Source organism: Sminthopsis crassicaudata, chromosome 4 (assembly GCF_048593235.1).
Source record: "Sminthopsis crassicaudata isolate SCR6 chromosome 4, ASM4859323v1, whole genome shotgun sequence".
Lineage (NCBI taxonomy): Eukaryota > Metazoa > Chordata > Mammalia > Dasyuromorphia > Dasyuridae > Sminthopsis > Sminthopsis crassicaudata.
In genome coordinates this window covers 319,834,665-320,120,814 of record NC_133620.1, presented here as the reverse complement: position 1 = coordinate 320,120,814, position 286,150 = coordinate 319,834,665, and the positions used below count along the sequence as shown (strand labels likewise).

The window sequence follows — 286,150 nt, the reverse complement described above, 5'->3', positions numbered from 1 at the left end:
AAGAGCATATTGGCTACTAAAATCTGAGAGAGCTCCTCTTTGGTAAGGAGCTCTGATTCACAATACCTTCTGAACCCTACATCTGAAATTGACAGACCATTAGGAAAGAGAAATGTTGGCCTTTGTGTTAAATTGTACATTTGTACTTTTCCAGGTAAGGAGGGAAAAAAAAGATGCAGTGATCAACCAAGCCTAAAAACCAAAATCATGGAAATTTGACCATCCTACTTTATGGAGTAATTTTGAAACTATTTCTAAAGTTCAGCATGATTTAATAATTCCTGGGCACCCTGTTCTAATGATCTTCTGATAATAACAGCCAGAGGTCTGTGGGAACTGAGGGTGGATTACAACATAGCATTTCACTCTTTTTGTTGTGGTTTGCTTGAATTTTATTGTCTTTCTCATTTTTTTTTTGTTTTGTTTTACTTTTTGATCTGATTTTTCTTGTGCAACAATATTGTATAAATATTTATGCTTATTTTGGACTTAACATATTTTTACCATATTTAACATGGAGAGGTGTTGGGGAAGGGAGAAAAAATTGGTACACAAGGTTTTTCAGGGGTCAATGTTGAAAAAAATTATCCTTGCATATACTTTGAAAAAAAAAAAACTTCAATTAAAAAAATAATTCCTGGGTTTAGTTCATATTGGGTTTAATGCAAATCACATAATTCTTGCCAAAGGATTTTTGATAAACTGTGAATAAATCTAAGGAAGGAAGTAACTGTTCCCACTTGGAACAAGATATAGGGTATATTGAGAAGGAACATATAGATTTAAGAAAGGTTCTAAATAATCTGACTACAACTTACCTACTGCCAATTTATCCTGCTCTTCCTTCAGTGACCAGTCCCTTTTCATTCTTCATACTTAGTATAGTCTTGTGTAAAGGTCCGGACTAGCTCCTATGAAAGGCTCAGAATAAGTCCTTGTGCCACGTTTGGGCACCAAATTGTAAAGTTCCGTCGTCTCTCAATTATAATCCTTCTCTGGGAGAAGGTTTCTTTTTCTTCTTCCTGAATCCAGCTCTTGTCCTTCCCCAATCCAGACTCTTTCCTTCCAGACTGCAGTCTAAACTCAATCTCCCAATCTAGACCCAATGACCCAACTGGAATCTAGACTCCAGACCCAATGCTGCCCTTTTTTATCCTTAAAGAGAATGGCCCGTGAGAACTCCTAGGTGCCTATGGGAACTCCCACAACCAATGAACTTGCTCCTTTTAAAGGTTGTGTAAACTCCTTTTCAGAACTCCTTTTAAAGGTGTAAACTCCTTTAAATGTGTAAACTCCTTTTCAGAAGTCTAAAGGTATAAACTCCTAAAGATGTGAACTTTGAGCTAGAGAATTGTTAAGGCAACCTGAGTTATCACCTTGTAACCCTAACAGTCTTGGACTAAGTATGGATCTTACTGAAATTGGTTAATTTACTAGGACTAGAGTCCTCTGTATTTTATCTGTTTTTGCATTTGTAACACCTAACACAAAGCTCTGAATATAGTTAAGTGCTTAATGAATGATCCAGATTCTTGTTCAATGTCTGGGAGACTTTAGTAGCCTTCTAACAAGGCTTCTTCTCTACAATCTATTCCTTTTGCATCCAGCTCCAAAAAAAAATTCTCAAAAAGTGTTTTCATTATGTAATGCATCTTCTCAAAAGCCTATAGGGCCCCCCAGAATCCCAAGTATACATACATGTGTGTATGTGTGTAAACTCAACTCAGACTAGCATTCAAGGCTCTCCATCAAACCAACTTTTCTACCATTATTCCTAAAATAAAACCTTACTTTGCAGTCAAATCAATTTGTCTACAATCCTTCCAAATTGATAATTTGTGCTTTGATACTTTTTCTCATGCCATTATTCTATTAGAACATGCTCCTCCCTTCTGATAACCCATGTTCATCACTGATTTCTTGACTGATCTGCTACTAAAGCCTTATTACAATTAATTTCAACCTACTATCATTACTTCTTTACTTTCAGCATATATTAATTTAATGTATATCAGATCACTTTTTTTTTTCTGCCCTGAGGCTGGGGTTAAGTGACTTGCCCAGGGTCACACAGCTAGGAAGTGTCAAGTGTCTGAGACCAGATTTGAACTAGGGTCCTCCTGAATTCAAGGCTGGTGCTCTATCCACTGCACCACCTAGCTGCCCCTATCAGATCACTTTTAACTTATTCTATTCTTGTATAATTATTCTCATGCCTTTTGTGGTTATATCCCTTATTTAAAACTAAAAAACAAATTCCTTTGGGGCAGGGATATTCTGTTTGATCTGCCAATAAATCCCTACATGAGCAATAAATCTCTATATGGTAACTACTCAATAAGTATTGGTTTAATTTTGGTGATTCCATAAAAGTAAATTTTGCTTAGGCAAGTGGGCAATTTAAAGAGGTAAATAACTTCACTGACTTCATCATAATCTCCCACCCCTCATTTAATTTTATTTTATTTAAAAAAATTTTTTTTGCTGAGAATTCTTATATGTTATTATTCCAGTAACAGACAGATAGACACACACACACACACACACACACACACACACACACACACACATATATATCTTTTTATTTACAAGCTATATGCAGGGGTAATTTTTCAGCATTTACCCTTGCAAACCCTTCTGTTCCAATTTTTCTCCTTCTTCTCCCCACCCCCTCCCCAGATGGCAGGTAGACCAATAAATATGTTAAAGTATATGTTAAATACAATATATGTATACATATCCAAAGTTATTTTGCTGCACAAGAAGAATCAGACTTTGAAATAATGTAATATTAACCTGAGAAGGAGATCAAAAATGCAAGCAGATAAAAATAGAGGAATTGGGAATTCTATGTAGTGGTTCACACTCATTTCCCAGAAGTTCTTTCACTGCTGCCCCTCATTTTAGCCAACAGTTTTAACTTCCTTCTAGATTGTCAGAGGGTTCAGGTATGGGGAAATATCTGGAGTGGAGAGATGGGATCTCTTGTTCACTGAACAGCCAGAAGACCAGTGTCATTGAATTAAAGAATATTTGTCGGGGAGTAAGAGAACTAGAAAAGAAGGAAGAAGGTAGATTATAAAGGGATTTGAACACCAAACAGATTATTTTGAACATCACAGGACATTATAGAAAGGCACTTGACTAGAGCTTACTGAGTAAGGTACATATTGATTGCACCTTTATATATACTTCCTTAAGGTACATCTTGATCACACCTATATATATGCATCCTTCCCGGTGTTCTACCTATGGCATTATACCGAGTAGCTTGGCACAGGTAATCACATAAGAGAGGAAGCATAAATAGACAGCTTTGAACTGAACTTTTTCCCTTGTTTCCTGCCTCACTTACTGAAATGATCTCTGAATAAAGACAGACTGCTTGTGATGAGAATTAGGTAAGGGGTAACCCCTTTTGGTTCAGTGCAACGATACATAGTTAAATGCAGTCTAGTGAGGGCGCAGAGTCCCCTGTAAAGGAATTTACAGGCCCGAAAACCTAGCTTGATAAAAAGGCTTATTATGGGGTTTGGAAGTAAAGTTAAAGTCTCGTTAGTAAAAGGTGAAGGTAGAGATAAAAGGGCACCAGAATAAGATTCCAGTGGGCAGAGATCCTTGGCATGCCAGGCATAAGGCTGCCATATTAGGAACCTCTGCAAAGAGAGAGAGCTCCAGCTTGGCTCTTTTATAAAGACAGATTTAGCCAAAAGAGGCCTGTGGGTGTTGTCCCAAATTGGCTCAGATCTGGGTGGGGCTTGTGAAAGCCCAGATCTCCTATTGGAATCCAAAAGGGTGCTTTTGACAGAATTTGTGAATCAAAGGTCCTAGCTTCTTGAATTGATAAAGCATCAGCTAAGAGGGGCTGGGAATCAGAAAGGAATAAATCAGTCTGAAAAGATTAGTTTCCTAAAGGGAGCACAAACCACATCATTCCCTGAAAGGATTAGTTTCTTAAAGGGAGCACAACCCACATCACTTGCACCTCCCAATCATCTCATCTCTGTATCTGGGTGGGCTCCAAAGACTGGTAAGTATGACCCTGACAACCTGCTACTTTTAGGAGCACAAGTGGTGCCCAACTTGGGGTAGAGGATTGATGCCAGGGAACCCATGGGCTGGCTGGTCTGACCACGGGAAGGGAGACAAGAACCCAAGACTGGTAATTGGTCTGGGAAGTAGGATGGGACAAGCTTTTATTAAGGTCCCGCATTGGAAGGTGCTGGGGAAATAAGCTTATAAAACAGTAAAGATAGGAGTGGAGATTCTTATAAAAATATCCCAAGCATTTGTGGACACCATACAACTTTGCTGCCCATGGATACAATTTAATGAGCTAGATTTAAATAAGTGGAAGGTAGTAGTGATGTGGGTTGAGGTCCCTTTAAGATTCCTTTCTAATTTCCCAACCCATGTCTGACCTTGATTCACAATCCTGGTCAAAGGCACCCTTTGAATATCCGGGCCCAGCCCCACTATCAGCCCTACTATCAGCTCAGCTTCCCCCACCCCTCACCTGATTTGAGCTAACTGAAAAGTCCATCAAGAACTTGGAACTGCCCAGAATCTTTTGGGTATAAAAGAGGTGAGCCAGAACTCCCTTTTTGCAGGAGCCCTCCCAGCCAACACATGGTATCCTTCCAGCCATGTAAGGGTTCCCGCCCTCCCAGCAGCCACCTCTGGCCCTGGTGTCTTTCTAACTGAGCTTTACTTCCAATTTCTACAATAAACTATTTATCAATCTAAGTTTTGGGGCCTGTAAATTCATTTTACAGGGGACACTGCGCCTCATGGGATCTTTGCACCGAGAAATGGGGTTCCCCCTTTCCTTTCCCTCATTAGTTGGTGGCCTGTACAGGGACCCCGAAAATTGTTACCCCAAAAACTAACCTTAACCTTTTCATGTCACTCAGAATCAATTTTCGTCCTTAGCAGTTTTGAGCAGCTTCTGGGAAGAATATCTGTGTTCCCACACTAGTCTCACTCTATCTCTAAAACATAGGGCATCCAGATCAGGTTTGGGGTGCGAGCAAAGTCTCCCATGGAGACTACTTGCTTTTCAGGCAACCTTCTTTTCCAAGGCATTTCTAATCCCTTTATCTTGCCAGAAAAGCCTGCCCATAGGCTGCAACTCTGACACACAGGAGAGCATCTCTTCAACCTTCTGCTCACCGTGGCCATCCTTCTTGGGTCCCAGGCCAGCAGTCTCCTTGATCTCTTCTGGGGGAGATATCTCTGTTTGAGCCCTCTCCCACTCCACCGTAGTAGTCAGGCTGTAGCCACGAGGAGACGGTCAATGGATTGGGGCGAACTTGGAGATGTGTCTCTACCCAACTTTGTGAGCCTTCACCTTCGCCACCCGAGAACCACTGGGTAAGATAACATCTCTCCCTTCCCCCATCCTTTCTCTTTTCCAACCTTTCCCATGTGGGTTGGCAACCTGCCATTTAAATGTTCCCATCTTGTTCCCTTCTTGGGTACAGTGGGGAGATTTGGAGACTCTTCAAGATCTCTAGAAAAGTCTCCTATTCACTTTTAAAAGGTGCAACTCTGAATGCTCCTCTCATAGCTTCTACCTGGCTCTTAAAGGAGTCAAGGCTTCCAGCGCTCTCAGAGAACTAGCTTGTCCCATACCTTTTAAAATGGGACTGATTTAGTCATCCTGCATTAGAACATGCTCTCTAGGATGGATATAGGATTTTAAAATGCCCATTTTCTTTCTAAGCCTCAGGACATACTTACCTGCTCACTGTTCAAGCCTTTCTCTGTCTCAGTAACCTTGCAGATGGGAACTCCTGACTTTTCTCTTGGTCCAGGACTTTTAGCTCCTAGTGTACTCTCTATTACTCAAGCATTGGCACCTATGCCCCCTCCCAACAATTAAAAAATGTCCTTTCTAAGTTCTGGTCCTGGCCATTCTAGAACTACAGAGAGAAGATCTTTGTAATTTTGGCTGGGGAACTAAATTCCGAATCCAGGCAAATTAATTGTTAAGAGAGTGAAAATAGTTTTGTTTTTTTTTTTGTTTTTTTTTTTTGATTTCTCCTTTTTTCCCCCCATCCTGACTGCAGACAGGCAGGGGTGAATTAAAGTGACTGAAACTATTTAAACGCTCCTTAACTACTTTTAATTTGGCGCCTCGCTAGAATCTTTCTCTGTTCTGGTGTGCAACAGTTCTTTTTTTACTGTCTCAGTTTCCTTAAACTATCTCCTCTCAATTTCTCTGGCTTCAGTCCAGGAAGCCAGGGATATAGAATAATAGACTCTCCCTCAAGCTGCCTTTTAGAGAATGGCTAAATTAACACCTAAATTCTATGTAGAGTTCCAATCTCTCTCTACTGGCCCAACCCCCAACTTGCTTCAGGAATTGCTTATCTCCAATTAGGATCTGACATTTCTAAATGCCCCAAATGCCCCCACACCCTAATCACTAGAAGATGGGTGCGGGTAGGGTCTTTTGTCTTTCACTCACTATTCTCTGCATTAAGTACCTAGTAAATGCTAGCTGCCTTCCCCTCCCTCTGCCTCTTCTACCAGAGTAGGGAGGGACCACATGGGATTTCTCCACCCACCTTCAGCAGGGAAGATTCTGAGTGAGATAAGCCTGTTTTCAAATTAATCCATCTATTTTTTTTTTTAAGACTAGTTAAAACTGGGGGACTTGATAAACTGTTTGACTATTGTTCTGTATGAGAAAAACTTTTAACTATTGCTGTATAAATCTGTTTAACTATTGCTGCATAAAATTGTTTGACTACTGCTATTTCAGGAAATTTACTAGTCTGTTATGTATAATCTGGTAATTTCTGTAAACAAGGGAGGAAGGAAACTGAGATTTCAGCTGGTCAGGAAATTGGGAAAAACTGATGTCTTATTTCAGTTCAGGCCAAATTGGAAACTCTTTGCTTAAAAATTTGCTAGACTATGATTGGCTGGCTTATGTTTTAACTTTGAAATTCCTTATTCAGTCTTTGGGATTATTCTTTAGAAACAACCAAAATCAGACACCTAGCAGCCTCCCTCTCTGATCTGTTTCTCCCCTTCTGTTACCCCAGTTCCTTAATTATTATTTCAGCATTTTGATATCAAGACTCTAATGGTTTGAGGTGGACTGTCTTGGTCTAATTGTATAATTTACTCAGAAATCTGTCCTCCCTAGAGAGAGAGAGAGAATGAAGCTCTCAAACTCCATTTTTTGTCTCTCTCTCTCTCTCTTGGAGCCCCTGACTTGGGGGTGCCTTCTCAGGGCAGCAGGACTGCCTTGAGCACTGCTACACAGCAGAGGCTGAGTTAAATGCACAAATGACCACAGACCTAAGGACTGTCCATCTCTGGCTGAGATGCCCCCCCAACAACAGGGAGACGTGTCTCTCTGAATAAGGAGTGCTGTTCTATGCTAATAATTCTGGGGTTATCGGGGAGAAACTGGTCCTTGCCACAAGTCCTTGCATTCTCTGGTTTTAGTCTGGTTTATCTGTTTTATTGACCTGACTCAGTTTCCCTAATTATCCTGATTCAGTCCTGCCTCAGTTTCCCTGCCTCTTAGTTCTGCAAAACCTCTCCCTGCCTCTTTATCAGAATACTTGATAAGATCTCATGTTTCAGAATAGCAGAATGTCTCTCCCAACCCAAGCTATGGGAATTTCTTATCAAGATGCTGTCTCCACTGACTATGTCATTTCTCTAGAAACCTACTCCAATATTGCTCTCTCCTCTATTTCAGTCTTCCAGTTCATGAGGTAACACAAACCCCCCACCCTCTATCAACGAGGTGGGACAGCTCAATTTCCCGGGACTTGATTGACGCTGTCTGGAACTCTATGGTCAAGCCAAGCATTGCTCATTAAGACGTCATGGCACAGCTCTGGTAAAATAAAAGTTTTTTGTCATATTTCTCTCTCTCCCTTAGGGACGCCCATAGGGAATGAAGGCTATAGAGTTGGGGTCCGGTTGCTGCCTCTCAATGAACTCCACTGAACAGATTAACTAATCTATCTCCACCCACCTTGACAGGGTCTCCCTGCTGTTAGGACTCACCCAGCAAAGCTAGCCCCTTTGAAGCCAAAAGTTGGGAAAAGAGCAATAATCAAACTTAGCCTGGGTTTCTGTGAATGCCATCCATACTTTGGTAGAATTTATTTCTAAAAGTTTAACTGCTAACTTCTTGAATTATCTTATGTGGAATTAGACATTCTGTATATGATTGTATTTGCATTGGGTATTTTTAAAACAAACTGATTTGTATGAATAATGTTCACTTATGAAAATCTACTTGGATATGAACTCATTGGGACAAATTCCTTATTGTTATCAACATAAGGTTATGATAAATATTTTTTATTAATTTTTTTATAATTATAACATTTTCTTTGACAGTACATATGCATAGGTAATTTTTTTATTTTTTTTACAACATTATCCCTTGTACTCCCTTCTGTTCCGAATTTTTCCCCTCCTTCCCTCCACCCCCTCCCCTAGATGGCAGGCATTCCCATAGATATTAAGTATCTTATAGTATATCCTAGGTACTATCTTATAGTATATCCTATTTGTTTAGAATTTATGTTCTTGCATTTTTTTTCCTCATGTAACTGGTTTTAAGATCAGAGAAATATAGTCAATAGAAATTGTTAATGCAATTCAATTAAGTCATACCTTACTATTTTCAGTTTTGTTATAAGTAATCATTGTATCCTACATGCTTGGGCAAATAAGCAATTAGCCTGGCCACCTGTCTGTTACTGTTAGAAAACACAAATGTTTTGTTTTAAGGATTTTAATCATTTTATCACATAGGAAACTGCTGGCCAATTTGTTTTGGCCTCTTCACATTTTTGCAGCAGTCCTGTGGACCAGTCTTTATATCACAGACTGTTCTAAACTTTATTTGTTAGATTTATGTTTTTGTTCAAGATCTTGGGTCAAATTACAGATATTGACTTGCTTCTGGGACCTTGATCAGCTTTGATTGTCAAAACAGCAGACCCACCCTCTGCATAGAATGCAGACCAGTTCTTCAGAACTTCCAATCATATCTCAGCCAGCATCAGCTTTAGAAGAGACAATGGACTAAACCTTGCTTCTAGGGAACTTTGGACTGATGTGGAGGACTTTGGGAATGATTGATGAATGACTGATAAACCTTGTCTAGGTTATTTATTACTGTGTGTTTAAAATTTGGGTTGAGAGTTGTTAAAACTGTGTAACTATTGGTGTTATCCTAAGACAGTGTGTCTCATCATTTTCTCCTAGTTTGCTTTAATAGATGGGCATTCTATCAGCAGCCCACAGAGGGGATCTGAGATATTTCCCCATTTCCAAGTGTCGCCGTCTCTACCCTGGATGACACCCCACTTTTAATCTGCTCACTAGATCTGTTTTCTCTAGGTTTCAAGTTTTGGATCCTCAGCTGGACTTCAGCCTGGAGAAAATTGACGGGATGACTGACTGGGACAACCCCTAGATACCCTGCTGCCATCCCCCACACCTCACGCCTCACCTCCTGGCATGAACCCAAAATCTCTACGACCCTTGTTAGCTGAAAGCTGTTAAAGAGGAGTTCATCACCCCCTTTCCCACATGCATCTGGAGGTGACTGCTTGAGGGGGGGACAAGGCGAGGGGACCCTGCTACTTTGAAGATCCTTGGAGAAAATCTTCCAACACTGCCCCAAATTTTTTTTCTTAAAAGAATTTAAAGAGTTAACTGCTTGAGGAGGGTATGTTGTGGGTGTAGCCCCCTTTAAGATTCCTTGTCTCATCTACCTTTGGGACAAGATCTGGTCAAAACCACCCTTTTGTATTCCTAGGGGAAAAGATCCATATCTGAGCCAGTTTGGGCTTGCACCCAGCCCCCCCACCGGATCTGAGTTGGCTTGGATAACCCAACCCCCAACTATCTTCTCAGGTTTCCCCAAAACAGTTTCTCCCTTATTTGAAAAGCCCGCCAAAAAATCTGGCCTTCCAGGAATCAACCTGAGCTCCATCCATTACTTCTTCAAGCAGATAAAAACAGCAAAGATAGAATCATCTTTGGTCAGAGAGTTGAAAGATGCCAGCCAAGTTGCTTTGCATCAGAGACCCTCTGTCCCTGCTGCTGCTGTTGGTGTGTATCTTCCTTTATCTAATGCCTTTTACTAACAAGACTTTAACTTTGCTTCCAAGGTTTGCTTCCAAACTTGGCAATAAACTTCTTTTTACCCATCTAGGTTTTCGGCCTGTAAATTCATTTACAGGGGACACTAGACCTGATTTAACTTTGTATCCTTGCGCTGAATCCTAAGGGGGTTGCAGGGGAGCTCCATGTGACTCCCAATACCCCAATCCTTCCACTAGACCTTAATTAATCCTATTGAGGTATATACCTCATTATTAGGTATTTACCTCATCATGTTACCTCATGATTTGGTTCATCATGCTACCTCATCAATAGGAAATCAAATGGCCTCCTACAATCAAGAGAGTCCAGGCACTATCCCAGAAAAAAACACCACCTAATTTACCAGGTGATTTGGAGCACCTTAAGAGGTGCCAGCTGAAATGCCCTGAAGATCAATAATGAGTTTAAAACTGAGAAACAGAAAGAAAAGGGTCCCCATAAAATAGTACAAACTAACCACTCCAAAAAAATGGCAGTGGGGAAGAATCAGGAAGTGAATGTGATGAGAAAAAAAAATGGCACCATAGGAGGAGGCAGAAAAAATGAGGGAAGAGAAAGCAAACAAGGGGAGGAAGTTGCTTTTGCCTCCAAGGCATGACTTCCCCCCTCCCCTTAGCCCCTTCCTTGAGGAAGAAAGTTTCCCATCTGCCCTCTCTGCATCCCCTCATGGAGCCTTTGGGGACTCTCAGACTGGTTTAGGGTGTATGCTGCAGAAGGTAGCAGAAGAGGAGGAGGAAGCAAAGGTCTGGTTAGACTCTTGCCTAGTGTTTCAAATCCAATAGAGAAGGACATGGGCAGCATTAGAATGGAAGAAATTTAAGGAACTTAAGGAGGCAGTTAACACTTACAGGGACCACTATCCATATGTTAAGGAGCTAGTGGCCCTCCTAGCCTCCAGTAATATACTAACCCTAAATGATTGGAAAACTATTGTCAAAGTCTGCGTTAAGCCTGGGGAGTTCCTGCAATGGATGACTCTTTTCAGATTTGGCAAAAACTTTTGTAAGAGACATGCAGAGTGACATCCCTCAAGATGATTTCCACAAAATGGTAGGAACTGGAAGATATGAAAAGAATGAGGACCAAATGCAATATGATGCAGCAGAATATGCGGCTATATCCCAATGTGCTCACTGAGCATTTAGCAAAATTCAAGCTTCCGGAAAGCAGAGGCCTCCAGTCACTAAGATTAAACAAGACGCAGAGGAGCCATTCCCCCATTTTGTGGCCTGTCTACAGGCAGTGGTAGAGAGGTTAGTGGACAAAAGAGAAGCTGCTGGTCTCCTTATCCAGAAGTTAGCTAGGGAAAAAGCTAACAACTCCTGTCAGAAAGCCATGCTCTCCTTAGATGGGGATGTGAGCCTTGAGGAGATGATAAAGAGATGTGAGTATGTTGGCTCCAGTGCCTTTGAAATGGATGCCCTCGTGGCAGCCATTTCTAAAGGATTACAGAGGAAATGAAAACTGGGGAAACAAGATATGTTATCAGTGTGGGAAGGCCCAGTGCCATCAGGCAGGCAGGGGAACTCACCCAAAGGTGATGTGCTATAATTGCAACAAACCAGGACATTATACAAAGGATTGCTGCAAAAATAAGTCGGGAAATGGGGTGAGGGGATCCTTGAGGGCCTCACAACAAGCTTATCAGGTGGAGGAAAAGCATTCTCCAGCAACTCATTGTGGACTACAACAGGAATACCTCAGGCTTCTGCCTAGTGGTTCAGGTTTCCCCTTTACAGTGGGGAAATTTCCAAATCCATCCAGGACATACAATCTTAGTACCTGTAACTGGGCTGGACCCAACTCTAGGAGTGGTGCTTGTGGTGGGCTTGACATCCTATACCCTTGTTGTAGTCCACCCCACAATAATTGTGACAGAACAACCTCAGATTGTGGTGACTAATCCACGACATGCCAGCATTTATAGATAACAGTGAGCTACTAGCACAGGCACTCCCTCTCTTAAATGGGCCAGACTCTGATATTAATTGTATGCAGCATATCAAGTATGGCAAGCCTTGGGCAACTATATATATCAAAGGAAAAGCATTTAAAGGGCTACTCGACACCAGAGCTGATAGCTCTGTCATCACACAGCTCTCCTAGCCCCCTTCGTGGCTCGTTTGTGCAGATGCCACGATGGTCAACAGGGTGGGAGGAGCACAGCAGGCTTGGATTGCAGCAGAAGACCTGACCTGGCAGTTTGCAAACAGGGGGTATTCCGATCCCTGGTGGTCACAGGTCTCAGGTACAATCTATGGGGCAGGAACATATTGCAGGCTTGTGGGGCTTCAGTTTATATACCAACTCCACAGGATTTTTAATTGGGGTCATTGGTTTGGGCACTACCTTTCATATCACGTCCACACCATTAACACGAAAATCTAACACCCCAGTTTGGGTAACCCAATGGCCTTTCTCAGTGGACAAAGCCCAAGCCTTAACTGAAATTGTGCAACTGATGAGGGATGATGAAGACATTAGGCAGGAATGGGTGGGGTTCCATTCTCCAAGGCACGAGTTCAGATGAAGAAATTCACTAAACTTAGAGGGTATGGTTAAAAAAAAAAAAAAAAAAAAGCTTTATTGTTAAAGAAACACCAAATACCTTGGCAGGTATATCATTCTCAAGAAAGAAGTGATCTGCAAAGAGTCATTTTCTGAAGACCCATTTATACATGAGTCTAAGGGAAATCTCAGGTAAATGTGAAATCTTGCCTGGGGTTGTGACTTCCCCCAAGAAAGTTTATCTTGCTCTGAGAGGATGCAAAGCCGTTGGGTTTGTAGATCAAAGGAGACTTTTTTTTTTTTTTTTTGGTGATTTTATATAATTATACAGGGCTCACTCTGGTCATACAGAGTTTTACTCTCATTACACCAACAGTTAAAGGCTAAACATATAGAACCAACTTCCAGTCTATGGAATAGCCTTGTCTTTATTATAAAGAAAAAATCTGGGAAATTCATAATGCTAGGGGCCTTAGAGCCATTAATGACACTATTGAACCTATGGGAGCCCTACAGCCTGACATGCCATCTCCTAACCTAGTACCCACTGGCTGGCCAGCTACAGTAATAGACATACAAGATTGTTTCTTCTCCATCCCTCTGGCCCTAGAGGATAAGAAAAGATTTGCTTTTATCATTCCCTCTGTAAACAATGCAGGACCTGATCTGTGCTACCAATGGAAAGTTCTCTGCCAAGGGATGTGTTTTAGCCCCACCTTGTTTGTGTCAAGCATATGTAGCACAAGTGCTAGAACCAATTAGGAAAGCATGACTTCATGCCATGATACTGCATTATATGGATGATATACTGTTATCAACAAACAATGGTAAAGATCTCTCTGCCCTGCTTAAAGAGACCATAAGTATTCTCACTCAACATGAACTGGTGATAGCCCCAGAAAAAAATCCGACATAACTATCCCATCATTTACCTGGGGCTCCACATGGAAACTTATGCAGTTACTAATCAGATACCTAACTTACAAATAGATAAGGTGAATACTCTGAACTTATTTCAGAAACTAGTTGGATAAATTCAGTGGTTAAAGGCTTGTACCCTTATTCCTATTTCTTTAATGCAGCTTTTATATGACATCCTAAAAGGAGAGTCTGATCTAAACTCGCCTTGTAAATGGACTTCCTTTGCACAGGATGCAATTTATAAGATCATTGCTCTCGCTTCTAACTCTGGAATGGCAAAATGAGACCCCACGTATCCCAAAGAGGTCTCTTTAGTAGACCAAAAAAGTTCTTTCGTGGTATTACATCAAGGTAATAAACTTTTGGAATATGTGTACATGAAAAGGCCACATTGAAATGCTGGGAAAATTTGCTCTTGAGGTGGTGAAGAGAGCTTCTTATTTAACAGGAAAAAAACCCTTCCTGTATTTACCCTTTGAACCAAGAGCTAGAGAAGTCATGATGCAAACATATTGGCCATGGGCATATTGTGTCCAATGGGCGACATTAAGCCCACATCCTACATGCTTATTCCTTCCCTTGCTGTCCCATATTCTGGTACAACTCCCTCGTAAGATAATTGTTGATGAGCCTCTGCAAGCACAAGTGTCTTTACTGACACCACTAAGAACCACAAGGCCTCAATTTATCATAAGTGTTCAAAAGAGATTCTGGTGTTAGAGACTTCTTATGATTCTACTCAAAAGACTGAGCTTTTCGTTATCCTCCAGGCCTGTAAAAGATACCCAGAGCCCATTAACGTCATATCAGAGAGCTTATATGCTGTCTGAGTGCTCAGAGGCATTGAGGATGCTGTCTTACAACCTCAGAACTCTTCAATTTCTAACCTTCTTGCTGAATTGCAGCTGATTTTACAGACTAGGAAACATCCCATTTATATCCGGCATGTATACTCTCACCAATGCAGGAGACATATTTGCTGGCAATGAAGTGGCAGACTGTGCTTTGTAATGCTCCCTTCTCACGGTAGCCTCTGAATGTGCCCAGGATTTTCTCCACTTACTTGCTAATTCAATATGTCACCTTTATGGCCTCACCTGGGAACAAGTCCAACAGATAGAGAAACAGTGTGTTCATTGTGTTCCATTTCTTTCTCCTTCTCCTGGTAAAGCAGTGAATCCCCAGGGTTTATTCCCCAGTGATTTGTGGTAAATGGATGTGACACATGTGGGCCGTGTGGCCATCCACATCTATATTGACACCTTTTCTAAATTCCTTTGAACCACAATGGCATCCCATGAGAACACTCCTTCGGTCATTAAACATTTGTATAGTTGCTTCTCCTCTCACAGGGTTCTTAATACCATTAAGACCAATAACGGCCCAGCTTATACCTCTAAGCAGATGGTCATTTTCTTTGCCACATTCGCCATTAAACATGTTACAGAGGTTCCCTATAATCCACAGAGTAAGGCCCTAGTGGAACGGGCCCATCATACTCTGAAGGCCACCCTTATTAAACAAAGACAGGGAGGAAATAGACAAAATCCCCAATGGCCCACACAGAAGGATAAGGCTTATATACTTATAATTTTCTGTGCCTAGACAGGGACACTGGTCTCTACCCAGGGATGATACATTTGGCACAATCTTATAAACAGTGTAGAAAACTAGGCCCCATGAAAACAGGGCTTCAAGCACCAGAAAACATTCAAAAGGTCCTTTGGAGGGATGAGGAAGGACGTTGGCAAGGTCCATCCTTAGTACCATGGAGAAGTCTGGGAAATATATGTCTTGCAGGTCCTGATGGGGAAGGCCACTAGATTTCAGAAAGAAAAACAAAGAAAGTTGTCCCCATTAAAACAGGGACCAAAGAAGATGAGGAGACAATCCAGGAAATATCTGAAAAAGTGCCATAAATATACTTTCTTCTCAGCAGTTCATGGATCCTATACAAAAATAGACCATATATTAGGACATAAAGATCTCAAAATTAAATGTAGGAAGGCAGAAATAATAAATGCCTTCTTCTCAGATCACAATGCAATAAAAGCTACATTCAGTAAAAAGTTAGGGGTAAATAGACCAAAAAGTAATTGGACACTGAATAATCTCATCTTAAAGAATGACTGGGTGAAAGAGCAAATTATAGAAACAATTAACAATTTCACCCAAGATAATGACAATAATGAGACATCATATCAAAATCTTTGGGATGCAGCTAAAGCAGTAATAAGGGGAAATTTTATATCTTTAGAGGCTTATTTGAAGAAAATAGAGAAAGAGAAGATTAACGAATTGGGCTTACAACTTAAAAGGCTAGAAAAAGACCAAATTATAACCCCCCAACCAAAAACTGAACTTGAAATACAAAAATTAAAAGGAGAAATCAATAATATTGAAAGTAAAAAAACTATTGAATTAATAAATAAAACCAAGAGTTGGTTTTATGAAAAAGCCAATAAAATAGATAAACCTTTGGTAAATTTGATCAACAAAAAGAAAGAGGAAAATCAAATTGATAGTCTTACAAATGAAAAGGGGGATCTTTCCACCAATGAAGAGGAAATTAGAGAAATAATAAGGAGTTACTTTGCCCAACTTTATGCCAATAAATTTGATAACTTAAGTGAAATGGATGACTTCCTCCAAAAATATAGGCTCCCTAGATTAACAGAGGAGGAGATAAATTGCTTAAATAGTCCCATTTCAGAAAAAGAAATAGAACAAGCTATTAATCAACTCCCCAGGAAAAAATCCCCAGGGCCAGATGGATTCACATGTGAATTCTACCAAACATTTAAAGAACAATTAGCCCTAATGTTATATAAATTATTTGAAAAAATAGGGGATGAAGGAGTCCTACCAAACTCCTTTTATGACACAGACATGGTACTGATACCTAAACCAGGTAGATCGAAAACTGAGAAAGAAAATTATAGACCAATCTCCTTAATGAATATTGATGCTAAAATCTTAAATAAGATATTAGCAAAAAGACTTCAGAAAATCATCTCCAGGATAATACACTATGATCAAGTAGGATTTATTCCAGGAATGCAGGGCTGGTTTAATATTAGGAAAACTATTAATATAATTGACCATATTAATAATCAAATTAATAAGAACCATATGATCATCTCAATAGATGCAGAAAAAGCATTTGACAAAATCCAACATCCATTCCTACTAAAAACTCTTGAGAGTATAGGAATAAATGGACTATTCCTTAGAATAATCAGGAGCATATATTTAAGACCTTCAGTAAGCATAATATGCAATAGAAATAAACTGCAACCTTTCCCAGTAAGATCAGGAGTGAAACAAGGTTGCCCACTATCACCATTACTATTCAATATAGTACTAGAAACGCTAGCCTCGGCAATAAGAGCCGAGAAAGAGATTCAAGGAATTAGAGTAGGAAATGAGGAAATTAAACTATCACTTTTTGCAGATGACATGATGGTATACTTAGAGAACCCCAAAGACTCTGCTAAAAAGCTACTAGAAATAATTCAAAATTTCAGCAAAGTGGCAGGATACAAAATAAATCCACATAAATCCTCGGCATTTTTATATATCACTAACAAAATGCAACAGCAAGGGATACAAAGAGAAATTCCATTCTAAACAAATGTTGAGAGTATAAAGTATTTGGGAATCCATCTACCAAAGAAAAGTCAGGAATTATATGAGAAAAACTACAAAACACTTGCCACAAAAATAAAATCAGATTTAAATAATTGGAAAGACATTCAGTGCTCTTGGATAGGCCGAGCGAATATAATAAAGATGACAATACTCCCCAAACTAATCTATTTATTTAGTGCTATGCCAATCAGACTCCCAAGAAACTATTTCAATGACCTAGAAAAAATAACAACAAAATTCATATGGAAGAATAAAAGGTCGAGAATTGCAAGGGAACTAATGAAAAAAAACTCAGAGGAAGGTGGTCTAAGTGTACCTGATCTAAAGCTGTATTATATAGCAGCAGTCACCAAAACCATTTGGTATTGGCTAAGAAATAGACCGGTAGATCAGTGGAACAGATTAGATACAAAGGACAAAAAAGGGTACATATATAGCAACCTAATCTTTGACAAACCCAAAGATACCAACATTAGGGATATAAATTCATTATTCGGAAAAAACTGTTGGGAAAACTGGAAATTAGTATGGCAGAAATTAGATATGGATCCACACTTAACACCATATACCAAGATAAGATCAAAATGGGTCCATGATTTAGGCATAAAGAATGAGATCATAAATAGATTAGAGGAACAGAGAATAGTCTACCTCTCAGACTTGTGGAGGAGGAAGGAATTTATGACCAGAGGAGAACTAGAGATCATTATTGATCACAAAATAGAAGATTTTGATTACATCAAACTAAAAAGTTTCTGTAGAAACAATACTAATGCAAACAAGATTAGAAGGGAAGTAACAAATTGGGAAAATATTTTTAAAAACAAAGGTTCTGACAAAGGTCTCATTTCCAAAATATATAGAGAATTGACTTTAATTTATAAGAAATCAAGCCATTCTCCAATTGATAAATGGTCAAGGGATATGAACAGACAATTCTCAGAGGAAGAAATTGAAACTATATCCACTCACATGAAAGAGTGTTCCAAATCACTACTGATCAGAGAAATGCAAATTAAGACAACTCTGAGATATCATTACACACCTGTCAGATTGGCTAAGATGACAGGAACAAATAATGATGAATGTTGGAGGGGATGTGGGGAAACTGGGACACTAATACATTGCTGGTGGAGTTGCGAAAGAATCCAGCCATTCTGGAGAGCAATCTGGAATTATGCCCAAAAAGTTATCAAACTATGCATACCCTTTGACCCAGCAGCGCTACTACTGGGATTATATCCCAAAGAAATACTAAAGAGCGGAAAGAGACATATATGTGCCAAAATGTTTGTGGCAGCTTTTTTTGTTGTAGCTAGAAACTGGAAGATGAATGGATGTCCATCAGTTGGAGAATGGTTGGGTAAATTATGTGGAATATTATTGCTCTGTAAGAAATGACCAGCAGGAGGAATACAGAGAGGCCTGGAGAGACTTAAATCAACTGATGCTGAGTGAAATGAGCAGAACCAGAAGATCACTGTACACTTCAACAACAATACTGTATGAGGATGTATTCTGATGGAAGTGGAAATCTTCAACATAAAGAAGAGCCAACTCACTTCCAGTTGATCAATGATGGACAGAGGTAGCTACACCCAGAGAAGAAACACTGGGAAGTGAATGTAAATTGTTAGCACTAATATCTGTCTGCCCAGGTTGCATGTACCTTCGGATTCTAATGTTTATTGTGCAACAAGAAAATGATATTCACACACATGTATTGTACCTAGACTATATTGTAACACATGTAAAATGTATGGGATTGCCTGTCATCGGGGGGAGGGAATAGAGGGAGGGGGGGATAATTTGGAAAAATGAATACAAGGGATAATATTATGAAAAATATATATATAATAAAAAATTTAAAAAAAAATAAAAAAATAAAAGTCACTTTGATGTAGTTATACTTTAAAAAAAAAAAAAAAAGAAAAAAAAAAAAGAAAAAGAAAAAGTGCCATAAATAAATGCCCTCATTGCTTTCCTCTTGGTTCAATGACACTCGAACCATTGCCACCATACAGGCCACAAACTTTATGGATGAGCTAAAGGTGCTAAGAATACTAACAGATTTGGCAAAAAAAAGTTCCAGATACTTGGCGCCATCATAAATCCGATGACAGAGTATAATACCTTGGTAACTGGATCAAACACACTTCTTTTCCCATCCCCTCTATTGTATCTCATGGGCTCTATAGTGCTCTTTTTGTATTGTTGCTTCTTTTGCTTTTGACTACTTTTCTGGGACGCTTTATACATATTCTTAGAAATTCTATAAAGGTGCTTAAAGAAGAGCTTCTCATTCATAAACACGAGAACAGTTGATCTTAATATTTAAAGAGAGGGGAGTTGTTAGGGACATTCCTCTCTTTGAGATTAGCCATGTTGGCTTAACCACTCAGCTTGGGCAGGGGGGGACCAAGGAAGTAGAAAGGGTACGGCTCTGAGGCATGAGGTTGTGCCACGCAAGGGTATAGGAACCTGATGTAGCAAGGGGCGTGTCCTCTTGCTAGATCTCCTCCTTTGGTGCAACATCAACTCTACATACCTCCTTCCCTTTGTTGGCATTATGCCAAGTGGCTTGGCACAGGTAATCCCAGAAGAGAGTAAGCTTAAATAGATGGCTTTGAGCTGAACTCGCTCTCTTGCTTTCTGCCTCACTTACTGAGATGATTTCTGAATAAAGACAGACTGCTTGCACCTCCTGATCATCTCATCTCTGTTTTTATCGGGGTGGGCTCCAAAGACTGGTAAGTATGACCCTGGCAGCCTGCTCTTTTTAGGAGAAGAGTCTTTGGACAGTGTGGTGTATGCACACGCACATGTGCACACACACACACACACACACACACACACACACACACACAAATATTTGCTCATTTATTTGTTTTTGCTGAGACAATTGGAGTTAAGTGACTTACCAGGATCACATAGCTAGGAAGTGTTAAGTGTCTGAAGCCAGATTTGAACTCAAGTCCTCAGGGCTAATGCTCTATCCACGGTTCCATCTGCCCTGATACGACCTATATTTCAAGAATAGTTGAATGGAAGATAGATAGGAAGATGAGAAGACTGAAGCATGCAAGGATTTTTTCAACACTGACCCTTGAAAAACCTTGTGTTCCCAGGAGATCACTGTACACTTCAACAACAATACTGTATGAGGATGTATTCTGATGGAAGTGGAAATCTTCAACATAAAGAAGAGCCAACTCACTTCCAGTTGATCAATGATGGACAGAGGTAGCTACACCCAGAGAAGGAACACTGGGAAGTGAATGTAAATTGTTAGCACTAATATCTGTCTGCCCAGGTTACATGTACCTTCGGAATCTAATGCTTATTGTGCAACGAGAAAATGGTATTTACACACATGTATTGTATCTAGGTTATATTGTAACACATGTAGAGTGTATGGGATTGCCTGTCATCGGGGGGAGGGAATAGAGGGAGGGGGGGTAATTTGGAAAAATGAATACAAGGGATAATATTATAAAAAAATATATAATAAAAATTATTAAAAAAAAAAAAAGAAAAACCTTGTGTTCCAATTCCCCCCTCTTACCCTCCCAGATGGCCTGTAATCTAATATATATATATTTTTTTTAAATTAATTTTATAATTATAATTTTTCACAGTACATATGCATGGGTAATTTTTTTTTACATTATCCCTTGTACTCACTTCTTTTCTGAACTTTCCCATCCCTCCCTCCACCCCCTCCCCTAGATGACAGGCAATCCCATATATGTCAAATGTGTTATAGTATTTCCTAGATACAATACATGTGTGCAAAACCGAATTTCTTGTTGCACAGGAAGAATTGGATTCAGAAGGTAAAAGTAAGCTGGGTAGAAAAACAAAAATGCAAACAGTTTACACTCATTTCCCAGTGTTCCTTCTCTGGCTGTAGCTGATTCTGTCCATTATTGATCAACTGGAACTGAATTAGCTCTTCTCTATGTTGAAGATATCCACTTCCATCAGAATACATCCTCATACAGTATTGTTGTTGAAGTGTACAGTGATCTTCTGGTTCTGCTCATTTCACTCAGCATCAATTCATGTAAGTCTCTCCAGGCCTCTCTGTATTCCTCTTGCTGATCATTTCTTACAGAGCAATAATATTCTATAACATTCATAATATATATATATATATATATATATATATATTTTAACATGTTTAACATATATTGGATTATTTATTATCTAGGGAAAGGTGAAGAGGGAAGGTGGGGAAATTTGGAACCCAAGGTTTTACAAGGGTCAATGTTTAAAAATTATCCATGCATGTTTTGAAAAAAAAAAAAAAACTTTAATAAAAAAAAAGAATAGTTCCCAAAGGAACTGTAAACTATAATCAATTATATGAAAGACTGTACCAATCATGAATAAAAGTAATTAGAAAAAACAAAACAAAACAAAAAAATAGTTGCTTATTGTTATAGCTATGAATTTTCTAGATAATGTCCCCAAATTCTGCCATATTTTCACATTTGGTCTTCCCCTTCACATTCTAATGACTCTGAACTCTATAGATCATCATTCAAACCCCATTTCAACCTCTAATATCTGATTCTTCATTCCCCTCCCTCTCAAGCCTCTTAGCCCCAAATTTGATTGTAATTACTTCTACTGTGCCCTCTGGAAAGCCTCTTCCATAGACAACAAGCTTTCCATCATCATAAATCTATTCCTTTCTAACTCCTTCCATCTACTAGATTTTTCCACAACCTGAGCTCCCCCATTGATACACTCTATGTGGCCACTCTTTCCAGAACTGGCTGCACCTTCACTCATACTCCTCAGCTTATTGGTCAAAATAGCAGAGTTGGAATACCCCTTGCCCCCCCATTTTTAAGTTTTTCCCCTTCCTCCATTACTCAGTAACCTTTCTTTTTTTGAGATTCATGCCATTCATATCTACAAACTAAATCAAAATTCTGGTAGCTGTTGTCTATAGATTCTCAGGTCACTCCTCTTCCTACCTCAGTAGTTTGATACCTGGCTTACAATTTTTTTCTCCTCCACAACTCCTTTCCCCATAATAGGAGACTTCAATGTGTATACTGATTCTCCTTCAAATGTTCTAAACACTCAATTCCTCAAACCATTCACCTTTTATGAACTATTCCCACACCCTATCATTGTCACACTCAAAGATAGATCTTGTCACCATCCACAAATGTCCCATCTTCATTTTCTTTTTTCTTTCAATTATTTTTTTGTTTGCTTTTAGCACCTGTGTTCTGTTGGCAGAGCTGTGAATTGGTCTAGATGTGTTAGAAAGCAAGTTCAATAAGTTACTAAATTGTACAATACTAACTGTTCCTTACTAGTTCTTCATAGTAGCTCCAAAATGGAAACTGTAAGGGTGCTCATCTGTTGGAGGATGACTAAACAAATAGTGGTCTATAAATGTAATGGAATATTGTGTCATATGAAATGACAAAATTAACAGTTTCTTAGGAAATTGCAAAGATCTCAGAAGAGAAATGACCTATTTGTACAAAAATTGTACAAAAATATTCCTAGCAGCTCTTTTTTGTGGTAGCAAAGAATTGGAAATTAAATTGGAAAAGCAAAGAAATGGAAATGTCCATTAATCAGAGAATGTTAGGATTACAAGGTGAGAACTCAGGTTGTCTGGGCAATTCTCTAGCTCAGAATTCACACCTTTAGTTTGGGCCTTTAGGGGGAGTTTACACCTTTGAACTTCTGAAAAGGAGTTTACACAACCTTTAAAAGGAGCAAGTTCATTGGTTGAAGTATTTCCTCACAAGCCCTGTTGAGTTCTCACTACAATCTCTGCTAGGATAAAAGAGGAGGGCAGGAGGGCAAGGAGTTAGTTGAGTCTGGGACAGAGTTGGGACGGCAGGCTGGAAGGAGAGCGTCTGGCTGGGATATTGAGTTGAGACGGCAGTCCACAAGAATAACTTAGAGATGACCGGACCTTTACAATTCTGGACCTTTACAAGGGAATGGCTGAACAATTTGTGGAATATGATTGTAATGGAATATTATTGTGCTATATGAAATGACAAGCAGGATGATTTCAGAAAAACCTGGAAAGACTTAACATGTATTCATGCAGAGTGAAGTACATAGAACCAGAACAGTATACACATTAACAGCAATATTGTATAATAATCAACTGTGAATGATTTAGCTATTTCAGGATTACAATGATCCAAGACAATTCCAAAGGACTCATAATGAAAAAATCTACCTCTAAAGAAAGAACTGATGAAGTCATTCTGAATTCAAATCAAAGCATACTATTTTTCATTTTCTTTATTGGGAGGGGTTGTCTGTTTTCTTTCAACATGACAAATAGGGAAATATGTTTTTAAAAATTACACATATTTAACCTATATCAAATTGCTTGCTGTCTTTAAAAAAGGAGATTAGAAAGGGAGGGAGAAAAATTTGGAACACAAAGTCTTACAAAAATGAATGTTGAAAACTATATTTATATGTATTTCAAAAAATAAAATACTATTAAAAAAAGTATGCTTCAATCAGCACTTAGTTCACTGAAGATGGATAGCATTTTTTTTATCATGGGTTTTTTGGAATTATCTTGGATCCTTGTCTTGATGAGTTACTATGTCTTTTACAATTTAACTTTCTTATAATATTGCTGTTGTATACAATGTTCTTCTGGTTCTGGTCACTTCACTTTACATCTGTTCATATAAGTCTTTGCAGGTATTTCTGAAAACATTCTCCTCATTATTTCTTATAGCATGAAAGTACTATATCACAGTTGTATACCACATTTTGTTCAACCTTTTCCTAATTGATGGGTATCCCCTCAATTTCTAATGCTTTGTCACCTTTGTGCAGTTTTCCTCACATATATAGAAACATTCTTCAGTAGTTCCAGATTTCCCATTGGATAGTTGATAATAGATTTTAATACTTTAAAGGACCCTTGATTTCTATGGTAGGGGTTTCTCCATTTCCTTTTTTTTTTTTTAATAGCATTTTATTTATAAGATATATGCATGGGTAATTTTACAGCACTGACAATTGCCAAGCCTTTTGTTCCAATTTTCCCCCTCCTTCCCCCCACCCCCCTCTCCAGATGGCAGGTTGACCAATACATGTTACATATGTTAAAGTATAAATTAAATACAATATATGTATATATGTCCAAATAGTTATTTTGCTGTACAAAAAGAATTGAACATTGAAATAGTGAACAATTAGCCTGTGAAGGAAATCCAAAATAAAGGCAGACAAAAATAGGGTTATTGGGAATTCTATATAGTGGTTCATAGTCATCTCCCAGAGTTCTTTTGCTCGGTGTAGCTGGTTCAGTTCATTACTGCTCTATTGGAACTGATTTGGTTCATCTCATTGTTGGAGAGGGCGATGTCCATCAGAATTGATAATCATATAGTATTGTTGTTGAAGTATATAATGATCTCCTGATCCTGCTCATTTCACTCAGCATCTGTTCATGTAAGTCTCTCCAGGTCTTTCTGAAATTATCCTGTTGGTCATTTCTTACAGAACAATAATATTCCATAATATTCATATACCACAATTTATTCAGCCAATCTCCAATTAATGGGCATCCACTCAGTTTCCAGTTTCTGGCCACCACAAAGAGGGCTGCCACAAACATTCTTGCACATACAGGTCCCTTTCCCTTCTTTGAGATATCTTTCAGATATAAGCCCAGTTCTTCATTTCCTTTTTAAAGATAATTTTCTCTTTTCTTCCAAATCGTACTTTTTGACCAAATGTCCTCTTAAGAAATGCACAAATGCTGACAGTCTAATGTGCTAAGACTCCAAGTATTTAATAACATATGTTGAAACAAATATAATCACCTCTTAAAATAAATTACTTTTTAAAAAATAAAAATTGCAACTTGGACTCTAATTCTGTACCAAAGTTAATTTATGTGACCTAACAGTTTAAGTTCACAATTGAATAGAATTAACTTCTGTATTTGATCTATTTGCCAATTCCCAGATAGGGAGATCATATCATGACTTCAAAATGCAACACTTCCTGCTTTTTTCCAGTAATCCTAACAGTATAAACTGAGTTCTAGGAAAGAGAGAAATGAATTATCTTTGTTGGTTTTATATAATAACAGAATCGTCATAGAGGAAGACAAAATGTAAAAAAAAATTGAGATTTGGAGGAGGCTTTTATATTTAGAATATTTGGAATAGACCTTAGAGAACATTCGGTTCAACCTTCTACTTTCATCTACAGATGAAAAAAAACGAGATTTAGAGAAAGTAACTTGCCCTATGTCACAAAGCTAAGTGAAGCAGGTTGTAATCTGAGGTCTTCTTGATTCCAGGTCTAAGGTACTCAATCCAATAAATACCTGCCTGCCTATGAGTTTGGGTTTCACTGGAAAGAAGTAGATTAATTTAGGAGTAATGCAAGGATGGGGTAGAGAGGGTAAGTGTTAGAGGATCTTGAATGGTACTCTGAGATTAAGTACATTCCATATAAACATACACTCTCAAGTAGGGGATTTAAGGTCATTAAATTCTTGAGGATGCATTACATAATGAAAATAATATTTGAGAATAATGGTTATAGTAGCTATGTGCAAAGGCACTAGATTGTAGATAGGGAAACTAGATAGAAGGCTGATCAGAACCCAGATTAAGATGTTAACTGTGAAATAAAAAGAGATTACTAATCTAATTTAATAAAACAAACATTTATTAAACACCTACAATGTTCACAACTAAGCTGTAGCAATACAAAGATAAATAAGACCCAGACTTTATCTCAAGGAGCTTACTAAATATGAGAGTGGAGCATTAATGGGGTCATTTGAAACAGAAGAGCAGAATATAAAAATGCTAATAATGAAACTGAATATTAATTTCACTCATTGCAACTAGGTGATACAGTGGGTGGAGTGCTGGATCTAGAGTCAAAAAGACCTAGGTTCACAAGAGAATATTGTTCACAGCAAACAAGATAATATGATGATCAATACTGATGAACTTGGCTCTTTTCAACCATGAGGTGATTCAGGCCAATTACAATAGACTTGAGATGGAGAGATCCATCTGCATCCAGAGAGAGAACTATGGGAACTGAATATGGATCAAATCTTTTTTTGTTATTGTTTGTTATTGCTTTTTTTTTCTTTTTCATTTTTTCCCTTTTTGATTTGATTTTTCTTGTGCAGTATGATAAATGTGGAACTATGTATAGAAGAACTGCACATGTTTAACATATATTGGATTACTTGCTGTCTAGAAAAGGGAGTAGGGGGAAGGGAGGGAGAAAAATTTGGAATACAAGGTTTTGCAAAAGTAAATGTTGAAATCTATTTTTACATATATTTTGAAAATAAAAATCTATTGTTTAAAAAAAAAAGATCTAGATTCAAATTCATCCTCAAAAACTTACTAGTTGTAATTTAAAGTCATTTAAGTCATTTAAATTCTGTTTCCTCACCTGTAAAATGGGGATAATAGGTCAACCCATCCCAAGCAGTTGTCAGTGGAAAATGATATAATATTTATAAAGGCATTTGCAAACCTTAGTCATTGCACTATATAAGTGTTAGCAATTATCATTGGTAGGAAATCAGAAAGGTCTAGTTTAGAAAATGCCCTTGACAAGAAGGATTTTTTGAAAAGAAAGATGTGGGAGGAAAAAAAAACAAACAAAAATAGGGGAAATAATCTGAGTATATTCAGAGTATTCCCTGAATAATGTCCTACATTATTTTGCAAAATCTAGCAACATTTTGCATTAAAATCAATAATAATAGCATTAACTCTACCCTAAAGTCACAATAGTTGCCGTAACCTCATTCAGTGGATTACATATTTTTAACCTCGTTGTACTGATATTAACTGCTCTCTATAAACTAGTGTCATGTTTTTGTAGAAATGATGCATGACATTAGATAAGAGTGTGGCTACATTCTGCACATACACCCTAAACCATATCCATTTCATTTCTACAAACATTCCCTCATCTAGCATTGGCATGAAATCAATTACAGTGTGCCTGAAAGTAATCAATGTGTTGCCTAAAGTACAATTTCAAATCTAATAGTAAAAGAATAACCATAGCAGGTCAAAAATGAGTTAGTCTTATAAAAGATCAAGGTCTTCAAGAATAACAAAAACTAAGGAAAGAGAAAGATGAATAATAATTTTTATTTCTTTTTTTGGGAAGTCTATCCTTAATTCCCCTCATCTTCCTCCACAAAAAAAAAAAAAAAAAGCTTTTGAATCAAATATGCATAGTCAAATAAAACAAATGTCTACATTGCTTATGTCCAGAAGTTTATATTTCATTCCATACTTTGAATCCATTGCCTCTTTGCCAGGAGATAACTAATAATTCTTCATCATTAGTACTCTGGAATTATAGCTGGTCATCATGTTGATCAGAGTCCTTAAGTTTTTCAAAGGTGTTTTCCTTTACCTAGTTGGTATCGGGCATATATTGTTCTTTTGATTCTACTCACTTTAATTTCCATTAATTTGTATACATATTCCCAGGTTTATTTGAAATCATCAAATGATTTTTCATTTCATCAAAAAATGAGACCAAATGGGATAATAGTTGTAAAAACTTGTTAGCATAAGCAACTGGAAACTAAATGGATGCCCATCAATTGTGAAATGACTGAATAAGTTATGATATATGAATGTTGTGAAATATTATTGTTCTTTAAGAAATGACCAGTAGGTAACGAATCCAACCATTCTGGAGAGCAATCTGGAATTATGCCCAAAAAGTTATCAAACTGTGATCCAGCAGTGCTACTACTGGGCTTATATCCCAAAGAAATACTAAAGAAGGGAAAGGGACCTGTGTGTGCCAAAATATTTGTGGCAGCCCTTTTTGTAGTGGCCAGGAACTGAAAAATGAATTCTACCCCTGGCTGAAACCCAGCAAGGAGCCAACCTGGAACTCCACCCACAAGCCCCCTTCAGTGTAACCAAAACCCCTTATTATAAAAGTATCAAACTAAAACCCTCTCTTTGCAGAAGTTCCAAACATGCCATGCTATGCTATGCTTGACACGCCAAGGGCCTCTGCCTACTGGAATATTGTTTCCAGTGTCATCCTCTCTTTATCCTCACTATTTCCTTAACTAGACTTTAACCTTACTTCCAATCCCCATAATAAACCTTTTTTTTTTTTTTTTTTTTTTTTTTTTTTTTTATCAATCTAGGTTCAGATTTGTAAATTCTTTTACAAAGAATTGCTTGTGCTGCTAGAAGGGAATCCTCAGAACTCCCTATCTTTAATCCACCACTAGACTATTTATTTAACTCCTTGACCACCAGAACCCTAATTTCATTTGGGTACCCCAAATCTAAACCTCATCACCTACAACCTCATTATTTGGTATTAAGCCCCAAACACATCATTTGGAACTAGAAATTGTTCTCCTAAACCACATCAGGATCATAAAGAGTCAGGCATAACAGAAATAATTGAATAACAACATATTACTCATGGTTTCTTATTCTTATATGATTCTAAAATTATATCTGGCTTAACTACATAAGAATTTGAGCTGGGAGAACAGAAACCTAAGGAGGCAAGATCACTGTTCTCTTCTCATTTAATTCTTATTCTTGTCTTTATTTGAAATATTTGTCAACAACAAAGCCTAAATTGCTTTGGTACTATATATTGATCATCAAAAAGCCTTTGTCTTTCTTTACGTCTATAAAATTTTATGTAACCCTAGCTTGAGGTCTGGAGTATATGCATAAGATTCTTCTTAATGATGGATAGTGTTGGGGTCCTCAGCTAGTGCAGACCTGCTGACACCAGCTGGAGTCTGAGCACTTACCCACAATTATCATTGTCTCTATGACCTTCGGACGTCTCTGGATATGACAGAGTAGTCTGATACCACTTATGCAGTTAGAGAAGCTTTATTGCTTGGTTACGTCATCTTGTCCCCTCTTCTGCTTCCTCTCTCTCCCTCTGCTGTCCAGTACTTATACCCCTCTCGTCAACCTTGCCCACGTGCCCCAACCACAAGTATGTGTTTAGCTTGTGAGTCCAGGAGCCCCACTCCTGAGACGGTGGAAGTGATTTCGATTTGGTGCATGCTTGATGCCTGTCCTGCCGTGTCTACAGGGTGTGTACCCCGGACTTTTAGCCAGTGAGACAGAACTCACACCCAAGACCTCAACATCCATTCCCAAGAGTGAACTGACTGAGATCCAACCAGCCAAAGATCACAAGTGGCTTGTCTTTGCACAGACTTATTGCCTATGCAAATTGGGCATTGTGTACACAATTGAAGGGTCTCAAGATTAATGCAAACTCTTGTTATTCTTGTTGCTAGGTTCCCTAGCAGGATAGAATTATGACTATTGGTTTCCTGTTTGTTTGAATGAGCTGGCATAAGAGTTCCAGAGAATAGAGATTTTTTTTTTCTGGTCTCAAGAGAGGAGATGTAGTTCTAGAACCAATTTTGGATAGAAAATTAAAAAAAAAATAAGACAGTCTTTGGAAGATAAACATATAGGATAAAGAAGGTTGCCTAACATGTCTCTGATTTTCATATTTCTTCCCTAGAGACTTTGGAGAACTTTCTTTTGGGTGAGATGGCATTATTTCTTATTTGGGTGAGCTGAGATATCTCACTCCTAATAAATAGAGTTTATTCACTCCTTTTTCTGATGTGTGAACAGTCCCTGATTTCTGCTTATTATCTGTGTGGATAAATGGGTTTATTTGCTATTCATTATTTATGATGATTTTTGTGTAACTATCATTTCTGTAGAGAAGTGAACCAGATTCCCAAGATATGTACCAAATTTCCCTATGAATCAAACTTAGACAAACCCATGTGGACATAGATGAAGTAGTAACTAACACATATAGTGGCTTAAGGTTTGTAAAATTCTTTCAAAATTCATTTAAATGAATTCATTCATTTAAAATAATTTTAATTCATTTGATCTATGTAAACTCACAAAGATAATACATAACCTATACTTAAAAAAAATAAAAATAAAAATAAAACCCAGCACAAGAAATAATCACCATTCATATTGTCTTTTGATTTTCCTTTTGTAAAACCAGCATATGCAGGCAGATCTAGCTCTTATTTCCACCCTGACATTATGCTATAGGGAACAGAAACAAGCATAAAAATAACAGGACAGTCATGAAATTGTTATGTAACACAGAAAACCAAAAATCTGCTTGGTAGCATCAAGCCAAAAAGAGGTATGTCTGGCCATTATGCAAAACAGTGGAGTTAGAGAGCTACTGTGGAGAAAGACCACTTGGGCAGCACAATTCTTCTGGTAAAATATATGCATTTTCTTGGAAGTTCCTGGCAACTGAATGATGCTGGGGTCACCAGGAAGAGAAGCCACCTGAGGTAATGCAAAGATGGAGCATTATCACAAGTTCATCACATCACACTAAGGTTCCAAGGACACTGGGAGCCCTGCCCAAATAAATAATTCAGGCACTCCAGATTTTGGACTTGTTGAGGACAAAGAAGACAGGGAAATGGAGGCATTCAAACCATACTAAAGATATGTCCCAATGTTTCATTGAGGAAAAGTGATATCAAGAACTCATATCCTTTTTTTCTCTCAATAGTGTTTTATTTTTTCAAAAACATATATGGTTTTCAACATTCATTTTTGTAAGCCTTTGTGTTCCAAAATTTTCTCCTTCTTTTTCTTCCCTTCCCCTTCCCCAAGACAGCAAGCAATCTAACATAGGTTAAATTTGTGCAATCCTTTTAAACACATTTTCACATTTGTCATGTAGTGCAAGAAAAATCAAACCAAAAGAGGAAAAAAAAAAAACCTACAAGAAAAAGCAAACAAGTGAACCAACAACAACAAAAAAAAAGGTGAAAAATAGTATGCTTCGGGGTATATTCAGTCTCCATATATAGAGATATATATCTCTGGATGCAGATGATATTTTTCATTCCAAGTCTATTGAAATTGCCTTGAATCACCACATTGCTGAGAAGAGCCAAATCCATCACAGCTGATCATTAGACAATTTTGCTGTTACTATGTACAATGTTCTCCTGGTTGAACTCACCTCTTTTTTTACTCTCTTCCTCCTCCTCCTCCTCTTTCTTCTCCTTCTCTTCCTCCTTCTTCTTCTTGTTCTTGTTCTTCTCCTGATTAAAACTTTATTTTCAAAATATATACATAGATAATTTTCAACATTTATTTCTGCAAAATCTTATGTACCAAATTTTTCTCTCCCTTCCCTCCTCTAGGCAGCAAGTAATCCAATATGTTAAACATCTACAATTCTTTTATACATATTTCTACAATTATCATGGTGCAGAAGAAAAAAACAGATCAAAAAAGGAAAAAAATGAGAGAGAAAAGAAAATGCAAGCAAACAACAATAAAAAAGGTGAAAATGCTATGTTGTGATCCACACTCAGTTCCCACAGTCCTCTCTCTGGGTATAGATGGCTCTCTTCATCACAAGGTCACTGGAATTGGTCTGAATCATCTCATTGTTGAAAAGAGCCAAGTCCTTCAGAATTGATCATCGTATTGTTGCCACGTATAATGATCTCCTGGTTCTGCTCATTTCACTTAGCATCAATTCATGTAAGTCTCTCCAGGCCTCTCTGAAATCATCTTGTTGATTGTTTCTTACAGAACAATATTCCATAACATTCATATACTATAACTTATTCAACAGTTCCTCAACTGATGGGTATCCACTCAGTTTCCAGTTTCTTGCCTCTACAAAAAGGGCTGCCACAAAGATTTTTGTACATGTTGGTTCTTTTCCTATTTTTATGATCTCTTTAGGATATAGGCCCAGTAGAGATGTATCAAAAGATATGCACAGTTTGATAGCCCTTTGGGCATGTGAACACCTCTAGATATAGGCAGCTGCTTCCAATAAGCTTTTTAAAGTTTTGATACTATATTTCTTAAATTCTGATTCCATGCAGTTTGGAATTTGATGAGTGTGATCTCAGTTTCAATGAGTCAGTGATCTGACTGACTATATAAGGAACCTGACTCAGAGATAACTCCCACATACTTTTCTTGTTTGTTACTACATAATCTATTTATGTATCATATAAATAAGACAAAATAGCATATAAAATAAAAACATTAGAAAGCAAATCCCAGATCAATAACAAAGGAAAAGTTGTGAGTCAGACAGATTCCAAGTAAATTTAAAAAAAAAAAAAATGTCTGTTGAGTGTGTGATAATTAATAAAAGTAGCATTTATGTAGTGCTTTAAGGTTTGCAAAGGACTTTTACACGTGTTATCTCATTTGGTTCTTACAATAACACTGTAAGGTTGCTGCTCTTATTATTATTTCCATTTTACAGATAAGGAAATATTGCATTATCCTCTCAATAATCCTCTACAGGAGCTTACAATATAATGGGGGACATTTAAAAAGGTCAAAGTCTCCTACTACATTCGAGGCCATCTCCGGTCATCCTGATCTCTCTCTGGCCACTGGACCCAAATAGCTCTGGAGGGGAAACTCAGGAGACCTTGCACAGCCCTTTTAGATGAGGGATTTAAAAGTCTTTTTTTTTTTTTTTTTTTTTTTTTTACAGTTCATGGCATCACCTCCCTGATCATGGAATCTTGGTCCTCTTTGAGAACAAAGGACAACCAATGCCAATAACATAAAACCAACAATTTTATTTATTTTTATAAAGCTTTTTATTTTCAAAACAAGATAGTTTTCAACATTCACCCTTGCAAAACCTTGTGCTCCAATTTCTTTTCCCTCCCTTTTGCCACCCCCTCCTCTTTTCTTTGGAATACAAGTGCAGTAGGTACACTGCTGGATCAAAGAGTATGCACGTCCATTCCTACTAAAAACGCTTGAGAGTATAGGAATAAATGGACTATTCCTTAAAATAATAAGGAGCATATATTTAAAACCTTCAGTAAACATCATATGTAATGGTGATAAACTAGAACCTTTCCCTGTAAGATCAGGAGTGAAACAAGGTTGCCCACTATCACCATTACTATTTAATATAGTACTAGGAACTCTAGCCTCGGCAATAAGAGCTGAGAAAGAGATTCAAGGAATTAGAGTAGGAAATGAGGAAATCAAATTATCACTTTTCTCAGATGACATGATGGTATACTTAGAGAACCCCAAAGACTCTGCTAAAAAGCTATTAGAAATAATTCAGAATTTTAGCAAAGTTGCAGGATACAAAATAAATCCACGTAAATGCTCAGCATTTTTATACATTACCAACACAATCCAACAGCAAGAGATACAAAGAGAAATTCCATTCAAAATAACTGTCGATAGTATAAAATATTTGGGAATATATCTACCAAAGGAGAGTCAGGAATTATATGAGCAAAATTACAAAACACTTGCCACAAAAATAAAGTCAGCTTTAAATAATTGGAAAGACATTCAGTGCTCTTGGATAGGCCGAGCGAATATAATTAAGATGACAATACTCCCTAAACTAATCTATTTATTTAGTGCTATACCAATCAGACTTCCAAGAAACTATTTTAATAATCTAGAAAAAATAACAACAGAATTCATATGGAACAACAAAAGGTCGAGAATTTCAAGGGAAGTAATGAAAAAAAAATTAAGTGAAGGTGGTCTAGCTGTACCTGATCTACAACTGTATTATAAAGCAACAGTCACCAAGACCATTTGGTATTGGCTAAGAAATAAACTAGTTGATCAGTGGCATAGGCTAGGTTCACAGGGCAAGATAGTGAATAAAAATAGCAATCTAGTGTTTGACAAACCCAAAGATCCCAAATTTTGGGATAAGAATTCATTATTTGACAAAAACTACTGGGAAAACTGGAAATTAGTATGGCAGAAACTAGGCATGGACCCACATTTAACACCACATACTAAGATTAGATCAAAATGGGTCCAAGATTTAGGCATAAAGAACGAAATCATAACTAAATTCGAGGAACATGGGATGGTTTACCTCTCAGACTTGTGGAGGAGGAAGGAGTTTGTGTCCAAGGGAGAACTAGAGACCATTATTGATCACAAAATAGAAAATTTTGATTACACCAAATTAAAAAGTTTCTGCACAAACAAAACTAATGCAAACAAGATTAGAAGGGAAGTAACAAATTGGGAAAACATTTTTACAGTTAAAGGTTCTGATAAAGGCCTCATCTCCAAAATATACAGAGAATTGACTTTAATTTATAAGAAATCAAGCCATTCTCCAATTGATAAATGGTCAAAGGATATGGACAGACAATGTTCAGATGATGAAATTAAAACTATTTCCACTCATATAAAAGATTGTTCCAAATCACTATTGATCAGAGAAATGCAAATTAAGACAACTCTGAGATATCATTACACACCTGTCAGATTGGCTAAGATGACAGGAACAAATAACGATGGATGTTGGAGGGGCTGTGGGAAAACTGGGACACTGATACACTGTTGGTGGAGTTGTGAAAGAATCCAACCATTCTGGAGAGCAATCTGGAATTACGCCCAAAAAGTTATCAAAATGTGCATACCCTTTGACCCAGCCATACTACTACTGGGCTTATATCCCCAAGAAATACTAAAGAAGGGAAAGGGACCTGTATGTGCCAAAATGTTTGTGGCAGCCCTTTTCATAGTGGCTAAAAGCTGGAAGATGAATGGATGTCCATCAATTGGAGAATGGTTGGGTAAATTATGGTATATGAATGTTATGGAATATTATTGTTCGGTAAGAAATGACCAACAGGAGAAATACAGAGAGGCTTGGAGAGACTTACATCAACTGATGCTAAGTGAAATGAGCAGAACCAGAAGATCATTATACACTTCAACAATGATACTGTACGAAGATGTATTCTGATGGAAGTGGATATCTTCAACTAGAGAAGAGCTAATCCAATTCCAATTGATTAATGATGGACAGAATCAGCTACATCCAGAAAAGGAACACTGGGAAATGAGTGTAAACTGTTATTTTTACCTTCTGAATCCAATTCTTTCTGTGCAACAAGAAATTCGGTCTACACACATATATTGTATCTAGAATATATTGTAATATATTTAACATGTATAAGACTGCCTGCCATCTGGGGTTGGGGCAGGAAGGGAAAAAATCTGAACAGAAATAAGTGCAAGGGATAATGTTATAAAAAATTACCCATGCATATGTACTGTCAAAAAAAAAGTTATAATTATAAAATAAAATAAAAATTAAATTAAAAAAAAAAAGAGTATGCACAGTTTGATAAAGTTCCCAATTGCTTTCCAGAATGGTTGAATCAGTTCACAACTCCACCATCAATGTATTAGTGTCCCAATTTTCCCATATCTCCTCCATCATTCATCATTATCTTCTCCTGTCATCTTAGCCAGTCTGAGAGGTATGTAATAGTAGTAGTGATTTAGAACACCTTTTCATATGACCAGAAATGATCTCAATTTCTTCATCTGAAAATTGTCTGTTCATATCCTTTGACCATTTATCAATTGGAGAATGGCTTTAATTCTTATAAATTTGAGTCTATTCTTTATATTTTAGAAATAAGGCCTTTATTAGAACCCTTGAATGTAAATTTTTTTTCTCAGTTTGTAGCTTCTCTTCTAATCTTGTCTGCATTAGTTTTGTTTGTACAAAACCTTTTTAGTTTAATATAATTAAAATTATCCATTTTATATTCAATAATGTATTCCAATTCTTCTTTGGCCACAGATCTGAGAAGTAAACTATCTTTTGTTCTTCTAATTTGCTTATAATATCACTATGTCTAAATCATGAACCCATTTTGATTTTATCTTGGTATAGGGTGTTAGGTGTGGGTCAATACATAGTTTTTGCCATACTAATTTCCAATTTTCCTAGCAATTTTTGTCAAATAGTGAGTTCTTATCCCAAAATTTGGGTCTTTGGGTTTGTCAAACACTAGATTACTATAGTCATTCACTATGGTGTCTTGTGAACCTAACCTATTCTACTGATTGGCAACTTTATTTCTTAGCCAGTACCAAATGACTTTGACAACTTCATCACTGCTTTATTTTATTTTTTTTTATTAAAGCTTTTTATTTTTCAAAACATATGCGTGTATAATTTTTTAACATTATTTTAACATTAACCCTTGTGTTCCAATTTTCCCCTCTTTTTCTCACCCCCTTCCCTAGATGGTAAGTAATCCAATATATGATAAAGATGGTAGAAATATATGGTAAATCCAATATATGCATACACATTTATACAATTATCTTGCTGTACAAGAAAAATCAAACCAGAAAAAAAATGAAAAAAAAAAAGCAAGCAAACAACAACAAAAAGATGAAAATGTTATGTTGTGATCCACACTCAGTTCCCACAGTCCTCTCTCTGGGTGTAGATGGCTCTCTTCCTCACAAGATTATTGGAACTGGTCTGAATCATTTCATTATTGGAAAGAGTCATGTCCATCAGAATTGATCATTGTATAATTTTGTTGTTGCCATGTACAATGACTTCCTGGTTCTGCATAAGTTCATGTAAATCTCTTCAGGCCTCTCTGAAATCATCCTGCTGATTGTTTCTTACAGAACAATAATATTCCATAACATTCATATACCTTATTCAGTCATTCTCCAATTGATGAGCATCCACTCAGTTTCCAGTTTCTTGCCACTACAAAAAGAACTGCCACAAACAATTTTGCACAGGGATCACTGCTTTATAATATAGTTTTAGGTCTGGCACAGCTAGGCCACCTTCATTTGCATTTTTTTTTCATTAATTCCCTTGAAATTCTTGGCGTGTTGTTTTTCCAGATGAACTTGGTTATTAGTTTTTCTAGCTCTGTAAAATAATTTCTTGGGAGTTTGATCTATATGGCACTGAATAAGTAAATTAATCTATGTAGTATTGTCATTTTTATTATATTAGCTTAACTTATGCATGAGCACTTGATATTTTCCCAATTGATTAGATGTGACTTTATTTGTGTGGAAAGAGTTTTGTAATTGTGTTCATATAGTTTCTGACTTTGCTTTGGAAGGTAGACTCCCAAATATTTTATATTATCTACAGTTATTTTAAATGGAATTACTCTTTTTACTTCTTGCTGCTGGACTTTGTTGATAATATATAAAAATACTGATGATTTATGTGGATTTATTTTGTATCCCGAAACTTTACTAATTATGAATTGTTTCTAGTAATTTTTTAGTTGATTCTCTAGGATTCTATAAGAGATAATCATATCATCATCATATCATCATATCATCATCATAATTTGGTTTCCTCATTACCTACTCTAATTCCTTTAATTTCTTTTTCTTCTCTTATTGCCAAAGCCAACATTTCTAATACAATGTTGAATACTAATAGTTATAATGGGCAGCCTTGTTTCACCCCTCATCTTATTGGGAATAGTTCTAGTTTGTCCCCATTGCACATGCTACTTGCTGCTGGTTTTAATTAGATGCTATTGATCATTTTAAAGAAGACTCCATTTATCCCTATATTCCCTGGTGTTTTTAATAGTTGTTGAATTTTGTCAGATGATTTTTCTGCATCTATTGAGATAATCATATGATTTTTGTTAGATTGGTTATTGTTATAGCCAATTATGCTAATAGTTTTCCTAATATTGAACTAGCCCTGCATTCCTGTTATAAATCCTACTTGTTCATGGTGTATTTATCCTAGGTATGATTTTCTGTAATCTCTTTGCTAATATTTTATTTATTTATTTATTTATTCATTAAGGAAATTGGTCTATAATTTTCTTTCTATGTTTTGACCCTACCTAGTTTAGGTAACAGTATCTGTATTATAAAAGGAATTTGGTAGGACTCCTTTTTTCCCTATTTTTCCAAATAGTTTGCATAGTATTGGAATTAATTGTTTAAATGTTTGATAGAATTCACTTGTAAGTCCATCTGGGGACACTTATTTCTTAATATTTTTATAATACAACTGATGCTGAGTATAGTAGCATGGGCCTGTCATCCTCTCTTCTTGGAAGGCTGAGACTGGAGGTTTATTTGATTTGGGGAGTTATGAGCTGCACTGGGACTAAGGAGTTCCACACTAAATTTGATATCAATATGATAAGCTCCTAGGAGGCTGTGGGAGAACTATCTCTAAGGAGAGATAGATAATCCCTAGGTTAGAAATGGAGCTGGTCAAAGTTAATTGACTCTGCCAGTATGCATGGCCACTTACTCCACTTCTAGCCCAGGGATGACGAGTCGGATCTAGATTTTGGGGTTCCAATCAGTGAACCAAATGATGAGGTTTAGGGTTCCTGATGGTCAGGGAGTTAAATGATGAGGTTTGTGGCAGGTTTGGGATACAGGGAACCAAATGAAGTGGTTTGATTCCCCTAAATCCCCCTAGGATTTGGCACAGGATAGGGAGTTGTGGGAAGCCTCTTCTGGCGACACAGAGGTCCTTAGTAAAGGAATTTACAAACCCAAAAAGCTAGACTGCTAAAAGGAAGTTTATTATTGGCATTGGGAAGTCAGCCTTTGCTGTGCATGAATAAAAAGACTGAATTCCTTGGTGGCAAAGTATGATGGAGAAGAAAAGTTTCTAGCAGAGAAATCCTGACAGAAAAGTATAACGTCTTATTAGAGAAATAGGTGAGAAAGAGATAAAAGAGGGGGAAACACTGAAAGAGAATATCATTTCAGTGGGCAGAGGGTTGCTTCTATGCCAGGAAGAGAGATTCCTTGGCATATTAGATCCTCTGCAAGGATTGAGTCCCAAGTTGGCCAGAGAAACTGAGCAAGATAGAGATTACAGAGTATTTAATAATTTGTTAAATGGAGAGGTATACTGGGATCAAAGTGGATCCATGGTTTGGTCTCAGGGCTGAATGAGACTATCATCTCCAAGAATCCAGCAAACAATCAGAGTTCTCAATGACATAGATACACGTGACTCAGAAGAGAGAGTAGACTGGGGCAGGGACAGAGTCAGGGTAGTGAGAGCAGGAATGGGACTCTGACAGGGTAGGGTGAGCCACTGGAGATGAGATTGATGAGGTCTAGATTTAGGGAACCAAAATGAGATTAGGGTTTCTGGTGGTCAGGGAGTTAAATAAGGTGTAATGGCAGATTTGGGGTTTAGGGAACCAAATGGAGATGTTTGGCTCCCCTGCACCCCTTTGGGATTTGGCACAAGGATAGGGAGTTTTGGGGACTCCCTTCTGGTGGTCCAGAGGTTCTCTGTAAAGGAATTTACAGATGGGAAAACCTAGACTGATAAAAGGGTTTATTATGGGGATTGGAAGTAAGGTTAGAAAATAAAGTCTGGTTAGGAAGTAGGTGAGGATAAAGAGAGGATCCACTGGAAAGAGTATTCCAATGGACAGAGGCTCTTTGTCATGCCAAGCATGGAGCTGGCATGTTTGGAACCTCTGCAAAGAGAGAATTTTAGTTTGGCTCTTTTTAATGAGAGATTTCGCAAGGGGGCCCATGGGTGGAGTCTCAGGTTGACTCCTCACTAGGAGCTAGAACTTGAATTGAATTCAATGAGTTTTAGCACTGAGCTGACCCCATCCAGATAACCAGGATGAAACTGTTTGTCCCTCAGGGCAGGGTCCCTCACTGAGGCACAGTTGAAGGAGATTTTCTCCTTTAAGGATTTTCAGAGTTTGGGGTCTTATCTTTAAGAGGGGAGGCACCCTAGACTTGAGGAGAAGCATCTTGATAAGACAGTATCTGACATTCCTGTATCTTGGGATGGGGAGAAGCATTCTGATATTCAAAAACATAAGATCTTTTATCCTTATCAAATATTTTGATAAAGAGGAAGGAGTGGTTTTGCAGACTGAGCTTTGACTGAAGCAGAAAAACTGAATCAGAACTGGGTCAGGATAATTAGGGAAACTGAGTCAGGACAATAAAAGAGAACTGTGGCATAAAAGGGGTTGTTCTTGAGGGGGCTGGTTGCAGTTTGAGCTGGAATTAGAATAGAGAATCTTAGAATTGAATGAATGTCTCTCAACTGACCTTTAATTCAATGGGAAGCTTAATCAGTAGTGAGTGTTATCAATGAGGGTGCCTCCCCCTCATCTGTCATCTCATCTCCAATGGCTCACCCCACCCTGTCAGAGTCCCGTTCCTTAGTACTCTGAGTCTGTCCCTGCTTCAGTCTACCCTCTGCCTCTGAGTCATGTGTCATTGAGAACTCTGTTTGGTGGATTCTTGGAGACCGTAGTCTCATTCAGCCCTGGGACCAAACAAGGATCCATTGATCCCAGTATATCTCTTCATTTAATAAATTATTAAATAGGGGCATCTAGGTGGCGCAGTGGATAGAACACCAGCCCTGAATTCAGGAGGACCTGAATTCAAATCTGATCTCAGACACTGAACACTTCCTAGCTGTGTGACCCTGGGCAAGTCACTTAACACCAGCCTCAGAAAAATAAATAAATAAATAAATACTCTCTAATCTCTATTTTGCTTAGTTTGTCAGGCCTTACATGTGACATTAACAAGGAGGAAGACACCATAAGGTAGTCAGAGATCACAGACTGATCCTAAAAGAATTTAGCAAAGAAGTATTGGTAGGCTCTTTTATAGAAGAAAAATAGCCTATGGGGTTAACATCATAACTTGGCCTTTTGACTGGATACAGTAATTGTGGGGTCATGACAATTTTGTCAATGCAAGGAATTTCACAAGGAATTACAAAATAATCCTGCAATGATCCTCCCTGCTTGCTTCAGGGAATAGCTGTAGGAATTCAACTAAGTAGGGCCCACTGCAACAAAGGTCCACTTAAATTCCACTTTAGATTCAATGCTCCTTTTTGTGGCCCATCTAAACACTGTGCTGCTAGAGGGATATGGTCTTTTGTTGGGGTCTTATTCATCGCAACAAAACGACTCCATGTTGGAATGCCTTATATGTGCTTCTACTAAAGTGGACCCCTAACAAAATTTAGAAATATGGCAAGCAAAGTATGACTATATAAACACACATTTGTACAGAGATATTGTTTGTATATATACATATTTACACACACACACACACAATGTACACACACATATATATACATACACATATATATAAGCAAGAAAAATCCCTACACACAAACATATATGTGCATGTAGTATATACAGCAATGCTCTTGCTTGTAATCCACATACATTTATATAAGAGGCTGAAAAGAGGAGCTCCTTGAATTACTTGATAAGCTTACAGAGGGATCCAACCTTTGTTTGGGACTTTTTATCAATTAAGGATAAGTTGAATGGCATAGGGCTACTATGGTAGTATAGAAAACTCATCTTCCCAAGTTCAGATCTGGCCTCAAACATACTAACTGTGTGACTCTGGCCAAGTCACTTAAACTTGTTTGCCTTAGTTTCCTCATCTGTAAAACTTAACTGGAGAAGGAAATGGTAAACCAAGCCAGTATCTTTGCCAAGAAAATCCCAAAAAAGGCTACAAAAAGTCACAGACAACTAAACAATAGCATTACTTCTTTATGTATTATATAGTCAGAAAATATTTATTAACTATAGCTCTATGTTGGTCACTTAAACTCTCCATGCTCTAAACTTCTCTAAAACTAAATTGCTAATGAGATGCTAACTGGCCTTGGCCCTTTGGCCCTTTGGGAGTTCCTCATGTCAAAGAGATCACAAATCTAGTCCTTATCCCTATATCTGTTATTTAATGCACAACAATTTTTGTTTAAGATCTCTTTTACTGCTCCTACCACACGCGAGTCTCTCTCTCTTCCTCTCTCTCTCTTTGTTTCTTTCTCTGTCTTCCTCCCTCTCTCCCTGTCTCTCTCGTATTATATGCAAGCAAGCAAAAATGTCTGTCTGTATATGTAGTAACTTTTCAGGTCCATGTGTATTTCTTTCTATTATTAAAATAGTTTATTATTAAAAATCATCAGAACAGCAAGGTGGCACAGTGAGTAAAGCACTAGCCCTGAAGTCAGGAGGATCTGAGTTATAATCTGGTCTCAGACACTCAATACTTCCAAGCTGTGTGATCCTGGGCAAGTCCCCAATTGCCTCAGCAAATAAATAAACAAACAAACAAACGAATGGATTAATGAATGAACAAACGAATAAATAAATAAACAAACAAATGAATGAATGAATGAATGAATGAATAAATAATAAGAATAAATAAGAATCGTCAGAACTTGTAGATTGTATCAAAGTCTGATCACAAGGTTAGTTCTCTAACCTACTTAAATTTTTGTATTTTCAAGCTAGCTATAAGGTATCCCCACACCATTCACTCTCTATGCAAAATCAAATATATGACTCCAAACAAATGACATTAATTTACCTTTATCTGGAGAAAGACAACTTTGAAATACTACTAAATCCAAAAAAGAATAGTAAACTCTGAATTTAAATATCAGGGTTTGGAGATTAAATAGGGGAAAAGAAAAAAAAAAAAAAAGGAATAAAATCTTTGCACAGCCTACTCAGGTCTTAAAGGAGCAATCACAGTCTTCTGGCCTTCTCTTTTTTTGCATTAAAAATTTTGCTTTGATTCCACCCCCCTTTTCTCTCTCTCCCTTTTTCTCTTCCTTCCTCTCATCCTTATTACCCCTTGTTCTTCCAACCCACAGATTTGGGAATTAGTTGCTTAACTATGCATAATTTTCACAAGGGCTTTTTTATTAGGTTCTTACTAAGTGCTAAATCAGTACTTAACAATTCTCTTGTTCCAGCCTTGACTGGGAGTTTTACTTCTGTGAACTCCTGGGGAGGAGCTTGCATGTTTAGGAGGAGCAAGTTCATTGGTTGAAGTAATTTTTCCCAGAAGCCCTTGTGTTATCCCACGCCTATTCTCTGGGAGGATAAAAGAGAACGGCAAGAGAGATAGAGAGTCTCTGGTCTGGGCCAGACTTGAGGCGGCTCTCTGGAGGAAGAAGTCTCTCCTCTAGACCAGAGAGCAATCAGCAGTTTCTGGAGAAGACAGAACATTACACTTTTTCCCCCCAAGTGACCACAAATCTGTATCTTATTCTACATCTAGAATCTCTTGCTTCTCTGTTAAAGAGGATAGTAAATTTCACCAGACCTCTAGAATTGGATAACAGATATTGTTACTATAACATTAAGAGCAAATTGAATATTAAAAAACAGTTGGTGTGGACAGCTGGGAGGGACAGTTGAGAAATGGATTATTGTGAAGGACTTATCCCAATAGAATCAGGCTGAATTAATGGAGTGGGACAGGGTGTGTTCATCTGTGAGCCACAAGAACCTATAAAGAATTTGAACTATGAATGCATGTGTTTCCATATAAAGTTAGAGAGAGGGTGGGGTGTTTTTTTTTTAATTTCTTTTTTAAAGCTGTTAGGCATTACTTCATAAACTGTGGAGAGATACCATTAATAATATTAGCTCTGGAAAAACTAAGGACTTTTCTTATCATTGAAGTAAACATAGAAAAGAAATGAAGATGTTTTCTGAAGAAGCTGTTTTTTGAATTTATCATATGACTAGGATTTAATAGGAGACTTTACTTGGTATCTCTAGAGATACAGAATGTAGTAATACTTAAAAGTTTCCGGACAAGTGGAGTCAACCACTGATATTTTTAGTGTTTCAATTGACTTTGGTGGTGATATGGGTCATAGCTAAAGTATTTGTAAATAATTATATATTTGTTATTGCTCTCATTTAATAAATAGTTATCTATTTTAAAACTCAACTATAGGTCAGTACCATGTGGTATAAAATGAAGAGAGGTCAGAGAGGGCCTTATATAACTTATTAGCAACATTATAGGTACTTGAGAATCTCTTCCTTTACTTTAATCCTAAATATGTCTTTGACTGAAGTGGAGAATAAAATGGGGCATAAAAACAGGAAACATCCAAAAAATCTTCTCTCTGATCTGCAGATAATCTTATCACCAAGTACTGTAGATAATTTCAAGGTCATAGTAAGTAGTCACAGGTAAGAAGCCAGGGTGGAGAATACTGTGACTCCTAGGCATTAATTAATTGGGCTCAGATGGAGGTTGGTAAAGGGGTTCTGAATTATGGAGAAAGTAGAAGGGCTTGGTGCTGGACCGGTTGTCTCAGAGGCTGGGGCAAGGATGCTGGAATGCTGAAGTTTGGGATTGAGAATGGGCTTTTACAATATCAGACAGGGCCAAAGCACAGAGAGCAGTGCCCTCTGATGATGAATCTCAATTCTACTTCTTGTATGACCTTGACACAATCTAAACATCTCCAAGTCTTGATTTCCTCATCAGTAATATGAGCTGACTTTCTAGTAGTTTACTACTAAGATCCCTTCAAGCTCTAAAATCCTACTATCTCTTAAATTCCAGTATATTAAAACATGTTGCAGAAATTCAGGAAGAGTCAATAATCTAGAAAAACAATCAGCCTCTGCTCAGAATTCTGGGCCAGTTACTCAATTTCAATTGGCACAGTTAGTGTAACACATGGCTGTTCAGTTTTTTCCAAATCTCCATGACCTCATTTGGGGGTTTGGGTTTTTTGGGCAAAGATACTGATGAGGAAACCCCAAAACTTTTTTTTTTCTGAGACTGGGGTTAAGTGACTTGCTCAGTGTCACACAGCTAGGAAGTGTTAAGTGTCTGAGACCAGATTTGAATTGGTTCCTCCTGAATTCAGGGCTCTATCCACTGTGCCACCTAGCTGCCCCAACCCCAAGACTCTTAAAACCTCCTTGAACTTTGCCTCAGGGAGGGGACTCCACCTAAACACAAACAGTTTTCATCTTTGTTATCTGGCTCAGTCCAGAAACCCATTGAATTCTATTCAAATTCTAACTTTGGCTGAAAGCAACTTGGGACTGCACCCACGAGCCCCTTCAGCTTGTCCAAAGCCCCCTAATATAAAAGAGCCAAACTGGAGTCCTCTCTTTGCAGAGGTCCCAAATATGACAGCCTTACACCTGCCATGTCAAAGGATTTCTGCCCACTGGAACTCTGGTTCTGGTGCCTTTTATCTCTACCTTCAACTTTACTAACTAGACTTTACTTCCAAATCCCATAATAAACCTCTTTTATCAATCTAGGTTTTCCGGTCTATAAATTTCTTTACAGGGGACTCTTGCGCCGCTACTAGATCTCATTTAACTTCGTATCCTTGCGCCAAATCCAAAGGAATTGGGGGGGGGGGGGAACTCCATTTGACTCCCTGTACTCCGAACCTGCCACTAGACCTCAATTAAACCTAATTTCATTTAGTTACCCCTTATCTAGTTCTCATCATTTGGTTCCCTGACCAGGAACCCTGAAAACTAGACATAATTTGGCTACAAACAGAAGCTTCCTTCTTTCATCTCACCCAGATCGGGTCTGGGCTGTGGCTAGTATTCTCCTGTGGAGAGTACTTGCATTTCAGGCAAAAAGTACTCTTTTTATCACACTCTATTTTTAGGGATAGCAGGACCAGAAAATCCGGAACTCTATACGAGTTTTTTTTTTTTTTTCTTTCCCTATTTTGCAGTGGACATCCAAGCCACTTCAAGCTTGGATCCTCTTAGGGCATACACTCGGGCATGATTCTTTAGGAATTGCTGAGAATTGACAAAAGGTCTCCTTTTGTCTCACTCTTTGTCTTTAGAGATAAGAGAGAAGCTGCAAGAAGTTAGAAAACTAAACCCTTTTACCTGTCCAGGAACTAGACACACCTCTGGCGCTAAAATCCTTCCTCAAGCAGATGCTTGCCTTAAGGAAACTCCCTATGTCCAAATGCTTCCAGAGACAAAGGACCTTCTTTTGCATCTCAAGGCATTTCTACTCCTTTTTTTCTCTCTCCCCAGAAAACTGCTCTCCTGCAGGAATTCTGAGACATGAGAAAGTGTCTCTTTAAAACTGTCCCCCAGACCAAGAAGACACATGACCGTTCTGGGGACCCCGCTCTCTTTGATCTGTTCTGGGGAGATAACTAGAGAAACTTAAGAGGAGCCGAGTTTGAGTCATTCTCCCATTCCACTGTTAAATACAATGGAGTCTGTAATGGCCAGGCTGTAGCCACGAGGAGAAAGGTCACTGAATTGGGGTGAATTTGGAGATATGTCTCTACACGGCTGCTACTCCCTGGACAGGGGTAAGTGGTCTCTCCTTCAGGTCTTAATCTCCCAGAAAGATTTGGGGAGCTTAGATGAGCTATCCCATCCTCAAGTTCCCACATGAGACCTTGCTATTCAGGACGCACTGGGTAAGATAACATTTCTTTCTCGCCCATCCAGACCTCTCTCATGTGGTTTGGCAAACTGCCATTTAAATGCTCCCATCCTGTCCCCTCCTTGAGGTACTATACACTGGGGAGATTGGGGACTCAATCTTAATGTTCTCAAGTCTCTGGAAAAGTTTCCCATCAACTTTTAAAACGGTACTTTGCCAGCAATCTGGACAAGTGGGCCACGCCCCTCCCAGATCTTTTATCTGCCTCTTAAAGGAGCCGCAACTTCCAACCTTCTCAGAGAGCAAGCTTGTCTCATACATTTTAAAGCTTGTCCCATACATTTTAAAAGGGGACTTGGTTTCCCTGATTTGGCCATCCTGCATTAGAACAGAGCCTCCTGTCACAGCTTTTAACCACAGCAGCATCAAAATTATGCTTTCACATGCCCACCAGCCTGTCTACAAAAACAAGGAATTTCAATTGTACTTGGTTTTTTCCTAGCCTCAGGGCACTTACTCAAACTTTCCTACCTAATCTTTTCACTCCTAATTTTCTCAATCCTAAAACCTTTTGTTTTTAGCACATTCTCTATTTTTCTGGATTGGCATTCTATTCTCCCTGCCAACAATTAAAGTTTTTTTCTAAGCTCCAACCCTGGCCAGGTTGCAGTTTCAAGAAAGATCTTTGGAATGATGGCTGGGGAATAAAATTCTGAATCAGGACAAATTACATTGTTAAGAGAGTAAAGCTTTCTTTTTTTCTTTTCAATTCCTGACTGCAGCAGGAAATGAGTTAGAATGAAAAATTGGACTTATTTGAAAACTCCTTAACCACTTTTTTTTTGGACTGACATTAAGGAGTGAGAAAATGGTTGAATCACTGTATCTACCTTTGAATGTAAGATCTTAAGAATTTGTTGGGGTGAATTTCTGTTAACTTACTTGAAAGGGGTCATGTGTGTCCAATTAGGATCTGATTTTTCTAAAAGCTTCAACACCCCCATACCCAACCCACTAAATGTTGGGGGGGTTTGTCTTTACCTCACCCATTGCTCTCTGCTAGCACCTAGTTAGCCTGGGGTAAAGGTTAGCTGCCTTCCCTCCCCCCTTGGGAAATGGAGTGGGGAGAAGGGGGCCACATGGAATTCCTCACGCCCACTAGTGGGTTCCAGCCACCTTCCACAGAGGCTTGCCTTTGACAAAAGATTTCAAGAGATAGGCCCGCCTTTAAGTTAATTGATTTATTTTTTATGATTTGTTAAAACTGGGAATTGTTAAAATTGTTTATTGCTGTATGAGGGAAACTTTAACTATTGCTGTATGCTTGAGGGATTTTGGGAAATTTACTAGACTGTTATGTATATGAATTTTGATTCCCTCTTGGGATTTATATGTGGAATGATAATCTGATAATTTCTTTTCTGTAAAAAAGGAAGGAAGGAAACTGATTGAAACTGGGAAACTGATGTATTTTTTTTTGGGGCATTTCTGCCCTATCCCCTATTTCTTTAGTTCAAATTGAATTGGAAATTATTTTACTCTTTGCTTAAAATTTACTGGACTATGATTTGCTGGGTTATGTTTTAACTTTGAAATCCCTTATTCAGTTTTTGGGATTATTCTTTAGAACCAGAAATCAGACACCTGTCCAAGGACTGGCAGTCTCTCTGATCTGTTTCTCCACTCCTGTTACCCCAGTCCCTTAATTACTATGTCAGCATTTTGATATCAGGACTCTAATAGTTTGGGGTTGCCTGTCTTGGTCTAACTGCATAATTTGCTCAGAAATCTGTCTCCTACTAGCAGCTCCTGTTCCAGAGAGAGAGAACAGGTGGAGCTACTCCAGGCCCCACTTTTTCCCTCTTTTGAAGCCCCTGACAGACATGGGGTGCCCCTCTTAGGGCAGCAGGACTGCCTTAAGCATTGCTACTCAGCAGAGGCTGAGTTTAATGCACAAATGACCACAGACCTCAGACTGTGCATCTCTGACTGATATGCTCCCCAACTGTAGAGGAACTGAACAGGGAGACCTCTGTGTCTTCCTAAATAAGGAATGCTATTTTGTGATAATAATTCTGGAGTTATCAGGGAGAAACTGGTCCTTGCCACAAGTCCTTGCATTTTTCTAGTCTTAATCTGGTTTATTTGGCTTATTGTCCTGACTCAGTTTCCCTAATTATCCTGACTCAGCCCTGACTCAGTTTCCCCGCTTCTCAGTTCTGCAAAACCTCCCTGCCTCTTTATCAGAATACTTGATAAGGGTAGAAGATCTTTATGTTTTAGAATATCAGAATGCCTCTTCCATCCCAAGATACCAGAATGTCAGATGCTGTCTTATCAAGATGCCTCTCCCATGTCTGAGGCACCTCCCCTAATTATGTTATCTCTCTCCAGAGACTCACTCCAGCTCTCAGTCAGAGTCTGACTGCTTCTGCCTCAGTCTATTTCAGTCTTTCTGAGGTTTTGTTTTTCTTTTTTTAAAAACCCTACCCTTTCTATAGGGAGGTGAGACAGGTAGCTTCCCAGGACTTGGTTGACCTGTCTGGAGCGTAACGCTTAGCAAAGAATTTCCCCATAGGAGATGTTCATGGCGGAGAACTGTCGTATCCCTCTCTTGGGGACGCCCAAAGAGAATGAAAAGCTATAGAATTGGGGTGCTTGGGGCCTGTTACTCTCTCTTAATGCAGAGACACATTTGGCTTGAAAACCGCCTCCACCTCACAATTTGAATACTGAATAAATTAGCTGAAAGGTATCCCATTTCCCTCCACTCACCTTGAAAGGAGTTTCCTTTGCCTTTTAACACAATGCTTCTTCCATTCAGCTGTGATTTTCTTTTAATACAAATTTCTCCCAGATTTAGGCCTGTAGGAAATTGTCTAAGGAGACCCCAGTCTCTGTCCTGAATTTGAGCAGGAGGAACTGCCTTCTCACCACCACAATGAACACTACAGGGGCTGAACTGGCCCCCTGGCATCCTGCTCCCTGGTAGGGTTTTGGGGTCTGGCCCAATTTCCCTTTTATCCCAGGACAGTCTGAACACCTCAGGGGCTGGTAAGCTGGGTAGGCAATGCTGATGCTTGGCCCCTCCTCTTACTCCTTCCACCCCTTCCCCATAAGAGTGGGAAAACTAGGAGGAAAAATTCAGGATCTTTGCTTATTTTTCTGGTAAGATTGAGGAACCAACCCCCTATTTTTTTTTTTTTTTTTTTTTAAAGCAGTTCATTTAAAAGATTTCCCAGAGCTTAAACTGCATTTTTATCTCTATCTGTAGCCCTGACAAGCCGGGATATGCCCATCCCCAGACCCTGCCTCACAAAAGAGCAGTGGTTTATTTAATCCATACCAAGGTCTCCTGCCTCCCCTGACTTCTGAGTCCACACCCTTTAATCCCGACCCCAGAAGAAATTAGCTTATCTAAACTATAGACTATAATATTTTGCTCTCAGCATTTTCTCCTACTTCCCTTTAATAATTAGATGGGCCATCAGCATTCTACAAGCAGCCGACAGAGGGGACCTGATGCATTTCCCCATTCCCAAATGTCAACATCTCTACCCTGGATGACACCCCACTTTTAATCTGCTCCAGAGATGTTTTCTCTAGGCTTCAAACTTTGGATTCTCAGCTGTCCTTCAGCCTGGAGAACATGGGACGACTGATCAGGACAAACACGCCTTAGATGCCCTGCTGTCATTCCCCCCTACCTCATGCCTCACCTCCTGGCATGAACCCCCATATCTCTACGACCCTTGTCAGCTTGAAGCAGTTAAGAGATCATCGCTCCTTTTCCCACATGCATCTGGAGGTGACTGCTTGAGGGGAGAATGAAGAGGGGACCCCGCTACTCTGAAGATCATTGGAGAAAATCTTCAACTCTGCCCCAAGTCTTCTTTTCCTTTAAATGAATTTAAGTTTTAACTGCTTAAGAGGGGAATGATGAGGAAACCCCAAAACTCTTAAAACCTTCTTGGACTCTGCCTTAGGGCAGTTTTCATCTTTGTTATCTAGCTCAGTCCAGAAACCCATTGAATTCTATTCAAATTCTAACCCTGGCTGAAACCCAGCCCGAAGCCAACCTGGGACTTCAACCATGAGCCCCTTCAGCTTGTCCAAAGCCCCCTAACCATAAAAGAGCCAAACTGGAGTCCTCTCTTTGCAGAGGTCCCAAACATGGCAGCCTTACACCTGCCATGTCAAAGGATTTCTGCCCACTGGAATTCTGGTTCTGGTGCCTTTTATCTCTACCTTCAACTTTACTAACTAAACTTTACTTCCAAACCCCATAATAAACCTCTTTTATCAATCTAGGTTTTTGGGCCTGTAAATTCCTTTAAAGGGAACTGCTTGCGCCGCTACTAGACCTCATTTAACTCTGTATCCTTGCGCCAAATCCAAAGGGGTTGCAGGGGAGCTCCATTTGACTCCCTGTACTCCGAACCTGCCACTAGACATCAATTAAACCTAATTTCATTTAGTTACCCCTTATCTAGTTCTTATCAATACTAGAATGTTTTGCTATGTCCTTCTCCAGCTCATTTTACAGATGAGGAACTGAGGCAAACAGGACTAAGTGACTTGCCCAGAATCCTACACTTAATCCATATATGATAAGGTAATGGATAGGATGTGATCCTTCTCCAATCCTTGCTCTCTTAGGCCTGCCATCCACGTACATTGTTTCCAGCACCAGGAAAAAATAAAAGCCAAGGTAGAATGTAATGTTGCCAATTGTCACTGTTCAGGGTTGTAGATAAAAATTACAAGTGGTCAATCAAATCAAGAATTTATTAAGCATCAGTCATACTCAAACTTGGCAGCCTCTCACAATTTTACTTTCCACAAATCCAGTATCAATGTGATACAAAAATACAGAGTCAATCGTATGGGATAATCAGTGTTTCAGGATTCAGATTTCTGCAGTTCCTGGGAAATATCTTGGCTGGTAAATGCATAGGAAGCTCTGTCTTTGGGCCATAGCACCTATCAGGTCTCTTGGCACCAGGCAGGCAAAACCCTAGCATATATTGTGGGAATATGCCAGGGACCACGCGATCATTTTTGATGCCCGAAAATGTTCATGCTTGGCAACCTGATTCTGAGTGCTATTTCTTGGTTGTTCAGTCACTTTATTCCACTCAGAGGTAATTACCTAGCTCCTGCAGTAGCTAGCAATAAAGGGGAGGCCAATTAGGTGTAAGTTCTTCTGCCTCTATGAGGAGGGTCATCATCATTATTCCTGGAAGCCAGCATCAAGTCCATAAATCCCTGAGGCCCTTCTTCATGCTGGTTTCTTTCGCTTTCCCTCCAATGGGCTAGAGGCCTGCCTTTGCTCTAGCTGTTGCTGCTTGTGTTTCTTGAGCTCCCTGTAGGCCTGCACAACACGCTCTCTCTCCTCTGCCACAATCCGCTGGCGAGCCAGGGAGATGGCTGGGGGCTGGAGGGCACTACTAGGGGCCAGGAGGCTTGCAAGCAACAGTGACTTCTTGCCGAGCTGAGGAAAAAGGAAGCAATGAGGTTGGAAGGTTAGGGCTCAAGAGAGAGGAATGTTCTCAGCAATATATGTGAACAGCTCCCAGCCACCTCAGGCCTGAGGTCTACCTACTATGCAGACCAGGACACACATCCCAGGTGCTATGCAGAAGCCCCACCAAATCAATCTTCATGGAAAAAGTGACAAAGAAGGCTATTTCACATGAACCATTAATATGACATGTTGCCCCTCTCACTCAGGCCCCGCATTACCTTGTCACTATTTGTACTCTTCCTTGGCTTTGCTGTTAATTCTGGAGGCTGAAGGACAACTTCACCAAATTTTACAGAATCTACGATGGGAAGAGGAGGATTGAGAACAACATATTGTAGAATATAGGCTACACAGCCAAACCCTCACATCACATCTCTTCCTGCCCCCTTCTTTAGTCAAGAACCACCTACAACCCTGCTCTACCTTCAATGATAAAAATAACTCTAGAGAGAAAATCCAATTTCATTTCAAATTGTATCACATAAGGCTATGGCTAAAGGTAGAGATTTAGATACAAAGTGCCATCTCTGGAGTCAGTGAAACCTGAGCTTGAATTTCATCCTTGACCCTTATTATGTGAACCACTCAAAACCCCTATCCACAGAAAAAAAGTAAAAGGCTTTCAGATCAAGTAAGATGATATATAGAAAGGGATCTGCAAACATCATGCCATGATATACATGGCAAAATTTTAGAAAAAGCCCAAAAATCTAATAAATATTCAGTAAAGATAAATTTATACCAGTAATAGTTTTAGAGATCCAAATATAACATTCTTCTAACAAAGTCTGATTTGGTGGAACTCCAAGTTCTGTGATTATATTTATTATTAAAAGATTCCACAAGTGGCATGGCTGAAACCACTAGATGCTAGCTAGCTAACATGCTCTTGGATATGCAAGTTCTTGGAAATATCTAAAATGCAGCCATTTCTTCTGGCTCCATTTGCAAAAACAGGGAGAAAAATTCCAAGCACTACCTTGAAATATTTCTTTTTCCAAACTGGCTATTGCCTTTTCCTCTTTCTGATGTCGAACTTTATCCAAACGCCTTCTCTGGAACCTAAAAAGCCAAAATATGATTCATTTAAAAATATATTTTTCTGAATTGATATCCATCTTAGTCTCATGTGCACATGCACATAATTGTTGCTATTGTTGTCATGTCTGACTCTTCCAGACTCCATTTGGGATTTTCTTAGCAAAGATATTGGAGTGAATTTCCATGTCCCTCTCCAGATCATTTTACAGATAAAGAAACTGAAGTATGTGGGGTAGGTGACTTGACTAGGGTCATACAACCACCTACTTCTAGGTACTTCAAATTAGTTTTTTTCTTTTCTAGGTTGAAGGTCTCAAAAGTGGCTCAATCCCGAGACTCTTCATTATCCTGTATGTTTTCCTCTGGAAAATGTGGCACTCAGAATTGGACACGATAATCCAGATGTGGTAGGAATACGGATGATAAACATCTTTTAATGTCACTTAAAAGGCAATTAGATGAGACAGTAGATTGAATACTAGAACTGGAGTGAAGGAGACCCAAGTTCAAACCTGGCCTCAGATTAGTACTAGCTCTATGACCCTGGGCAAGACATTTAAGCTCTGATTGCCTCTACTGTAAAATAGGAAAAATAGTTGTTTTGAGGATCAAATGATAGGTTCAAAACAAGTGTTTAGCACAGTGCCTGATCCATAAGGGGTGCTTAATAAGTGTCTGTTTCTTTTCCTTCCTTCTAAGATAACCTTAGCTTTTTTTTTTTTTTTGGGGGGGGGGGGTTTGGTTAGCCACAGTACATTGCTGATTTAAACTGAACTTATAGTACACCAAAATTCTGAAATCTTTTTCACATGAAAAATATTTCTAGTCCCATTTTCCTTTACCTTGTACTTGAGCTTTTGAACAGACTTTCTATTTATTCTTATTAAGTTTTATTTTAGTCCACTGATCACATCTTTGTGGATCCTGATTTTATCATTCAGCATCAGTGCTGTATCCCAGCTTTTTGGGCGACTGCCAATTTTAGAAAAAGCCCCAAAACCTAATAAATGTTGAGATCCAAATACAACATCCTTCTAACAAAACCTGAGTTAGTGGGACTCCAGGAAAAGTCTTTCAATGTTTAAATCCAAGAAATTGGCACACTAAAAAGGAAAGGAAAAGAGTTATAACTAGAGTAAGGTAGAGGAAAGAAACTCTAGGAATAATGGAGTCCACAAATAGCTAGCAATGGAACTTTTTATTCTGGCCCTCTTGCCCATGGGACACTTTGTGATCACAAATGGTCTCCATGGGTTTCCTCAAACTCAGCATGCTACCCCTCCAACTCCATGTCTTCACAGAAACGAACTATTCCATTAGGGGGTAGGTAGCTCAATGAGTGGGCCTGGAGTTAGGAAGACCTGAGCTCAAAACCAGCTTTATATACTTAATGGCTTTGTAACCTTGGACAATTCACTTTATTACTAACCTCAATTTGTTTATCTGTAAAGTGGGGATAATAATGGCATGTACAGTTAAAGCACGTTGCAGACCTTAAATGTTATAAGTTATATAAATGCTATCTATCGACTCTTGTCGTCATCATCACCACCACCATTATCATCTCCTCAGGCCTCACTCACGTAAGTACCATTTCCTGCTTGTCCTCTTCTTTCCCCACTTAATTACATATATACTAACATGCTCACATGTGCTATCCCTGTGGAATTTAAGCTTCCTGAAAGCAGGGACTGATTATTTCTGTCTTTGTATCTTCCCAGTGCACTCACATTGTATTCTGCACACAGCAAGAGCTTAAAATAAATGCTTGTATTAGACTAGCCCTTGCCACACAAATGACTATTTACACTGTATTCTGTTCTATTTGATGTCTTACATGTTTCACTTATTGTTTCCTCAACTAGATCTCAAACTCCTTAAATGCAGGAAATTTAATTACACATTTCTGTTTACTGATTTGACTGAAACTGGAAATTTGCTTCTCCAGGTCTGCCTCAGGAATTATGTGGCAGTTTCTGTCGCCACCTGCTGGTAGATCACCATCACTGCTGCCAGTCAATGAAATCTAGAAGCCTCTAAAGTCCCTCTGCCCTGGCAATACCCTCAAGCCAGAAGTCTAAGCAAATCCTGGTCCCTCCACAGCCAAACCCGACTCACTCTTTTTTCCGCTGAGATTTCTCTTTCTTTTGCTGAGGAGCTTCTTCCTTCTCAGGTTTCCGTTCCACTTGGTTCTCACTGAGGAAGATCACATGCTGAGCCTCTTGTTCCATTCGGTGGACATATGCTTTGTCCGACTCCTCCTTCCCCTGCTTGAACTTGGGAACTGGAATATCTGACAGGGATCCCATTGCTTCTTTCTCAAACTTTTGCCTGAAAGCCACTTGGACTAGAGAAACAACCAGAAGAGAAAGTGACCCTGAATAAGCAATCATTCATTTTATAGAGGGGGATGATGAGATCCAGACTGGTAAAGGTCACAGATATTATTAGTGGCAGAAGTGGGTCAAGAACCGAAACCTCCCGACTCTCATACTTTTTACAATATGCCAGAAATCTCAGAAATGGAGAAGAGATTGATTTATTCTATTCTATAAGAAAAAAAAAAAAAGATTTGTCAGCTTTAATCAATGTAATCATTCCTAAAATTACACTTCTCAAAAAGCAAGTGTTCTTAATCTTTTTTGTCATGGATCCCTTTAGCAGCCTGGTTAATTGTATAGACACCACCTCAGAATAATGTTTCCTCATATGCATATCCTAAATGCATAAAGGATTGAAAAAAATTACAGGATTATAAAATAAATCAATAAAGATGAAATTGTGATCTTGCCCTAAAAAATAAAGTTTAGAAAGCCCAGTTAAGAACCCTTGCTGGAGAGAGAGTTGGGGAAAAAAGATTTTTAACGAGGCGCAATTCAAAGCAAAATGATCAGAGATGTCAAACCAGAAGGGACCTAGAGAGCATGAAGTTGGAACTTTCATTTAACTTAATTCTCCTTCTTCTACCTCCTTCACTCCACATGTATCCTAGGGACTAGCTAGTCTGAACTACGGAAGTATCAGGATTTCCCTATATCTATACCTTTGTTTATGCTCTTTCTCTTTCTTGACTTTCTGCCAACTAAAGTATCACCCACCCATCATGACACAACTCACATTCCACTTAATCCATACTACCTTCCTGCTCCCAGCACAAAGTTACCTCTTTCATAATCCTTGAAACACTCACTGATAGATATTGTATTCAACTTTATGTCTCTGATGGGGGTAAATATAGTTATTTGGAAACTTGAGATCAATTGAGTTCTCCAAACAAGTTAGATGATATTAAAAGATGCAAAGGATAGGTAACAGACTATATAAGACTTAAAGATATGACCTTTTGCTGACCCAGAGTAGCCCATCTGCATATGAAAATATTAGAAAATAAAAATATAACCTACTTCAGATTGTTTGCTATCTTGGGAAGGGGGAAAGTCAGGGAAAAAACATGGAACTCAAAATCTTACAAAAATGAATGCTGAAAACTATCTTTACAATAATTAGAAAAATAAAATACTATTGAAAACTTTTTTTTAACAAAAGAAAAGAAAATGCAGAAGAGGAATTAGAAGACAGCCCTGGGCTTGCTTTCCCTAATCATTTTTTTACTCTCTTGGACAGACTGCAGAAAACTATCAACTTTAGTTTGTGAGCTACGTGGCTCATGAGCACAGAGTCACCAAAGTCTATAAACTGAGCAACTTAATCCTTTGGATCCAATCTATAAATTGTGGGTTTGAGGGGGAAAAGGTGGAGCCCCTTGGACACAATGTAGTAATTGTGTTCCTGTTTAACACTCCTTGAGGGCAGATCATTAATTCCATTTCTCTCAGTATTCACCACACAGAGTAAATATTCACTCTATGTTGAACTGAGTGGAAATGAATTAAAGATGCATTCATAGTGATGGAGCCGAGCCTGTGGATCTGTGTGGCAGATGGGTTACTTCACCTCCCAGAGCCCCTGAGTAACAGGACATGTGGCTGTGCATCCACACAAAGAATTCCCTGAAATCCCAAGTGAAGACCACACAAAAGCTGTTCCAGCTAGAAACAACCCATCATATCCTACCTGCTTTTCTTTTCTTTTTGCTGATGTGCTTTTTCATCTCCTGGCGGCTTTTCATAATTTCCCGAAGTCGGAAAGGAATCTCTTGATCATCCAAGTTTTTGGGCTTAGAGTTTACTTTATTCTTTTCTTTTCTAGAAAAAAAAATACACAAGAAATGTGTTAGCTCCTTCTGAACACCTTCCACTCCCAGCTGGTGGTTACACTGGTGACTCTTGTACATGTATTGTGGTTGGGGGCACATCATTTACCTACAACTGTTGTAGCCTAAACTGAATTCTCATGGGTCTAATCACAATCAGATTAATCACTTGTTTTCTATGGGTTAGTCAAGATCCCAGTGGTTAATTAATTATTTCACATTAAATGAACATTTATTTCACATCTTTGAACTTGAAAAGATCTTGATAACTAAAATATGTTATGAGATAAATACTGTCCTGGTATTTTATACAGTATATTAGCATGAGATCTCACTTCTCTGCCACTTTCCACTTTATGTGTATCCCTTAGCTTCCTTGGGCCTGAGTTTCCTGATCAGTAGATGAGGTGAGTTTGAGATTCCTTTCAGCTCCGGATTTTAACAGATGCCTGAGGCTGGAACGAAGTAAGTTTTCTGGCCTCCAGGCCTGAGGGGGGAGGGGGGGTCTATCCATTCTGCAACTAACAGATCCGTTCCAATTTTACAGAGGAAGCTGAGGCTTATTGATACATAGTTACAATCATTATTTTTAACCTGTTTCGGTTACAATATTATTAGGTGATAGTACTAACTAGCAAACAATACTGTTGTTTTTACTATTAATTAATTACATTACTTATTTTGTTGAATTAACATATAATCAACTAGTAAGGCATTCGAAAATTCGGTTGAATTCTGATTGGCTGGGGAGGGGCGATGACGCAATCTTGTGGATCGCGTTGTACCTAGCCGGTCCGGGCTGCGGCGTCGGAGGTTGCTTCCCTTGTTTCGGCTGTTTCCGCTGCTCCGGCAGTCCCTGAAGTCTCCGCGGGTTTCGGGAAGCGGACCTCGCCGGCCCCTGGGGCCTGGGATGCCCAGGCCGAGCTTTCGCCATTCTCCACCACACTCACGCCCCACGTGGTTGCACTTCCGCCTTCCGCTCCAGCACATCTCAGCCCCACCCTTAAACTTTTCTGTCCCACCTTGTCCCCACGACAATTGGTTATTGTAACGGTCGGGATCTATGATTGGTCTACTTGGCCGCCATTCATGGGGGAGTCATTTTATTTCCTCCCTTCTTTCTGCCCCCCACCCCCACCCCCTGCCATGGGAAGGTGCACGCTCTTCACCGAGCCGGGATGCTGCTGCTTCGGTGCACTAGCGGCCGAAGATTGGCGGCTGCCGCTATATGCGCCACTCCCTTCCGCCGGGCAAGTACCAGGGACCCGCGGATGGAGAGGCGGAATGAGGGCCCAGGGAGCCTAGCGAGCCAAAGGGCAAAGGTCACCGGAAGGTGGCGCACCGCCGCAGGCCTTGGGGCTGGTGTTAGGTGACCCGGGAGTCCGAGGAGAATGAACTTGTTTCACGGGGGTCACTCCGAGGCGGGCACGGGAACACGGACTTCCTCTCCCTCAGAGCCGTGGGTGGACCGGGGCTTTAAGCCTTTCAGGGCCTTATGCTGATAGTAATGATGTTAGTAGTAACCAATAATAGCCAACACTTATATAACGCTTGCTATGGGCCCGGCCCTGTGCTTTACAAATGTTAAGAGTCACACCAATCTTGGAGGCTGATGCTTTTTATATCTCCATTTTACAAATGAGGAAACTGAGGCAAGCCGGTTTATATTCTCATCTTGGACGTGGGCATCCAGAGCAGCCGGCGCTTTGGCGACACCGTGCTGATGGTCCGCCAGAGCTCCTCAGCATACTCCTCCGCACGCAGCCGTGGCGGCGCTCACGCAGCAGGGCCACACAGTCTGTGTTCGAGTCTGAGTTCTAGCTCATGCACTCCATCCACTGAGGCATCTATTTGCAAGGAAGATTTGTGGCTAGTGTGTTCATAAGTGTTTAACTTGGAAGTGGGGAAAGTTTCATCTGTTTTATTAACATTTTCTCAAGTCTAAACAATCAAGAAAATAGTAAATCAATCCGTTGGTACCATTTGTGGTTTGCCAGTTTCCCGATGTAAGTGTTTACACAGAACATTTTAACAATGGACAGAACAAGTAAATATCTTTTAAAGACTGCAAGGATCCAGGAAGGCATTTGGTCTTAAGGGACTCTGATGCCTGGGACATGGTTATTTATTCTCTAGTCTCTGGCACGACTGAATTCCTAGCTCCTCATGTACTAGATTTCCTAACCCCTCCTCTGTGCTAAGTATTTGTCCAGGGAAGCAATGGAAAAGTACCTTGAACTTGAAATCAGGAGACTTGGGCTTAAACTTTTATTTTTTATTTTTTTTAGGTAGTATTGTCATTTTTTTTTTTAATTATAGCTTTTTATTTACAAGATATATACATGGGTAATTTTTCAGCACTGACAATTGCAAAACCATTTGTTCCAACTTTTCCTCTCCTCCCCCCCTCCCCCAGATGGCAGGTTGACCAATACATGTTACATATGTTAAAATATAAGTTAAATACAATATATGTATACATGTCCAAACAGTTATTTTGCTGTCCGAAAAGCTGTGAAGGAAACAAAAAATAGAGGGATTGGGAATTCTATGTAATGTTTCATAGTCATCTCCCAGAGTTCTTTCTCTGGATGTAGCTGGTTCAGTTCATTACTGCTCTATTGGAGCTGATTTGGTTCATCTCATTGTTGGAGAGGGCCACATCCATCAGAATTGATCATCATATAGTATTGTTGTTGAAGGATATAATGATCTCTTGGTCCTGCTCCCTTTACTCAACATCAGTTGATGTAAGTCTTTCCAGGCCTTTCTGAAATCCTCCTGCTGGTCGTTTCTTACCCAACAATAATATTCCATAATATTCATATACCACAATTTATTCAGCCATTCTCCAATTGATGGGCATCCACTCAGTTTCCAGTTTCTGGACACTACAAAAAGGGCTGCCACAAACATTGTTGCACATACAGGTCCCTTTCCCTTCTTTAAGATGTCTTTGGGATACAAACCCAGTAGTAGCACTGCTGGATCAAAGGGTATGCACAGTTTGATAACTTTTTGGGCATAGTTCCAAATTGCTCTCCAGAATGGCTGGATGTATTCGCAATTCCACCAACAATGTATCAGTGTCCCTGTTTTCCCCACATCCCCTCCAACATTCTGCATTATCTTTCCCTTTCATTCTAGGCAATCTGAGAGGTGTGTAGTGGTATCTCAGAGTTCTCTTAATTTGCATTTCTCTGATTAATAATGACTTGGAGCATCTTTTCATATGGCTAGAAATAGTTTCAATTTCTTCGTCTTAGAATTGTCTGTTCATATCCTTTGACCATTTATCAATTGGAGAATGGCTTGGTTTCTTATAAATTAGAGTCAATTCTCTATATACTTTGGAAATGAGCCCTTTATTGGAACCTTTGACTGTAAAAATGTTTTCCTAGTTTGTTATTTCCCTTCTAATCTTGTCTGCATTGATTTTATTTGGAAAAAATATCAATTTGATATAACCAAATTTTTCTATTTTGTGATCAATAATGATCTCTAGTTCTTCTTTGGACATAAATTCCTTCCTCTTCCACAGGTCTGAGAGGCAAACTATCCTATATCTTCTAATTTATTTATAATCTCATTCTTTATGTCTAGATCATGAACCCATTTTGACCTTATTTTGGTATACAGTGTTAAGTGTGAATCACTGCCTAGTTTCTGCCATACTAATTTCCAATTTTCCCAGTAATTTTTGTCAAACAGTGAGTTCTTATCCCAAAAGCTGGGGTCTTTGGGTTTGTCAAACATTAGGTTATTAATGTTGTTGGCTGTTTTGTCCTTTGAACCTAACCTATTCCACTGATCAACTAGTCTATTTCTTAGCCAATACCAAATGGTTGTGGTAACTGCTGCTTTATAATATAATTTTAGATCTGATACAGCTAGTGGGCTTAAACTTTTAAGGAGTTATATGAGTATGGACAAGTCATTTCTTCAAGTCTTAGTTTCTTCATCTGTAAAATAAAGTATATAAATCCATAAAGGAGTAAGCTATTTTAAAGATTCCTTCCAGTCTAGCTTGTGTTCTGGCTTGAGTACCTTCCACCCAGCTCCAGGGAGAGGAATATGTCTGTCAGAATTAACTGTATAATAATAGGGTGGTTTGAAGGTAAGACCCTCCCCTGTAGCCTACTGTTCTCTTAGAGCTTCTCCCAAAACCAGATAAACCTTTCCTGTTTAAGTAATTTTTACTTATCTACCTTCAGGAGTCAACCTGCAGTTGTGTTAGACACCTCGGCTTCCTCGGGATTACCGGCAGGTACTGCACTAGGACCCTCAGCAGCAGCAAGAGGACTTTTAAGAAGAATGAGACAAATCAAGATTGTGGAACAGACACTCCAAAAAGCAACATGAAGACTGATGCACTTCCCATCCAGAAAGGTTCCTCTCCCTCTGACCAAGCTTCTTCAGAGTCCTTCTATCCTCAGCCCCCACTGTTATCACCCCCTACGAACTGCTGCATGAGTGGCTGCCACAACTGCGTATGGATCGAGTATGCTGAGGAGCTCCTCCGGCACTATCAGGATGGTGGAGCCAAAGCATTGGCTGCTCTGGATGAACACATCCAAGATGAGAATATAAAGACGTTTATCAAGATGGAGATCCAGCTCAGAATGAGAAAAACTGAGTGAGGTGCTTCACTCCACCTGGCAGCTGTTTCTCAGGGAACTGTAACCTCCTCTAAGTGATTTTTGTGCCTCCTTTTTCCAGGGGCCTTTGGATAAAAAGTGAATAGTAATAGGATGAGTATTTATTAACCTTGCCTGAAAATAAGTACTTCCCTGGATATCTTCAACATAAAGAAGATCCAACTCACTTCCAGTTGATCAATGATGGACAGAAACAACTACACCCAGAGAAGGAACACTGGGAAGTGAATGTAAATTGTTAGCACTACTGTCTATCTACCCAGGTTACTTATACCTTCGGAATCTAATACTTAATGTGCAACAAGAAAATTGGATTTACACACATATATTGTATCTAGGTTATACTGTAACACATGTAAAATGTATGGGATTGCCTGTCATCTAGGGGAGGAAGTAGAGGGAGGGAGGGGAAAATTTGGAAAAATGAATACAAGAGATAATGTTATAAAAAAAATTTACTCATGCATATATACTGTCAAAAAAATTTTATAACTATAAAATTAAAAAAAAATAAACAAATTTAAAAAAAGAAAAGAAAAGAAAAGAAGTACTTCCCCCAATATTTCACCTGGAACTGTGTGCCACTAATTGTGTTTCTTTTTTAGGGATGATCTTTCATCTAAAACTGCCTTAGTGGTAACTTTTTAGTTTGATTGTAGCTCTTCAGTCACATATAAATTATCAGTTATGTGGCAATATATAAAAATTAAAAATATATAGCTACAATCTTTTCTAGGGAGCTTATAGATTAAAATTAATGCACTAATTAATATGCAGATTTCATAGATGACTAAAACAAGAAAAAAAAACCATATAGAAGTATTAAAGTATTTTGGGAGAAAATTAAAACTAGAAACTGGAGCAGTTAAGAAAAGGCTTGGGTAGACAGCTAGCACTTAAACTGAATTTTGAAAGGATGGCTTATAATCCTCACTCGGTTGACTAAAGTGAGGACAGTTTCATCCATATTTGGTAATAATTTTTATTGTATTAAAAACAACTCCTTGAGGGCAAGGAACTTCATTTTTATCTTTGTATCACTGCAAACAAGTACTGTGCCTGGCAAAGGGTAGACACTTAAATGTTTCTTATATTTCACAGAATAATAATAAATGTTTATTGAATTGAATTAAATTTTGTGTGTATATATATGTATGACTTTGAATCCAATTTCCTTTCCAAATTCAGAGCCACATGGAGGAGACATATGTATAAACAAACTTCATACAGAATACATTGAAAATAATAAAGGAAAGGCACTAGAATTAGAGGATATTAAAGCCTTCTCACAAAACTTAAGATAGAGTGCTGAATTTGGAATCAGAAAGACCTTGTAAGAAATGTTGATAGCTTTTCACAAACAATGCAAAGAAGGACAAGGAGGAGGGTTGAAACATCTTGCTGTGTGGTACGGAAATGGTGAGGGAACATCATTTAATAAAAAAAGCTGGAGAGAGCTCTAGAGAAAAGCAAAGTTTATTGTACATTCTCGCGAGAAGAGCGTCCCACTCTTCGAGTAGACTATCGAAGAGAGGAAGCGCCTCCTGTGGGCAGGACAGCACCTTTAATCCCTAACGCAAAACGCCCCCTCCCACCACTGACCCTCATCCTCATTGGCTGAGAGTCTTACATTCTAAACGTGAGATCTACCCATGAAATTGAACTTGACCAATAAGTACATAGTTGCCCATATTTGGATGAAATAGGGAGATGTCATAGGAGGGGAAGGCAATGCCCTTTGCTCGAACTTCAGAGTCCTTCAGGCCTACTCGAACTCTGAAGTAGATGAAGCCTTACTCGATTTTCACAACTGTCTTGAAAGATCTCACCTCATCTCATTCATTGCTAAGATATCTCCCACCAATCACCTTGTGAAGGCAAGAAGCTAAATAAACCACAAAGTTACTGACAAGGGAGCCCATGCCTAAATCTGGCTAAAACTGGCTGGGGTCATAGTACACACACTTAATAAATCTCATGCATATTAACTGACACACCCTGAGGGCAGGGTTAATTGCCATTTTTGAACATGGGGATTATCACCAGGGAGGGGAACATATCTAGGAACAACATGTAAGGGTGGATGAAGAAGACTAAACCAGAAGGGCTCAGGTCAACCAGAACCAGAACAGGGAGAAGTAACACTAACCTTAGAGTATAAAGGCTTGTTTTCCTTTCTGAATATATGTGTGTGCTCATACCTGTTTCTGCAGGAGCATATTAAAAGTTTCAACTGCTTTACTCATCCTGAGGTTGTTCATTTACTGAACCTTTTTGGGGGTTCAGAATTTTGTTTCCTACAACGTGTTCAAATTCTACCTTAGACACTTAGTAGCTTTGTGACTATGCATTAAGACACCTAACAAATATTTTTTTTCTCTATTTCCTCATCTATAAAATAAAGGTTATAGAGTTTTTGTGAAAACCAAATAACATGTTCTCAATATATATTGATACTTATATAATCTCAATATATTGAGAACATTGAGATAACATATAAAGCACTTAGCAAACTTTAGAGTATTATATGAATCTTAGCTATTTATGGTGACAATGATGGTGATGATGATTATGGAATATGTCTAGTAATGAAATCTTTGGATGAAAGTGAAAATTTTAGCTACCTTTGCATTATTCCAAATTACTTTTCAGAATGGCTGTACCCATGCATTACTGTGCCTTCCTTTCAACCCCTCCAACATTGACCATTGCCATCTCTTGCTATGTTTGTCAATTTACAAAGTGTGAGATGAAATTCAGAGTTTCCACAACCATTTATTATGAACTTATTATGTGCCAAGGGTAGTTAGATGGCACAGTGAATAGACTACAAGATTGCTCTTCATGAGCTCAAATTTGGGCTTAGACACTTCCTAGCTGTGTTACTGTAGGCAAATCACTTAACCCTGATTGCCTTTATTTCCTCATCTATAAAATGAGCTGGAGAAGGAAATGGCAAATCAAACACTCTAGTATCTTTGCCAAGATTGGTTGATCATTGTGCTTTGTCCTTGAAGAGGATCAAAAATGACAATATTAGAATTGAGTTACAGTGTGCCCAACTGGCTGATCAGACCAATATGAGTTCAGAATGCTCTGCCACAGGTCAGACACAAAGAGTCCATATGACTAGTTTGGGGTAATTTCTCAAATTTTGCTCATCTCTTGCGCTAATTCAATTCTGCTTTGCTTATAGAATATACTACCTTCTTTGATGAAAACATGCCATACTGAGGGGTTCTGTGCCAGTGTCTTCATGTTATACAACTGATTCTAAACTTCCTAAGAAATCACATGAGAGTGTCCTTGCATCGCTTTTTCTGACCACCTTGTGAGCACTTGACCTATATGAGTTCTCCATAAAATAATTCTTGTGGCAAGTGTACATTTAGCATTCAAACAATGTGGCCAGTACAATGGAGTTTGCTCTCTGTAGTAGAGTTGGAATACTAAAATCCTAAATGGTGTCAGGGAGAGTTGGACGTGACTGAATAAAACAACAACTGAACTATGTGCCAGGTCTTGGGAAAACAAAGATAAAAATGAAATTCTTCCTACCCTCAAGGAGTTTACATATTATTAGGGAAGATATCTTGTAATATATAAGATATATACAAAATAAATAAAAGCAAAATGAATTCAAAGAGAGTTATTAGCTCCTCTGGAATGTAGAAAAAGTGTCATTTGAGCAGTTTTGAAGGAAACAACTTTTTAGGAGGTGATGGTAAGGTATAGATCAGGTATGGGAAATGGTAGGAAGAATTTCATTTTTATAATGATGACTATTAGAGGGGATGTGAGAAAGCTGGGATCCAAATGCATTGTTGGTCGAGTGGTGAACTGAGCCAACCATTCTGGAGAGCAATTTACTCTTTGATCTAGCAGTATCTCTACTGAGTCTGTATCCAAAAATGATCATAAAAGAGGGAAAAAGGCACATATGCAAAATGTTTGTGGCAGCCCTTTTTGTAGTGGCAAGGAACTGGAAACTGAGTGGATGCCCATCAGCTGGGGAATGACTGAGTAAATTGTGGTATATGAATACTAAGGAATATTATTATTCTATAAGAAATGATGAGCAGGTTGATTTCAGAAAAGCCTGGAAAGACTTATATGAACTAATACTAAATGAAGAGAGCAGAGCAAGAGAACATTGTATACAGCAACTACAAGATTATTTGATAATCAACTCTGATGGATGTGGCTCTTCTCAACAATGAAGTAATTCAAGACAATTCCAATAGACTTGTGATGAAAAGAGTCATCCACATTCAGAAAGAGAAGTATGAATACTGAATATGGATCAAAGGATAGTATTTTCACCATTTTTGTTGTTTTTTTCCCCTTGTATTTTTTCCCCTTTTGATCTGATTTTGTATGTGTGTACAGCATGATGAATATGGAAATATGTTTAGAAGAACTGCATTTTTAATCTTTATAAGATTGCTTGCTGTTTAGGCGAAGAGGGAAAGAGAAAGGAAAGGGAGGTTTGGACACAAGGTTTTGGAAAGGTGAATGCTGAAAATTATCTTTCCATGTATTTGGAAAAATAAGAGAAAAGTATTAAGGAAAAAATAGTGGTTTTGTGAAAACACATGATTTTTTGATCTTGTCTTTTGTTAATAAATTGTTTTAGCCATGCCCCTTACTATTTAAAAAAATTAATTTATTTCAATGCACACTGCTTTATGAATCATGTTAGGAGAGAAAAATCAGAACAAAAGGGAAAAATCATAGAGAAGGAAAAAAAAAAGAAATGAACATAGCATGTGTTGATTTACATTCAGTCTGCATTGTTTTTTTTTTTTTTTTTTTTTTTTTTCTGGATGCAGAATAGCATTTTCTGCCCAAAGTCTATTGGGACTTCTTGGGATCACTGAACCACTGAGAAAAATCAAGTCTTTCATAGCTGATCATTGCACATTCTTGCTATTATTGTGTACAACGTATTCCTGGTTCTGCTTGTTTCTCTCAACATCAATTTGTGTAAATCTTTTCAGGACTTTCTAACATCTGTTTGTTCATCATTTTTTATAACAGTAATATTCCATTACCTTCATATGCCATAGCTTATTCAGACATTTTCCAATTGATGGGTATCTATTAATTTTCCGATTCCTTGTTAACACAAAAAGATCTGCTACAAACATTTTTGCACATGCGCATACCTGCTGGGAACTCTGTCTTCCCAGAAATCATTTGGAGTCAGGATAACTAAACGTCTTTATTCTTGATTTTTTACAATTAAGGTCAGGGGGTTAGGCCTAGCTACCTCACACACACCTTCCTCCCTCAAACGCCAGGAGAGACTGAGTCAGCTTCTGCTTCTCAATTCCTCATCCTCCTCCTACTCCTCCCACACATGTCACTTCCCCCTCTTTGTCCCACCAATCTAGTCAGCACCAAACAGCTGGGGAGGGTCAACCTTTAAACAAGTTAATAGGGAACTGTCCAATTGGCAATTAGTCTCACGTGCTTCATTATCCAAGTGCATTGCTCAGTTCTAGCCCTTTACACATACCCCTTATTTCTTCCCTTGTTCCCTATTCCCTTGGTCCAGCCCCTTCTTTGAAACACCTCCATATTTTAAATCATCCATGTTCATAATCTTTTTTGTTTGTTTGTTTTGTTTTGCTGAGGAAATTGGGGTTAAGTGACTTGCCCAAGGTCACACAGCCAGGAAATTTTAAGTGTCTGAGATCACATTTGAATTCAGGTCCTCCTGACTTCACTGAACCACCCAGCTGCCCCATGTTCATAATCTTTGAAACCAGAAACTTATAAATTGATAGGGATTTTCCTGCCTGTGATATCAAAGGAAACCAATTAGACTTACCTGAATTAAATGTATTCCTCCCAATAGAACATCTGAAACAACCAGATGGAATGAGAATGAACCCAGGAATTGTAGCAAGAAGTTGGTATAAATTGTTATACTTATAGCTTACCTTGGCATAGATCATCATACCCAAGATTCCCTGGAAATATCCTTTCCTTGCCCTTACCAGTCCTACTTTGCAGATTAGTTATCAATGATGGACTGTCCCAGGTTTGGAAGTGTCAGCTTTTACCCTAGTTTGAGATAGATATAAATGCTATTGTAATATTCATGTCTCTCCCTCTATACTTGCTTTGTTATGTTAGTTAAACTATGTGTATTTCTTTTCCTTAAACATACTCAATAAAAAGGCCAATTTCTTTCAGCATTGACTAACTCATTTAATTCTTCAGAAAAACTTCTCTAAGATCTGAAACAGATCCACAGGAATAACAGATGCACAGTAACAATCAAATTGCTCCACAGCTGCTTGTAATAATTTCACTGAAATCTGTGACTTTATTATCTTTTTGTAAAGGAAGCCACTTGCTGTATTTATGAATTGTGTATTCATTTGGGGATGCTTTGATTGCAAGTGATTTAAATTCTCTGGTTCTTAGTTTCCTTGTCCCTAGGAAATTACACTATGTGATCTCCAAGGTCTCAGCATTAAACCCAAGATTATATGATTGCCTTGGTGATAAATTTTTATATAATTATAATTTTATAATAGTGCTTTACAAATATCTCATTCAATCCTCACAATAACCCTGGGAGACAGGTGCTAGAATTAGCCCCACTTTTCAGATGAGGGGAACTGAGATGGAGAGGATTTAAATGATTTACCCAGAGGCCCACAGTTAATAAATTTCTGAGGCCAGATTTGAACTGAGATCTTGAATTTATTAAGGACACTCATTCAGGACCTATATAAGTAAGGTAAATAAATATATAGTTCTGACAAAGGAAATAAAGCAAAATAAGGAAATAATAAAATAGAGTTAGCTGTAAGAAAAATAGAGTTAGCTGTTATCATGGCAGCTATAATGGTTTTCAGGACAGTTTTTTTTTAAACTTAAAAAAACCCTGAACTTTATAACAACATTCTATTTTTCAGTTACAAATTCTCTCTCTCTCTCTCTCTCTCTCTCTCTCTCTCTCTCTCTCTCTCTCTCTCTCTCTCTCTTCATTTGGAAGAAAAGAAACACAATATATTATTATATTGTATATATATGTGTATATATACAATGTAACATATATATCCATTATATATAAATCATGCAAAAAAAAATTGTCCACATTAGCCATATTCCAAAAACCAAAAAAAAAAAAAAAAAAAAAAAGAAAGAAAAACAAAGGGGAAAAAATGCTTCAATTTGTACTCATTCCTATTTGGAGGTGGATACTATTTTTTTATTATAACCTTTTATTGACAGAACATATGCATGGGTAATTTTTTACAATATTATCCCTTGCACTCACTTCTGTTCCAACTTTTCCCTTCCCTCCCTCCACTTCCTCCCCTAGATAGCAGGCAGTCTTATACATGTTAAATATGTTATAGTATATCCTAGATACAATATATGTGTGCAGAACCGAACAGTTCTCTTGTTGCACAAGAAGAATTGGATTCAGAAGGTAAAAATAACCCAGAAAGAAAAACAAAAATGCAAACATTTCACACTCATTTCCCAGTGTTCCTTCTCTGGGTGTAGTTGATTCTGTCCATCATTGATCAATTGGAACTGAATTAGATCTTCTCTTTGTCAAAGATATCCATTTCCATCAGAATACATCCTCATACAGTATTGTTGTTGAAATGTATAATGATCTCCTGGTTCTGCTCATTTCACTCAGCATCAGCTGATGTAAGTCTCTCCAAGCCTCTCTGTATTTCTCCTGCTGGTCATTTCTTACAGAACAATAATATTCCATGACATTCATATACCACAATTTACCCAACCATTCTCCAATTGATGGGAATCCATTCATTTTCCAGTTTCTAGCCACTACAAAAAGAGCTGCCACAAACATTTTGGCACATACAGGTCCCTTTCTCTTCTTTAGTATTTCTTTGGGATATAAGCCCAATAGCAGCAATGCTGGATCAAAGGGTATGCACAATTTGATAACTTTTTGGACATAATTCCAGATTGCTCTCCAGAATGGTAGGATTCTTTCACAACTGGTAGATAATATTTTTTTATCACGAGTCCTTTTGGAGTTGTGGTAGATAATTGTATTGGTCAGAGTTACTAAGTCTTCCACAGTTTATTATCTTTATAATATTGTTAATATGTACATTATTTTGGTTCTCCCCACTTTCCTTAGTATTAGTTCATATAACTCTCCCCAGGTTTTTCTGAAACTATCTTCCAATCATTTAAAAAACATTTTTTAACAAATATAATAACACTTTTATTCTTGACATGATGATAAATCATATTGACAACTCCCTCCTAAACACACACACACACACACACACACACACACACACACACACACAGACACCCAATACACAGAAAAAAACCAACAGGAAATGGAAACAAGCCTCTACAATGTTGATCATTTCTTAAAGCACAATAATATTCTCTCACATTCTATTTGGATTCCTTTGGGAAATGATCATCTTACTATATTTTGGTAACAATTAAGAAAACAATATTCAAGTCTCAAACTGGAAACCAAGAGGATACTTTTTGGAGAATGGCTAAACAAATTGTAATATAAGAATCTAATGGAATGTTATTATAGTTATAAATGGTAAAAAGGGTAGTTCAGAGGAAACTACAAAGCTCTCTTTTTAACTATTGCAGAGTGAAGTAAGTGGTACTAGACTAATTTCTGCAATAATGGCATGCTAATTAATTTATAGAATAAAGCAAGAGGACCAACAGGGGTTTTGGCTAGGCTGAATGGGAGACAGACATGCCTGACTCTTGGAATACTTGGAATACTCTCTGGCAAAAATCACAATGGCTGCAGAGGGTACCCAGTTAAACAACATAGAAAATATAGGGACAAATGGCACAGGGAAGAATGTACAGAGGCAGACCATCTAAAGATGGGATGGTGAGGAGGGCGGACAATGTGGGGAAGAAAATAGGAAGAGGGCAGTATTTGGTGTTTTACTGGTCTATCTTATTATGGTTTTCCACAATAAGTTTGCAGATTATGGGCAATTAGCAGGACCAAAGAGGTCTTAGAGTGAAGGCTTAATTGATTTCTCCTGACTTAGCACATGATCTCCTGAGGTGACCAGTTAATCTATGAGACAGTTTGCAAATAACTGTTATGCTCCTTTGATCCATGAGACTGTCTATGTAAGTGACGGCTCTTGTAGTTTGTCCTTTGTTTTCAAAGGGGACCGATGACATCATGGGGTGATTCCTTAGCTCACTCGTGAATTGGATTAAAGTGAGGTACAGTTGCACAAAGTTGTCAGCTTCACTCTCTCTTCCAGATCAAAGTCCAGTAGTAGGACTCTAGTAGCAGGACAACCAAGGATGGCCTGGGATGCGTGACCTTGGTGTCTGATGTCTGACTAAGCTCTGCAGTGCTCTACAGCCTGCTTCTGCCATCTTCATGGATGTTGTGACAAATTATGCTCATCTGTCCAGTCCATCCAAGGGAAGTCATCACATGCTTGGGGTAGATTCTCCTAAATCCTTTGGTTACCCTCAGCCAGTTTTACCAGGATGGAATTATTACAGGATGGGATTAGAACCAGGTGAGTGTTGGGTGAAAAGTGGACACCAAAGGGAGATAGAGGAGCAACCCTAAAAAGGGCTTGGCAAGCTCTCATAACAGAGGTGCTAGTCCTCCCTTAACATCCCATTCACTTCAAGCAATTTCTAGGTTTCCCTCTGCAATCTAATTTTCTGGTATTATTACTTTATACTGACTTTTTATAAACGTACTTTATTATGACAACTAGAAAGGGGTGAGGAAAATGGTCAGAGGACCAAAACAAAATACACTTTTAACACAAATGATTACAATACCATAGAGAAAAATAACTTTGAAAGACTTTAGAATTTGTATTAAACATGATTTCAGAGCAATAACGATGAATCACACTAACTGCCTCCAGCCAGAGAGGGGAAGAATACAGCTTGAAATGAAAATGCAGAATGAAGTTTTCTTTTTTTTGGACGTGATCAATGTGGAAACTTGTTTTGCTGGATGATGCATATTTGTTTTAATTTTTTTGTTTTTCCATATTTAATGTCATCTAGGGGAGGGGTGAGGGAAGGAGGGGAAAATTTGGAACAGAAGGTTTTACAAGGGTCAATGTTGAAAAATTACCCATGCATATGTTTTGTAAATAAAAAGCTTTAACAATTTTTTATTTGTTTGTTTTTTATTGTTGGGAGAGGAGTGAGGTGGAGTGGTAGTGGGGAAGAGAGGTATAAATGCTTGTAAAAATAATTTTTTTCAAAAAAGAAGTTGATAGTTCTCCATGCTTGCCAGGGCATCAGATTTCCATCCCAGCAGTAGACAGAAATATTTACATTTGGTCAAAAGAGCTCTCACTATTTTATAATGACTTTATGCCAGATAGTTACACTAAGAATTGGTGATTTTGTTAAGTGACTACTTCCTCTGGCAATGCAGTTTACAGCTTTCCTGTGCCAGGTAGATTTAAATTTTTGTGACCAGAATAATTCATCACTTGGTGTCCAACCTTTCCAAATATAGCTGGATTGGTTGTTGGATGACACTCACATAGTCCAAACCCAAAGCTTTTCCAGGTTGGAAGGATCTATCAGGGCTTGTGCTCCACTTGCATAGCTTGCAAGGATCCAGAACCCCCACTTTGACAACTGAGAAGGGCATCAGAGTAGGATTTCCTTAAGGATCAGATACCTCTTTGTACATTCTGTGCTGTACCATCATGCACACTTATATTTTATCACCTTGAGAGTCTTAGATATAACAAACATCACTATCAGTGTTTACAGTGAAATAGAATAGAGACAGTGCATTACAATGAAAAGAAATCTGGAATAAGATGACATGTGTTCAGATCTTATCTCTGATACTCTCTATATGACACTCTGTTCTTCATTTTCCTTAGCTATAAAAATAGGGGTATAGACTAGATGGCGATTCCCAAGACCTCTTCCAAGTGCAGATTGATGACCCTACAATGGAAATGATGAAGGATAACTCTATGACCTTTTGAAAGGCCCTAAACCATCTGAATGATTTTTTGCAATTAATTAAATTTGGATTTCTGGGTAATAAGCCTTTTTACATCACTTTAAAACTCTCTCAGAAGTCTGCTATGCAAGCTAGCGAAAAGGAGTCATGGAATAGTAGAAAGACAGGAGAAACCTAACCTAGTTCTGGTAGTTAGGGAGCACAAACAAAATTTGTTTCATTCACTTAATCTAGAAGCATAGTGATATATTGAAAGGGATTTCCAGAATACTTTATGTCTATAAATCAGCACTGACTTGATTAGTTTTACATCTGTTTATAAGTTTATCATTACAAGTAAATCAGTTTATCTCATAAAAAATATATCCTAGTATCATTCATACCTTTACATACCCCAAACATACCCACCTTGTAGGCAAGTGCTATCCTCAGCTTTCACATTCCTGGGCCTTCTGATCATAAGCATGCACAAACTTTCATGCATTTATAGCCATTCTTAATCATTTGTAATATATATACAACACAAGAACATCTTTCAGTTAATCTTTAAAGAAGGGAGAAACAATCTTATCAACAAGGAACAAAATTAATTCCAGTAAGCAGTACTCATTTAGTCTCAGCTTTTATTCCAGATGTTCCTAAACCCATTCTTGGAGAGTCATTAATGAGAAGCTGGGAATATGAATGTTCAGATTTTACTAAGAAAATATGTGATGGAAGCAATGTGTGTGTGTGTGTGTGTGTGTGTGTGTGTGTGTGTGTGTGTGTGTGTGTGTGTGAATAATGACTTTAATCATCACTGTTACTCATGTGTGGCATACAACTCACCCAAAAATCTCAGAGGTCGATTCTCATGAGAAGGGGCAGTCACTCTCACCATATGGAGAGATGAAAGTGAAGGCTCTGAGCACAGACACAAGGGGCACTATATAATTTCCCTGATGCAATACCGACCCTCCCGACTGGCTCATTCTTATTGATTGAGAATGTGACCTTACAGTCTAAGCACAAAAACTACAGCGAATGGGGAAGCAACCCATAGATTCAAATATAAACAAAGGCATTCCTTTTGCTGAGATATGTGCTTTCAAAGTATGAGCAATAAGGGTTGAATTAGTCTGCTCCACAACCTCCCAGAACCTGCTTCCCTTCCCTATATCCTGGGAACTATTTGCCAATGAGGAAAGGCAGGGGGAAATAGGAACCGATCCCATAGCTTAGTTACTTTATAATTTGTCTTTTGAAGAAATATCAAAATTTCCATTCAGTTCCTCTTTTTAATTAAGATGAAATTTCTTCATATTTTCATAAGATTAATTCACACTGTTGGTCTATCTGACTGTCACCCTGAGGATCTTCTTGTCCCATAACATCGAGGGGAGTCTACCCTTATCCTTTCAAGATTAACATCCTTGTTTGGTTGGAAGTGACAGTCACCATCATGTTAAGGTTATTTTGAGCTACTCAAGTTATTAGCTGAATTAAACAGGGTAAGCAGATAAGTAGTAAAATGATTTACTACTCAAGGCCACCAAAACAAAGCAGAGAATCTCATGAAGTGTTAAAGAGAGAGTTCTTAGTTTGTACTGGAACATGAGCCAGTTTCTTAATATCCTTGGTAATTTCTTTCACTATTTGTCCATTATCATCAATTTTAATACAACAGCTAGTTAGATTCAGTTTCTTGCATACCCCTCCCTCCTCAGCTAATAAGTAGTCTAACACTAGTCTGTGTTGTAAAATTGCTTCTCTAGTCGGGGTAGCTTGATCAACTAAAAGATCTAGTGTTCTGGCTGTTTGGTTAGTTATAATTTCCACAACTGCTTGAAGTCTAATTATCCTGTGCAACATGTAAATAGGAGTTCCGTAGCCCCAGCTCCTGTCTTTGGCCCAGGTTGCCGGACCATAAGTTTGGATAATTCTTTCAGGTGGCCAGGTCTCCCCAGCCATTTGCATCCCCAGTTTGTGTAATGGAGATGTCCAGACTTTTCTTTTCCCTTTCTAAGCTACCATACAATTGAATATTCAAATGATTCCTGAATCTGGAAGAAAAAAGAACCTGGGTCTAATCAGACCGATATAACAACTTCCTGTCCAATTTACTGAGAGACGTGTATAGGCTGTTAGCCCACATATCCAATAATGACCCTTTAGAGCATCTTCATGGAACAACCTTTCTCCATAAGCTGTTGGGTAATAGTATAAGTCACTGGGGCCTAGTGGTCCTTCTCCCATAAAGGTGGAGTTACACCACCATAACTGCGGTTCCTCCTTCCATATACAATTATAATATAAGTGTTTTGTTTGTCTTGTCCCTTTACCAGTTGTTCAATAATCAGTCCTATTATTATTACCTTTTTTTTCCCCCTGAGGCTGGGGTTAAGTGACTTGCCCAGGGTCACACAGCTAGGAAGTATTAAGTGTCAGATTAGATTTGAACTCCGGTCCTCCTGAATTCAAGGCTGGTGCTCTACCCACTGTGCCACCTAACTGCCCCTCTGCTGTAGTTCTTGCAGGTGAACTATTAAGGCTCTAAAAATACCTTCTTAGTAATAAATTTTTGGTATCAAATATAGGATCCCAGGTTTGTTGTGGAGAGAGAAGGAGTGAGGAAGGAATGGCCATATAATAGCTCATAGGGTGATGATCCAATATCCTATTGAGGTTTGGTTCTGATTCTTTTTAAAGCCAGAGGCAGACATTTAGTCCATGGTAAGTGGGTTTTCATTGCCGATTTAGTTAATTGTCTTTTGATTCCCTGATTCATCTGCTCAACCTTGCCAGAGAATGGAGGGTGCTGGGGGTATGAAAATCCCAAGTGATTTCTAGTGCTTTGACTAAGTCAGAATATTGATTGTGAAATGAGTTTCCTGCTCCGAGTCTGTCCTCTCCACTATTCCATATCTAGGGATGATTTGCTCTAATAAAGTCTGATCAATGTTGAGATAGCTACTTTGGACAAGAAAAAGGCCTCTACCCAGGAAGTCCACTATAATCAGCAGATATTTGAGAGCTCCTACAGGGGAAAGTTCAGTAAAGTCCACCTGTATGCTCTGAAGAGATCTTATACCAGGCAGCCGGCCACCTTGAGGTGCATAGTGCTGAGCAGCCTTGTTTGTCCTAATACAAACCAGATAACTATCCACCATTTGACGGGCCAAGATATATGACCCAGGAGTTTGCATAGGTTCTGAACATCCCAGTGACTCCCTTGGTGTAAGTTTTGTAGGTCCTGTCTCATGCCTGCTTTGGTCAGTACCTCTCTGCCATCTGGTAGAACCAAAGTCCATCTGTCCATTCAAGTGCTATAAGGGACAGAGCTTTTTCAGTTTCTTCCTCTGGGAAGGTAGGAGACAGCAGACTAGGGGGAAGTATTGGAATCAGTGCAAACATAGCTGGATTTTCATTCCTCCCCTCAACCTCTCCTGCTTCTCCATCTGCTAATTAGTTGCCTTGAGCTTCAAAAGAGTTACTGTCCGGTATCCTCACATGTATTATATTATATTCTTGGGTTTTAGTATGCTCTCCAGTATCTCTCAGATTAATGTATATAATGTGCTAGTTCTCTCCCTTTACTATTCACTAATGCTCTCTCCCAAATTTTTCCAAATATATGAATCACTCCCTATGTGTATTTGGAATCCATATAAATGTTTCCATCCTTTTGGTTTAGTAATCCTAAGGCCTGTTTGAGTGTATATAGCTCACAGGTCTGTGCTGACCAGGTGGCTGGTACCCCTCCAGATCTCACAACAGAGATCATATCCCCATCAATAATTGCAAATCCATTCTTTTTCTTCCCATTTACTACTCTAGATGATCCATCAATGAACCAATTAAGCCCTCCTGGCAATGGGGACTCTTCCATACAGCAATGTTCTCTATCTGGGATATAATTTGGGTTTGAAGTCAGGAATGATGCTGGATTTAAGTTATGATCTTGGGATACCACCAAATCATTCCTGTCTAATAATATAGCCTCATATTTCACAATCCTGGAATCAGTCAGCTACCTGCCTACCTTCTGATTTAGTATAGTTCTAATCTGATGGGAACACTAACAATGAGACTTCCTCCTAAAGTGAGTTTTCTACTTTCTTCCACTAGAGCAGCTATGGCTGCAACTGCCTGTATACTTGTGGGCCAACTCCTTGCTACAGGATATAATAACTTAGATAGAAAAACCACAGGTCTCCTTTGGCCTCCTTTTATCTGGGCCAGAACCCTTAATTCAATCCCACCATCAGCCTGATTCACAGGGTTTTTCTAATATTGGGAGAGCTAGAAGGGGGGGGGGTGACATAAGCATTTGTCTGTTTTTCAAAACTGTGTGCTCCCTCAGAGTCCCAATTGATACAATCGGGACTCTATTCCCACAAATATTGATATAGAGGCTTAGTGATAGAAGTATAGGAGTTGATCCAGGCTCTACAGTATCCTACTAAGCCCAGAAACTTCCTCAGCTCCTTATTAGTATTTGGTAATGGAGTATGTATGATACTCTTGATTCTAGCCAGATCCAATTTCTTACTCCCTTCACTGATCAGGTACCCTGAATATTTAACTTCCCTCTCCACAAATTGAAGTTTTTCCTTTGAAACTCTTTTTCCGGATTTCCCCTAGAAGTTCATTAAGTTAATAGTACTTTTACTGGTGTTTTCCCTCTTATCCCCATTAATAAACAAATCATCTATACATTGTAATATTTTAGTTCCTGTAATTGGATTGAAGTTTTCTAGGAATTTTTCCAATACCTGGCCAAACAAATTTGGGGATTCTGTGTAGCCCTGTGGGAGAATGCACCATTGAAACTGCTCCTTCCTATAAGTATGGAGGGCCTCCCATTCAAATGTAAAAATCTTTCTGCTCTTCTCCTCTAAGGGGCAGCTCCAGAAAGCATCTTTAAGATCTAGCACACTAAACCATTTACTGCAACTGGGGATCTTTCCCAGAATAGTATATGGGTCTAGTACAACAGGATGAGAAGGCAGGACTATTTTATTAATTTCTCTTAGATCTTGTACTAATCTGAATGTGCCATCTTTTATTCGGACTGGTAGGATGAGATATTGAAAGGTGAAATGCAGGGCTCAATAAGTATTCTTCAGGAGCCCCTGTATGACATGTTTCAACCTCACTCGACCTTCAATAGAAATAGGATATTGCCAATTCTTATCACTTTCTTCTGGTCTCGAAGGGTAATTTTTATAGGGGTAATATCAACTCTACCTGGGTTAGTGAATCTTGCCCAGATCAATAGGAAGATTTCTATTCCACCTCTCGGAGCTTTGCCATTTTTCTGGGACATATATTTACCCCTTTCAGTATCAAGGCTATTCCTAGAGGAGTAATTAAATCCCTTCCCAGTAAATTCATTCCAGCTTTGGGAACCAGAAGTACTTCACAGAATATGTCCTGATCCCCCATTCTGATTTTACATCTTTTGGTGATGGGGACTAGAAAACTTTCTCCTTTTACTCCTGAGATAATCAATGTTTCTTCAGATAATTAACCCCAGGAGGGAGCTGTATGATTGAGATCCGAGCAGCTCCCATGTCTAGGAAACATGGTTCCTCATCTTTTGACTCCACCCTTGAGGGGTTCCGGGTGGGTGCTGAAGAACCCTTGATTTCCCTAATCTTCACTTACTTCTATGAGGAAGTATACTTGTTGTTCCCTCTTTCTTTGTGGACGCATTCGCAGGATATGCCCTTCTGCCTGGCATTGCCAACATTTGATCGGGGCTCTACCTTCCTTGCAACTTTCTACTAATGTCTGGCCAGGCGTAAGTTATAAAATGTAATTTCAAAGTTGCTTCAGTTTCTGGATCATCTGGATCCAGACCAGAATATTTTCTCATTCTTTCTTTTAGTTTATTCAAATATTCTGCAGGAGATTCCACCTTTCCTTGTGTCACTGAAAAGGCTCTCAAGATCCTGGGTTCTGGGTCCTGCACTTCTGACCCCTGTAACAATTAATTCTCTTAAATCCTGTGAGTGTAGTCTATGAGCTAAGTTATGATGGTCCCATTGGGGATCAGTTAGGGGGAATTTTTGTTCAGTGGGAGTTACTCTCTCTGCTGGGGGATGTCACACTCTCCCAAACCTGTTCCCCCTCCCCATAGCTTGGGAACTATTTATTTGCCAATGAGGAAAGACAGGGTAAAATAGGAACCTGATCCCATAGCTTAGTTAATAATTTGTCTTTTGAAGAAATATCAAATTTTCAATTCACTAGCTGTATCAAAACTATACTGTTCTTTCTCTTGGAAGGAGCAGTGCACTAGAAATCAAGAGAACTTTTGTCCTTGTTTCTATCACTTTATAGTCTCATGACAAGAACCTTTTTATCGCTCTAGACCTCAGTTAATCTCATCTGTAAACTGAGGAAGTTGAACTAAAGGGTCAATAAAATTCTGCCTCATGACAATTTATGATTCTGTGATTTCTGCAGCTTATTGTAATGGCTGATATTTAATAATCAGTAGAGTATCTCAGAAACAGATATTATACATATTTTGGAAATAGAAAAACTGAGAGTCATTATTCAGGGTGTATTTTTCCAGGGAGTTCCCAGAAGCAGTTTGCTAAAGAAGCTTCTTTTAAAAATTTTCTTTGCATTTCCATGCAAACTCATGGTGTTACATTATGTAATTAACCTCCAGTCAGGAGACATCCTAGTTGCCTGGCACCTAAAAGAAATCATATTCCATAAAAAAAGAAAAATTGTATCTTTTGCTCACACCTTTTCCTTAAGATGTCCTATAATCCTTCCAACTGAGACAGAGTGATATTTAAGGAAGAGCTGTTGAGAAAGATGAAGATAATTAGAGGCTTAGGAGTGGGTGGGGGAGGAGAATCTCAGTTGAAACTGTAGTAAGATTGTAGAGAAAGGGGCCAAGGAGGCATAGAGGTGAAAAAGAGCAATAGGCCTTTATTGAGGGGGACAAATACACCAAAGTGGGGAAGCAGCAACCTGATCTATTGGAATAAACACAGGATGGAGTGCAGGGGAGCCTGATACTATTATGAAAACTTGCCCTGCCCTACTTTGAAAACTGAAAAATATCAGAAACTGTATATAAGCAAGACCCAGAGATGAATGCTGAAAACTATCTTTGCCTATATTTTTTATTCTTTTTTTTTATTAAGTCTTTTGATTTTCAAAACATATGTATGGATAATTTTTCAACACTGACCTTTGCAAAACTTTGTGTTCCAAGTTTCCCTCCCTTTCCTTCCACCTCCTCCCCTAAATGGCAAGTAATCCAATATATGTTAAACATGTGCAGTTCTTCTATACATATTTCTATAGTTATCATGCAGCACAAGAAAAATAAGATCAAAAAGGAAAAAAAATTAAAAAGAAAACAAAATGCAAGCAAACAACAAAATAAAGAGTGAATACTATGTTGTGATCCACTCTCAGTTCCCAGTGCCTTCTCTCCTGTGTAGATGGCTCCCTTCCTCACAAGATCATTGGAACCATCCTGAATCATCTCATTATTGAAAAGAGACACGAGCATCAGAACTGATCATTGTATAATCTTCTTGTTGCTGTGTTCAATGAAATTCTGGTTCTGCTCACTTCACTCAGCATTAGTTCATGTAAGTCTCTTCAGGCCTTTCTGAAATCATCCTGCTGGTCATTTCTTACAGAACAATAATATTCCATAACATTCATATACCACAATTTATTCAGCCATTCTCCAACTGATGGGCATCCACTTAGTTTCCAGTTTTTTGCCACTACAAAAAGGGCTGCCACAAACATTTTTGCACATGTGGGTCCCTTTTCTTCCATTATGATCTCCTTGAGATATAAGCTCAGTACAAACACATTTGTATATATTTTGAAAATAAAAAGCTATTATTAAAAAAAAAAAAAAGAAAGAAAGACCCAGAGACACCTGAACAGAAAAGGGACAAATAGGGATGCTTTTGTGTTCATAAATATCAAACAAAAGTGGGCTTTTCAATTTAACAAGCATTCAACAGACATTAATTCAGAGCCAATGCTTAGGTACTTAATAATAGGAGACTCAGTTGCAAAGATGGATAGGACAGAGAGAGCCTGCTTTCAAGGAATTTACAATGGAGTAGACATACTAAAATAATTGGAGCAAGGGAAAAATGGGATAAATGCAAGAAGTATAGACAAAGTGTTATGGGAAAATTGCAATAGAAAAAATTCAGAGAAAAGGTTAGTGGAAGAAGTGATGTATAAGCTGAACTTTGAAGGAAGAAAGTAGATAGAAATGAGAGCTGGGGGTGGGGAAAGAGTAATTTTCAGGAGTGAATATAGGTATGGAGATGATAGAGAGTAGGACAAGACTGTGGGCAGAGTGACCACACTGTGGTGTTACATAGAATATATAAAGGAGCTGAGTATGAAATAATCTTGGAAGAATAAGTTGAAGCCTGAATACAGATCAAATACTTTATTTGCTAGAGGACAGAGAAAACTATTAAAGATTTTTGAGTTGAAGAGAGATGTGATCAAAGCAATGTAGTAGGACAATTACATGAGCAATGTATGTAAGATAGAGTAGAAGTGGGATAAGCCAGAGGGCGTATTACATTAGTGTAGAAGGACAAAAACAACAATAAAAAAAACCAAATAACTATGGTCATTGCTGTTGAAAGAGAAAGGATGGGACAGGTGTATCTCACAGCCAGGTGAGAGAGATTGTAGAGATAGAAAAAAATAAAACTCATGTTTACCACTTGTAGAATCCTCCTTTGCTGCCATCACTCAATAGCTTTTCCTCCTTTTGAAGTTCATTAAAATTTTCAACTTTATTCAAATCATGATGGCTGTTGTATATAGGCCTCCAAGCCATTCTTCTATCTTTTTTTAAGGCGTACAACACCTGACTCAGTGTGAATGGGGAGAGAGGTAAGGCATTCCTATTTGGCAAACTTCTGGAAAAACTGGAAAGCAATTTGGCAGAAATGAGGCCATAAGAAGCTCCAAGTGGTTATATGACCTAGATTTGAAAGGTCACAGAGTAAACAAATGGGAGGAACAGGAAGGAGATACCTAGGGATGGTAGAGGGTTTTTGTCCAAACTAGGGATTAAGAAGATCATAGATGATACAAATGAAAATTTGATTATATAAACACTCTATATATGTGTATATGTGAATATATATACATATATATATATTGCACAAGCATAGTCAGTTATTAGAATTAGGAGGGAGACATCTCAGAAACAATAATCTTTGTGGCAAATTTCCCTATAAGTGTTCAGTGAAGAAGATATATAAAAAATTGATAAAACACATAAGAACAAGAGCTGTATCTCAGTAAATAAATGATCAAAAGATATGACCGGGAAATTTTCAAAAGAATTATAGGAAAATTGTTCCCTCAGATCCCCCAGGTGTTATGTTTCCTCTCCCCTAAATTCTTTTCGTGTACATATTTACATTTGTGTACATATTGTGTTCCCCTAATAAAATGTAAGTTTCCTGAAGACAGGAATGGTTTTGTTTATGTTTTTGTTTTCGTCTTTGTATCCCTGCACCTGGCCCAGGATAGGGCTGTAATAGAAGTTTGTTGAATTGAATTTAGGATAAAGACCTAGGACTATAATAGGGCAGTAGGTAAAATACTAGATTCAGTTATAAGAGACCTGGGATTGAATTCTGCCTCTGATACTGATGAGGGGAAAGCAGACAGCCCAGTATGTAAATGACCAACAAAACCTTACATCCTCAAGAGAAAAATTCCTTTCTTATACAAACTTCAGAGGACTTACACTCTCTGGAGAAACTCCTTTGTTATACAAACTTCTCCATATCCTATGGAAGCAGAAAAGTCTTATCAGATACAAATCCTGTTCTATTATCCTGTTTGTGTATAAAATGAAGCTCCAAAATTCCATTCTTTGCAATAAGGCTTCTCTCCCTGGAAGCTTATTGCCCGCCAAGACATCTTGGTGTCCTTTTCCCAATCAATAAAGCCTTTCTTGTCACAGCTTTGAGTAGGTGAATTCTTTCACCACGGATCTGGCCTTGGCACTTTGGAGGGAGGAGAGAGAGAAGAGAGAGAGAGAACCACAGACCAATCTCTGCCCAGTATCCCACCCTCTTCATTACTGTTAGGGGAAGAGTCATGTAACTTCAGTGAACCTCAGCTGTTTCATTTGTAAAATAAGCATAGTACCAGTAATAAATCACAGTGCTATTATGAAGATTAAATGAAATAACGAAGGTAACATGCTTTGCAAATTGTGAAATTTGTTTAAATATAGCAGCTATCATAAAGTGGGCCAAAACAGGAAATCATTACTATTTCCCTGGTCAGAAGAAAACTGCACATTCATCCATCCAACCCTTGTTATGACCCTTCCTTCTCCTTCAGCCCTCTTTCCAACATTTCTACTCTGCAGGTGCTTCACTTACCCTGAATAAATGAATGAGAAAGCATTTAGTAAGTTTAGACTATATGCCTTGAACTGTGCTAGGTAGTGGTCATATAAATATAAAAAGATAGTATCTACCCTCAAAGAGTTTTTAATTCTAATAAGGGAGACAACCTAGATAAGGGGATAGTAGTGAAGGAAGGATGTTTTGAACTGAGAAGTAATCAAGATGGTAAGTGAAGCTATTCCTATAGCTAATTTCCAGGTATGGTAGTGTTGATTTGATTCTCATACCATCCCACCCCTCTGTCTCACAGTTCTCTCTTTAATCCTCAGCAACGTCACTGAAAATATCATTAGGAATAATTATCATAACAAGGAGAGTCATAATCCAATTACTTAGGAACAAAATAAATTGCCAGGGCTCTGAGTTACCCTGTGGGCAAAGCCAGGAGATATGATAAAGAAGTGTTGAACAAAGTTGGGATATCCTTTCACCATTTCCTTTCCAAGGTCCCATGAATTTTGACTCAGTGTAGGTAAGTCACCCCATTGTAGACTTTTCTATCTTGCTAGGTTCAGTACTTGGGGGGAAGATAGGATATGGGGGTGAGAGGGTAAGGAAAGGGGGAGGGACTCAGAACAAAGTTTAATTGAGTATCTGTTGGGATTGAATAGGTCAGATCCACCAACATTCTGCTCTTCTCCCTCTCCCCATTACCCTTTGTCTGTAGATAACCTTCCCCCCTTATTTTTCCACCTGGGAGAATGCAGACCTTTCCACCTCCTCTCACTACAAGCTGGCATTTGGGTTTCTCTGGCCCCCTTGATATATGATGACCTTCTAGAAAGTTGTATGTCCTGGGATTCATTCACTTGGAGGGAAATATCAGCAAAAATATCTTGGAAGTCAAAGGATAAAAATCTCCTATCCTAGATGAGGGAGAGCACATCTATTAGCACAGCTCAGAAAGTTGTGGGGCCCTATGGTATTGAGCCAAAAGATCGAAGCCAGGAATCACTTCAGGCTCTTAGGATATCCTGTTCTGTAGTTATCTTTGTTTTATTCCTGCTAGATTGCCTTATCTCACTTTTGTATTTCCTCTTGCACAAATACATGTAGGGGTTAAAAGTTGGTCGAATTGAGTTGCCCCATGGATTCTAAGAGTTTAAGGATAGAGGATCCTCTACTTTAATGACTCCCCCTTTCAATTACAATAATAATAGTAATAATTCTAAAAGACATAGCACTTTATTTATTTTTTTTTTTTAGTAATAGGCAGTTTTTTTTTTTTATTTTTACAAAAATTTTATGCATAGGTAATTTTCTAGCATTGCCAATTGAAAAACCTTTTGTTTCAACTTTTCCCCTCCTTCCCCCCACCCCTTCCCCCAGATGGCAGGTTAACCAATACATGTTAAATATGTGAAAGTATAAGTTAAATACAATATATGTATACAAGGACATAGCACATTAAAATTCACAAAGCATTTCACATAAATGACCCCATGAGCTTCATAATACCTCTCTGATATAAATACGGCAGGTACTACTATTGTATGGATGAGGAAATCAGTACTCAGGGGGAAATGACTTGTCCTTGAAGATCCAACTATGAAGTTATCAGAAGCAGAATTTAAGGCCGGTTCTTCCTGACTAGATGTGACAATATTAACCATTCTACTTCATTGCCTGTAATTATGGAAATCTCAGAATTCATCAAGTTGAAAGGGAGCATCTAAGACCATCTAATTCAACAGCCTTTCTAACAGATTTGGAAAGTTTGTTACTTGCCCAAGGTCACCAGTGAAATCATCAGCAGGGTCAGGACTAATCCTAAACTCCTTCTTTCTGTTAATCTCCCACATACGTATAGTAAGGGCTTTGACCCTTATGATCTCATTTTATTCTCATGGCAACTCTGAGAGGCACTTAGTCTTTCTTCCTAACTTAAGCTTAGAGAATGCTAAGCCTCCTTTGTTCCAAGGTCAATGGGGCTTTGGTGATGTGGAGAAAGCTGGGAGGACAAGCCTAGAAAGTAGGTCAGTCTATAAAATGGAGAACCCAAGCTTTGTCAGCAAGGGAGACTGTACCTTGGCACCTGGTGCCATCTGCCAAAAGGAGCTTGAGTAGAGTGTTAACAATCCATTCACACAGGTCTCCTTACTCTTCCTCACACAAAACTCTCCATCATTTTCATTGATTATCTTGCCACAGCTGGACTTTTCTCCCTTCTCATCTCTGCCTCTTGGGTTCCCTGGTTTCTTTCAAATATTAATTAAATTCCCACCATTTGTAATTCCCCCCCACCTTAATGCTAGGGCCTTTTTTCCCCCTGTATATAGCTTGTTTATACATACATACATACATACATACATACATATATATATATATATACAATGTTTGCATGTTGTCTCCTTCCCTTTAGTGAGCTCCCAGAGAATAGAATCTATTTTTGCCTTTCTTTGTATCTCCAGATACAAAGGTATCTGGACACAGGGTGTGACATATATTAAGTACTTAATAAATGTTTATTGAGATAAGTTGAGCATTTAGGTTCAGTTGATTGCTCCATTCTGGGGAGTTAGAAGATTGTCTTCTTGGACAATTAGGGTATGAATATGGTAGGATCTAATGTAGAAGAGCCCCTCAGCTCTGCATTGGGGTTTACCATTACCAAAAGTTGGGGCAGGGGAACATTCATAGTTTTAGAACCAAAAGAGAGCTGAGTAGTTGCAGATAAGAGATCTGGACTCCTAAAGTGTTAAATGGTATGGGCAATCACAAAGGCAACCTAAGATTTGAACAGAGGTCCTTTGACACCCAAATTGGGACTTTTCCCCCTGTACCACACTGAACGGATAGCTGAAGAAGTTAGAAGATTTCTTCCTTAACTGGAAGCAAAAAAAATTTGATTCTTTTCTCCTTCTAGAGTTTAAAAGACTGAAAGCCCCATCATGAACCTAGAGCCACCCAAGCCTGAGTTCAGATCGGCCACCAGAGTGGTCGGAGGACCCGTTACTCCTAGGAAAGGACCACCCAAATTCAAACAGCGGCAAACTCGTCAGTTCAAGAGCAAGCCCCCCAAGAAAGGTGTACAAGGGTAAGAAAAGCTGTAGAATTGGGTGGGAAAATGGAGAGGAAAGGTGCTCATCTCTACTTTTGCCTGTGAACCCTCTCCTAACCAGCTGAAAGGGTCTGGGGCTGGTCTCATAATAGTATCTCTTAGAGGACACGATCATCTTTTCACTTCAGGGATGACTAAATTCCAGAGAAGGAAATAGGGATATTTCCTATGTATCTATTGGCCTGAACATTTGTTTCCAAATGTCTTCTTCCACTTCAGGAGAAATTCACTTTCCAGGCCCTTTTCTCTCCCTCAATTTTATTTTTTTAGTCTACAGCATTTCCTTGGGACAAAAAGCTTGGACCTTCTCTTTTCAGTTCATGTACTTCCTCTTCCCTAATTTTTTTGGGGGTAGAAATTTATGCAGAAGTGGAAATTTGTAAATCCCCAGGTACACAGATGGGCTCAAGAAAGTGATGAAAACAGGAATCACTTGTAGGAATCCAGCACTATTTTCAATTTGGACCTAGTTGGTCCTAATACTAGTCATGAGATTTATGGCCTGACCTGATTTTCCCCCCTTGTTTGAGCCCCAGTTTCCATGATTTCTCAGGAAACAGACTGGTGCTGAGAAATAAGTAACCGTAGACAATACTTTAAGGGCACAGGGAATAGAGTCAAAGACATGAAGATTTAGAAGAGAAAAAGGCCTTTTCTTATTGCTTTGGTACCCCCAAAACTTGTTATTCATCACACTCCCTAGTAAGGCAGGAAATGTGGCCTGGATTCTTAACCAGCCCATGCTGTGATAAAAAACTGTGACTATGTCTAGTGCTAGAAATAGAATAGCCTAGCATGAATGTTCAGCTGCAGGTGATTGTGTGTGTGTGTGTGTGTGTGTGTGTGTGTTAGAAGGAATTACAGGGTTTAGGACTCATCTCCCAAACTGATCATTGTGTTTCTTGCAGTTTTGGTGATGATATTCCTGGAATGGAAGGCTTGGGAACAGGTATGTGCTGCTTCTACTCAATTCAAGAGAGAATAACTCAACTGAAGAAGTCAGAGGGCAAATTTTGCCTCCTTCTTCATGCCCTGACCCCAGTATAACTTTATCAACAACCCTCAACCCAGTTTTATAACATGACCTTCTTCTTAGCACTGTATCATTGACTGCTTTCCCAGTGGTAGTGTTTATCTGGAGCAGAGAGGATTCCCTCAAGACTTTTCCCACCCTAACTTTCCAATTAAAAATGCTCCCATTTACTGGGGTACAAACATATGCAGTTTAAAGAGACTAAAAAATATGCATGTGTATATGTGCAATGCATACATATAAAATATAAATAAATATGAATATTGCATATATAATTACATATTACATACATACACACACACACACACACGAATAAAGTTTGTTCTAGAAAGAAAAAAGGTCTTTATGGGTTCTGAAAGACTGCCTTCTCACCCTGCTCCCTACCTACCCCCTTTTACCTTCATCAGGTTCTCTGTCCCTTGGAGACCCTGAACTAACTAATAGGACATCCAGGAAACCCCACCAATCCCACTACTCTAGCTCTTAACAGTTCCTATCTCCAGCCCCTGCTTACTTTGACCTACTTCCTTTACTATTGATCTTTTGGGGAATCTTGCTCATTCCCTGTAGCCCCTTTTTTTTCCCTTAGAACATCTCTTTAGGAGCTGGTGTGTGATAAGAGAACAGCAGGGAGAAGAGAATTAGTTTTGTAGCTGGAGGGGAGTGTGGAGATCTCTGGCCTTAAAAGACTTGGTCTCTTTTTTTCCCTTTTTTTCAGACATAACTGTCATCTGTCCCTGGGAAGCCTTCAACCACTTGGAGCTGCATGAGTTGGCCCAGTATGGCATCATTTAGCTGACCCTTCCAACTAGGGGCCTAGGAAGACAGCCCCACCTTTGCAGTCTTATTCTGCTTTATCCCAGAATTTCCCATGTGATGAATCCTACTTTTCTGCTCTTTTTCAAGTTCCATTCAGAAATCAGGTCCAGAGAAGAATTCCTCTTTGGGTTTCTTGATCTTTGTGTCTGTATCAGGAGGACTGAACCTTTACTGTAAAACTGATTCAGGGCTGCCAGAGACTTAGGCACGAGATTAATTTTTGGGTTAAAGCCACATTTTATCCAGCCACTTCACCTCCTTTCTTTTATTGACTTGTTCAGCTGACTGTCCTCAGAAAATTAATGAGGAAGAATGCTTTCCACCACTTTGCAGAGAAACATGGAACAAGGAATGACACATATATTTTCAGACACAATCAATATGTGAATTTGTCAGTATAAGGAGGGGGTAGCAGTAAATACTGACCTTATACCCCAAGTAACCTGTGAGTATAATTTTACTCCTGGAAGAAACTTGCTTACCTTTCAGGGAACTTCCCATTGAAAAACAGACCTCTCTTCTTCCTGGGACAAGAACACAATTTCCTAGGAGAAATTGGTTAAGCTTCATACTTAGCATTTACAGGAAAAATACACAATAGAAATCCAGAGTTCTTTGTTTTCCTTTCTTGGGCATTGCGAACAGGGAATCCAAGACTGAATTTGATTTGATTAGAGAGGGCATTATCCCACTTGGCAGAGGTAGAATCAGCTAATATACCCATAGTAACCCACTCTGCTATGTGTATTGTAAACACTTTGAGGGAAAGAACTGTCTATGCTTTCATACTGGTATAACCAGCTCTTAACACACTGCTTGGCAAAAACTTAATAAATGCTTTTGTCATTCATCTTCTCTAAATAATTTTGGTATTTTTTGGGGTACAAGTTTTTCTGGCAAAGGAGGGAAGGCGGCCCAGAAGGAAACTGAGGCATGGACCACTTTCCCAACCTCTTCTTCCATTTTATTTGAGTTATTTGCCCCTTGGATCAGATCGGAGACATCTCAGATCTCTGAAGTCTTGAGAAGCAGGAGAGAAAGAAAAAAAAAATCTAACCCCTTATAGGCAATTTCTTATTTTTTGACAATTTGAACCATTGTCATTATTATTTTTTAAATAAATTAATTTATTCTGGCTACTTCTAAGGATTGCTCATTTGTAATTAGAACTAAAGATTCATAAAAAGACTCAATAGTGATACAGTCTAACATAATTATCAAAGCAAGATCCATCCATGTGAGGTCCTACCAGAAAAGAAAGACAGGTAAAAACTACAAATTAAGCAGAGGGAGGGATCTGGTTCCAAAACCCCACCGTGAATTGTGGCAGAGTGGCAGCCTCTCAGTGGTACCAGATCTCAAACCATACTCCAAAGCAGTTATTATCAAAACTGTTTAGTACTGATTAAAAAGTCAAAAAGTTGGTCAATAAAACAAATTAGATTAAGCAAGACCAAGAATTAATTGAATATAGTTGTATAGAGTTTGATTAATTATTGAATTGATTAATTAAAGAAGCCAACTACTGGGGTAAAGACTTCTTAGGCAATAAAAACTGGGAAAAGTGGAAAGCATTCCAGCAGAAATAGAGCCAAATCATGCGCTATGGCACAGCAAGCTCCAAGTTAACACATGACCTAGAAATGAAAGGTCACAGAGTAAGCAAATTGGAGGAGCAGAAAGGAGATACTTCTCACTGCTATGTGTGATGACTGCTTTAGCACCCTGGATATCTTGGAATCAGCCAGAGTCAGGATAAGCAAAAGTCCTTGGTCTTTATTCTTCCAAGTGAAGGGAATGGACACTCAGGATCTCCGTGACCTACCTCTTCATCTCCCACCCAAAAAAGTGACTCTGGCTAGTCTTACTCCAGCCCCTAGTCCTTCCTATAATTCTCTGTATACACCAAAAGATTGGGCCAGAACAGGATAATGCCATTTTCCAAGCATATTCTTATAGAGTATTGTCCAATCGGTAATTAGCCTTAAGTGCTCGGTTGTCCAACCTTGGTGCATTAACTCAAGAGTTTCAGCCCCTTACAGCTATGGATGGAGGAGAGTTTTTAATCAAACAAGAAATTGAAAGACTCACAAGAGATGCAAAGAAAAATTTGATTACATAAAATTGAAAACTATGGAAAATCAATGCAGCTAAGAAAAAAATCTTTGCAGCAAATTATCTGGTAAAGTTTTGATATATGGACTATGTAGAGAGTTGATGCAAACATAAGAATAGGAGCTATTTCTCAATAGATAAATGGTCAAAGGATATGAATGGACAATTTTCAAAAGAACTGAAAACTATAGGAAAGTTGCTCCAAATCCCTGATAAGAGAAATGTGAATTAAAATAACTCTAAGGTTCTACCTCTGGGGTATGGTAAGGCTCAGATGAGATAATAGGTATAAAGTATTTTGCAAATCTTCTATACAAATGTCAGTTATTATTATCATTATCATCATTATTTTTATTATTGCCTCCAATCTTGTAATGACTACATTCTCTGAATCTTATATTTTACTCCTGCTGAGCTTAAGCAATGTCCAATATATAAAGGTGTTCTGATAAATATTTAACAACCAGGTTCTCTGGAGGGGGAAGAGGGATGTATGCAATTTGCTTTTTAAGTTTAATCTGCAATATTAACATTTTCTCAAGTCCAGACAATCAACAAAATAATAAATCAAGATTTTTAGTGATTTCTGAGGTAGAAATGCTCACATTGAAAATTTAACAATGGTTGAATGAATTGAATGAAGCATTGATTCCAGTACTCCCCTGAGTCTTCACTTCAAATCCCATCAGATTGGCAAAGATGACAAAAAAAGAAAATAATGATTGTTGAAAGGGCTGTGAGAGAACAGAACCACAATGATATCCTTTGACTATTCATATCCTTTGACTCTACAAAACCAACATACCAACAAACAGGTCATAGATAGCATATTTTTCTTGTAGCAAAAAACTAAAAATAATCAAATAAATTAAATTAAAATAAAATTTATTAGGGAATGGTTTAATAAATTGTGATATGTGAATGCATTGGGAATCGATTGCACTGTAAAAAATAATGAAACAGATACAGAGAAAATCCAAAAGATTTGTGTAAACTGAAATAGAACAGAGCAAACTAAACCAGCAGACCAATATCTATAATAAATACAATAATGTAATAAGGGGAAAACTTTTGAATGTGGGTGTCTAATTATTAAAGAATAATTTAATAAATTGTGATATGTGAATGTATTGGGAATCTATTGCACTGTAAAAAAATAATGAAACCGATACAGAGAAAATCCAAAAGATTTGTGTAAACTGAAGTAGAACAGAGTGAACAAAACCAGCAGACCAATTTCATAATAACTACAATAATATAATAAGGGGAAACAGTTTTGTTGTCTATAGAGTCAAGTGGGTGACACAGTGGATAGAATCCTGGATTAGGATTAGGAAGACCTGTCTCAAACACTTACTTTGCTATGTGAACTTGGATCTCTCTCAGCTTCAGTCTCCCTGATCTGTAAAATGAAGATAATAATAGCCTAGGATAGTAATAATTGCTTTAAGGACAAAATGAAATAATATTAGCAGAGTGCTTTATAATCCTTAAAGTGCTATGCATATGCTACCTATTATTATTATCATTTTTGCTATGAAAGAAAATGTAAGGTGGGGGAAAGCATTATGATAGCTTATAATAATAGTGTAAAAAAGAAAGAACACAAATGAATCATTAAAAAATACAGAATAGAACAAAAGAAACTTCAAGAGGGAACTTAGACAAGCAGAATTTTGTTACTGTTGTGTTAAATTTAATTACTAAATAAAAACTAAACTATATAATAGAAGCAAAGAATTTCATATACAATCATCTTTTTCTTGCTTTATTGAAATATTAATGTATCTTCATAATGAAAATAATTTTTTAAAAAATAATCATACAAATTGACTTTAATGACTTCTATTTTTAAGTCTTGGGGTGCTAGAGAGATTATAATCGTTCTGCAGAAGTAGACAGCAGTTATCCTGTTGCTCCTCCATTATGACAGTCATTGCACTCTGGAGAATTGGAGGATTCACTCCAAAGCAGACAAAAGGTGACAAGGATAACTTTGAGATTAGTTAGGGAGCAATCAATAACTCTCCCACCATTCTCAGTCATTGGCTTTCCTGAGTTTAATATCCCCCACTAGTTTGGTAACTAATAAGAACTCCAACCCTTCTATTACTGTGGTAACAAATGCGTAGTCCCTGATGACCCAGCTGTTCTGGTTCAACCACTGCCTGAGTTTGGGGCTGCATCCCTCAAAATGAACAATGCTTTGAGCTGTAGCCTCATCCAGGCGTAGAACACCAAAGCCACACTGGGAGTTGATGATGGTTCCATTTTCCCAGGGGTTGATGCAACAAGAAGCGGGGAGACCACAGGCCTGCACTCCTGGGGAACTGCAGTTAAAGTATCTGAAAAGTAAGTGAAGAAAAGACATTTAAGGACCTGGAAGATAACAAGGGAATTTCCATCAATACTGAAATGCAGCATCTATAGCAAGGGATTTATAGATGGCAAGGGCCCAAGGTATCATGTGGCCCAATATTCATCAACAGGATTGAGGGACATGCCCAGGGTCACACAGCAAATTAATATCTGATGTCAGAATTGAACTCAGAAAAATGAGTCTTTCTGACTCCACGCCTGGCACTCTATTCACTGTGTCCCCCTAGCTGCCCTGGCAAAGTCATAAACCTAATAAATAGCAGAGTCAAGATGAGAATACAGATCCCCTGAGTGTTTTTCCCATTCTGGCACAAAGCTTCTCTATAGACATGTATATAAAATTTACTTCCTCCTTCAACTTCAGAAACTTCATAGTCAGTGATATGCTATAATGTAAAAATATAATATGTCTATGTGTGTCTTGCTTGTGCTAATTATTGGGGACTGTTTGAATATAAACTGCAAAATATGGGTCAATGTTTCTAGAAAATGAATGAAGAGCTGATTAAATCTGGGATTTCCTGGGGATCTAAGGTATGGGTCATTAGTGAATTATATCTGCTACTATCTTCATTTTACTAGGACTAGTATTAAGTGAGTTGCCCAGAACCATATAGCCAATATAGCCAAGCAGAACCTGAATCTAGATCTCATTGACCTGAGGCTGTCATTCTATCCATTATTCCATTCTGCTTTTCCAGAAGTTACCTGTAAATGACTTTGAAAGTTTTGTATAATTGTCTAGTAGTGAATTTTTTAAATTATGCTCTACTTAAGTGGATAGAATACCAGCACTGGAATCAGGAAGATCTGAGTTGAAACCTGACCTTGGACATTTCCTAGCTGTGTGATTCTGGACAAGTCAATTAAACCCATTGCCTCCAAAAACAAACAAAACCCAATAAAACTTATGTTATACTTGGTCTAATATTAAAATGAATGTGTATGCCCTGGGCATACATTCAATGGATTAAGAGCAAAGGTGTTATGCTGTATCTCAAGGAAGAGGTGGGGGTGGTACCAGCCTGATCTGAAAAAAATGTGCCACAAATAATTATCATCAAAATATATCCTTTGTGTATGGACAGTAATGAAAGCAGTGGGCTTAGAGACCTGGCTATAATACTTAATAAATCCTATTATAAGCTAGAATTCATCCTATTTGTGCTGCCTACCTCAGAAGGCAGTTATGAAGAAAACATTTTATAAATTTAAAAGCATTGCATAAATGTAAAATTGTTACTGTTGCTTTGTAAAAGCAACCATCTATAAATCCCTTGCTATAGATGCTGCATTTCAATATTGATGAAAATTCCCTTTTTATCTTCTGGATTCATAAATGTCTTTTCTTCACTTACTTTCCAGATACTTTAAATAATTGTAAAAGACTTTCTGAGCATACTCAGGCAGATCCCTTAAGCTGTAAGCTATCATTTAACAGAACTGGGCTCCTTTCATCATTATCATCATCTTTATTATCACTAATTTCTATTAAATACGTGTTTGCTCTTCCTTATTAAACATGTCTTTTTGAAGGCAGGTCCTATGTTGTGTCTTTACAGATTTGGGGGAAAACAATTTTGGAGTGGACAGAAATGCAGGATGAAAGTCTCTAGCTCCACCCCTCTAGTCTTGAAAAGCAAAACGCCAGGATAATTTATGAATGAGCAAGTGAGGCAGGATCCAAATGAAAGGAATTTTCTCATTCATCCTCTATCAAATAGCAGGTAAAACTCAGGGTGGGAGGAAAGCAAAGCAGTTCAAAAGAAAGGCATCCTACGAGCTTTTGTGGGATTCTGACTCACAGAAAGGAGGAAGAGCAATGAGGAACCCAGTTAGCCACAGGAAAAGAATGATGATTACGTCTCTCTGGAGAAGAAGCACCATAACAACATCAATTCAGGAGAAAACCTGAAAGCAGCAATAGTTCAGTAGAGAACCATCTTTGTGGAACTAGTAGATGGGAACATAGTGGGGAAAATAGCCCAGAAAATGACATCAGCACTTTGCAACTCAATGAAGAAAGTAGCATCAAATGCAATCCTTGCAGCAGCAGTTTTTTAGGGAGGCAGCAAAAGGCCCGGTTTTGGAGGGGAAGGAAGTTTCCAGGCTGGGTGCAATGGGAGAAGGAATAGTACTGTCTGCCCTGTTTTTCTAGGTGTGTTCCATCAATTCCCTGAACATGTTCTTTCGATCACCAAAATTGTAGGAATCTATGAGAGAATATTCTTCTGTGTCCAAAGAGGGAGGAAGGAATTTTCTTGCTATGTTACTTAATCCAATGCCCTTTGCTTTAAATTAATGTATTTTCTAGTTTGGTCTGATAAAAGAGAAGCATCAGTGAGGAATTGTGAGATGCAATTTTGGATGGACACTGACTCCAGGTCGACCTGGAATATGGGATAGATTTCACCGGACCCAGATTGGAGGCTGTCTCATGCTGCACTATTCCCCAACACACTTCATATAGGAATCTAGGGAAAACTTATTAACTTACAAGTTCAGTTCCCAGTCGTGGTAGGAGACTACCCCACAGCACCTTAGGCCGAATTGGATTTCATCCAAAAGAAAATGCAGATCTGAGTCATCTTGGTACAGAGTAATGGCCATGAGCATGGTATTGTCCAGTACATCCTGGAGTTGGTCCCATAAAGCATATATCAAGATTCCTGCCAATGCCTCTAGAGTCAAGAAAGTGAAGATCCCCCCAGCAAAGAACCAAAGAAGGCAGATGTTCTCACAGAGGGCCCCTATACAGCCTGCTAGGGACACAGTGCTGACTGCCAGTCCCACCACCACAAACAGCAGCATTGGGTCAGTACCCAGGTGGGGCAGCTGCTCACTCCCCAGTGACTCCTTGTCTGCAAAGCCCCACAGTCCCACCACCAAAGTCAGCAGCCCAAGAAGAGAGAAAAGGAAGTTCAGGAGGAAGATCAAATACTTGATGCAGCTGCTCCAAAAATTAAGAGGAAGAGGGAGACTTCCTTGGAAAGCCAGGGCAGAGGGCCACTTAGCTCGGGGAGGGAGGCAACCCCAATCAGAGCCACCTCCATTACGCTTCTTTAGGATTGGTTCTCGTATTCTCACAGCGAGGTTGCAAGACAAAGATGGTGGCTCATTGCACCCAGCTTCCTGAAAGGAAATACAATAAAAATTTGTTAATGACTTACACCACTAATTAAGAACTAGTAAGGACGAGGACAGAGACTAGAATGAAGTATCTGTTCATTATTATCTGCTAAGGGCAGTTAGCTAGCCCAGTGGTAAAGTGCCAGACCAAGTCAGGAACACTGTCTTCCTGAGTTCAAATCTGACCTCAGACACTTATTAGCTGGGTGATCTTGGGCAAGTTACTTAATTCTTTTTTTGCCTTAGTTTCCTCATCTGTAAAATGAGCTGAAGAAAGAAATGGCAAAGCACTTCAGTACCTTTGCCAAGAAAACTCTAAATACAGTCTTGAGCTGTGTATGATTGAACCACAACAAGAAGACAGAGAGAAGAACTGACTAAGAAAGATAAGATTTTGGGAAGAATGGTCAAGCAGATGTAGATAAATGAAATGTTGGAAGTTTTCTTTTGAATCAGTTCCTAGCTGCATTGGCTATGGAAAAAATATATATGTTTTAAACTGTATCTGAGTCTATGACCTCTGGTAAATAGCATGTTTCATCACTGGACTTCTGGAATCACAATTCATTGTTTCATTGATCATAGTTCTTGTGTCTTTCAAAGTTGTCTTTACACTGTCATTATTGTACATCATTCTTCTGATTCTGCTCACCTTACTTTGCATCATTTCATACAAATCTTTCAAAATCTCTCTGAAACCATCCCTTTCCTTGTTTCTTACAACATAGTAGCTTTCCATTACATTCATAAGCCATATAACTTATTCTGCCATACCTCAATTTATGGGCATCCCTTTAGTTTTCAGTTCTTTGCCAGTTAAAATGCATTTATTTAAAACTTAAATGCAAAATAAGAAAAATCAAATTAGAAAAAGAAAGACAGGAAAAGAAAAACATGTCATGTCATGTGCCCAGAAGAACACTGGGAAAGATTAAAAATATGTCACAATAAATTTCATTTCAAGAAAGTAAATATAATAGCAAATAGAAAACATTGTATTCATAACTGTCCATCTTTTCTTTACTTCCTTATTTTTGATTTCTGCTGTGTACTTTTTCTTTTTTTTCCCTTTCCCTTCTGTCTATCTCCTATAAGCAGGCTGCAGTTAAGCATGGATATATTCATGTCTACATATACATATATACACATCCATATACTTATATATATGTTTATGCACACTTATATATATTTATATATGCATATATATTGTAGATGACATATAAATAGATTTTCTTGATTGAATCTTTAAGTTTGACTTTGTCTGAGATCAATAACTACCCCTACTTTTTTTCTAATAAATTCTACTCCTGATCATTGTTATTATATTTTTGTATATCTCTTGCCTTGCTATTACTTAACATCCCTGCCACCCTACCACCCTCACCACCCCTGCAGATCCCTCCTTTATCTTTTTCCTCCCAGTCAGTTGATTTTTGTATTTTAGTATTTGTGCAATATATATTATATGGTCTTCTAAGTTAAATAATCCAGACACGAAGACACAAAGTCACTTGCTAGCTAAGCACAGGAGCTGAGACATTCCATGATGGAATTTGCAGCCAAGGTATCTGCAGAACTAGGTAGTGGTCAGAAAAACTATTGCCCTTTAGAAAGTAGCTATTTATTAGTTTGCATATGTTTCTGAGTGACTGGAGCCTGGATAGTAGCTCAAGTAGAGTGCTACCTGATGGCTAATTTGGGTATTGCATTCAATGGATTAAAATCTTTAAATTGGATTAAATTGGATGCTATCTCTCAATATGCTTAAGGGGGCAGCAACGTTCTAGGTAACTACTGTTTCCATAATGGCCAAAAGTTCACAGCTCTACATTTATTTACAAACAACACATTGGGACAATCAGTATGACCCTACAAACCTGGGACAGTCCTGATTTCAGCATTGAAAGTACATTTTCCAAAATTATATTGTCTCTCAGAACCAACACTGTGGACCCTAAACTTGGATCTGGAGATAAGGCAGCCCTGAGTGTTTGCCTCTCTCAGATGTGTTTCTGCAGGAGCTTGCCTCGATTCCCTAATGTCCACTAGAACCTGATCTTGACCATGAGCTAGCAGACCTGGGTGCACATCATCCCAGCCTACCACCACATAGACAGCCCAAGTTGGCTCAGATCCGATGGGGGCTGGGAGAGCCTGGATCTCCTATTGGAATTCAATGGGGTGCTTTTGACTAGGATCAAAGATCCTAGCTTCTTGAATTGGTAATGCATCACCTAGTTGGGGTTGGGAATCAGAAAGGAATAAATCAATCTGAAAGGACTAGTTTTTTAAAGGGACCACAACCTGCATTAGTCTCAAGGAAAAATAGAATGGCGTAATCAGAATTCAATAACTCCATGAGACAAGAAATATTCAAACAAAGCCAAAAGGTTGAAAAAAATTGAAGAACATATAATATTATCAAAAACCAATTGAACTGAAAACAGCATATTCAAGGGAAAACATTTAAGAAGTATAAAAACTCCCTGAAAAGATGATCAAATAAAACACCTGGATACTAAATTTCAAGAAATCATAAAAGAGGGGCAGCTAGGTGGCGCAGTGGATAGAGCACCAGCCTTGAATTCAGGAGGACCCGAGTTCAAATCTGATCTCAGACACTTAACACTTCCTAGCTGTGTGACCCTGGATAAGTCACTTAACCCCAGCCTCAGGGGAAAAAAAATCATAAAAGAAAACTACCCTGTTCTAATAGAACCAGAGGATAAAGTAAAGATAGAAAGACAATTACTAGCAACCCCAAACTTATGATATCCAGGAATATAATAGCCCAAATAAAGAACTTTTAAGTTAAAGTCATTGGATAGGCAATAATTTAGTTTGGAGGTTCTTGCCAAATTCTTCATATAATTCTCTATCTCGGTAGAACAAAAGGCAGATAAATAGTAATTATTTTCATAATGGTCTTTTTGCTTGTAAGAGGATGCTTAGCATAGAATAAACACTGTTCTAGGTACTGGGAATACAAATGCGAAAGCAAATTTCCTTCCTGCCCTCAGCAAGATTACATTCTAATTGAAGAGATAACTCAGATTGATGAATAATGGCCAAGGGGGGGGCACTTTCAACCTGGAAAGCTGCATGATGGTGAGGGTGGCCACTGTGAAATAGTCTGATGGGAGGAGCATAAAATGGTAGGGCATTTGGCAAGGCTTTGGGAAGGATGACTGAAGAGAAGGGAATGAACCAAGGCAGAGGTGGGACTTTCTCAGATAGTGAAGTAATAGTCTGAGGGAAGCAATCACTAATCAAGAGATCAATTCTAGGGGCAGCAGCTCTGGAGAAGAGACACTCCAGGACATGGTCTCTGGGGAGGGTAGCAAGGCAGTTGGCAAGGCTGGGGAAGAGATATCAGCAAAGAAAAAGTGAAATAAAGCAAGATTGAAACTTTTCATGGTTGAATTCACTTCAAAAAAAAAAAATTGAGTTTGTATTGCCTTTGGGCACATTATGGAACTAATTCAACAATTCTTTTACTTTTCAAAAAAAAAGCTATAAACTATCATTCCATTTGGTTTCAGTTTCCTTTAGTCTTCTCACTTCATTTATTGTGAGAATAAGCATATTTATTGATGTGTTTCACATCTAATAGTCAATTTCTTGATTACTTGGTAAAGTTCACTTGTTTAGAGTCTAGCTTCTTAAATTGTGGTTTATGGCCCATATGGAGTCTCATAACTGAATGTGGGGGCCTCGAATTATGATTTATTTACCAGTAAATATTTAATTTGAGTAACGATTTTATACGCCCATATGCTTAGTATCAGTTAAAAATTTCTCAGATAGAAAGAGGTCACAAGTAGAAAAAGTTTAAGAAACTTGGGTGAGAATATATATAGATAGTTAAATGAATGTTTATAGACATTCTAAAAACTTTATTGGAATACTCTGCTCTATTTTCTGTCATTCTATGATCATCATTATGAAAGCAGAAGGGGGCTATATGGTACTAGTCTCAAGTTATGTAATAAAGCAGTCATCACAATTAGTATGTGATTAAAAAAATAGAAAAGTGGATTAAATAAACAAGAATAGAAATGAATATGTTCTATAGTTTGCCCAGCCTTACAAAGTGCTGGAGAGGGAAGAAAAACTTTTTAGAAATCTAAAAAAAATTAACAAGTTCTTATTTCCTCTCTTTCTCTAAATGAACATCAACAAGAAGGTCCTTATAACTTGCTTATTCAAGCAAAACCAATTCCTTCACTGGCCATGAAGGAATATAAAACTGAATAAAAAACCATTGGGAAAACAAAAGCAATGTTATGAGAAATGCAATGCTATAAGTTCCTTAAACTATATGCCACAACAAATTCCAAATGACTGAGTGATCTAAATATAGTCACATTGTAAAATAGAGAAAAATCAAAGGTTAGAGCTTTCATAATTCTATGAAACTCTTAACTAGATATAGTATAGAAAAGATTACAAAAGACAATATAGATCATTTTGATTACATAAAATATTTTTGCACAAATAGACTAATGCAGCTAGAACTTTTAAAGAGATATTAACTGGGAAAAATGTTTGCATTAAACCACTCTAGTGTTTGACAGTTATAATTTAGAAGGGAAATGACAGAAAACTTCAGAACCATTTCTCAAAAGATAAGTAAGTGGTCAAGGGGGCAGCTAGATGGCGCAGTGGATATAGCACCAGCCTTGAATTCAGGAGGACCCGAGTTCAAATATGATGTCAGACACTTAACACTTCCTAGGTGTGTGACCCTGGGCAAATCACTTAACCCCAGTCTCAAAAAAAAAAAAAAGTGGTCAAAAGAGATGAAAAATTTTCAAAAGAAGAAATAGAAATAATGAATAATCATCTGAAAATTGTTTGAAATCACCAATAATTGTAGAAACATTAATTAAAACCATCTCGACCTAGAAATTCACAATATCAAATGAGCAAATAGCAATAATAGTCAGCATTTATATAGTACTTTCTTTAAGATTTGCAAAGCACATTACACGTCATCTCATTTTATATTTGCAAGACTCATATGAAGTAGCTACTACTATTAACGAGGGAAAGGAAAGGGGGAACCCCGTTTGCTGGCACATAGATAGCAAAATAATCCCATGGGTGCAGTGTCCCTGTAAATGAATTTACAGGCCTGAAAACCTAGATTGATAAATAAAAGGTTTATTGTAGAAGTTTGGAAGTAAAGCTCAGTTAGAAAGACGCCAGGGTCAAAGGTGACCGCTGGCTGGGGGGGGGAAGGAACCCTTACATGGCTGGAAGGATACCATGTGTTGGGGGGAAGGGCTCCTGCAAAGAGGGAGCTCTGGGTTGTTTTTTTTTTTTTTTTTTATACCTAGAAGATGATGGATGGTATCCAAGTTCTTGGCGGGCTTTTCAATTAGCTCAGATCAGGTGAGGGCTGGGGGAAGCTGAGCTGAGAGTGGGGGGCTGGGCCCGGATATTCAAAAGGGTTCTTTTGACCAGGTTTTGTGAATCAAGGTCAGCCATGGGCGTTGGTCAGTCAGAGAGAGGAATCTTAAAGGGACCTCAACCCTCATCATTATTATTATTCCTATTTTAGACAGAAGCTGAGGGGCTAAATGACTTATCTAGAATTTGAACAGGATTAGAACTGAGGTTTCCCTGACTCCAAGTCCAGCACTCTACTCACTGTGCCCATAAAGAGGTGGCCCTTCTTTAAATGCACAAGTGCTCCCATTTTATCCTGTCTTCCCTAGCAGATCGCCACCCACCTTATCCCTTCTTTGTCATTTATCTTCACTGATTCCCTGTCTTCTGTCTGCTTCCCTACTGCCTATGAAAATGCCCATGTCTTCCTCATCTTCAAAAACTGTCACTTGATCCATCCATCCATGTAGCTGTCTCAAATCTTTGAAAGCTTTTGAAAGCTAAACTCCTAGAAAAGATCATGTACAGTAAGTGCTTCTCCTTCCTTTCCCTTCACTCTCTGGAGTCTGACATCTGACCTCATTATTCAACCAAAACTCTTTTCTCCAAAGTCAGAGATGATTTCTTTTTCCTTTTTTTCCTTTTCTTTCTTAGGTAATTGGGGTTAAGTGATTTGCCCAGGGTCACACAGCCAGGCAGTATTAAGTATCTGATATCACATTTGAACTCAGGTCCTCCTGATTTAGGGCTGGTGTTCCATCCACTGCACTACCTAGTTGCCCTAGTCAGCAATGATTTCTTAATTACTAAATCTGATGATCTTTTCTCCATCTTCATCCTTTTTAACCTCCTTGCATTGTTAATCACTCTTCTTCCCAGGTTTTCATAACCCTGTTTTCTCCTGGTTCTCCTCCTACCTGTCTAACCATTCTTTTTCTGCTTCCTTTGCTTTCCAGGACATGTTCACTAACTGTGAGTGACCCCCACAGTTGAGTCCTGGGTCCTCCTTTCTTTTCCCTCTATCCTAATTCAGTTGGTGATCTCATCAGCTTCCATCTCTTAGACCTACTTGTTCATTTCTATCTCCTGATCTCCAGTCTTGCATTTCCGGCTGTTTCAAAGTCTCAAAGTGGACTTCCCATAAGCATCTTAATTTCCATAATCCAAATCTGAATTTATTATCTTTTCTCCCAATTCCTCCCTTCTTCCCAATTTCCCTTTTCTTGATAGTGGTACCAATACCCACCCCCCAGTCACCCAGGCTCACAATCTAAGCTTCATCCTCTACTTTTCACCCTCTCTCACCACTCCAATTCATCCTCCACACAATTGTCAAATTGATCTTCCTAAAAGACAGGTTTGACCCTATCTTCTCTCCATTCAATAAAGTCTAATAGATTCCTGTTACTTCCAGAATAAAACAGAAAGATCATTTGTTTGATTTGTTTCATGAGCTGGCCACATAATCTACTGACCTTCTACACTGACTCTGTTGTATTTTGAATAAAGATACTCCATCTCCAAATTCCAAACCTTTTCCCTGGCTGTCCCCCGATCCCACATCTCCCCCTCCTCATCTCTGCCTTCTAGTTTTTCTGACCACATTCAAGTCTCATTTTCTGCAAGAAGCCTTTCCCAGTTCTTAATATCTTAGTGGCTTCCCCATAAGATTTATTATGTATTTACCTTATTTGTACATAATTATTTGACTATTGTCTCTACTCCCATCCCTTCACTGGACTGTGAATTCTTAGAGGAGAAGGGTTTTTTGGTGTTGTTCTTCTCCTTATTCCCGTGCCTGGGATACACAGTATCTGGTATGTAGTAAGTTCCTAATAAATGCCAATTGACTTAATTTGTACCACCTAGAAAATATAGGAAAATTCATTTTTGGAAGAACTATGGGGAGATAAATATATTAAACCACTGAATTCATCAGTGAATTATTCCAATTTTTCTGGAAAGCAATTTGGAATTTCCCAATAAAAGTTACTAATTTGTTCATACTCATTAACCCAGAGATTCCACTGCTGAGACTTTATTTCCAAGAAGATTATTGACAGGCACAAAATGCCTGAACAAAAAGTATTTGTAATAGCCTTGTTTGTGACAGCAAAATAACAAAAAGGGATTAGGGAATGACTGAGCAAATTGTGATCTATTAACATAATGGAATATTATTACATCATGAGCGATACAAATATGGATAATTCATATACATCTGAAGATTTGTCTCAAGAGAGGAAGAATAAAAAAGGAAAGCCATATAAACTGATGACAATTATGTAAACATTAAACAGTAATTAAATTCTAGTCAAATATAATAGACTGTTTCATCTTTGACTTTGAATCCCAGCACCTAGTTTAGTATACTGCAATTAAATTAAATTGGAAGGGGTATTCTGGGAAGATGACAGAGTAGATCATAAATTTTCAGGCTTTCCAGATTTCCTCTACAAACAGGCAGAAAAAATAAAAAAATTAAAAATAAGTTTAAAAAATAAAATAAAATAAATTGATATTAAGTAACAAGAGTTTAAGCACACACCTTTTCTTTCTTTTAGCAAAAATATTTTCAAATTCCCTTTTATGCTCTGTAGTTTAGCTGTTTTGTACTAAAAACATTTCATTTAGATGAGAATTGATTAAATTGCCATAATAATTGCCCAATGCTTAGGAAGATAACTCCTAAGAGATTCAGGCTGGTATAGTCACATGCTGAAGTGAGCAAGTGGAGGTAAGCCATCATTCCCCTTCCCCTTTTTCCCTCTCCACCCCCCCCCCCAATCTCCTGGAAGATAACATGTCAAATTTGAAAGGAAAGCCAAGAACCAGAAAGGGGGAGTAATTTGCAAGAGAATCTCTGCCCAGGCTAAAGGAGATAAGTGGGAGTCAGGGAAGACTGACAGCTCATCTTGTCTTACTGGCCATTGCCACCTGGTGGTCACAAAAAAATATCATTTAAAAAACCCTAGCCATTTTCACATTTTCATACCTTTCCAGGGATCAGAGACTTATGGTGAGCGCAGTGGATACTTAAGAAATAAAGAAGAGGGACTGTACGAGGGAGTACTGAGCAGACAAAAGCAGGACTCCACAGAGTGGCCCAGGGCAGGCCCCATTGGCAGATTCCTAATTAAATATATATATATTGCATTTTTCCATATAACAGTGCATGGAGCCTTGGGCTTGCCTTGCCCGGCATGGCACCTAGCATATTGGTGCTCAGTGACTACCAAGTTAATGGTGATGAGAATTAGGCTGCCATGACTCAGTTCATTTCACACCAGACAAGATTTGCATTCACTGGGGGTTTCTGTCTTCTCTCTAGTGGAATTAAGAAGAAATAGGGCATGCTGCTACTGCTGCTGCCGCTTCTGCCTGAGCAAGAATCAGACTATAATTTGTTTTGTCTGTGGATGCCTGCAGCACTTCAGGCAGATAAATTGAAGTACTAGGGATTTCCCTACTCAGGAGCTGTCTTAATAAGGAAGCATCATGTTCTATATAATAATAACAGCCAGCATTTATATAGCACTTGAAGGTTTGAAATGTACTTCACATGCATTATGTGAAACAGGTATTATATTATTATTATTATCCATTTTACAGATGATGAGACTAAGACTGAAAAAGGCTGTGATATGTTTAAGGATGCACAACTAGTATTTGTATGAAGCAGGATCTTAATTCATGTCTTCCTGACCTTCCTGTCCAATGTACCTAGTTGCTTACTAAGATCTTGTCAAGGTAATATGTCCTTTACAAAACAATTCAGAACAATGATATATCCATTACACAGAATTTTCAAAGTTGACTCTAACCATATTTATGCATAAATTCCCAGGTTTATATTTATCTGCCTCTAGTCTCTCTCCTTTATTCTGATCCTGAATTAACGATATCTATTAGAAGGAAATATGTTTTGCATGACTTCATGTGCTTGCCTTCATGAGGAAGAGGGAGAGACAAGAGGAAGGGAGAGAATTTGGAACTCAAAATTTTACAAAATGGTTAAAAATGTTTCCATGTAATTGGGAAATATTTAACAAAATTAAAACAAACAAACAAACAAACATGTATTAGATAGCTGATACTAGATATACATTCCAAAATTAACATATTTCAAACAAGTGATCCCTCCTACAAACTTTCCTATGTCTGTCCCTATATGTTTATCAAAGGTATCAATATTTTTATAGTTACCCAGTCTCAGAATCAGTCTCCTCTATTAGCTTATAGTTCCTAAAAGCAGTCTAGTTTTTTTTTTCCCCTTGGCCTTTCTTTGTATCTCAAGTTTGCACAGTGTCTGTGCAATGAGTAGGCACTTAATAAATGCTAATTGATTTACTGCCTCTCACTCCACTGCATCCATCAGTTGCTAAGTCTTATTGGTTTAACATCCACATCTCTTCCATGCTTCTTGGCCACCACTCCAGTCCAGGGCCTCATCACTTCCCTCATTCATTTTCTTAATATCCTCCCAATTGGACCTCCCTGTCTTAAGTCTTTCCATTTGCTAATCCATCTTCCATACAAATATCAGTGATCTTCCTATTACACAAATCTGATCATGTTATTACATTATTCAATAATCTCCAGCATCCCCTCTTACTTTTAGAATTCAATACAAACCTCTGTTAGATTTTAACCAAACCCTTTACAAACTAGTTCCAACATACATTTTTCAGCCTTATTACATATTATTCTATGGTCCAGTCAAATTGGGTTCTCCCTTGATTTCACATCTTTTCCCATGTCTGGAATCTATTCCCTTCTTACCTTCAGAATCTAAATTCTGAAGCTCTTTATCCACAAGTACCTTCCTCAAATTATCTTATAATTTCATTGTATTTGTAGATTTATTTTGAATCTAATTATATATGCACTTGTTATATCTTCCAGAAGAATTTAAGCTATTTCATCTTTGAATCACCAGAACCTAGCACTGGGTGCTTGGCACTTGGTAAAAGTTAATTTCTATCTACTTGTTTGTTTGTTTAATTGAATTAATTTCAATTGAAATAAGAAATTCAAGGACTAAACAAATGTTAGCTTCCTCAACCTCTGAAAATGCAAAATATTGAAGTTCCTTGAATGTCCTTCTACAATCATTCCATTTTAGTGGTAGGTGCTAATAAAGAAAATAAGCATTTATATAGCACTTACTATGTGTCAGACACTGTTCTAAGTATGCTTTACAACCCTATTTCATTTAATAATATGAGAAAGAGCTTAGCATTAAGTTCAAGATGACCCAAAGTTGGTCTTTGCCATATGCTTTCATCAAATGTTGTTGTTCAGTCATTTCCATTATGTGCAACTCTTCTTGACCTATTTGGGGATTTCTTGGCAAAGATACTAGAATGTTTTGTCATTTTCCTTTTCCACTCATTTGACAAATGAGGGGAAATGAGGGGAAAAGGGTTAAGTGATTTGCCCAGGGACATACATCTAGTAAGTGTCTGAAGCCAGATTTGAGTTCTTCAAGTTGAGTCTTCCTTTCTCCAGACTTTTCTCTTTACATGAAATAGAGCCATAGTAACACATGGGTAAAGTAGAGTTGGCAGAAAAACCATGAGGATCCTTTTGTATCATGGACTTCGGCAGTTTAGTAACATCTATTGGACTCCTTCTAGAAAATGTTTTTAAATGTATAAAATAAAATAGATCATAAAAGAAACCAATTACATTGAAATAAATTGAATTATATTAAATTAATTAAATTCAATTACATTGAAATAATTGAAATAAAGTTGTAACTTGTTGAAGTTTTTCCCATTTAAGTTTCTAGGCACCAGGATTTAGTCCAGATATTTTATTTTATTTTTTTGAAACTCTGTTTTATTTATTTATTTTATAATAATAGGTTTTTACTTTTCAAAATACATGCAAAGATAATTTTCAACATTTACCCTTGCAAAATCTTGTGTTCTAAATTTTTCTTCTTTCTTCCCCTTCTCCTAGACAGCAAACAATCCAATATAGGTTAAATATGTGCAATTCTTCTAAACATATTTTCACATTTATCATGCTGCACAAGAAAAATCTGATCAAAAGGAGGAAAAATGAGAAAGAAAAAACCAAGCAAGCAAATCACAACATTAACCAAAAAAAGGTGAAAATACTATGTTATTATTTACATTCAGTCCAGCTATTTTATAGACAAGGAAACAGACTTCAATGACTTGCCCATCATCACAGAGTAAGTCAGAAGCAGAATGGGGACCAGAACAAGGCTTTCTAGTTCCAAGTCCAGTGCTGAGGAGCTCTAGAGGAAAGAATGTCAGCTTACCCTTTCTAACTTACTTTGGGGAGCAACTGTGTTCTTTCATCTTCCACCATCTTCACCTTCTTTATAGAAAACCCCTGACCAAAAGGTAAAGGAAAAAACTCCTTTCTCTCTGCACAGTTTGTGAAGATTGCAGGAGTTCTACTGGTGTTGATAAAATTCCCGAGGCTCACTGGAGGCTAGCTAAGAACCACAACCACATGGGATTGGAGTGCTCTGCCAATCAGCCAGATACTGGAGTCATAACCGAATCATGTGAGAAGTCATACTTTAGTGCTTAAGAATTGCAAACATTTTCTCTTCTGGGGCATCACTAAGCTAACAGCATTTCTCAGATGCAGCAACCGTGTATGGATTCTTTATAGTTCATTTAACAACATTACTACTAAGGCAGCCTTCTCCTTGTTAACATTGTCATCATTTTAGAAGCTGGCTGCTTCCAGCTGAGTCTTCTGAGAGGATGCTAGCATAGCTTAGTAAGTGTCTCAAGGAAGATTTGAACTCAGGTGCTCCTGACTCCAGGGCTGGTGCTCTAACTGCTGTACCTCCTGGCTGCTCCTGGTTTTGATCTTTCGCTTTGTTAATTTAGGAAATCTATGTTGCCAGCTCTCACAACTAATTTATAAATTTATTTATAAATAAAAACTTATTATAAATTTAAAAAAACTTCTTTATAAATTTATTTACAAATAAAAAACTTATATATTTATAAGACTGATTTATAAATTAGAATACTAGTTTACTAATTTACCACCAAAGAATGGTGGATATACCCAAGATAAAATGACCCAAATTAAGAAGATGCGTAACTGACTTTAATTAGAGATATAGAGCTAGAAGGAATTTTAAATAGAGCAAGGCAACCAGAGTTTTGCCTTAGGATATTGACATTTAGAAAGACATGTTTTTCTTCATCTATCCAAAAACTATTATAGCCCTGCCCAAAATCTTGTGGTCATCTGACCATTTCTTCCATGTGGCAAAACATCCTTTCCTCATCTGATCCTGGGATCAGATCCTCTGAGGCTTTCTGTTTTAGAATAACCCATTCAGCGCTTATGCAGTCATAAGCCCAAATCTATGGGAAAGAGGAGGATCAATCTCTTTCTTGTGAGTACTCACAGATAGACAGGGACCATGACATCACCAGTATCAGTCTGCTTTGTGGAAACTGAAGCCAGAGATGTTAAGACTGGAGATTTCAAAGATAAGTAGAACTGGGATTTAAACTGAAGTTCTCAGACTCAGACAAATTGATAAATCAGGTAAGTATTAAGTAAGAAAAGGGAAAGGATGCAGGGTGTGGCTATAAGTGACAAAAGATTGCAAAGGTTTTTTTTTATTTTTGTTTGTTAAACAAAATCTTAGGAAATGATTGTAAACTTCAGCAATAATCTTGGAACAAACATTGTATACTCATTGCAAATGACTACAAAATTCATCCTACTTGGAATTCCTAGCCTTAATATTTGAGTCATCAATTTTGTAGTTATTTGTATTGAGGGGTTCAGTGTTTATATTTTTGCTATAGTCAAGTGACTACTGCAGAATCTATGTATAAGAAAGTGCCATTTTCACATTTAACAAATTTTTAGAATGAGAAGGAAAGATACTATGTACAGATTCAATGAGATGAAGATAAGCTCCATGTAGGTTTTAACTGGTCACAATTGTATCTGGTCAAGAGTGGCCTCCTTTCAGAGTATGAGTGTATCACAAAGAAAACGTGGAAGGAACTGTGGGAAAATGGCAGAATAAATTATACCTGGCTCTCCTAAATTCCCCTCCTTCCCAAATAACTTTTTAAAATGTCTCAAAATGAATTTTAGAATGGCAGGAAAATAAAAATTATTAAAGAGCAATAGTCTAACTTAAGGGATGTGAAGGAATGTGAAACTTTGAGTAGCTCATTTATAAACCAAAAAAATCAAGGAAAGCAACTGAATAGTTAACAGAGACAAATCCCTGGGCACAGATTACTTTCACATCTACTTTCCCCCCCATAGATGCCTATTAAAATATTATAACTTAACAATCATCAACAAACACACAAAGTTTTTTGTAACTTTGAGATTGTGTGGACATCTTTTTAATGCAAAACAACTCATGAGCCTTCATTAGTTAACTTTTCATAGTGCTTATCTTTGATATCATTCAGCTTCCCACATTAAATTAATTTTTAGAAAGGATTATTTACTAAGATAAGAAGAGTTGTCACAAAACATCTCCCCTAAACTTTATGATCCATTCTCCTCCCAGTACACACATATCCCAGGAGATATTTGCTTCAAGCTTAGAAAGCACATGTGACAAAAGGATAACTCACAGATCCTGACTGCAAAAGATGTTTTTCTCACCTTTTTGAGTTGCAAAGTTTCCCTTCTTTATTGAATCCTGAAGCTTCCTTTTCTCAGTGTCTAATTTGTCCTCAGCTTCCAATGCCAAATTGTGTTGTCAGTGTTCTCAGCAATTCTCAATGTATGTACCTATTTTTTCTACTGATGCTATATTTATTTGTGGGTGAGTTTGACCCAGGAATAATGAGAGAAATGTTATCATTAATGTTTTAACCTTATCATTTCAGAAAATGCCTTTGCTTTGAACTAATTATGTCTTCCTGTTAACTATTGAAGGTAAAAATATCAATGGAAGCTTGTGAGCTAAAGTTTGAGTATAGACCTAGAACATACCTTTAATCTGAGGGTCATTACTTCCTGGAGGACCCAATTTTAAGTGCACGTAGTAAGTATATCCTGTAAGGAGTTGCCACATAGATTTCACAGAAAAACTGATCTCCCTCCTAGAAGAAAAAGTGACAAGATTTTTTTTATAATAGCTTTTTATTTTTCCAAATACATGCAAAGATAGTTTTCAACAATACTCCTGCAAAACCCCATTTCCAAATTTATCTCCCACTTTCTTCCTCTTCCTCCTCTTCCAGACAACAAGCAATCAACTATAGGCTAAATATATGCAACTCTTCCAAACACACCTCCACATTTGTGGGGTATGCCACAAGAAAAATCAATTCAAAAGGGGAAAAAACACAAGGAAGAGAAAAACCCCAACCAAACACCACCCCAAAAAAAAAAAAAGTGAAAATGCCATGCTTCGATCCACACTCATTCTCCATAGCTCTCTCTCTCTCTCTCTGGATGCAGATGGTTTTTTCCATCACAAGTTTATTGCCTTATCAATGAGTTTACTAAAAAATAAACAAAAACCTCAACCAATTGAGAGGCATTTTGTCCTTCCAAGACTTAACAGGGAGGTTTAAGGTTTGTCAGAATGTATGACTACTACCAATTTCTGTTGGGCACTACTAGAAAGAACCTAGAATCAGTGCCAAAGATTATTAAGTGTTGAGCAATAGAAACATGGGTTCTATGTTCCTCATTTCTGCCCATTGAAAGGGACTCCCTCATGTAGTACTTGTATGTTGATGATAAGGTTCCCTGGAGGAATAAATATCTATAGTTCTAGGATGTTCTGTGTGAGCACATTCCTGAAACTCCAGTTCACTGAGGTGCTTACCATTCATAGTCAAACAGTAGACACAATTAGCTCAAAGGCAAGGCATTTATTTATTTTTATTTTATTTGAAAAAAGAGAATAAGGAAAAAAAAACAAAAAAGGGATACAAAACAAAATAAAGCAAAACAAAAGAGAACATTGTTATTTATCTAGCCGAACATCAGAGAGAATTCAAAATATATACAACAAATTACAGATTAAGAAAGTATATATTAGAAATTATATTCATGAATATCCATTTTTTCTTTACTTCCTTGTAAATTATTTTTTTGTTCTCTGCTGCACACATTATTTACTTTTTTTTTCTTTTTCCCCTTTACATCTTCCCACAACCTCCAAGCAAGCTACAGTTAAGAAAAGGTATATTTATGTATACATATATAGATATATACATAGACACAGTACACACACATGTCTTTCCTATCCCTGCTGACTCTCTAATTCTGCTCAAACTAGGGCAAGTCATTTATTAAGATGGAGCATCCCAGCACATGAAAAACATAGGTATTATTGAGATATTGTAGATTAAAACTCATTATGAGAATATTACTTAGGATCTGTATACCTCATTCAATAATGAATTTGGTATGTGGGCTTTTAGATTTAGGATTCAGGATGGCAGTGAAGAGAGCTCCGGTTTTGGAGTCAAGAAGAGTTAAATTCAAAACCTGTCTTGGATACTTAATATTTTGTGAGCCTGAGAAAATTGGTTAATTTCTTTCAGCCTCAGTTTTCTCATCTGTAAAATGGGGATAACCACAGCATCTATCTCCCTGCGCGGTTTTGAAGTTATAAGATAGTATTTGTAAAGTGCTTTGCATACTTAAAGCACTATGTAAATGCTAGCTACTAAAACTGTTATATCATCTAGTTGCACCACAGTTCTCTTTTAATGTCCTGACCCAGTTTCCCTAATTGTCCTATTCAGTTACTAGGCCTCAGGTTATAACCATTCCCTCTTAATGTTAGGATGAAGGTCTTATAACTTAGACCTTAGGTTATATTTATTCCCTCTTAATGTTTGATGGAATAAAGGTCTTTATCCATTTTAGACATCATTAGAATATTAGTCTCTCCAGTACCTGCCTCCATTATGTCATATCCATCCAGGTACCTCCCCCATTATGTCATTGTTTTTGTTACCCTGTAAAAGAATCTTGTATTGGACATTCTCTGCTGGATTCTTTGAGACCAAAGTCTCCTTCAGCCTTGGGACCAAACCATGGATCCATTGGTCCCAGTAAATCTCTCCATTTAATAAATTCTGTATTAAATACCCTCTAATCTCTTTTACTAAAAATATTTGACAGAGAAACACAAGTGATCAAAGATGAATGATGAAAATAAAGACAATGATGATTGGGCATGGCCCCTTGGACCTTTCTTAGCTCCTTAAAGAGGAATATCCTCAGTACCCCAACTCAGTAGCTCCCTGAAAGCTGAAAGTCACACTAGGTCACAACTATCTCCCCATGGGGATGCTTTATTCCCCTCAAGTTCTGGATGCTAAGTAAGTCTAGAAGATTGCTTGAATCCTGTCAAAATACTCAAGACAGTTCTTTTCTTTCTACTATATGGCTCTGGACTTTTCCCCTCTTTGTTTTTCACACAGTCAAATTTCCATTGTGTTACTTGTCCTTATCCCAGTTCTATGTAAATAACTGGGACTTAGTGGGTGTTGCAAAAAGGCCAGCCAAAGCCTACTCCAAAAATGAAATAGGATGGATAAAAAGAGGCAATACTGTTGGAAGTATATGTTCATTCAAGGACAATCAGGAACCAAAGGAGGAAAATCCGGTGGAAAGAAGGAAAATATTTATTAAGCATTGCACTGGGCTTTATACACATTGTCTCATTTCATCCTCATGGGACTCTGGGAGATACATGCTATTATTATTCCAATTCAACAGTTGAGAAGACAGAGGACAAATGACTCACTCAGAGACAAATAGATTGTAAGCGAGAATAGAATTTAACTCAGTTCTTCCTGACTCTGGGCCAAGAGTCCTACCCATTGTGCCACCTAGCTGTCTTGTAATGCCTGAGAAACTGAGCAAGATAGAGATTAGAGAGTATTCAATACAGAATTTGTTAAATGGAGAGATTTACTGGGACCAGTGGATCCATGGTTTGATCCCAGGCCTGAATGAGACTATCCTCTCCAAGAATCCAGCGAACAATCAGAGTTCTCAATGACATAAATACACGTGGCTCAGGGGGTAGACTGAGGCAGGGGGGGAGGTGGAATACTAAGAGGGGAACTGGCTTCTGATAGAGTGGGCTGAGACTCTGGAGAGGGAATGATGTAATCAGGGGGAGGCACCCCGGACTTGGGAGAGGCATCTTGATAAGACAGTATTTGACATTCTGATAGCTTGGGATGGACAGAGACATTCTGATATTTTAAAACATAAGATGTTTTATCCTTATCAAGTATTCTGATAAAGAGGGTGGGGAGGTTTTGCAGTACTGAGAAGCTGAGAAACTGAGGCAGGACAATAAAAGAGAAATGTGGCCTAACAGAATGTTATAATATATATATATATATAAATGTTATATATATATATATATATATATGTATATATATATATATAAAACATATATATATATATATAAATATATATATGCCTTTATATATATATAATATATATATATTTACTAATATATATATATTATATATATATTATATATATATAATATATATACATATATATAATATATATGTTATAATATATATATATAAAACAGAAATGTGGCAGAGAATATTTGAAGGAAGATCTGTGGGGGAAGAAACAAAAGTGGTTTTTAATCATTAAGATGTCGCTGTTGTTTGTCCTTCATTTTCAAAGAGCACCAATGACATCACAAGGTAATGGCTTAACTCATGTGTGAATTGGATTTAAGTGAAGCAGAGCTACACAAAGTCCACTCTCTCTTCCATGGTCATTAAAGTCCAATTTCAGGGCAAAAATCAGGATGATTGGCAATGGCTGAGGATGCAGTGGGTGACCTGGGTGTCTTTGATGCCTGACCAAATTTTAAGCACTCCACAAAGCAAAGCAGCTGCCTACATGACTGCTGAGGTCCTGAGTAATTAAATGGGGCTGACTGAAGTCTTGATGGAATCAGTTCTTAAAGCAACTGGTGGGGATCAGTTCTATATTATAGTTCTACTCTCTGTGGTGTAATGCCGGAGAAACTGAGCAAGATAGAGATGAGAGAGTATTTAATACAGAATTTATTAAATGGAGAAATTTACCGGGACCAGTGGATCCATGTTTAGTCCCAGGGCTGAATGAGACTATGGTGTCAAAGAATCCAGCACTGAATATCAGATACAGGATTTTTTATAGGTTAACAGGAACAATGACATAATGGGGGAGGTACCTGGATGGGGATGACCTAATGGGGGGAGGCACCTAGGATGACATAATGGAAGGAGGTACTGTAGAGGCTCCTGATATTCTAATAATGTCTAAAATGGATAAAGACCTTTATCCCATCAAACATTAAGAGGGAATAAATATAGACTAAGGTCTAAGTTATAAGACTTTTATCCTAACATTAAGAGGGAATGTTTATAACCTGAGGCAGAGTAACTGAATAGGACAATTAGGGAAACTTGGGTCAGGACATTAAAAGAGAACTGTGGCACAACTGTAGAAGTTGTGAGCAGTTGCACCTTGTTATGTCCATCCAGAAATCTGAGTTATATCAAACCCCTGCAGTTAAATTTTCCCTATAAATTTGCCAAAAGCTCCTGCCATCTTTGCTGAACTCCTTTTGGGTCAATCGCCATGGCATTCTGCCTCCTGGGGTCTTTCCCTTCCCTTTTCCCCCATGCCGCGTGGTGTCTCTCCACTCATCCCCCCATTATGTCTCATAGTGTCTTTCTCCTTATAGTTAACTAACTCTATTAGGGTACACAATCCTAAATCCTAAAGGGATTTAGTCTGCCAGTCAATGGTCTACTCCCACCTCTTAGAGTATTTCCTTTCTCCCAGTTAATTGTGAGTTCCACTAGGAAACTTGTTTTTTCCACTACTAATTGTTTAAAACCCCTTTCCTTGCTAACTACATGCTTTCCCAAATCTATTTCATATTTACCATTTCTGGTATCTATTTACCTCTTTATTTGTCTTTATCCTCTTCTTCCAAATAAACCTACTTTTTTTTTTTTTTTTGAAGGATCTTTATTAACTCCAATTTAACCTTGTGCTGCTTGGTTGTATATAATTGTCTGTATTTTGCCTCCTCTATTAAACTGTGAGGTCTCTGAAAGCAAAGACTAGGGTTTTTTGTTTGTTTTTATTTTGTTTGTATTTGTCACAGAGTAGGCACTTATATTTGCTAACCTGATTTGACTGTCTAGAAGGTGACCAGAATAATGTAAGATCTCAAGTTCATGCCATATGAGAACTATTTAGTTGGTAAATTAGCATTTATTAAGTACCTGCTTTGTTAAACCTACTTTTTGCCAAAGAGCATGAACATTGTGAATTCATATGACCAAACCACAAAATATGGTGCCTACATCCATCTCATCATTTGGAACTAAAAATTGCTCTCTTTAATCACATCAGTACATACTATTCTTATTTGCCCACTCTGCTAGAGGAAGTCTTCACATGCTGGGGGGAGACATCCCTCTAACTCACAGGATACCATGGTGGACTGACCCAGAAGAAGTTCAGCAAAGATGGTGGGAGCCATAGACAGATTTATAAGGAAAATTTAACCTCAGGGGTTTGACATTCAAGGTATTCAGAAGAAGATAGGCTCCCCTGGTATAAAGTGCTTCAAGAAAAATCAATTTGGAGGGATAGGAACTTCTGAAGAATGAATTTCTGAAGACACAAAGGAAGACTATTCCCAATGAGGAGGAGTTGTCTAAAGAGTGGGTAAGGATGCAAAGAGAGCTCATCAACTGAATTAGGTTTCAGAAAGAGATGCATTAAAAGATGAAAGCAAAAAACAAATAAGTTAAGGCAAAGAAACAATCTGATTTGTAAAAGAAGCATACCAGAAAGAATCATCCAATTAGCCTAAAACAAAAGAAAAAATATATAATTTTCTTCCAGTGAATCCCTGGTAGGAAATCCAAGAAAAAAACTCCAAATCCAAAGAAAAAAAGAAAAAGGAAATCCAGGAAAAACTCCTCATACTGCAAGGCTTTGAAGGACTTTTTCCTGTTCAAAGAAATTTCATATTGGGCTTCCAAAATCTACTTCTTGATACAGTCTGACTCCATTATTAGAGTAACTTTAAAATTGCTTCTTCCTTCAGATGACTATCTTTTTATTACCACGTCTATCTACAATGTCTGACTCGGCTTCCCACTGGACTCAGTGTCTCCTACTGGCTCAGTAGCTTTGATTTATAGTTGATGGAAGTGAAGAGAGAGAGCATTCTTTCCCCATTTTTTAATAGGGCACTTAATACTGGGATGGGAATCAGGAAGACTCACCTTTCTGAGTTCAAATCTGGCCTCAGACATTTACTAGCTGGGTGACTCTGACGCAGATTCCTCATCTGTAAAATGAGGTACAGAAGGAAATGACAAATCACTCTGGCATTTTTGTCAAGAAAACCCTAAAATGGGTCATTCAGAATCAGATATAACTGAAATGACTTAACATTTCCCAATGTCTTTTAATGAAGAAATCTCTTCCATAACTGCCTTCAACTCTTAAATTTTCTTAAACCTGAATGAGTTTCTCCATCTGGGAAAATCACTATTACAAACTACAGATAATGTAGGAGAGAGATTTCCTTTTCCCTTTGCACTGGTCTCCTCTGTAAAGTATTCCTGATACTTCACTGCTTTGATTTTTTTCAGGGTTTAGCTATTTAAAATCCCCAAAGGCATAGCTAATTGTTTCCTAAGCCATTTTATGTCTTTTCTTGACTTGATCAAAGAGGTTCACATCACATAAATGGGGCACAGAATAGACACAGCTTGTTTACACATTAAAATCTTATCGAGTGTAACTATATTCTGTGATTACATCATTGGAGTCTGTAGAGGAGAATCCCCTCCTTTATCCAATAACTGTGATGTAAATTATAATCTTTCCATGCTGGCTAATCCTGTATGCCTCTCTTTGTCCCATTTCAAATGAAAAGGGGGGCCTTAGGTCTCATACTCACTTTTCACTGGCTTGGAACACAGAGCTCACCCTCCAAGGGTCCTTTGGCCAAGAAATGATCTGGGAGGCAAGAAGGGAGGACAGAATTTTCCCTATTGCATTAATGCCACTGTTACTATGAATATTTGAGAGTTCTGAGGAACTGATGCTCAGAGGAAAATAAGCTGGGACATTGCCCACAAAAAGGGACCTCATTGAGCAAATTTGCAGGGATAAGGGTGGGTGTGATTGTGTGGAAAAAAGCCCTATTCTAACTGTAACAGCAAGGATGAGATATGATCCATTTTCCCAGCCTCCCCTTAGAATAAAATCTTGGTCCCCATTTTGGAGACTACTAATCTAAAAAAAAACAGAATCAAGAAATGAGTTCTCAGACATGGCCAATGTGTTCATTTATTTTGTCAAACAATACATCTCTGTTCTATAGGGGAAAGTTTCTATGAGAAGAATGAGGAGGATAGCAAGCAGTGACAGATATGCAAAAATAAAGAATAAAACATTTTTAAAAAATGCACAGGGGATACAATTAGAGGAATTGTATTTCTACCTTATTAAATTATACATGTGTATACAATTTTAAAGATAAAGTATATGTCAGAAGTTCACAGTTTTTATACAATCCTCTCTCTTGTTTTATATTTGTATATTGAAATGTATATTTGATGATGATTAAATTCAAAATAATAAAGAACATATAAAAAAAGAAATCTAGATTTTAGTTAGTATTAAGAGATAGAAGGAGTAGAAGAGGAAGAGATTAAAGATAAAATTTAAATACAACAGACTCCAGGTACAAAATTATTAAAGTGTGTGCACTTTGTGTATATATGAACTACATAAATAAAGATGCAGACATTAGACACTTCTAGACCTACAGACCCACATTCAAAGGGAGTTTATAGAACTGCAGATGTAGACAGAAAGCACAATGGAACAGGTGGGCAGGAATCTGGACTCAGGAAATGAAAGACTGAGGTAGATGCATACGAAACTATAAGGGATGAAAGTAGAGGAAAAGAATTTTCACCTTGGAAGATGGGGACAGTGAATGACAAAGATTAGGGGAGTAGGAGGCTGAGATTTGTTAACTATAGTGCTAGAGGAACTACCAAATAAGCAGAAGCATCAGAACACATCAGTTCCAAGATTCTAAATAGAATGTTGCTATGATGCAGACTTCACAGATGCCATCTCCAATGTGAATCTTGCAAGCTTGATTTTAGGAAGGAGCACAAGAGCACTAAAAGTGGAATGAGATCTTTGTTAATCTTGTCTTGGTTATAGCAGGAGAGGGCCTGTGTCATGGACATTCAGTGTGCTTCACAATTTAAATAAGAATTAAACGAATGAGGCAATGTCCTTAATTGCAGTGATGAGATATTGCCCCATATGCTCTAATGTAAATTACCGTCTCCCTTGAAGCTTATATTTACAACTAGTTCATATTTGTCTTTGGGATTAAGCCCATTACATTGTCTATGATGAAAATTCATCCCTAAATACGTTATCTTGTCTAAGAGAGGAGGTGTTCACTTTTCTTAATTTTTTTTTCTTACACATGATAATCATGGAGGTGAGGACTGGGGAGAAAAAACTCATATATCCTTGCTACCCTGACCTTCTGTTAATTCTTATCTCTAAGCAAGAAAATTCTTATTCATAAATAGGGATATACTGGATGTTCAAAGAGGACTATCACCTCTAGAATGAGGTGCTTTTCAGTGCTGCTCATCTTCCTTTGGTGTTTATCTGGTACAACTCTTCTGGAGCTCCAAGAAGGTGTTCTATGTGCAAAAGCCACACCCCAGTAAACCATCTTGGCAGACAGGCTAAGCCAGGTAACCAACAGGTCTCAAACCTGTTGATTAATTAGATGAAGACTTCCCCGGTGGAATAACCATCCTTCATCTTTTATTACCATCCTGTCATATATCCCATAACAACTATTTCAAAAGAACTTCTTGTCTCATCCCTCAATTTCATTTCCATTCTGTTGCCTCTCAGGATAATTAACTCAGTCTTTACTAAGAAGATTGGGGGCCGCCTGGTATGAATACCTGTAATGTTTTTCCTTTGTGCCTATATATCTATCTATATCTGAATCCATTTTCCCTTCCTTTCCTTTTTATAGTGTTCTTTGCTAAGGCTAACTTTATACCTCTATGTATTCTTGATCCTGTCCCTCATTCCTGTTGGAATGCTTATCAGTCATCTTCATGCATATTTTTAAAGATTATATATTTTTTCAAGTAGCAAAAATCTACCTTCTCTTCCTTCCATCCACTCTTCCATTGAGAGCAAAAGAAAAATAAAACACTTCCTATAAACATGAATAGTCAAGCAAAAGAAATTTCCATTTTTGACCATTTCCTAGATCTATATTTTCTCTCTCTATATATGTATGTTTATATGTAAGTGTGTGTATGTATGTATATAGAGATATAAATTCTGTACTTCTTCTTCTTTATCAGGAAGTGGGAAGCTTGTTTTGATATTAGTCTTCTGGAATCATGATTGGTAATTGTGCTGAATAGAATTTCTTTCTTTTTTTTTTAATTAATTTTATAATTATACATTTTTTGACAGTACATATGCATGAGTAATTTTTTATAACATTATCCCTTGTATTCATTTTTCCAGATTTTCCCCTCCCTCCCTCTACTTCCTCCCCCAGATGACAGGCAATCCCATACATTTTACATGTGTTACAGTATAACCTAGATATAATATATGTGTGTAAATCCAATTTTCTTGTTGCACATTAAGTATTAGATTCCGAAGGTATAAGTAACCTGGGTAGATAGACCGTAGTGCTAACAATTTACATTAAATCCCCAGTGTTCCTTCTCTGGGTGTAGTTGTTTCTGTCCATCATTGATCAACTGGAAGTGAGTTGGATCTTCTTTATGTTGAAGATATTCACTTCCATCAGAATACATCCTCATACAGTATTGTTGTTGAAGTGTATAGTGATCTTCTGGTTCTGCTCATTTCACTCAGCATCAGCTCATGCAAGTCTCTCCAAACCTTTCTGAATTCATCCTGCTGGTCATTTCTTACAGAGCAATAATCTGAATAGAATTTCTAATTCTTTCAAATTTGTCTTTTCTAATTATTGTATAAATTGTTTTCTTGATTCTGTTCACTTTGTCCTGCATCAGTTCATAAAAGTCTTCTCAAATTTTTTTGTAAGCATTCCCTCTTTCAACATTTTTTACAGCACATTAATATTCTGTTACATTTATATGCCATAATTTATTCAGCCATTCCACAATTTATGGCCACTTTCTCAGATTCCCATTCTTTGCCACCTCAAAAATAGGCATACATATCTTTGTATATTTTTAGTTTTTCTTCCTTCCTATCTTTTTAGAGTTGGTTTTCTTTTCTTTCCTTTAATCTACCCTATCTCTTAATTCCCCTCTCTCCTTTCCCTATTGAGTGAAATTTATTCTGTACCCTACATGTATGTCTGTGTATTTTTCCCTCCTTTGACAATTCAGATAAGAGAAAGTTTCAAGTGTAAGCTACTCCCCCACATCCCCTTCTTTTTTGCATTGCTTACATGTCAAAATTAAGATAATTTTCCTTAATCTTTCTTTCTCTTTTTCCCAGACCAATATACCTTTTCCATTTTTCTCTTAAGATCATCAAGACATAACAGAACATTCCCAATCTTTATCTAATTTGATTCACTCTTTGACTCCTGATGGGATTTTTCCTCCTGTAGGTTTTCCGGTTAGTTCTGCTATATTATTTATTTTGAAAAGATCAATTTGTTCCAATGCATTTGATATATTAGGGAAGAATTTGAACATAACTTATATTTTATTCTTGAGTTTGCTCATGCTTAATTTCATCTGTGAGAAATAATGAAAATGCAGAAAACTCTATCACTTCATCTTAACTCATATGCAGCAACACTTGTGGTTCCACATGCACAAGTACATCCCAGGTTTTTTTAAGTATCCTATTTATTATATATCTTCTGGCACAATAGGAGCTATGGGCAGAAGACAGCTTGTATGTATTTATAGACTTCACCTTTTTCCCCCCTGTCCCATCTTCTGCAAGTTAGGGCTGGGGCCTCTGCTCATGTATATAGACTAAGCAGCAGTCCAAAGCCATGGACACTGCCACTTTTTAATGTATTTCTTAACCATTTTGCATATGTAAAATAATCATCATTTTTATCAAATTCATATCATATATATATATATATGCATATATATATATATATATATATATTTTTTTTTTTTTTTTTTTGGAAGGGCAGCTAATTGATGCAGTGGATGATTGATGCCAGACCTAGAATCAGCAAGACAAGTTCAAAACTGTCCTCAGACACTTACTAGCTGTATGACTCCAGGGTCATGCAAGCTACTTTATTCTGTTTGCCTCAGTTTCTTCATCTGTTAAAAAAAAAAAAAGCTGGAGAAGGAAATGGCAAAACACTAGTTTCTCTGTCAAGAAAATCTCAAATGGAGTCACAAAGAATTAGACATGAATGAAATGACTTTAAATGTTTTTTGTGTCACTGACAGTTTTTAAGTATTTGTGTCCCTAAACAATTTTTTTCCTATCAGCCTTGTGGTTTTTATTGTGCAATTTTGCATGGGGAGGTGATTTTTAGGAAAGTATATGTCACATTGTAGCAAAATTGACTATACTCAGGTTTGTCTAGTAAGTTATGTTTTGCTATAATTCTCTATCCTTTGCTTTCTAGAACATTATATCCCAAACTCTTTGCTCTTTTATAATGATGACAGCTAACTAATTTGTATGTGATCCTGACAGTGGCTTATTGATACTTGAGTTTTTTTCTTTCTGGATGCTTGAAGTATTTTTTTCTTTGATCTGAAAATTTTGCATTTGGCTATCATATTCCTGGGAGTTTTCATTTTGAGGTTTCTATTAGGAAATTCTATTTTATATTTTCTTTCCTCTTTGCCCTTTGGCTCTAGGAGATTTGGAAAGTTTTAAGATTTTTGAAATTTGATACCTAAGATCTTTTTTTCAATTATGGCATTCAGGTAATCCGTTTAAAAATTTATCTCTTGTCAATCTTGTTTTCCAAGTCAGTTTTTTTCTGTCAGATATCTTAAAAATTTCCTTCTATTTCTTCACTTTTTGATTCTGTTTCATTATTTTTTATGGAGTCATTGGTTTCTATTTGGTTCATTGTAATTTTCAGGGAGCTTGTTGTTTGGGCAAAGTTTTGTGCCTCTTATGCTAATCTATGAATTCCTTTTCCAACTTTTTCTCCATAGGTCTTTATAAAGGAATTCTTTTTCTTGTTTCCTAATTCTTTCGGCCTACTTCCTGACTTCAGATTTGATAATAGTGCCCAACTAGGTTCAAGTTTTCTTGGGGGTATTAAGCATTATCTTATCTTAGGACCTTAGGGGCAGCTCAGGCTAGGAATCTGCTAGCTTTCAATGATTCCCAACTAGTATGATCCAGGATAAAAAGTCCTCCTGGCCTGGAGTGCTACCCCACAGTAGCTTCTGACCAGACCCTTTCATCAAGATTCATATACTTAAATGTTTGTGCTGAATTGACCTAGAAAAATGGCTCATAATTTTTTTCTTGGATTTACTCATCAGGATTCTGTTTGGTACATTTTACAGATGTTTACAGTTATAGATCTATAGATAGATGTTTATAGATCTCTATAGAGGAATTTTCTGCTCGTTTGTTTTTTTGGTTGTGAGTTTATTGCATTGCCTCCTGCTATTTTTATTTTGAACCCCCATTTCATAGTTTCCTCCTCTTTGCCACATCCTAAAGCCTAAAGGGAAACAATAAAAATCCAACAATTATTTTTTTGAGCTGTCTCATCTCATTTCTTATCTTAATTCATTTAAAATTCAATAAATCTTTTCATTCCCTTCCTTATTTATTTGGGGGAAGCAATTTCTTTTTGTGACAATAGTGGATATTGTTTGTGTACTTGGAAGACGTTAGAGATGACATTCCAGGAGCTATAGTACTACTAGTAGACTATGACTAATCCCTCACCAGCTTTCTTCGAGCTTGTAGAAAAGCAAATTGTCCCTTAACCAACAAGAGAGTGTACTATCTAAATTGGCCACTGGATGGTACTACCTTCAAGCCACCAGTCAAGCCTCAGTCACTCACTGTTGCACTCAGCTGTTTTTTTCTGAGGTAGCCCTAGTCACTGCAAACTGTTACTGCTTGCCTGCCTCACTGAGGGCTCTTTTACTCCTAAAAGCATGAAAGAAATGGGATGGATAGTAGATTAGCTATACAGCTCCAAGGAGAAACTGAAGAAGGGGGAAGTGCTGATTGTGCATCCACACTCAAAATCCAGTCTTACTTTTCAGATTCCTTCTGGTCCTGAACTTCTGCTTGGCAGTGACTGCAAACCTTGCAGTGATAAAGAAGTTGGATTTTTAAAAATAACTTTTTTTATGAATTAAAATATAATCAACAAACACAGTGTTTCTATATGCAAAGAGGGCCAGAGAAAGAAGATTGTATATGAAACCATGAATCTACTACATTACAATTTGTGTTAGCATTTATTAAATTTAAACAAAGTAGTAATCTGGTTTTCCACTTGTAATCCCTCACTGAAATTATGTGACCACCTCATTTTCTCTTTCTGTCTTCGATGACATCTCTTAATGTAATCCTTCAGAGTTCCCCCTTGGTTTTATATGTTGCCTCCTGATCACACTCATCATATATGCTTTTCCAATGCTCTCTGTGGAATACTCATCTTTAGTTCTTTGGAGGTATTGGTCTTCCAGATCTTCTGTACATCAATATAAGTAAATTTGCTTATATTGAAAAGATGAGCCTTTACTGTTATAGGAACCTTGGTGCCAATAAAAGTATTTTGAAATTTCCCAAAAGAAAATCTAGACCTCCCTCCTGCTCCTTTTCATGAACTAGGGTCATCTCATTGTCTATCATACTATTTTTTCCAGGTGTTTAAACTGTTGAACAAATTCTATGAGGTGTCCATTCAGTTAGAGGTTGAAATCTATCCTAACAGACATTTTTTATCTATTTGGCCTTTCCTGTAGTTGTATAATTGGAAGTCCTTTGAATAATAATAGACTTTGAGAGAAAGTAAGGAAGGCTCCTACTATGCTATTTGGATCTTTTGCAACAAATGGTTAAGAATTACACAGATATATTATGTACACAAAAACCATGTGGTCAGCATCATTAGAAGGAAGTACCAGATCAAAGAGATCACAAGTTAATCACAGTCAAATTTAACATGATTAGACAAATAGGGACTTGCTTATGTCCCCTTCTGAACTTTCCTGATTCTCTTATATATTATCCTTTTTTGATTTCTCTGATAATTCTTTCCAATTTTCCCAAGTGTTTTTGTCCTTATTCCAGTATTTGTGTCTTTGAATTTATCAAAAAATATGCTATCATTTTTAATTATATTTGGATCTTGTGTAATTTATCATTCATTGGTTAAATTTTCTATTTTTTAATCAGCACCAAAAAGTTTTCATGATTACTATTTTATAATTAGAGATTTGGTGAGATCTAATATTTCTAAAATCATTTCTGCTTTTCCCCCCAATATTTCTATGGAAATTCTTGTTCTTTTGTTCCATTCGATCAATTTTGTTATAATTTTCTTTAGTTTTACAAAACAATCTTTTAATGGTTTGATTAGCATGGCATAAAATTTGTAGATTAATTTAGGTAGTCTTGTCATTTTTATTCTATTACTACAAATCCTCAAACATGAGCAATTAAATAAATCCTCTCCAACTATTTGTCTTCTTTAATTTCTTCAAAAAATGTTTTGTAGTTGTATTTCTTTAATTCCTGAGTGTCTTAGAAAGTAGATTACCAGATATTTTATACATTCTATATTCGCTTTGAATGAAATATATTTTTCTCTCTCTTTTTGCTGGGTTTTATGGCTAATACAGAGAGGCTAATTTTGTGTGGGGGTTATTTTATATCCTGCTCCTTTCCTGAAGTTATTATTTCTATCAATTTTCAGTTGACTCTCTAGATTTCTTTAAGTTTAACAGACTATGTGCAGAAGATGGAAGCAAGGATAAGAGTAATGGAGTTGGTCTTTTACTGACCAAATCACAGAACAGGGATTAGATAATGAGGTGCTAGGTTGTTACCCTCACCATAAAATACAGGCCTAGGTGATTACTTTATGAGTAATGGTTAGTACTTTTGAGTGAATCAGAAAGAGAGTAAGATGAACTAATGGGAGGGAGAATGATAGGCCATGATTCAGGGTGACCTCTAAAAGGTTGAGTTCAGAGAAATATTCAAAGAGGAACATAGCTCCTGATGGGACAAGTGGAAGAATTAGGGAGATAGTGAGAGGAAGTTTTAGGAAATCACATTGGTGCTGAGAGAGAAGCACTAGGTAAAGGGAACTGAAGAGACCAGAATTGGGGAGCTTGGTTGTCTGATTCATTCAGCATGAGGTATATTCCAACAGAAGCTATGTTGCTGAACCATTATCTTCTCTCCTAGGCAGTATCTGAGCTCCTTTATGGAAGCCTGAAGTCTTTCCTTTGGGCATTGCTGGAGAGTAGTTCATTTACTTTTCTTTATTTTAAATGTTTATTTTGACCTTATAAATAGCAGTAACTACCAGCACCAGAAGTTTCCATTTGAAGTGGAAATATTGTTAAGAGGAAGCATCTGAGAGGGGGAAATATCTCTAGATAAGAGAGGTCGAGCTAACACCCAGAAGCACTGTTTCTAGCAAAAAATTAACAAAAAAGAAAAATTTATATCTTTTTATACAACTTTCCAAAGTGGAGGATAGTTTATACTGAGAAAAACCAGCTGATCAGTAATAATAGGTGTACCATCCCTTTAAATTTCTATGATGGGAGTTCATTTGGGGATTTCCCCCACCTTTGGCAGTTTGAATACATACTATTCTTTCATTTCTACCTTCCTGTTTCTTTGAAGCAGGATTCTTTTGCATAATAGCTTTACTGACACTTAAAAAACATTATATAAAATAATATATGATAATTGATGTGATCTATGATGTGAGGCTTGACACTAAATGATGGCAGGTACCAAAAGTAGGGGTTCAGTCATGTGAAAAATTCACAATATCCATTCTCTTTGGCAAAAGGTAGATTTATTTAGGTGAATAAGTTACAGACAAAATAAAGGGATATGATAAACTCCAGGAATGGTAAATAAGAGTGGGAGAGCATATGGAAAACAAGTTCCTCAGTGGAACTCACAATTAATTACTCCATAGAAAGGGAGCACCCCATGAGGTTGGGGCAGGCCTTTAGCTGGCAGATAAGGGATTTAGCCCTAAAAGGGCCTAAAAGAGTTAGTTGTAAAGAGAAGTGAGGTTGGGAAGAATAGTGGAGTTAGGGGAGATACCACCATTGTAACGCCAGTTGAAGCAGGCTAAGTTCCTAAAGGATTTAGCAAAGAACCAGGAGCAAGAAGATAAATTTACAGTTAAAGTTAGAGAGACCAGGTCTTTTAGTTACTTATTTGTTAATTGTATGGCTTATAGGTGGGTCGAAGGGTGGTCTATTCACTCTTTCAGGAACTTGGGTATCACTGATCAACAGATTGTCTGACAGTCAGCGATGTTTGTAGGACTATACAATAGTATTCCTAAGGCCAGGAGACTTTAGGATCATTGACAGATCATGAAAACAATAGCACTCTAAGGTCAGGGGACCTTAGGATTATTACTATGCCTTTCCTAAAGTCTAGGGGAAGAAACATATTACTATATTATTATATTTTTAAAGCCCGGAGACTTTAGGATCATAGACAGACAGATTGTTACAACAATAGAATTCTAAGGTCAGAGGACCTCATGGTTATTGATATATTTCCCCTAGAAGCTGTGCCCCGTCAATAATCATTGTGGTATATTACAGATTTTATTTCCTTTTACAATATAGTATTGCTAAATATTGTGATTATGGATTAGTCTATTGATCATAGGAGTAAAAGTTACTTAAAAAGTTTTGTGGCCCACCTCTATAATCCCTGCTAACTGGGGAGGCTGAAGTTGTGGATAGCTGGAGTTTAGAAGTTCTGAGTTGAGGGAGTCCTCACCAACTCTATCACAAATATGGTAAAGTCAACCTCTGGGATCAGAGAGCCTGAGAAAGACATTCAGACAGATGGACAGACAAACAAAGACAGAAACAGAGAGAAGAAATGAAAAGAAAAATTTTAGGAGTGAGCACAAGAATTAAAAACAAGGAACATTAAATAAGAACACTGAAAACATGTCAAAGAACTGGGAGAGTTCAAGGTCAGAGCTGAGAAGATCACTCATTCAAAATCTGTGAATCACCTGATCAACTTTACCATTCAGATATATTTGCTGTAGAAGATAAAATTTGGGAATTGATCTAGGTGACATAAAAGTAGAGCTCTGAAATGTGCCATTAAGAAGACCTGAGTTGAAATCCTGCAGGAAAATCGCTTAACCTCAGTTTCTTTGGGAAAATAATAGCACTTTCTCTACAATGTTATTTTAAGAATTCAATGAGCTAATAATGGGATATTTACATTATTTATAATTTATATATTATGATTTATAATAAATTAATAAAGTATATTATTTATATACCTATTGTATGTAGAGTCTTAGGCTCCCCAACAGAAGGATGCGTAATATACAGCACAAATGATTATCATTTCTCTCTTTTTTTTTTTGTTTACTTATTTATTTACTTACTTATTCATTCATTGGTTTTTTTTAATTTTATTTATAAATTTTTTTGACAGTACATATGCATGAGTAATTTTTTTATAACATTATCCCTTGTATTCATTTTTCCAAATTTTCCCCTCCCTCCCTCTACTCCCTCCTCTAGATGGCAGGCAATCCCATACATTTTACATGTGTTACAGTATAACCTAGATACAATATATGTGTGTAAATACCATTTTCTTGTTGCACATTAATTATTAGCTTCCGAAGGTATAAGTAACCTGGGTAGATAGACAGTAGTGCTAACAATTTACATTCACTTCCCAGTGTTCCTTCTCTGGGTGTAGTTATTTCTGTCCATCATTGATCAGCTGGAAGTGAGTTGGATCTTCTCTATGTTGAAGATATCCACTTCCATCAGAATACATCCTCATACAGTATTGTTGTTGAAGTGTACAGCGATCTTCTGGTTCTGCTCATCTCACTCAGCATCAGTTGATGTAAGTCTCTCCAAGCCTCTCTGTATTCCTCCTGCTGGTCATTTCTTACAGAGCAATAATATTCCATAACCTTCATATACCATAATTTACCCAACCATTCTCCAATTGATGAACATCCATTCATCTTCCAGTTTCTGGCCACTACATGATTATCATTTCTCAATCAAAATTTGAAACCAAGCGCAATGGCCTATCAATACTGTGAATAGCTATATACATATAATATTTAGTTACCAAACTAAAATATTTGTTGATAATTTCACCATTGCTAGTGTGTGGCCTGGGGAAAATTAAAAGAATCTTTTTTTTAAATTTAAATTTAATTAAAAGTCTGTAGGGATTTTGCAACTATAATATATATTTTTGTTAAGAGCAATTCTTTCTGGCTGAGAGCTCAAGACAAACTAAAGAGATTATTATGATAACTATTATCGTAATTCCCCCAAAGCAGGAAAAATAATAAGGGAAGCTAGATGAATGACTGACAGACTAAGCTATGACTAAGCATTTTTACATGGTGGCAGGTGGTGAATAGAATCTCCTGGAAGCTCTGGAGGTAGGGGCCAGGCTCAGCTTCTTTGCTAAATGCTAAAGACTGCCCCCTGCTGACCTCCTCCAACGCCAGCCAGTCTGGGAATAGAAAAATTTGATTAGAGAAAAAGTTCCCACACAGGGAGACTCAGGAAGGGTGGAGGTGAGAAAGTGGCTCCCCTGCCTCATAAGGGGAGCAGAGTAAACTGACGTGACAGCGAGGTTCAGGGAATAAAAACAGAAGCCAAAAAATATTTCCTATCTTTCTATTCTACAAAAAATATTTCCTATCTTTCTATTCTAATGAATGAAGAACACAAATAAAATGTTATTGGTTGTTTTGTTGTCTCTGTTTCAGAGTTTTCTTGCAAAGACACTGAAGTGGTTTTCCATTTCCTTCTCCAACTCATTTTACAGATGAGGAAACTGAGGCAAACAGGGTTAAGTGACTTGACCAGGTTTGAATACGTGAACTATCCACGTTGTCACCTATCTGCCTGTAAAGTGAATTTCCTAGTGCCCTGCACAGATCTGATTACAGTACTCTATCACTCAAAAATGACCTTTTTTAAATTTTGTATTTTTTAAAATAACCCTATGATTTTATTGATATAGGAAACTCTCAATGAGGAAATAACAACTGCAACTTGGTCTCAGACTTGGTTCTAGCTCTGAGGCGGTGACTTGCTAAAGATCACAGGGGTCAGAGAGGCCACGACTCCAGGTGTTCCTAATTGAGATTCCATACTAAGGAGCCTCCTTTTGCGTACTTTTACATTTCTTTCATTGATCCTGACCGTAATCTAGCTTTCTGGCCTTATTTCCAACTCTTTTCTGCAAGGGCCCTTCTCCTCTAGCCAAACAATTACTTCTTATTTCACAACACTTTCCATAGGTCCTTATGAGATTCCCTATGCCCAGAAAGATTCTCCATTCCACTAAATCTTTGCTCGTTAAAAATCCTACCCATCAATCCCCGTTTAAAAGGCTTCCACCATCCCTCCTAGAAACAAGCCAAGAAACGTTGGGCAGCCCCCGTCCCCCGGTTGGTGATTCTGTTCGCTTTGGGCAGCTCGGTGGCACAGTGGACAAAACGCGGGCGTGAGGGGAAGGAGGCCTGTTGTTCACATCTGACTTCACAAACTAGCTGTGACTGAGCTTAACCAGGCTGCCTCAGTTTCCTTGTCGCTACAACGAGCTGGAGAAGAAAACCTGCTGCAGTGTCTCTGCCAGGAAACGCCCAATGAGGTCTGAAGAGCAGAAACAACTGAACAGCTTGCTTTGTGCATGTTTGTCTCCTCCGTGAGGCTGTAAGATGTTTGAGGGCAGAGACTTTTTCTCTTTTTGTATCCCTTATGCTTGGTACAGTGCCAGTACATAGTGGGCACTTATTGATGCTGATTGCTTCATCTCTGAATTTCTATTTCCATTTTACATAGTTATATTTTTGTTTATATTTTCCTTATTTATCTTGAAATATACTCGTGAACAGGTTTTAATTTCTTTTTTTTATTCATCGAGTTTCTCAAGGCAAACTTAAGCATTTAGGAAGATTCAGGCAGTAGTTGGAAGGACATCGTTCTTGCCCGCTGGGAGTTTGTATTCCATAATAGGAATAAGATTGCGGTCTCCTTTCTCAGTATAGGGAGCACGCCACGCGCTTGATAAATATCTAAAGTAGCAAGGAGAAGGAACAGAAGCAGGCCCTGGAAGGGGGGAGGCGACGAGGAACGCTCTCGGAGTAGGGGAAGGCTTGGGGGGAGGGAGGGAAAGGGAGGCGCTGGGGACCTTCCCGCGGTGGAAGCCGGAACCTTGTTTCCGGCCCTGCGCGCCTGGGGGAGCGTATTGAGCGTGGCACCGGGACGTCGGCTCCAGGCTGAGGCCGGGCGGGCGGAGTTGGAGCGGCGGCCGTGGCTGCGGAGCGGACGGAGGAGCGAGGCCGGGGCCGGGGCTAGAGCTGGAGCTGCGGCTCCGGGACACTCGGGGCGGCGGGCGGCGGGGGCCGGGCGGCGGGGCCCAGCGACGGCAGCGGCGGCCATGGCCGAGAGCATCGTGAGTCAGTCCCCCGCGGGCCGGCCGGTGCGGGCGGGGAGGGCGAGCCGAGTGGGGCGCCTCCGGGATGAGGCAGCAGATTTCACCGCCGAGGCCTGCGGGGCGTGGACCCGCGTCTCCCTCGCCTCCTGGTCCTCGGGCCTTCTGGCTTCTCCCCTTCCCTGGCCCTGCCATCTGGGCGCTCTCTCATCTTCGGCCTTCTTCGGGACCTAGCCTCCGAAAGATTGCCGGGGTCCGGAGGAGAGTGCCCGCCCGCCCCGGGGAACACCCCGACCTTGAAGGCCAGGGGAGAAAAGTCCCAACAAACAGACCCGCCAGCCACAACCTCCCCTTTTCTCCTTTCTGCCCCCACTCCTCTCCCTTCTCGTGAACTCCAAGGAGCATGGTAGCTACAAATAAGGACACCGTCGAAAAACTCCCTTTCCAACACAGAAGGTTCAGAACAAATGTACAGTAATGGGACTAAAAAAATTTTCCAAGGAAAGCTTGTTAAATGTTTGCCTACAAGGAACGGGGCAGATTTTTTCCTTCACCTGTGCTTGGGAAATTTAACATCACCCCTTAATGCCTTACAGTGAAATTCAATCTTAATCAGAAAGCTGAATCTGACTGCTTCTTAGGCGGTGATCAGTTTTCCAAGCGAATGACTAAGGAAGATTAGCAGGGATCACTGGGGAGTAGTAGTGAGTGAAGTCCCGGCATAGTGACGGTGCTCCCTTTCACCTGCTGGTTGGCAGAACTTGAGGGGAAATCTTCCCTTCCTGGGTACATCTATCTTGAGCCAAACTTCTTGGTTCTAGACTCTTCACTGGCCTCTGCGGCTTCTATGTAGGTTTCTGTTTTGTTGCACCGCATTCACTGGTGACTCTTCTCCTTAGGGAAAAAAAGGAATAGTATAAGAAAAACTGAGAAGGTAAAATAGGGATGCTTTTAAATACAAGGTTGCAGAAACGAAAAATGAGATTACAGAAAGCAAGTGACTTGGGGCTAGAAATAGGAACTGTTGGTAGTTTAAAAAGCTACCTTCCGTTTACAGGAAAACTAAACCCTTCGTTCCATTTGGGGTAAGACTAGTCTAGTCAGGTCTTCTTAAAGAGTTCTTGAGTCTGATGATGTCCAGAAAAAGACCACTTTTCTAAGGCTAGTCCAGTGGTGGAATAGCCCCTTAATAAAGAAAACTAGGTGTCTTGCAGAAATTACTTGATTAAACAACTGAATACAACCACATGCTGCACTTTAGAAATACATTTAGCTTTTAGGGGGAAAATGAATTTAGTTAGATTAATTCTTCTAAAGAATATTGAGTGTATTGTTGATCATCAAATAAGTCAAAAGACAAGGGTTTTTAATGTGGGATCTAGGGGCCTATTTAAAAATATTTTGATTACTTAATATAATTCGTTTCCCTTGTAAGTCTATATATATGATTTTATGTTTAAAAGAGAGGGGATAGCAGGCTTCACCAAACTGCCAAAGGGAATCTGTGTGGTGCCCCCTTTCTCCCCAAAAGGTTAAAATCCCAGAATTTTTTATTTATTTATTTATTATTTAATTTTTATAATTATAACATTTTTTACAACATTATCCCTTGTACTCCCTTCTGTTCCGAATTTTTCCCCTCCTTCCCTCTACCCTCTCCCCTGGATGGCAGGCATTCCCATACATATTAAATGTGTTATAGTATATCCTAGGTACAATATATATGTGCAGAACCGAATTTTGTTGTTGTTGCAAAGGAAGAATTGGATTCGGAAGGTAAAAATAACTTGGGGAGAAAAACAAAACAAAATGCTAAGTTTACTAGCAGTGTTCCTTTTCTGGATATAGCTGATTCTGTCCATCATTGATCAATTGGAATTGAAATCCCAGAATTTTTATTCTAAATATTCTTTTTCTGTGATGTACGTAATAAATCTCATACTTGTCCTTGTTTGATAGAGAAATTTAGTAGGTCTGTGTCTCTTTTTATGTGTTCTAGCATTAGTAGAAATTTATTTTACCTTTTATTAGCAGAAAATATGAAATGGGTTTGGGAGCAAATGCAATTCTATACTGTTTAAGATGATCAAATTAGAATAATTTCTTTAGTTTGAGGAATTGTTTTAGAAACCTGGGATTCAGTCTTTTAGAGGAAAAATAAATACCATGTGCTTTTGAGCAAATTGATTAGTTCAGGAACTAGTTTTAATATTCCTAATTATTATAGGAGAACAGATAGCTGAATAATATTTTTTTCCTAGTTTAGAACCAGAAGATTCAAATGTTAATGTAAATGTTTTTTATAAGTATGTAGATATTTTACATGACTATTGAAATACTTTTTAATGTGGAGACTTTTTATAGAAATTTGAATCCATTTGTAAAATGAATAATCCAAACATTAAAAGGGCTAGTCTGAATTTAAAAGTTTAGAATAAAACAGGTAAATTTTTTCTAAACTTTCAATGAATGGAATGTTCATAATGCTCATTCCAAGAAATAAATTGTCTTAAACTTAGAATTTAAAAATATATTTTTTTTTTAGACAAAAGTTAAGTGATTTATTAGATTACAAAAAAGACATCCCATTCTTTGGAGTCAGAGGATCTGAACTTGAAACTGGGTCATCTACTTTTTACCTATTACCTTGGGAAAATCATCTCACATCTCTAAATCTGTTAACTTATCCATAGAGTGAGAGGGGTTGAACTAGACATTTAAGATTCCTTTCAGCTCCAAATTCTGGGATCCTTTGTTTTAGGAGGACATGAATTAGTCTTGATGAGTTCCATCCCTGAATGTGTCAAGTTCAAGGATTGTGGAGCCAAAGGGTCATTTTGCCATGTAATAGTGGAAATAATTTTTAATAGATCATATGTTTCTCATACGAGTTAGCACTTTTACCCAGGAAACAGTACAGTAAATGTTGAAAAAAAAAATTGTAGCAGAAGTGCTTTCTGACAGTCTGTTGTTTCATGGATAGTTTCTGTTCAGATGGCTAGAGCAGCATTTATTTCTTCACAATATTGTCCTTCTGTTTCAGCAGTACTCTTTGAATGAAGCAATAATTTTGATTAAAATGAAAAATTTAAGTCCTCCAGGAAAGGGTAACCTTTGCCCACTGGACAAACATATGTTTTTCAGCTTATCTTATACTTGAATTTTTAGACTTGCTAAAAAGATTATAGAGACAGTGTGATGGTGTGGATAGAACCTGGAAGACCTGGGCCCAAGTCCCATCTCTGTCAATTAATGATTTTTGACCCTGGGCAAGTAACTTAATGGTGAACCAGCCAGCTCTTTAAAGCTAAGTTGCAGAGAAGATAATTTTACAATGGCAGGGGAAGTTTGCTCATTGGAAGTTCCCTAAACTATGAAATAACAGTCCCAATCCCTATACTCTTTTCCTATAAAAATGCATTCAGTTTTCTTTATTATGGCACAGGACTCTCTTTGTTAATTCTTTTGCATTTCTTACCAAGATAAGTAGTGGATTTGATTTCTTGTAGTACAGGTCAGCCAGTACATTTGTAAAAGGATTCCATAATTAAGTCCTTTTCAGCAGGACTTTGAATCTTCTTTTAGTGATGATACATATTTTCTTTCATGAATAAATCTCAAAGGCTTAGGATAAAAATAATCTCACTGTCCCAGATCTACTCTTTTATAATTCCTAAAATGCAAGCTGTGTTATTCAGCAGAAAACATAAAACCATTTCTCTTTTCAAAATAATCTTAAACTTGCAAGTCAGGACTATGCTTTTAGGTAACACAACATTACCTGATGATGATTGCAAATCTTCCTTTCCACCGTTACATTTCTAGAAAGAATGGATTTGGTGTTGAGGAAAAAAATATGGCCCATGGCTTCTAAAGTTTCAGTGACAGTCTTTGTTTTAGTGCTGAAAAGCTACTGTCATTTTTGTCTCAACCAGATATGGGACAGGACTTTGTTTCTTTCAGTAACTTTTTGTTTCATTTTTAACAGATAATCCGTGTCCAATCACCAGAGGGGGTGAAGCGGATCACTGCAACCAAGAGAGAAACAGCTGCAACATTTTTGAAAAAGGTATTTTCGACTTTTGTCTTTACCTTTCAGCAGTTTGCCTTTCTTGGCCTGCCTTTCTTTTTTCCCCATCCAACACCCTCCCTCCCCCCTTTCATTCACTTCTCCCTCACCCCTATGGGCATAATTAGGTCAGCATTCTATAAAATCCTGGGCTGGGTTTGTAGCAAAAAAAATGGTTGCCACCTGGGACGTTATAAGATGACTTCCTAGTAAAGTTAAGTGCTTTTTGAAAAGTCAAAAGATATTTAACTTAATTTATATTTCTATATGTTATTGGTGCTCTTTATTACCTACCCATGTGATAGAAATGATTTGAATATGTAAATAATATGAATAAAAGGAGAAAGGTCATAAAAAAGTGACTACAGGGCTAGAAGAAATCTTGCTGAAATTTTAAATTACTGTTTTTTAACTGAATAATAGACATTTGCTAGCATTTTTTTTAGAACTGTAAAAAGTGGATGAGCTCTCTTCATAGACTATGAGAGAAATAAAGGATTAACTGAAGTAAAGTGACTTATTAAAAAGCTTGTAGAGGAGAGTATGAACTAGAAATATGAAGAGTAAATTGAACTAACAGTCTTTACTTTGAATTTTTAAGGTTATAAGATTGCCACAAGCATTCTAAGATTTGACACTTATTTGCTAGAGACTTTGATGTTCAGTTTCAGAAACAGAATTATCAAATACTATGAAGTAAGAAACATCAACATTTGCTTTTTTCCTTAGGGAAAATTAGAAGACAGACCTTGGAATTCTGACTTTTGATTTGCTAGCAGAAGAGCTTTACTTATAATCCCAATACTTCCCTCCTAGCAGTTTGTTGGATCTTGCCTTTCTTAGGGAGAGTGCATACCTAACAGCTCCAGCTGTTGATAGTCTGGAGGGATCATATTGATGGGATGTGATTTGTGAGCATTGTTGTTTCTACTCTCTTCAGCAGACCATCATAGAGCACCTATTGGCCAGGTGAAATTTCCCAGAATTATTCATAAAAATAAAGGCAGAACTGGTCTGAAACGTGCTTTTAAAGTGCATCCCATCCTGTCCCTTCAAAAAAATTGCCTTAAGAAAAGTAAGGGTAGTAAGTATTATTAACTCTTCCTATTCTATCTGTGTCACCATTTTATAAATAATCTCATTGATTAATATAAATGTCTTGTCATCTAGTCCTTAATAGCATCATACTTGATAACTTTGATAACTAGTTTAATATTTTACTTTGTTTCACTTTGGGAATTTAATATTTCCAACTCTGGTTTTAAAGTTTGCTGCATATATTTCATAGAATTGTAAAAATCTTAGTGCGTTATTCAGGTTTTCCATACAACTCATTAATCCCTTCTACAATATTTCTGTTATTGCTTACCTTTGACTTTGTTGAAAGTTGTTTTTAAAAGCAAAGTAGGGGACTGATAAAGAGTTGTCAGTTTTGAAGATGAAGTGTGAGTCTTGTGCTTCTGTTATATTTCTTTAGAGCAACTGTTTAATATCAAGTCAGTCTGTTACAAGATGTTCTTTACATTAATTTTTTTTCAATTCTTAAGAATCAATAAAATCAAGTTGTATCTATGGGTTTTTTTTGTGTTTGTTTTTTTTTAATGCTAGTGCATCCAGCTATATTTAAGAGTATAATTTTAAAACCATGGGAAAAACAAGTTCATTTTTAGAGACTTGTTTTTTTAAAATACAAAACGAGAGAGAAGGAGCACAAGGTGCTTTCCTTCCTTCATTGTTTCTTTGCTCTAATCTGTCCTGCAAATGACTGCCAAAGTAACTTTTTTAGTGTTTGTCTTTAATCATGTACCTCCCTCACTCAAAAACATTCCACAGTTCTCTATCGTCTGTTGAATAAACTATGACTTTGTGAGCTTCATAGCAATGGCCCATCACAGTTTGGCACCCACCTTCCTTTCTAGATTAATCTGACAATATTCCCCATTTAAATTTTTAGTTGTTCAGTTATTTGTCATTCCCTTGAATTTGTTCCACTTTTTTATTTCTTTGTGACTTTGCTCTGTACATAGAATGTTATTTTCCATCTCCTATTCCTAATCTATTCTTATTGAAATAATTCTCATCTTTTGAGACCCAACTTAGGTATCACTTCTATTAGGAAATCTTTCACTATCTTTCATCTAGCACTGCTCCCCACTTAAAAATTTTTCCTTTTAACTCTCAACAGTAGTTCAGAAAGACTCAGTAAAACATAAAACTCTACACCAGGGGTTATTATTATTATTTCTCTAATAAAGTCTTATTTCAATACTTCATCATGGAATGAAGGTGACCCTGTATTCTTGAAGACTGCCAAGCAAATCACAAATTTTGGCAGGTCTTACTAAGCTAAATGGATTCAAATAGGAACTTGGCAGTGAATTGTAAGATTGGTATTCTAGGACCAGCCTTATAGAATTTAGAGAAACTCAGGAGGTTCATCAACAGGAGGTTGATTTTTTTTTGGGGGGGGGAAGGGAGTTGGGGGATGGAGGGGCAAGAAGGGGAGCATGGAAAGAATGGGGGCATGGTGGAACATGGCATATCAGGAAGAGTTATTTATTAAGCAGAAGATTGAGATCTTTTTTAATAGTGGAAATGCCTACACTAAATCATGAATACTTGAAATACTGAAATATGATCATTATTATTTGTACCTTTTCTATGTATTTATATTCTAATTTGTATTGTCATTACTTGTCTTATCTTCCCTGTTAAATAAATAGAAGATAGAAATTTTTATTAATCTACCTTGTAGTCAATGCTTAATTAATATTGAATCAAATTGTGATTATATCTGTTGCTGCTTTATATTTTCATTAAATTTATTTTTACCATATTTTCTGTTGATATTCTGTATGTTTGTGCCAGGGATTGGCTTTTTTTGAACTTAATTTCCTTACTCTAATTGACTCTAGAGTGAGCAGCATATATGTAGGAGGTGCCACCTGTCTTTCAGAGGGAATTTGTTTTCTTGGGAACCACTCACAACTTTGTAAGATAAATGAAGGATCTCATCAAATGCATGATTTTTCTGAATCTGAGAACTTAGAAAATCTGGATGTGTTTGTGTGTATATATGTTTGTATGCATGCACATGCATGCACACACACACACACGTGTGTGTGTGTGTGTGTGTGTGTGTGTGTGTGTGTGTGTGTGTGTGTGTGTGTGTTTATATCTTTCTTCTTTTGGGTTTGTTTTAGGTTGCAAAGGAATTTGGCTTCCGGAATAATGGTTTCTCAGTTTACATCAATAGAAACAAGACAGGAGAGATAACAGCATCACCAAACAAATCCCTCAACCTGTTAAAAATTAAGTAAGTACTTAGGGGGAAGAATTTCATGTGACTGCTTGATGGAGATTCATTTGTAACATCTCCTCAAAGCAATATCTCTTAACAGACCAATATATGGGTTGTCATATTTCTTGCAAGGTGTTAAGTAGTCAAACTGAGTCTGCATTTACTGTTAAGGTAGAGTTGATTGACTTGCCATAATCTGAGAGGTATGTCATTGAGGGAAAAGATTTGTAGCTTAACTGTGCTAAGATTGGATAAGCTGTACTCAGCTTCTTAAGAACAAAAGACCTTGAATATATTTCTTTGGGAAGAAATAGTCAAATATTTCCATTGTTCATGAGTGTTAATAGTGTGGTTTCTCCACAGGCTGCTGTTTTTTCAGATGGCAGAATCCTATTAAAGACATTGCTTTCTATAGCCAGACACTAGTGCCAGTGGGGGCTTCGCTTCCTTTCTTTCACTGTTACTCCACATTGGAACAGGTTTTCTGGATTTACAATTATCACATTTGTAGCCTACAGAACCCTTTTGGTTCAAAGCACTATGAACTCAAGGGATCCTCCTCTTCCAAGTACTTCATCACGAATTCTGTGGTTCTTGGGTGTATGTTTAGTGTGTTGCTAACTGGCCAACACTGTAAAGATCTAGTCTAGTAAGAAAAATGTTCTTTGATAGGTGTTAAGATCTTTATAAAGCTTTTTGAAGCTTACTTCTACTCTACATAGCAGAAGAAACATGATGGTCTAGTACAAATTGGACATCTTTAATGTCTGGCACATAATAGGTGCTTAATAAATGTTTTTTGATTGGTTTTACATGTAATATTACTCTGACCAGTGTCATTTCTCATGTTATTAATTGTTATCAGCAAACCTCATTACAATATTGTAAGACCCTACTGTTTGGCTACTTGTTAAGAGTTGCAAATTATTTCAATTGGCAATAATCCATGATAATGGTTGAATCTGTGAAACTAATTCTGAGCAGCAGTTTCTTTTTTTTTTTTTTTTTTTTTATTTTATATATATATATATATATTTTATAATATTATCCCTTGTATTCATTTTTCCAAATTACCCCCCCTCCCTCTATTCCCTCCCCCCGACGACAGGCAATACCATACATTTTACATGTGTTACAATATAGTCTAAGTACAATACATGTGTGTGAATATCATTTTCTTGTTGCACAATAAACATTAGAATCCGAAGGTACATGCAACCTGGGCAGACAGATATTAGTGCTAACAATTTACATTCCCCTCCCAGTGTTTCTTCTCTGGGTGTATCTACCTCTGTCCATCATTGATCAACTGGAAGTGAGTTGGATCTTCTTTATGTTGAAGATTTCCACTTCCATCAGAATACATCCTCATACAGTATTGTTGTTGAAGTATACAGTGATCTTCTGGTTCTGCTCATTTCACTCAGCATCAGTTGATTTAAGTCTCTCCAACCCTCTCTGTATTCCTCCTGCTGGTCATTTCTTACCGAGCAATAATATTCCATAACTTTCATATACCACAATTTACCCAACCATTCTCCAACTGATGGACATCCATTCATCTTCCAGTTTCTAGCTACAACAAAAAGAGCTGCCACAAACATTTTGGCACATATATGTCTCTTTCCGCTCTTTAGTATTTCTTTGGGATATAATCCCAGTAGTAGCGCTGCTGGGTCAAAGGGTATGCACAGTTTGATAACTTTTTGGGCATAATTCCAGATTGCTCTCCAGAATGGCTGGATTCTTTCACAACTCCACCAGCAATGTATTAGTGTCCCAATTTCCCCACATCCCCTCCAACATTTGTCATTATTTGTTCCTGTCATCTTAGCCAATCTGACAGGTGTGTAGTGGTATCTCAGAGTGGTCTTAATTTGCATTTCTCTGATCAGTAGTGATTTGGAACACTCTTTCATGTGAGTGGATATAGTTTCAATTTCTTCCTCTGAGAATTGTCTGTTCATATCCTTTGACCATTTATCAATTGGAGAATGGTTCGGTTTCTTATAAATTATGGTCAGTTCTCTATATATTTTGGAAATGAGACCTTTGTCAGAACCTTTGTTTTTAAAAATATTTTCCCAATTTGTTACTTCCCTTCTAATCTTGTTTGCATTAGTATTATTTGTACAGAAACTTTTTAGTTTGATGTAATCAAAATCTTCTATTTTGTGATCAATAATGATCTCTAGTTCTCCTCTGGTCATAAATTCCTTCCTCCTCCACAAGTCTGAGAGGTAGATTATCCTCTGTTCCTCTAATCTATTTATTATCTCCCTCTTTATGCCTAAATCATGGACCCATTTTGATCTTATCTTGGTATATGGTGTTAAGTGTGGATCCATATCTAATTTCTGCCATACTAATTTCCAGTTTTCCCAACAGTTTTTTCCGAATAATGAATTTTTATCCCTAATGTTGGAATCTTTGGGTTTGTCAAAGATTAGATTGCTATAGATGTACCCTTTTTTGTCCTTTGTATCTAATCTGTTCCACTGATCTACCGGTCTATTTCTTAGCCAATACCAAATGGTTTTGGTGATGAGCAGCAGTTTCTTATTAGGGGCCATATTATTTATTTACACATGCCTTCTGATAAAACTATCTGCTTTCCCATGTTTCTCTTTATGTTTTCTACGAACCAGTTAATAGTATGTCACTACAAACATTTACTAAGCATTTCCTATATTCCAGACATACAAAGAAAAGTGGAAATACTGCTCTCAAGGAACTCACATTTTGCTAAGGAGGACAAGAAGCAATTATGTGCATATAAGATATATGCAGATAGATAAAAAGTAGCCTCAGTGGGGAAAGCACTAGCAATTGGGGTCCCAGAAAAGATTTTCTGAGGAAGGTATGATAGGAGCTGAGTCTTGAAGGAAGCCAGCACAGTTAAAAAGCAAAGATGAGGAAAGTATTTTCAGCATGCTAGATAGCTAGTGTATAGGCATTGCTTGGAGGTGCAGTCTTGTGAGTGAGGAGCAGGAAATGACTAGTGTCAATGGAGTAGAAAGAGGATTGGTTATGAAGGACTTTAGATGCCAGACAGAAGATTTTGTATATGATCCTGTAGGTGATGAAGAACCAGTATATGCATTGCTGTTAGTGGAAATGCTTGTGCTCCTTGGTTTGTGTGGACATATATTGCATCTTAAGAACCATCTTCTGATGATAGGTTGTCTTTTATCCTGTTCTGGCATTATGGTGTTGGAGACAGTGGGGGGGGGAAAAAGGGACTTTATTTAGAACAAAGGAGAGGAAAAGAACTAATACTTTTAATACTAATAGTAGTAATAATAATAATAATAAAACTAACTTAAAGTTTGCAAAGTGTTTTGCTACCTATGTCAAAGATGGGAAACCTTTTTTCTGCCAAGGGTCATCTGGATATTTATATAATTATTCACAAAATTACCAACTTAAATAACTCAAAAGAGTGGGAAGTTGTTATTTGTGGTTACTTTGAGAGGACCAGATCAAATAATTTCACAGGCCTTATATGACCGAAGGACTAAATGCCTTTCTCCCCTTTCCTTTCTCCCCCACCCCAATATATTACGTTACTTGAGCTTTTTATAACCGCACTGTAAAGCAGATCCTACAGGTATTATTCCAGTTTGTATAAGAGTTAGCTTAAGTATGGCGATCATAAGTGAATGGTACAAGGTCATACAGGTAAACAGAAGAAATAGAATACAAACCACAGTCCTCTGAATTCAAATCCATGCAATTTTTGGTTCTAAATACACATAAGCCGATACAGTGAAAACACAGTAGAAGTAGATTGTCTTGAGGGGCAGATAGTTCAGTGGATAGAGCACCAGCCTTGAATTCAGGAGGACCGGAGTTCAAATCTGGTCTCAGACACTTAACACTTCCCAGCTGTGTGACCCTGGACAAGTCACTTAACCCCAGCCTCAGAAAAGAAAAGAAAACATATCTGTTATTTTGTTTTTTGGAGTATTGCACAATTAGAGATGACAAGTCATACTTTTTTTTATTTTAACAAACATATAAAACAAGAGGATACTGGCATATTGAAAACAGACTTCATTGTAATACTTGACACAATTAGTTGCTTGTGTTAGGGGGCCCTACATATTTAGTTATTTTGTACATGGCTCACTAAATCACTATTGATGAAAGTATGCATTTGATGGTTCTTATTTGAATAGACATGGCGATTTGTTGTTCCTGTTTCCCTCGAGCCTTGCTGGACCCTCATCTGACATGGAAACTTCCTCCTCTCAAGCATTGCGTGCCTGGGGAGCTCCCAATGTGGTAGAAGATGAGATTGATCAATACCTTAGCAAACAGGATGGGAAGATTTATAGGAACCGAGACCCACAGCTGTAAGTTGATTTCTTTCTTTCTTATTTAGGAATTATAGGCATATATAAAGGGCCAGTGTAGACCACTAACCAATAAAACTAGACATTGAAGTGTTACTATTTATTAGTGTTACTAATAAATATCTAATGAAAAACTCGAATATTGAATTTGAGTAGTAATTTCTAAATCATTTCTCAGATAAATCCAGTTTAAATCATTTGGATAATTTTTTCTCAGAAATTCAATTTCTCTAACATACACCTTTTTAAAATGGTACAATGTGAATATTTTTATTGCTTAGTTATCCTGGAAATATTTTGTCATTTTGAGTTCCTATAGGTGCTATTCCTAGAACAGTGCAACTTATTCTTTGTTATCTATCACTTTATCCAGATTGGTTGTGTGGCAATAAAAAGGATAGTCATGTGAAAGCCTGCTTTTTTACCTGTTTACTGAGAACTGATCCTAGAGGACTTTTAGTTCTGAGGTTCCTTGATTATTTTTCTTTTCTTTGTTTTTAATTATAGCATTTTATTTTCAAAATATATACATGGATGATTTTTGATATTCACCTCTACAAAATCCTGTGTTCCAATTTTTTCTCCTCTCTTCCCCACTCCCCACCCCAATCAGCAAGTTATCCAATATATTTAACACACTTTCAAAATAAATTTGTAAAGTATTGAGAAAAAGTTTGAAAAATGAGCAAGGGAAAGAAGAAGCTGTAAGTCCTTAAAAATGATTATATTTAAGTTCTACATTCTAAAAGCTTACAATAAATCATTTGGGCAGCAAAATGAAGATTGAAAAGTTAGAACTGAATTTTTTAAAAAGCCAAAAAATTATAACTATAGTTGGCTTTGTAACAGATTTTTAATATCTTGTGAATATGATGGTCCTTCTACTCTTTAATTTTTCATTGCTCAAGAAATCACTTATTCTCTGAATGTTTATGTAAATCACAATTATATAAAATGTATATATACTCACATATTTAGAGGTTTTTTTTTTTGTTTTGTTTTTTTTAAGGAGACCAAGCAGGAATCTTGGTTTATTTGGAGGGATATCAACATAACTCTTGAGAGAAATTGTTTCTGTTGTACTGACTCTTTTTAACTATTTAACTTTGTCAGGATATTGGGCTGACATCGAAGCATTGAAATTTCAAATGCTGCATTAGCAACTTTTATTTCTTAAAAGATCACAAGTGGGACTCAGTTACAGTTGGCTTTTATCCATATCTCAGTGTAACCATTAGCAGTATTCCTCCATTTAAATTTCCTCTTAGGAACCCAATACTAACTTTCTTTTTATTATCTTTATTATCTTTAGCTGGAATTTGGAAATCTTTTCAAACTGAAATGAGCATATGTTTTTTAAACTATAAGTTATGAATAGAAAATTGTATAGTAGAATATACAGAGATGATGGGGAGAAGAATGCATATAGAACACCACATATATAATATTCCAATGTAATGATCAATTTTGATAACTTTTTCTCCTAATTTCCTTTTTGAAAAAAATCTTTGTTGTAAGAAATCACTTTCTTGGAGTAGAGAGAAATATGGGGAAAATTTAGGTGAAATAACAATAAAAATCTTTAATAAAGAATTTATGAAAACAGAAAAAATTTTCTTAATCTTCTGAAGCTTTGTACATAATTATGTTTTAAGAGATGTATATTTTTAATTGGTAAAATGATAGTAGGCAGTGGAGAAAAACAAAACTAATCTATGCTTATTTTTTGGCCTATGATCTTCTTAGTTGCCGACATGGTCCTTTGGGAAAATGTGTGCATTGTGTACCTCTCGAGGTAAGAATTTTTGTGAGAGAGAGAAAGAAAATGAATGTGTGTGAGTGTATGTGTGTATGTATGTAAGAGTGTGTGCACACACATATATTTTAGTGTTGGTTGATGGTCTCTTTCATAGAACTGTCTAAATACTTTCCCTAAATCTCTCCTTGATCAGTAGTAGCAATTTGAAGAACTTAATGTATTTATTGCCCTGGGCCTCATATTCCCATCGGTATGAGCTGCAGAAACAGGATGAGTCCTTATTTATGGTAGTGACCTTCTCTGTGGATTATGTATGGTTAAAGCATTTGTTTTACTGTGATAAAGAAGCACCATTTACAATAGACTCCCCAGCCAATTCTTTTAAAAAACTGACACAAAGCTCTTCCTATCAGTTTTTATGCTTGTCATTGTATTGATTTACTTGTGCCCCAAATCTTGGTCTCCTCTACCAATTTGCCCTTTTGAGATTGAGTTTCCATGATAATGCTGACTGGTAACCAGGAATCCTGAATTTATAGCAAGACCACTCTGATTTTTCTGGATGGGCTTACCTGACTTCTTGTGGCACTTTTTTGTAAAGTTCTTCCTGGAATTGGAGATTTTCATAAACACGAGGAGAACACTTGGGTTTTTGAACAAAATAGTAAAGCAAAGTGCTTTACTATACTATGCATCTGCTTCTTTTTGTTTCTGTCATTAGTTCCTTAGTTCCTGGCTTACAGAGGGAACACAGGCTTCTTCTAGGTGATTTTTCTGTAAGCCAGTGAATCCAGTTTGCTTGGGTATCACCTCCCCTTCCCCTTTCATAGTTTTTATTTTTTCCAATTATATGTAAAGATAGTTTTCAACATTCATTTTTGTAAGATTTTGAGTTCAAATTTTTTCCTTCTCCTCTTCCTGAGACAGCAAGCAGTCTCATAGAGGTTATACTTGTATAATCATGTTAAACATATTTCCACATTAGTTTGTTGTGAAAGATAAATCAGAACAAAAGGGGAAAACCATGAAAAAGGGGAAAAAGTGAAAATAGCATTTTGATCTGCATTCTGACCCCAAAGTTCTTTCTCTGTCAATCTTTTAGAAATATCTTTGATCATTGTATTGCTGAGAAGAGCTAAATCTATCATAGTTCAGCATTATACAATGTTATTATTGTGTACAAAGTTTTGTTTGTGCTCACTTCATCAACCTCAGTTCATGTAAGTCTTTCCAGGATTTTCTGAAATCAGCCTGTTCATCATTTCTTATGGAATGATAGTTTTCCATTACATTCATATGCCTCAGCTTGTTCAACAATTCCCAGAATGATGGGCATCCTCTCAATTTCTAATCCTTTGCCACCACAAAAAGAACTGCTATTTATTTTTGTACATATGGGTCCTTTTCCCTTTTTTATGATCTTTTGGGGATATATAGAAAGTGGTATTACTGGATCAAAGAGTATGCATAGTTTAATATCCCTTTGAGCATAGGTCCAAATTGCTCTCCAAAATATTTGAATCAATTCATAACACTACTAGCAGTGCATTAGTATTTCAGTTTTCCCACATCTCTGACATTATTTTCATTTTCTGTCATATTAGCTAATCTGATAGGTGTGAGAATTTTGCTTGTTTTTCAGTAACACTACCTTTTCAAACACATGCATAACCAGTCTCTTAATGTTTGCTTTTTGGCAGCCATTTGATGAAGATTACTTGAACCATCTTGAACCTCCTGTGAAGCATATGTCTTTCCATGCCTACATTAGAAAACTGACTGGAGGGGCTGATAAGTAAGCAGTTAGGCTTCAGTAATTGCATTTTAACTGAAAGAAATGCCATTTTCCATTGCTGACATTCATCTCATGATTGCCACCAGATATAAGAATGATAAAAAAACAGAATTGATTTAGTTTATCATATGGGAAGAAACTCCCAAGTTAGTTTAGCTCAAATTAGAAATAAAATAAAAAAGGTAAGTTAGTGATTGCCAGCTAGTTAACCAGTGCTTGATAGATCTGAATGTCAGTGGGAGATATATATATGAGAAGCTATCTGGCATGATATAGACAGCATAGGACTTGGAAGTTAGGAAGACTTGGTTTTGAACCCTGGCTCCAATGTGTTCTAGCTCCCGTGCAAATCATATATAACTTCTCTAGACTTCAGTGACACAATGACATATTAATGGCCTCTGAAGGTCCTTTCCAGGAATATAGCTGTAATTCTGGGCTTCTGGTCCTAAAATCAGAAACCGCAAATAATGACCACTGGGGAATCTGAATACAGAATTTTAATGACCTCCTAGGGGTAGAGAGGGTGTTGGGAATACTTAAAAGGTAAAATATCAGAGTTTTGTACAATTGAAGATCCCTCTGCTGTGGAAACATCTCAAGATACTTTTGATTTATGAATTTCTCAGCCTTTAATTACCTCTGTTTTAGCTATAGTTCTGCTTCTTTTACAGTTTAGTTACTACTCTTACAGAGGAAATTTTATTATAAGAATGATAGAATTTTGGCAGTGGATGTTGGAAAAACTTTTCCTCACTTATCCATCAAGATGGAAATAAAGGGGCAGCTAAGTGGCGCAGTGGATAGAGCACCAGCCCTGAATTCAGGAGGACCCGAGTTCAAATGTGATCTCAGACACTTAGCACTTCCTAGCTGTGTGACCCTGGGCAAGTCACTTAACGCCAGCCTCAGGAAAAAAAAAAAAAAATGTAAATAAAAATGGAGCCCTCATCAAAACTGTATTTGATAGCAGTGATTGAGAAAGGATCAAATTAAAAACATTTTTATTTAACCCATCTCAGACATTGCTGGTGGAGTTTTCTTCAGTGTGCTAGAGATGTACCATATCAAGCACATGAATTTCACCTTGGTTCTTTTAACATTCTTGTTAATATATCAAGATCAGGCAGTGACTGAATTTAAATCAGCAACATTTAGTGAAATAAACATTGTCCATTTGATTGTAGATTTTGCTCTGACAAGTCATTGATAGGTTAGAACACTTCCTTTGAGCCTGATTTGGAGGAAAAATAGACTTTCTTATTCTTGCATTCCAGCATGTAAAACTCCCTAGATTGCCAAAATAAAAGCAGGAAGTAAAATTTATTTAGTGGAGTTTGTATTTTGTAAGGCTCTTATTAATTAGAGGAAGGGACAGGGGCATGTTCATGAACATATTTAATTTTTAATTTTTTGTCCATGGTAGCTTTTATGATGAAAAATCTGTTCCAGTCAGTGAGGCATTTATTGTGATATTATTTGGAAATGGACTTCATGTCTAGAAGTTTACATTTACATCTAAGTTGCTAGTATGCTGCCTTATGAAAATAAAAAAAATCATACCAATATGTTCATTTATATATTTTTAATATTTCCCTTAGGAAGATTGGCACTCTGAAATGAACTTACTTGTCTAGATTCAACAAAAAGCTAGTCAGTGATAGAACCAAATGTTTAACGCTTGCTTTCAGGGTCATTGCTCTAAACTTTGGTTTTGACAAATAGAAGAATTTTGTATTTGATTGAACTGAGTTATAATTTTCCCCAGTGTAACTCATGTGTTTTTCTTGAATTATTTGAATTACTGAGATAGTTATAAGTATTAGGATAAAAAGATTCATAATTAATGAAACATTAAAAACAGCTTTGGAAATATTTTTAGAAAATCATATAGTACAGCTAAAGAAGTAGATATCAGTGTTCTTGGAAGTATTCATTGATGTCAGTGATAATAGAAGGTGGTAGCAGTAAAATATTAGGTTTTTATGATAAAACTGGTTTTTTTCCTTTTGAATCTAAATGAACAGAAGCTCATTTTAAAAATTTGTTAGAATTTTAGCTATTTGTAATAGAATAATCTTTAGCACATGCTTCCTGCTCCTCCCTGCCAGATGTTTAGTTCCTTAGAGAGGATTCTGTTCATGAAATATAAGGTATTTAACATATTCTTTTGCATCTCTTTCTGCTCTCCCCCGGCCACATTTTGATATTTAATTAAAGCTGCTTTTTATTTAGGGGGAAATTTGTTGCCCTGGAGAATATCAGCTGCAAGATTAAATCTGGTTGTGAGGGACATCTTCCATGGCCTAATGGCATTTGTACCAAGTGCCAGCCAAGTGCCATCACACTGAACAGACAGGTAAATTGTTACATTGTAATAGACTTTCAAAAAAATGTCTCTTAAGTACTTAACTGCATAGGGAATAAGCATGAAAGGCATTTGGTGATTAATTGATTTGTGGACTATTTGGAAGTCATCAGATAATAGAAATTTCAGCTCTTGAGCAAAGAGAATTCTAGGCTTCTAGTTTTTCTTTTTCATTGTATAGTATATAGTACAGTGTTCTTTTTTTATTTGATAAGAACACTGTGCTCTACTGTACAATGAAAAAGAATTAATGATCTCTTCGTAGTTGATGCTCCTAAGTGCCTAGCAAATGGTAACTTTTGTATTATGGCTCACAGAAAGCAAATTTCCTTTTACACAAGGATATAGTAAAAGAAGAAAATCAAATGTAAAGCTAATTAGGATAATCTGTACTCATTATTTACTACTGAATTAAAATATTCTCTTATATACTTTTCTCTACTTCCTTCTCCAGTGACTTCCTCCTCCCTTTCCCCCTACTTTCCTAAGCATTGTGTATTTTGTTTTCCATAAAAATTATCAAGCCAACATTTTAATAAATAATTCATCAAAACAGAAGTTCTTAACCTGGAGTTTATGAATGCTTAAAAATATTTGTATAATTATTTCAATAGAATTGATTTCTTGTTGTATTTCTGTACTTTCTGGGAAGGGTCGCTAAACTTCACCAGCTTCCCAAAGGGGGCCCCTTATACAAGGAGGACTAAGAACCTTTACTTGAAGATGAATTTTGAGTTTTTATAATGATGCTTTGGGTTAAGAATATTTCCATTACTGTTTATCTTGGTTTGGATGTTTAATATTAATATTACTATTGACCTTTCTTAGTCTCCTTAGTCTCATCACTATTCCTGAAGCAGTCTTAGTATTTAAAGCTTCTTATTATCTCTTAATTTTAACCCATCATTATTCCAGATATTAATTTTATTAATGATACTTATTTTTAATTAATGTTAATTTTTGATCATGCTTCTCCAGAAAGTCATATACCTAGAAAATGCAATAGAAAATAATAAGTGGGTTAATCTAGGAAAATAAATTATTTAAATACCATAACTTTCATGAGTCTCTTGGAATGAATATTATTTTGATGAATCTGTTTCATTTGTTTCACAGAAATATCGGCATGTAGACAACATCATGTTTGAGAATCACACGGTTGCTGATCGTTTCCTTGACTTCTGGAGAAAGACTGGGAATCAGCATTTTGGGTACTTGTATGGACGGTATACAGAGCATAAAGACATTCCTCTTGGCATTAGGGCTGAGGTTGCTGCAATTTATGAACCCCCTCAGGTACAAACAAACAAACAAAAATCTACAGGATTTGATAATTCATTGTCATCATTTTAGGTAGAACTGGAAGAAATAAAATTTCACTATTCCTGAAGGCTCTTGGCCCTTTTCAGTTAGGGTTTCTAAATTTTCATGTTGAAATTCTTAATTTGAAAAGCTAAGCTTCCCCCTCATTTCAGTTAAGACCATATAGTCCTGTTCACAAGTGATAGCTTCAGAAGACACGTGTACTTTCATTCAACTTTTGAGTTGAGCTGGAAGCATCTGTAGCATATTAGGTTTTGTTCCCAGTGACCTCATTGCTTGTCATGATGTTGAGGTGCTGAGAATTTGACAGCTGTACATAGGTGCAATGTATTCTGCTAAAAAAGATTGTAGTTTTTGGCCTCATATTGCATGTGGATACAATATAAGATGAGCTTTGGGTGCTCATATTTTTTTAGATATGATTTTTTTTTTTAATCTGGTTTTTCTAGAGCATTTCATTCATAGTTCCTAAGCAAGAAATCTAGCCAATCTATCTATTCTGTAAATAAATATTATTGGCAGAATGTAGTAAAATGAATAGTATTGACTGCAGAATGTATATGGCTACCAGTTGGAACATTGGAATTCTTTTGGTTGCCATATATGTGTCATGTTTGTCTTCTAATATTTATATCTGCTTTTAACCTGAAATCAAAACCCAGTGTGTATTTGAAAACACAGTGTTGGGTGTTGTGGGTTTTGTTTTTTTGTGATGACTCATCATTTTGCAAAAGAGTCACTAGGTGGCAATGAAGACACTATTTAAGAATCCTTGGTTACTTTCTTTCCGTTTAGATCCCATACTATAATGAATCTTGAGATTTCCAAATTTGTAGAATACTTATTTGAAACTTTTTGTCATAAATCATTCATTGAAGTTTTTAAACATTCTTTTAAAAATAACAATTTTAAGACCATTTACTTATAATTTTTTCCTAAATTGAAATGGCTCCCCCACATCCAGGTTAGTAGAATAGAAATGATCAAGTTTTTTAATTTGGACGTTCTGAATGTTGGAACAGTTTGACCTTCAGCAGCCCTTGAGCTCATTAGGAGTTGAAACTCATGCTGCCACATGTCATTAAACAAGTACTTTTCTCTCGATTTGTAATAAAGTCTTGATTTGACCTGTGCCCTAGAAGTATTAATGATCTCCATATGGAGGATATTTAGACCAGCATAATAGAACTTTTGTTGGTTTGCCAGGATTTGACTAATTTACAAGGATATATTCAATTAGTAAAACTCAATTTTGGGATTAACTTTGCCTTTCTATGCCTATAACTGGGAGCTCTACTAAGTATGATACTTATTCTTAATGAGCTACAAACTACAATTAAGTGAAGATTAAAAGTTCTTCATTAAACTTCATGACTTCCAGGAAATTAGAGAGTTGATGTTCTTTGATCAATTTGTATGTCTTTAGGTATTATATTTCATATGAGTAAGCTCATATCCAGAACACATGAGAATAAGTTAATTTGTCACAGAAAAATATCCTGATTACTCTGGTGTAATAAATAAGATCCTTGTTTTGTGGATTCTTTGGAATTTTTCTGGATTGATAACATCTTTTTTCTCCTACATAATATTTTGTATTTTACCTCTCAATATTATTTTAATGGCAAAGTAGCTATTAAGCTGAAAGTTATTTTAAAATAACATAAGTAGCAATAATAAACATTGCTTTAAGACAGTATTTTTCAGGATATTGCCTATTTGTTTTTCGCTGCTGTTTGTTTTTGTTTTTGTTTTGTCTTGCCACTTGCATTGGCTTTAATTTTGCTCTGGCTTCAATTGCTTCTGAACTGAACAGGCTTATCATTTGGAAAGTGATTGCACATCCAAAAAAATTATGTTGTTTAAGGGGGTGGTTGGAGGAGAAAGGTAAGGAAAACCTTCCATTAGTCTTCAGTGACATCTTTAGGGAAAAGCTTTTATCCTAAGCCTAAACCAAGATAAACATTCTATTTTCATTTATTTGTTTTCTCCTCCTCCTTTCTCAGCAAAGCTGTGTGCTTTACAGATTTGGGAAAGCCCAAGAGAGTTTGACTGTTTTTAGTTGATTGCTTAGAGTTCTTTTCTGCCTGGACAATTACCTTTTTCAACCTGTTTGCAGTTCTGTGCATCCTAAGAAGAGATGAGCCTGCGGTAGTGGATACCCATGGTTCTGGGTATCAGCCCTTCGGTTACTCTACAATGTATACTCTCTTTCTAATTCTCCCACAGATTGGTACACAGAACAGCCTGGAGCTCCTTGAAGATCCCAAAGCTGAAGTTGTAGATGAAATTGCTGCCAAACTTGGCCTGAGAAAGGTATTGGAACCTTCTGTCAGCAAATCTGAATCTTTGCAGGAAGGAATGTTAGGGTATTGTACTGAGTAAATGGCAGGCAGGAGGGGATTTGTCTCATCTGGGATCAATTCTTCCCAGCTGCACAAGGTCAGTTACAGACCTGACACATTTTGAAGGCTCATTTGTGTTTATTAGGCGCCAATAGCTTTTATGTTTTTTTGGCCTTAAAGTAAAATGGGAACATTTCCCTGAGCATAAAAAGATCCAAATGCCAGGGCTGTTGTATTTTAAGTCATCAGCCACCCTTATTTAGGATTACCTTAAAGAGCAATAGAAGAAAACTCCTTTCTTTTTTATCCCTGACAGAAATGCATCACTGGAATATATATATATATATATTTTTTTTTTTGCGTCACTACTCTAGTAGAGTTCCATTAATACTCTAGCAGAGTTCCCTATTCTCATTTCTCTCTCTCTCTCTCTTTTTTTTTTTTTTTGAGGTATTAGTACCCTCAAAGATTCAAATTCCTTTAAATTGTCCTTTTTCTTTTTTTCTGTGATTATAGGTTCAATTCAGTTGTCATCGAATTTTCTCTAACTTAAAAGTCTGAGAAGACAATTCTGTTTTACTAAGACTAACCAAAAATAAAAGCAGAGGAGAATTTTCCTTTTGGTTGTGCTAATTTTGCTTATCTTATACTTTATAAAGTTGCTGGGTATTGTGGAAATATGTGACATGCATGAATGTGACATCTTGGAAATTGATCAAGTGTGGTATAATAGAGAAAGCATTGAACTTAGAATCACAGGTCTTCAAAGCCTTGCTTGACCACTTACTACCTTCATGACCTTGGATAAGCCACATGACTTCTGGCTTCAGTTTTTTTATTTGTAAAACAAAAGAGTTGGACTATTTTTTCTTACCAATCCCTTCCATCGCTCAGTCTATGAGTTTATGTCCTTATGGAATTTAAATGTCAGTGGACTTATTTATAAGTCTGACTTGAGGGCATCTCCAGTTGTCCGAATTTATACCTAGCCACTGGACTCCAGATGGCTCTGGAAAGGAAATTAAGGCAGGTGACCTTGCACCGCCCCCACCCCCCATTTAAATCCAATTCACCTGCATGTCACAGCATCATCTCTTGACAGGTCTTTTGAAGAAGGAAGGATAAATAACAACAAATGTGACCTAATAAAGTTTAAGACTTATAAGTCAGGATTTGATTCTTCATATTTTTGGGTCAATCTAACTGGTAGTGGAAATTTAGGGGAGAAAACTTGAGATAATTCTATATCTAAAGTAATGGTTGTATGTGCCACTTCATGCCAAAGTTCTATCTTCTCACTGTTCTCTCTTGCTGTTATAGCTATCCTCTCAGAAGAACAGTAGAAGCTCCTGCTATTTTGTCTTTTGGTCTCACATGTTAAATCCTGGGGTTTCTCTTGTTTGAAAGAGAAATTAATATTTTGTGTTCATTTCTTCTACAAACTTATTAAAGGAAAAAGGAGCAAACACTTAAGTGCAGTTCTTTGTGCCAAGCTGAAGTACTTTACAAATATCACATTTGATTGACAACTGATGATCATCATAGCACCTTGTAGTTTTAAAATCTTTTCCCAAAGAGACTGAATTCCTAATTTGACTTTAATAATGTTTCATTTGTTACTTAACCAAATTTTTGCTATAAGCTTTATTTTTCATTGTTGCTAACCATCTCAGTTGTTCATTGGTTTTTTTTATTTTGTTTTTAAAGAAATTTCAAATCCAGATTCAAAACCATTCCTGATCTTGAGGGTCCAACCTGCATTCCATTACATCATTGTTTATGTGTTTCTGGTTGAATATTTTGCTATAGCTTTATATTCTATTTGCTCCATTCCTATAATTCTTTTGGATTATCTTTCAGCCTTAATAAATTTGTTTTGTTTCTCAGTAGTCAGAAGTCTTTTTCCTCGAGTAGCTTTTTAAAAAGCCTGGCAAGCAAGATAGGTTATGTTGAACTCAGGTGGCCACATTACATCAGCTGTGGCAAATGCTACTAAATCTTCCCCACGTAATTAGTCGGTGGTGGTGGTAGTGGTAGTGGTTGTAGTGGGTTAGGGTGTGTATGTGTTTATGCATATATCTGTTTGTCTTTTTGTAAGAGATGAAAAAGTGTTCTCTTTAGGTTCTTCCCACTCCAATGAGTGTGACTGGAATGTTTTCTCTGGGGAAGGGAATAATCCAGGAAATTTTACATGGTTTTTTAAAATAGTTCTTATTGAAGACTTTAGTCTTTTAAGGCACGATTGAGACACCAACATCCCTTGTAATTTCTTTCTTCTTTCCATGCTCCTTCTGGCTTGCTTACCTACTAGATAGGAATGTGAGTAGGTTTTTTAAAGATTAAGAACTAGTGAAAATAGTGTTTTCTTCATGTAATTGCGGGCATTTAGAAACATTCTTCCTTGGATCCATCAGTTCCTCCTAATTTTGTGGCTATAAGGGGTTGTTTCTGGTTGAAGAGGCTAGGTTATTGGACCTAGAATTTTTTACAGGATCTAAAAGAAGATAGTAAACTTATATCCTGTTTACTCCATGCCCACTCAGAAAAAATAGTTTTGAGAGAAGGAAGGATGTGTTTGGTGAAGAGTCAGTGTTAATATCACCTAGTGCTTCCTGGGGCAAGGCTCCTTCTGAGACAGATGAGGGAACCCAAATGCCAATGATTCAGATATTTTAAAGTAGATAAATTAAGTACCTTCAGTTATTGCTTCCTCTGTATTACTATGATGTGAGCTGAGTATTAGCAGCCAGGTCAGATGCTCTACTCTCATATACAACCTAAATTCATTCCATTCTCCTCATATCCAAAGTATGTCATAGCTTTCTCAGCCTTACTCTCAACTACTTCCATTCTCTCAAATCCCAAGTTCCCAAATGAACTTCAAGGTTTCCAAGTTCTACATTCAACCAATGTCACCCCATTATTGCTGCCCATCTTCTCATTTATTCCCAGACCACTTCCCTCCTCTTTTGCCAAGTCCTAAAATGCACTGTGGAGCTTTTCAGGATCCACACCCAGCCACTTTTGCCCCACTGCAGCTGCTCAAGAGAGCATTACATTTGCTGTTTGTCATCCTGCTTATGTATTTTGATTACAACCACTAACTGGACCTCCAAACCATCTTGGCATACACCAGTCCTTTGTCTACTTCTTAAGCTCCTGATTACTCCCCTTGGAAAAGTAGTCATTTATTATTATCTCTGATTACTTTCACAGTGTCCGAAGGAGAAGCAATAATCCCACAACCCAGTACACTTGTTTACCCCTTCCCCTCTCCGTTCTGCAGTATCCCAGGCTCTTGCTAGACATAGGCAAAGGGTGAGAGCTTTGAAAACAATATATTTAGCTCTCAGAATGAAGAGAATAATGAAGACAGAACTTGGAAGTAAGGTGGATGAATTGAAATGAATAATCCCAGATCTTCTAAGGTGTGGGTTGAATCCAATGATACATTTTGATTTAGGAAGTTTTGTAGATAGAATTTTTTTGGTGACCAAATTGATAAAGCAAGAAAGTGCAAGGAAAGATTCTGCTCACGAATGAATTCTTAGTGATATACTAATGTTTCCTGACAGAACCTCAGTTTATATGGAAATAATTTTATTTTATTTTATTTTATTAATTAATTTTGTAATTATAAATTTATTTTGACAGTATATATGCATAAGTAATTTTTTTTAAGTAATTTTTTTATAACATTATCCCTTGTATTCATTTTTCCAGATTTTCCCCTCCCTCCCTCTACTCCCTCCCCTAGATGACAGGCAATCTCATACATTTTACATGTGTTACAGTATAACCTAGATATAATATATGTGTGTAAATTTTCTTGTTGCACGTTAAGTATTAGATTCCGAAGGTGTAAGTAACCTGGGTAGATAGACAGTAGTGCTAAAATTTTAAATTCAATTCCCAGTGTTCCTTCTCTGGGTGTAGTTGTTTCTGTCCATCATTGATCAGCTGGAAGTGAGTTGGATCTTCTTTATGTTGAAGATTTCCACTTCCATCAGAATACATCTTCATACAGTATTGTTGTTGAAGTGTATAGTGATCTTCTGGTTCTGCTCATTTCACTCAGCAACAGTTCATGTAAGTCTCTCCAAGCCTTTCTGAATTCATCCTGCTGGTCATTTCTTACAGAGCAATAATATTCCATAGCTTTCATATACCATAATTTACCCAACCATTCTCCAGTTGATGGACATCCATTCATCTTCCAGTTTCTAGCCACTACAAAAAGAGCTGCTACAAACATTTTGGCACGCACAGGTCCCTTTCCCCTCTTTAATATTTCCTTGAGATATAAGCCCAGTAGTAGTACTGCTGGATCAAAGGATATGCACAGTTTGATAACTTTTTGGGCATAGTTCCAGATTGCTCTCCAGAAAGGCCGGATTCTTTCACAGCTCCACCAACAATGTATTAGTGTCCCAGTTTTCCCACATCCCCTCCAACATTCATCATTATTTGTTCCTGTCATCTTAGCCAATCTGACAGGTGTGTAGTGATATCTGAGTTGTTTTAATTTACATTTCTCTAATCAGTAGTGATTTGGAACACTCTTTCATATGAGTGGATATAGTTTCAATTTCATTATCTGAGAATTGTCTGTTCATATCCTTTGACCATTTATCAATTGGAGAATGGTTTGATTTCTTATGAATTAGGGTCAGTTCTCTATATATTTTGGAAATGAGACCTTTATCAGAACCTTTAATTGTAAAAATATTTTCCCAATTTGTTACTTCCCTTCTAATCTTGTTTGCATTAGTATTGTTTGTACAGAAACTTTTTAGTTTGGTGTAATCAAAATCTTCTATTTTGTGATCAATAATGATCTCTAGTTCTTCTCTAGTCATAAATTCCTTCCTCCTCCACAGGTCTGAGAGGTAGACTATCTTCTGTTCCTCTAATCTATTTATGATCTCATTCTTTATGCCTAAATCATGGACCCAATTTGATTGGAAAGAATTTTATGATATAAAGTTCTTCTTTAAATATGTACAAGCCCAAAACATCATGGATTAAAGATTCTTTTAGCGAAACATTCTAAAAAATTTGTGTATTTTTCTCTCTTATTAAGGTTGGCTGGATATTTACAGACTTAGTCTCAGAAGATACCCGAAAGGGTACTGTCCGATATAGCCGAAACAAGGTAAGGAAAATTCAGAGTAGAGTGAACAGTTTCCACTGTTTAGTCTAGTTTAGACTAGAAAGTTTTCTAATAAATCAGTTTTATTTTGAATTGACAAGGTACTTTTAGTCTTCCCCAAATTTCATATTAAATTATTTTCCAAGAGTGTTTGAAAATTAGGGTCAGAGTCATTAACCCTTCTGATATTAGTGACATTTTGACCTAATATATGATGTGTGATGAGTATTAGCAGCCAGGTCAGATGCTCTACTCTCATGTACAACCTAAATTCATTCCATTCTCCTCATATCCAAACTTTATCTGCATATGTATCACCTTGTAAACTTTATTTGTGTATTTATGAGAAATGCTGCATGTTGTTTCAGAGTAGCCATTCTATCTAAATAGTCAGTTTTAGTGAATGTCATTCATTAGATATTAAGTGCCTACTATGTGTAAAGCATTGTGCTTTATGCAGGGGATATAAAAGTGAAACCAGACTGTACCCCTAAAGATATGGTAGATAATAGATTAGATGTGGACATAAGTAACTACAGCATACATTAGAATACAGGACCACAAAAGTTCCAAATTAAGAATCCATGAGAAATTTGAGGAAAGATCATTTGGACTTAGAAAGAAGAAAAAAATTTAAGTGGACAGACATGGATATAAAAGGGAAAGTCCACTCCGGGTAGTTGAGGTAATTTTTTCCCCTTTTTTTCCAATCCCCTCAGTTAAAAATGATCTCTCCCTTCTTGCATTGTCTCCATTTCATCTTTGTGTCCTAAAGGTTCACTTAGTATTGTGTGATTCGTGTAAATGATTACTTAGTAGTGGTTGAAGTAGTTGAATTTAGTCTTAGTATTTAGGCATTATTGTCTTGGATTGCATTCTGTTGAAATGAAAAGAAAAAAAAAGGAATGCATTCTAATTTGGGTTCTTCTGTTATAGGACACATATTTTCTGAGTTCAGAGGAGTGTATAACTGCAGGAAACTTTCAGAACAAGCATCCCAACATATGTCGGCTTTCTCCAGATGGTCATTTTGGATCCAAGTTTGTAACTGCAGTAGCTACAGGTACTGGTACAAACTGTCAAATTTGTGCTATACTACTATTTTATTGTTTGTGTGTACTTAAATGTGTTCACCTTATACTTTTAAAATAGTTTTTATACTTAACTGGCACAATTCTAATTCATTCTTATGATGGGCCAATAAGGGACAGAGGAGACAGTTGTTGATCTCCATTTGCCTGTGAAACAAGAGTTGGCCCAGGAAAACAACCTTATCAGAGTCACCCTCACAATTAATGGCATATGTGGGAATCGAACTTAGTCTCATGGTTCAGAGCTCTCTCTGTTTAGATTGTTGCTTTTGGCTCTCTTGAGTCTGGACATATTTCTCCCTGTTCCCTGAAACAAGAATGTGAAGTCCAGCTATGTGGTAATTTGTTTCCCAACACTACTGAAATTTGCTTCTGACTACCCTATTATAACAGGCATTCTCACTCATTCTTGTATTAGCCCACAAAAAATACCTACTAGAAAAAAACTGATGCTTTTATTCTGTGTTTGAACTTGTTTCTTTCATTTTTCTGGGCATTCTGAATTGTCATTTCTGTAAAGCTTCTATAGGAGCAAAAAAGTTTTTTGGTACATATCTAACTGTGTGTGTGTGTGTGTGTGTGTGTGTGGGAGAGAAAGAGAGAGAGTGTTTCTCCATGTCTGTGCACATGTGCATGTACACACACACACATACAGAAATTTATCGTAGAGTTATAAAAGATTATGGCCTGTAAGAGGTATCACAAACTATCTTCTGGAGTCTTGAGATGCTGTAGAAAAGAACAGTATATAGCACCATCTGTTTGAGAGGAGTTGAAATTTGAATCAGAGACCTAATTTATAAAACCATCAGTCAATATTTATGGTGTACTCATACCATACTGGGGACTCACTACAGTAGGAATTGTGGGGGGGTTTTAGAGAGAGCAGATATGACCTTTGCTTTCATAAAGCTTACATTCTAGTTCATTTTATTTAACTTTAATTCTAAATAGATTGAGGAAATCTATCATGTTAACAGATACAAAACTAATAAACAAGTCATACAAACAACTTTTTGCCATGCCTTTTCCTTTCTACCCAGGTGTTGTCCTGTCTGGGGAACATGAGAAAGCTGAGGGTCCATGGACATATGGGAGAGGGAGGAATAAGTCAGAAACAAGCACATGTTGGGTGGGAGCTGAAGCTTCTGAGTGGTTTTGGCTCTTGATTGCCAGTTTGCCTTGGGTAATTCCACTGAAACTGTACTAATTAGAAATTCATTTAATTAATAACCTCTTTATTTTAATTTTAAAATTTTGATTGTTATCTTTTGTTTTTTATCCTCTTAATTTTCAATTATGTTCTTAGCTCCTTCCTGATCCAGAGGACATTCTTTGTCCAAAGGGAACAGATTAGTTCATCAAAGTTAATATACCCATATCTGACACTCTGTGCATTGTTTCATACCTTTTGCTCTTTTATGTGAAGAAAGAGGAAAAGTATTTTCTCTTTTCTTCGTTAGGGCCAAGTTTAATCATTAGAAAACAGGCTTTCTTTTCCTGTTCTGTTTACATTATTGCCATTTTCGTGTGTGTGTTTTACTGGTTCTGCTTCACTGCATCAATTCTAGTCTTCCCTGTACTCTTCATATTTGCTATTTCTTAGACTGCAATAATGTTCCATTATGTTCATGTACTACAGTTTGATAGGCATCTACTTGGACAAACAATCTTTAAAAATACAAATACCATTGAGTGACTAAGGGGCATGCAGTCATTCACACATTTGTATGAATTAGTTCAATCAATTGTTCTAACACCTGGTATAGTTCAACTTGCCTGAAGGGAGTAGGAGTTTTGAGTAGAGAGGAAGTAGGAAATTTTAAAGCACAGAGCCCTTTGGAGAGATGAGGAGCATCAGGTAGGAAGTTAGGAACCTTGTTTAGTGTGAATAGTGAATAGTAGGGCTGGAGAGAGAGGCATGAAAAGAGAGGAAAGGAGGAATAAATAAAGTTAGGAAGGATACTAGAGAGAGTTGACTTTTTTCAAAAATTTGCCTTGAGTCACTGAAAGGAAAAGGCCTTTTCCCTCTTTTTTCTCCATGTACTCGTTCTGCCAGAGTCATTTATAAATGACATCAAAATTGTAGCCCAGTTTCATTATAGACTAAATATACTTTTGTGATCATCTGACTTAAGAACCTAATAATTATTTATAACTTTTATCTCTTAGATAGAAAACCTAACAAATACTGAGGTATGAAAAATTATAATACAACTCTCTTTTGAGTTAGAAACCATATATACCTTCACCTCTTAAGAAACAGGAAAAAAATTAGACTTGCACTCAGGAGACTTGGGTTTGAGCCTCTGCACTTGACAATTCATTTAACCTTTAGCTTCTGTTTCCTCGTTATAAAATGGATACCCTAATATATGCAGTACTCATCTTACAGAGTGATTGTGCATAATGTGCACAAAGTTACAAAAGCATAGATGTTATTGTGTATTTATTACTGGACTATCCTGCTTTGAGTGATCGATGTTCTTAATACTTCATTCCTTATGTTGTTAAGAAATTTGACAAAGTTAGGTCATCAATTCTAAAAGTATAGATTTGAGAAGGTCCTTTAGGGTATCATTGGACCTGCCTCAATGCTCAGTATTTTCATGATCTATACTTTTTGATGTGAGCTAATTAATTTTCTTATGTTGCTCATTAGTATTCAAGATAAAACTGTTCTTTTCATTAGTTTAATGGTTTTAATTTTTTATTTTAATAAATGTCCAAGTGAGAGTGGATGAATCTTAGTTGATAGAGATAGAATTAGCTGGCTTAGATTGTGAAGGGAATAAAGTTCCTTAGCATTTGTTACATTGTCTGCCCTTTCTCTAACTATATTCAGAATACCTGAAGCTTGAGTTATTTAGTGGAGAAGAGCTTTGTTTAGTAAATTTCAGTGGTCTCATAGAAACAGAGAGTAACTCCTAAAGCCAGAGTGAGAATTCTATGTTCTATGTTTAATTCTGTGTTCTCACTTTAATTTCTTTGTCTCTTCATTGGGTGGCACAAAAATAGCTCAATGTTTTGGAATCTACTTTTTTTAAAAATTTCTTTTTGATGGTGTTTATTTTGCTTTTACTTTGTTGGGCACCTAAAACAGTAGTTAAAATTATGTCTTAGGAAAGTAGAGGTCTTAAGAGAGGAAAGTGACCTTTTAGATAACATTAAAAGAGGAGATGTTGGTCACATAGTTCAGCTATAAATTCAGTGATTTAGCTTCTTGAAAGAACATAATAATATAGTAGCTAATAACAAAATTTCAAATTTCTGCAACACTTTTTGGTCAATAAGTATTTTTCTCATAGCAACCTAATGTGGGTAGATTGTACAAGTATTATTCTTTTTTTATACATTTGAGGAAACCAAGGTTTCGGAATGTTAAATGACTTGCCCATGAAGCCATCAAGGAAGGATTCAAACTCAAATTTTCTGATCCCATTTTCCCCCCCCTTTATATGGAACTTAATAAACACCAAATAAATAGAGTATTTCTACATAGAGTAGAACAGAAAAAGAGGATTGGAAATTGTGAATCTCTGTTACATATATTTTTTCCCTTTTATGTGCATAATAAATTCATTGTGACTTTGAAAGCTGTCTTGCTTATCTTTCTGGCTTTGTTTTCTCTTGTATATTTATAAAAATGCTTCAGGTACTCTTCATTTTCTTTTCTTTTTTTTTTTCCCAATTCTATAGGTAGCTCTCTTTTCTCTTCGAAGGAGCTGGATATTTTTAAACTAAAGAAAAATGTTGGATCAAGTACAGCAAGCCTTATTAGGTTTTTCTTTTGCTACCCTTTCTTCAGGTCCCAAACTTCAGCATGACTTATAGAAAAGAATATGTTTTAAGAGTTCTTTCTGCCAGCATAGTAAGCTCTGTAAACTCCCTGCTGCTGTAGCTATTCCAGGCTTTTGAGGACCTTTGATTCCAAATGGTGAATTATAGTAGAACCTTAAAAGACTTTTATGAAGGAAAATGATAGTTAATTGGTTCAGGCTTTCTCTGAGTCTTAGCCCATATTTGGTTTCTGGGAAAGTTAAGAAAATGAAAGGTTAGGGAAAAAAATTTGGGAAAACTGTCAATTCCAGATAATTTCACAACATAATTAAGTAAACCATCAAAACTTCAATTTCTTGGTAGCCCACATGACAGGGGAATTTATAGTTTATCTCATTGAACTTATCTTTGGAGTATCTCCACATGGATTAATTTTGCTTTCTTTAATAGCCTTCAATTTTACAAGTAACACTTTCCATTTTCCTCCCATTCTCAAAGATCAGATTTTTTTTTTTCTCTCCAGTGTTCTATTGTTTAATGATAAATTTGTTGACCACTTCAGATTAAAACATTCAGATTAAAATGTTAACCAAGTGGTCTTCCCTCCTCTTTTCTCAACTCATCTCCCTTTTCTCCCCTTCTCTCCCATTAAGCTAGTAGAACTTAGTGTTCTTGTGTGTAGCTTAATCACTTTGTCCTATATACATATATATCACATTGCCTGACCTTTAGGAATTGCCATTCATTTGAATGCAGACAAGCATTTCCCCTTCTGAGTTTAGGTCTCCCAATTAATTTAACACATGACACTAAAACCTATGTAAGCCATCAGAAGGTGGGTGGTCTTGGAAGTCCCATAAACACCCTTGTTCTTAGTAAACCTATTCCCCTCCATTTTTGTGATAGCATACAAAGCAAAAATACAGTATTTTCTAAGGTCATACAAAGAGAAAGGGTCTGAGCTATCACTGAAAGAGATAATATTTGGTTTTGTGTAGATGATGAATAGGTAGACAAGATCCCTTTCTATCTCCCAAAATGTGCATTTGTCTATGAGTTAAAATATTTTAAAAATGACATTCTTAGTCATTTTTATTTCATGAATTGAGCTTATTCCAGTATAAGCCTGTCTTCACTAGACCTCTCTCATACAGCTTTTATCCTTTTAGATAATATAGTGAAAAGAGAATGAAAAGAAAGTATAGAGAAAAGAGAGTGGATGCAAGTTTAATCTTTTAACTCTTTCTGCAACTTTTTGCAGATAATTTAATTCCTGTGAGCCTCCACTTACACAACATAGAAATAATATTTCTTTATAGGGTTGTAGTGGGATTCAGTGGGATAATGTTTGTAAGTCACTATATTATAAATATAAGCTGTTATGTCCTGAACCTGATTTCAAGTTCAACAGTTCTGTTTTAGTTTTGAGGAGGGGGACCTGCTAGGACTATTTGCTATAATTGATCCTTCCTAGAATGTGCTTTTCCCCCAATAATCACTGAAGAGTTGGAGATTTCTGACATTTGTACTTTCTCTTTCCTGTATATATCCTCATGTCATGAGGAGTACATTAGGTGGAAGATTGAAAAGGTTGTTGGTTTGGCAGTTTACTTCTATTTTTATTTTAACTTTTATTTCCTCAATTCACAAGAAGGTGCCACTGACTGTAGTTTATGTGTGAACTTAAAGTATCTTTACAGCAATCTTTGAGTAATGTGTGCTTTGGAACATTTTAAAAAATAAAAATATTTTAGCGTTTACCAAATTGTATATGAAACTAAATTCAATTATGAGGAATTATCTTTCTTCTTTGAAGAAGATGAACAGTTATCAGGGGGTTTTACATATATATAATCATTGTCAATGGATTTGTTCTGAAAGTTGCTTTCTCTTTCAGGTGGCCCAGACAACCAAGTTCATTTTGAGGGTTACCAGGTATCTAATCAGTGCATGGCATTGGTCCGGGATGAGTGCTTGTTGCCCTGTCGAGATGCCCCTGAGTTGGGTTATGCCAAGGAATCCAGCAGTGAACAGTATGTGCCTGATGTGTTCTATAAGGTAAGGAGTATGAACTTTATATCAGTAACTTAATATAGGCAGTTGTCTTCACTTTGAAGTACTCATCTGTCGGGTGTCATTTTTCTATTACAGTTAAGATTAGAACTCTCCATGAACTAAGGTAGTATAAAATTATCTGGGATTATGATCAGCTATACAATATTATCTTTGTGTCTTTAGCAAGAATCCTGAATGAGTTATTTGGTTAATTTTTATTAGTTATCCATTGTAGTTGTGTATATATATATTCATTGATGAAACATGATAGAATAGTTCAGGAATTATGATCTTTACATTATGCTTATCTTACTGCTTAGTATTATAATAGATAATTAAAGGAAAGAATTTTTTAGAGGCCAAGAAATGCCTATTATAGATTTTTAAAAATGTAATATGAATCAGTTTTCCACTCTTAATGTGTCATTTTCATTGTCTTGTTCCATTTGTGAAATTTGCCTTTGTCTTGATATTCCTCTTCTTGAATTTGCCCTTGGATTTCTGTGATGACGGCAAAAAAGAAAGATTAAAGATTTTTTTATTATGTTGCTAAAAAAAATCAGATTACTCTCGTAGCTGGGAGGAGGGCACATTAAGAGTCTTGTGTTCTTGTATTAATGGTATTTACACTTTTTCCTCCATTTTTTTTTCAAGGAGAATGATAAGATTTGAGAACCTATTCAGTGGTAATAGAAGTCTATTTTTCCTTTTTTTTTTTTTTTTTAAGGCTGGGGTTAAGTGACTTGCCTAGGGTCACATCACTAGGAAGTGTTACGTGTCTGAGACCAGATTTGAACTCTGGTCCTCCTGAATTCAAGGCTGGTGCTCTATCCACTGCGCCACCTAGCTGCCCCCTAGAAGTCTATTTTTAATGAAACTATTACATTTTGTTTATATGCTAAGAGTGTTTGTTTGTTTGTTTTTCTGTTGTGCTTCTAATTCCATCACTTGAACCCTGCAGTTGATTACAAGGAAATAGAGAGTTCATGATGTCTCATTCTTTTTCATGTCTGTAAGTCCTTTGAAGTTCTTTGACATCCCTTTGGCCTTGTATTTTCAATAACTATCTCTTGATGAGACTTGAGAATGCTAGCTCTGTGATTGTAGTTCACTTATTTCCGTATTCTTATCTTTCTCTTGGATATAATTTGAGAAATGAAGATTTTGATTAATTACTGATCCATTGTTTAAACCTGAGAGTCATTTAACTCGTTTCAGACTTTAGTCATAGTGTAATCTGGTATACTAGTTCTTATAGTTCTTACTTCATGAGACAAATAAACCTACATTCTAGGACATTGGTGTCTATATCAGCTTTTTACTTTTAAACAGAGGTTGTTAATCTTGAGTCTGAACTTTAAAAAAAAAAAATCCTATTCTGGTAACTTAAATACAGTTGGTTTCTTATGCATTTTATTTTTTACATTTAAAAACTATTTTGCTTTTATTGTTTTACTTTATTATTTATTAATTATAATACATAATATTATGTCATATTATAATATAGAATAGTCTATATTATATAATATGATTATATTATACTAATAATAATAATATTGTTATTATTTAATCTTCACTGGATTACCAAAGGGGTCTATTAACAAAAAATTTTTTTAAAAAGTTAAGAACTCTATTTTAGAGAAAACTGATAAACAAGACAGCATTCTGTGGAAATTTTCAAGCTCTGATGGAGTATAAATTTGGGTAAGGAAACATATTTCATTACAAGTCCCTGTTGATTGCATTTTTTAATCTACATAAAAACTTATTGAACATTTGATTACCCTTTGATATTTCTGAAATTCATTATGTTGAGTTTAAAATATTTCCTAGTTTAGGAACTTAATGGATAAGTTAATGCTATTGAACTTTTGAAATGCTGCTAATTTTATTTTTGAGGAATAAGAAGGGCTCTTATGAGTTCATATAATGAAGAGGAATGTGGGTGAAGGATGTCTGAGTTTTCCCAGAGTCATGATCACTCAGGACATCACTTCTCACTTGCTGAGGCATCATTGAACTTTAGTCAGAGTCAAATCTATGGTCTTCTGTGGCACAGATCCCTTCCTGAGGTGTAGGTGATGTGGACTGCAACAGATCTATCCACTCATATTGATAGGGAGTCCAAAAAGTTCTATGAGTTCCTTCCCATTTTTGTGTGTAATGTGTTTGTCAAGAGAAAATATTTTATGCTTTCTGGAACACAACTTGTTAGAAAGATTTATTTTTGTTCACAATTAGAAATAGATGTCTAGAAATGAATTGTTGTTTTGTCCTGTTTTTTAAATTGGGGGGGGAGGGGAAGTTATGTTGTCTGTGTGCTAATGGAATAAGAGTTTAAGGCTCTGCTATGTTCCTCTCATTTAAAAAAAATTATAGCTAAGGCTTACAGTGTGACTCCCCTGTGGCTGACTCATTCCCATGGCCTCTAGCTCTTTTGTCTGAGGAGAGGAGAGGAAAAAAATGGCTTCCATATCAGTTGTGCAGGAAAATACTCATTAAGCCTTTTTGTTTGTCTGTCTTATGCTCTGAGAAAAGTTTTTTGTGCTGCTATCTTATCCGCCTTGATAGGGCAGACTTTCCTGCCTTTTGATAGGAGAGTATTTGTACATGAGTCAGAAAACTCATTAAAGTAGCATCCAGTTTGAAGGGGTAGCTTTCACATTTGGTGAACCTTCCAAAAGAATGTTGCCCCACCTATAAAACATATTCATGTGGTTAAGTAGTTTTGACCCATTTTTAAAGCCTGATAGATGAAGATCTTGACAGTGATTTACTAACTGTTCACTTAAATTTGGGATTCAGTTAGTGCATTTTAATCAAGCTTTCCAGTCAGTGGCCTGAAAAAACCAAGGGCAAATGTAAGGTTATTTTCTTTGGAGGATTTCTTTGGTTCTTTTAACAAAAGATGAATTTTGAGAACTAATTTGAAAAATATTAGCCAATTTGAAAGTGTATTTTTTATATTATTTAGTATAAAGATGTTAGTATCAGTTTCTAGCGTATTGATACACATTTTGATGGTTTTGTTTTTCTCTTGAATTCTAGATTTTAAGCACCCTTTCCTATTTCCATATAATATATGCTATTTCCTTGATAACTTTCTCTGTTAGGGGGCAAGATAACATTTGATAATAGTTATATCAAATAGTCTACTGGATTTAGATGTCTGAAAGTTACCTGAGGATTGATTTGAAGAGTGAGAGAAGAGAAAAGTAAAATATGAAATTTATAAACCCTTGGAAATATGTTAGACTATATTAATACTTTTGTAGCCTTTTATTGTGTTAACTTAAAAAAAATTACTTTCAGTATCAGCAGTAAGTAAAGATGCCATTCTTATAGTAAGATGCCATTTTATTTCTGCTTTCATGTTCAGAGAACTCACTACAAGATGTTAATTAATGCAAGGGGACCATTTCATATGGGCATTCACCTCTCATTCAGGTCCACTGTGGGTGGTCTTGCCAGATCTCCCCCCATCCCCACTTTGAAGACTTGTTTCTTATCCAGTCCCCCAGAAACTGAGTCTGATGGACATCAACATGTTGGCTTTTAACTTCCTTCTTCTTGATCATTCTTACACCAACTGCCTGAATCCTGACTAATCTGGACAGTTATAAGATGAGCAAGTGAAGAAGGAAAACCATTTCCTTCTTTTGACATAATGTGAATCACAACTTTCTTGCTCCCAATCTAATTCTTGCTTGCATTCCCTATTTGGGGGTTCTCATTACTACATCAGTGAGTACATCATGAGCTCTTGATGTTTTCATATTGATCTCCTGAGACCAGATCAGTCAGCAGGATTTTGATGTGTAAGAGAATAGTCTATTTAAATCTGTCTCTTTAAATAAATAATCGGGGGGGGGGGGTCCTTCCAGAAAAGCCTCCAGAAGCATTACCTGTTAAGTTACAATTGCATTTCAAACCCTAGAAAGTTTAATTTTGTCTATTTTGGTTTTATAGTAGTTTCACATCTTTTCAATTCCTACAATAAGTGGTCTATAGACCTGGACTGCATCATATACATGAAATGCACATCTCCTATTCCAAGTTCTTAATCAGGTTACATATCCAACTATTTCATTTAGTTGTCCCAAGGAAACTCAGCTAAGTGTGTCTTTGATACAGGTTCTTTTGAATGTCTATGCCCCAGATTCCAAACTTTTAGATCTGGGTTGTGAATAATTTACATGCAGTTTTTGCTTGCCCTTTCAAATTTATACTGCTCTGGTATGAGGACCCTGGAGAAAATATAGAATATAGGCTACATTCTTTCTAGGCTAAATAGCTAACATTTTATTTTCCTGTGAATAGGATTATTTTATCTCTTATCTATCTATTTCCCAATATCTGACACATAGTAGGTACTTAGTAGGTACAAATGCTTGTGATTGATTCATTGAACATGTTTTTCTTTTTAAAAAATTCAGCCACTTTGCTTGTATGTAAGCTTGTGATCAGATGACTTTTTTGATTAGCTTGGAATGATGCATTGAGTTTACATGACAGGCCTTTGCCTCCTCAACTTTCAGAACCAGACGGCCAAAAATTCTACAGAATTGTGCCCCATTAAAGGTCCCAGGAAATGTGAAGAATATTCATCATTTGTTGGAGACTTGGCTTGAATGAATAAATGAAAAATCATTTAATTGCTTGTTTACTATGTACCTGCACTGAAAAAGAATATATACAGACTCTACTGTATGTGACATGGTGGGGAGCAATATGACCTTATTTTTTTTAATCTCTTGCCTACAAGGTTTGGTAAACATATTGAAAGCATATGTTGAAACTCTTCAGTTAAGTGTTGGATGCAGTTTGTCACCTGGAAATACTTGAGATGTTTTTATAACCTCACTTAATGCAGGATCTGGTTTAAATTACACAAAAGAAAGCAACTCTGAGACATCAGTTCAATCACACTTATTATCAAAATGCCTTTGTGATAACAGAACACCTTATCAGTCCCTGTTTATAAAGTTAAAAGGATCTATTTCTAATATCCCTGTAATAAATGAAGCCATGTGGAAGATGCTATTTAAGATTCTCCTGTTCAGAAGGATGGACAAACCTCTCATTTTATGCAGATTTCAGTGAAGGGAAGAGGGTCTCTACAACATATGGGAAGTAGTTTACTGTCATTGCTAAACATTTAACATTGTTCAGCATCATAGCACTTAGCCCTTGTAACATTGTTCACCATTCCTGCTGTATTATATAGTGTATGCTAGCTATTTTCTCCCCAAATGCTTTCTTCTCAAAAATTTAATTCTCATACAAGCTTGATTTACAGGAATAGAAAATTAAGACTCAGGCAACATCAGAATCAGAGCTTCACAAGTATCAGCAGAAATTTGTAATTATTGTCTTGCTAATGTGCACTTATCTTCTCTTCACTGTCCAAACCAGAACTATAAAGTAAAAGGAATTTAAAAATTTTTGTGATGTGTGATTGAGTAATTGAATTTAGGGAGACTGTCATGGAGAACAACTGACTTCTCGGCACTTTGTGAAGGAGCCTGAATCACAGTTCTGTTTTCTGGATGTTAGTGATTTTACTGGTTATGTTTAATAGCATTGGCTTCCTAGTCTCTGACTTGCTTAGTAAAATCTCCTGACATGATAGGTTTGGAACTATAGTATGTATTTATTTATAATTTTAGTTCACCATATTCAGGGTAGGGAAAGGATATTGAGAAAGATCCTGTGGATGGGCATAGTTTGTAATCTGTAATTTTAGGGTATTCAATTGGGCCATTAGGAACCTTTACTAGTTCATAGCAAGGAGGGAACTTATGCTTAGAGTTAAATGCTTTGCTCAATGCTAGGCACATTAAAAGAATCTAGTAAATATTTAATAACTTGCTTAGCAATGCATTTCACAACATGTTTACTCAAGCGGTGCAAATTTTTGAGCAAATATTTTTCACCACAGAGGATCCTGTTTATAACTTAAATTCTTCATAGAAAACTTTAGAATTAATTAAATCCAATAGGGAAATTCTGACAGATTGAGTTAAGATGATTCCTATCTCATGAAAAATGAAAAATGATCTTTTGTTTAAACTGTCTTGCTCTGAACAGGTAGAGCCCTAGCTTTCAAACTAGAAACATGAAAGAACAAGAATCTTGTTCTTTGCACTTTAGCAAAAACTGACCCAAGGCTTTCAGTGGATGGGGTTTTTCCTGTGATGCTTTGTGTACTCTACTTCATTTCTTAATTTTCTGTGCTGGGAAATTCCAGAGGAAGCTGCTGGTGTCACTAGATTTCCCTCCTTGACAGTGCTTTGGAAAGTAAGCTAGTGTCTTATCTCATTCTCCTTTTCTAAAACAAGATGGTGCTATTTAGTCTGTGGAATTTCCCATTCTCTTGTTCCAATGAAGGTTGCTTTTGGTTCTCTCCATTCTCCCCCTCCCTCCCCACACTAGTGTTGCTAGCAGTTTTTCCTTGACTCCTGCCGTCTGGTGCCTTTGCTTCTAAGTAGTACGTAGAGCAGGGCAGCTTAGCTATGAGGATCTTTGATTTCTGACTCTTCCTTGTATCTTCCTACAAGTGGAAATAAAATTGCTGACACTTTGTTGGTTGCCAAACTTAGAATTAAGACATCTCCCTCCTATTGTACTCTGTCTGACATTTGCTAAGGCCCATAAAATGTAATTGCCTTTTAAAATGGTACATGGGGTTAGGGATTAGCTGGAAAAAGCATTGAATCGAAAGATGAGGGAGAGAGAAAAGTTACCTGTTTTTCCCCAGGGAAGAGATTCAAGTACCCTTATTTTTGGGAAGTAGGAAACAGGGTTCACTTAGGAAGTTAAATTGTGTGGGAATCACTTGCATACACAGAAGAGGGGGCATTTAACTTGAAAATCCCTAGAGGGGAAGAAAGATTAAAGTGAACAGGTGCTGGAAAAATGTTTCTGCATATTAGAACTTAATTAGATTTGAAGATGATTTCCAGATGGGCTAATTACGTGTGTTGTTGCAGGTTATTTCTTGTAGGGGCAAGAGCATATTTTTGGAAATGGTGATTTAGTTTGATTCGATTTGATTCCTTCCTACCATATCACATCGATCTATAAATTGCATCTTTGGGGGCTTTAAGATCCTACTCAAAAGATCCCATGTCTTGGACTACTCCTGTCAAAGCTAATAAAACCTAAAAAAGCTAATGCCTCCTTCCCCTTCAGCCACCCTGACTGCCACAAAATAACCCATAAAGACAGCCACCTGTTATGTGAAAGGATAAATGATGCTTATCCAGATTAGTTGGAAAGTCATTTTATCTGTGAAGAGAAGAATACTGAAGAAGTGACACGTTTCCAGAAACAAGAAGAAGACTTATATGTATAAAAGTATTTATAGCAGCTCTCTTCTCAGGGCAAAGAATTGGAAATTGAGGGTATGCCCATCAATTGGAGAATGGCTGAATAAATTATATGTGATTGTGATGGAATATTATTGTTCTTTGGGAAATGATGAGGATATTCTCAGAAAACCCTGGAAAATCTTCCATGAATTCAAGCAAAGTGAAATATACTGTGTACTAGTAATAGCAAAACTGTGGAATGATCAGCTGTGAATGATATTGCTATTCTTAACAAAACAATGATCCAAGACTTCTCTAAAGCACTGATGAAAAATGCTGTCCGTACTAGAGAGCTGATTGTGTCAGAATACAGATTAAAGCAAAATCTTTTTTTTTTTTTTTTTTCTTGATAGCTTTTTGGTGGGGGGAAGATCTGTTTTCTTTCACATGACATTTATGGAAATGTTTTTCATAACTTCACATGTACCTTCTTAATGGGTAGAATGGGAGGTGGGTGAGAAGGCAAGAAATATGATGCCCATTATACATAAGAAATCAGTTAAAACATTTCCACATTAGTCATGTTGAGGATTTAAAAAGCAAGAAAAATAAATGAATAAATAAGCTTTGATCTGTATTTAAGAGTTCTTTTTCTGGAACATTTTTCATGAGTCTTTTAAAATTGTCATAAATGATTATATTAATCAAAGTAGCTAAGTCAAACCCAATTGCAATTTTGATGTTATTTTGTGCAATGTCCTCATATTTCTGTTTACTCTGCATCAGTTCGTGTATATCTTCCCCAATTTGTCTGAACTTATCCCCATCAAATTTCTTGCAGAATAATCTTATTCTATCACAATCACATCCCATAATTTGTTCAGCTTTTTGCCAGTTAATGAACATCCCCTCAGTTTTCCAATTCTGTGCTACCACAGAAAAAGGATTGTTAGAAATTTTTTATGTGTGTCCCTTTTCCTTTTTCTTTGATCTCTTTGTGGGCTACTAATTTAATGATATTTTTGAGTCAAAAGGTATGAGCAGTTTTTTAGTTTTATGGGTATAGTTCCAAATTATTCCACATAATGATTAGGTGGTTGATCATTTGAATGGAAATTTAGGAGTCTAAACTCTTAATGCTGTGATGGTTATTGTTGCTATTATAGAAAGCAAATGAACTTAATGCCCAAAGTCTGCCAGATAGAATGGTCTAGATAAATTTGAGTAGGGAAAATATACTTTCAGTTGGAGGTTGAGCTACACCTTAGAAAAAGAGAAGGATTCTTTAAAATATTGAGTTGGGGAAGAAATACTCTGCCTACAGAGATGGAAGGGACAGGATAGATCAATCTCTGTAAATAAATGGAATTAGAATATCAGAGAACAAATCAGATTAAATTAGAATGTAGATATGAATGTACAAAAAAGACCTCTTGCCAGAATATTTAATTTAAAATGAGAAAAGTCCAAATTGGGGCTAATGTAGTTCTCATTCAGATAACAGAATTGTTTTGGCTTACAAGTAACTCTTGATGATTGCCTCCAAGGATACTGACCTCCTTAAACATTTTCCAGGAAGGATGCTAATATGCCACACTGCACACCTTAAGTGGGATCTACTTGCAACTATTTCAGAGTCTGAAAATCTTAATAACATAAACTTTTATACTGTAGAGCCCTATAATTAGAAATTATGGATATATAATTTATATGACTCAATGAATGATTTATATAAGTGATGATTTAGATAGAAAAATTACCCCCCCACACACAGATTCTTTAATGAAAAGCATCGGTTCTTATGAATTTATTTCTTGAGCCATGTTTGAATTCAGAATGTTTGACATAAATCAGATCTAATTGTCATGTTTTGATTAATGAACATATGCTGGCCATTTTCCCCCATTATTAAACTTTATGTTCGAAGCATCTGACAAAGCAAAACAAGTTTAGACTTTGACAGATTGTCAGAGGATTTTTTTCCCCTCAATCTCTGTACTTTTTGCATATGTGTATATTCATTTGTATATGTGTTTATTACCACTCACATCAAGATTTTTAAATGAACGTTTTCAGGGATGGGCATGGGATTATTAGGTAATAGTAATTAAATGTTGCTTATAGGGGACAAATCAACTTTGAGTGGAAGAGCTGAGTATCACTAACTTACCTGCTTTTTTGCTTAGACAGCTCACAGGGTCTCTCTTGCCACACTGAAGCTTCACCATTTGGAAGGGGAGCAGGGAAATGTTGAATTCATACTCCCAATAATAAGAGTGTCTTACTATTAACCAGTAGAACCTCTCCCCCATGTTACAGGTATATTAAAATGTTCCAAGAAATGATGGAAGATGGATCAGTTATGAAAATATGCAGATTTTACTCTTTTCATGAGCTTAAGAAAAAACAAAATGATTCCAACGCTGACTTTGAAGGAGAAATTTCCTGTCCTTCAGTATTCCTGTATCAGTAGAGTGTTTAACCCTGGATTCTTTTTCTTTTAGGATATAGATAAGTTTGGTAATGAGATCACTCAGCTGGCCCGCCCCCTTCCAGTGGAGTATCTGATCATAGATGTAAGTGTTTCCTTTATATTTAATCTTTTGGGTTAGTGTTGGAAGCTGTAATACACCATGGAGAACAATTTAGATTACATATAATATGGATATGGAGCTCTGAGCATGCATGGAAAAATTCCTACTAGGGGGGAAAAAAGATTCAATAAAAAAACAAAATTCCAGGATTTTGTTTTATTTTCTTAAAAATACCTGAAGAGTTCCAGTTGATCAATGATGGACAGAAACAGCTACACCCAGAGAAGGAACACTGGGAATTGAGTGTGAACTGTTTGCACTATTGTCTTTCTATCCAGGTTACTTATACCTTTGGAATCCAATTCTTACCGGGCAACAGTTTTACACACATATGTTGTATCAAGGATATACTGTAACACATTTAATATGTATGGGATTGCCTGTCATCTAGGGGAGGGAGTAGAAGGAGGGAGGGGAAAATTTGGAAAAGTGAATACAAGGTATAATCTTGTAAAAAAAAAAAATTACCCATGCATATGTACTGTCAAAAAAAATTATAAAATTAATTTTAAAAATACCTGAAGAATCCCCTGCCCACTTAGCAGAATATTTAAGTCACTGATCTTAAACTTTGTGAGGGTATATATGAGAAAGCCAAATAAAACAAGTTGAAGTTGTCACTCTTAAGAAGTAATAATATTTGGCCACTCTTGTTAAAGTACTGAACTTTCTTACCAGTATGCCCATTTTAAAAGGTCTTTAATATTGATGTGTTCTGCCTTTTCTTCAAAGAAGTCAAATCTGGTCTCAAACTCATGATTTCACAATCTTTACTTGCAGGAAAACAGTCCATTCCCTCTCTGGTTTTCCAGAAACCTAGGAAATAATTGATTTTTTTGGTCCCTCCCCAAAAATAGTTTTGTTAAATTTTTCTTGTCCTTGTTCATCTTGGCTCTAACCTTCCAGGATCTTTCAGATATATGTCCTTCAGATATACTCACTCTTTGCCCTGCCCCCTCAAGAACTCTTTTTTCATAACTAATAGCTTTCCTTCATTGTATACCCATTGTGCTCTTTCCACACAGTGATCTGGCTCCCAGGATGACACTGTCCTTGGTCATCTTTTCCGGGACTGGTTATGTAACTTCTCTCATACAACCTTGATTTACTGGTACTGGGGACAAGGTTGGAATATTTGTTGCCCCTCATAGTCACTTTCAAACTTTCTGCACCATCATTCAAGAAATCTGTCTTCCTTTTGAGGTCCTTTCTATTGCCATAGCGAGATGCTGGTAGCAATTGTCTAGAAGTCCCCAAAATCATCATCTCTCCTTTCTTTAGGAATTCAATATATGGCTGTTAAACTATCCCAGTCTAGGGTCCTTTATGTTAGGAGCATACATGTTGATGTCTTTAACTCCCACTTTTTCAATCTCATCAATTTCCAGACCTATTCTGTCATTCCACCTTAACTACACTTCCTATCACTCATAAGCTTTCAGTTGACATGATCAAGAATTTTTAAAGTCTTTTTTTTCCTACTCACAATCTCTTATTTCATCATTGCTTATCATTTACTATACTCTTATTTTTACATTTACTAAATCTTCATCCCTTGCATGACCTCTTATCTCTCAACTCCTCAGTACTTTCCCAAGTGATCACCCCTGCTCTGACTTCATTCTTCTTCTCCCTTTGGTGCCACATGCTTTTTTAGGTACTAAGGATATAAACACAAAGAATGAAACAACTTATCTTCAGGGGAAACCACAATTACATATATGAAGATACAAGATAAATATCAAGAGAATAAATACATGATATTTAAGCACAAGATAGTTATGGTAGGAGGATGCTTTCAGTGGGGAATCAGGTAAAGCTTCGTAAGGGAGAAAAAGTTGAGGAAGGAGTGGATTTCAGATTTGTTAGCTATAGAGGCACAGATATGAAAGATAGTGTCAAAAGTGAGGGATAGAGAGAAAACTAGATCATGGAAAAAGCAATCATGTCCATTGAAAGCTAGGTTAAAGTTCCTCTAAGTTGTGAGGAGCTCTAAAAGATAAATAGAAGATTCTGTATTTGATCCTACTAGTAAAGACTTATTGAAGTTTTTTGTTTTTTTTTTTTTTTTTTTTTGTTTGTTTGTTTGTTTAATTTTTTTTTTCTGAGGCAATTGGGGTTAAGTGACTTGCCTACAGTCATACAGCTAGGAAGTATTAAGTGTCTGAGACCAGATTTGAACTCAGATCCTCCTGACTTCAGGACTGGTGCTCTGTCTCTTGCATCATCTAAATTTTTTTAATAATTGTTTTTTATTTTCAAAAAAGATAGTCTTCAGCATTCACCCTAGCAAAAACTTGTGTTCCAGATTTTTATCCCTCCCTTCCTTCCACTCCTCTCCCCTAGACAGCAAGTAATTCAATATAGGTTAAACATGTTCAGTTCATCTAAACATATTTCCACATTTTTCATTGTGGACAAGATAAATCAGATCAAAAGGGGGGAAAAAATGAAAGTACTATGTTGTGATCCACATTCTTGGATGGAGATGGTTCTCTCCATCACAAGTGTAATGGAATTGGCCTGAATCACCTCATTGTTGAAAAGAGCCAAATTTGTCACAGTTGATCATTGCATGTTGCCATGTACAATGATCCCCTGGTTCTGCTCACTTTACTTAGCATCAGTTCATATAGGTCTCTCCAGGCCTTTCTGAAATCATCCTGCTGGTCATTTCTTATAGAATAATACTATCTGTAACATTCATATACCATAGCTTATTTAGCCATTTTCCAACTGAGAGGCATCCACTGGAATTTTTTGTAAAGAATGACAATGATTAGATCTATGCTTCTGGAAAAAACTTTGACAGCTTTTTGGAAGATTGACTGGAATAAGAAAGAGACTTGAAGCAAAAACACCAATTGGAAAGTGATGGCATTTATCTCGTTTAGGGGAATTGAGAGCTGAAAGTAAAGTAGTGGCTATGTGAATATCTGATTCTAGAGCTATTGTTGAGGTAGAAATGGCAAGATTTGCCAACTGAGAAATACATGTAGGATAATTAAAAATGAAGAGTTGATACTGCTGAGGTTATGAACCTGAGAGGCTGGAAGAAAGGTTGCACCTTTGACAGGGAAGAAATGAGCATTTATTAAGCCCCTACCTATTATGTATGAGTCAACTTAACCTCAATATGTCCAAAACAGAGTTCATTATTTTCCCTTTTTCTATTAAAGGTTATCATCCTTTTAGTCATCCAGAATAGCAACATCGCTATCCTCTTTGCCTTCTCTTTTTCTTCTTACTTTGCTCACTGTCTTTTTCTTCTTTCTCTAGACCCTGACCCTTCCTTTCTCCCCTTGGTGTATTCTACCTAGAACTTCCATTTTGAGGAAGAATCCAGGATCACCATCTTATTCTCTGTACTTTACCTACCATGCCCTAAGGATGCACTTCCCCACCTTCCCTTCAGCTTTTAAGTTCCTGTTTATGAGCCTTCTGGGTTTGAATAAGCTTCTATGAACTCCTTGAAGGTTGGGAAGGACTGTCTTTTCCTTTTGCTTGTATTTGTTTTCCCCAGTGTTTAGCCCAGTGTGGAGCATGTGAGGAGCACTTCCTGCTTCTGTCTCATATATCTAAACGGTTGCTAGATATCTGTCTACTCATATCTGTCCTCTTTTTTTTTTGCTCACACAGTTATCACCCTAGTTCAGTTCTTCATCACCTTGCCTTTTACCTGGATGATGGTAATAGTCATCTATTTGATCCTCTTGCTTCAGGTCTCTCCCCAGTCTATCCATCCTTCATATATATATGGCTTCTAGAGTAGGAGAAGGACATAGTAAAAAGGACAAATGTATTGGTGATAATAAACCCAATAAAAAAAGTACCATCAGCCTTGTCTGAAGTGATTAGGTTATCATGCCAAAGACTTTCATCCTTTTGCTCGTTTCATACAGTTCTGTTGTGCCAAAGACCATATTTAGACATGGAGTGAGTATGTGATTAAGGCAGGAGAATATCATTGCATTTAGAATAGTGAATCCCTATGAGTAGAGCCTATTGACAGCCCATTCCAATTGACTACTCCAGAGAACATATTTATTACCTTGTCAGTAAAGGCATCTTTTTTTTATACTACCTAGGGTGTAATTAAGTTGAAAAACACATTGATGCAACATATAGTTAATGTAAGTTGGGATGATTTGAAACAAAATTTATAAAATGCCTTTCCCTCTCCTTTTAAAAATGAAGTTAAACGTCTTGTTGCAGTAGAGTAATTGTTGATTTTGCATTTTGTGTTGAGTTACAAAGTATGAATCGTTCCATTTTCTGTACCTAAGTTCTCTTGAGTCAGTGTTTGAATCACCGGGACGCTTTAGGTGGAGGCAAATATATAGCAAGAGATTAACAAGTGCAGCCCATAGAAAGCAAGTGGTAGATAGCTCAATTGAAAACATTTACTATGTTATTTTGAGAAAGAATTTTTTTTAAATGGCTCACTTATGTCTTAATATTCCCAAATAATCCATGTGTGTGTTCCAAAGTTGTACACAAATTTTAATCACAGTGGTTTGAGAGCTTCCTAAGTTTCTAGAAGTGGGCCAGAGCTAGGTTCTCCTCTGTGAGGAGAAATTAGAGTCCACTACCATCTATCTAGAGTTTTATATAAAAGAGGCCACCAGCTCATAGAATCAGTTAATCATATCTCAGATGGTATGGGTCTCCTCTGGAAGATCTCTAGTGTAGGATGGTGGTGGTGAATGGTGGTGCATTAGTTCCAAGTTCACTTAGCAGTAAATGTCTTGGAAACTACCTTCTCATTTTTTTCTGTCCCTTTCCAAATTTAAGATTTAAAATGGGATAATACTTTCCCAAACTTTGATCTCTGTTACCACACTTGGCCATTGCAAACATTGATCTCAAACCTAAAAGAGTTTATGAAAACCTTATTTTGCTCTGACTGTAGACTCTTTTGATGGTTCAGCCCATCTTCCTTTGGTAATTGGCACAGTCACACTAAAATCCCAGGCCAGCTAGCCATGAAACAGTTCACTGCCTTTACTTCTGTAGAAAGCTAAGCAGAACAACATTTCCAAGGCTTTGAAATAGTCCCAGAGGATCCAGAATGGCTGCCTTAAATCTGAGATAGGTGTAATCTGCTATTGCTGTAAGTGTCATATTGCAACAGAAAAGCTGTGTCAACCAAAAGGTGGTTAATAGCTCACACTTGGGTGCTTTCATGGGGAGGGCATCTGCCACTAGGAATAAAAAAAACCCTATTTGTATTGATTCCTATACGTTTACCACTGTCCCTGTCACATGTATTGATTATATTTTAGATTTAAAATGTTCTTTGTCATCACTTAAACCTTTCTGAGCCAAATGAAAGGATTGAGACTTGGCTTTTGGCATCAGCTCTTACATCCAGGCTTTTTCTTCATTGAAAGAGAGCAAAAAAACCTGATTCCTTATGCTATTCATTGCTTTTGTTTTCCTTCCCTTTTTGCAAAGTACAAAGGATGCATGGGAACTGTTCTGGGCACTAAAAACTATTACCCAGTGCCGTTAATGATTCTAGCAATCTGGCTTAAAGTCATTACATTTCCTAAAATTGTCAGTGTTCAGGTCTGCATGTGCTCCCAAAACCAGTCACATGAATTTGAGTTTCTCAGTGTCTCCCGGAGATAACTTCTTGTTATTCTTCTCACATAGTACCCATTAGCACTGATGAGAGTTGAAAACCATCCATCAGTGTATAGATGATAACAGGAAAAAAATATATATTATTAAGAAAAGACCTGTAAAGTGGAAACTGCCCACTAACTCTGTCCAAACAAAGGCTAATCTGCCACCAAAAAAAAAAAAAGTAATGATAAGGACCAGAAAATCCTGTTCAAATTTTAAGACTTTAGTATAATTTTTTTGTTCCCAGAGTCCCATAGTTTCTTAGTCTTCATTTGGGAATGACTCCCATAGAAATTGAATTTTTAAATTTCATTGTAAGAAACTTTCAGAATTGATACAGCCATCTTATAAAGCTTAGACCTCTGAGATGAGTAGATATTGGCAACTATATCCCTGTTATATAACCTGGTTTACCCTGCTTTCATGTTTGTTTATTCACTTAGATCACAACGACTTTCCCCAAGGATCCAGTTTATACTTTTTCTATTTCACAAAGTCCATTCCCTATTGAGAACCGAGATGTCCTAGGCGAGACACAGGTAAGCTCCTCATCCTCAGAAATATATTTTTTAAAATCTGAAGATTGACCCTGTGTCAGTGGTGTTTTTCCAAAAAGTGCCAAGTACTTGATCTGTCTCTCTTATTCATGCTTCTCAAGGAACTTAACCAGACTTTTGACTGAGACAGTTTTAATCTTAATTGCTACAAGGCCTATGGCTTCGAGTGACAGATTATTAGCCAGGCCAATCTCTTCTAAATCCTTAGAAACCTTTGGGACTGTAAAGAAAGAATCCTCTGCAATTGACTCTTTACTTTTTCCAAAACTCAGTGATTATGTTAGGTACATTAATAATAGCTCCATTTTATTAACTGAGACGAACTAAAGAAGTATAAACTGCTGCTGTTTTTCATTGCAGGTGCCCCATGCCCTGAGATCCATTTTATTTTCTTCATAGACAACTTATAGTATAGAAAAGTCCATAGTTCTTTAGCGCCTAAATAGCTAATATTTCCATAAGCATATTTCTCCAAAAATTTGTGGATTATTTCTCTTTTATAGTGAGGGAAAACCAAGATTCAGAGAGCTCAAGTGACTTTCTATGAGTCACACAGCTAGTAAATGTTGAATACAGAACAAAACCAGAACCTGTCCTTTCACTATACCACAAGGTCTTTTCCAATGAAATTTATTCTTCCTTGTTTTGTCAGAGCAGAGAGTGGTAGCAGTGACTGATACATTCAGGAACAAATTATTGTTCTGTTTTTTAAAAAAAGTTTTCATTGAAACTTTCTGTTTGGTGTTACTCTTTTTTAGTATGTTTTGAATCTTGGGAATGGATACCCTAGATCTTTGCTAACTCACATCACTCAAGTTAGACTAACCAAAGTAAAGAGCAAATCTTCTGCTAGTGTGTGTACATACTTTTTAAAAAATCACCTAGCAGCAGCTGACTTGTGAATAAATATCTTACAAAACAAGTATGTTCATAATGTTTCCTTCTGAAATGATTGCTTTTATAGTGTTCCAAAGGTGCTTTATACATTTTTTTCCACAGAGACATCTCCAAGAAATTTAGAGTGTGGGAGAGAATTCTTACAGATGTGGTCTTCTATCCAAAATCTGTATCTCCCTGTGCATGTTTGCCCTGGTCCAGGATAAGGAGAAGGTTCAGTTGGACTAAAAAACTTTATCTTTTTATCCCTAAATGGAATTTGAAGCTGTGTATCATGCTCCCCACCCCCCACCCCCCATGGGTGACACTGAATTAAATTAAGCTCTTTTTCCCAGCTACTTGAAGGTGTCTTCTATATCTGGATCTGCTTAACACTTTCTTAGACTCTTAACTAGCTCACTAATTAAGTGTGTTATCCCTAAGGTTCTCTTTCCAGATGAATATCAGAAACTTTTGGAACTATTCTTTCACTTTGGATCCCATGTTTTTAATCTCAGTTTTAGAAAAACAGAACCTAAAACTAAACCTTGTACCAGTATTATATTTGTTCAAATAATCTAAGTGGAAAAATTACTACTTTCCATAATAATTATTATGGAGATGGAGAACTGAAATGGACTAGTAAATTTTGCTTTTTTCTCTCTTCCTGATCACTGCAGGATTTTCATAGTTTGGCTACATACCTGTCTCAGAACACCTCCTCTATTTTCCTAGACATCATCTCAGATTTCCATCTGCTCCTGTTTCTGGTCACCAATGAAGTCATGCCTCTTCAGGTAAGTAACCCAAGATGAAAACTGTTGGCTAGAAACCTAAGCACATAGAGTCCAAAATTATCTTATGGGAGTGATATTTTGGCTGGGAAAGTGTTGCCATTCTCTCCTCTTTCCCTTAACTATTCTCCTTAGCAGATGCTAGAAAGTAGCTCTGATTGCCTGAAAGGGAATTTGACTCTAAAATCAGTTTCCTAGTTTTTCTGCTTCAAGCTTTGAGAAAGTAGAGAGTATCTTTTTGCAAAAAGAATATATTTGTGTAATGATTGAAAGATAAATTTTCTGATTTTGGAATCTTCATTGGGAAGGCTTCATAAGCTTGCCATGTCTTTTGAAGTTGAGAGTTTTATGCAGAGTCAATTCTACTGTGTCCTAAGGCAGAAAACATTAGAAAAACCAGAAGTAAAAATTCCTGTCATAGTTCAAAATTATGCCCCAATTCTTTTCTCTCATATCTCTCTCCCCCAGAATAAGCTTCAGTGTTAATATCTTGGCAGAGAGAGTTTGGCTGATTACCAGTCATGGAGTTAACATCTGCACAGTTGGCGTTTTCTGATTTTAAAGACACACAGAGAGGGAGAAAAAAGCATGTGTTTTACACAAACTGGGAGTTAGAGACTGTCAGCATGTGCAGAACAGTTAGGCTGAATTGTTGTTGGTATCCTTTAGCTTTAGCTTTCCATTTTTGAGAAAATATGTTTGGAATTCACTTAAATTAAAACATTGATTCATAAATAGCTCCTATAATATGTAGGATAGATTCTTCTAAAACAGAGGTAATGTAGATCGCTCCCTCCTTTCTGCCTTTGCACCATGCGTGATAGAAAGATTGTGGTATGTGCTTGGTTGGTTCTTTGTAGCTCCCATTTTATCAGTCAGCAGTCTCATTTGTCTTCCTTTAAAGATTAGTCTTGGGCAGATAGGTAGCACAATAGATAGAGTTCTGATCCTGGAGTCAGGAATGTCTGAGTTCATATTAGCCTCAGACATTTACTATATGACCCTGAGCAAGTCACTTAATACCAATTGCCTCCAAAAAAATAAAAAAATCTGGCTCATATACTTTCAGCTTGCTTTTTTTTTTCTCCTCAGTTATGTCCTAGTATTTAGACCTCTGTTTCCAAATTAATCATTTGAATTGATAAGGTAGTATGAAGAACTTGACAAGTTTGCACTTTTTACATCAATAACCCTAATAGTAATATTCACCCTTCCTCAGCTTCTCTATCTGAAAAAAATACTTTGCAGATAAATAGGATATGATGGAGCAACCTTTATCTGTATGTTCTTTGTTAACAGTCTCCTTAAGGCTTTTACCTTTTTCACCTTTTTGTAACTTTTAAAATACTTTGTTACTACTGAGGGCCTTGAACATGAAGTATGTTTCAAAAGATATAATCTCTAAGATAAAGAAAAGCTGAGTTTGGGGGGGAGGGGAAAGCTAAAATTTTATCACTCAGTCAGCTCATATATGTATGTCTAACTCTTTGTTTGCCTATCCTAAGAATGTGAGCCCCCAGGATAAAGGATCCTCTCCTTTATCTTCTGTCATCCTAAATAGCCTGTCAATATGTAAAAGACAGACACTGCATACCCCACTTAATGGTTGTTTAGGAAGGATTTAGGAACTTGATTTAGCATATGCAGTTGTAGCCCAAAGGATGTGATTTTTTGAATTTCATGGTCTGGTAACTATAGGATTTCTTTTAATTCCCTTAGAAGTTTGTTCTTTCAACAAGAATCACAGTAATCTACTATCTATATTTTTGTCTAAACTTTACAAAGCAGGTTTAAACTTAATCATTTTGGGTCCTTTCAGGACAGCATTAGCTTATTGTTGGAAGCTGTGAGGACTAGGAATGAGGAGCTAGCACAAACCTGGAAGAAATCTGAACAGTGGGCCACCATCGAACAGCTCTGCAGTAAGTAATTACACTCTGATCCCACAGCCCCAGCATCTCCCGTCTTTCTCACCACTCTCTCATCCCCTTCAACTCTGGGAATCGCTAAAGAGGAAAAACAAAAAATCTTGCATTCTCTAAATGCTATCACTTTGTATTTTATAAACTCAAAAAGTTTATTTCTTCTCCCTAGGATTCAAACCTTGGTGGAGTTTGGGAGTATTTGTGATAGAGTAGGTTCAGAGTTAAAATGTCTGCTATGATTTATTTTTAAACTTCTTGGAAAAAGCTTACCAAACAGAAACTTGGCATTTGGCTGAAAGCCACATTTGGGCATTTCTGGCAGAGGAGAATGCCTCATAGGCAGACCTTTCTCTACACCTACCTTTCTTCAAAGTGTCCTTGGCTGATGATAGTATTATATTTATCATGATCCAAAGTCTAAATTAGGTCTTAGAAATATTGTGACATCTTCAGCTCCTAATGTTCACCACCACATACACAAGCACTTTCTGTCAGTTTACATTGGCTACAAAAATGATCCCAGTTTGAAATCAAAGTTCCATCCCAATTTTAAAACTTTAGTTTCATAGGTCCTTTGTAGCTGTAAGCTTTTTCTCTGAAGCTTTTGTCATAGTTGTGGTTGATTTTTTAAAACTTAGGATTTATCTTCAAGTCAGTTAGAGATATATTCACCAGAAAGTGAGGGAATCTCATTTGAAAGAAATGTTTTAACCTGAGAAACTTAATAGCCAAAGGTTCTCTCATTAAATATGAGATATTACAGGGGAGAAGAGTGTATGTGGTGATTAATGAGGTGAAGAGAGAATTTCTGTTTGCACAATAAAACTCTTGATTATAAAATTAGTCATATACTTTGTGTTGGGTTATTCTGAAAACCGACAGAAAATGAGTTATTCCCTCCAGTATCTAGAGCAAAATACCTTGGCAGCTTTGTGCACTATTCCAAAACTGAGTAGGTGATATAATCTTTTATATACAGGAGCTTCAGCATGTTCTTCAGACCTGGTATAAAGACAATTCCACCAGCTATCACATAGCACTTAGTGTTAATACTGCACTACCAGCTTTTGCCACAGTATTACTTTTATTTCCTTTGCCTAAGGAGTACGGAAATATCAATCAGAAGCTAGAAAAATTCTAGATTTTATTATTAAAGTAAAAATTTGTGCATGTCTAGAAGAGGAATTAACAATCACAAAGATCCCACATGGGTTCATCAAGAACAGGTTGTGCTACATTGATTATATTTTCCTTTTTGACAGGACTATGAGACTGATAGATCAGAGAAATACTGTAGATTACTTAGATTTTTTTAAAAGCATTTGACAAAAGTCTCATATTCGTTATTTGTGAAAAAGATCCATGCTAAACAGTAATGTAATTAGGTGCATTTTCAACTGGCTAGACTTAAAACTTAAAGTAGTCATTAATAATTTGAAGCCATTTTAAAGAGGGAAGTCTAGTGGATCTTCCTCAAATTTAAAATGAGGAAGAGTGTCTAAATATTAGTTCATCTTTAAAAAAAAAATCTTCAAGTCTTAATGGAGAGCGTACTAATTGAGTTAGCAGTATAATATGTCAATCAGGAAAACTAAAGTTATCTTAGGTACTGTCAGAAGATGCAGACTGTGTATATAGTGTCCAGACAGGGAAGATGGAAGTCTTACTGTCCTTTGCCCTTGTTCGACTACATGGACAGGAGAATAGTTGAATGCCACAATATAAGAACACCATAAACGAGTGAGTATCCAGACTAGGAGTTAACAGAATGACAAACCTAGATCTGGAAGGGACCCACCTGAGAGACTATCTAATCTAACCTCCTCATTTCACAGATGAGAAAATATCCCAGGGATCTTAAATTAAACTACCTATGGTCACACATAGAGAGTATCAGAGGTGGAATTTGAACCTTAATCCTCTAATTCCAAAATGTCTCTGGTGAAGGAATCCAGTCTCTTGCCATATGAACGTCAGTCAGGAATTGGTGATGAGAAGAGATAATGAAGGGAATGTCAGGATAGAGGTTTTCAAATAGTCAAGTATAGTATAAGTATAAATAGTATAAAAAAGAGAGACTACATTTATTCTGTTTGCTCTCAGATGACAGCATTAGAAGCAGTGGGTAGGAATTCTGAAGAGACAAAGTTGACTTGCTATAAAGAAAAACTCAACAATTAGAGCTGCCAGCATACAATGGGCTATCTCATGTGGTTGTGAATTTTCCCTCAATTGAAAATTTTAAGCAAACAGGCTAGATGACCACTTGTTAGGTGTTTTGTAAGGGGTTTACATTTGAGTCAGATTGGATGACTTGTGACATCTGAATTGGCATTTATTAGAGTCCATTGCTGCCCCCTGCAACTTTGGGGAAAGTGTGATAAAAATTTTTATCAAAAAGGAAGAATAGATATGAAAGTGTGTCAATCTGAGCAATTTCTAAGAGCTTAAAGTCCCTATTCCTATCTCTTTGCTCTGTAGATGTGGTACTCTATCAAAGGAAAGGAAAACCTAAGTCTGGCATGTTTTTAGTTGGCAGATGGGTCTGTTTTCCCTTTCCAACCGACACCATTGGACAGCTATATTTTAAAATTTTCATATTCTTTAACATAACTTTTTTTGTTTTGTTTTGTTTGAAGTATGGCTGTCTACTTTTTAAAATTTTATTAATATCTTTTGTGTTTACATAAACTTCATTTGTAAATAAAGCCTCCTCTGCTACCCAGAGAGCCATCTCTTAGAAAGGAGAGAGGAGAAAAACAATCAGCACAACTAATCAGTATTAGTTGAGGTGCAGTTATATATATTGTTACCAGACCCATGGTCCTTTTCTGTTCTCCCTCTATCCCCTTGAAAAGTAAGGAGGGACATATATTTTCTTTCTTTTTTTCTAAATAATAGCTTTATTTTTCAAAATACATGCAAAGATAGTTTTCAACATTTCATCTTTACAAAACCTTGTGTTCCAAATTTTTCTTCCTCCCTTCCCTCTCTTCGCCTCCTCTAAATAGCAAATGATCCAATATAGGTTAAACATGTACAGTTCTTCTAAACATTTCCATATTTATCATGCTGCATGAAAAAATCAGATCAAAGGGAGGAAAATGAGAAAGAAAAAATGAAGCAAGAAATAACAAAAAAAGATAAAAATACTATGTTATGATCCACACTCAGTCCCCATAGTCCTTTCTCTGATGCTATTTCTTTAGGGCCAAACTTGACCATTAAATAATTATACAGCTATTCAAATTTTATTTTGCTTTTGTTCTTTGTATTTTCTTTATTATGGTCTTATAATATATCCTCTTTGTTAAGAAGTGATCCCAAGCTTTTCTTTTGAAATCCAAATAGCAGTCCCCAGTTTTGTTTAGGAGGTTTTTTACTTGTAGATATAATTTGACAGAATTGTGAAAGCATTGGAGGGATGATATTGCATGGATATTCTAATCTTTCATCTAAGGGAATACCTTAGTTGGGTTAATTTCTACATGTATACTTGTATGTTTCCCTAAATTTATCTCTTTATATAGCACCCATCCATATCATTCACAGGGATAAACTGTCCCTCTTCTCTCTCTCATGTTATATTAATGAATTAGAAATTTTTAAGAAACTAGAATTTCAAACATAAGCCCAGTCACTACCTTGAAATTACTTTACATAAGATAAGCATATTTTGTGCCTGGTTGTCCTCGGAGGTCTTGTTGCATAACCAGGAATCACTTCCAATGTTCCTGACTTCTGGGCTAGCTTCATATTTGTGACACTAATATTCTTGGGAAATTTCCCTAAGCTTTCCTGAGTGAAGGAGTGGGAAAGGTACTGTTTTTAAGAACAAAAATTCCTGAACCTTTTTAAAGCATTGGATCCATACCAAGTTATAACTATATCATATTATGCGTGGCTGAGAATAATAGCATCAGACATATTTTTCTTACAAAAAGTAATCATAATTTGAGATACTTTCTGAGTGAAAGTTTAGGATCAACAGTGAGCATTTGTCAAGGTAATGCCTGCTCTGCAAGCCAGTTGTTAGCATCCTGTCATCACCAGAAAGCCTCTCGACTGGGTTCTCTCTCAGAATTGGTTGTCACCAGTGTGTGAAGAGCAGAAAGGTCACTGAGGCTGTAGGTCCCTGCTGTCAGACCTTCTTTTGCTGTAGATGCCATATATCTGTTCTGGATAGTCTACCCATGCTCCTCTAGGGCTGGGTATCTCCTGGTAGCTACCTGACTATCCACCTGGCTCTGCTTCCACAATTCGGGTAGATTTCTTGGGTTTTTTTTTTTGGATGAACTTTACTATCTCAACCTTCGCAGGCCTTCAGCATTAATATATTCTTTATTTTCTTTTTGCTTTACCTGACTCATTGCTGTCTGCTGAAAAGCAAACTTGAAGGGTTTAGAGGGCTTGGTGGTACATAATGTTTCCCTTTCATCATCTGAGTGCCATAGTGGTCTGAAGACAACCCTGGGAAAACCCATAAGCACAAGGGTTGGGTTGGGTGAGTGATGTCAGGGAAACAGTACAAATCAAATGACACATATATGCCAAAGGTCTTCACTAGTTTGATGTGTCTAAAGTCCTTGCAACTTGGAGATCTTTCAGCTATAGAACAGAGCACGACAGATAGTCAATTGGTGAGCAAACAGGAATCCAGAGATCCTTTAGAAGTAAGTAGAGAAGAGAAGAGAGATATGCAGCCTTATCAGTAAAACAGTTTTTGACAATGAGTTAGCTCCAGTTGCCTTTTGTATTCCTCTCCCTGGTGAGAATCCTGAGCACTGCATGCCTTGAGGTTTGTTGTTAATGGTGACCCAAGACATCTATATGGCTAATGCAGGGGTGGGAAGCAAACAAAAACATTTTTTTGACTGTAGGGCAGAATTGGGGGGCAGGGTGGGAGGGACTATCCAAACAATAACTGTAATAGTAGTAAAGGAACGAGCTTCACATGTGCTCAGAGTGGCTATACCTTATTTCTCACATTGGTAAGAGGTTACCATCAGAAACATCATTATTATTGTGAAAAATGGTAGAGTTCCAGTGGGCTTGCATGCCCTCCCTGTTTCCTTCTCTGCCCATAAGCAATATGGCTTCTCTGGTCTCTTCCTCTCCCCACAGGTACAGTTGGTGTCCAGCTTCCAGGAATGCATGAGTATGGTGCCATTGGAGGTTCAACACACGCCACCTCTTCTGCAATGTGGGCTTGCCAACACTGTACCTTCATGAATCAGCCAGGCACGGACCACTGCGAGATGTGTAGCCTGCCCAGGACCTAACACTCCCCACCATCCTCCTGGGCACACCTGGGGACCAGACTCACAACCCTCTTAGAAGCCAGGATCGTTTCTTATGATTCTTCCCCTGTAATGATGCCCCAGTAGTGGGCAGACCCGAAGGAGGGGAAAAGGCTACCTACCCTTGGGTCTCTGTGACCCACAGAAGCATCTTGGCACTGTTCTTTCCAGAGGGTACCCACTAGATAGAGGGATCCAAGGCTGGGTTTTCTGCCAGGCTGATTTAATCTCAAAACTGGAAATCCCAAAACTGTATCCCCAAAGCAAGAAAGTCAGACATTTAACCTCAGTTTACAGTTTTGCAATTTGTATTTGATAAGACCTCCGCCCTTCTGTGTCACCTGGAATTTGTTTTTCCTGCAGCCTTCACCTTCCTTTTGCAGTTTCTACCCTTTTTTATTGTCTTGCCCTCTTCATCTCTTCCACTCCTTTATCCCTAATCTCTTTTTAAAACCTTGTTTGCCTTCTGCCTCGCCTCTATTTTCTACTCCATTACTGGGTGTTGGATCCCTGCTGACAGTAGTAGATGCTTTTACCCGCTCAGCTCGGCCAGTCATCTGGTGAGAATGAGAACCAGCTCAGGCAAATGAGCTGTGTCTTGAGGCAAGAGGCTTCTTTCCTTTTCATTTGCATGATTTTTTTTTTTCCCTTTTCACCTCTTCCCTTCTCTCACCAAATTAGGAGGTGAGATTTAAAGATCTGCATTGGTTATGACAGTTTGTAATTCCTGCCTACAGGCCCTTTTGATTTATTTGTTTTTATTTTTAAAGAGAAAAATACTGCACAAAAGGGAAGTGTGAGAGTCTACTTTTCACTTCCCTTTCCCCCCCTCTCTTCTCAAGTTTTCACCTTAATAAATCCCTTTTGGGGTGTGTGTTTGTGGATGGGCGTGTAGGGATGTGTGTAGGTGTGTGGATCCACAGTTAGTTATCCTTTGAAGTAAACCTCAGTGCCTGAGTCTTTCCACCAAGATACACAGTACAGACAATTTTAAAAGCAGAAGGTTTAGATTGGGAGAACAGAAGAGTAAGCCGCACCCAGGCAAGTGGAACACAGAAGCTGAGCACTAAAGTTGGGGTTGTTTGGGCTTTGTTTTGTTTTTTAAAATTTTAATTAGTGCCTGTAGTCCCCTGGATATACCAGAGGTGAGCTCAGCTCAGTCACAGCATTCAGTATTGTGTTCCCTCCCACAAATCTCCTCTCCTCTTTCTATTTCCTGTGTCCTTGGCCTTATGATTCACTGGCATGTCAGCTGTAGCAATCTCAGGAGGGAATTTAGGGTTCTGCTAAATGTGAGGGCTATGCAAGACCCCCTGAGAAGTCAGCTGAGGAAATGAATCATGACAGCTACAGGGGAGAACTGAGATCTTAATGGGATCACTGGCTTCTATTTACTAGTCAAGGTTCTGCCTGCAAGTGGGTAGGTACATCATAGCCCAGTACCTCCAGGGAAGTTCTTTACAATCTTCCCCATGTTGAGCCAATTGGCATGGCATGGGTACCTTGTTACCTTTCTGTCTTGATGCCAGCTGCAAACTATCCTCAGCCTTTTAGCATAAAGGAAAATCCACAGCTATAGGATGCTTCTGCCACTTTTACGCATCATGATATTTCTTGCATATACTGAACCCTCGTTTCCTCTTGGGTTCTAGAGAGAATGTTTGCATCTGCTAAGTTTGCATGTTGACTTCTGATGTGTCAGAAAGCTCAGTATAATCTTTGGCTGATGTCCTTGGGCAGAATTGTCTAGTGGCACAAGTTGCTTTTCTTGGTCTAGGGCTTGGTTTGATAATTGTTTTGCCTGGGCAGTAATTTCTGTGGGGGCATATGGGACTGTTGGAATAGAGGATTTGGAGTGAAACATGAAATCCTTCGCAGGGAAGCAATTCTCCAGGTAATCTGTTGGAAATGGTATTGGGAACTGACTTCTCTTTTGCAATATTGAATATCCTTATCAATTCAGACCTAATGTTTAGAATCATTCTGGAAGTTTAATGCATCTAGTTAGTAATCTTATGTGCACACTCTGAAATTCTCTTTATTCATTTTCAACCGAGTGGAAACTTAACCTTGCTACTATCACAGATGTGGGAGCAGATCACATGAAAGTAAGACCAAGGCTCCTTCTCTGCTTGCTCTAGTCTCCTTTATTTGCTGCATTTGTTTCACTTTACTTTCAGCCAACTTTTTTTTCCCTCTGAGAAATTCTGGCATTCATACAACTCTTTGTCCTTTTGATTTTACTTTTCTTTTGGTTTAAATACCTTGGTTCAGTGATAGACTTTGCACCATTATCCCAAAAAAGCTATCAAGGGGCTAAATGAAGCTATAAATATGGCTAGAGGGTTGGCAGAAAGGTCCAGCCCCTGACCAAACTACTGGCTGCCGCCTCTAGAGTTGATGATTGACCCCAAACTTACTGATGAGTCTCAGGGCACAATTTGCCTTCCTAAATGCAGTACGCCTAAACAGAGTTTGCCTCTTCTGCCATTAGTATGGGCCATTTTCCTTTTGTTGTCCCAGCCAGAAGCACATTTCCCACTGTGTATTCCACTTTAATGACTACGACAGAACCAATAATAGTCCACAAGCCAGGAAAGTGGTGACTTATAAGTGTTCAGGATGGAAGGGCTCATACAGGCAGCCCTTTTTGATGAGGAAGATGTTGGTTTTTTCTCAGCCCACCTCTCTTCTTCCCTTACAGTTTGCATACCTAAAAACTAGCTCTCTGGGGGTGTTGGTGCTCCAGCTTTGCCTGTTTGCAGATGTGCATTTGTTGGATTTGGATTGGAGTTATCTTAATTACAGCCCTGTAAGTGAAACCTAATAAAATGAAAATGAACCTGAAATGACTGACTGGATCCCCCACTTTATTGCCTTCCATTCAGTGTTTTATTTTACTTTTTTTCAATAAACCAGAATTTTCTTTCCCACCACTTTCCCCACCTCCCACCCCAACACTGTAAAAAGAAAAACAAAACTCTCATAGCAAATACACATAGTCTAATAAAATAAATTTCCATTTTGGCTGTGTCCAAAAATCACTCTACATCTTCAGTCCATCACATCATCATTTCTCATTGGTCACTTATTGATCAGAATGCACAAGTCTTTCAAAATACTTATCTTTACAAGGCTGTTACTATATAAGTTGGTTTTTTTGGTTAAGTATACCTCACTGTTATTTCATACTGTAGGTTTTTTTTTTTTCCCTGAAACTACCCCTTTTGCCTTAAATCACTTATGGTATAATTCCTTTACATTCATATGTTGTGATTTGTTCCCCAGTTCCCTCTTAGTTTCCAATTCTTTACCACTTCTTTAAAAAAACAAAATATATATATATATATATATATATATATATATATATATATATATATATATATATATATATATATATATATATGTATATGTATATATACATAATTTTATGTATATATGTAATCTCTCTTTTTAGGGTATAGACCTAGCAAGGATTAGAGGATATGCAATTTTACTGATTTTTAAGAGTAGTATAAATTGCATTCCAGTACAACTAGACCAAATTCTACCAGTAGTTCATTGATGTTCTTATTAATCTGCAACCCCTTCAACATGTTATTTTCCTCCTTTGTCAATTCACATCTTTTTTTTTTATGGATGTGAGATAAAACCTCAGAGTTACTTTATTTTTCATTTTTAATAGTGATTTGGAACATTCCATCACTGTTGATTGCTTGGATTTCTTCCTTGAAAAACTGACTTCATATCGTTTGACCATTAATCATTTGAGGAATCTACTTCCATTTGCTTTTGAACACAAGGTTTATTCCACCCAAATTATCTGCCCCAGCATCAAGAAATTCACTATGAAATTGTGGCCTTTGCATCCCAGTATTAGTCATTTATTTACTGATGTATCAGTGATGCATTTATAATCCATTTATTGCTACAGGTTTTTAATTTGAACTTTTATTGAGCTTTCTTCCTCTTGTTCCTTTTAATTCTTCTATCTCACCATTTCTTTACCGATTTCTTTGGTTGGAGAATTAGTTAAAATGCCTGCACAACTTTGCATGTAATCTTGAGAAGTAAGCAGAGTGAAGAAGTGGTGTGCTTGCTCATTTCATTTTTGGGCAGATTGGTGGAAGGCTAGTAAAATACGAAAAACTAGATTTGTGTTCAGTGTGCAACCCTCACTTCAAACCACAAGCCACTCTACTATCTCCAGCTATAACACTGTCACTGAATTAACAAAGGCCTGGGATTGACTGCCATTTTGCACTCTTCCCAGGTTGATATCTGTGGATGCCATATTCAAAAGGAGTAACTGTGATTAAGCAACAGATCTGCTTATATGACTACTCGTATGGCAATCTAGAGGGACTGCCAGGGAATAAGGTATAAAACCAGAGAAAAATGCTTCAAAGTAATGAGTCCACCAGACATTCATTGTTCTTGGCATTGTTTAAGCATGGAAATTGATGAAATTAATTTTAATTTAAATTTAACTAATTGATGAAAATCTGATTAAATTAGCACATGGAATATTTTTTAAATGCTTCCTTAATTTTTCAGAAACCAAGCCCCTGAAACCTTTCAGCATACACTCAAACTTGCATTATGCACCACCATAAGTTTCCTATTTATGTTGTATCAAAAACAAATTTCAAAAATTCAACAAACATTGATTCCCTACTATATGGAAGGCATTTATATGGGAAGCTAAATAACTCCTGCCCACCAACAGCTTTTGGTCTACTCAACATGTACTTAAGTAAGTAAATAAAAAATATTAGGGTGTAGGGAAGTGACTAATCACTGAAGCAATTGGACAAAGCCTCCTGTGGAAGGTAGCATTTAAACTGAACCTTGAGAAGAGACCCCAGAGGTTCCAAAAGAATTGAAGAGGGAGACCATAATAGACACAGAGAACAGACTAATGAAGAAGAGCAAGGAGGCCAATTTGGCTAGGCCTTAGAATACATAAGGAACATTAATGTACACTCCTGAAAAATAAATGACCCAGGTTGTGAATTACTTTGTTAAACAGGGTAGTTTTTATTATACTCTAGATGTAATAGAGAGCTACTGAAACTTCTTGAGCAGAGAAGTGATTTGGCTTTAGCCATATGAAATATGAATTGGAGACAGGATGAATCTTCATTCAAGAGGCTATTATAACAATTCAGGTATACAGAAATGAAGGTTTGAACCTGAGGAATAGTGTGAATGGAGCACAGAAATAGATGTGGAAGTAGAATCTATAGAACTTGCAAACTGATTATATGGTAAATGGAGAAAATAAGTGTATATGGAGGATGACTGGTTTTAAGTCTGGATGAATAGAAGAATGGTAAACATTAAATATATACAATGAGCCAGGTACTATGTTAAGCATTGGATGTATCCTTGACATGCAAAAGTTAGATTGACTTGCCCCAGGTCACATAGCTAGAAAGTGTCCAGTGTCTGAGTCCAGGTTTGAACTTAGGTCTTCCTAACATCAGGGCCAGCACTCTATCCATTGTACCATGTAGCTGCCCCTTGGGGTAAAAATTGTTTTGAAAATGTTGTTTGACATACTCATAGGACATCCAGGTGAAGATGTCCATCTAGCAACTGGAGGCACAGGGTATGGAGCTTAGAAGAGATGAAGGCTGGATATGTGGATTTGAGAGTCAGTCATTTGCACAGATAATAATTGTACCCAGGAGATCAATAAGCATTAAAAGTCTACTGTGTACCAGGCTCTGTGCTGAGAGCTGGGAGATATAATAAAGGGGAAAAGTTGGTTCCTGTTTTCAAGGTGCTAATGATCTAATGGGGAGACAACATAAAAACTATATACAAATAAGATATATATGGGATAAATTGGAAATAAGAGATGGTAGGCACTAGCATTAAGGGTCCCTTCTTGTAAATGCTAGGATTTTAAACTTTAAGAAGCCAGAGAAATCCAAGAGACAGAAATGAGAAGGGAGAAAAATCCAGGCCTGAGCTAGTTAAAAATGCTTGGAGGCAGGAGATGGTGCATATTATGGAACCAACCTCATTTGACTAGATAAAAGGGCACAGGGCAGAGGCCTTGGGTAAATCCACACATGTAAGACAAGATGATGATAATTCTGGAAAGGGATTAGTCAGACAGAAAACTCAGCTTATAGCATGTAAACCTAGGGAGGAGGTTGGTCAGATGATGTGGAGGTGAAAGAAAAGAATGACAAAAAGGCCATTTTTAGAAATAAAATCATAGATGAACTTGGGGAAAACAAAGCCAAATGGTAGGATTCAGTGATAGGGATGAAACCAGATGGCAAGGGATAGAAAAGTGAGTGGAAGGTGAAAAAGTATAGGTGATGAGCACAGATGCTTTTTTCTAGGACAGTAACTTATGGGAATGACTGGAAGTAGTGAAGGCTTTTTTGTTGCTGCTGCTGCTGCTCATTTTAAAGAGCAATAGTCATCTGGTGATGTTTGCAGGCATCAGGAAAGGAGCCAGAACAAGGAGAAATTGGCAATTAGGGAGGAAGAGATGTTCAAAGGGACAATATGGCAGGATGGAATCGAAGACACAAATTGGCATTGACAATCAGTTTCTGAAACTCCAACAAAGGAGAAAATGACATTAAGGTTACTTTAAAGTGTAGAAGAGAGAGCTTGTGATAGTCTTGATTTTATTTTATTTTTTCTGTGAATAGGGAAACAAGGTTCTCTAGTAAAGAGAAGGTGGCATGTAAATGGTTTGAGATTCGGAAAGGACTTTTTGAGGAGTTAGAGTAACTAGGTAGCATGATGTATAAAGTGCCTGAACCTAGTGAGGAAGACTCCTTTTCCTGAGTGCAAATCTAGCCTCAGACACTTACTAGCTAGGTGACCAAGTTACTTAACCTAGTTGCCTCAGTTTCTTCATTTGTAAAATGATCTGAAGAAGGAAATGGCAAAATGGCAGTGTCTGTGCCAAGAAAAGCCCGCGTGGGATCATGAAAAGTTGAACACGACTGAAAATTTGAGGAGTTAGACAAATGGGGGGAAAAAAGATTGTCATGCTACCATGAGAATTAGTTGGCATGAATTGGCATAAATTTGCAGTGGAGGCAATCAGTGTCATCGTGTGACTTCTAAGAGCATACCATAGCATGAGAAGAAGCTGAGAAGGCAGAACAGTAGAACAAAGAAAAGTGATTCAAGGGTTGAGAACAGTAAAAAGTCAAACCTTTTAATCAGAGTCAAGACTTTGAAGGGAAGAAAATAAGGCAAGAAAGGTGACTGCCTGGGAGAATAGCAATGTGTAGCGTGACTGGAGGTTGTCTTAAGTAGAGGCAATGCAACATATTTCTCTGTGTAAGTATGATCTAAGTCTAGCAAAAAAACCCAAAACAAAACAAATAAATAAACAAACAAAAAAAAAAACAAACCTGCCATGGCTGGGACATAAGAGTTTATGGAGTCCCTCTCAGCTCTGGACCAATAACTTGGTAGGATCATATTCAGTTTGGGGACAAGTCAATCACCTAGGTGATCAGCCTTTGGCTTTTTACACTCTGACCTTAGTATTTAGGGGATGGAAATTTAAATCTTTAATTCAGGCTCATGTATATCCCACAAAGAGGAGTAGTGTGCTCTAGATCAGGTATGGGACAGGTATTTATTTCCCACATAAAAGAAACACAACAAGTTCTCACAAGTTCAAATGAACAAATAATGTACAGTTAACATAACTACTGTTGTACTTTATCCAGAGGTTGAGACTTTTCAGAATATTTTATATTTTGCTTCAGCTTGACTCTGTCTCCCTCAAAATCCATGTCTTTTGGCAGAAAAGATCAGAGATCAATCTCATTCTTCACCCAGTGGTCATCTGCCAAGAGTGGAAGAGTAATTGACAGGGACTCCCTTTAAAGACTGAGGCAATGGGGCCGCTAGATAGTGCAGTGAATAGAGCACCAGCTTGAAGTCAGGAGGTCCTGAGTTCAAATTTGACCTCAGAACTTAACACTTCCTAGCTGTGTGTGATCCTGGGCAAGTCACATAACCCCAATTGCCTCAGAAAAACAAACAAATAAATAAATGATCAAGGAAACAATCTCTAAAATCTCAATCTTACAAGGTGGCCTCCAAGTCTGAATACATGTACATGCATCTTTGAGGTATAGTGAGGAAATAAAGAGAGCCAAGGGCCAGTATAACTTTTTTTGTTGTTGTTAAATTTCAATTCCTGCTGCCGGATGGCCAATAAAGAAGTTGTTCCTCTCAAAGTCACAAGTCCTCTCAGCTCTAAAACTCACACATGCAGGCTGTCGGCAGAAAATATGGTTTTAAACTTTCTCTCTTCCACCCTGGGTTTACAAAATACAAAGCAGACTTCATACTCCCTGCATGGGGTCTGGCACGAAGATTCTTAATAAATCCTTGGTGGTTGGCTGGTTGGTAGGGCAGAGAAGAGAGTCACATAAAATATAGTGGGAAAATTTGAGGAGGAAGAAAACTGGGAGACTCAGAGAAGACTTGATGGGCTTGACAGCCTTTGACCTTGAAGGGTAAGCAAGCAGAGAGACGAGATGCATTCCAGCCAGAAGAAATGGACTTGAGAGAACATATGGTGACATAGAGGAGCAGGCTGACTGACCGTAAGATATGTTGGGACCAAATTATAATGGGTCTTAAATGCAAAGATAAAAACGTTATGTCATCAGGGATAAATAGAGTCATCCATGGTTATGAGGCAATTAAGGACCTTCTCTGGCTATAACATATCTGTTGGGTCCTGCCAGTGAAAGGCAGACAAAGCTGAAAGGGGGGTCAGGAGTCCTGAATTCTCATTCCAGTTATGCAACTGATGGATTATTTTTGTGCCAAACCTCCTGATTCTGAGGCTTCTCCATGGGGTTATAGGATAGTATCCCAATGACTCCACTATTCATTCAGGAGTGGAAAAAATTGAGCCCTCTTGAGGGTTTTCTTAGAGAAATCTCTTGCTGGTGATAGCCCATAGAACTTTTGACCCCTTCCATGTGACTAGCTCATGATGGAGAAGAGAAGCATTTCCCTAAATCTAAACTGTGCCCTCCCTGCTCTCTTTACAGATGGGGATATTAGCTATTCAGTGATGTCATTTGCTGCCTCAGCATGCATCTTTCCCATGTTCCCTTCCGTAGCTTTTTCATCTGATATAATTACTATCTGATATAACTTCTCTTTCCTTAGGGAGACTGCACCATCTCCAGATTTAGGATAGTTACAGTCTGCATTTCAGTTGTATATTCCACTGTCTTTACTACTTCTTCCTGAGAATAGAAAGTGTTTTAATTCTTTGTGTTTGCATCCCCAGCATCTAGTATAGTGCCTGATACATAGGCACTTAATAAAATGTTCATTGATTGATTGTTTACTGAGGTCTTAAAGTATACCTGTTCTCTAGGAATTCCTCTCCCCTTTGCCATTCTACTTGTAGCTATCTTTCAGCCAGTTCTCACTATTGTTGAGGACTGGTCTACAGACATTTCCAAGTGGCCCTCTCTCCAGAATAATCCCAGCTTAGGTACTTTACCATGGAAAGAAGGTCTATTTATGGTCATAAACTGTTATGTCTGGAAGGTGTGTGGCTTGGCTTTGTAATCTCTATGGAAAACAGAATAGGTAGAAGAGGGAAAAGAAAGGAAAACATTTAATAAGCAACTATTGTGTGTTAGAGTATTCAGTGAAATACAAACATGATCACACAATCTTATAAGATAAATATTGTTTCCATTTTATAGTTGAGAAAATTGAGGCAGACAGAATTAACTTGCTAAGGTCACTAGCAAATAAGTGTCTGAGGTCACATTTGAACTCAGGTCTTCCTCACTAAGGCCCTGTGCCTAGCGGAGATGAAACAATAGATTCTGGGGTTCTTTTCTGATAAAAGATTACTGATGAAAAGGCAAGGTAGGCAAAGATAGCAGCTTAAACTCACTCTGGCTTCCCCATAGTCTATTTTCTGATCTTCCACTTAGTCATTTCCTCTTTGCCTTGAGGAGGACAAAGAAGGACTACATATTAACATAGAGGAGCATTGTTTTTGTTTTTGTTTTGTTTTGTTTTTAATGTAAGAGAAGATTAGGAAATTGGAATTGTGTCTTCCCCCACTCACCAATTAAGATATTCTTTGCAACTTTTACAGGATCTTGAGATTTGGATTTGGAACTAGAAAGTATATTAGAAGTCATCCAGTCTAGCTACTTCACATTACTGAGAAGCACAATGTCACACTGATAGTCAATAAGCATTTATTAAGGACCTACTGTGTTTCAGGCACTGTGTTAAGTAATGGGGATATAAAAAGGGGCAAAAAGTGATTTCTGCCCAGGAAGCAAGAAGGAAACATATGTTCAAACAAGCTATAAGCAGGATAAATGAGAAGAAAGTAACTAGAATTAAGAGAAGTTGGGAAAGACTGCCTGTAGAAGATGGAATGTTAACTGCAACTTAATAGGCAGAGATGAGGAAGGAAATCATTCCAAATATGAGGGACAACAAGGGAAAATGCCCAGAGCCAAGAAATAGGGTGTCTTGTTTAGAAACACCCTTGAACTTACCACACAGTTCAAGGAAGGAACATTCAGCCAATGTTCAAGGAATACCTCTTACGAGTCAAGTCTAAGAAGACTGGAAAAGTAGGAGAGGGTTAGTTTATGGAGGGTTTTGAATGCAGAGTAGCTTGATCTTATATTTGATGCATTTGATCTTGGAGATGATAGGGAATCACTGGAGTTTACTGAATGAGGGGTAGCATGGTGATCTATGCTTTAGGAAAATTTTGTTGGTGACTCAATGGAGAATGGATTAGAGTGGGTAGAGGTGGGCAGACCTAGCTAGCTCTTGCAAATATAGTCCAAGTGTGAGGGGCTACACAGAGTGGTGGAAGTGTCAGAAGAAAAAGGCACACTGGAGGGATGTTGCAAAGGTGAAGTAGACCTTGTCAACATATTGGATAAGGAGGTAAGATAATGAGAAATCCAGGATGACTCTTAGGTTGTGAGTTGGAGGGACTGGGAGGATGGTGTTATTCTTGCCAGTCATAGAGAAGTTAGGAAGGGGGATAGATTTAGAGAAAAAGAATGAATTCTGTTAATGAATTTAAGACAACTATTGGGATGCAGTTCATGATATCTGAAAAGCAAATGGAGTTGAAAGATCGGTGATTAGTAGAGAATTTAGGATAAGATAGATAAATATGAGAACCATCAACATAGAGATAATTAGATCTGCGAGAGCTAATGTAATCATCAAGTGAAGCAGTATAGAGGAAAAGATGGAGAGTTTCTTCTACTCCAAAATCCTCTTAGGTAACTGGAACCCCCCCCCCCTCCAGTAAGAAGCAAAATAGTAAACTCTAGCTTATCTAACCTTCAGGCAGTAGGAATCAGGACTAATGACCAGTGGAGCTAAAATGGCAGAATAATAGGAGATTAGTAATAATAAAGTCCTCTCCATAAACTTCTCCAAATAGATTCAGAAAATACGCTAGACAGAATCCTTATGGGGAAATACAGAAAAAGTCACAGTGGGTCATTTTTGCAGTTTACCTCAGCATGAGGAGACAGGGAGATCTGTGAATACTCAGAGAATGGATTGGCACAGAAACATGCTTGAGTGGAACGTTTCAGGGCCCAGTAGAGATTGTGCATCAGGGAAAGAGAAGGTCCCAGAGCCATACTGCATCACTACTATGATGGGGGACAGGTGAGAACTGGCAGCTTTGTCATCCACTACCTGATCCAGAGTAGACTGAGAAGAGGACCTGCTTATCTGGCTAAATGTTCTCAGTTATAAAGAAGTTCAAAGGTAACAACAGCAACAGTGGCTCAGATCCCAGGCCTAGTGTCTGGACTCTCACTTCCAGAATCTAGCTCAGTCTCCAGAGGAATAACCAAGATAGAAATTCCTGACCAAATAGTCTACAAGTCTGCTTCTCAGAAGCAACAAGTCTTTCCAGATGACTAACAGGAGTGGAGTACAGCAAGTACCCAGGTGAGGCCTCTGAAGGTGTTCAGAACAGGGTTTAACAAACATACTTTGCCCTACATCAGACCACTTTTGGAAGTATTGAAAGCTTCAGGTTCCCAGCTTGTTCTTGAGATGCTGAAGTAACACAACACTCAATACTCCAAGAAAATAATAACAAGACAAATCCAGATTTTCTCTCCAGAAGTTTGGCAGAGCCCAGCCCTAACAAAAAGTCCAAAGTTGGGAAATAGATTGGAAGATGGGCAAGCAAAAAAAGTGTTATGGTTCTCTCCACCATTAATGAGTTATTTATGATTGCGTTGGGGCTAAAGACTCAAGAAAGAAGAGATTGGCTCCAAAATACCTATAAGCAAAGCTTTGAAGAAAAATATAGCTTGGGCACAAACCCAGCTAGAAATCCTAGAAGGAAATGAAGCATGATTTTAAAGAAAAAAAGGTAAAAGAATGTTTTCAAAAATGGAATGAAAGAGTTTGAGGAAAAAAATTAGAAAAGAGATGAGAAACTCTTGGCTTTTCTCTCAAGTAAGATGCTGGGATCTGCTGCTGCAGCAGCTGTATCCCTCAGCCAAGAAAATAAAGGTTGGAGTCAATGGATTTGGCACCAGGTGGACAGTGTGACTATCAATGACCCCTTCACAGACCTCAACTACGTGGTTTGTGTTTTCCAATATGATTCCACCTGTGGTAAGTTCAAGGGTATTGTCAAGTCTAAGATGGAAAAGTTGGTGATCAATGGAAAAACCACTCCTATCTTCCAGGGGAATGATTCTGACAGTATTAAATGGGGAGGTGCTGGAGCCAAGTATGTAGTAGAGTACACTGGTGTTTTTGCAACCGTGAAAAAGTCTGGGATTCACTTAAAGAATGGAACTAAATGGATCATTCTCTCTGCCTCTTCTGTTGATCCCCCCAACTTGTGACGGTAGTGAACTGTGAGAAACATAACTTTCCTTAAGAAACATAACTTCAGTGATAACTCCTGCATTGCCAACTGCTTGTCTCTTCCTAGGCGAAGTCATTAATGCTTTGGCATTATGGAAAAACTCATGGCCACAGTCTATTCCATTACAGCTACCCAGAAGAAGGTAGATGGCCTCTCTGGCAAGTTGTGGTGTGAGGGGTGTGGTACTGCCCCAAACATCATCCTTCTTCCTCTGTGCTTCTAAAACTATAGGCAAGGTCATCCCTGAACTGAAAGGAAAGGTCATAGGCACACCCTTCTGTGTTCCTACTCCCAATATATGTGTTGTGGATCCGACCTGCCACCAGGAAACTTGTCAAATATCAAGAAAATCAGGAAGCAAGTATTAAAAGGAACTTTGAAGGGCATCTTGGGCTACACAGCAGCCCAGGTGGTATCCTGTGACCTTAGGAGTACTATCCACCCTTCTATCTTTGATGCTAGTGCTGGTATTGCCCTCCATGATGTTGTTGTCAAGCTCATTTCCTGGTATGACAAAGTATAATTATAACAACCATGTAATAGACTTTATAGTCTATTTGGCCTCCTAGAAATAAGAGGGAAAGCCATTGATCTTCATTCTCAGTCAAGAGAGGAGTTCCACCCCTGGGGAGCCCAGATCCTCAATTTCTTTCTCTATGCTGGGGATTTCAGGCTCTATTCCCAAACCTTGCCCCAAGACACTTTTATAGAAACATAGAGTCTTATGTTGTTTACATCAATAAAGTCACCTCATGGGTGACCAGCCCTGGAGTCAGAAAGACCTCAGTTCAAATCCAGCCATACAAACTTTGTACTTACTAGCTATGTGACTATAGGCAAATCACTTAATTCCAAATGTCTCACATAAATAAATAGTCCCCCAAAAAGGAATGGAAAGGAAATGCGAGCTATGAGAGATAGAATTGGAAAAGAAACTAATAACTTAGCACAAAAAGTACAAAGCCTTAACCAAGCAACAAGCTCCCTGAAAATTGGTTGGACCAAAGAGAAACTAGGACTCTATGAGACAACAAGAAATATTAAAATAAAGTTAAAAGGCTGGGGGGAAAAAAGAAAATATAAAGTATCTCATAGCAAAAACAATTTATCTGGAAAATAGATTAGGGAAAATAAATTTAGGAATTATTGGGGGGCAGCTAGGTGGCACAGTGAGCAGCACCAGCCTTGAATTCAGGAGGACCCAAGTTCAAATCTGGTCTCAGACACTTAACACTTCCTAGCTGTGTGACCCTGGGCAAGTCACTTAACCCCAGCCTCAGGGGGGAAAAAAAAAAAAGAATTATTGGACTAAATGCTGGGAAATTACTTATGCATAAATTTGTTGTAAAATTAATTAAAAAGAATTATTATTGGACTACCTGAATGTCTTAACCAATGCATACATACGTGTATACATATGTACAAGAACCTAGACATCACATTTCAAGAAATCATAAAGGAAAATTTCCCAGATCACTTATAAGCAGAGGGCAAAGTGAAAATAGAATCCATTGATCATTTCCTGAAAGAAACCTCAAAACAAAAACTCTCAGGAATATGGCCAAAAAGAAAAAATATTGCAAATGTCCAAAAAGCAATAATTCAAATACATTGGAGCTACAATCAGAATCACATGCAGTTCATCACCCATCAGTATAAAGAAGCAGAGAATGTGTAATATGATATTCCAGAAAGCAAAATGTGTGGGCTTATAGTCAAGAATCACTTACCCAGCAAAACTGTAATTTTTTTTTTCTGAAAGAAGAAAAAAAAATGCATTTTTAATAAAATAGAGCACTTCCAAGCATTCTTGATGAAAAGACCAGAACTGTGAAGAAACTTTGAAGTTCAAACACAGGTGCAAAGAGAAACATGAAAGGATAAACATGAATTAGCAATGATAAAGGACTAAACAAAGATAAACTGCTTACCTTCTAATATGGGGAGATGATATGTGTATCTCCTCTGAATCCTGTCATCACCAGGGTTCATAAGGGGAGTCTACATAGATAAAGCTTGGAAATTGTTCCACTATGTCTTAATCTTAAGAATGGAAAGACAGGGAATAGGAACACACTGGGTGAAAGAAAGGAAAAGGAAAATTACAGAAAATTATCTCATATAATCAGGGTGCACAAGTAGACATTCATAGAACATGGGGAAGGATAGGGGACTATCCTGATACTTGAATCTCACTCTCTGATGAACTGGTAAAAAGAAGGAAAAATACACACACACATACATACAGAGAGTTAGATACAGAAGTATGTTTCAATAGGAAAATAAAGGAAAGTAGAGAAGGAGAAAAGGGAATTAGAAAGAAGGGATTAGTCCTAAGCCAAAAGAATGTATAAAAAATATTTATAATACTTTTTGAGATGGAAAAGAATGGGAATTTGAGGGAATGCACATAAGTTGGGGAATGGATGAATAAGTTATGATATCTAAATATAATGTAATACAATTATGCTAAACTCTTAGCAGTGTAACAGATCAATCAAGATTCCAGAAGACTAATGATCAAATATACTACTCATCTTCTTATAGAAAGATGAAGAACTGAGAATGCAGAATGCGATAAATATTTTTAACACAACGTGGAATGTTTTTGATTATAAAAAAGAAGACTAATGTCCCTTTTAGGTTAAGTATTTCCCCCTTCTTCTCTTTATTCCAAAGATTAAAAAAATAAAATAAAATAAAAGGAATTGGAAGTCTTTACTGTTTCCTTGTCTCCTACTCATGACCTTTTTTCTGTTGTCCTCCCCTCTCACTTCTGTCAGGAGTTATATTGTTGACCCTGTTGGACTCTTTAGTTTCAGCAGCAAGACTTATTTTCAAGCAAACTGTCTTCAGAACAGAACTAGAAAAACTAGGAAGAAAATATTAAAAATTTTGAATTCCAAAATATAGTAAGTTCCCAGAAAATCAAAAAACAAAGAAATTGCTATCCCTTTCCCCTTGTGAATTCAAGATTTATTTAACACCACAATAAATGTGTGATTTATTCAATATCTTCTTCAAGTCCTCATTTTACATTCTGGTGGTGTTGCCATGGAAACTTAGAATGCAGAAATGATTAGGAGCCAAGCAGACATTTTTTATCCAGCGGTCCCAAATGTCTTTAATGATAAACTTGAGGACTTTTGCAAAAGAGAAGGCTTGAGAAAGGGAGTTGGGAAAGAAGAGTGTGTGTGAATCATGCTTGAGAACTAAATGGTACCTCATTCTTGACTGTCTAAAGTAGGAGCGGAAGGAAGGGCTATCGCCAGCACCTCAATGACAGAACCAAAAGGAGGTCATTGGAACCCAGTACAAATGACTGTGGGGACTGTGATTGGCACAAATCACAGCAGGCCCAGGCAGATCATGGAGTCAGCTGGTTAGCCTTTCAGTTCTCTTCATCTCTGGGGTGGGGTGGAGTAAGGGGCCATTTGATAATAGTTTCATTCACTTTCTGTTTTTTCTCCTTCCAAGTTAGGGGAAGAGTCAGGTGGAGGGGGGAAGCCTATTCTATTCCTATCTAGTAGGATTGGAATTTATTTCCATGGCTATGAAAAACTGGGAGTTACCAACCATTACTAGTGTAGTTGATTATGAATTTCTGTATGCCTTTCTTTCATTGGTCCCAGGGACCTCCCTTTCTATACCAGTTTCTGTGGAAAATTGTCTCCTATTATCTTTTTAAAAGGAAAAAAAAAACCAAGCTCTCCCTCTCTATAATTTGTTCCCAAAGAATCATGACTCTGTCCTCCCTCACCCGGAGCCTGGGATAAAAAGCAGACCAAAGACCCAGGGATCAAAATACACTAGGGAGAGGGTGGGATGGGATAAACCCAGCATTATGATATGAAGTGGAGGAGGCCAGTTCTCCACTTTATCATCTACATAGGTATTCTTTGATTAACACCCCACTTCAGTACCATTATCTCCAAATTGTATTTATACTTTGTGGCCAGCAGAAAGAAAAAGAGAGAAAGCTTCTCCATTAAATCCTTTTATTGGTATTCTCAGTAGCCAACTTATACATGCTTTAAGTGTAGAAGTGGACCTGAGATCTAACCCCAACCTCACACCAATATCCTAAGGTCTCTCTCCATCCAGAAACAGGCAACTTTTCTGCCTTTGGGAGTAAGTGCAAAAATTTTTAGTGATGGATCAGCATAGAAAGGTTGACTCAAGCAGTCTCCTCAATAGGAAAATCCTGAAAAGGAATGGTTGGAAAACCATATGAGACCAGTGTCATAGAAGTCCAAGGAGGAAAGGGTTTCAGGGATATAATGGAGAAGAGAATGGGGTGTTGAATACAGGATTGAATATAGGAGTGATATTACTGGATCTGTGCTTAAGGTCAATAGGTCTTACATCAAAGTGAAGCAGGCAGAGAGAAGGGAGAAACATTCTTTAGGGGGCTATTATAAGAATATGGACAGAAATAGAAAAAAAATTGCCAGGCCTTTTGCCTGGACTTATTTTGACTTTATTTGGAAGCATCATACATTCAGGTACATGGAGAGAGAATGAAATCTATGTCAAAGCAGCCTTCTCCTGGCGAGTAAAGCAGCTTGTCGCTTAGCAACTTCAGGGTGAAAGAGTTCTCTATGAAAAGGTCTCAGCTGTAGGAGTGAAGGGTATTATGGCTGTCTTTCACTGTTCTTTGGACAGATTTGGGAAGGACCTTGGCAGGTATCTAGTCCAGCTCCTACATGAAAAGAATCTTCACTTTAACATCCTGAACAGCCTTTGCTAGAAGACCAAAGGAAGGAACATTCCTCTGTAAGAAGCCTATTTCACTTTTGGAAAGTTGAAATTATTGCTAAGTTTTTCTTGATATCAAATTTAAAGCTGCCTCTTTGCCACTTTTCTATTACTACTTCTAGAATGGAGTAATTATAAATGGAATATTTTGGAATACTATAAGAGAACAATCATATTGCCCCTAGGGATTCTCCATGCTAAAACATGGCCAGTTCCTTGATGGACCCAACCTCAAACAGTCATGATCCAGGCTGAATAAACATGTACCCCCTGAGTGTGTGTGTATGTGTAGAGGTGGATGTGTCAGGGGAAGGGGTGAGAGCCTGCTTCTGAAAGTGCATGATGATGAGCAATGGAGGGGTCCACTTTTCCATTTAAAACAAGTAAGTAAGATTTTAGAAAGTCCTGGAAAGATTTACATGAAGTGATGCTGAGTGAACTAAGCAGAACCAGGAGCACATTGTACACAATAACAGCAAGATTGTGCAAGTATCAACTAGGAAAGACTTGGTTCTTCTCAGTAGTTCAGTGATTCAAAGCAATCCCAATAGACTTTGGATAGAAAATGCCATCTGCATCCTGAAAAAGAACTAAGGAGATTGATGTAAATCAACACATGCTATGTTCACTTCTTTTTTCTGTTTTTTATCTCTCCCATGGTTTTCTCCTTTTGCTCTGATTTTTCTCTCCCAAAATGAAAGCATTGTATATTAAAAATAAATAAATTTACTAGAAAAGCATGTAAGTTTTCAGTTCTTTCAAGGTGATATGATTGAAAGGAGTATTTATTACTTCCCTGGCCTATGCATAATCACAAGTGCTCTCTCCTGCCTTGGAACTGTGAGGAGGATATTTGCTCCTCTGTGGCTGCAAGTTCTGGTGCACTTGTCACTCCAGGACAGTGACCCAGATCCAAGTATGGACAAAGTAACAAGAGTCCTGCCTTAGTGCTAGAAAAGAGACTCCTGTAATCTCATTCTGAACAGCTCTTTGACTCCCTTACTCTGTCTCTTTTCAATAATAATTTAATTAATTTTAATAATTTAAAGACATGCTTCTGGTTTGCTAAAGCCAAAGCTGCTGGATTGTGCTCCCCTCTCACCCTAGTACAACAAATCTTTCCTGCTGATCTTCTAAGTTATCTTTGGTATCTTTGGGCTGAGAAGTCTGGAAACCACCACTGCTGCCACTGATTAGAACCTTGAATTCACTGGGACCTGATTTGCTGTCTGTACTGGTATGGCCTGCATCCAGTGATTGCACTCCATTCTCACCGTGGTGCAACAGCCCTTCCCTGCTGACCATTCAAATTGTCTTGTTCTGGAAAATGTTTTTACTCTGTCTTTTTGTGGGTTCTGACACTCTAGAATTTGTTTAGTCATTATTTGAAGATCTTTGGAGGAGTTTGGGGGAGAGCTCAGGTAAGTACCCACCTTTACTACTCCATCTTGGCTCTGTGCCATAAGGAAGATTTTTTTTTATTAGGGAGGGAGGGGCAGCTAGATGGCAGAGTGGATAGAGTACCAGCCCTGAAGTCAGGAGGACCTGAGTTCAAATCTGAATTCAGACATTTAACACTTCCTAGCTGTGTGAGCCTGGGCAAGTCACTTAATTCCAATTGCCTCAGCAAAACATGTAATATAAAAATTAGAGAGAAGATAGAATATGAGAATAAAAAGGGAGTTGTGATAGGAATGCAAAAAAATCAATGAAGGATTTTTTAAAAATGAGAAGAGAATAGAAGGAAACTAAGCAATTGGATCAGCTATAAAACTATCATAGTGAATTTTTATATATTTTAAAAATATGAACAAGCTGTTTCGAATGGAAATTTGTGTTTCACATATAACTTTTTTCTTCCTTCTATATGAAAAAGTTAGCTGTTGGTGCTTGTCAAGTTCAGAATAACAAAAAATGGGAAAAATATTACAAGGATTCATGATGAATATGATGACTATAGAGAAGCATAGAAAGACATAGGAACAGATGCAAAGCAAAATAAATAGAATTGAGAAATCAATATACCCAAGAATTACAATGCAAATGGCAAGAATAAAACAATCAAAACTCAATGCTGCAAAGACTATAATGACCAAGCCTGTTCCAAAGAAGAGATCAGAGAATAATATATTCTCTTCCCTTCCCTTCCCTTCATTTTTTCCCCCAGCATTTTTAAAATGCTATTTTCTTTAGTTTGTGAATTTTTTAGCATTCATTTTTTTTTCAAAAGTTGAGCTCCACTGATCCAACCATTCTGGAGAATAATTTGGAACTGTGCCCAAAGAACAATAAAACTGCATATACTCTTTGTTCCAACAATACCACTAATAGGTTTGTATTCCAAAGAGATCATCAAAAAAGAAAAAGGATTTACGGTACAAAAGTGTCTATAGCAGTTCTTTTTTGTGGTGTCAAAGATTTGGAAATTGAGGGATATCTGTTAAATGTTGTTAAATGTTAAATGTAAATGGTTGAACAAGTTGTGATATATGAATGTTATGGAATTCTATCGTGATATAAGAAATGATAAACAGGTCAATTTCAGAAAAACCTCAAAAGACATACATTAACTGATGCTGAATTGGAACAGCTACTTTGTACAGTGATTTAGCTCTTCTCAGAAATACAATGATCCAAGACAATTCCAAAAGACTCGGATAGAACACTGGCCCTAAAGTCAAATGTGGCTTCAGACACTTAACACTTAATCCCAATTGTCTTGCCAGAAAAAAAAATGTTTACATGATTACTCATGTATAATCTATATCAAGTTGTTTGCCATTTTGGGGACAAATGGTAGAAAAGAGAGAGTGAGAAAAAAAATTGAAACTCAGAATCTTAATGTCAAAAAATAAATGTTGAAAACTATCTTCACATATAATTGAAAAAAATATTGTTTAACAACAACAACAAAATCCCAACACTTTGAGTTCCAAATCCTCTCCTTTCTTTTTAGCCCTTTCTCCACTAGTTGATGGGTTTGTTGTTATCCTTTATTCTCAAATGACAACTATGTTAAGGTAAATTTATGGAGTGTCCAATTGTGATTGATCAGACCGATATGAGCTCAGAATGCTCAGTCACAGGTCAAGTACAAATAGTTCATGTAGTTCCACCACATTTGGTGTGGATTCTCTAAATTTGTGCATCTCATTTGGGGGGGGGGGAGGGGAGCTACTTCAATTTTGCTTTGTTCACAGAGCTTAGCATCTCCTTTGGTGAGCACATGCCATGCTGGGCAGTCCTGTGCCAGTGTCTCTCATGTTGTACAATCAATTCCAAGGTGTTCTTTTTAATACTGAAAACCTTTTTATTTTAGGTGAAGTGGAACAGCTGGACACAGTTTAGATGATTTTAATTTTGCTGACATCTAGAGCATCATCGTCTGGAGCAAGGCAGACATAGAAGGCCTTCTCTTTGTCACGCCAGATCAGTATGTTGACCTTGGCCATGATGATGTCATACAGCTTTTTTACTACCTGATTTATCTGATGCTTTTGATCTTGAATGAAAATGAGGGTGATCAAGGGAAACTAAATGATAGCATAGTGATCAAGCTTTTTTCATCAAGGGGCACTTTTCCAAGGGTATTTGGGCTGCCTTCAAAGATTTAGTGTCTTAAGTGGCTGGAAAATAGGGGAGATTCGGATTTTCTTCTTTTTGTGCCTATAGGCACCCTTCAACACTGCCTTTTTGATTTTCAAGACCTTGTATTGTCATCTGTCTTGGGGGGGTAGGAGGAGAGGGAGAACCACTTTCTTCTTTGCCTTTGGTTCCATCTTGGGGAAAAGGCAATTCCAAGTTCTTAAGAGAAACCCTGAGGGGCAGCTAGGTGGTGCAGTGGATGGAGCACCAACCCTGAATTCAGGAGGACCGGAGTTCAAATCTGGCCTCAGACACTTAACACTTCCTAGCTGTGTGACCCTGGGCAAGTCACTTAACCCCAGCCTCAGGAAAAAAAGAGAGAGAGAGAGAGACAGAGAGAGAGAGAGAGAGAGAGAGAGACCTTGAGAGGTGAAAAGGCAATTCCAAACTTTGTAAGAGAGACCTTGAGAGTGTCCTTTATCACTTTTTCTACTACATGTGAGTACTTGGCCTGTTTGACTTTTCAGTTATATAGATTTTTAGGCAAGCTCATGTTTGACATTTGAACAACATGACCAGCTCACCAAAGTTGCACTCTCTGCAGTAGAGTTTGATTGGTTGGCAATTTAATTTGAGAAAGGACCTCATTGTCTGGTATTTTATCCTGCCAGGTGATCTTCAGAATCTTCCTAAGACAATTCAAAAGGAAGCTAATCAGTTTCCTGGTGTGGCCCTGGTATACTGTCCAGGTTTCACAAAGCATACAAAAATAAGAATAGCATAATGATCTTCAGTTTGATAGTTTAATATATCTTCTCTTCCACATTTTCTTTGGAATCTCCCAAATACCAAGCTTTGACAGTGTGTGCGTCAATCTCATCAGCTAAGGGGCAGCTAGGTGGCGCAGTGGATAGAGCACCAGCCTTGAATTCAGGAGGACCTGAGTTCAAATCTGGTCTCAGACACTTAACACTTCCTAGCTGTGTGACCCTGGGCAAGTCACTTAACCCCAGCCTCCCAAAAAAAAAAAAAAAAAAAAAAAAATCTCATCAGCTATATGTACATTTCTGAAATGTATACTGTTGAGTGAACTTATCCACATTATTCAAATTTTCTCTATTTGCTGTAGTTGATGGTTCCACATGTGGATAGCATGGTGCTGTCTGGTGGAGCACCTGCATTTTCTTCGTGTTAATTGTTAGGCCAAAATTAGCACAAGCATCAGAGAAATAATCCACACTTAGTTTCATCTCAGTTTTCAAAACTGCATTGAGTGCACATTCATCTGCAAACAAAAAATCATGCATTAATATGCGGTTCACTTTAATCTTAGCCCATAACATTTTCAGGTTGAATAATTTACCATAGTTTGACCTTGATGCCATGTTTGTCCTCAGGGAAGGCATTTGACAACATGGCTGAAAACATCTTGCCAAAAAGCATAGGAACAAGCACACAGCTTTGCTTCACACCATTGGAGAAGTAAAGTCCTGAATATAGAGGGTGAGGATTCTCTTTCTCTCAAAAAATGACAGTGATAAAAATTAGATGGAATTCAATTACACTTTTTTTTTAATTTTTAAAGTTTTTTATTTTCAAAACATATGCATGGATAATTTTTCAATGTTGATCCTTGCATAGTCTGTGTCCCCTCCCCTAGATGACAAGCAATCCAATATATGTTATACATGTTAAAATAGATGTTAAATCTAATATGTGTAAACATATTTATACAATTCTCTTACTGCACAAGAAAAATCAGATCAAAAGGAAAAAAATGAGAAAGAAAACAAAATGCAAGCTAACAACAACAAAAAAAGTGAGAATGCTATGTTGTGGTCTACACTCAATTCCCACAGTCCTGTCTCTGGGTGTAGATGGCTCTCTTCATCACAATTTTTGGAACTGGCCTGAGCCATCTCACTGTTAGAAAGAGTCACATTCATCAGAATTGATCATCATAGAATATTGATCTCCTGGTACAATGATCTCCTGGTTCTGTTCATTTCACTTAGTATCAGTTCATGTAAGTCTCTCTAGGCATATCTAAAATCATCCTCCTGATCATTTCTTATAGAATAATAATATTCCATAACATTCATATACCACAATTTATTCAGCCATTTTCCAACTGATGGGCATACACTCAGTTTCCAGGTTCTAGCCACTATGAAAAGGGCTGCCATAAATATTTTTGCACATGTGGGTCCCTTCCCCTCCTTTAAGATCTCTTTGGGATATAGACCCAATAGAAGCACTGCTAGGTCAAACAAATTATACTTCTTAGATAATATTTAAGGGAACAGTTAGATATACTTGGGAGCTGCTGGATGGTTCAGTGGATTCAGGATGGTTCAGGTCCAGGATCAGGAAGACCTAAATCCAAATCCAGCCTTAGTCACTTATTAGCTGTGTGACCCTGGATAAGTCACTTAATTTCTATTTGCCTCAGTTCTTCATATGTAAAATAGGGACACAGTAGAGGAGGAAATGGCAAACCAGTATCTTTGTCATGAAGAGCTGGACACACCTGAATGTTCCAACAACAATAGAGTTTTAGTCCAATACCTCCTCTCTTTGAGAAGAGCAAAGTGGTGGCCTCTGGGCCCAACCTCCTGCTTCCCTTCCTCACAAGAATGAAAATCGCTCTTGGAAAAGGGTCAAGGGAGAAAAGACTAAGAGATGTCTAGTCTGCCTCCCTTTGATCCATACAAGGACAGGCCTTTTGCAACACATGGAGCATCACTATACCTGTGGGACCCCACTCCAATTGGTTACTGTTATTATTTTTTATTATTAGCCTACAGTGAGGCTTCCAGTCCACTGATGATCTCATTCCTCAAACCTTTGTCTAGCACTTGGGCTTGAACTCAAGCAATGTTTATAGAGAAAGAGTTGGTTCCAGCATACTCTTGGGCATTTATTGAGAAATGTACATGATATAAAAATAAAAGAAGTCAATGAAACGTCACTTTAAAAGAATATGAACACAGGTAGCTTTCTCTTGACCCAAATATATAATAGTATATGAGATCCCTAAAATGAAATGAGGGCCTCTTTCCACATTGAGATCTCTAAAATACCCAGGTTCAATATGAGAAGGAAATAAAGGTACAAGCCCCATTCAGGATAGATTATCTTCGTAGATCACGTAAATCACCAGGGTTAAAATGAAAACATTTAACTGAAGATTGTCCTTTTTGATCTGCTTTATCTTGTGCAGATGATAAATGTGGAAATATATATAGAAGAATTACACATGTTTAATATATATTGGATTACCTACTATCGGGGACAGCTAGGTGGTACAGTGGATAGAATACCAGCCCTGAATTCAGGAGGACCAGAGTTCAAATCTGGTCTCAGATACTTAACACTTCCTAGCTGTGTGACCCTGGGCAAGTCACTTAACCCCAGCCTCAGGGGGGGAAAAAAAAAAGAATAATTACTTATTGTCTAGGGGAGGAAAAGTGGAAGAAAGGAGAGAAAAAAATTTGGAACACAAAGTTTTGCAAGGATGGATATTGAATCTTTGCATGTATTTTGAAAATAAAAAGTTATTATTATTATTATTTGCTGAGGCAATTGGGGTTAAGTGACTTGCCCAAGATCACATAGCTAGGAAGTGTTAAGTGTCTGAGGCCACATTTGAACTCTGGTCCTCCTGACTTCAGTGCTGGTGTTCTACTACTGCACCACCTAGCTGCCCCAAAATTATTATTATTAAAAAAACAACAACAACATGATAAACAGGCAGCTAGATATCACAGTGGATAAAGCACTGAGCCTGCAATTAGGAAATCTTGGATTTAAATCCAACCTCAGACACTTACTAGCCATGTAACTTTGGGTAAATCATTTAACCCTGTTTGTCTCAGTTTTATTTGTAAAATGAGCTTGAGAAATAAATGGTAAACCATTTCAAAAATTGCACATGACTGAAAATAAATGGATAAACAACAATAAGAAACACATCTAATAGGAAAACTATGTCATAAAAACAATTCTTAACCTCTCATAAACATATGGAAAACTATTTTCTTCATAATTTCCTATGCCAGTGGTGAAAAGGCACAAATTTACTCATAAGGGAGAAAGCAACTCATTACTCCAAGGAGATTGGAGCTAGTAGAACAATTTTCTAAATAGTTCCTTGTCTTCTTAGTTGTCCCTTCAAAATTCCACCTCTACCTTTTCTCCACATCTGCAACTATTAATTATAGAAATCTCACATAACCACTCAAAAAACCTTGAAGCTCTCTAAGACCATAGGATCTTGACTTTAGAGTTAAAAGATACCTCAAAGATACTTTAGTCATCAATGGAATAAAAATGATTTTAGGAAGGGAGGATCTGAACCCCACCACCTTCATTCTTCCGTATTATGTGGTTTCTCCTAAGATTGCTTTTCAGCAAGTTGATTCTGCTCAGATCACTGACCTTTCTATTCTTTTCTGTAAACTTCCATGCTCCAAGATCCATACCCTATTTGATCGAGGGCTCAATCAATACCCATCACCTTCCTTTACCCTTCACCTCCCGGAATTATTAATGATTTGGACCATTTTTTAATATAGTTTTTAATATCAAAGTTGGGAACCAACAAGGTTTGTTTGACCCAGTTTTGACTTTATCCCTTTAAATCCAGAGCTGCCTTAATTTCCAATACCTCCAGGAGCAACCCTAGTATGAAGGGAATTGTGCACACAGATACCTACTCTCTAAAGTGAATAATCAGAATACTTGGCTGAGCTGGCTGGGCTGATTTCCTTCCAGTGGCACAGAGATCAGCTCACTAATATTCCACCAAATACCATGTCTTCCTGCCCCTGCCCCTGCTTTCCCATGCTTCTGCTCTAGATATTTCTTTTAGTCCCTGAGCTTCCTTCTGTTGTGCAATAAAATGAGCTCTCAAGGGCTTGTTGCTTTGGGCTTTCTGGGTTCTTTTGTGAAACTCATTTCTAAGTACCCAAACTGCTGCTAAAAGCTGGGACCTGCCTTGTCAGACATCTAGCTCTAGCTCCATCTCCAAAGCTGTCAGTCTCAGAAACTCTGCTTGTCTAGGGATGAGTTGTTGCAGCCTTCCTTTCCTCCACTCACATAATTGTCTATCGTAGAAACACTCTCTGTATCTCCATCCCAAAGTTGCTTTTACTGCCAATAATGCCTCTGGCTTCTCCTCTACTGCTGGTCAAAATTCTGCCCCAGATTTTTTTTTTCTTGCTTTCTTAAACAAGGGTGGGTTAAATAGGAAGGAAAGGAAGCAGATCTTGGTTTGAAAAAAAAATTTTTAAATAAAATTCTGCTTCTTTTTATTTCCCCCTTCCCTTTGTTATATGCTGCTTCGGTTTCAGTTTTGTTATCTTTTAGTCCATTGGAGATCAGTTCCTGTGAGCTATGGGATGCTTTTTAGATCTCTCCTTTTATACTCTTTATTTAGGCAGCATTAAAAAGGGTTGGGCATCATGGGAGTGGCTCCTTCTTTCTTCTCTGAACTTGATTTCTAGCCTTCACACTTAACTGGGTTAGGATGAGTAATTTTTAAAAATCACATCTCAGGGTACCTATTGTACTCTATAGAAGGGATTCTGAAACCATTTTTGGTTTTCAGTAAGGATGGCTCTTACCCTCAAGAAACTTCTGGTCTACCAGTTAGAATGGAATTCTATATGTATTTTAATTAAATATTAAAAATAAATATAAATAAATAAATAATGAGTTCAGTATACTGAACTCAAAATTCTGGGTACATCCAAATCACACAAATAAGTATAATACAAGGTAAAATTTGATAAGGATAAAAGAGAAACATATGAGCAGTTTTCAGGACTTCTTAACTGTGGATTTTTTTTAACCATTTGATAACTTTATTTTTATTTAATTGGTTTCCTTTGAAGGACTATGTATTTTGTTTTTTATGCTAAAAACATTCTGAGAGACTTGTGGAGGAGGAAGGAATTTGTGACCAAAGAGAACTAGAGATCATTATCGATCACAAAATAGAAAATTTTGATTACATCAAATTAAAAAGCTTTTGCACAAACAAAACGAATGCAAACAAGATTAGAAGGGAAGTAACAAATTGGGAAAACATTTTTACAGTTAAGGGCTCTGATGAAGGCCTCATCTCCAGAGTGTACAGAGAATTAACTCTAATTTATAAGAAATCAAGCCATTCTCCAATTGATAAATGGTCAAGGGATATGAATAGACAATTTTCAGATGATGAAATTGAAACTATTTCCACTCATATGAAAGTGTTCCAAATCACTATCAATCAGAGAAATGCAAATTAAGACAACTCTGAGATGCTACTACATACCTGTCAGATTGGCTAAGATGACAGGAACAAATAATGATGAATGTTGGAGGGGATGTGGGAAAACTGGGACACTGATGCATTGTTGGTGGAGTTGTAAAAGAATCCAGCCATTCTGGAGAGCGATTTGGAACTATGCCCAAAAAGTTATCAAACTGTGCATACCCTTTGATCCAGCAGTGCTACTACTGGGCTTATATCCCAAAGAAATACTAAAGAAGGGAAAGGGACCTGAATGTGCCAAAATGTTTGTGGCAGCCCTTTTTGTAATGGCTAGAAACTGGAAAATGAATGGATGTCCATCAATTGGAGAATGGTTGGGTAAATTGTGTATATGAATGTAATGGAATATTATTGTTCTGTGGAAAATGACCAACAGGAGAAATACAGAGAGGTTTGGAGAGACTTACATGAACTATGCTGCGTGAAATGAGCAGAACTAGGGGATCATTATACACTTCAACAACAATACTGTATGAGGATGTATTCTCATGGAAGTGGATATCTTCAACAGAGAGAAGAGCTAATCCAATTCCAATTGATCAATGATGGACAGAATCAGCTACACCCAGAGAAGGAACACTGGGAAATGAATGTAAACTGTTTGTATTTTTTGTTTTTCTTCCCAGATTATTTTTACCTTCTGAATCCAATTCTTCCTTTGCAACAACAACAACAACAACAAAATTCGGTTCTGCACATATATATTGTATCTAGGATATACTATAACATATTTAATATGTATGGGAAGGCCTGCCATCTAGGGGAGGGGTGGAGGGAAGGAGAGGAAAATTCGGAACAGAAGGGAGTACAAGGGATAATGTTGTAAAAAAAATTACCTATGCATATGTACTGTCAAAAAATGTTATAATTATAAAATTAATTTTAAAAAATTTTTTAAAAAGATTGAAAGATTGCCAAAGTATAGAACCTATATGCCTAGAAAGATGGTGGAAAGCAGAGATGTCTAAGACTACAAATGACCTAAGTAGTTTAAAAGATAATTAGGAAATGTTTTAATTGAATAAATAAAAACACAGTACAAGAAAAAAAAAACATTCTGAGAAATAGTTCATATACTTCAATTGTGGAAAGGGTCCATGACCCGAAAATGGCTAAAACCCCCTGCGTTAGTGGCTTTGTAGAAAAACTTAAGGAGGTAGAGATTACTTTTAGGTAGGACAGCAACCTCTCCTCTTCCTAATAGAAAAGCTTAATGGAAATGCCATCAGTGTTATGTGCCTTGATAGAAGAGAGGATTTTAATAGACAGAAATATGAAAGACTAGACTATACAAATTCAAAAGGGCAGGAAATAGAAGGATGAGGATGACATGGGGAAAGGTTTGTAATCCCACTTTGCTAGAATGAAGAATGCATAAGGGGAAATAATGTGAAAGAACTGGTAGATTGAAACCAACTTGTGGAGAGCTTTAAATACTAGTTAATTAAAATTTTCAAAAGTTTATCCATCTCAACTTTGGTTAGGTATCCTTCCCAAAACAAGAATAGATCTTTCTAAAAATTTCATTTCTACTTTTCACCTAAAAGCAACACCATCCCTACCCTATGGGCCACTCCATGCCATCTACAAACTTTAAATTTAATCACTTAAGGGTGTAGAATATGTTAATTTGCTTCAGTTCCTCATCAGCTCCTCAAATGAGCTGGAGAAGGAAATGTCAAACTGCTCCAGTCTCCCTGTCAAGAAAACTCCAAGGAGTTATCTATAACTGAAATGCCTCAACAACAAAAATATATATTAGGTACTGAATTAAACGATAGATACAAAAAGAGACAAAAAGAAGTTTCTTTAATGGCATAAAATCCTTATCGGAGAATATGACTAAATCCAAGAAGCAAAATCTCCTTTCAATAGTGTCTTTAAATACTATACTGAACTCAAAATTTTGGGTACAACCAAATCACAGAATTAAGTATCCTTACCCTCAAGGAGTTCACAATCTAATGGAAAAGACAATAAGCAAACTATATATGTGTATGTATAGGATAAATAGGAAGTAATTAAAAGAGGGAAGGGACTAGATGGGAGTTAATGGGGGTTGCAAAAGGCTTCCTGTAGATGGGATTTGGTTAGGATTTGAAGGAAGTCATGTAAATCAAGAAATAGAAATTAGGAGGGAGAGCATTCCAGGCAAGAGGGATGACCTGTAAAAATGCCTGGAGTTGAAAGCTAGAGTATCTTGTTTGTGTAATGGCCAGAAAGGCCATTATCACTGGATTGAAGAGTACCTGCCTAGAAGTAAGGTGTAAGAAAATAGAAAAGATGGGGGTAGATGTTGGGAAGAGGGTCTGGAGTGAAGGTTGATAGAACTTGGTTATGAAGAGCTTTGAATGAAAGATTTTCAATACTGGAGGTGACAGGAATTTATTTATTTAGTAGGGAATTGACACGGTCAGAACCTTACTTTAGGAAAATCATTTTTGGGGATGGAGGATGGATTGGCTGTGGGTGGATGAGAGTCCCACCACGAGACTATTGCAATAATACAGGTGCGAGGTGATGAGTGGTATCACTATAACCAGAGTGGTATCAGTGTCATAGAAGAGAAGGAGGTGTATTAGAAAAATGTTGCAGAAATCAACAGACCTTGCCAACAGATTTGGTTTGGAGGATGAGAGATAAGATTCCTGAATGATTCCTAGGTTTGGAGACTGAAGGACTGGGAGGATGGTGTTGACCAGGATAGTACTAGAGAAGTTAGAAGGAGAGGAAAGTTTAGGAGGAAATATAACGAAATCAATTTTGGACATACTAAATTTAAATAGTCTATTGGATTTCTAGTTCAAGATGTCTAAAAGGAGGTTGGAACTGTGAGATAGGAATCAAGATAGGTAAGTTTGAGAATTATTAACATAGAGATAATTAAATCCATGACAGTTGAAGTAGGGCTGTTTGATAGATAAGACAGGTGGATTGTAGCTCCCTTCAAACTTCCCACCCCACAACCCCCTTTAAATGGACTTAAAAACGAAGGGAGGTGTCAGTTTCTATTATTTTTCAAGGGTCAGCTCTTTTCTTCCTGGTCAATTTCAGTCTTGGCTGGATACTCCCCTGGACGTCCTGTTGCAAATGTCTATTGCCACCTGGTGACCGAGACTGAGATAAGCCCTAAGGACAAAATACCAGCAAGCTTTTGGAAGACCTCATGTCTACTTAACCACTATGGAATTTGGGTATGAACAATAAAAACTGTATGAAAGAATTAGAAGAAACATGGGAATCTGGATACCTCGTGAGAATAAACCTCCCTTTCTGGGCTTTAGCAATCCTCTTCTGTAATGGCAGTAGGATCTTGTTGGGGGTATCAACAATGCCGGACTGGAAGCAGAGCCAGGACTATAAATTTTGAAAATTTTACCTCCTATATGTGAATATCCACAGGAAACTTTGATTCTTCCCTGTTCCACATGCAACTTGACATCACAAAGTGAAATAAATAAAACCATAATATCATGTAGATCAGAATTTTGTGGAATTAAAAATATGTCTCTATGAAAAGTAATATTAATTACAGGTTGCATCCTATATAACTGCTTGTTATCTGGCCCAAGGATATACAATGGGTTCCACAACCCAACACAAATGAGGCAGTCCTTTTGGCACATTTCAGAGGAAAGCCTGGTCATCAATCTCCTCTCTTGTTTTCTTATTCTCTCTTTCTGTTCTTTCTCCTCACTCTTACTAGCTATATAATTCCCACCATATAGGGGGAAATCCTGTAAATCCTGTCTTCTAGTTTTGATCTTATTAGTTTCCTCTTTTCTCATGCTGGGAAGAAATACAACTTCCAGGGTCTTTAGTAAATTAGGTGTCTCTTGTAAGATAACCAGTCTAAACCTTGTCAAAAGGAAAAATTGTTATATATAAATTCAGAAGCTAAGATCTTTGCCATATAATTGCAGGATTCAAGAACAGAAAGGTACCTCTATTATCATCTCATCCAGTTGTCTAATCTGTACATGGAACCCTCATTCTAACATACCTGACAGGTTGTTATTCCAAACTTTTCTTGAAGACTTCTAAAGATGGGAAACCTTTCTTTTGTGGCAGTCCATTTTATTTTTCAAACTCTTTGTTAAGAAGTTTTCCTGACATGTAGACTAAATTTTCCTCTTTTCAACTTTTATTCACTGCTCTTAATTCTGCCTTCATTTGATAGTCCTTCAAATATTTGAACATGGTCCCCTTGATTCTTTTTTCTCCAGGCTAAACATAGATAGGTAGACAGAAAAATAGAGAGTTAGACAAATGGACAGGCACATTGATGGACAGATGAGTGGATGATGGATAAATAGATAAATGGGTAGACGGAGGATGGATGGAAAGATGGATGGATGGATGGGTAGATAGATGGAGCATGGATGAATAGATGGATAGAGAAAGAGACAGGCAAATACAGCATTTATTAAGTACTTACTATGCGCTCGGCTATGTACTAGTTATATACATAAGAGTGAATAAGAGAGTTCTCTCTGTCCTCAAAAAGCTTTTACTTTAATAAGGGAAGAGTGCACTGGGGGAAGAAAACCTAAAAGAGGGAAAGGAGAGGTCCAAAAAGATGTGAAGATGACTCGGTTGCAATGAGGGCTGCCTCCAGTTAAAGTAAGTGAAAGCTCCTTTATCAGAGCCAGTGACCTAGGGGAGGAGGCCAAAGCTTTGGTTGGGGAAAGGACAATGATGGATGAAATATAGGGAGCGCTTGAGGAGATGATGAAGTGTCATGGAAGCCTGGTTCCAGTCAAGATTAGGTGAAAACTTATCTGTCTGAGTCTGGAAACCACCTGCTTCAAATGATCCCAGCATGTCGTGGATTCAAGGTCCTTTGCCATTTTGGTTACCTGCCTTTGGCTTATGAATGAATGAATGAAAAAAATTATTTAGCATATTTACTTAGCTATTATATTTATTTTTATTATTATTTTTAGATTAGTTTATAGATTAGTTATTATTAATTAGTTATTATTAAGCACACTTACCATGCACCAAGCAAGCACTGTAATAAGTGTTGGGAATAAAAATACAAAAGTGAAGACAGTCCTGTCCTCATAGAGCTTACATTTTAAAAGGGAAAGATAGTCTATATATAAGAATGGTGGGAATATTTTGATTTAGAAAGGAATGGTAAATGGAGCCATGAGAATGGTGAAGGTAAACTGATAGACTCTTCCTAAGAACAATGCTAGCACTGATTTGATTTTGTTTTCAGAACTGAAAAATGTGGGCAGGAGGCATGACAGTGGAGTGCATGTGGCATTTATTTTTTAACCCACGTATAACACTTTACATTTATACTGATTGAGTTTTAACTTATTAAATTCAGCCCAGTACTCTAGGGTCTGTCAAGACTCTATATTATCCATTGTTAACTAGACCTCCCAGCTTGATGTCATCTGAAAATTTAATGAGCATGCCATTTATACCTTTATCCAAGTCACTGATGAAAATGTCACTGAGCCAAACACAAATCATTGGAGTTTTTCCCTGGGACCTCCTGCCACATTGATATTGAGTCATTAACAACTTGTTTTTAAAATCTTTTTTAATGTATCTAATGGCATTATTGTCTAGTCCACATCTCCAAGAAGAATAGTGTGACATACTTTATCACAAGTTTTGCTACATCTAGGCAAATCACTGCATTCTACGCATTTACTAGTTAAGAAACCATATTAAACAAGGAAATCAAGATAGTCTGGCATGACTTATTCTTGAAATTCATGATTTATTCATGAATCAGGCTGGCTCTTTGTAATCATCGCTTCCCTTTCAAGATGTTTGCCAACCATCTTTTTAATGATCTGTCCTAAAATTTTTCTAGGAACCAAAGTCAAGCTCACTGATCTACAGTTCTGCAGAATCTGTTCTCTTCTATTTTTTATTTTGGTAGAAAGGGAAGAATTATTTGCCATTCTTTTTTCTTGTGGTACCTCTTCCATTATCCATGATCTTTCAAATATCATTGACAGTGGCTCAACAGTCACATTTGCTAGTTCGTTCACTACCCAGGGATATAATTCCTCTGGGACAGGTGAATTCAATAAAAGTGGCTAGTCCATCTCCTACTGTCTCTTTATCCTGAATATCAACTCCCTGTTGGTCATTTTTGTTCTGTCATTCCTAGCGCAAAGATTATTTTTTTCCCATAAATTAACATCTATTAAGTACTTATCAGGCTCAGAGCTCAGGCTTCCTTCCTTGATGTGTGGCCACTCTTGCCTGCCCCAACCCCTTGGTTCTCCTCCCTCTTTCATTGTCCCCTGAACCCATTCCTATTTTCACCCTCTCCTCTAATTCCCTAATATGCTGTGCATTATTTTTGACTCTTGATTCAATAAATGTTATATATCAGAATCACTTGTCCCTGAATAACCTTGGGTAAACCCTCGAATGTCCTTATATTTCAACATCTCTACTGGTAAGGCAGGGAATAGAATGACAACTCCCAGCTAAATTCTAAAGCCTTTCTCTTTGTATCCACATTACCAAGGCTGGGTGATTGACAACTTGTCAGTTTGGGGGCATATTATTCTTATCCCCACATAACTATCCTAACTCTCTACAACTCCAGCTGACATACTAGTTAGATCACTACTAGTGAGGCATGGAGACCCAGATTTCCCTAAGCATACCTCGTTGACTCTTGGGAAAGATGGGGGCCAGATGAGGCTGAGTTGAAAAGGCATTTCAGGTCCTAAAAATAAGAAAACTCAGATTGTTGTCCAAGGTAAGATTACTCACCATCTCCTTAAGTTGTCCCTGAATTTTCCTGACTGTACATTTACAGGCTTCATTCCCTCCATCTGGTATTTCTGTCATCCCCCTCCCTCTCAAAATCCTTCCCTTGTCCCATTGGACAAGATTTGCCATTCTCTGATCTTGTGATACCTTTCCTAGAGTCCAAATATCAAGGCTCAAGTCAGGAAGTAGTTACTCCCCACCTCCCACCTCCAAAAGCCTTCCCTGATGCCCCTTCCTTTTTATGGGCATTTCCCTTTCCACTCTACTTTGTCACTGTCCTAAATGTGAGAAGAAAGGTAAGTACCTTTTCTCTTCAGTGATTACTTGCATACAAAATGGAATGATAAGATAGATGGAAAGTGATGTGAAAGTTTAGTTCACAGCAAGATAAATCAAAATTGGGTGCTCTGGAGGCAGAGCAATGTTTGGGAAAAGATGCACAAGGCAGCATAGTATGAGAAGGACTAGTTTTAGTTCCCCATGCCTAAGAAGATACTTTCATGAGAGATGATTGAGGACAGTTCCAATGATCTTGTGATAAAGAGAGCCATGTGCATCCAGAGAGAGGACTGTGGGAACTGAATGTGGAACTGTGGAACTTAGTGCCAACATAGTATTTTCACTCTTTTTTTGTTGTTTGGTTACATTTTGTTTTCTTATTTTTTTTTTCCTTTTTGATCTGATTTTTCTTGTGCAGTAAGATAATTGTATAAATATATATACATATATTGGATTTAACATGTTTTTTTAAAAAGAGAGTTTCCCCTGAGGCTGGGGTTAAGTGACTTGCCCAGGGTCACACAGCCAGGAAGTGCTGAGTGTCTGAGTTCACATTTGAACTCGGGTCCTCCTGAATTCAAGGCTGGTGCTCTATCCACTGCGCCCCCTAGCTGCCCCAATATTCCATTAATTTTATGAACCACAGTGTTTAGCCATTCCTCCATGGATGGACAGATATCTAATTTATTTTCAATTCTTACCAATCATAAACAAGTATTTTGGAGGACATTGGTACTTTCTTCTAGGGGCTTCCTAGGAATGTAAACCCATTAATGGAGTTTAAAGGGTATGGACATGTGAATCACTTTATTTGCATAATTTGCCATTTCAGAGTTCCATCAACAATGTATGAATGTGTCTATCATTCTACTACCATTTCAGCATTGATTATTGCCATTTCTGGTCATTTTCGCTTAATTGCAGGGTGTGAAGTAAAATATTAGGGTTGTTTTGTTTACATTTTTTTTTTATTATTTGAAGCGTAGTGGTTGGGAATTCTTTACAATTAAAATTTAGCTTGGCGGACCCTTAGATAGCAATCAGGCTCACAGGGGAGGACACCGTCTGGAGGTGATTTGCATTTGCATTTTACCGCTGACTGGATTATAAATTTTACTTAAATTTTTATCTCCTCAGATAATTCTGTAAACTAAACAATTACCGCCGCAGAATTATCTAGAACCGGAAGGGTATTCTGGAGCCTTCTGTAAAGTCATACAAGTTCTTAGCAGAATCTGAACCCAGCTCCTTCGACTTTTTAAACTTTGAGCTAAATTCGTATAGTCCCAACGCAGCTGTGAGACCTTCGGACACGTGACACTTCTCTGGGCCTTCCTTTTCTCCTCCGTAAAAAGCAGAGGTCACACTGCGCGAGCTCAAGCTGTCAGCTGGGTCAAGGTAGGAAAGGGTCTTAGGAGCCCGAGCGGGACTCAGGAAAGGGGGCGGGACCTGCTCCTCCCACCTGCTCTGGGCGTAGCCCCGCCCCTTCCCAGCCCCCAGCGCTTTACGGCCAACTCTAACTCCCGCGAAAAAGATTCTTGTCGTAAAGAGGCACCTCCCTCTTTTCCCTCTCCCCATCCCCTCCCTCCCTCCCGCCCTCCTTCCCCATTCCCCCTCCCAGGCTCCCGCTCCGCCTGCGCGGCCCGCCGCTCCTCCCCCTCCTCCTCCTCAGGTAATGGCCCCAGCTGCAGCCTCGAGTAGGACTGGTTGCGGGCGGGACGGGGAGGGGGGGTGGCGCGAGGAAGCTCGAGGCCGGGGGCGGGGGAGCGCGAGAGGCCGGAGACGTGAGGCACGAGGCGGGCGCCCTCCCGGGCCAACCTGGCGGCGGGGGGGGGGGGGGGGAGGAGGGGGGCAAGGGGGGTCGCGCCCGGAGCCCCGCGCTTCTTCCTGCCAGCCGCGCCCGCTGCTCCTCAGCCCCGAACCCTTGCTTGGTCCTCGTCTTCCAGCACCCAGATCTCCTCCTTCATCTTCTGTGCCCTCCTCGCCACATCGCTGTTCCCTGCTCTGCAGCCCCGAACCTTTTCTTCCTTTCCCTTCTCACCTGAGCCTCTCCATCCCATCTCCTTTCCTTTCATCCCGTCCCATTCTTCAGCCCCTGAACTTCTCACCTCGCTCCCTGTTCCTTGGTGTCCCCCATCCCTCCCCCTTCATCCACGTGCCCTATCTCTTCATCCTTATCCTAGCCCCCTCCCCCTCAGCCCCCGAGCCCCCTCTCCATCCCCACCGCTCTCCTTCACCCCCTTGCCCCCAGCCTCCCCCTTCAGCACCTGTCTCTCCCATTCTGGCTCCTCTCCTCCCCTGATGCCATCATTCTTACCCCTCTCACCCCTTTATCCCTTTTTCCTTTCCCCTCCATCTCCAGTCCTCCCTTCCCATCCCTATCCCTGTTTCTCCCTCATTCCCCTTCCCATTCCCTAACCCCCCATTCATGCGCTCCATCCTTCTCTCCTCATTCTCCTTTCCCTCTATAACCCCCTTCATTCCCCATCTCCCCAATCCTTGCCTCTTTCTTTATTCCCTTCCTCATTGCTCTTCCCCCAACTAATCCCTGTCTTGTCTTTCTAGCCCCATCCCTCTCTGGATTCCCTAATCCTTTTTCCTCACCTCCATTCTCCTCCCTCTCCCCTCATTTTTTTATTTCCCTTCCTCGGATCCCTCTTCTCACCCCTGCCTTTCCCCCTTCATTCCCTAATCCCTCTTCTTATCCCTCCTTCTTTAAGCCTCTTTCCTCATCTCCCCATCCCTCTCCCCTTAGTCCTTTCTCCCCTTTCTCCCCAGCACCTATACTCATCCTTAACCATTCCTCAATCCCCTCCTCATTACCTCATCCCTCTCATTCTTTTATTCCCTTTCCCTTCATTCCCCCTCATACCCATCTCCTCATCTCTCCCTTTATTCATCTCCTTTATCCCTTTCCCTCTCCTTCTCCTACCCTTTTACGCTTCCCCCCTTCCTTTTCCCCCCAACCCCTCCAGCCCCAGCTCCTCCCTGGATGGGAAAAGCTGATTTTCTGTGCCAGGCAATGCTTGAACAAAGCCCAGACCTAGAGCATTTGCACCAGCAATCACAGCAGAGACAGGAGACAGCAGCCGTTGCTGCCTCATGCCCCATGCTTGTGCTTTCCCTCCTTCTCTAGATTAGCATCAGGCAGCTGTATGGCAGGAAGATGGCAGAGGACAACCAAAGGGTGGATTATTTGGCTGGGTTTTGCTGCCCAGTTGGGGGTCTGGCTGCAGGCAAACCTCGGGTGCTGTGCCATGAGTCAGAAATCTACCTCTCCAATGGGAGTGAATTCGTCTATATCTACAACCAAGAGGGAAAGCTGCTAAATGTAAGTATCCCAGATGCTCTGATATTCCTCCAGGGCTGATGCTGTCCCCTTCATAAGAGCTTAGGTTTAGAGCTGGAGGGGTTTTGAGAGGTCATCAAGTCTAACCCACTCATTTTATAGATGAGGAAACTGAGACCCAGAGAGTTTAAATGACTTCCCTGGGTCTGTGTCTGAAGCAGGATTTGAACCTAGGTCTTCTGACTCAAATCTAGTGTTCTTTCCCACAGTACTATGCTATCTTTCAGTGGCCTCGAGAAATACAGGTGAAGTTTCCATTATAAATAAAGATGAATGTTTCTTTCCTGGTAATTGCTAGATTCCTATCTTTCTCCCAGTGACACACAAAGCTATCTTTCTGTTCCTGGTGACCAGCTGCACCCTCATTCTACATCCATAGCCTCCTGCCACATGAATGCATGTTCTGTGTTTTTGCTCAGTGGGAAATGTTTGATCTTAAATGTTGTTGCTTTTAACTATTTCCTATATATATATATATATATATATATATATATATTCAGAGTAGTTTATGTGTTTTCTGGAGAAGGGAATTTTTTGTCTTGTATCAAATATCATGTTAGAATCTCTTGCTCTAGAGGAAATCAAAGGAGAGAATTACAATGAACTTCAGGGTTAATAAGATATATGTTCTATGGGACTGTAAAAAAAAAAGACCATTCTAGAAGTTTGTCATGTATTTGTGCTATACATTGTCTAATGGGTTCATTCTCTTCACATCTAGGCTGTATATAGGTTTCCTGATCAAGTCTGGCATCTGGAGCTCCTCGCCTTACGTAGGGAGCTGTATGTCCTGTGTGCTCGAAATGGCATTTACTGTTTGTCATTGGACCCTCAAAGCAGGTGAGGTACAGGCATATCCCAGGAGTTGTAATGGTCTCTGATTTGGCCAAAGAATTTAATAGCAAGAGTAGCAACTGCTTTTCTGGCACATATCTTTTAGCATGTTTGAAATGATGCATGACATCACTCACCCAATTGAGAACTATTTGATTTGTACTTTCTAACTCAGAGAAAGATGATTAAAGGTGGCAGAACACCATTAGACGCCATACTAGATCCTCTACACTCTGACTTCCTTAACTCCGTCCTTAAAATGCCTTTAAGCTATTGCTCAGAATAAGAACTATAGTGGTCAATCAAGAAAATGTATTCTTTATTCTTGGGCATCAGTTCAGATTTAAAATGTTTTTAGCCTCTGTTCATTTGACCATGTACCAATTTATGTAGTACTTTTCCCACTCCTACCTTCTGGACCACCTGTGACAGGGGTAGCTCTTTTGGTTTTCCAAGACTCCTTTGCTCTACTCAAGAAGTTTAGGAAGTGTCGTAGAGTTTGAAGAAGGAAAACAACTTCATGGTTTTTGTCAGACTTGTCTATCTTTGGCCTTGATGATTCCTTTACTCCTCTGGTATTGAGTTGATAACTGTCAAATGTGTCTCCAGTAAAAGAGGATAGGTGATCCAAAAATAGTGCCCCTATTTTCTTGCAACTTTTGTATTCAGGTAAATCTTGTCTTTGAGAACTGAAGACTTGACATGGCAAGGCAAAAATCATTGACTTTTTTTTCATTAATTCTTTAATACCTGAATTATTATTTGAGAAGAAGCTATCATTTATAGGATAACATACTCTCTAAGGAAATAATGAAGGAGAATGGAGATACTTTCTTATTGTCAGAGATGATGAAAATACCTAGTATTTTTTATAGCTAATTTACCTCAACAATTTTTGTGGATAATATTTTGTATAAGTGATTATCATAAGAGAAAATGTAACAGGAGTCTATTTCTTCTGAAGAAAAAGGTAAACTGCCATTGGCTTCAAAGGATATAGATTCAGTTTCTGGAACATTTGCCCACCCTCATGTAATGTGTTCACTTATGAGCCCACTGTTTTCAAAGAAGTGGGAAGATAGTTTGAGAGAGCTGCGTAAGGTGCTATTTCATTGTTATACCTCCAGAAAGAGTTGCTATGTTGCCACTACTTTACCAGCAAGACATTTAGGAGGATTGACAATAAATACCTAAATATGTCTTTGATAAGACACTTCTAAGCACCATCTTTTTCTCTTTAGCTTGTTAAGAGGGTGTGCTGGCTGCACACTCTGGGCCTTTGTCTTGACTGAAAGCTTTTCCCTGTTTGCTTGAAGGTTGGTGAACCAGACTGATGGCGAGGACAAAGAAGGTGATTTCCCTTCAAGTGTGTTTCCTGTGGATTCAGACTCCTGTGTGTTCCCTGATGCTACTCTGTGTGCTTTCACGGTGCTGAATGACATCATCATCACCCTGGCTCAGGGCCCATCCAAGTGGAGGATGAGACTGTTTGAACAGCCCCAAGGCTCAGATAGGGACCCCAGACCTGGGAGCCAGTTCAGTGAGGTGGAGTTCTCTACCTGCATTTTGCCATCAGGGAGCAATGGGAAACCCCTGGCCTCTCGCTTTCTTCCAGTCCTGTGCTGTGCATCCCCTCCAGGCACCACTGTTTCTCACACACCTTGGTGTAGTTCTGGAGGTTTTGTGCTAGAGGAGACCCTCTTTGGTTTGCTATTTGGAGCAGATGCTGCCCTTCTGGAGTCTCCCATGATCCTCTGTGGTTTTCCAGATGGTCAGCTGTGCTGTGTGCCTTTGAAGGCTCTACTATCTCCTGAGATGGCTCTTGCTGGCCCAGAAACCCCTGTCAAGATACTTCACCACTTGGAAGAGCCTGTGGTCTTCATTGGAGCTCTGAGAACAGACCCAAGGATCCTAGAAGACATGGATGAGAAACCATTAAATGAAGACACAAGCTGTGACTGTATGGTAGCTGTTGGTCACTATGGCAAAATGATGGCCATTAAGTCTAGTCGGGAAGAAGGAGGAAACTTGGTGCCTGAACTCAGAGAATACTATATTAGGGGACCTATCCTCTGTGCTGCCTGTGGTGTGGGAAGCCGCATGTATTACAGCACCCATTCTGATCTTTCTGTGGTTGACCTGGCTTGTAACAGCAACCCTTCAGACCCTGAGAAGATAGATAATGCCCAGGGAGTACTACCTCCAGTTCTGTCTCCAGCCAGTTTAAGTATTTGTAGCGTTGTGACTCTTTCTGTATCTTCTAGGGCACCTAAAGGTACTGGCAATTACTTAAGGATAAACCAAAGATCTTGGGGCCTAACCCATAATTTTACAATCTTGATGAAGCTGTTGGTAGATCCATCTTTCACTTGCTCATTCTATTCCATCTCTTCCTGTAGCTTCAATTTTACTACCTTCTCTCACGTCCTTGTTGTTAAATCACTTGTCTTACCTCAAGCAGTGCTGATTTAAGTTTAAAGAAAAAGATGGTTTTTATAAAGTATATAACTTGAGTAGTATTCCTGCAAAACTCTCCTCTGTGTTTTAATTCTGGTGTTGGAAGAAGGGCTTGTCTTTGCTTGCTTTTGACCCTTGATTGATAGATTACTCACCTGCAACAAAGGGTCCTGATCATGTGCAATAAATAGTTTAGGATAAATTCAGATTGACCTAACTAGGCTTTTAGCTGTCTTTTGAAGGTTGAAGAAGCAACTGGTCAAGTCATCAAATGACCTGCCAGTAAACAGCTCTTAAGCAGATGTATGTGGAAGTGAGAGGTAAGGTTTGAACTGTGCCTTTCTAAAAATGTGAGGGGGAAAAGGAATGGAGTGATCATTTCCATTACCACATTTTTCATTAAGGTAACTTGTGAGTATGCTGATAAATTCCATCCTGGAAAGCATTTTATATGAAGAATACTCTTTTAGCAGTAAAAGCCAAAATTCTCTCCACTACAGGGACTACAGGGAAAGGAAAATGAATTGCCAAAGAAGAGAATACCAAACTAGTGAAGACACATATATTTGTAACCTGTTAGTATACCTTTTTAACAATGAAAAATAAGGCTACTTATGATGTTGTCGGCAAAACAGCCTTACTATCACATGCTATTTGCTTGAGAAAATGTGCAAAATATTATTTATGAACTGAAAACTTTAGTATACAAAGGTATACTCTTTGGAAAACTCAGAAAAATCCATATATTTGAAAATATCTTTCTGTTGACTTCTTGAGAAAGTCTTTCAAAAGTTGCCTGTTCCTTCTGACCTTCTTTGCTGGCTGTCTTCCTTGGCCTTCCTGTTTTTGTACCCCAATCATCAAATGAGATAATAGGGCTTGAAGTGGAACAAGGGCTGGGGGAACCAGCAACTTCTTCAAAAGAAACAAGAACTTGTTAGCCCCAAAGCATCCCTGACAGACAGTAGAGGAGATCGGAAAGGAAACAAAACTACGGTAAAGAGACAGAGCAGCTTTCAGAAAATTACCTGCCCCTGACTACAAAGGCTCATAAAAGGCTCTCAGCAGGACTCCCTGATGTATCTTCTCTGTTTCTCTTTGGAAAGCTGCAACATTGTTTTCTGTAGCCTGTCTAGCATTGCATAGCACTGTTACTAAGTTGTGTTGTATGTGTTTATTGTTTTCCTTGTGACTTTTCTTTCTTTCTTTTTCTTTTTCCCTGAGGCTGGGGTTAAGTGACTTGCCCAGGGTCACACAGCTAGGAAGTGTTAAGTGTCTGAGACCAGATTTGAACTCGGGTCCTCCTGAATTCAAGGCTGGTACTCTATCCACTGTGCCACCTAGCTGCCCCCTCCTTATGACTTTTCTTACCTGTTTTTTTTTCTATTCATTGTAGTCAGATTAACATCCTTATTGCCATTTCTCTACTAGAATGACCTTGCTTTTCTTGGTTTGATACATTTGGGATTTCTAGAAATTTCTCTGAATTTATTTCAGCAAAGGTTATCTGCATAACAGAAATATATACTTAGTATTCTGTCTGAGGGTGGGAAATTTTCCTCCTGATCTCTGGGCAAGATTCTCTTATCTGTTGCACCAGAATTACCTTCTTTCCTCAATAGCTTATTGGTCTTTTATTAGCATGTGTCCTGGTGATCAAGAGAGAATGTTGTATGACTGAGATGTTAGCTTCTGTTTGCTTATCAGGTCCTAACCATGTACGTGTCATATATTAGGTGAAGCAGAACTATTGGCTCTATCTGCCAAGGGACGACTGATGACCTGCAGCCTGGATCTGAGTTCTGAGGATTCTCGATCAGTAAGGATGACCACAGGAAAAGTGGGTCAAAAAATTAAGGAATTACTCTCTGGAATTGGCAATGTCTCAGAGAGGTAAGCATGCTGTTTCCTTAGCTATTGGTGCAGATATAAATGTTAATCTCTTAAAACGTGTCCTATTACTCATATTCATCATTTAGGTTTGTTTTAATGTATATTGGTTTTTCCTCTAGTGTAGTGTTTAAGATACTGAGCGTTGTCATTGGCTGGACAAAATGCTGCAAAAATTTGTAGTTTGAGCAGTTGGGAAGCCAGGCTATCTCAGGGAGACAAAAGAATCCTTCTCTCAAGCATAACAGCTGCATCCTTCCCCTGGTAGGAGGAAAGAGAATACTCTTAAATCCAGCTAGTTTTTCCTATCAATTCTACCATGCAGCTTAGAGGTGACATATGAAGGAATATGTACTTTAGATGAATTCACTTATCTATAACTTTTGCATAGCTCTTTCTGATTTTACCAGAGTATTATAAAGACTATCTGAACCACAGATGGCAATTGTTTTGAATTATTTCTGTAGCTTCCCACTGCTTTCTTTTAAATTTTTTCCTTTTTTTATTATGAATTTAAACATCAACAAATATGAACATTCTGCCTACAAAGAAAAACAAAAAAAGGGATTTGTACTGTATATGAAACTGAACTTCTGCTACATACAATTTGGTTTTTTTTCTTACTATATACATCTTGTTGAAATTTTTTTTTTGTATAATTCATATTTAACATAGTAGTTTCAATGCTGCTCTGCTTGTCTATGTCTGTTTCTGAACTTTCTTCCTACTACTTTTAGTGTTGCTACTTGTACAGCTTCAAAAAATAAAATGGGCCAATTGGGAACATTTTGGTGAACATCAGGGTGGAGGATGAAACATAATTCCAGTCCCATTGAAGGTGTTAATTAACATCAGAGTTGCTAGTTAACTGGCCATATATGGGGGTGGTGGTGGGGGTGTGTGTAAAATTTGAACTCAACAGATCTGGCAGTAGGTACTGAATAATCAGAGTAAAAACACCAGGCTCTTTGATGGTTGTTTTCAATTATGTGTTGTATGGGGATTTGTGCTATCTCTGGCTTAGGAGATCAGACATCTTGTGTGGGAGTTTAGAGCTTATTTTGGTAAATTGATTAGAAAGACTTTATGTTAACAAACCAAGGATTCTTTCTTATAGAGTATCTTTCCTGAAGAAGGCAGTTGATCAGCGGAACCGTGCCCTGACGTGCCTCAATGAAGCCATGAATGTGAGCTGTGCCCTTCTGTCTAATCGAGAAGGACCAAAGCCCATAAATTGTACCACCACCACTGCCTGGAGTCGCTTTCAACTCCGGGATATACTAACAGCCACTTGTTTGCTTGAGAATAGTAGTGACTACAGTCTAGACCAAGGGTGGACTTTTTGCATTCAAGTGTTTACTAGTTCCTGTGCCTTAGAAGTGGACTCTGTTGGCTCTGCCATCACTTACACCATTCCAGTTGATCAGCTCACTCCTGGCAGTAAAAGGGAAGTGACATTACCACTTGGCTCCAATGAAAATGGCAAATTAGATCTACCTGTGACCATATCCTGTGCACTATTTTATAGCCTGAAAGAGATTCTAGGCAGTGCTTTAACCTCTTCAGATTCTCTGGATGCCCCCTTTTTTGATGATTGCCCCCCTGACATCCTGCCTGACCGAGATGGTATCTTCTTGCCCCTGGGTGAATACACTGTGGATATGCTGCAGTGCCTTCGTTTTCCTAGCCTTGCAGTGGCTGAAGTGCAAGTTCCAGGCCTTCCCAGCCCTACCAGTGACCCTGTGAAAACCTTTTTAGAAGCCTCCAGAGGGCAAGTAGACCCTGAACATATGAAGAACATTGAGCCAATGGGACCAGACTTCCTTAGAGCCAAGTACCTTCCACCATCTGTGGCCTCAGTCAAGGTGTCATCTGAGTTGCTTAAAAATGCCCTGAAGGAATATTGTTCAGGTGGGTGATAATGACTAATAATTCTTTCTCTGACCCTGAAAGGACTTCAGAACCTAGGAAAATTAGATACATCTAATACATCTTTCCTTACCATTGCATCATTCCTTATTGCACCAATTACTGTTTCCTTTTCTGGTGTGTTTAAGGGTTGGGGTGCTGCAGACTGTTATATCTAAACCTTTTGAATTTATGTCTTAGAGATAGAACTTCATGACTCTTCTCCCCTATTATGAACACACTCGATCTTAAAACTCCAAAAGAATAGTAGGCTATTTAAGTATTCTGTCTTTCCTTTTGAAGGAGCTGGGCTTTTTGAACTTTTAAAAATTTTCTAAGTGGACTCTTTTAGCCTAATTAACAGAACAGTAGCAAAGGGAAGGGAGGATTTGATTTGGCAAGCTATTCTTGGTAGATAATTGGCCACTAAAGCAATGTGTGTGTAGCTTTCCCTAAAGTGATAGGTATTCTTTTTTCTGCCTTTCCAGAAGTCCCCCTGTGTTGTGCTACTCTCCAGTGGCTATTGGCTGAGAATTCCATAGTGGACATAGTGAAGACACAGGTGCTGACAGAAGTCCAGGGGGTGGCCCCAGATGGAAACGACATCCACCTCCTCGTTCGAGAGGCAAGGAATGGGTTAGCTCACCTGTTTCTGCAGGGAAATCTTTACCAGGTCCCATCCTTAACCCGTTCCACCCTAATTTCTCTTCACATTATCTCAGTCATATTGTGGGACAGCAGCAGAAGTTCTATCTCACATAGTACCTAGGGTCAGTAGCTTATGTCTTCTGTGGGAGGTATAGGCTAAGTCTTGTGGTTACAAAGGTAGTATAGAACCACAGTCACATACTACTTAAGTGCATGGACCATTCTGATATGAGTTCTTTACCTCACTTAATTCCACTTGCCAATGTGGAAAAAACCCTCACTGATAAGAGTAACTGTTTTTTCATAAGAAACCAGTGACATAAAATCTGGTTTTATTAATTATAAGTTAATTATTAATGCCAAAAAAAGTAGACCTCTTTTTTATTAGAAGAAGCAAAACCCTGAGAACTCCTAGAGGGCTCTTAGATAGAGACTATCTTTTGAGAATAAATCCTTTGTTTTTTTCACTTCCTTTCTGAAGTCAGTCTGATTCCCAGAGCTGAAATTGATGTCAGATCCAACAGCTTTCTCTTGGGAACATCTAGCACATATCCTTGTTGAAGTAAAAGGCTGAGAGTGCTTTTGTGCAACCATTTTTGCTTTCCTCATTCCTTCCCAATTTGCAGTGCTGTATACAGCAATTCAAAAGTGCAAAAAATATTTGTGCTTTTTCCCTGGCCCTTTCATCTTTCTCCTAGAGAAGGGAAAATTATATGAGCTCAGGTTGTCTGGACTGCTTCAGATGTAGATGACTTTTAGGAAGCCATCATGATTTTGAAATGTTGATCTGGGATTTGCCTGTTAATCAGGGAAATCTCAGAGGCCTACCTCAGTTGGTTCAGTCTCCTGGAGATCTTGGAATCCCCAGATGGTTTCAGTCTAAAGTAAACTTGAGATGGGGCAAAAAGCAGCTTCTAGGTGCTACTCTGTGGTATTGGGAACTTGTTCTTGTTTGTCCTTTGTTCTCAAAGAAAACCATAACATCAGGGAGGTGATGCCATGACATGCAAGGGAATTGGATCTAAGGAGGGAGAGCTAGGCAAGGTCACCTACCTCACTTTCCCCTCCAGAACCATCTGGATTCAGTGGTCAGATATGAGTCAAGACCACTGGAGATGGCCCTGGATAAAATGGAAGACAAACTTTGGCCTTTTTTTCATTTTTTATTTTTTAAAATTATAGCTTTTTATTGACAAAGTATATGCATGGGTAATTTTTCAATACTGACTCTTGCAAAAATTTCTGTTCCAACTTTTCTTCTCCTTCCCTCCACTCCCTCCCCTAGATGGCAGGTAGTCCCATATATATTAAATATGTTAAAGTATATGTTGAATACAATATATGTATACATATTTATACAGTTGTCTTGCTACACAAGAAAAATCAGATTTAGACAGAAGGTAAAAATAACATGGGAAGAAAAACAAAAATGCAAACAAACAATAACAGAAAGTGTAATGGTCCATACTCATTTCTCAGTGTTCTTTCATTGGGTGTAGCTGGTTCTGTTCATTGCTGATCAATTTGGATCCTCTCATTGTTGAAGATAGCCACTTCAGAATTGATTGTTGTTGAAGTGTATAGTGTTCTTCTAGTTCTGCTCATTTCACTTAGCATCAGTTCATGTAAATCTCTCCAAGCCTCTCTGTATTCATCCTGCTGATCATTTCTTACAGTACAATAATATTCCATAACATTCATATATTACCATTTACCCAGCCATTCTCTAATTGATGGGCATCCATCCATTTTCTAGTTTCTAGCCACTACAAAAAGGGCTGCCACAAACATTTTTTGTACATATGGGAGCCTTTCCTTTCTTTAATATCTCTTTAATATGTCCAGTAAACTTTGGCCTTTTTAAGTAAGGTCTTCAACAGGTCTCAGTTTGACTGAGGCTGCCTCCATTTATCGATTAAAGGCAGGTTGCAATTGAGGCAAAGAATCTCTTCTTTCACCTAGTCCAAAATATATATATATATATATATATATATATATATATATATATATATATATATATATATATATATATATATGTATAAATGAATGAATGAATGAATTTGGGAGAAAGACCCTCAGATGTTCTGGCCAAAGTAGAAATGATTATTATTTACATTCCATCTGAATCAGTTAGGACCCAAACAATGACCAAATGGAGCTTGACCTGAGGAACTTACAGAAAAAACTGATGATAATGGTGCTATCCAGATCAGTAGTCACTTATAGCCAACATCTTGCATTTCCCATAGGATCCAGTAGAAGGAGCTAATGGTCTCAAAAGGAGCAAAATCCTAATTAAAATCCCTGTAGTGGAGGATAGATTGTCCTGTATGCTAATGACAGTGGACAAGATAGACTTCTCTGGCTTTCTGTTTTACCTCAGATTTACTGGAAGGAAAGTCTGCATTATTGACAAAGTTGAGTAAAACTTCCTGGACAGATGACTGGCTAATCAGAAGATACAACTTGACTTTAGCTTTTCATATCTATAAACACTAATACCAACAATATGAATACTAACAGCATTAGTACAACCCAGGTCTCAGCTTTTCACATTAAATCCTTTAATGTAGCTATGTACCTGTTATTGAGTATTGGGATACAGGTCTGTCTCATTAATGTGCTTTTGGTGGCAGTGGGCTGACAAGGTTGAAGACTTATGGTTTCCATGGAGGCATGATTAAACTAGTCACTCCAGAGTCTTCTGTGGAAGATAGATCTGGCTTGAGGCCCTGAAGTGAGTTCAGCAGGTCTTGATTTTAAGGAGACAAGTGTTCCATGTTATCAAACTCATTCTATATTGTTAGACCCCACCGGAAACATCTATTTAGAAAATAACTAGCATTGATTTTTGACAGGTAACTGGCCTGTCAGACTTAGAACTAATGATAGTAGTACAGTAGCCTATGCCACAGTGATTATCTTTTATGTTCAAGTACTGTTAGCTTCTAGCAAATAAATAGCATGGTGATGTTAAGCTAGATGATGTGGGAACCCCTGCCATGTACATGACTTTTGACTCCTGCCAAAAGATTTCAATAGATATATCTCAATGAGAGGGGAAGTAACTACATCAGAGATTTTAGAGAAGGACTGAATGGAGTCCCTTCATCCCCTTTAATGAAATTCAACGACACGCAAAGTTTGCAGTAAGGATCTCTTCTTTGTTGCAGGTGGCTGTGACTGAGCTGTGCCCTGCAGGGCCCATCCAGGCTGTAGAAATCCAGATGGAGAGCCCCTCTCTGGCTAACATGTGCAGGGTGCATCATGCAGTGATCAGACGCATCCAGGTATTTAAAAACTCATCAGTGAGGCAGTGAGACCCATTAATCTATGAAACATTCTGCTGAGAGCCCTACCAGCATATCCCCAAACAGAAGAGAGCAGGAATGGTTTTAAATAGCTTTATGGGGTCCCTATGTGTTCAGTTTAGCTGCTTGTAGCATGAGCTACAGTTACCATGCCAGGATATTGCAGGAAAATCTATCTCACTCTTGTCTATTCTGCTTCTAAATGTATCTGAAACAGTGCTAAGTTTCACTGTAGCCAAAAGTAATCTGGTATTGTGTGCTCTTGTTTACCATGGAAACAGCCATCTCTCACAGCAAGCAGCCGGCCTCTTTCCTTTCAGATGCCATTCTTTCCTAGTATTTGTCCTTGATCTACCTCTGCAGGGTCATATGGTGTTGGGAACAGTGTCTAAATTCTTTATGGTATTCAGATAAAAGCATTAAATTTATTAGTTATACTAAATATACAAGAAAGTTTTTTGGCTCACTTACTATAGAATTTAAGTTCCCATATTTTTGTTGCTGCCTCATTCTATCTCCATCAGCTCACACTCTGAATATAAAATGAGCACCTGATCCTTAGTATATAATATGCCATTAGGTCCCAAATTCTTAAATTTAAAAGGGGTCTCATAATTGAACGGGAGGGTCATGAAATTATGATTTATTATCAATAAGCATTTAATTTTTATATCTATTTTATAAACCTATACACTTGACATCATATAAAAATTTCTCAAGCAAAAAGGGGTCACAGATGGAAAAAGTTTAAGAAGTCCTGCATTAAGGTAACTGATCCAGAAAATTAGTTTGAATTAGAATCGGAAGGAGAAATCCAGTAGTTTGCATATTTTTAAGTTAAAATTGGTTGGTGATTCTCTAATATGCAGGACTGTTTCTGAATTGGATGTTAGAATTCCTAAAATCTACTGACCATTCATTGATTTATAGAAAGCTTCCTTAGCTTACCATTTCCAAAATCTCTTTGGATCACACATTTTAAAATAAGAATAAGAATGAAGATAATAACATGGAGCCAGTATGATGCAAAGGAAAGAACATTGACGCTGGAGTCAGTTTATCTGAATTCAAATCCTGCTTCCAACACAATCACCTATGTGATTTTTGACAAGCCATTTAACCTCCCAGGGCCTCACATTCTCAAAGTCTAACCTATCATCCATGTCATGGATAAAAAAAGAGGGTGCAACAGCAATGTAATACAATGGCATCCAGGATGATGTAGTTAGCCCTGTCTTGAGACTGCAATAATAGCTGTGAAGGCATGACAAGAACCCTCAAATTCTGTCTACTTAGGGCTTAGGCTTAGTATATACTACTAATTTGAATAATACCCTGACCAGTGTAATAAAACTTTTTATATGAATCTTAAAAATAGGTATAGGGTTGTCAGGCTGGCACTACTCAGTTCATCATATAATCCTCTTGGCACGTAGGGCAGCAATGTTCTTTCATGTTCTGATACCACAATATCAGCAAAGTACATCTGAACAAATCAGAAATACCAACATCCACCTGTTGGAAATTTTTTGAGGCAATTGGTACTGAAAGAAAGCAATTGTTAAATGTTTATGAAATGGACTAAAAACATGAATAATTTTATTATACACAAGTGCTCTTAGCACAACAAAATTGGAATCAGATCTTACCAGTTATAGGCAAGGGTTTTATCCTTTTTCTTTTTCAATTATACCTTCTGCTCCATGTCATCAAACAACATCTTGCTGACCACTACAAAGGTAATCAAAAAATGATTTCATCATTAAGTCTACATTATCTGAAATTGAGAGGCTAATAATATCTGAAGAGGAAAAGTTGATGACACTTCAATGACAGGTCATTGAAAATTCTGCACTTAATACATACTCTAGAAATTATATTTAAAACAAATGAAATTATATCTAAAACAAAATTTACCTGCCTTCTCACTGAGAGATAATGGATCTAGATTGTAAGATAGGTTCAAAACATAGTCATTGTTAAAGTATATTTTGCTTGAGTATGCATATTTGTTACAAGGCTTTTTGAAGGTTTTTTTTTTTTTTTAAATGTGATGTGGTAAGTTAGAGGTGAAAAAAATAAAAACAATTTCTTCATCTTGTGAAATCTTTACTTAGCAAGGTAAAATCTAATAGCTAGAATTATATGTCAGAAGCTTGTTGTTTTTTATGAACTGACAAATGACAAATTCCCATGCTACAAATACAAATATACTGAAGAAAGTAGATAATAAACTATACTGAAATCAGATTATTATTATAGTCTGAACAAGCAATAGCTTACAATAACCTGAATATCACATTGATTTGTAAAAACTGAAGAGTAACATTCTTAATAGATGTCATGATTCGAAAAAATATATCTCCAAACTTACAGGGAACAAAAAGCTTTCAAAAGTTTTTTTGAGAAGTAGCAGAGAGAAAAACCATGTTTGATCAACATGTCAACAGGATAGGACCAGTTATCCTATCTGCTACAGGAAGTACACCAGAAATGCCTTCAATGAATCTACAGAGGATGAGCTTATTTCATAATCTTTTTAAACTAAAAGAACATTTATCTTATCCCCCTATACAATGGTCTGTAGAAGATTCAGGGAAAAAGAATAATAGGATAGTGGCTTGTCTTAGGACTCTGTATTTCAGCTTCATTAAAAAAGATTAGAAAAAAGAAATAATAATATCTACAGTTATATATTGCCCCGAGGTTTACAAAGCACTTTTACATATAATTATCATATCTTAAAAATTATAGAATCAACTTCTCATTGTATAGATGAAGAAACTAAGGTCCAGAGATGGTAAATGATTGATCTAAGGTTATGAATCTAATAGTAAAATCTAAATCTTTTGCTTTTTTTCCATTACATTAGAAAACTCCCACTGTAGACATATTTTTGAAGATTCATTTGGGATCTGTGGGGCATATTTAAACAGTTTAGGGAAGTGAAAAATCAGTAGAGCATAAGATCAGGAAACAAGTCACACAACAAGTTTGAGTCAGAGCTCAGGGATGTGTACAGGGATTGCCTGTGATGTGGTCCAGTAGTTCAGATGTTTTGTAATTTGTCACTTAGTGTTCACAAAGCTCTGTGTTTCAGGAAATTTTTGTCTTTGGTCCTTGCCTGAAACCATATCTCAAAAGTTTTTATAAACTAGGGCCCATAATTCTACATTTTGTAGCTCTGAGAACAAGGCTTCTCCATGTCTCAAAGACAACTGACCAGGCTAGGAAGATACCGAAAGAAAAAAGAACAGAGACTACTTTGGGAGTTTTAGGCAAAGTATAGTTACAACTTCATCCTATTTGTTCTATGAAAAAGAATGAAATATAAAACCACTCCTTTAAGCTAGGCTGGAAAAGATTTGTTTGAAATGGTTTAGATGTAAAATGTGTTTTGCTGATAGCAAGAGTAGAAGATGAGCTCTATTAGCCATGTCAGTTCAACAAATATTTACTGTTGAATAGGCACGGGTTCAGTACATCGAGAATTAACTGGGATTTCTCTCCTTATTTCTTATATTCAGGCAGTTGCCAACTCTTGTTGGTTCTTCCTCTGCAACAGTTCTCTTTTGCCTGTTTCCCCTTCACTCATACTGCCATCAGCATAATTCTCAGACTATCACAACTTTTTACCTGAACTATTGTTGGAACATTCTGACTGGTCTCCTTGTCTCTGATCTTATCTCTAATCTGTAGGTCATGAAATTGACAAAGCAGTCTTCTTCAGGCCTGGGAATAGTCACTTCATTCCCAGGCTCCAAAGCCTTCAGTGATTTCCCTAAGGGCGTTATTGGTGATCTCCAAAAGAATTCTGTGTTGTTAGTAAAAAAAAGTTCTGAGTACACACCCCAATATGTATTTGCTTATAAATTATATATTATGTATAATAAGAAAAATATATGCCAAAATAGAAGATTAAATATTTTAATTTTATTAATGTTTTTACCTCTAAAATCATTAATTTTTCTTCAAACATTGCTATTTAATATGTTTCACTACAAAAAAAATCTTGGTTTATCACTTTGTGTTATAGTAATTCCAGGGACTACTTCTAAGTTCAATTTATTTTGAAGTTTAGTCTTACTGGCTTGTCATATCTGACAAAGATATCTCATAAAATCATATAGATTCAAGTGAAAAAAGTGCATCAATGACTGTACTTATTAAATCATGATGAATATTTTTCAATTCCTTCTACCAGTTGTACAAAGGTTTTTGTAGTATTTTGAATAATAAATTCCCATCTTCCCTGCAGCCATTCAATTGTTCAAGTAAATTAATTGAAAAGTGTTACCTTTTTACATTTTTAACAGATGGGTTCAAAACTCAATGAAATTTTTTGAAAGATTTTTTAACAGGTTAGAAAGTTCTATTTTCAAGTTATTTAAGAGTAGTATATGAGTTCTTATAGGTGATATACATAGTTTTCAGCAACAAAAACTTAATTTCTTAAATACTTTGACAATTATATTGGCTTCATACTGTCATTGGCTAATATCTTTAGGTATGTTAAACAAAGAGGATAAAAATTCATATTTCAGATAATCTTGACAATTTTTTTGGCCCACTTTATGTCAGATCCAATTAGTTCATCATTATTTATGCCTGTAACGTAGCTGATGAAGGAAAGGCAGAAGCATCATTCTGCCATTTTTTTTGTTCAGTTGTGCAGTATTATTAGTATTATCCTCAATCCATGGTTTCTTTGCAGGAATCTTTTTAAGCCACTTGACCATTTTGAGAGTTAGTTTAATTAAAACTAGATAATGTAATCTGTAAATCCACTTAAGAAGGCTGACACAAAATTTAATACTTTGGAATGAGTGAGGGTGGCATCGTCAGCCCCTCCATGCTGTGTAGAATGTCTAGTTCTCAGGATACCTCATGTTCTGTATCACACTTCAACATTTCACATATGAACCAAATAGTGAGGGCAGCAGCATCAGTTATATATTAAATATTAGTGAAACCTAATTTCTTTCTTATTTTATATAAAAATTTAATATTAAAAAAAAAGTTCTAAAAAAAAAAAAGATTTTCTTCCTATACTGGCACCTAGTAGATCTTCTTGTATACCCCTTGTGGGGCACATAACCCATCTTAGACACAACTGATCTATAGGAAGAAATATGAAGTCTTAATCTGCTGTATGAAAATGTAAGTTCCCTTCCTAGCTGTGTGACCCTGGGCAAGTCACTTAACCCTAGCCTCAGAAAAAAAAAGAAAAAGAAAATGTAAGTTCCGTGATGTGTTAGGGACTATATTTTCATATTTCTTTTCTCAGTGCTTAGCACAGGGCTTGCCATATAGTTAACACTAAACGTGTTTTCAATCATTCAGTCATTAAAGACTTTCCACAATCTGGCTTCAACCTTCTACTGTATTGTATCTTTATTTTGCACTTTTGTTATTCATGTGCTTTCTTTGAGAAAGATAGAGCTACTAACTTTTGAGTTCTCTTCTCCATGCCTTTGTGGTTGTCTTATACCGGAAATATACTGTTTACACATCTGCCTGTTTATATTCCTCCCTTTCTTCAAAGTCTAGCTCAGGTGCCACCTCTGTGATTCCTCTTACTACTTACTACTTAATCAAACAAAATTAAGCATTTATTAAGTACTTATTATGTGCTAAGCATTGTGGTAGGCTCTGGGAATTCCAATACAAAAATGAAATAATGACTACTCACAAGGAACTCATGTTTTAATGGGGAAGATAACTAGTATGTATGTATGGAATAAACTTCACTAGTTCCCTGTCACCTTCAGCACTAAATATAAAAGCCTTTCTTTGTCATTCAGAATCTTTTATAATCTTTCTTCCCTCTCCCCTCAAACTTCTAGTCTTATACTTCACACCTCACCCATATGACATTGGCTTCCTGGATGTTCCTTAGACAAAATGTTTCCTCTCCTGACTCTGGGTATTTTCCCTGACTGTCTCTCACGTCTGAAATTCTCTCCCTCCTCATTTTTACTTCCTGGCTTCCTTCAAGTCCTAGCTAAAATCCCCCATTCTGTATAAAGCCTTTTCTGATTCCCCTTAACCTAATGATTACCCTTTGTTGATTATTTCCTACTTCTCCTGTACATAGCTTGTTTGTACATAGTTGTTTGCATGTTGGGTCTCCCATTAGCTGTGAGCTCCTTGAGGGCAGGGACTTTCTTTTGCCTTCCTTTATAAAGTTCCAGTGCTTCACACAATGCCTAGCACATAGGAGGTGCTTAATAAATAGTTACTGATTGACTGATTAAAGATAATCTAGTACCTTACAATTAAATATAAAGTGGGTTTAGTGGGGGAACATTAGTACTTGGGAGAATCAAGAAAGGCTTTATATAAAAAGTAATATATATGCACTTAGCACATTCTCATTTGCAATATAGTTATTTTTCACATTTGAAAATTTTTTAAAATCTTCAAGGCTGAACATATTGCTTTTCCCTTAATAAACACTTAAATACATACTTGTTGAAGTTGAATTGAATGCCATATGTGTGTGGATTTGCTTGAAGGTGTTTCTCTTTCTGTCTCTTTTTCTCTTACTCTATTCCTTTATATACTATACACACACATTCACATTCATACTTAATACACATAGGAAATGAAGAATAGGGAAATAGAAGATGGTTCTTGAAATTGATTTGGGCATTGTGCCTCATATATCTTTGGCTCATTCAGCTGTGGTCGCAGCTGATGAGTTTTGATGTGCCTCCTTCTATCCCTTTGTTCTCACATCATAGTTAGGTGAGCTAATTGAGATTTTGTAGCAAAATTTTCAGAAAGCAACAAGACTGGGAGGTTTTTTGTTTCTTGTTTTTTCTTTTTTTAATGATGCAACCATAAACTAGACTAAGAGGAGTGAATAAATAGAACACTTCATTGTAGGCCTCTGCATGAGACAACTTTAAGGGTTTGAAGGCAGGAGCAGGTCTCACCAATGTCCTTACAGTAAAGACCATGGGGATTGCTCAGGTGAGGAATATCAGAGCATCTAAAATTAAAATTGGACCCAAAGGTGAGTCCGAAGAAAAAAAGAAATGGAGAAGATGAACTAGAGATGGAGCTGAAATTTTGTGAGGGAGATGAGAAGATTAGTGGATGAAAAAGGACAAAATGAAAATTATTTCAGAATCAATAACTATCACCTTCTAGATTTCTATATAAGAGCATCAACAAAAGCCTTAACCATTCCTTGTGTGATAAAATAATTCATATGGATGAACAGGAAAGGAGAAAAAGCAGTGAAGGGTAAGCAGGAGAGTTGCCGGAGAGAGGCATAAAACAGCAGGCACTACAGAGGCCTGGGAAGATTATAGAATGAAATTAATAGAGTGTAAAAGTAGGGAGGGAGGCAGTAAAGATGAAGATCTAAAAGAAGATTGCAGAAGATAAAAGGAAAAATGTCAAACTTATCCAGGGAGAGGCAGTGAAGAGATGAGTTTGAACAGAGTTAATTTTTTCATTCTAAGAAGGGGATAGAGAACAGATGCCAGAAATGAATCTGGGATCCCTCCAAGAAGAAACACACCATCCCCAAGGACTTTCGGTATACATCAGGATAGGCGATGGAGAAATAAACATGACTGGTGACTGTCAGAGGACAAATTCAGAACAGAAAAAAGGAAACAGTCACAATGCCTAAGCAAGCAGCTATTTAGAAAACAAGGAGTAAAATTCTTTAGAAGTCTTCTGTAGGCCACTCTAGGAAGGGATAGTAGAATTTGTCCACTAGCTTTTTAATTCTTTTTGTTTTTCATTTACTCTTCTACTTTGCTTTATTCTATATAGGTAATGATCATGGAACAGGCTGCTCAGGGCTCTAACCCACCTGATCTCCGTGTGCAATATCTTCGTCAAATCCATGCCAATCATGAGGTGAGTGACAGCTTGCATCCTCTCTTCTAGAAAACCTGCTATTGTGGTAGGCTTTAATTGGTCTGGGGGTAATGGGATAATTTGGGGCTTACATCACATTCTTGTCCATGTAACTTTAATAAATTTCTGTTTAGGTATCCTTGTAACAGGAATGCCAGCAGGTGATCTTACATACATGATCATTATATAAACACATAACTAGAAGGGAAAAAGGATTTGTAGCTATCCCTTTATGGTACCACAGATGTTGCCTACCATTATTCCAAGAACTGCTCAATGTTAATGCTTATCCCATACGCTTCTGCAGTTAAGGTGTGGTTGATGTCTGGTCCCTCTGTGAATCAGGCATAAACTTTCAAACTGAAGTGGAGCCTATTCTAATATTTTCTAAATAGTTTAGGGCATGACCCAAATAGAAAAGGGCAGATTGATTGATTGCATATGGGTATGATATCAGTGAGAACAGGTAACAATATACAAAAGGAATCATGGTCCTATAAGTATAACTCAGGAGTGCTAAAGTTTAGATTGATCTAAAGATAATGAAGAAAGCTAAAGATATGGAAAAAAGATGTTTTTTAAAAACTATGTTGGGGAAAAGACAGATCAAAGAAGGAATAGGACCATTGCTTGGAGTAAATGGGAGATAATGTCAGACAATGGACAAAAATCAGAGATATTTAACCCTTACTTTGTTTCTATTTTCTTTACCAAGGAGTATTATCATTGAACTAGGAGGGATAGAATAGTTAATGAAGTTGACAAACTAATTAGGGATATAATGTTTAGGGACATAATAAGAAATCCCCTGGTTTAAATAACTAAATTCAGGTGAATTACAATTTTGGGGACCACGCTGATAAGTTGGAAAATGTCTAGAACAGGGTAACTAGACTAATGAAGGAACTTGAGATCATGCCATATAATGATTGATTAAAAGAAATTGGGGAGAAGTATCCTAGATAAGAAAAGATTTAAAAGATAATTATTGTTTTCAAGTATTTGAAGAACTTTCACAAGGATTAAAAATTAAACTTTTTCTGCTTAGTCCCAAAAGGCAAAGAACTAGGAGAAATGGGTAGATATTACAGAAAGACAAATTTAAACTTGATATGGTTATCCAAATAATTAGTTATCCAAAAGTAGACTAAGTTGTTTTGGGAGATAGTGGGTTGCCTTCTGTGGACAATCTTCAAGCTAAGGCTAGAAGATGGTTTCTCTGAAATGATGAATGGAAAATTTTCCTTCAGGAATGGATGGATTAGATAATCTTTGAGGTACCTTTCAACTATGAGCATGGGTTTCAATTTTAGTCTGAGACCTTTAGTTTCACAGAGAAACTGTTCCATGTTCTGCAATCCTTCAGCCAACCTTTTTCCAAGTGGTAATGAGAACAATCAGGTAAAGATATCATCAGTGCATGGGAATCAGCTCACAAATACTTGCTCTTCTGATAATAGATAATAGTCTCAGGCTTTCTCTTATCTGATATTTTTGCTTCTGTGCTCTCTTTTTTTCTATTAGGCTCTTTCATCTTGATCCTAAAGACACATCTAGCTCTTATTCCTGCTGTGTACTTCTTCTGCCTCTATTACAGTGGGAGAATGTTATGTTCCCAGAACTTTCCTTTGGGGAATCATTGTTCCCTCTTCTCCTTTAGGATGTGCTTAAGGCGTTTCTCTTCCATGAACCCTGAACTCTTTTCCAGACTGCCTCTGCTTTCAGCTTACTAATCACCCACCACTCCTAACAAAATGTCTTGTGTTTATATGATGTTTTAAGCATAGAAAGAGCTTTTCTTAACTTCTTTAATCCTTGGTCCTGCTGTTGAGGATTGTGTATGTGTTGTTTTTATTAATGGGTATATAATTGTTCTTGCCCTATTCCTATCAAATTTAAAGTTTTAGTTCAAAGACCACATCTAGGAAGGTGATGGTCTTGCTATACTCTATCCTGTTTTGTCAATCATAGTAATAATATTAATAAATAATATATGAATGTTTAAGGACTAAGGACTTATGTACCAGGCACAGTACAAAGTGTTGGGATTCAAAGAAAGGTAAAAGACTGTTTAATGGGTACTCAATATGCAAATAATTATGTATGTACAAACAAACTACATAGAAGATAAATTGGAGATGATCAGTAGAAGAAAGACACTAGTATTAAGGAGAATCAGGAAATATTTCTCACAGGATAGTATTTTAGCTGAGACGTGAAGGAAGCCAGGGTAACCAAGAGGTAGAGATGAATAGGGAAAGAATTCCTTGGGAGACAAGTAGTAAAAATATTCAGCCGGGAGAGGAAATATCTTGTTCAAGGAATAGTATGGAGGTCAGTGTCACTGGTTTGAAAAATACACAGTAAGGGACTGGTACATAGTAAGAAAACTGGAAACGTAGAAGGGAATCAAGTGAAAATCTGTGAATGCTAAACTGATGATTTTATATTTGTTCCAGGAGGTGATAAGGACTCATTGGAGTTCATTGAATAATGGGAGTGACATAGATCTTCTCTAAGAAGATTAATTTGATAGCTGAGCAGAAGGTGGAATGGAATAGGGAGAAACTTAAGTTAGGGAAGTCAACCAGCAAGTTGTTGCAGTAATCTAAATGAGAGATGATGAGGGCCTGTACCACTATGCTGCCAATACCAGAGGAGAGAAAGAGACATTTAGTGGGGAAATTACAAGGTAAAATTGACAGGCTTGGCATCAGATTGGATATGGAAAGTGAGAGTAAGGAGTTAAGGGTAACATTTAATTTTTGAGCCTGAGTGACAAGAAGGATGCTGATGCCTTCAATAGTAAAAGAATTTGGGGAGAGTGATAATGAGTTCAGTTTTGAATATCCAATGTGATATGTTTAATAGGCCATTGAAAATGTGAGTGGAGGTTAGGAGAATTTAAGGCTCTATAAATAGATTTTTTTCAGTGTAGAGATGAGAATTGAATTCATGAGAATTGAAAAGATGATCATTCGAAATAGTAAAGAGGGAGAATATAAGGGGTCTCAGGACAGAGCCCAGGGCATTATGTGGGTGAAGATCTAAGGTCCTGAGAAGGAGCAGTTAAATAAATAGGAAGAAAACCAGGATAAAGCTGTATCGCAGAAACTTAGGCAAAAGGAAGAGAGTAATTGACAGAATCAGAGACTTCAGTGATCCTTAGAAGGATGGAGATTTTAAAAGGCCATTAGATATGGTGATTAAGAAATTGTTATTAAATTTGGAGTGAACAATTTCAAATGAAAGATAAGGTTAAAAACCAAAGTCTAGAGGGTTCAGAAGAATGAGAGGAAAGGAATTGGAGGCATTAAGTATCAAGAACCTTCTCAAGGAGTTTTGCTACAAAAGGGAAAAAGAGATGTGGGACAATAGCTAGTGGAGATATATGGATTAAAGGAAGATGTTTTAAGGATGGGGAAGACATAGGGATGTTTGTAGGCAGTAGTGAAAGAGCCAGTAGAGAGGGAGAGAGTAAAATTAAGTGAAAATGGGAATGATAGAGCCATTTGCTGAAGAAGATGAGATGGATTGGTGTCACTTATACATATAGGTTTTCCTTAATAAGAAGAGCCACTTCTTTATGTGGGATAGGAGTAAAGGTAGAGAAGTGGCAGAAAGCATTTGGATGGTGTGAGATGAGGAGGAGGGAAAAAGAAGGAGATCGTGGTGAATGCCTTAATTTTTTTTTTTCTGGTGAAATAAGAAGCACGATTTTTAGATGAGAGGGTAGAAGAAGTGAAAAATGGTGTTCATGTCTAGGTACCACATCTAGGAATGACTTTGAGATGAGTAAGCAGTGTGATGTAACCACAAATATATCATCTTAGGCTGAATTCAGAAACATAGTTTCCAAGATTGAGGAGGTAGTAGTCCCACTGTATTCTGTCCTCAAGACTGGAGTATTTTTCAGTTCTGGTAGCCACAGTTCAAGAAGGACATCGATAAGCTAAGAGATTGTCCAGAAGATGGTAAATGGGGTGGTGAAGCTCCTTGGGGTGATGAGTTCATATCATATGAGGGATCATTTGAAGAAGCTAGGGATATTTCCTCTGGAGAAGACAAAACTCTGGGAATATATGTAGGGTATTTGAGGGACCAGACACTGTTGGTGTTTTCAGGTTTTTAGAGTGCTGCCCCTGGAAGATGGATTAGACTTATTCCAACATAATGGATGGAACTTGTAAAAAAAAGTGATTAGAATTAATGTCTGAAAAAAAATATTTTATTTTTTCCAATTACATGTAAAAAATTTTAACATTCATTTTTAAGAATTTTGAGGTGCAAATTCTTTTCTTCCCTTCCTTTCCTTCTCCTTCATTGAGAAGACAAGCAAATTGAGATAAGATTATGTATGTGCAGTTATGCAAAGTATATTTCCACATTAGTTATAGAAAACAGACTAAATACCCCCAAGAAAAATTTTAAAAATTAAAAAAAAAACTTTTAAAAAGTATGTTTCCATCTGCATTCAATCTCTTAATTAATTCTTTTTCTGAAGATGGATTACATTTTTCATTATGAATTCTTCAGAATTGTCTTAAAATTATTGTATTGCTGAGAATAGTTAAGTCATTCACAGTTGATCATCTTATAGTGTTGTTACTATGTTCTCCTTATTCTGCTCATTTCACTTTGTATCAGGTTGTTTGTCTTTCCAGGTTTTTCTGAAAGCACAGGAAAAAATCTTATTAATAGCTGTCCTGAAGTGGAATGGGCTGCCTTGAAAGTCTGAACAAAAGCTGGATGACCGCTTGTCAAGCATGATAGAGTCTGGTATTGTTTGTGTATGGGGTAAACTAGATAGTTGATAAGGACCTTTCCACTTCTCAGATTCTGTGATAATCTAGAGAACATCCAGAGGAGGGTACCCAAGTTGGTGAAAGACCTATTGAAAACACTGGGGCTCTTTAAACTGGAGAAGAGAAGACTGGGTAACTTCAGAGCTGTGTTTGAAGAGCTGACACATAGAATATGGAGGGATTAGATTTGTTCTCCTTAACCTCAATGGACAGAACAATGGATAGAAATTGCAAAAGGGCCAATTTAGGCTTGACCCAAGGATAAACTTCCTACCAGTTAGTTTTCTGAAAATGAGATGGGTGGCCATGGAAGGATGATGGGTTTTCAAGCAAAAGAAGTAGCATGTTGTAGTGAGAAGCAGTGATTTGGGAGTCAACTTAGATTACATACCAGTTTAGCCATCTATTTACCTGTGTGACTTTGAGCAAATTCTGAGGGAACTTGATCTTGTAACTCTGGCTCTTAGGATTTCAATAAAATAACATGATTCAGAGGCATTCTGATTCCTCTGCTTTCCTTTGAGATGAGAGAACTCTCCATGGTAACATTTGCAAAAGGCAGCCAGCCCTTTCTTTTCAAGAACCAATAATTGCTTAACATTATTGATATCTTTTTTCTTTCATATCACCTTAATTTTAATTGCCAAATATATTCCTTCTCTCTCCCCCCCCTTTTTTTCCTCTCTCTTCTTCTCTCTCCCTCCTTTTCCCTGCAAGTTTTTCCTTGTAATGAAGAATTAAAGAAAGGGAGAAATACAGTTCAGCAAAACTGATCAGTAGAGTCTAGCAGCCATAATCTCTTGAAGGAAGAGAGAAAAGTATATTTTTTCATTTTTCTTCCCTAGGGCCAAACTTGGTCATTATATTTATTTTATAAAGTCTGTATTTCCAAAACAAAACTCGTTACCTTTGATCCTCAAACATGTCTCTTTTCCCAAACTTCCTTTTTAAAAAATTTTTTTAATTTTTTAATTTTATTATTTTTTTTTAATTTTATAATTATAAAATTTTTTGACAGTATATATGCAGGAGTAATTTTTTTTATGACATTATCCCTTGTATTCATTTTTCCAAATTTTCCCCTCCCTCCCTCTACTCCCTGCCCTAGATGACAGGCAATCCCATACATTTTACATGTGTTACAGTATAACCTAGATACAATATATGTGTGTAAATCCAATTTTCTTGTTGCACATTAAGTATTAGATTCTGAAGGTATAAGTAACCTGGGTAGATAGACAGTAGTGCTAACAATTTACATTCACTTCCCAGTGTTCCTTCTCTGGGTGTAGTTGTTTCTGTCCGTCATTGATCAACTGGAAGTGAGTTGGATCTTCTTTATGTTGAAGATATCCACTTCCATCAGAATACATCTTCATACAATATTGTTGTTAAAGTGTATAGTGATCTTCTGGTTCTACTCATTTCATTTAGCATCAGTTCATGCAAATCTCTCCAAGCCTCTCTGTATTCATCCTGCTGGTCATTTCTTACAGAGCAATAATATTACATAGCATTCATATACCATAATTTACACCATTCTCCAATTGATGGACATCCACTCATCTTCCAGTTTCTAGCCACTACGAAAAGAGCTGCTACAAACATTTTGGCATGCACAGGTCCCTTTCCCCTCTTTAGTATTTCTTTGGGATATAAGCCCAATAGCAGCACTGCTGGATCAAAGGGTATGCACAGTTTGATAACTTTTGGGGCATAGTTCCAAATTGCTCTCCAGAATGGCTGGATTCTTTCACAGCTCCACCAACAATGTATTAGTGTCCCAGTTTTCCCACATTCCCTCCAACATTCATCATTATTTGTTCCTGTCATCTTAGCCAATCTGACAGGTGTGTAGTGGTATCTCTGAGTTGTCTTAATTTGCATTTCTCTGATCAGTAGTGATTTGGAGCACTCTTTCATATGAGTGAATATAATTTCAATTTCATCATCTGAGAATTGTCTTCATATCCTTTGACCATTTATCAATTGGAGAATGGTTTGATTTCTTATAAATTAGGGTCAGTTCTCTTTATATTTTGGAAATGAGACCTTTATCAGAACCTTTAACTGTAAAAATATTTTCCCAATTTGTTACTTCCCTTCTAATCTAGTTTGCATTAGCATTGTTTGTACAGAAACTTTTTAGTTTGATGTAATCAAAATCTTCTATTTTGTGATCGATAATGATCTCTAGTTCTCCTCTGGTCATAAATTCCTTCCTCCTCCACAGGTCTGAGAGGTAGACTATTCTCTGTTCTTCTAATTTATTTATGATCTCATTCTTTATGCCTAAATCATGGACCCATTTTGAGCTTATCTTGGTATATGGTGTTTTCCCAAACTTCCCAAACCTATTACTGGTGAGAACATCACAATCTTCATGTTCATCAGGCTTGCAAATAGAGTGTCATCCTTAACTCCTCACCTGTACTTATTACATATATCCAGTCTGTTGTCAGATTTTATCATTTCTATTTTCACAAGATCTGTCTTATATACCCTTCTTTCCACTCATACTAAGGTCCTTCTTAGCTTTTACCTTAACTATTACCATAGTCTCATTGGTCTTCCTATCTCAGATCTTTCCTCTTCTCTTTCTCTCCTATTCAGCTACCAATGTGATTTTTTTTATAGTGGTGGTTTGACAGTATTGCTGCTGCTCCCCTTCCCTTTTCCCATCTCTCCCATGAACTCTAGTGGTTCATTATTATCACCAAAATCAGATGTGATACTTAAAATCTTTCAGAACCTTGCTCCTTCCTTTTTCTTCTTTATATATTCTACAATTCAGATACACTGGCCTCACATACAATAATATTCCATCCAAACTTTTGCAATGACTGTCCCCCATTTCTGGAATGTTCTTCCTTCCATGGTTTCCTTCATGATTTCCTCAAATTCTACTTTCTGTAGCAGGCAGTCCCTTCTCTATCCTCTTCTTGTCACAACTTCCTCTTCTTGCTAGTGCTTTCCTTCTGAGAATATATTCTCTCTATATATTTCGTATGTAATAGTTTTTTACATGTTGCCTCCCCTATTAGAATATGAGTCTCTTGAGGGCAGGGACAGTGTTTTTACCTTTCTTTAAATACCCAACACAGTGCCTGGCACATAGTAATTTTTTTTCCCCCTTTTCTTGAGGCTGGGGTTAAGTGACTTGCCCAGGGTCACACAGCTAGGAAGTATTAAGTATCTGAGACCAGATTTGAACTTGGGTCCTCCTGAATTCAAGGCTGGTGCTCTATCCACTGCGCCACCTAGCTGCCCCTAAATGTTTAATAAATGCTTATTGACTAACTAACTGAACATTATTCTTTCTTTTTTAAACTTAATTTTATTTTTCCAATTGACAAAAATCTATCTTCTTTCCTTCCAACTCCTGTTTGGAAAAAATAAGTAATAGCATTCATATAATTTTAAGGTTTGCAAATTGCTTTACAAATATCTGATTTTATCTTCACAACAATCCTGGGAGATAGGCGCTATTATTATACCCATTTACAGATGAAGAAACTGGGCCCAGAGATTTTTAAGTGATTTGTCCAGGTTCACCCAGCTGGTACTGTCTGAGAATGGATTTGAACCCAAGTAATGAGTTCTTTTTCTGATTCCAGACTTTTTGCTCTATGCATTGTGCTCCCCACCTGCCTAAATGATAGCTAAATGGTAGCTAAATAATAGCATTTATGCAGTACTTTAAGGTTTACAAAGCTTTGGCAAAGAATTGCATAGATTAACTCATTTGAGTTTGAAAAAGAAAAGCAAAATGCTTGTAGCAAGTTTGCAGAATGAAGCAAAACAAATTCTTTCACTGACCATGTCCAGAAAAATAAGTCTCAGTCTTCCCCCAAGGCATTTCTCAGGAGGTGAGCATCATATTTAATCTTGAGTCTTCTGGAATTGTGACTAGTTGGTGCAAGGATAAGGATTTTCTTAGCATCTTACCATTTTCTCCATCTTCCTGCCCCTGTTTTCTTTCCTTTTTATTTTAATTTGCTTGCTCCATATAGATGCTACTCAAGGAGGTGCAGTTGCTAAGAGATCGTCTGTGTGTTGAAGATGATGCCAGCGCCAGTGCTGCCGCAGAGAAACTCCTCCAAGTCTACAAGCAGCTGCGCAACCCAAGCCTCATCCTGCTGTGATCCCTGGCACTGGTAGGGCACCTCACACCAGAGGCTCCCCTCTTATGGAAAAGAGCTCTGCTCCTATCCTGGGTTCCTCTAGAGAAGTACGCGTGAAGTCATCTTGTCTTTTAGAGTCATTTTCATTTATCTTCTATTTTTTTAGAGACTAGCATTATGTGGGCAATTTTATAAGATGAACTTGATCCTTGGCAGCATCTGACTCCAATTTTTATCATATATCCTGAGTATTTATTTTCTTTAGGTATAACTCATTGAAGACAAGTGTCTCTAGTTCAAGCTCTTGCATAATAGTATATATACAATGTAGATGTAACTTGTTTTCATGATGCTTGGGCATCTCACTTTGCTACCTGAAAAATAATGTATAAATTAAATCATTTTGAATGTAGTAGGAAAGCTCGTTATTTAAAACTAGTATATCCAATTTTCTTTGTGACATCCTCCCATATATATTGGGGGGGGTGGTGTTTATGTTTTCATGCACTTGGGTGCACACCCAAGGGAGGGGGATTCACTTTAGGAAAAATATGTATATTTAAAAATTAACTTTAAATGAGATGTAATTTCATCTTTCCATTGACTTATATCCTAGCTTCTCTGTGCATTAGTATATGGCCAAAAAGAAAGCCTCCTAGTGGCAACCTTCTGGTGATAAGCCTTTGCTAATTAAATGAGCCAGTTCTCTATCAGCAGGCAAACACTACATCACCGGGCTGTACATAAAGCCTTTCTGCTTGGTAGGACTTTATTGAGATTGTACTCTGCCAGAATAGCCTTTCCTGGTATAACCTTGAGAACCTAGGCTCAGTCCTCAGAAGGACTTTATTAGAAGTATGTGTATGTGTCTTTAATTATTTTTCCTTTCTTCTTACAGGTTCTTTTAAGCAGCTCTGACATCTTACCTCTTGACTGCTAGAAAATCTTCCATATGATCCCAAAGAGTGGGATTGAAGATATCCTCTCCGTTGAGAAGCCAAGCAGTGTGCAGTAATAGAGGCTGTAGAAATCTTCTGACAACCCCTCTGGGTGGGGACGTCTAAGCCTGATGAGGGCCCTTTCATGCCAGAGAAAGGTTTTGAGGGGTGGATCTGTTTTTAACTTTTTTGATATTATACAGCACCAGAGAGTCATCTAGCCTCTTTTGAAAAGGAACATCTAACCCTGCCTAGAGCAGAATTCATCCCCATTCCCACTCACACTTCCCATTCCCTGCCCATTTGCTTTCCCTTTGGGTAATTGAGGCTGAAGAGTTGTGAGTGTTTCTGTCATTCTTAAGATAACTGCCCCATGCATGAATGGTTCTTGAGTCTTGTACCCATGGCATGATGAGAATAGGTGATGTATCTTTTGTGTGTTGCCTGTGAGTGCTAGTTTAGCTTCTGATGTTCATAGCTCAGCAGTGGCTTTGTGTTTCACAGTGGAAAGAATCTGTCATTTCAATCCACATTCATAGTTCCCTGTAACAGTGGCTAGAATACTAAATAACTCCATATTTAGTGATGTAGAAACTTAGGTCTCTAGCACTGAGTCATTTTCTGGGGATTCTCTAGGGGTAGTGCTCTGGACAAATGAGTGACTGCTTATCTCCCCTGCCTCTCCTGTTCTTTCTCACTCTTAGCCTCAGGCAGAGATGCCTGCCTGCTGTTTTTCTTAGTCCTACACACTTCCAGGGTCCCAGGTGTGGGATAGGTTTTTGTGTTTTATTTAATTAATTACATAAAATAGAAAGGAAAAATGGGAGGGGAAAAAATCTTACCTGTATTTTTTGCATTTTTCTCTAGTGGTGGTTTCAGTTGGATTCATTTCCTTCCTGTTTAAAGTGCCATCTCTAACAAGAAAATTGTTGTGGCTGTTAACCCACGATCTGTCATGAGAATGATTCTTTTCCATTGAATTTCTTCAGGTCTTCCTTGCCTTTCTACCTTGCTCTTCCTTTTCCCCCACACTCCCACTGCAATATTTGATATTTGGCAGCTCAACTTGAATTTTCACTTTCCACCCTCCTTCCTTTTCTCTTAGGCTTCCCCTTGAGTTCTATGTACCTCACAATTAAAGTAGTGGCTGCCTGAAAAGTTACCACTCTGCATGAATAATTGAGCCCCTTTGCTCTGTTCTCAGTGGCCCTAGGGACCATTAGGGAAGTCTCTAGCACTTAAGGATGAAACCTAGGCAGAGGAAGCAATCACTCCAGTGCCCTCAATGTATTGTGCATTTCATGTCCATAAACATAAATCTTGATGTTGAACTACTTGCCTCTCAAAGTATCCAGTCCCTGGGGTCCAAGCAGGTTAATGTAACATTCTTCCCTGTACCCCACAACTCTGAAAGTGTTGGGAGAACAGAAAGGTTGCAGAGTAGTCTATACTCCTGGATCAGAAAGGCCTGATACCACAACATAGGCTGGGGTGAGAAGCTTCTCTTATCTTGGCTGGCTTGTACAAGAGAGAGGGAGCTCTTTCTCATCAACCTCCCAGATCAGGCTCTCCAGAAGCTTTTTGTGCCCCAAAAATGTTTTTTTGGAGTCTGTGAGTAAATACCCTTACTGTTCCCAGTTATCTATCTGGTGGTTTAGCATTGCAGGAGAAGGGGAAGAAGAGAGCTGGTCCAATTGGAAAGAGATTGGAGTCATCATTCTGATGCAGATGAAATTACAGAATAGCCTGGGCCTTCTGATAACTCCCTTATCCCCATGTTTGCTTTAGAGATTGCAGCTGGCAAAATAGGATTTCCCACCAGCAGAAAGAGTCCTCCCCATTTATGCATACTCACCATACCAGGTCTGGCTATTATGCTTATTTGTATTTGAGCTATGGAAAGGTTCTGTACCCCCCCTCCAAGATTTTATGACCACAAGGACCTTGAATTTTCTCAATCAGCCCATTTCCACTCTGCATCTGGGTCAGGCTTTTTTTCTTGAGGGCTTCCTCTATGTTGACTCATGTCTCCTGACCGACCACACATTTAATCCCTCTTGTTTGGCCATATCAGAAATTTTGTTTACGAATATTGATTCTTAATCTTTTTAATGTTGTAGACTCCATTGGAATTGTGAAGAAGCCTATGGATCCCTTCTCAGAATCGTGTTTTTAAATGCACAAAATAAAATACATAAGATTAAGGGAAATTGATCACATTGAAGTATGGTTATAAAAAGTTTAAGAAACAAGTTCATGGACTCCAGGTCAATAAACTTAGCTGTAAAGAGAAGAGCAAGGAGCAGCCAGGGAGAATACCAGAAAAAACCAAGAATCCAAAGCAATATAGGTACCTTTAGTGTAATAGGTGACCAAAAAAACCTCCAAGGGCCTTGGGCATCTTGCATCTGAAAAGGTTAAATTTTAGGGGACTGCAGTTGGATTTGTCTGTGAGAATTATCCACCCCATTGCCTTTGGTCTCTTCATAATGCGTCTCCATTTGCCAATTCAGGCAGTTTTGAATCCCAGGGCTGACAAATCTAGGTCTCTGGGTCTTTTCAATCACCCTGCAGGGCTAACCTAATTGGATTTCAGCCAACTGCCAGGCAGATCGGCACTCAAGAGCCTGAGGAGAGACAAGTTACATGGAGCTTCCTAAGATATAATTTGCTGGTGCCTACTATATGTAAAGTGTTCTGTGTCCTTACAAATGGGCTCTGCTCTTGTTAGCTGCAGTAGCACATTCCCTTATCGATTGCCCATCAGCAAACTGCACTGCTAATGAAATACTCAACACTATGCAGGAGGCAGAAATGAGGGGGGAGACAATAGGATGTGTGAACAATTTTAAGTATTACTTTCTAACCAGAGCTAGGTCCATAGGGCGATCTCCAGCCAGTCCCCAGTAATTGCCAGACTTCCTAGGTTTGAGAAGAGGGAGGAGCTTCCCCAGGATGCAGCTACACACAATAAATGAGGCAGGAAGTAATTTTTCCCTAAAGCCAAGAAGTGGAGCACAGATGGGAACTAGGTGGACTCCCTCTGGGCAGGGAAGGAGCCTATTTCCCAACTTCATGGGCATTCTAGCTTCACTACAATCTGATTCTCCTGCTGAGCTGGAACTGGGAGCTTGTTTGCCAGCTGTTGACCAACTGCTGTAGCAGAATTTGTGTCCAAAGACAAATGAAGTTAGGAATGATTTGGGGCTCCCTTACCTTCTAGGGGGCTGCCAGGGAAACGTGAGTTCAAATCCTGCTTCTGATATATGCTGACTTGGTGACTTTTAGCAAGTTACTTAAATTCACTGCTCCAGGCAACTCTCTTAAGATTCCCAAGTTATAGAAGTGTTGACCTGCACTATAAGAGAGAATTTCCTTACCTGAGAATTGCCTTAGGGGGTAGCTAGGTGGCACAGTGGATAGAGCACCAGCCGTGAATTCAGGAGGATCCGAATTCAAATCTGATCTCAGACACTTAACATTTCCTAGCTGTGTGACCCTGGGCAAGTCACTTAACCCCAGCCTCAAAAAAAACAAACAAACCTGAGAATTGCCTTTATTCACAGAAATCAGATCCACTTCTAATTATTATATATGTATTTCCATGTACTAATACTTATGCATGTTGTAAAACTTCTGCAAAAAAGTAGACATTTTAAAAGGATGAGATGCAGAAATAGCTGAAATAGGGAGCCATTGGAATTTGAAGAAAGAAGTGACAGTTTTAACCCCAGCTTTAGGAAAATCATTGGTAGCTGTGGAACGGACTGAAAAAGGAAAAATTTAAGCAGGAAAATGAATTAGGAAACTATTGCAAGTAAGAGGTGGGAGGATGGGGTGGTGCTGAACTGGAGTGGAGATGGGGGAATGAGAGGAGAAAGCCTGTGAAGAAGATGGAGATTGATCAGTTGTTGGTATACATAGGAGAGGGAAAGTGAAGTTGAAGATAGCATCTAGGTTTTAGCCTGGGATACTGGAAAGTGATCCCCTACTGAAGTAAGAGATTCGGAAGAGGGGTGCTTTTGGAGCAAAATGATACAATGAAATCTGTGATGCAGCCTGCTTTGTAGTATGTAAAACTACATTCTGTCCCATTGAAAAGGAAGGGGCTGGGGAAGAGAGTCTTGAGAAAGCCTAGCAGTGGAGAGTGCAGCCGTGAAATAATCAAAGAGACAGGGTCCTCAGGGAATGGGGGTGGGGAAGTTTTCCTTTGCATACTTGGGGCTCAGCACTCCCATAAAATCTTATTTTAAATTTCATGGACAATTACAAGTATTCAAAACCGTAAAAGGGCAAATGAAATTTTCAACACTTCCAAATGTTTGCAAATGGGAAGATAATAACAAATGTCCTATTTGTTTCCATGTTTTCCACTGATTGTCTTAATTTTACAGAGCCACGATGTCTAGGTTTTTGTTCTGCTTTCTTCATTCTGCCATCATTTCTTCATCATGTCATCATGTGTCTTCTCATTTCTACTAATTTATCCAGACACGTGGGGACCTTCTAGTACAGCAATTCCTTTCACAGATGCAGATCAACTCACTAACAATTTAGAATCATAAGCTCATTAGACCTAGGCACTATGTATGGTACATGAAAAGTGAACTAGATTTGAACTCAAGGAATCTGGGTTCAATATCTAGCTCTAATGCCACCTGCCCAGTTTTAAGCAAGACATTTAATCTCTGGGTTTCATGACTAGATAACTTCTGAGGTTTCTTTCACATAAAGATGTGATCCTATGACTTTAGGGTGTTAAATCCTGAACTATACAAAACACATTCCTCAACAATCTTGCTGGTTATGTAGTACTTATCATATCCATAAACTTTGAGAGCTAGAAGCCATGATAGAAGTTATTTTCCATGCATACCCTCTTCTCAGCACTCCAACGTTGGAAGGTGGGCTGTATATATTAGCCTCCTGTTGAAAATATTCTGTTTGAGTCCTAACTATAGCTACAAAGCCTAACCCATGCACTTAACTCTTAATAGTTAGCCAATAGACACAATTAGCTCAAAATAGTCATTTTACTAAGATAATATCTTAATAATAGTAAACATTTCTGCCATTAACCTGAAGCAAGCTTTCCCACAGCAACTTCAATGATAGTGGAATGAGAAGGTACATACAAAGGACATTAATAGAAAAATACATATAGCTGTTGCAAATCATGTTTCAGATCCTTAGGAAGAGGATATATACTTTCTCTTCCAGAGTGGGACATCTGTGCTGGGCAAGTCATCCTTTGGGTCTGTTCCTTGTTGCAGTGTCTCCTAATGATTATATAGCTTAAAGAAATCATCCTACCAAACCTTTTCAAGAGTTGGTTTCTTCCAGTCAGCTCATTTCTCTCCAGCCAGAGCTCACATTTCTGTTTCTGCCTATATTCAACATCCTTACCAAGTTTCCCCAGCAAATCTCTCTTGCTGGGGAGTATGGTCAGACCTTTGGTCAGCTAATGGGTAGATTCCTTCATTCCATCAAATTTGACTGAAAAACATTTTTATACACAGAGACAATTGTAAAAACACTTTGCATTTCATTTAAAACCCAGGTTGCTTATTGTCTTTATTATGCTCTGCTCCTGTGATTTCATCAATTGAGTTGGAGAGAGAAATCATTTTATCTAGAGTGCTCTGATCTGTTTCCCTCCACCCTCATGAAAATCAAGTTTACAATGTACCAGGCACTGAATGAATGCTGAGAATAGAAAGAAAAAGCAAAAACAGCCCCCCTGACTTCAAGGACCTTATTCCAAACTACATACAGATAAGTGGGAGGCCCATAGATATCAAATAGTTTTTCTAAAGTCATATACATAGTAAAGTGGCAGGGCTATTTTTTATAGACGAGAAACTTTTTATAGACTTTACAAATGAGAAACTTGTAGATTTGATTTTTAAAGAGATCCTGAACCATTTGGCAGCAAGTTTCTTGAGTCAAGTAAACCTGACCAGGATAGATGATTCAAAAATAAACTCATTTTTTTGTTTATTGATGTAAATAAAATAAACAACAAGAATAAGAAAGTGGCTTATTGGAAGGAAAATCTTTATATTAACTCATATGGAGGTGTGATATCCATTATATAGAGAGAATTATCTCAAATATATATGATCAAAAGCCACAGCAGTGTGGACAGAGGGCATTCAAACACTAGGCTAATATTCCCATCCATCTCCTCACTTCATAATGCCTTAATATCATCCTCCAATCTCTTCAGTTTAATCTAAGAAAAAGTAATCCTTTCCTCTCTAGCACCCTCTGTGTGAAGCTATGATCCCTTTCCTTCCTATGTTCAGCAGATTATCCTCTTTTTCCCAATCTTCAGTCTTTATAAAACTCCTGGATTCTTCCTTGCTGCCTACAAACATATATCCAAGTGTTTCCCATTTTTAACTCTCATTAGCTCTACCATTTCCTGAAGCTATTCTCCATCTTGACTTCATTTCTCAGCCAAGCTTCCTGAAGAAACTGTTTATACTCATTGCCCCTACTTCTTTTACTTCTCACTTTATCACACAACTGAAACTGCTGCCTTTAAAATTAAGTGTACCAAAATTACTAATCTCTTAATTGCCTCTGCCTTTAATTTTCTTGGCCTTTGTGGCATATGATCCTATATACCATTCTACATAGCCTCTTTTCTCTAGAAACTAAAAAAAGAGAGATTGTACCCAGACCAGATATACTGTTCCAGATTATATATCAAGAGCAGAGCACAGAAGGACTTCTCACCTCCTTTATTCTGGACAGTGTGTTCCTGTTAGTGTAGCTTTTAACTTAATCATGTTAACTTTTGGGGGCTGCAATGTCATACTGTTGCTTAAACTTTTGTAGACCATTAAAATTGCCAGATCTTTCTTTCACAGAAACTATTATCTATCCAGAAACTATTCCATCTCCCACCTCTTGCACTCCACACACCCTTTTATTTCCAACTTCCTATAGATCCATTATTAAAAAAAATTTTTTAAAAATTAGCAAACTTATTTAGGGCTTGCAAGATTTTTACAAATATCTCATTTTATCTCACAATAATCCTAGGAGGTAAGTGTTATTTTTATCCCTATTTTATACTTGAGGAAATTGAGGCAGACAGATTTAAGTGACTTTCTAAAGGTCACACAAATCTGAAGCAGGATTTGAGGCTTTCTGACTATAAATTTAATTTTCTGTCCACTGCACAAACTCCTGAAAACACAACACGATTTCTCAAATCTGACCCAAAACAGGCACTTATGCACTCTACATCTGCCCTAGCTGCCTCTGCCACATCTCTTCCTTTTTCTCAGGCAGGAGATGCCTGACTTCAAACTTCTGGATCTTGTTACCTACTAGCTCCCAGATCAACTTTCTTATTTTTTCTAAGAATTCAGGATCTGAATTATGGTCTCTGTCCCTTTCAAATGCTGCCTTGCCATGTGTCAACATTTCCTCAAACATCTTCGTCTCCCTGGATCTTAACTTACTCAACTCTTATGACCTATTTTTCCCCCTTTACCCCAGCTAAATACAATGAATGGTCACAACCCTTGATTTTGCCATCACCCATTCCTCTATCTGATCATAGCATCCTATCATTCCATTTCTTCCCGTTCCTCTCTCTAAACTTATTCTTTGTCCAGAATTTTCAATCTTGCTACTCCTCAGTACTTTCCCAGATCATCATCTCTTTTTGGCTTTATTTTCCTGTTAACTAGTTCAATTCAATATTATCCTTTGCTTTTGAATCCCTTGTTCCCTTGTGTTTGAAACTCCAATTCAGGATTTCTCTCACCATCTTTTACTTTCTATGCAAGTACTAATGAACAGAGCTGGAAAAAAGTCACTCCTTTGTGCTGATTGGGCCCTCACTTTTTCAGGCACTCCAGTCCTGCATCACAAATTATCTGTTGGACCCATTGGACATTTCAAACTGGTATTTACAATTCTACATGTACATAAATGTACGTGACAGAACTCATCTTTCTCCCCCAATCTAATTCTTTCCCTCTATTTCTCTTGAAAGCATCACCATCCTTCTAAAACCTAAGTTCAGAACTTAAATGTCATCCTCATTAGCACCTCATATATCCAATCAGCCCCAGTCTTGACATGTTTCTACATCTCTCCATTCACACAACCAACCAGCCTAATTCAGGTCTTCATCATTCTTATCTGACATTGCAAAGATCTCCCCATTGGTCTCCTCACCTCAGTCTTTCCTTTCTCTAATTCATCCTCTATGCAGATGCATAAGTGATTTTTCAAAGCACAGATCTGGCCATGACAATTCCCCACTCAGGAAATTCTAATGGCTTCCAATTACCTCTAGGATCAGATATAAAAAGTCCTACATTTGGCATTTAAAGCCCTTTGCAACCCAACCATATCATACCTTTCCACCTTTATTATACTTTGCTTCCCTTTCCATATACTGGTCTCTCTTCTTCATACATAGCCTTTCATTCCCATCTCTGTATCTTTGTACTCAGTGCCATATGTTAATGTTCCCTCAAACACCTGGAATCTCTTCCTTATTTCAACCCCTTGGAATCCTTGTTTTCCTTTAAGGTTAGGATCAAGAACTACCCACATAGCCTTTCCTGATCCCTTGTAGCAGCCTTTTCCCCCGTCTCTCCTCAAAAAATATACTTAGGGAGGAAGGGAAGGGAGTAAGCATTTATATAACACCAATTATGTGCCAGGAACTGAACTAAGGGATTTAGAAGAATCTTATTTGATAGTCAGTCACAAAATCCTTTGAGATGGATGCTATTATTAACCCCATTTTACAATTGGGGAAACTGAAGCAAACAGGTTAACTGACTTGTCCAGGTGACTCAAGTGTCCCAAACTGGATTTGAACTTGGGTTTTCTTGACTCCAAGCCTAGCACTCTACTTACTGGGCCATTTAGCTGCCCTCTACCATTATTGAAACATGGACTAAGACATCATTTACTCTATTCCCTTCTGATTCTTATGTTTATCTGGCTAGCTGGCTTTGCTCCTGAAAAATGCACCTTTGCCTCCACCAACTTCTGGCATTCAATGCCCTTTCACATATGGCTCCAACCCATCTTTTCAGTTGTCTCTGAGTATTGTTGCTAAACATTAGAAAAAACAGTTGTGTAGGATTTCAGATTGACTTCAGGTGAGGGAGTGGTCAGGCCCCTTTCCTCTGGAGGAGTTGGGAAGGAATGTAGTACAGGAGAGATACACCATATTAATAGGCCCCAAATACAGGGTAGTGAGAGATCCCGAGGTGAGACAGGTGGTTGCCTTGTGGGGGGAAGACCCAGTCTCTTCCTATGTCAATGTCATCGGGCAAAATTCTCTTTGTCCCAAGCTTTTTCATCTCAAGTACCCTAAATTCCAGCCAAACTAGACAACTCTCCATTCCTGGTGATGAGGGTTGGGGGTCCCTTTAACCCATGACTGACCTTGATTCACAAATCCTGGTCAAAGGCACCCTTTGAATATCTGAGCCCAGCCCCCACCATCATCAGCTCAGCTTCCCCCAGCCTCATCTGATCTGGGCTAACTGAAAAGCCCGCCAAGAACTTGGGGGGGTTACCGCCCATCATCTTCTAGGTATAAAAAGGGCCAAGCTGGAGCCCTCTTTGCAGGAGCCCTCCCAGCCAACACATGGTATCCTTCCAGCCATGTAAGGGGTTCCTGCCAGCCATGTAAGGGTTCCTGCCAGCCCAGCGGTCACCTTCGGCCCTGGCGTCTTTCTAACTGACCTTTACTTCCAAATTCCTACAATAACCTTTTATTTATCAATCTAGGTTTTTGGGCCTGTAAATTCATTTTACAATGGACACTGCGCCTCATGGGATTATCTATGCTCCAAGAAATGGGGTTCCTCCTTTCCTTTCCCTCATTAGTTGGTGGCCCATATGGGGACCCCTAAAACTGTTACCTCAAAAACTAACCTTAACCTTTTCACGTCTCAGAACCCATTTTCATCCTTAGCAGTTTTGAGCAGCTTCCGGGAAGAATATCTGTGTTTCAACCCTCATCACTGGGATGGGCTCCTTTGATTCCCAAATTCCTCACCTTTGTTTATGCTCTTCCTTCCACCTACAATTTTTTCCATCTTTTTCCCCTGACAAAATCCCACCCTACCTCCTTTAGGCCCATCTCAAAGGCCACCTCCTTTGTGAAAACACTTCTTAGTTCCCTTGGTCAGAAGTGTTCTCATTCACATTTTGTGTTTCTTGTGGAATTTATACTTTTATCTAGGGTTAGAGATGTATTTGTCTTACTCTATTTCCTAGAACACAGAGCAAGAGAGAAAACTGGAGGCAGCCAATGTCACAAGTATTACTGTAGGGCTGTGTGTGTGTGTGTGTGTGTGAGTGGGTTCCTGTAATCCCTTAGTGCTAGGTGCCCTGGCTAGCCACTCCCTCATTACCCCCATTACCATAGCCATCCTCTTCCATCAAGGTCACCTTCCCTACACTGTAGCCTGCCTGGCACAAGCACTGCCACCATGTGGGGATCCTCTACAAAGGCAGCGCACAATTGTCACTCAACTTCAGCCCTCTCCAGGTTCTATTTAGAGCCAGAGGGGCACAATGCACTTTGAACCTGAGTTCAAATCCTAGCTCTGAGACTTATTAGCTGTGTGACCTTGAACAAACCACTCAATGGCTCCAAATTTCTGAGGGTGGTTGTGAGATTAAAATGAATGAAAAAGCTTCTATTACTAAAGTGTTTACTATATGCTGATAAGCGGGAATAACAGAAAAAAAAAGGTAGTCTGTACTTACCAGGTGCTTATACTCTGGAATATAATATACAGAGGATATTTCAGCTGAAAGTCAAATGGAAAAGCTCTGTTTTACTTAGTGCAATGGAAAAGCAGATGGTAATACATCTATCTTCCATTAATTTCCATTAATAAATCCTTATTGGGTTCTAATGTTGAATCATTTGACAATGTCAAGGACTTGAATGATGAGAACTTTCTTTTTCAGTTCTTCAGTAACTGTGGCTACTGAGGAGCCAAGAGTTAAAATTCGGGCAAAGAAAATTGCCAGATCAAATGACTGAAGAATTTTGTCCCTGGATGGATGAAGGGGCTAGGCTGGAATGAGGATGTAAAGGGATGTGTCTGTGTGACTGTGTGTGGCTATTTCCAGGGCTCTTAGAAATGCCTCTTTGCCAGTTGCAATTGGTGAGAGTTGATGACAGTACTGGTAGAAATGAGGTGCACCTTTTACAAAAGGGCTGCTCCCTTTGATGATGGTTACAAGGACTAGCTAAAGCCATCTGGGAAGCATTGCTGTTCCTTGGGATCTTGGGCTCAGGGTTCTGGGTTATTTCTATTTTAATTTGAAGGGAGATAGTCATTTCCTTTATTTTTTTTTTAAGTTCAATTTGCATTATTAGCATTACATTAACTCTTAAAAGGAAAACTCTTTTCCTTTGCATTATGTCCTCTGGGACCCTTTTCTATTGTTAACAAACTCCCTTTACATTCCTCTCATGAAATCCAGCTTTCTCTTGAAGATATCAACATCTCTTGACACCCTTTCCAAAGTTCCTTCTTTCTCACTTCCTGGCACACAAGGCTAGAAATTGGACTTGGTTCTCCTTGCTTTTCATTGTCACTTTCAAAACTTTTCTCTGTCATTATCTTTCAGCAAGCACTTCTTTTAAGGCTTGTCCTGTCATTCTGGATTCTTGTTGGGCCTATGAGCTTACTTTCCTTCCTCCCCAGCAAGTTCAATATCAATATCAAAATAGTACCTGGTACATTGTCTTATAATTAGTAAAGACTCAGTGTTTGTTGAAACAATAAGGGTTTGTTTACCTCCTTAACCATAACCTAGTGAGGCAGTTGGTAGCAAAGCAGAATATCTATTAGTATGAATAAGGAAACAGAGACTGTGAAGTGATAGTCACAAAGCTGCTGGAAATATTAGAAAGAGACTTTCTAAACCAAGATTTCTGAATCGATGTCCAGATTCTTTTCGTTACCCTTGTCTGACCTTAAGGGATCAGTAGATCACCCACATAGATCATTATGACCAAACTACCCATAGCCTCTCTCCTTTATCTTCCTTTGACCTGTCATTAGACATGTTGTTACCCTTTCTAGTTTATTTTGCTTTTTTGTTTTCTGTTCTTCCAGATCAGCTCCTTTACTTTCTTATCTTCTGGTCTTTACGGTCTGTGTGAACACAGCAGATGGTCTACATCTGGTTATTGTTTGAAACAATGTTTAAAACAAAGCACAGGCTCTCTGAAAATGCATGACATGCTTTTAAGTCTAATCTGCATTATTAACATTTTTCTCATCCTTTTTTCAAATTTAGACAATCAACAGTACAATAAATCATTCCCTGATTTGTACTATTTGCCAATTTCCAAGGTGCAAATGTTGAAAATTTCACACAGAAAATTTAACAATCGGCCCTTCCTGGTTCCATCTGGCTCCAGCTAGTCCTGATTTACAGCCTCCACTCCCACTCTCTTTGCTGTGAGCTGGCACTTCCTTACTATCACCTTTAGATTACCTTTGGACAGCCTTTTCAAGGCAAGTGGTGAGGACAGTCACCGTTCCTGAGATAGTGTTTGCCCTTTAGAACCGAGTTGACTTGAACCAGGTGGCCAGCAGGGGGAGTTCCATCCTTACAGTGTCAGCCACCTGGCTGGAAGGCAAAGGTAAATACTCAGATTGGACTTAACTCCACATTTGGCCTCTATTATCTGTTTACTGTCTTTGTTGCCTTCTTACAGACCTACTCTTCCTTGTCTCTGGATCCCTTACATTTCTGGTAGACTCCAGGTGGTTGGGATTTCTTTTTGGAGAAAGGGAATGGCCCAGGTGACATCCCAAGGCTCTTGCTAATTTCTTTGCCCAGTTTTTGCCTTTCAGCCTCCACACTCATCCACTGGTGATAATAACAGCTCATATTTACAAAAAAGCTTTATGGTTTTCAGAGTATCTTACATATGTCATGGGGCTCTGGAACATGTGCAGACCCCATTAGCTTGCTTGGCTGATGTAACTTCCATGCAGAGGATGCTAGAGACATTTCTTCTGGGAAAATTATGATGAAGTGTAAAAAAACCTGTGGAACATGTGTAGATATTCTGCAACTGTTTTTGGCTGGGAATAGGAAGGCTTTTTGGCTATCTACAGAGGCATTCAAAAGGTCTGTCAATTTTGACTCCTTCCTCTTCCTTGATTCATGTCCTTTGGCTTGGAAGGAGGCAAATTGGAAATGTCAATAACTCATTCATGATCTCTGATGAAGGAAATAAAGTCTTTAACCTTCGGAATTTTTTAAGATGAGGAGAGAAAGGCTCAGGAATCCAGGAGTCCGAGCTGAGTTCTGTGGCTTCAGTGCCAAGGTAAAATAATCTTTGGGATCCCAAATTAGTGGAAGCTGAAATGAGAAGTCATATCACATCTGGACATTAACTTGGTGGGACCAGTACTATTTTGTATTTGAGACAAATTATGAACGTTTTCCTTGTCAGAGAATAAAGTAGTATTTGAGATAGTATGCATTCCAAGGAATTGGGAGAAGGGAATGTTTAAATGATTGTTCTTGTATCTTTGAAGCACATGTATCTTTTAAAAAGCAATTGATATTAAATGATTAAATGAAATTGAGGTGCTAGTCACTGTCCCCCTAACAATGGAGAGAACACATTCGTGGAGGCTTGAGCCAAGGAGAAGAAACAACTCTGCAAAGCCCTCAAGATTGCAGATGTAACCTGCCTGCCCCTGAAATGGAGGCCAAAGCATTCACATTCTACATCCTAACCCATTTTGATTCTCCTGATAACCTTATATGGAATCAGGGTCCTATGTCTGTCATTTTGCTGTGGTTCCAGAAAACTGAGCATTACTACAAAGGCATGTGGGTAAGCTAGATGTTGCTAAAATGAAGAAACTCTGGAGAAATACTTTAAGAAAGAAAGATGGAAAATGTCTACTAATCTCAAAGTATTTATTCCTAGAATATTCCCATCATGAGTTAAGTCCCTATGCCCCACTAATTATACATTCTTACAGAGAAGAACCATTATTAGGTCACCTCACAAGTTGAGATACTCAATCCCTCTGCTTCAATTCTGGGAAAACCTGCCTCTAATGAAGGGATTAGGGGAAGTGAGTGGGGGAAAGGGAATAAAAATTTATACAGCACCTTATATGTGCCAGTACTAAGTGCTTTTTGCAAATATTATCTCAATTGGCTAACTTACAGAATTTTTCATAATAGTTGACTTATTAAATGAGGACATGTACCTACAGCTACCTGGAGACCTGGTGATTGTTAGGAGCAGTCAACTCTTACCTTACCTAACTCTTAGCAAACAAATCAAAACAGCTTTTACAACTTCAACCCAGGAAGAGAATGGCAGAGAAATGGGTCAATCTTTTACTGTAAATTCACTGAGTCATCATTTCCTGTGGCTCAGCAGCTAATGCAGAGGGTAAGTTCAATGTTTTTCTTCACCTGTGCACCAATCACTTTTTCTGGCTTCCTTCAAGTCTTAGCTCAAATCCTACCTGCAAGAAGCCTTTGCTGATTCTCTCTGATGCTAGGGTGTTCCCTCTGAGATTATCTTCTTTCTATTGTATGTAAATATTTTATTATACATATATATTAGGTTATATATGCACATTTATTTTTTACATATTTCCATATGAGTCATGTTGGGGGAGAAAAATCAGAACAAAAGGGAAAAACCACAAGAAAAAAAAATGAAAATGTATGTTTTGATCTGATCTAGTTTCCATAGTTCTCTCTGGATGTGGATGGCATTTTTCATCCAATTTATTGGAATTGCCTTAGATCACTGAATTGCTTGGAAGAGCAGAGTTTATCATGGTTGATTATCACACAATCTTGCTGTTGCTGTGTACAATATTTTCCTGGTTCTGCTCACTTCACTCAGTATCAGTTCATGTAAGTCTTTACAGGCTTTTTTTGAAATCAATTTGTTCATCATTTCTGGTAGAACATTATTATTCCATAACAATCTTATACCAACAACTTGTTCAGCTATTACCATATTGATGAGCATCCATTTTTTCCAATTATTTGCCGCCATAAAAAAAGCTACTACAAATGTAGCACATGTGGGTCCTTTTTTTTTTTTTTTTTTTTTTTTTTTTATGACCTCTTTGGGATACAGACCTAGTAATGTCACCGGTAAATGTCAAAAGCAAGCAAAGTTTGATAGCTCTTTGGGCACAGTTCCAAATTGCTCTCCAGAATGGTTGGATCAGTTCATTACTCCACCAACAATGCATTAATATCCTGGTTTTCCCACATCCCCTCCAACAGTTATCATTATCTTTTCCTGTCATCTTAGCCAATCTGATAGGTATGAGGTTCTCAGAGTAATTTTAATTTGCATTGCTCTAATAAATAGTAATTTAGAGCACTTTTTCATATGACTATAAAAGGACTTAATTTCTTTATCTGAAAATTGTCTTTTCATATCCTTTGACCATTTATCAACTGAGGAATGACTTGTATTCTTATTAAATTTAACTCAGTTCTCTATATATTTTAGAAATGAAATGATCAGAAATACTGGCTGTAAAAAATTGTTTCCCAGCTTTTTGCTTCCCTTCTAATCTTTGACTGCATTAATTTTGTTTGTGCAAAAACTTTTTAAATTTAATGTAATCAAAATGATCTATTTTGCATTTTATAATATTTTCTGTTTCTTGTTTGATCACAAATTCCTCTCTTCTCCCAAAGATATGACAGGTAAACTGTCCCTTGCTTTCTAATTTGCTTATAGTATCACCTTTTATGCCTAAATCATATACCCATTTCAATCTTATCTTGGTATAGGAAATAAACTATTGGTGTATGCATAGTTTCTGACATACTGTATGTATGACTTGAATATACATGTTTTGTTGTTTAGGTTCCTCCATTCAATTAATGTGTTGAGGGTAGGGAACTGTGTTTTTGCCTTTCTTGATATCCTATACTTAATATAGTGCCTAGCACATAGTAAGGGCTTAATTAGTTCTTGATGACTGATTAGAACTGGTGATAAAATTTTTTTTAAATCAGGTTTATAGCTGTGGTTCTCATTGGTCCTCATGATGAGTTCCAAGCATTATAATATTATAAAGCTATTCAGTGAACATTTGGGAATAATATGTAGAGTATGATGCATATGTAATATTAAAGGATCAAATTCTCTTTAATCTGAGTGCTATGATTGCTCCCAGACAGATGGGAGCTATGGTACTTCCTATGGCCAAAGACTGAAAAATTGTATACCCTGGCAAGTCAAGAGTTAATTTGGTTTTGTTAAACAGTACAAGAGGTCTTAAGAAATAGAGAAAAAAAAAATTTAATGCAATTAAATATGCAGCAGGCACACTAATCATGATCCCAAACTAGTAACTCCCTAACAGCTGGTAGAACAAATGTGACTTTGTAGAGAATGAATTAGATAAAAGACAGCTCTCAGGAGGCAGAAGCGTCTTTATGAATTTTAAGCCTCCAAATAAATTGACATTAGAAATGAATGGACATTCTGAGGTTCCCTGAACATGGTAATTAAAGAATTAGGCTTGACTTTTAAAACTTTGAATTAATTATGACAAAAAGTTACACATATTTTTATAAATAATGTGTATGTGGGTGTATGCATACATACACATAGGCTTGTGCATATATAATATATATGTTCATATACACACAGACATATATATGAACATGACCTTGTCTATAAATTACCTAAAGATATCTGGTTTCCTGGTTGTTCCACCAACAAGACATTCCCTCTCTTGTTCAGAACATTCTTTGTGTTTGTCTCCCATGCCTGGAATGACCTCCCTTCTCCATTGTGACTTCTGAGATCCCTGACTTATTATAAGTCCCAACTAAAATCCCACCTTCTATCTACAGGAAACCTTTAATCCCTCTTAATTCTAAAGCTTTCCTTATTTTTTTAACTATTTCTTATTTATCTTACATATAACTTTTGTTGTTTAATTACTTTTTAGTCATCCCCAAATCATTATGACTTCTTTTGGGTTGGGGTTTTTGGTTTTTTGGGGGGTTTTTGGTCAAAAACATTGACATGGTTTGCCATTTTCTTTTTTAGTTCATTTTACAGATAAGGAAACTGAGGCAAACAGGGTTTGCTGTTGGAATACACTGGAGCCACCTGACAGTGGCTGCTAGAGATCCAACCCAGAACGGATCTCCTCTTGTGAGAGGATGATACAAGGAGACTGAGAGGCAGTTGCTGTTCTCTGACCTCTCTGACTGAGAGGTTATTGTGTTGTTTGACCTCTTTCCTCTTCTCTCTGCTTCCAATTTATCTCATTCCCAGTCCACAACACCTGTGTCAGCAAAGGCTGCCCTGCAGCTCCTTTTGACACTATGATCCACAGCTGTGGAGGCTCTTGGAGAATTGACCTGCCCTTAACAGTTTGCCAATGACTGAGGCATTTCTTCCTGACTCCCAGCCTATGCGCTCTATTCACGGAGCTACCTGGCTACCACCAAATACAGCTTGCTCTGTATATCTATATTTTTGCATATTGTCTCTCTCATCATATTGTAAGCTCCTTGAGGACAGGGACTGTCTTTTGTCTTTTTTTTTTTTTTTTTGTCTTTGTTTTCCTAGCATATGGTAGGGTACTTAATAAATGTTTTTGGTTGATTGAATGATTCCTGTCTCTTTGTTCCCACCAGATTGTGAATATATATATGGTACCTTCTATAAGCAATTTATTAAAGAGCTGTTCCACTTTAAAACTATAGAGAAACACTACAATTCACAAAAACTGATATTATTTGGAATGTTATCAAAATATTAAAGAGGCTGCCTATACTATATTTAAATAATGAATTTGTTTTCTGGAAACTTGACTATGTATTATGCTACAGTTATAAACAAACCCCACTATCTGTTAATATTGATATAAACTGAAAAGATATTTGCACCTGCTTGAGCAAGCTGTCTAAACGAGGTACCTTCACTGTCTTTCCTCTCCTTGCTCCCCCTCTGCAAACTGATTTGTGACCTAATCACTAAAATGTTAAAGTTACCAATGACTATTTTTAAAAAAGTTTTTCATTACTTTCCCCCTAAACATTATCATAATTTCTTTTAGAATCCCTCCAGTGCCTCTCCCAAAAATCTCTCATATAATAAAATTTAATTTTTGAAGAAAAAAGAGGGAAAAATCAGCATGATTGGTAAATATATTGAAAATTTGAATATATATATATATATATACAACACTCATGCATCTCCCATCTCTGCAAAGGTTTGAGGTACAAGTGCCTTTTCATGTCTTTCCTTGTAAGTCATACTTGGCCTTTATAAATTGTACTATATTCACTTCTGGCTTTTTTGTGGTTGAACTTTCTATTATAGAATGTATATGTGTATGATGTTCTCTTGACCCTTTTTACTATGCTGAATCATTTCCTGAAGATCTTTATTTCCATGTATTTATCCTATTATCTAAGTTTATCATATTCATGACATTTGTCATTTCTTATAGCAAAGTACCATAGAGTTTATATAGTTTCATTTATTGAGTCATTTCTTAATTGATGGTTATCTCCTTTGTCTTTAGTTCCTTGTTATCACAAAAAGTGCTACTATATATTTTTTGTATATTTATGTGGAGACTTTCTTCCTATCAATAGTCTCCTTACCAATGAACTCTGAATTGCCAAATCTAATGATCTTTTCTCAGAGCTCATTCTTCTTTGCCTCTTTGCAATTTTTGAAACTTTTGATCACCTTCCTCTGGATATTCTCTCCTCTCCAGGTTTTTATGACCTATCTTTCCCCTGGTCCTCCTCCTGCCTGTCTATCTCTCCTTCTTTGTCTCATTCATTTTATCTTCATTTAGATCATGTTCACTAACTATATGTGAATTTCCAACACTCTGTTCTGGATTCTTTTGAGCTTCTTCTGTTTCATTTGGTGATCTTATAACTTCTCATAGGTTTAATAATCACTTCTATGCTAATGACTAATCTCTGTCCTGGGCAGCTAAGTGGTATAATGAATAAAGTACCAGACTTAAAGTCAAACTTTTCCTTCTGAGTTCAAATCTGACCTCAGACACTTAATTGTGTGAACAATCTCTCCCTTGAACTCTAGTTCCCTATCACAAAATGCCTTTTAAAACATTTTGAACTGGATGTCTAGTTCATCTGCTCAGAAGAAAACTTATTTAATTCCCACCCTGCCCCAATCCCAAAACTTCCCATTTTCCCAACTTTCCTTTTATTATCCAAGGCACCACTTGCAGAGAATACAACTCTGTTGGCTAGCCACATTGTTTGAATGCCAAGTGTACACTTGCCAAAAATAAAATATTTTATGGAGAATTCACACAGAGCAAGTGCTCACAAGATGGTTAGAAAAATCAATGCAAGGACACTTTCAAGATCTCTTTTAAGAACTTTAGAATTGATTGTAGGACATGGGAGACATGGCACAGGATGTTCTATGAGCAAAGCAGAATTGAATTAGTTGAAAAGAAACGTGAGATATACAAAATTAGAGAAGCCACTCCAAATACTCATAGGGACTATTTGTACCTGACCTGTGGCAAAGCATTCCCATCTCATATTGCTCTGATCAGCCACAGTTGGACATATTTCAAGTTGACTCAAAAATAGTGATTATCTTTTTGGTCTTCAAGTACGAAGGACAACAACCAACCAACAAATGACAAATCCTCCTAGTAACTAAACTTATAACCTTGATATCTTTTTTTTTTTTTTTCTTTTTTGCTGAGGCACTTGGGATTAAGTGACTTGTCCAGGGTCACACAGCTAGGACGTGTTAAGTGGCTGAGATCCTGACTTCAGGAGACTTCAGGGCTGGTGCTCTATCCAGTGCATCACCTAGCTGCTCCCTTGATATCATTCTTAACTTGTTGCTCATATTGTCTCACATATCCAATGTACTGTTAATTCTTGTCATTTCTACTTTCACAACATTTTTCATGTTTATCCCCTTCACTCTACTCACTCTGTCACAGCTCTCATTCCACCTTGCTTGGACTCTTGCAATAGACTTCTACAAGGTTTCCATGCTTCTAGTCTCTTCCCAATCTAATCCATTCTCTACTCAAGCTGTCAAAGTGATCTTAAGTGTCTGAATACAAGCTGGTATCCTATCAACTTCATTACTTCCTCCATAGACTGAGATCCCAACTCTGCATTCTAAACCCATGCAATCAATGATGGTACATTAGCTAACATCTCAAGGCACAATATATCCTTATGGCAAAGCTCATTGTTAATAATAATGGATATCAACTTATATTTTCAAATAATCTTTTTGATAATTTTGAATTTTGATCATTTGAATTTTTGAATAATTTGAGATTAATTAGTTAAATCATTTTTACCTTATAATTTGGCTGACATAAAACTTATACTAGTGAAAGTGTCAGTTCTGTCAGTGTCTTATTAGTTTATCTTTAGTCATCAGTTTCTTTGCAGTCAACCAGTCAATAAACATTATTAAGCATTTACTAGATATCAGAAATTCTGCAAAGTGCTGAGGATGCAAGAAAGACAGAAACATTCCCTGCCTGAAGAATGTCAGAGTCTTATGGGCAAGACAACATTCAAACAATTACCTACAAATAAAATTTCATTTTTTAATTGTGTCCAATTCTTTATGACCCCGATTGGTGTTTTCTTGGCAAAAATACTGGAGAGCTCTAATTTCCTTCTTCAGCTCATTTTACACATGAGGAAACTGAGGCAAACAGGAATAAGTGACTTGTAAAGGGTCATATAGCTAGCACATGTGTGAGGTCAGGAAAATGAATCTTCCTGATTCCAGACCCAGCATTCTATCCATTTCACCACCCCACAAATAAGATATATACTAAATAAATTGGAGGTAGTCCCAGAGGGAAAGCACTAAGATTAAGGGGGCCTGGAAAGGCTTCTTGCAGATGGTGGGATGTTAGCCAAGACTTAAATGCATTTGGGGAAGCTAGAAAGAATCTTTTAAAGCTATTTGTCCATTTTATGAGAGTTAGTTTAAAACTAGATAATATAATCTGTAAATTCACTAAATTGGGCATCTGCACACTGCAATATGTCATAATATGCAGAAAGCAAAAGTGAGAGCAGCATTGTCAACACCTCTTTTTTGTGGAGTTCCCACAGGATACCTTAAATACCATATGTAACATTTGAGCATCTTACATCTGGACTGACAATGCTAGTTGTTAATTCGTAAATGAAATATTAGTAAAGCTTAAGTTTTTCTTCTCAGAGAAAATGACATAAAAATAGAAGTTCTAACATTTTTCTACCTTCACCTTAATTGTATACCCTCTAGGATTCACATATCCAATTTTGGAGAATGCTGACTTGGCATAAAATCTTAAATAGGTTCATAGCCACTTTATTTTATAAATGAGGAAATTGAGACTCAAAAATGTTGTGTCTTTCCTAGGATCACAAAGTTAGTAACTGGTGTAGAATCTGAACCTAGATGCTCTTGCCTTTAAGTTCAGAGCTCTTATCACTGCTCTACAACCTTGTGGAAACCCACTCAGGCCCTTCACTCCCTGTTCATGGGAGGTATCTCATAATCCAACATCAGATCTTTCTAAATAAACTAAATGACTTTTCTTTCTGATGGGTAGTTACGGGGAAACAATATCTTAAGGCCCTAACCCCATCAGATTTGTTAATTTTTTCTTATAAGGGACTGAAACTGTCTTTATGGTTTAACCTATTCAGGGAATTTAGTATTCTTGATCACATGAATACATAATAAGGATAACAACAAGAAGCCAAGACACTAGGAGGGGCTGGAATTCTTCTTTTAAGTTTTCAGACAACATATCAGCATCATAACCAACCAGAAAACTTTACCCAATGAATCAACTGCCTCTATTGAATATCCTTTTCTTGATCTGAATAGCTTTTCCCTGTTATTAGCTCTAGAAGTCTCATATCCCATTTTTTTGCATTCTAAACCAGAGAGACCCAGATGGCCTACTCAGACCTAGATGAGCTTAGTTAGCCCTGGACTGCAACAAGAGTGTGGGGAAAGGGTTTACTGTAACATTCATTAGAACAAAGCTTCTCAAACTATGGATCACAATCCTATATGAGCTTGCATAACTGAATGTGGGAGTCACGAAAAATTTGGCAACAGTAAAAAGTATCAAATATTCTGCCAAGACTTAATTCTTTACATAAAAATAAATAAACAATCCATCTCATTAGTATGCAATTTTTTGTCTTTAATAAATGGTAAAATTATATGTATACCAAAGAATTGTTTTAAAATAAATTTTGCATTTTTTAAATCAATAAATCTTTGATTTGATTTACCTATTTTATATACCTATATATCTGAATTGTATAAAAATTTCTTTGGCAAAAAGGGATTGCCAGTGGAAAAAGTTCCTGACTTAGAGAAGCTAATTTAATTTGCGGGTGAATATAGAAAAGTTACTATGCAACATTATCTAGAGAAAGTAAATTATGATTTCTCTAAGACAGAAGTGAGTCACTTCATACAAGGAAAATCTGAATAATGGAGAAGTCAAAAAAGAAACAAAAAACAGAGCACTACCCCCTGATGCTTAAAGAGAGCTAAATTCAACTGAGCAGAAGACTCAGAAATAAGATATCCTTTTGCTACTTAAAAGAAACTGAATCCAGTTAAGCTCAGTAGAGTGACTGGCTAATAGAAAAATAGCTGAATTGATTGCTTATGTTGTGCCACAGTTTCTTTTTAATGTCCTGACCCAGTTTCCCTAATTGTCCGATTCAGTTACTCTGCCTCAGGTTATAAACATTACCTCTTAATGTTAGGATAAAGGTCTTATATTTTAGACCTTAGGCTATAATCATTCCCTCTTAATGTTTGATGGGATAAAGGTCTTTATCCATTTTAGACATCATTAGAATATCAGGAGCCTCTTCAGTACCTCCCATTATGTTATCCTAGGTGCCTGCCTCCATTATGTCATCCTCATCCTAGGTTCCTCCCCCAATTAGATCATAACCATCCAGGTACCTCCCCCATTATGTCCTTCTTATAACTCCATAAAAGAATCTTGTATCTGACATTCAGGGCTGGATTCTTGGAGACAATAGTCTCTTTCAGCCCTGGGACCAAACCATGGACCCATTTGGTCCCAGTAAATCTCTCCCTTTTAAATACATTAAATTGTTCTCTAATCTCTATCTTGCTCAGTTTCTCCGGCATTACACTTAAAGAAATATAAAAACTATATTGTTTCCACCACCACCCATTAACTGATAGAAGTCTGTTGTTGAGAACTGAAATGATTGGAGGAAAAGTTTTGCTGCTGAGAGCTGATTATCAGCGCTAGCTGGGGAAAAAAGATTTGTTTGCCATACCTTTACCACCACCGATGGCTTGGTGGGGTGGGGAAAATGAATTCCTAAAAGTCCACCTAAGACAACAGATCTGAATAATTCTAAAGATCTTTTTGCTAAAAACTTGTAACACTGCCTTAAGCTCTTAACTGGGAAATGGTTTGAATGAAAAATTAGTTAACCTAGAAGTGCAAACTGTTTTGTAAAGAGAAAAAGGATATCATGACTTGAAGTTCAGAGTTGTGAGTTGCTCTGAACACACGTGTTCCCTACTCATTTGTCCCCCAGCTAGTTTTTCATGCTTACACATGCTTACACTCTGCATCAGTGGGACAGTATAAACTACATTTACTATTATGTTATGGTTATTTTCCTTTGCAAAAAGTTTCCTTTGTTTTGTAAATGTTTCATAAATAAGACTTTAGTAATGTCACTTTGGCTCATTTGTTTAAATGAGAAGTTTATCACTGAACATTCAGGAGCTTACAGTTGTTGGTACCCCTTAGAATCCTGAAACTGAGTTGTACCAGTATGGCCACCCCCCAGGAACCACCTTCTGCCAATGTGAGTGCAAGCTGGTTAATGGAGCCAATCCAGGACAGAGAGCACAAAGATGAGTTGTGGAGAAAGTTGCTATTCCCACACGTGTCACACTTGATGGGGACTCATCTGCACATTTGAATGTCCTTAATATTAGCAGCAACCCACTGGAGAATGGTCATTCCTAGATTTCTTCTCTAGTTTCAAAGGAATCCTCTAGGGGAAAAAAAAAACACAAAAAACTATGATTTTTAAAAAGTCATTTTTCCAAATAAATCAGACCAGTTTCTGTGATATAATGTTTGACCTTTGGGATATTTAAGTAATAATATTTACTGTACTTATTACTAAAGGAGGGCAGGGCTGGTGAATGTTGTATCCCTAGAGATTCAGTACTTAGCAATTCAGATAAAGTCACAAAGAACACCTTTGGTTAAGAGACTACCACCTGGGGCAGCTAGGTGGCGCAGTGGATAGAGCACCAGCCTTGAGTTCAGGAGGACCCAGATTTGAGACACTTAACACTTCCTAGCTGTGTAATCCTGGGCAAGTCACTTAACCCCAGCCTCAGAAAAAGAAAAAAAATAAAATAAATAAGAGACTGCAATCTGACCTAGGATAATAATATAGAGAGGTTTGGGGAACTACTAATAGGGAGACAGGAAGTACTAGGAGATATAAAAAGAAAAATAAAACCTGTTTTCTGGCTATGTAGACCCTATTCAATTTCCTTTTAAGATAAGGATTTCAGAAAGTATTTGGAGTTTTATTACCAAGTTTCCTATAGGGGAAGAAAAAATATTTCAAAATTAAAATAATATTAAGGGAGTATCTGAGCTACCTAAGTCTCTCTGTGCCTCAGTTTCCTCACCTATAAAGTGAAAAAATTGAACTCAATGAACTCCAGTTCTAACACTATAGGTGATAATAAGTTTTCCCACTCAATAGTAAATCATGTTGCTATGTTGTCATGACACTGGGAACCCCAAATTTAAATGATAATTTTTCTCAGGAAATAAGGTATCTGAAGTGGGGGGGGGGGGAGTGAAAGGAAAAGAGTCCAGACAACCCAATCCTTTGGCTCTCATTTCAAGAAACACTAAAATTAATATTTTAAGCAAATTAGGGGAACACAGAAAATTTTACCTGTCAGATCTATGAATAAGGAAAGAATTTATGACCAAACAAGACAGAGAGCTTTTTCTAATAAAGCTTCATTTCTCATATAGAGAACTGAGTCAAATTTATAAGACTATGAGTCATTTCCCAATTGATAAATGGTCAAAGGAAATGAAGGCAATTTCCAGAAGAAGAAATCAAAACTATCTATAGTCATATGAAAAAAATGCTCTCAGTCACTATTGATTAGAGAAATGCAAATGAAGATACCTCACATCTATCAAATTGGCTAACATGGCAGGAAAGAAAAATAATAAATGTTGGGACGTTTCCAATTTGGAAAAATTGGGACACTAGTCCCAATGCAGTTGTAAACTGATCCAACAATTCTGGAGAGCAATTTGGAATTATGCCTGAAGAGTTATAGAACTATGCATATCTTTTTGACCTAGAAATAGATCTGTATCCCAAAGACATCAAAGCAAAAAAGAACCTATTTATACCAAAATATTTATAAGCGCTCTTTTTATGGTGGCAAAAAATTAGAAATTGAAGGGCTCAGTTGGGGAATGGTTGAACAAGTTGTGGTATGATTGTGATGGAATACTATTGTGCTATAAGAAATGATGATCATGATGCTTTCAGAAAAAACCTGGAAAGATTTACATGAAATGATGCAAAGTGAAGTGAGCAAAATCAGAAGAACATTGTACACAGTAACAGCTATATTGTATAATGATCGACTGTAGCTATACGATGATCCAAGATTCTTTTTAAGGAATTATGATGAAAAATGCTAGAAAACAGCAAGAACTGATGGAGTCTGTTTTTATTTTTTTAATAAAGCTTTTTATTTTCAAAACACATGTATAGTTTTCAACATTTGCCCTTGCAAATCTTATGTTCCGATTTTTTTCTCTCTTCCTTCCCCCAACCCCTTCTCCAGACAGCAAGTAATCCAATACATGTTAAAAATGTGTAGTTCTTATATATATATACATATATATATATGAAAGAATTATCATGCTGCATAAGAAAAATCATCAAAAAAGAGAAAAACTGAAAAAAGAAAAACAAAAGCAAGTAAACAACAACAACAACAACAACAACAAAAAATGAAAATGCTATGTTGTGATCCACACTTACTCCCTAATTCATCTCTTTGGATGAAAATGGCTCTGTCCTTCACAAGATCATTGAAACTGTCCTGAATCATCTCTCTGTTAAAAGAACCATGTCTGCTGATGGATTCTGAATGCAGATAGAAATATGTTGTTGAACTGTCTTTAGTCATATTTGATCTTTGTGACCCATTAGGGACTTTCTTGACAAAGATATTAGAATAGTTTGCCATTTCCTGTTCTAGTTCATTTTTATATGAGGAAACTGAGGCAGACAGGGATAAGTGACTTGCTCAGAGTTATAGCTAATACCAATGTGCTACCCAGCTGCCCAGAAAAAAACATACTTTTAAAAAAAATTTTTCCCATTGGGCTTGGGGGTAGGTATCTATGTTTTCTTTTACAACATGGCTAATACAAAGATATATTTTACATGGCTAATTGATATCAAATTGCTTGCCTTCTCAAGGAGGAGAGAAAAGGAAGGAGGGAGAAAATTTACATTGTAAATTGGTAAAAATAAATAAATAAATAAATAATAAATGTTAAAATCGTTTTTATATGTAATTGAAAAAGATGAGAAGGACTGGGAGTGAGTGGGAGAGAAAACATACCCAGTATCTTCCTTTAGTCCAGCCCACCGAATGGTGATGATGAGGGTTGCTGAGAATGACTGGCAGGAATATCTTATGTTCTGTCACTTTGTTATATCCTGATTTCTTTCAAATTGCATCCACTCAGGGAGAGGGGACAAGGTGGCCTCCAAGATTCTGGGGTTAAGTCCTCCCCTGGGGTGCAGGGAACCCAGGCCAGGACAGCTGTTTGCTTTTGGCTGGATTTGGGAGGCTCACCTCCATTCTTCTCCATGCCCAAGCCGAATCCCTGGGACAACCCTTTCCTTAGCCTGCAGAACCCCATGCCTGGACCTCAGATGGAGTGGCCTCCTGGGCTGAGGAGATGAGATACCTCCCCAGGCCAGCCTGCCTTTAGCTTCTCCCTTCACCCCTCCTGCTGGGCTGAGCTTCAGGATTAAGGGGAACCTTTTGGTTTTCCACATATTCTAAGTTTTGAACTGGGCTTCCACGTCTCCTGATCCAGATGAGCTTTGGTTGCCCTCCATTCACAGATGGCAGGAAAATTCTAAGAGAGACCCCCTAATCCATCCCTCTGGCAGGGGCTGAGCAACCCTTTTCTTCCCAGGTTTCCTTCTCCCCCCAGCCCTCCTCTGATACCCCCAGGGCTGGAGAGTCACAGATCTAGATCACAGATCTATCATCTGCATCCTGTTGGGTGACTCAGAGCTGGTTCTTGGGAGAGGCTCAGAGAACCTTTGGCTCTAGGATAGTGACCTAATTTCAGACTTGGCAGAGTGGTTAAAATGGGTGCCTCTTACCTCTGGGACAGTCAGAGGGTGGGACGATTTCACTGAATTGTTCAATGACCAAAAAAGATGTCCCTTCTAACATGCTGTTATTCTGTGGCTATGGGGCTGACCCAGAGAAGTCCTCAGCACTAAAAGTGTCACAAAGATACGAGGCTGAGGCAAGGTGGAGGGAGGTAGTCAATGGCTCCTCTCCTATAGCATTTTCTCCCCACCCTCATACTCCAGAGAAAAAAGAAGGGTCCTTGGTTCCTTGAGCCAAAAAGCTGAGAAACAAGACTAAACATTTATATAGGATCTACTATGTGCCAGGCACTATGCTAAATCATTTATCCTTGAGAAGTAGGCTTTGTTATTAATCCCATTTTACATTGAGAAAACCGAAGCAAACAGAAATTAAATTATTTATCCAGCTAATGTGGAAATACGTTTTGCATGATTTCACATAGTATAACTGATATATTGCTTGCCTTCTTCATGTTGGGGTGCATTGAAGGAGGGAAAGAATTTGAAATTCAATTTTTTTAATGTTAAAAATGAATAAAGAAAAATTTTAGAAGAAAATTATTTGTCCAGCATCATATGGCTAGGAAGTATCTGAAGGTCTTCCTGACTCCAGGCCCCACACTTTACCCACCACATCACTAGCTGCCCCCAAATAGAAATTATTTGCTAGTGAAAAAGGACTTGGTTCACCAGCCATTAAACTCTACAGAGGTCAGAAGGCTGAGTTTGGGGAAAGGTAGATCTGAAGATTCCAGAGTTCAGTGGTTAGGGTCTAGCCACCCCAGGATATGGACCACAGAGAAGTTTAAGCTGGGGGCATGGCTCCCTTCTGGTGGAGGCTGCAGGTAATCTTTGTGGGCATGAAATTTACAGGTGGTAAAACTGAGGTATTTACTGGAATAGAAACCGCTGTAGTCCAGCTGGCATAATGAACACATATTTATTAAAATCATTATTTAGTTCAGTAGATCTCTGGCTGGTTGCTGGTTTTTTGGCCTTGTTCTCAGGTATTAACGACCCCAGCTATTTGAAAGCCAGAAAGAAAAGTTCTGGTCACCAATATTTTTGGCATTGTCAAATAGTTCAACATCAGAAATGTATATAATTAAAAAAAAAAAACTAAATAAAACCTCATCTATATCTTCTGTCCCAGAGGAGCCCCAGCAACTCCCTCACCAGAAAGGAAAAAAAAACCTAGACAGAAATTAATATGATTTTTATCAGTAGAAATGACATTAAAGAAGTATTAACACCTGTTTTGCCTTTGTATCCTAAGGACCATGGAACTTTTCTATCTGGCTTGAAGCTGAAACCTTCTGAAGTTGCTGTCTCCCTCCATTAGAATGTGAACACCTTGAAGGCTGGGATTATCTTTTCTGTTTGTACCTCCAGAACTCCGAACAGTGCTTTACACATAATAAACATTAAGTAAATGCTTCATTTGTTCATTCATTCACTCATTCATTCACTCATTCATTCATTCATTCATTCATAGGGTGGGGTATTCTTAATCTTTGTGCCTTATGTTCTTCAGACAGACTGGGGAAGCCTGGGAACCCTTTCTCAAAATAAAATTTTTCCAAAATGGAAGAAAATGTTACATTTTAGTTAGTGAAACTGAAATTAAATTTTCAGTGAAGATAAGATTTTTTTTTCCTCTATGCAAGTTCATGGGACTCTATATATTCATGGACCTTGTGAACCTGAAGCTAAGATCCCCACTTAGAGAACACAGTCGACTGGATCCTTTATTCATTGAAACATGTGTAGCCACCCCAGTGGCAGGTGATGATGAGAGACCTTCCTCTGGCCTGAGCATGTGGAGTCCCAGTAACCATGAGATTTAGCACTAGGAAAGTGTTTAAATATCATCTCTATTTCAACAGATGGGAAAGTGGTTCCAAAGCGGTAGATTTGTCTAAGCTTACTTAGTAGTATGTAGTAGAAGGTCTGAATCTCAAAGAGATCATTAAAAAAAAGAAAAGGACCCAAATGTACAAAAATATGTATAGCAGCTCTCTTTGTAATGGCAAAAAGTTGGAAACTGAGGAGTTGTCCATCAATCAGGAAATGTATGAATAAGTTGTGGTATATGAAGATGATAGAATACTGTTGGGCTGCATATAAGAAACAATGATGAGACTAATTTCAGAAAAGCCTGGAAAGATTTCCATGAACTGATGTTGAGTGAAGTGAGCAGAACCAGAAGAACATTATATACAGTAACAGCAACTTTGTATAATGATCAACTTTGATAGACTTAGCTCTTCTCAGCAATATAGTGATCTAAGACAATTCCAAAAGACTTGTAATGGAAAATGCCATGTGCATCTAGAGAAAGAACTATGGAGTTTGAATGCAGATCGAGCCCAGTATGCAGTTTCAACTTTTTCTCTACCACCCTCAAGTCACCATTCCAGTTTTCCCCCTCCACATCCTAGTCCCTTCCAACCCCTCTCCCATTTTTGTTGTCTTTTTTGATTTCCTTCATCCCTGATGTATTTTGTGTGATTGCTCCTTCTCGGTCTCCTTTGTTCAGACATCTATGTTCTATCTCCTGTAAGTGGGTCTTGAGATTCCTCTTGGTGATCCAATTGGCTC

The 286,150-nt window shown here is 37.6% G+C and overlaps 6 protein-coding genes and 1 pseudogene across 10 annotated transcripts; 5 read left to right on the top strand and 2 right to left on the bottom strand.

The window, feature by feature from the left end:
• Nucleotides 1–51,109: 51,109 nt before the first annotated feature.
• Nucleotides 51,110–58,108, bottom strand: CCDC137 (coiled-coil domain containing 137). The gene is made up of 6 exons (XM_074260404.1): nucleotides 57,904–58,108; nucleotides 56,980–57,110; nucleotides 55,024–55,252; nucleotides 52,844–52,926; nucleotides 52,083–52,162; nucleotides 51,110–51,831 (listed from the first exon to the last, which is right to left on the bottom strand). Exons 1-6 carry the CDS (start codon nucleotides 58,050–58,052, stop codon nucleotides 51,619–51,621), a joined length of 885 nt encoding a protein of 294 aa, XP_074116505.1. The 5' UTR covers nucleotides 58,053–58,108; the 3' UTR covers nucleotides 51,110–51,618.
• Nucleotides 58,109–58,252: 144 nt separating this feature from the next.
• Nucleotides 58,253–62,902, top strand: OXLD1 (oxidoreductase like domain containing 1). The gene is made up of 2 exons (XM_074260405.1): nucleotides 58,253–58,368; nucleotides 61,333–62,902. Exons 1-2 carry the CDS (start codon nucleotides 58,297–58,299, stop codon nucleotides 61,756–61,758), a joined length of 498 nt encoding a protein of 165 aa, XP_074116506.1. The 5' UTR covers nucleotides 58,253–58,296; the 3' UTR covers nucleotides 61,759–62,902.
• A 20,658-nt stretch (nucleotides 62,903–83,560) lies between these two features.
• On the top strand, nucleotides 83,561–89,258 carry PDE6G (phosphodiesterase 6G). 2 transcript variants are annotated; one of them, XM_074260403.1, is made up of 4 exons: nucleotides 83,561–83,667; nucleotides 86,066–86,236; nucleotides 87,169–87,209; nucleotides 88,012–89,258. In XM_074260403.1, the coding sequence occupies exons 2-4, from the start codon at nucleotides 86,091–86,093 to the stop codon at nucleotides 88,086–88,088; spliced, it is 264 nt and encodes an 87-aa protein (XP_074116504.1). In that variant the 5' UTR covers nucleotides 83,561–83,667; nucleotides 86,066–86,090; the 3' UTR covers nucleotides 88,089–89,258. The 2 variants fall into 2 exon arrangements, with proteins under 2 accessions (XP_074116504.1, XP_074116503.1); XM_074260402.1 differs by having other exon boundaries at nucleotides 83,563–83,671.
• A 2,718-nt stretch (nucleotides 89,259–91,976) lies between these two features.
• TSPAN10 (tetraspanin 10) lies at nucleotides 91,977–107,597 on the bottom strand. Its single transcript, XM_074260401.1, has 3 exons — nucleotides 107,439–107,597; nucleotides 95,104–95,738; nucleotides 91,977–92,572 (listed from the first exon to the last, which is right to left on the bottom strand). Exons 1-3 carry the CDS (start codon nucleotides 107,472–107,474, stop codon nucleotides 92,266–92,268), a joined length of 978 nt encoding a protein of 325 aa, XP_074116502.1. The 5' UTR covers nucleotides 107,475–107,597; the 3' UTR covers nucleotides 91,977–92,265.
• Nucleotides 107,598–130,745: 23,148 nt separating this feature from the next.
• On the top strand, nucleotides 130,746–192,091 carry NPLOC4 (NPL4 homolog, ubiquitin recognition factor). Its single transcript, XM_074260400.1, has 17 exons — nucleotides 130,746–130,877; nucleotides 134,845–134,925; nucleotides 138,129–138,241; nucleotides 142,408–142,584; nucleotides 144,331–144,379; nucleotides 146,044–146,138; nucleotides 148,374–148,497; nucleotides 149,623–149,802; nucleotides 152,059–152,145; nucleotides 157,258–157,329; nucleotides 158,263–158,389; nucleotides 164,095–164,255; nucleotides 174,070–174,141; nucleotides 180,234–180,329; nucleotides 181,904–182,020; nucleotides 183,837–183,939; nucleotides 189,067–192,091. Exons 1-17 carry the CDS (start codon nucleotides 130,863–130,865, stop codon nucleotides 189,222–189,224), a joined length of 1,827 nt encoding a protein of 608 aa, XP_074116501.1. The 5' UTR covers nucleotides 130,746–130,862; the 3' UTR covers nucleotides 189,225–192,091.
• A 9,666-nt stretch (nucleotides 192,092–201,757) lies between these two features.
• LOC141540785 (glyceraldehyde-3-phosphate dehydrogenase pseudogene) lies at nucleotides 201,758–202,860 on the top strand (annotated as a pseudogene).
• A 23,233-nt stretch (nucleotides 202,861–226,093) lies between these two features.
• FAAP100 (FA core complex associated protein 100) lies at nucleotides 226,094–269,371 on the top strand. 4 transcript variants are annotated; one of them, XM_074265110.1, is made up of 10 exons: nucleotides 226,094–227,207; nucleotides 227,947–228,065; nucleotides 229,376–230,334; nucleotides 232,253–232,409; nucleotides 233,524–234,317; nucleotides 234,803–234,987; nucleotides 238,136–238,252; nucleotides 246,068–246,154; nucleotides 254,973–255,116; nucleotides 255,982–269,371. In XM_074265110.1, the coding sequence occupies exons 1-9, from the start codon at nucleotides 227,043–227,045 to the stop codon at nucleotides 255,102–255,104; spliced, it is 2,715 nt and encodes a 904-aa protein (XP_074121211.1). In that variant the 5' UTR covers nucleotides 226,094–227,042; the 3' UTR covers nucleotides 255,105–255,116; nucleotides 255,982–269,371. The 4 variants fall into 4 exon arrangements, 2 of the variants coding, with proteins under 2 accessions (XP_074121211.1, XP_074121212.1); XM_074265111.1 differs by having other exon boundaries at nucleotides 226,098–227,207; nucleotides 234,803–234,939; XR_012481642.1 differs by lacking the exons at nucleotides 254,973–255,116; nucleotides 255,982–269,371 and having other exon boundaries at nucleotides 226,097–227,207; nucleotides 234,803–234,950; nucleotides 246,068–246,086.
• The last annotated feature ends 16,779 nt before the right edge of the window (nucleotides 269,372–286,150 follow it).

What these genes read in the sequence shown, in the direction of transcription:
- CCDC137 (XM_074260404.1), bottom strand. Translation starts at nt 58,052, where the DNA reads ATGGCGAAAGCTCGGCCTGGGCATCCCAGGCCCCAGGGGCCGGCGAGG. An exon ending in AAATCTCAGCGGAAAAAAGA is followed by an intron (nt 52,927 to 55,023) that starts GTGAGTCGGGTT and finishes TTGGCTTTTTAG; the next exon opens with GTTCCAGAGAAGGCGTTTGG. An exon ending in AGAGTACAAATAGTGACAAG is followed by an intron (nt 51,832 to 52,082) that starts GTAATGCGGGGC and finishes CTTTTTCCTCAG; the next exon opens with CTCGGCAAGAAGTCACTGTT.
- OXLD1 (XM_074260405.1), top strand. Translation starts at nt 58,297, where the DNA reads ATGCTGCTGCTTCGGTGCACTAGCGGCCGAAGATTGGCGGCTGCCGCT. An exon ending in GCGCCACTCCCTTCCGCCGG is followed by an intron (nt 58,369 to 61,332) that starts GCAAGTACCAGG and finishes ATCTACCTTCAG; the next exon opens with GAGTCAACCTGCAGTTGTGT.
- PDE6G (XM_074260403.1), top strand. Translation starts at nt 86,091, where the DNA reads ATGAACCTAGAGCCACCCAAGCCTGAGTTCAGATCGGCCACCAGAGTG. An exon ending in CCCAAGAAAGGTGTACAAGG is followed by an intron (nt 86,237 to 87,168) that starts GTAAGAAAAGCT and finishes TGTTTCTTGCAG; the next exon opens with TTTTGGTGATGATATTCCTG. An exon ending in AATGGAAGGCTTGGGAACAG is followed by an intron (nt 87,210 to 88,011) that starts GTATGTGCTGCT and finishes CCTTTTTTTCAG; the next exon opens with ACATAACTGTCATCTGTCCC.
- TSPAN10 (XM_074260401.1), bottom strand. Translation starts at nt 107,474, where the DNA reads ATGGTGGAAGATGAAAGAACACAGTTGCTCCCCAAA. An exon ending in GAACACAGTTGCTCCCCAAA is followed by an intron (nt 95,739 to 107,438) that starts GTAAGTTAGAAA and finishes ATTTCCTTTCAG; the next exon opens with GAAGCTGGGTGCAATGAGCC. An exon ending in CACGACTGGGAACTGAACTT is followed by an intron (nt 92,573 to 95,103) that starts GTAAGTTAATAA and finishes CTTACTTTTCAG; the next exon opens with ATACTTTAACTGCAGTTCCC.
- NPLOC4 (XM_074260400.1), top strand. An exon ending in CAATTTATGAACCCCCTCAG is followed by an intron (nt 149,803 to 152,058) that starts GTACAAACAAAC and finishes ATTCTCCCACAG; the next exon opens with ATTGGTACACAGAACAGCCT. An exon ending in TGCCTGATGTGTTCTATAAG is followed by an intron (nt 164,256 to 174,069) that starts GTAAGGAGTATG and finishes TTTTTCTTTTAG; the next exon opens with GATATAGATAAGTTTGGTAA.
- FAAP100 (XM_074265110.1), top strand. Translation starts at nt 227,043, where the DNA reads ATGGCAGAGGACAACCAAAGGGTGGATTATTTGGCTGGGTTTTGCTGC. An exon ending in ATTGGCAATGTCTCAGAGAG is followed by an intron (nt 232,410 to 233,523) that starts GTAAGCATGCTG and finishes TCTTTCTTATAG; the next exon opens with AGTATCTTTCCTGAAGAAGG. An exon ending in AAATCCATGCCAATCATGAG is followed by an intron (nt 246,155 to 254,972) that starts GTGAGTGACAGC and finishes TGCTCCATATAG; the next exon opens with ATGCTACTCAAGGAGGTGCA.